The sequence below is a fragment of the Mesoplodon densirostris genome, chromosome 9 (assembly GCF_025265405.1).
Source record: "Mesoplodon densirostris isolate mMesDen1 chromosome 9, mMesDen1 primary haplotype, whole genome shotgun sequence".
Lineage (NCBI taxonomy): Eukaryota > Metazoa > Chordata > Mammalia > Artiodactyla > Ziphiidae > Mesoplodon > Mesoplodon densirostris.
In genome coordinates, this window is record NC_082669.1 from 81,598,942 (window position 1) to 81,874,851 (window position 275,910).

At 38.0% G+C, this 275,910-nt stretch overlaps 1 protein-coding gene across 1 annotated transcript; it reads left to right on the forward strand.

Annotated features, from left to right (window-relative positions):
* Window positions 1–16,964: 16,964 nt before the first annotated feature.
* Window positions 16,965–211,758, forward strand: CFTR (CF transmembrane conductance regulator). Its single transcript, XM_060107728.1, has 27 exons — window positions 16,965–17,071; window positions 44,995–45,165; window positions 49,169–49,277; window positions 59,178–59,393; window positions 62,772–62,861; window positions 63,713–63,876; window positions 64,696–64,821; window positions 74,697–74,943; window positions 76,887–76,979; window positions 83,146–83,328; window positions 89,614–89,805; window positions 123,523–123,617; window positions 126,348–126,434; window positions 127,939–128,665; window positions 130,418–130,546; window positions 138,968–139,005; window positions 139,463–139,713; window positions 143,435–143,514; window positions 155,617–155,767; window positions 156,849–157,076; window positions 159,807–159,907; window positions 172,656–172,907; window positions 187,018–187,173; window positions 197,435–197,524; window positions 209,310–209,482; window positions 210,127–210,232; window positions 211,558–211,758. Exons 1-27 carry the CDS (start codon window positions 16,965–16,967, stop codon window positions 211,756–211,758), a joined length of 4,563 nt encoding a protein of 1,520 aa, XP_059963711.1.
* Window positions 211,759–275,910: the final 64,152 nt, after the last annotated feature.

Consider the following 275,910-nt stretch of genomic DNA (forward strand, 5'->3'; position numbering starts at 1 on the left):
GTGGCACGTGGGATCCTCCCGGACCGGGGCATGAACCCGTGTCCCCTGCATCGGCAGGCGGACTCTCAACTGCTGCGCCACCAGGGAAGCCCCATTTGCATTTTTGAGCCCCTCAGTATATTAAAAATGCCAGGGTTACAAAATTGTGGTTTATGTTGATAAATGGATGCAATTAAAACATATGAATGCCCACAATAAGCCCCAAAGTAACTGTGATGTTCATGAGATAATCATAGGATTTTTAAAAGATTTAACTCATAGTACACTTCAGCTGATGTGGTCTAGTAACTGGACTCAAGTTTAACCTTGTATAGCAACTATCTTCTTTCAGTCTTGCCAGGGTATCCCTGGGACTGTGCATCATCTGAGGCCTGGGCTAAAGGACCCTCCGGCTTCCTGTGTGAGGGGCCCTGATAAATATTCACTGAAATGAGTTAAATTTAATTATATACCAAAAAGGTGCTGTATATAAATATACTGCATTAATTCCTATTTTTAATTTGATCAGAATATTATTCAGGAATAGAATTGAAAGTTAACATTAACTTCAAATTTAATGCCTGTAATTTAACTTTTACTTGTTTTACACTTGTCAGATCAAAGAACTAGACACTGGGAAGCTTAAAAATTACTCATTCTTACTGATTGACTAAGTGCATATTTCCCTGTACTATGAGGCACACAAAGAGAACTGTGTTCTCTGTGACTCTCCTGACTTAGTATCAAAAATGAACACCTGATGAGAATTAGCATAATTTATTTCTTGAAACTAGGCTAGGGATGAAAAATAATGAGAATCTCTGTGATTCTCCTTCTAATACAGTGCATAGAAGTCAGGCACAATTGGAAGCATGGACTCATTATTAGAATTACCATTGTTTATTTTTTGAAATGTATGCATTTAGGTGTTCTTTTCTGATATAATCTCTCTCTCTTAGACTAATTAGTAGAATGATGTGTTTTAAGCCCTACTTTGCTAAATTAATATGAACCCAACCTTTTCTAGAAAATTATTTTATAATGAAAAGGAAAAGAAGAAATGAAGAAGACCCATTTGCTTGTGATAATTCAGTAGTAAGAAAGAAAATTTGGTTATTTAAGCATTAGGTATAAACCTTTTATCCTACTCCTATATACCTGAGGGATTTGACATATGCCCATAAATATCAGGGGTTCAAGAAGTAGGAGTGGAGAAGGATTGGGAACCAAGGAGTGGTGAAGTTAGAATTAATTAAGTTTTATTAAATGCAAGTGATTCTGATATGTCCACCACAAGAATCATGCCTAAGAGATAGATAATTATATGAAAACTTGAAAGTTAAACTTATTTGTCAAGTTTATTGATAAATTTATTTTAAATACATTAACTTACACTTATTTAAACTTTATTATGCATTAAAAACATTTAAAAATCTATAAGAACACTAAAGGTTTTTTAATGACTCAAAGTAAATTGCAATATGAATAACCCATATCCATATATGTCTCATATTCTCATTTTTTACCTATAAATTTTTAAATTTACCAAAAGTTAAAAGCATTTTGCTAACCTACAATTTGTTTTTAAGTATAGCACATGAAGGCATTTAAGATAATTCCCAATATAACTTAAACTTAGGAAAACTATTAGTATGCAAATGCTATCAATGTAGAATTTTATGGAAAAAAGTGAAGATAGTTTTTTAACGACTAAGGACAAATATCAAGAGGACAGTTTGCACATACAAAAATGTATCTGAAGGATAGCTCTCATGATGACCTAATGACCAGCACTTTCCAGTTGAGTAAGCATATATATGGCCAACAGGTATCTGAAAATAAACATTTATTTGTGTGCAAAACTCTGTTAATTATGTAGTTGTGAAACACTCAGTGTAGTCCCAACCATTTCAAAGGTTCCAACAAGAATTTAAAATTTGTCTCATTTTAAAAAACTATAAGTTTAAATATTTCTGTGCAGTGTTACAAAACAAAACTCAGTATGTGTCTTTATTTACAGATAACCACATGGAATTCCATGTTCAAATGCAACAAAACTTATATTACTCTCCAAACACATAATTTAACCTTAACCCCTTCTGCCAACCATAGGCCCTGGACATTGGTTTGAGCTCTGGCTTGAACTGTTGAATGAGAGGTGTCCCATCAACTGACTTCTTCTGAGTGTGGGAAGGGTAAAAAGAGAGTATTGCTTTGTAATTCTCTCCTTCCTTGCCCTTTGCTCTGTAAAGTGGATCTCTTGAGACTCAGGGGAACAACCATAGTATCCCCTCTTCCAAATGCCAAAAATCTGTGTGATGTTAAGAAGCCAGACGAATTTTCCAGAACAAATTATTTTGCTGATATTACATGGTAAAAACTTAAATTTTTTTACTCGTGAAGATCTCTTGTTAAAAACATATTGGGCATTACTTCAACAATTTCCTATTCTCAATGATTTTAGCTCACTGAGTGACATTTTACCCCACAACAGTGTAGTCGGAGAGTGGTCTTTGGATATAATCCAGGACTACCCCCACTAGATAGAAGGCTCTAGATACGTATGGTAAGGATTCTTTTGAATTGTATTTTCCTTAAGAGTAAAACAGTATAATAGTAATCATCTCATAAGGATACTGAAAGAGTTAAATGGGGAGAAAACAAATGAAAGGCTTAGTACATTAGAAACTCAATACTAATTAATGTCCTGCATTTCATTTATCCTGGATACACAGTGGGTTTGATTCAGATTTGAAAATGAGACAGGATCAAGTGAGGAACAATGTCTTAAAACATTAGTTGCTCCCCAAAGAAAAATATTTTATTTTCAAAACATGTTTTACTACACATTTTCCAACAGAGATGTAAAAACTATGGCTGGACAACTTCAACTACTTCCAAAATACTTTTTCTTTTTTTGAGTGAAATGTGACAACTCTGTTAATTCATAGCAATCTCACATAAAATTTAAAACGGAAAGTCAGTAATGTTAACTACAGAAGAAAGAGAGAACATAGTGCGTGGACAGATGGAATCACACAGATAGAATATAATTATTTCCGTGAAGTATTTTCCTAGAGAAAATAAACAATAGCACCTTAAAGTTGAATCCAATATTCTTCTAGAATCCAAATGTTTTTTACATAATACAATGTGAGTAGAAATTTGTCACCACTCTGTGGCCAAACTCACCTTTATTTTTAAGTCATATGAACTTCATAGTGAGTAGTTAATATTACCTTAAAACTTTGGCATGAGAGATGACTTCCATTTTCTTAATAATTTCTTAACAGTAGCTACAGATTATGGAATAATTGCAGACCAATTTGATGGTCCCGAGTTGACATTAGAACATGAAGACTTTATTTTTCTTGTGAGTTTTTTGGAATCAATAAATTTATTAGTTTTTTTAAAATTAGTTTTTAAGAAATACTCATTGACTGTTGTTTTTTACATGATTTATTTCCCACTGGGAGTAGAAAGGTTTTTTTAAGGTCATTGAGTAACCCAATTTGAAGCCAATTTTCCAGACTTACGAGGTTCATGCTCTAAGTCCTAGATCCTATGTTCACCCTTGCAAGAGAAATAATTAATAAAAGTAAGTAAAAAGTATTAATTTTGAAAATGCTAAATATGAGATAAAAGGACCTGACTGGGCTTGAGATATTGTTATTAAATATCAAAGATTATTAAAAGTCTAAATTGTTAATAATTTGTGGTTGCATGGAAATGTGCCAAAAATCAATAAAATTTTTTCCTTATTTTCTAAATAAAAATTTTATTTTAAAATAGTTTTAGATTTACAGAAATATTGTGAACATACTACGGAGAGGTCCCATACATCCCACACTCAGTTTCCCCTATTGTTAACATCATACATTAGTAGGGTACATTTGTCACAATTAATGAACCAATACTGATACATTATTAACTGAAGTCCATACCTTAGTCAGAATTCCCCAGAATTCTTTTTCTGTTCTGAGATCTCATCCAGGTTAACACATTATATTTAATCCTCATGTTTTATTAGGCTCCTCTTGGCTGTGACAACGTCTCAGATTTTCCTTATTTTTGATGACCTTGACAGTTTGGGATTTGTCTGATGTTTTTTCATAGTAAGACTAGGGTTATGAGTTTTAGGGAGAAGGACCACAGAGGTAAAGTGCCATCTTCATCACGTAATATCAAGGGTACATACTGTCAACATGACTTGTCACTGTTGATGTTGACCTTGATCACCTGGCTGAAATAGTGTTTGTCAGGTTCCTTCTTTATAAAGTTACCCTTTTCTCCCCTTGATACTGTACTCTTTGGAAGGAAGTCATTATGCACAGCCCACACTGGAGTGTGTAGTTGAGCTCCACCTCCTTGAGAGTGAAGTATCTACATAATCTAAGTGAAATTCTTTTGTGCTGCAAATTTGTCTATTCTCTACCATTAATTTATTGAATCATTTATTTTTGCCACTATGGACTTGTAGACATTTATTTTAGAGTTGGGTTATAATTGAACTGGGTTATAAGTATTTTATGGCTCAAATTTTTCCAGCTTTGACCACTGGTGTGCTCTTTTCCCTTTAAAATACCCCAAATTTTATTTTTATTTTGTTTTAACACTTCTTTACTTTCTGGCACTGTAAGATTTTCTAGGCTCTTTTTGTATATTTTCTGCCCCAGTCCTAAAAGGAATCCTGGTTCTTTTTAATTGAGGAACAGTATTTAATACCAAGATCTGGGTGTTAGGGTGTATGGCTGCTATTGAGGTGTCATAGTCTCTAGGCTATCTCAGCTGACAGAGCAAGAAAATATATGTGTGTATGCTAACTAGTGTACACACACGTCTATAAATAATTCAAAATATAATCATCTATATCTTTATTAAACTAATAGTGAGTTACTACTGGTGTCTCTAATTCTAATCCATTACAGTATGGATCATTCTAATCTCTTCCTCTTCCTTATCTGTAGCTTGCCACTCTAATAGTGAGAAACCTGACTTCCACTATCCACTATCTATTTACTTACTTGTTCGTCTCCAGTATACATGTATAGTGGTTTCAGAATTGTTAACCTGTTCCCCTGTGGGATAAAACTTTATCAACTAGAGGAGTGCTTATGTAGACTCTTTTACCTTTAGTTTTACAGACTCCACTATTTCCAAGTTACTTAGACCAGAAGCTTCTCCCACAACACTTCTCCCCCAATTCCTTTCAGTGAGGTTGTTTCATACATTTGTAATACAGTTAGATTCTTTTGTCTTATTTGTGTTCCAACCTGGAGATCCCCCCATTCCTGATCACCTAAATGATTTTTTAAAAATTCACAGACATTAAGTTTCACCCTTTGTGCTGTAAAGTTCTATGGGTTTTGAGAAATGCATAGTATCATGTATCCACCATTGCAGTATTATAATGAATAGTTTCACTGCCCTAACAGTATTCCTTGTGCTCCATTAATGTAACCCTCTCCTTACCCCAAAGTCTTGGCAACCAGTGATCCATGTAACATCTCTGAATAGTTGTACCTTTTCCAGAATGCATATAATGGAAATCATACCATATGTAGACTTTCCACACTGGCTTCTTTCACTAACAATATGCAATTAAGATTCATCCACGTCTTTTCGTGGCTTGATAGTTCATTCCTTTTTATTACTGAGTAATATTCCACTGTTGAGATGGACCACAGTTTGTTTATACATTTGCCGACTGACATATATTTTGTTTACTTCAGGTTTTGGCAATTATGAATAAAACGACTATAAACATTGGCATGCAGATTTCTGTGTGAATGTAAGTTTTCAAATCAGTTGGATAAATGCCTAGAAGTGTGACTGCTAGATTGTCTAGTAAGACTATACTTAGCTTTGCAAGAAACTGCCAAACTGTATTCCAAAGTGGTTGTACTATTTTGCAATCCCACAATCAATCCTCATCAGGATATGGTATTGTCAGTTTTTTGGATTTTAGCCACTCTAAAGGGTGAGCAGTGGTGTCTCATTGTTGTTTTCATTTGCAATTCCCTAATGACAAATGATGATGAGCATCTTTTCATATGTTTATTTGCCATCTGTATATCTTTTTTGGTGCAGTGTCTGTTCAGATGTTTGACTTGTTTTTTAAATTGGATTGTTTTCTTATTGTTGAGTTTTATTTTCCCTTATTTTTGAAGGAAGTAAATGAACAAAAAGTAAAACTTGGTGAGAAGATGTGCATTAAAAGAACTATCCCATGCTCATTTCATTCTTTCGTGTAAAAAAAATGTGGAAGAACCACTTCAGCCTTCAGTGAATCACTAATGTAAGGATGTGAAGTTTGAAACACACTCATGCACACACACACACACACACAATTTATTGAGTGCTTATCCTATGTCAGATAATCTGTTACATTTTTCACTGATGTCAACTCATTTAATCCGCACAACAACCCCTATGTAATGAAAGCTCTTGTTTCGCCCGTTTTACAAATGAGGAAATCTCAGCTCCCAGTGAAGAAGCTCTGAACTTTAAAAGGAGATGATCTAAAGTTTACTTTATTACACAGCCAAATGAAAGTATATTTGAAATTTAATTATCAGTGAACATAGAAACAGATTCCAGAAAAAAGTCCATTTTTCTTGAATTATCCAGATTGTTACAAGCCTCAAATTTGTTTGGGTTGAGAACAAAAAGAATTCCTAAAGACAATTAGACTCTCGACCAAACTGGGCCTTGAAAAACATAGCAGTGCAGTCTCAGCTGGCGGCTGGCTCTGAGCTGGCCAGGAGCCCGCAGCGTGGGACTGGGTGTTCCACTCGGCCTGGCTCCCCTCCAGGGAGCTGTCAGTTGCTGGGTTCCCACAGTACCAAGCACTCGGCAGGTGCAGAAAGGTTCAAGGTTTCTGTTCCCCCTAGGGCCCTGAGGGGCATGGGGAGTGGAGCTTCTGCTCTGTCTCGGGGGAGAGCTTTGTGTTGACAGGGGTGTGAGAACTGCTGATCCTCCAGTGCCTTCCTTAGCCTGGCCTCTGAGAGGAGTGGCGACTTTGCAGGGTCCTCTGCAGAAACAGGACTGAGACACTTCTATTTTGGAGGCTTCTAGTGTTTTGTTTTGTTTTGTTTTAATTTTTATTTAATTTAATTAATTAATTTATTTATTTTTGGCTGTGTTGGGTCTTCGTTTCTGTGCGAGGGCTTTCTCTAGTTATGGCAAGCGGGGGCCACTCTTCATCGCAGTGCGTGGGACTCTCACTATCGCGGCCTCTCTTGTTGCAGAGCACAGGCTCCGGACGCGCAGGCTCAGTAGTTGTGGCTCGCAGGCCCAGCTGCTCCGCGGGCATGTGGGATCTTCCCGGACCAGGACTTGAACCTGTGTCCCCTGCATTGGTAGGCAGATTCTCAACCACTGCGCCACCAGGGAAGCCCCTCTAGTGTTTTTTTTTTTTGCGGTACACAGGCCTCTCACTGTTGTGGCCTCTCCCGTTGTGGAGCACAGGCTCCGGACGCGCAGGCTCAGCGGCCATGGCTCTCGGGCCTAGCCGCTCCGTGGCATGTGGGATCTTCCCGGACTGGGGCACGAACCCATGTCCCCTGCATTGGCAGATGGACTCTCAACCACTGCGCCACTAGGGAAGCCCTTTGTTTTTCTTTTTTTTTTTTAAGAAAAAATTTGCCAAACTAGAGTTCTAAAAATTGTGTCTTATCTGGCATTTCTACATTTAAAAAATTATTGCTCTTAACCTGCAGAAAATGAAATGCTGTATAACTGTGGCACTTACATAAGACACGTAACACTCATAGGATTTATTTAAGAATATGAACTTCTGATGAACTAGTAGAGGAAGCTGGTTATGGGTCATATGTTTAAAGTTACTTGATGGAAGCATTTTTCTGCTACTATTGACAGGGTATCTTTGTAACTGTATCCTAAAACCAGGAATGGGGAAACAGTGCAGCCCTGGGGTGGGGCAAAAGAAAGGTTGCTGAAGAAGATTTAGGGAGTTGCTGTAGATTTTGCAGAATCCAGAATGAATGAAAGAGACATGGACCCTGGTAATTTCCTTTGGGCTCAGGCAACTAATGCTTTGTTTTGTCAGTTTAAGTAACAGATTAGATCTGTGAAGCCCTTTGAAGGTTGTAGCAGAATTCCATCTTTTCCCCCTTCCTGGCATAGAGCTGCAGCGCTATAGGCTTTCCAAAAACATTTGTGGAATGGAATCAGAAAGTCACTTTACTTCACCGGATGCATTTCTTCCTCCATCCCCCAACTGTCTAGGAACCCCAGGGTTTTCATCATCCAAAGGGGTTATTTCTGTTTCCAAACACCAGAGAGATGGAGAATATGGAGAATCTGACCAGGCTGCTGTCACATGCCCCACCTCATTTTCTGCTGCAGGAGCCTCTGTCACCACAACATTGTGTTACTGGTGAAAAAAGGTCCTCCCACAGAGTCTGATGCACCCTGGCGCACTGCTACGATCATCACCCTGTTGGAACAGATCTCTGCACAGGTCATAGCAATTCCTAGAGGAAGATGAAGCTCACTCCCCCACCTTAGTCTCAGCCAGTAGTACATTATAATTGGACTTTTAACATTTCTCCAGTAGTTGGCAAGGCCCGCCCAGAATCCCATGATGGGTAGGAAAAGACCACCTTCCAGTTTCAGCTGCAAAGTGGCCCATCTCCCACCAAACTGAAGACATTAACATTAAACTTTTCCTCTCATGGTATGTCTGGTTCTCCATGGGGACCCTTGGTGTCCATATTTGAGCATTTCAGTTGGGGTCATCTCAATTCATCAAATAGATTCGATGTTGAACCTCAGAAGAAAAAGAAGGGCTTCCCTGGTGGCGCAGTGGTTAAGAATCCGCCTGCCAATGCAGGGGACATGGGTTTCAGCCCTGGCCTGGGAAGATCCCACATGCTGCAGAGCAACTAATAAGCCCGTGCACCACAACTACTGAGCCTGTGCTCTAGAGCCCGCAAGCCACAGCTACTGAGTCCATGTGCCACAACTACTGAAGCCCAAACACCTAGAGCCTGTGCTCCGCAACAAGAGAAGCCACCGCAATGAGAAGCCCATGCACTCCAACAAAGAGTAGCCCCTGCTCGACGCAACTAGAGAAAGCCTGTCTGCAGCAATGGAGAACTAATGCGGCCAAAAATAAATAAATACATTTATTTTAAAAAAAAAGAAAGAGAAAAAAGATTTTGTTTCCCCCTTTCTCCCCATGGATACCTACCTACTTTATAATCCTATAATGAAGAGACCACTCAATGGATTCTGAAGAAATGAAGAAAAAGAAGAAAGAAACATCTCCTTTGTAATAAGCCCCTGTTTTCACTTAAACAGAGAAGCAAGTGGATAAATTGTAAAAAGCAGCTCCTTTTAGTTAAACAAACAAAACCGTTCTATATGGTCCAGTTACACACAGGGCACCGTGATTAAATGCTCAGCTATAGAACCAAACCAATAGGTTTGTTCAAATTCTAGCTCTATTTCTTGAACTTGGACATGGTCTTTAACCTTCTGTACCTCAGTTTCTTCATTTGTAAAATGGAACAATGCTGAAAATAAAATATACCAACTTTATAGGGTTTTTCTGAGGTGTGTAATATTATTTATGCAGCAAATAAATATATACAACATATAATTTTATCCTTGAAAAACAGGATCATGCTAAACTTAATTTGTTATAAAAAATTTCAATTAGTTTTAGGTAAAACTTTATGACTGTCTAATTTGTTTAGATGAAAACTCTGATACATATTTGTCAGTTTGATTTTCTTTAGTTAGCAGGATACACTTTATTCTAGAAAGGATTTAGACGATTTTCATACATATTGCTAAACATAATTCTTGCTCAAGTAAGTAAGAATCCCAAAGTGTTTTGCCATCACTTCATCAGTGCTGCCTCTCAGCAGTCTTTGAAGTAAGGACGTTGTAGTCATACTGGGAGACACTGGGATGCAGGCTGCAGAGGTCAATGAGCCAGAGTCACTGAACCAGGAGTTGGTTGTCCTTTTGACCATACAGATTAATCACCATAGTTTCACCAATCACATTGAACTTGTAGATCAATAAGTAGCCAGCATAGTGTCTAAAACAACAAGATCTCATAGACTTTGTCTATATAGGGTAAGTTAAAGCAAAACAGAAAGGAAACTCTGAACCTGGGAATTCTTCTATTCTAGTTTCCCAGGCTTAATAGCCTTCCTTGAGTAACTGACTTCATGTTGTGTCCTTGGCTTTAATTATGAATTGGTATAAAAAATGACCATCAGATAGATGTTTCCGAAAAAATTATTGCTGAAAATAATGACCATGATGTCATTCAGTAATAATTCTATAAGTCTTTGAATGACAAACTCTTCGAAGATTGGGGTAGAGGGAGGATTTTTTTTTTCCCCAGGTGAACTTGCGTATCGACTTCTGTCAGGTATCAGATTATGAGAATAATACAACCTTTTGGACTTTGACAACCAAGATATTCAGAATTACTTTTAGTTCCCACATACAATAATGATTTCCCACCTAGTCTCTCTTATTTTTTATTTCAAACATTCTCCTGATTTATAGGTTTTTATTATAAATTATCTATTTGGGGGAAATAGTTGCAAATAAGTAAATAACCTACTATTCTACTTAACTGCGCTCTACTTTCTTTTTTTTTTTTTTTAAAGATTTATTTATTTAGGATGTTCTAGGTCTTAGTTGCAGCACGCAGGATCTTTGCTGTGGTATGTTGGATGTGGTACGTGGGATTTCTCAGTTTCCGCATGCATGCAGGATCTAGTTTCCCAAACCAGGGATCGAACCTAGGCCCCCTGCGTTGGGAGCATGGAGTCCTACCCACTGGGCCACCAGGGAAGTCTCTCTACTGTCTTTCTAAATGTAACTCTTCTATGAAGCACATAGATTAGTATAGAATTCACCTGAGGGTTTAAATATATTAAACGACAATTTTAATTCTATAGAGAACATCTGGCTTTCAAGACAACATCATCAATGAAAATTTAATCTGGTGTTATACATTCTCTTGTTTCTAAAAAAGCTTCAGTAGGAAAAATGGAAAAGCACCAATGTAAACAATGAAACATTTTATAAAAAGGAGTTTTAGAAAATCCCAGATTTATTAGCTTTTACATTCATGAAAAAGTTGTATTTTATTTTATTTACTTTTTATTTATTTTATTTTTGGCCGTGTTGGGTCTTCGTTGCTGCGCACGGGCTTTCTCTAGTTGTGGCGAGCAGGGGCTACTCTTCATTGTGGTGCATGGGCCCTTCATTGCGGTGGCTTCTCTTGTTGCGAGCACAGGCTCTAGGTGCACGGGCCTCAGTAGTTGTGGCATGTGGGCTCAGTAGTTTTGGCTCACGGACTTAGTTGCTCCACGGCATGCGGAATTTTCCTGGACCAGGGCTTGAACCCATGTCCCCTGAATTAGCAGGCAGATTCTTAACCACTGCACCACCAGGGAAGCCCCAAAGTTGTATTTTAAATATTGTTCACAATAGTTCCAGTTCATTAGTAGCATTAATAAGCTCCTGTTTTGTTCAGATTGAGTATCCTTAAGGCTTCCCTTACAAGGAAGTACTTTTAAGTTACAGAAGACTCTCAGGGTGCCAAATTCCATCTGGATACAGCTGTTAAGAATATACCACTGGTGGGGCTTCCCTGGTGGCGCAGTGGTTGAGAATCCGCCTGCCAATGCAGGGGACATGGGTTCGTGCCCCGGTCCGGGAAGATCCCACATGCCGTGGAGCGGCTGGGCCCGTGAGCCATGGCCGCTGAGCCTGTGCGTCCAGAGCCTGTGCTCTGCAGCAGGAGAGGCCACAACAGTGAGAGGCCCACGCACAGCAAAAAAAAAAAAAAAAAAAAAAAAAAAAAAAAAGAATATGCCACTGGTGATGAGCTTAAAATGAGAGGAATTGAAAAAATAGAGCTTTCAAATGTCATTTCAATGCAAAAGTAGTAAGAATGTTTCCACAGTATAAAAACATAGTTCTGCCTCTAAATCAAAATTAGCTTACAATTGGAAGGGTACCTGAATTTCTGCCTTTTATCTAATCTGAATACAAGCAAATACCTTCAGAGGGGATGAGAGCCCAGTATTCCTGAGAATTCTGATAGCTGTTAAGAAGTTCCGTTTTCTGTAGCCATCCATTTTGCAATGCTACACTGATTTCTGATTTATCACTAGTGATATGTAGCAATAAATTCTAAAGTTTGTGGAGTCCTTATTAGGTTCTAAGCCCTTTATGGCTGTTGTATGCATCACCTTTAAATAATTTCATCCAGTGATTCATAACGGGAGCAATTTTGCCACCCAGAGGGTATTTGGCAATGTCTGGGGACAGTTTTGGTTGTCACATCTGGGGGGAGGGGGTGGTTCTACTGGCATCCAAGGGGTAGAAGCTAGAGATGCTGCTAAACCTCCTACAATGCACAGGACAGTCCGCCCACATCAAAGAGTTATTCAGCCCCAAATGTCAACAGTGCTGAGGTAGAAAGACCATGACTGAATACATTCAACAACACTTGGAAGTGGGTATTGTTAACCTCATTTTCAGAAAAGGGAAATGAGACACAGAAAGGTTAAGTAACTTACCCAAGACCACACAGCTAAGTAAGTAGTGGTACCAAGATTGAAAAACCAGCTCTTTATTGCCTCAAAGCCCAAGCTCTTTCCACTATACTCTGCTACCCTCTTCAGGGAATTTTGATGACCATGGGTAGATTCTGAGTTTTGGAGGGTGGAGATCCTCTTTTATTCCGTACTCCCGCCTTAGCGCTGAGCTCTTGCTTGCTGAGAGATTAATGGCAACGATTCATCTCTTGAGCGTCTTCAGATTCCCCCTTTAGGATGACATTTCAACTATTAGGTCAGTAACCCCGAGAGAAAATTGTTTGATTGTACACAGTATTACTAAATAAGAGATGAGTTGAAAGGAAAACAGAAGACACAATTCTTGTCTCCAAGGAGGGTGTGGGGAAGAAAGGTTATGTATGTATATAAACAGAAGTATGTGTGCATGTGTGTTTATAAACAGAATTTTCAGACCAAACAGAATGTTGGAAGTGGTAAAAATAAATGATAATCTGGCTTAGTCATGTACCAGGACACCTCTCTCTGGGTCTGAAACATCTTTGTAAAACTATGATGTGTAGTTGCATCCTTGGCCAACACTGTGGCACACTGTGGGAAAGCCTCAGCTGCTCTTACTCTTCTGGCTTAGGTACATTTATATACAGAGTCAGCCTATGCACATGAAGCTGTCAAGAATTTGCCCTTCTCTTGTTTTGTGACTTTTTCCTTTTTCCTTCTACTTTTCCAGGTTTTAGTGCACTCATTGTCATGACCTGCTTATCACTATTAAGGCCTGTTCTCAGGAGAGAATCTGAGGAACACAATCATATTAAATTGAACATAATGGATAAGTATAGGCATTTGCACTCTGGTGATATCTAATGATGAAACTTCAGCCATCATCTCATGACAGAGTGAGCAATGTATGACAGGAACATATGAGAGGATGGTTATCTCAAGCTTTCATATATTGAGATCATTTGAGGAAGCACATGGCACATTGCTGAACACATAGTAGGTACTAAATAAATATTGACTTTCCTTCTCCTTCTTCTCTTTTTCTTGCTTCTTTTTAATATACCTTTTTTTTTTTTTTTTTTTTGCGGTATGCGGGCCTCTCACTGTTGTGGCCTCTCCCTTTGCGGAGCACAGGCTCCAGATGCGCAGGCTCAGCTGCCATGGCTCACGGGCCCAGCCGCTCCGCGGCATATGGGATCCTCCCGGACCGGGGCACGAACCTGTATCCCCTGCATCGGCAGGCGGACTCTCAACCACTGCGCCACCAGGGAGGCCCTAATATACCTTTAAAGTGATGCCACACCATTACACCCATGTTCACAGCAGCATTATTCACAATAGCTGAAACCCAAGTGCCCACCAAAAAATGAGTGGATAAGCCAAATGTGATATATACATACAATGCAATATTATTCAGCCTTAAAAAGGAAAGAAATCCTGCACTATGCTACAACATGGATAAACCTTGAGGACATTATGCTAAGTGAAATAAGCCAGTCACAAAAAGGCAAATACTGTGTGATTCCCTGTATGTGAGGTAGAGTCAAAATCATAAAAAACAAGAAAGAATTGATACAATGGTGGTTGCCAGGGGCTGGGGGGAAGGGAGAATGGGGAGTTATTGTGTAATGTGTATAGAGTTTCAGCTTTACAAGATAAAAGGGTTACTGTGATGGTGGTGATTGCACAACAATGTGAATGTGTTACTGGACTGTACACTCAAAAAAGGCGTAAGTTAGCAAATTTTATATGTATTCTACAATTTAAAAAGCCCATACAAATGGCCACCTAATCTTCTATATTGAAGGTCAGTTCTGCTTAAAATGTTAGGAAATTCTGTGGGGGAAGTATGAGTAGTGGTTAAATGCTTGTGCTCAGGCAATAGACTGTTTAGTTCAAATCTCAGTTTTCTCTGTTACTTTTTACTGTGAAACTTGCTTGAGAAAATTACTAAATTTTTATACCTCAGTTTCTTCACCTATAATATATAGACAATGAAGAAGGTAATATCTCATGAAGGTGTCATAAGGATTAAAAAAAGGCAAAGCATTCTGTGTATTTAGCATGGCACCTTACATACATGGTAAGTGCTTAATGTATATAAGCTATTATTATAAAATTTTGTGAGGTGATATTTGAGCAGCTTGGAGAGAAGAGTTTCATTGTTTCTTACTACCACCTTTCATTTTCATCCTGCCCCTTTAATCTCTTTCCTATTCCTGACATCTCAAAGACACATTTAGGATTTCAGTCATGACCTTCAGCCATACTTGAACATTTTCCTAGTGCATAAATCTACATTCCCACATTACGTTTGTACCTAGATGCAAGCCTTGAATGTCACGTCTCAATTAGTTCATTTGTTCATGTCAGCTAACCGTGTTAATGTTCTGAATAATGGTGAAGTCTTACTTATGCCAAGAACAAATTTGGGATGTAACCTTTCATGATAAAAATCTAGGATCTTCCTAGGTATATGTGTGTGTACACACACTTAAAATGGAATATTATAGTTAGATGTCATCTTTTAAAAGTGTGTACTCCAGTAGCTACTTGGTTTGCAGATTTCTGCTTTCTTGCCTCATTCTTTTTTTTTTTGCTTCATTCTTGAACAGGTCTAGCAGTTACGATTGTATGAAACTAATATGAGAAGAAAGACTGGTTATACCAGTGTAAGTGATAGTACATAAATGCATGAGGGATGATTTGATTAGAAGCAATATTACGCACTGATAGGAGTGATGGTTTGAAATCAGACATGAGTTTAAATGTTAGCTCTAGCATTACAGGCATTTACTTCTCTTTTCTGTTTCCTCTACTGAAAACTGGGGAGAATAACACCTATTTACATGGTTGTTGTTAGATTCCCATGAGATGATGCCTGGCAAATAGTAAGAAATCAAGAAATAGTCACTATTTTATCTATTCTTTCCAGAGGAAAGAGATTGATTGACAAATATTTGGGGTCTCTGAGGCATATCACTTGGTCAGCTTCTGTGATCTTTGGAACTCAATTCTTAATCTCTTTATTGTCACCTGCTCTTTGAGAACAAAGAGGAACTGATTACCGCTTCCTTTCAAAACGTGTGTATTACATTTGATGGGTTACATTAGCAGTTATAAAGCAAACAATAGAGTGGAGGGTGGGAAAGTGGATGAAGTGAGTTCAATCACATACCTGGGAAAAGTCAATAATGAAGGCAGAGCCTAGATTTGCCTGCCATACGGGAGAGACAAAAACAGGATTTGAAGCAAGAGATCATGAGTTAGAAATTAAGTTTTCTCCTGGTATCTAACTTTATGCAATTTGCCTATCTCTTTGGTGTTATTTTCTCTGCTGTTAAATTTAGGATAATAAAATTTAAATGTTTATAAAACCCACTTTAAGGTTTAAAAAAAAAGGTGACATGGAAATGCAAAGGGGAGCTATAAAGACCCGATTTGAACACATTTATTAATTTAAATACGTGTTCCTGTCTTTCTATTATTATGAAGTGCAGTTTCATTTGTACTTTATCTGGGTGACCACAAGTCAACAATAAGCAATTCACAAGTAAACGCCCTTGCTTTAGGTGTAGAGGCATTAATGTAATCAGACCAAACTTTTTACTTCCATTTGAATTTTTCAATTTAAACTCAATGTGCCCTTGCTTTTACACAACAGGATTCAGGAACGAAAGATTTGGCTCTTTAAAAACCATCAAACAGGCACACAATCCACGCAGCAAAAACTCGGGGAAGCTAGGGCGCCCACACGTGGGAAAGCTTAGATGCCCTTCAAGAATTGAAGATGGCGTTTCTCTGAGGCAGGTCAGCGTTAACATGCTACCTTCCCTTCAAAGATTGTTTGGATTCCTTTCAGTGTTATTGGTCAAGATGTGTTGCTGACCTAGACTAGGAACTATAGGATGGCGGGTGTGTCTACACACTGTCCGCTTGTCATCATCGTAGTCGCTAACACACACAAAAGCCTTCTTGAAAAATGCAAGCCGGACTGAAAAACTTAGGACAGACAATGAACAAATCCTGGGCGGGTAATGGACAAAGCGGCAATTATAGAGATTCCCTCCACCTGCAGTACTTCTCCTAAGGGGCCACACGTGCAGCTCACCTAAGCCTGAAACGAACAAGCTTGGTTTTTCCCTCTGACACTCAAGGGAAGCGCTAAGGCGAACACATCAGACGCTGCCGCGGAACTTTGCAGCTCTCCGAGGCTGCAGTTTGATACAGGAGAGACGTCTTTTCGTTCCCCTTTCAAAAGGCACCGTGCAAACGTAACACGAACCCGGCTAGGATGTCGGAAAAAGGGAGGAGGAAGAAGGCTCGGGGAAGTTGGCCGCGGCGTGCCCTGGGTCTCGCGGAGCCTGGCGCGCAGGAGGGTCCGGGAGGCTCCCGGCGGACTGAATGGCTCTGCTCCCGCTGGTGGCTCCTTCTGTCTTCGAGCGTCGGAGACCGGACCTGGAGAGCGGCCGCGACGGTCCCCCGCCTGCGGGCTTGGCTGGGGCCGGACGGTAGGTAGGGACGCGGACCTGGAAGGAGCGCGCGCGAGGGAGGGAAGGCTGGGAGTCAGAACCGGGAAAGGGTGGCACGGAGCAGCGAGGGAGGGAAGGAGGCGAGAACGAAGGAGCGGGCGCGGTGCGGGCGCTGGGCGCGGACGGGGTGGAGAAAGCCGCTAGAGCAAATTTGGGGCCGGACCAGGCAGCGTCCAGCTTTTAACCTGGGCAGTGGAGGCGGGGGAAGGAGCGAAAGAAGAGGGGAGGTGTGTGTGGTAGGGGTGGGTGGGGGGAGTTGGAAGCAAATGACATCACAGCAGGTCAGAGAAAAAGGGGCGAGCGGCAGTCTCCGAGAAGAGTAGGGCATTTGGCATTAGAAGCTCGTGCCCGGCCTGCCCCGGCAGGGACCCCAGTGCTCCCAGAGACCATGCAGAGGTCGCCTCTGGAAAAGGCCAGCGTCGTCTCCCAACTTTTTTTCAGGTGAGAGGGTGTCCAGCTGAGCTTTGGAAGCACACGTGCCCAGGAAAGAGGAGGACGCGTGTATGGGCTGGGTTTTGGGGAAAGTGGAGTAGTTTTTTAAAAAGATGCGCTGTCATTCATTGCTATGGAGGAGAACGAGGATTTTGTGGAATAAGATAGAAAACATTAGGAAGAGATAAAAGAATGAACTGAAGCCGATTGTGCGAATAAAGAGCCTTAGCTTAACCCTGAAGTTTTAACTACTTGCAGCTGAAAATCACTCTTAAGACCCAAATGTGCTACTGTGCAATTGTCTCCTTAGATTTTCCTAAGAAACTTGTGAATTATAAACTTGTTAATAACAAATACTTACGTTTGGCCCCTATTTTTCCCCCCTTCATGCCTTGGAAACTTAGAAGTCTTCTTGGCTAATGTACTACAAGTGCCATGCCTGCATGTAGTAGGTGCTCAGAAAAAACTTGTTGACTGAATTTTGAACGTTTATAGGGGAGAAATATAGAGTGGGTAATATGGGCTTAAAGTTTTTATTGTTATGATACTGAGTATATCTAACAAGTATTTGCCACAATTCCATTATTCTTTCTTTTAAGAATGAAAGCAAATCCTTCGAAATATCCGTTTTAAAAAAAGCCAATTCTACAAGCTATACATTTTAAAAGAGGGGTCAGAATTACCATGGAAATGTGAAACCATGGGAATAGATACTGAAGTTAAACCAACTGACATTTAATAAATTGTACTCTTATCCTACTTTACATGTGATGAGCCATAAAAGCTTGTGAACTTCATCTAATGAGATTTTAAAAAATAGAGTCTAAGTTCAGAGTCTTAGGCAAAGTGTAGTTAGATGTAGCATTTCATATTTGAAGTGTTCTTTGGATACTGTATCTACTTTATTTCTGTTATACTTGTATGAATGAATGAATAGGTTCAGCTCTCTCATGGGATATTACTTAATTCATAATTATCTAATGAATCAGCATACTTAGGTATCAGAAAAGCCAAATACATTATAAGTATGCTTATATGTGTATGGGAGGAAGGAGCTTGGCTTTCACATCTTTCTAATGTTTTATTCTCTGAATGTGCAGCAAACTGGAACTCAGGTGCTAAAGAGAGGGCATAGGCCATAGAAGGAGAGCTCCTCCCTGTGGATGGGAGAGAGGGACTTTACTGTTTGGAATTGCCTCTTGGGTGGGTGTTTTCAGCACCTTTTGTTACTCCATCTATACGAATGGGATTGTCTGTTGTTCTGTTTTCCTGCTATTTACAAAATCAGAATGCTAATTGGCATAAATTGTAGCCTTTCTACTAGAGCACTTGGAGGAACCTAAATGCTATTCTGTCTAAAAATGCAATTTTAAAAAAATGCAGTTTTCAGAAGAATACATATCCCATGGCTACGTCTAAGTATAATACTAAGGAACTTTAAATTAGCTCATTGTTGATTTAAATTATATCACTGTTGGTCTATCAAAGTATTTTTTTCTTTTCTTAAAACAGATCACCTTACACATTTTGGTATAGTTTTAAAAATGCTCTCAGGTGGATCTGTTAAAAAAGAAATATTATAATGGCTACTAAATTTGTGAAGAGCATACTCAGTCCTGCTCTTCAAACTACTTTATAATAAGTTGCTCTAAGAATAGGTATATTTTTAAAAGTTAAGTTCCTACTATTTATAGGACCTGACATTCACCTAAAGTACCAGTGATTATAAACTTCCTTCTGGGTTGTAATTCTGAAAGTAAGAAACGTATTTTCTGTCTTCGGATTAGACAGTAGTCCTGCTTAGTGGTCCAGAGTTTTAGGCTTTGGATTCAGATTGCTTTGATTCAGATCTTGGATCTGCTACTTAGTAGCTCTGTGACCTGAGGCAAGTCCCTTAACATCTCTGTTTGTGTGACTTGACCTTTAAAACTTGGACACTAGTAGGACCGATGTCTTAGGGGTTAATCTGTTGAGAAAATGCATGTAAAGTCGTTAGCCTAGTAAATGTTAGCTGCCACTGTTATTATTATTAATTACCATATTTTTACATTCTTTACAATACCACATACCTTGTTTATATAAAATATTCAATTCATCTTTGTTGAATATAATTTTATGACTGTCCATCTGTATGTGCAATGAATGGGCCTAGATGAAAATTTAATTTAAGAAAAATCTCGTCCAACATGGCATTACCAGATATACAGGAAAAAAGTCATATGCTTGTATCATATGTTGTTAAATGCCTTAGAATTTAACTTTCTGAGCATGATCCATTCAGTTTCACAGTCATAAGAGAGTAAAGCTGTTTGGTCTGGTTTATAGATTATATTAAATATCTCTTTTATTGTCTAGATATTGTTACTGGGAAAACTAATAATGTTTAGGAAAAATTTAAGTACTTTACTTTTTTTTTTTTTTTTTTTTTTTGACCGTACGCGGGCCTCTCACTGTTGTGGCCTCTCCTGTTGTGGAGCACAGGCTCCAGACGCGCAGGCTCAGTGGCCATGGCTCATGGGCCCAGCCGCTCCGCGGCATGTGGAATCTTCCCGGACCGGGGCACGAACCCGTGTCCCCTGCATTGGCAGGCAGACTCTCAACCACTGTGCCACCAGGGAAGCCCTAAGTACTTTCTTAATTTTGCATGAGTTTCACATCAAGTATGAAATTTGAAAGATATCTGAGATGTCATAATGCATAAAATAATAATAATGTCAATATTATAAACATAACCTAAAAGAGAATTTCACCACAAAAATTCAAACAGTGTGTATCATGGAGACCAAGTTACATTAACTTAAAGCTTTTATGAAATACAAAGATGTTTTTAAACTAGAGGTGATATATTTGCATAGAATTTATAATTTATATACCAGTGCAATTGATTTACAAATGTTTACCAAGAGAGATTATGTTTTTCATTTTTGAGCAATTTGTCAAGTTTACATTTTCTAACTTTTAAAGGTGGTTATTCAGTTTGTTCTCTGTCTTCTCTCATGCCCTGAATTTCCTATATTCTCTTTAGATGTTAGATTGTGTACCAAACCATGTGTCAGATGACACAGCTTGAATTTTGGTCATGGTTTTCATACCAGAAGTCTAGATCTATACTTGAGGAATTGTCAGAGCCCCACAGAATCCATGTGTACAATGCCACAGGTTTCTTACAAGACTGGATTTAGGGGCCCCCAATAAATTCCACAGGTAAGTCTCAAGTAAGACCAAAAAGTAAACAAGGTTAGGCTCTTCTTATATACTTATAACACATACCATACAGTGTAACTGTAATATTCCATCCCTTGCTAAAGAGGGAAGTGGAATCAGTTGTCTTAACTAGTTCATTAATATTTTATGTTTGATGTGACAGTCAAAATGTCCTCTAGAGCCAACTGATACACTAGGGAAATCATGGTTTTTCAGTTTTCCATTTATGTTTCATGGGAAGAAGTAGGAGTTAGTGTGATAATATTCAATGCATAAATGTTAAAACTTGTTTAAAAGGCCCTTAACTTGTCCCCAGTATAAAATGTATTATTATTGTCAGTGTCGCTTCACAGGAACGTATAATTTCAGTGACAGAGGTACAATATAAGTATAGGATTGCAAAACCATCAGGGAAGGGTGTTAACCGTTTAGCGTGCAAATGTTGTTTATGTTGTTTATCAAAACTTTAAAAACTCCTCTGACTCAGCAGCAATTTTGGCAATTTTGATTCCAGTGATTCCTGACGCATCTGTGTAGGGCTCTTCCCTGGAGCAAAATCCCTGTGATGCAATGATGTCAAGAGGAGAAAACAGATTATGATAGAGGTCTGGTTGTTTGGGAACCCTGACTGAAGGCTTACTTTATAAATATGTTAACATCACTATTTCAGGTGCTTCTCTTCAGCTCCTAAGATTTTACCTGTGGTTGTTTGAAAGTAAAATTAGCATTACAAAGTGGCTTTGCTATTGAACCTAAGAGTTTAGGCTCCTTTTTGCAAGAAACCTGTAAAAATTCAATTAGATTCCTTGATGTAGAGAATGAATATATTCTTACAGAGCTCTGAATGATCTGTTTTCACAGCTGTATCCAAGTTGCAAGACTTGTCAAGTTTGCTATTCTTTGTGCAGCTCTGTTAGCTTTTTACTATCTTTTGACATCAATGACTCTTTCAAATTGTAAAGCCCTGGATGTCAGGGCCTTCTATGACTTGTTTAGTATTCAGACCATTTCAAGACTTCTGCATGCAACAGATTACTAAATATTTCTTTGTGATGATGATAATTCCATGGTGATCCATGGAGATTTATGGATATTGTAGTTTGCTGACATTCAACAGTCCTGTAATACAGCATTATTCTGATAAAGAGAGGTCAAAGCGAGCAGGACCCTGGACAGATTTTCTAATACTTACAGTAATTATTCCATGAAATATTTCTTATCTTCCTTTATAGCCAGGCCTTTGCCTTGCGGGAAGGCCTGCTTACTAATTCCTTGCTCATGAGGTCAAGAAGTGATTTGAAGATTTCTGCTAAGTCCTTATGGTTAGGATTCTTAGCTCTGAAACTGGACAACTGGGCTTTACCCTGATATAATCAGAGAATTCTCCCATAGGTTGCTTCAGAGAACTGAGTCAGAGCAATACTGACTTTGTAGGTTATGATTCAGGGCAGCTTGGAGGATACCTTAATTCATTAATTCACCACCTTCTGTATTCTATGAGGGGCATTTTGAAGGGTGAGGTGGACAAGGAAGAAATTGGTGCTGCCTTCATGGAATGAGTTCTCTGAAACCCAGATTTTCAAGGGCTTAAAGTAACTCTCCCTGGGCATCTAATCCAGTCTTAGACTGGTTAAGGAAGGCTTGCTGCAGGAGTGGCTCTTGAGTTGGCACCTATCCAGACAAAAAGGGTAGGGCTGGGTTAGGAAAAATTTAAATACAGAAGTGGCAGCCTGTGTGTAGGACTGGCAGCAAAAGCGAGCATGGCACCTTCAAAAGAGTCAAAGAAGTTCCTGGTAACTGGAGCATAAGATGTGTGACAAAGATTTGTGGGAGCTGGGTCTGGAACTCTAGCGAGGACCAGATCATAAGGGGCTTGGTGAACTTTGTCTGGGCTTTATCATACTGAAAGTGAAAAGTCGTGGCTTTGTAGCAGGGGAGCAATGTGTCCAGTTCAAAGCTGTTGCAGTTTTGCGAAAAACTGATGGACTGAAAGAGTAGCAGTTGGGATAGAGAGAAAGATGGATTTGAAAGACATTAGGAGGTAAAATCAACAGGTGTGGTAATTGATTAGATGTGGAAAGTGAAGAAGAGAGAAGAATCAAGAATGCTGTCTAGATTTGCTGACATGGGTAGCAGTGGGTGATGGTGACACTTGCTGAGGGCAGAGGTTTCAGTTGGAGGAGGCATCTTGGGAGGGGAGGTGGAGGCTTATGAAGACTCTCAACTTCTTTTTGAGATGAAAAAGGAAATGATGCATACGGCTCAAGGCCAGGTAATATGATTATCTGAAAACACATTGAAGTGATTTAGAGCTTTAGGTGAGAGATATTTAGATGTCAGAGGTGACAGTCAGAATTGTAAATACATCCCTCACACTGTTCAGTAAAGTCCGGGTTGGTATCTAGGTAATAATTTAAAGTCCTGAGTTTTTGAGCTTTTTTGTGATATGGAGTCACCTGAGAGTGTGTCAGAAAAAAAGCAGCGGTATACTAGGGATAGCACTAGTTAAATTCTACCTAGAAATTCTACTTAGCACCCTCTCAATACCCTCCCCTGCAAACCCACCAACTGATATATGAAGGGTCCCCACCCCACCATAACTTCACACATTTAAACAGCAGTTTTTACGCAGCTGATTTCTATGATCATAGACCTTTAAGAAGGACATATGAAAATTCACTGGGGCTTCAAGTATTGTCTGCAGTGATTGAAGAAAAGATCTTCTGGAATACAATCTGAAAAAAATATAACTGAAAAAGGTAATGCATGGGCATTAGCAAAAAGGTATTTCAAAGTTACAGAAATATATAATGTAGAATGCGTAAGCCCATGGGTAACACTGTGGTTTCAATATATATTTTAAACTCTAAGTTAATACCTAATACCACTATTAAATTTTGTAAATCTGAAAAAAGAAGATTCTCATATTCTTGAAAAGATTACGTATCATTGTTTTATGTTAAAACTTTGAACCTGTTAAAGCACACAGAGCTTTCTTAGCATGGCCTACATAGGTGCAGCTACCTTCTACCCAACTTCACACCCACCCCCAACACCTAGTGAAATTCTTAACTGAAGTTCTTAACTTCAAAATGGGACCCAGGTGTTTCATCTGTTACCAGTCAGACCATTATGTGAAAATTAAGCTTAATAGGCAGAATCCTAGAGGTGCTGACAGCTGTGTTTCGAGGAGATTCCAGGCCAGACCTTGGAGCCCAGTATTGGCTATGGGAGCAACTAGAAAATGAAGCCACTGCTGGCCAGGATTAGCAATCCTCATAGAGGCAGCATACTGGAGAAACTTTATAGGAAGCTCTCTTTGCACATTTTAGTTATTTTAAATATCTCTACGAACTCTGGAAAATAGAACAACAACAACAAAGCTGTACTTTTTTCAGCCAAAATCCATTGCTATCCTTTAGATCAGGGGTCGGCAAACTTTTTCTGTAAAGGGCCAGGTAGTAAATATTTTCAGTGTTGCGGGCCACGTAGTCTCTGCCATTGTAGGGAAGCAGCCATAGACAGGATGCAAACAAATGGGCATGGCTGCGTTCCAATAAAACTTTATTTATGGGCACTGAAAATTGAATTTCATATCATATATTTTTTAAAAATTCTATTGCAATAAGCTTCAGAATTTGCAGCTTTAAAATTACTTAGTTTTAAATAAAGATCTAGAAAAAATTTCAGGGCTCATTTGTAATTAACAGTGTATTCAATAATTGAGTAATTTTAAAAGTAAGGGAAACACATGCAAAGTGGACTTTTCAGAAGAGGGAACAGTAGTTTAACATTAGATTAGATATTAACTTCTCAGAATAGTTTTGTCTTATAGGAACCTACTGACCATCTCTTCTTTACTTCTTTTTTGCATATACATTTTTTTTTGATGCGTCCTTTAAGGTATAGGCTCTATCTTACCCATCTTTTTGTTCCAGCACCTGTCTGACTCCCTGGTGAATAGTAGGCCTTTAAAATATACTTGTTGAATGAATAAAACTTGACTAATTCAGTTTATGTTTATGCTTCTAAAATTTAATTTTTGATGGAAATGTAAAAATTTACTTATAAATATGAAATTTAAAAAACTTTCCATTTGACTTTTCTGAAGATAAAATATCAATTTTGAATAAAAATATTAGTTGCTTTACCAAATCCATGAATTCTAAAGTATAACAAAATAGGAAAATTTGTTTCTTTTGTTTGCTTTCTTGTGTGGGTTATAGGACTTCCTAGGAAAATTCTAGGTTAAGTTAGTACACTATTATTTTCTTCAGAAGATCAATGCTTTGCTAAAGATGAGCTTTCCACCTGAAATATTTTTTCTCTTCAAATATCATGTGAGTATTCTGGGTGCCTGACAGTTTAATTTTAAAACAGATTATTTAAATGATTATTTCCAGAATTTCTTCCTAAATGTATATACCACAATCTAGTCTTAAAAAAAAAAAAGACCTTAAACTCATTTTAGTCTTGGACCTCTGAATACATTTTTCAAAATAATAAATAAGCTGATGAAATATTTATTACAAAAGAACTTCTCCCTTTCAATCAAAGATAGGGTTGGCTTCTGAAACACATTAGCCTCTTTTCCACCTCTTTTCATCTGAGATCTATTAGAGTTAATCTCTCCTATCCATAAAAGTGAATGTATATCTTGTATATATGGACTGTGAACAAAAGTGCACAAATAAATCCCCTATGGATTAATTTGATTATGGAGCAAACTTGGCTCAACATCATTCATGCAGTTAAACAATAGGTATTTTCATAAATCAGTTTCATAAATCAGAGCATAAAATATATAATGACACTGAGATCCAAAATTTTATTCACTGTATTAAGAGTTTATAAGACTGATGAAATTAAAACTCCAATTCAGCCATCCCAATAACATCAAAGCTAAGTTTTTATGCAATTTTATTAGCTAGAAAGACAACCACTGTAAAATGAACTCATTAATGTAAAAGTAATTTTTGAAATACTAATGTGATTTTTATTCATTCATTTATTCATGAATGCATGCCTTTATTCAGTATAAATGTTGAATCTCTGATATATTCCAGGATATAGCAGTTTGAAGGCTTAGGCCACATATCAAAATCTATTATACATTCTAATTATTCTTTTACTGGAATTTTCACATTGATATTTTTAATGAGACAATTTTATTTCTCTTTGGAGCAAAGGCCATTGTATATATCTATAGATTTTCCCTTACTCCATTTAACGAAGGGGGCCTAAATTTTTTATTGATTTACCAAATGACTGAATAAAGGTCATCTCACATAGTAAACTTTTCTAAAGTCAACAACAGTATAATTCCTTGACAGCAAATATTGTTTGATGTATTTAAAATTTTTTTAAATACTTCCTATGAAATGTAAAGATAAGAACATTATGTTTAGAAATGTATATTGGATTTAGTCCTTGAACATAGTCTTTGGATCCACTGAGGTGTTAACTTGTAACTTGGCAGCCTTTTTGAACTCTCATACAAGGTTTTGCTGGTTCAATTGTTTCTGTTTCTGCCAACACAACTCTTGTCTTTCCTGAGTCACGGTCTGTCACTCCAGCCACTATTACTGCAAAGTAGAGTCAGATTCTGGGGTTAGTAGACACGTATGTTATTATTAAAAAACAATGAGTTGCCAAATCTCCTATCAATGAAAATTTGATCAAAGTTTAGTTATTCTGTTGGAAAAGAAATCTAGCTAGAAACAGGATTAAAAAATTCTTTTTTTTTCTTTTGGCTGCATTGGGTCTTTGTTGCTGCGTGTGGGCTTTCTGTAGTTGCAGCAAGCGGTGGCTACTCTTCGTTGCGGTGTGCAGGCTTCTCACTGTGGTGGCATCTTTGCTGCGGAGCACAGGCGTGTAGACTTCAGTAGTTGTGGCGTACAGGCTCAGTAGTTGTGGCTCACGGGCTCTAGAGTGCAAGCTCCGTAGTTGTGGCGCACCGTCTTAGTTGCTCTGCGGCATGTGGGATCTTCCCAGACCAGGGCTCGAACCCGTGTCCCCTGCACTGGGAGGCGGATTCTTAACCACTGTGCCACCAGGGAAGTCCCAAGAAATTCTTTAGGTAAATACTTATGTGCTTAAAATTAGAAGCCCTTCATAAATATCGGTATTTTCTATAGCTTTAGATAAGTGCTTCTCAAGTTGCCAATCACCTGCTCAAAAAATATATTAAGATAGATCTATCTATAATATATCTTACATTAAATATGCAGATTCCTAGGTCCCACTCCATACCAACTAAATCCAGAATCTCTGGGAGAGGGCAACTATAATCTTGATTTTTTGTTTTCTGTTTGTTTGTTTATTTGTTACATTTCAGGTGATTCTTTTTGCATACTAAAGTCTAAGAGCCATTAAGTTAATCTTAAGAAAGTGGGTTTAAATGGCCCAACTAGTGCTTTTCAACCTTAATGAAAGATTGGAAAACTGCAGGTTTGAGGACAAAAACCAGGATTCTACCACATAATCATAAAATGTGGGATATGGAGGTGATTCCATCTTCTCCCAGCTCCACTAAACTTCTTTCCTAAAATTCTTCTTTTTAAAAAAATTTTTTTTATTGCAGTATAGTTGATTTACAGTGTTGTGCCAGTCTCTGCTGTACAGTAAAGTGACTCAGTTATACACATACATTCTTTTTTTATATTCTTTTCCATTGTGGCTTATCACAGGATATTGAATACAGTTCCCTGTGCTATACATTAGGACCTTGTTGTTTACCCATTCTAAATGTAATAGTTTGCATCTACTAACCCCAAACTCCCAGTGCATCCCTCTCCCTTGGCAACCACAAGTCTGTTATCTATGTCTATGAGTCTGTTTCTGTTTTGTAGATAGGTTCATTTGTGCCATATTTTAGATTCCACGTATAAGTGATATCATATGGTATTTGTCCTTCTCTTTCTGACTTACTTCACTTAGTATGATAATCTCTAGGTGCATCTTAACATTCTTCTTTTTTAATCTTAGGATCCAAGGAAGAGAATTTTGAAAGTTCACATTTTTTTAGCAAATTAACAATAGAAATATAGATATTGTTCAACTTGCCACAGAATTCAAAATTTCCCCTTAAATAGTTCTTGAAATCTGCAGTTTTGCCTCCAGCATCTCCTAACATTTACTAAGCACTTTCTATGTACCAGGGATTATACATATTATCTCAGTGAATTCTTCAAATAATTTTAGATAGAGTGTACATGTAAGAAATATGTAGTTTAGAAAGATTAAAGAGCTTATACAAGGCCACCCAGCTAATTACTGTGAAGTCAAGACATGAATTTACATTGATCTCTAGAACTCTTAACCAGTGTATCACACTCTCCAACAATCTAGAATGGAATTGGTAAATTATATAATTTCAGTTAATTTTGTATATAGGTTTTCTTAATTTTCTTGTCTCTGAAATTTATTTTTGATACACATATTATAAATAATATTATTTAAATTAGGCATTAGACTCTGTTCTTCTTGGAAGTGCCAGGAGCATGCCCTCTTACAGTGTTTTGCATGGATCCATATGACAAACTACTTGAGGTGGAGAGAGGTGAAGAGGGAAGGATGGGGAGGGGAAGGGAAGGGTCTTGTCTTAGATTACTGAGGTCTTTAACATTCTAAATGTCCAGTTGAAGAGTGAGAGATATGATCAGCCAAAAGCATGCCGTTAGCCAAGCATTGTTACATGGACACAGCTCAGTTTCACAAAACTTGACCCAGACTGCACTTCTTATCCTTATTTTTTCCATCCAGGTACTAATCATCTCCCTTCATCTTTTTCATTTTCTATATCTGGCTTCCTGCCTTCTTCCACTTTGTCAAACCTACTCAGCTAGGCTTTCTGTTGCGTTTTTGTATCCATTCTTCCTTCCTTACCAACTTAATCCCCTCCGCTGAGTTCCAGGTTCAGTCACTTCAGTGTTCCTCTCACCACCACCCACCCTCTTTGGTGTCCTGTTCTGATCACCAGTCCCTGGTTGTTCATCACTCATGTCATTTGTTTCTTTATGTTTACTCTTTCTGTATTTCTTGGGGCTGAAGGAAGAGGCAGAGTCACCTCACAGATGGTTCTTCAACTTGATGTTTGACTCTTCGTATGTTTAAATCTTGGATTTTCCTAGTGCAGTGGTTTTTTACAATTTTTTAAAAACAATATTTTTATCAGTAAATCCAGAATCCAAAGGAAATCTTCCATGGAACTGCAATATATGCAAATAAAAGTGACAATAAAAGACAGTAAGTCCTCCATAAAGACAAAGATATAGGTAACCTCCTGCCCCAAGGTAAGGGCTGAAATGACTATATAACATTTACGTGCTCTTTTCTTGGCCCTACCTGCTTACGTTTTTCACATTATGCTTCTGAAATTGAGATGACTCTTACAATTGATGTCAAAAGAAACCTGTCAGCCATCAGGCCCAGGAATAACTTGAAATACGGGAACTTAGCAGTTCATAGAAGGTATATCTTGCTGTAACTTCAGTTGAATTATTTGCATTGGTTGTACCCCACAAGGTTGACTTTTAACTTAAATTTAGTTTCTTGCTTGAAATTTCTTGAGAAAGATTATTCTGTGATCTAGTTTTGAAAGAACAGTAATTATTTAGTCTGAAGTTTGTCTGGCATACCAAGCACTGTAATTAAGGTAGACGTTGCCCAAGCTCAGCACTGTGCTTTACTTTGAAATTATACTGCCTGTCCTACAAGTGAAGGTGGTGTGAATGCAACTTGTCACTTGTAACCCTGTTCATAACTGTGAATACCAAGAATAATTCAAAAGTATATTTTTGACCTGAATGTGAAGAAGGCTTAGAAGAAAACTTTAATTATGACACTGAAGAAGGAAGTGGTGTGTAATTGTGTGAATAAGTATATAATACTGAAAAAAATTTTTTAAGTGTATATTTAATTTAGAGGGGTTTTTTTGGAAAGGCCTTTATTACACTGATGATGGGTCTTGTAATCAATGTCACCTTATTGTTGAGTAAGCATGGTAAAGTATTGTAAAACCAAGATAATATCATATACTTCTTGTTATCATTCCCTGGGGATTGCACAGCTCTCTGTAATGCTGGAATGAAACCTTGTATGAGCAGGTATGCCAGAGATATGATGGGCTGTTAATTGAGCTTGGTGCAAGTCTATATATGCATGTCTTGGTGCATGTTCACTATAGACCATGTTCACTTGGTTTATAGTGAACATGCTCACTTACGCAGTGTGGATATAACCAATGACAGATTGCAATATGTTTAAATAGGTTCAGAGAGATGTCAGGGGAAGCTTTCCTGCACAGTGGACACTAAATGAGTTAGCCTTGAAGTCCAGGATAATGTTTGGATAGATCCAGTGTGTTAAAATTTTCATATAACAGTTTTGGGAATGTGTGATGATTTTATTCTTATTTTTAGAATAGTAAAACATACTTTAAAATATTGACATTTCAAATCAAAAGTTGGTAAACTCCAGGAAGTATCTCAGGGGAACACTAGGTATTGGGGTCCATGGTTTGAAAACCACTGAACTAGTTTTTCCCCCATATTGGTTGGTCTTGACCTTCCCTTGAGTCCTCATTTCACCCATCCTATACTCTTAGATAATGGTTTCACATTTGACTTTGTCTCTATCCTTATTGTCAACTCTTAAGTAGCAATATATAGGGGAAGAAACATGTACTTTGGAATCAGGCAGACCTGGCTGGAATCCTTGCTCTGTGACTTAACAACAATATGATCTTGTGTAATTTACTTAACTTTGATGATGTTGTTATGCTCATCAGGACAATGAATTCTCCTCCTCTTAACACAGCTCAGCATTATTATGAGATCTAATATTCATTGAGTGTTTAATATGTGTATTAGTCAGCATTCTCCCGAGAAATGAAACCAATAGGAGATATATATATATATGTGTATATATATATATATATATATATATATATGTATATGTATATAAAATGATTTATTACAAGGAATTGGCTCACATGATTATGAAGGCTGGCAAGTCCAAAATCTGCAGCACAGGCTGGTAGGCTGGAGACCCAGGAGAGCTGATGTTTCAGTTTTATTCTGAAGGCAGTCTCCTGGAGAATTCTCTCTTGTTTGGTCAAGCCTGCATTTTTGCTCTACAGGCGTTCAATTGGTTGGATGAGGGCCACCCGTGTTATGGAGGGCAATCTGTTTTGTCCAACGTCCACCAACTTAAATGTAAGTCTCATCCAAAAACACCCTCTTACCATCATGCTCTTATAAGCCAGTGCATTAGTTTGCTAGGGCTGCTGTAACAAAGTACCAAAATCTGGGCGGCTTAGACAACAGAAATGTAATGTCTCACAGTTCTGAAGGCTAGATGTCTGAGACCAAGGTGTCAGCTGGTTTGGTTTCCTCTGAAGCTCTGAGAGAGAATCTGTTCCATGTTCTCCCCCAGCTTCTGGTGATTTGCTGGCACCCTTTGATTTATAGACACCTCACTTTTATCTCTGCCTTCATCTTCACATGGCATTTTCCCGGTATGCCTGTCTCTGTGTCCACATTTCCTTTTTTTTCTAAGGACACCAGTCATATAGGTGTAGGGCCCACTCTAATGAACTCATTTTAACTTGGTCACCTCTGTAAAGATCACATTCTGAGGTACTTGGTGTCAGAATTAAAATATCTTTTTTGAGAGGAGCACAATTGAACCGAAAATAGTAATAGTCTTCAGGAGTAGAATGAGCTATGGAAGCAATTTGAAGCTCTAAAGTATAATACATATAGAGGGTTACACTAATTTATGAAATTTTTCAAAAGCTGTGTGTACCTCATCTGTAATGGTACACAGGTAACATGGAGACAATGTCAAGTACGTCAGGTGACATGACATGGGAACGGTCAAGAAGGGTCAAAGTAAAAGGGTCCAGGGCTTCCCTGGTGGCACAGTGGTTGAGAGTCTGCCTGCCGATGCAGGGGACATGGGTTTGTGCCCCGGTCCAGGAATATCCCACATGCCGCGGAGCAGCTGGGCCCATGAGCCATGGCCGCTGAGCCTGCGCGTCCGGAGCCTGTGCTCCACAACGGGAGAGGCCACAACAGTGAGAGGCCTGCATACTGCAAAGAAAGAAAAAAAAAAAAAAGAAAAAGAAAAAAAAGAGTCCAGTTGTTCTTGAGTAGACTGAAGAACAACTTTCCATTTATGACATTTTGGTACATCTCCACTGAGAATAAATAGCTTGAAGGCCAGACATTAGAATGTTTGGGTAATGAAGAGTGTTAAAAGTGAAAACATTTTATTGAGGAGAATTAAATAATTTTGGCTGGAAGTTTTAGAATTATTGGCTTTAACTTATGACTCAGAAAAGGGGCATAACTGTTAATAAAGAGTGGTCCCTGGAAAAGTATAGGCACCCTCACATTTGCACTGCATTTACCATTGACTTGAAAAATATTTTCACTTTTTTTTTTTTTTTTTTTTTTGCACTGCCTCAGGCACTGGACCAGACAATGGAGATATAAAGATATATATTACAACTACATTGTCCTCAGGAAGTTAATCTTATGAGGGAAATAAACTAGCAAAGTATAATGTGGTAACAAGTTTAACAATTTAAAAAATAATTGAGTGACAGTTATGTGCTATGCTCTGTGGTAGGCAGGGAATACGCAGTAAAAAAAATCTCTAAGGTATTTGCCCTTGGGGAGTTTATAGTCTGGCGTGTTTGGAAACACGGGGGTTTGGCCGACAAGCAAATAGACAATTAGTAGTGACAGTTCAGGTGGAGGAAGTACAGGAGAGAATGGAACGCATGGGAGGAAAATTAAACCTAGATTGTAGAGAGACACACGTAATTCATATGAAACTATTTCAATGCATTTGAGATTTTTGGGAAATAGAGGTCAGGTTTTATTTTGAGGAAGTTATTAATTTTTCTTCAGTGTGACCTGGCATTTGGCTGGTGTTGGAACAAAACCAAAAAAATGCTGTATCAAATGATAGGAATAGGAGAATCCTTTAAAAAATTAAGAGCCATCTTATTATCAATGGTTTCATCCAGTGAGAGCTCCTGCAGAGTTTAAAAGGAAGAGAAGCTGGCTTGATGTTTCCTTTAAAGTTCTTTTTCCTAATGTGTATATGCAAGCAAGAGATTATGACATTTTGAAGTAAAAATGATTCTTAAATGCCTGTAAAAATGATTTGCACTAAAGTATCATCATTTGTGTTATGATTTCTATTTTTAAGGACCTGATTGCAAAGGTGACTGTTCTGAACTTTTAAATTGCTTGTTAGGATCTAATGATTCAGTCATCCATTATTGCGTGCTTTGCTATTGGGGGGAAAAGTAACAGGTTATTTTGTGGATCTTTATTTATTTATATGTTGCCTATATGAAAAAAAGATGTAGAGATTAAGTGAAGAGGATTTAAAGTAAGGCTTTTGCAGTAAAGTCTTATTTCCATGATAAACCTTGAACCTCCATTCTCTGCTTCTGTCAGGCTTCCTTTTTTTCCTGGGATTCACACTGGGAATGAGTGAGGGTTCAGCCACTACTGTTCTCCTCCCCTTACATCTCATAGGAGTTTTACTGTCAGTGTCCCTCTCAGTGATATCAAGGCTCCAAGAAAATGAAAAATAGCATTAGCATTGCTCCAGAACCTCAGGAACAGCATCTGAAACTTAAATCCTGAGTCATACAATGTGTCTACAAACACTTTCCACCTTGCCAAAGCAGGGAGAAATAAAGAAGATGCTAAATTTACCTTTTAATGCTATAATTTGTGATTTGTTTTCTAGAGGGTGAACTAATAACAATGAAAGATTAAAAAAAAGGGTTAAAATGCAACCAATGACCAAATTCCATATATAGCTTGAAGATGGGGAATTATCTGCAGCTGAGAAGTCTGAATACATTGCCATAAGGCTCTTTGAATCCTGAGAAATAATCATGAGTAACAGCAGGATAACAGTATAACAGAACATACAGCATACACAAGTTAGAGTAAAGAGAAAGTTAAGATAAATGAGAAAAATTCTAGAATTTGACTGATCGTTTATCTGGCTAGAGGATTCCAAGCAGAACCCTAGAGACCAGATTTATCATGCCTAACTTTAAAAAATCACCAGCTTTGTCTTCTTGATGCATCATGTTTGAATGTTACCCTTGGAAGATTCATTCTTAACCATCTTCATCTTAAAACATTTCTGAGGTTGTCTCCAACCTCCATTTTACCATTCCATCTATCAAGCAAAATAAACAAGTAAACAGCCTCAAATAAACTATGTTGGGTGGACTTAGACTGCTTTTTTTTCTTTTGTTTTAATTGTGGGAAAAGTTGCTTTGAGGCAGTAACTGGAAAGCAGGTGTCACGGAGGATTTAATAAGTAGTGATTTTTTTTGTACACATGGTGAGGGGTCATTAAGTCATCTGGAAGTTGAAGGTCATGAGAGTCTAGCATGTGATTTGCCTATTACAGCTCATACTAAACAGATCCCTGACTCCGCAGTCCAGAGCTTCTCAGAGGATTTCTGTCCCCAAGAGAGGAGAGTTATCTCCATATTGCGAGAAAGACTTTAGCAGAGAAATATCAAGTGGCCTTTACTCCAGATATTGAGTTAATTCTAGAATGGCAACCCTGACTCTGAAGGACATGGGGATTTCATTGCCGAAGGATGAAGAAGCCTGTTAGAGTGTGTTTACTTTGGGTCCTAGTGATGGTGTCTGAACAAACTAGGTGAACAAAGAGCTTCAATAAGGGATTCAGAGTTCTGTAAAAAAGTGAGGGAGGGGCTTCCCTGGTGGCGCAGTGGTTGAGTCCGCCTGCCGATGCAGGGGATACGGGTTCGTGCCCCAGTCTGGGAAGATCCCATTTTTATTTTTCGTTGCGTTGGGTCTTGCACGGGCTTCTGATTGTGGTGGCTTCTCTTGTTGCAGAGCACGGGCTCTAGGCATGCGGGCTTCAGTAGTTGTGGCACATGGGCTCGGTAGTTGCGACACACAAGCTCTAGAGCACAGGCTCAGTAGTTGTTGCACTCGGGCTCTGTAGTTGTGGCTCGCAGGTTCTAGAGCACAGGCTCCGTAGTTGTGGCGCACGGGCTTAGTTGCTCCACGGCATGTGGGATCTTCCCGGTCCAGGGCTCGAACCCTTGTCCCCTGCATTGGCAGGCAGATTCTTAACCACTGTGCCACCAGGGAAGCCCCCAGATATATTTCTTATTGCCAATGGAAATAAAAATCAGAAGTTAGAGAGCAATGTTTTCACTTGTCTTTCTAGGTTAGTAAAGAGCTCCTAAAAGTGAACTCATACAAGATGCCGCAATTTTATTGGGTAGTTAATCATCCTATCTTTCTAGCCAGTTGTTCCAGCTATAATCAGTTTTGTGTCTCTTATTTGTGGCTTCATGCCCTGATAGAATAAAAATCAAACTAAAACCATGAAACAATGCTCTGAGGCTCCTTTTCTAAAGTACACAGACTTGGGCTATTTTTTGTAGCACTGCTTATTGTCTCTTAATTGCTTGAGTCCCTGAAATCCTCCCTGAAATCCAATACATGTGAATGGATTAAGTATAGCTGTTAGAAGTGGTCTTTTTATGCCAATGCTACTCCCTCACCATTCTTATTTTTTATGTATTCATAGTAGTTCCAGCAATTAAATGCTTTGCTTGTGGGGGCCAGGAATAAACGATTTATATGACTCATGTTTCATGTCATCAATCCTTGGATCCTTTCGTGGGCTTTGCACAGTCTTAATCACTTGTAGCAGCTACCCAGGCACTGACATATATGAAAGGGTTTAGAGTGTCAAAGTCACCATAATAAAAATGTGCATTTCACCAACTCTAGGAGGGAAAATCAAACATTTGGGAAAAGTTTCTACAATCCATGCTGGCAATTGATTTCTTTATGCTGTTTGTCTTAATACCAGCTTTTTTGAGATATAATTCACATACCAAAAAATTTACCTACTTAAAGTATACAAGAGATGTGTAACTATCACTACAACCAATTTTAGAACACTTGCATCACCCCAAAAAGAAATTCCATATCCATAAGCAATTATTCCCCATTCCCTCCTTCATCCCCACCCTGGACAACTACTAATCCACTTTCTCCATAGGTGTGCCAGTTCTGGACATTTCATATAAATGAAACAATATGATCTTCTGTGACTAGCTTCTTTCACTTAGCACAGTGTTTTCAAGATTCATCCAAGTTGTAGCATGTGTCAGTATGTCATTCTTTTTATCACTAAGCAATATTCAAGTCGTAGGATTATACATTTATCCATTCAGCAGTTGGTAGATATTTGGATTGTTTCTACTTTTTTGCTTATTATAAAAAATGCTGTTATAAACACTTGTGTACAAGTTTTCATGTGGACACATATTTTCATTTCTCTTGGGCATACACCAAGGAATGGAATTGCTGGGTCATATGGTAACTTTCTGTTTAATATTTTGAGTACCTTTCAGATTGTTTTCCAAAGTGGCTGCATCATTTTACATCCCCACCAGCAGGGTATAAGGGCTCTAATATTATTTTCCACATCTATGTGAACACTTATTGTTACCTCTTTTTGATTATAGCCTTTCTAGTGGGTGTGTAGTAGAACCTCTCAAAGTTATACATGTTCATAGTTAAACATTAGTGAATATAGATAAGCAAAAAAGAAAATACCTTTCCTGAAGTTTTCTTAATATGCTTACATTCCAAATACATTTATTTTTGGGAGCATCTTTTAAAATGGGCAGTTCGATTTCCTATTTAATGTTTAGGTTCATTAAGCATGAAGTTAAAGTAATTTATGTTATGGTTTTAATTTCTGGGCCTCCGGAAGGATTTTCAGAATTGGTTTGTAGTGTTTTGTTGAGCAGCAAATAATTATCTTCGATTTGCATTTCTCTAATGGCTAATGAGGTTGAACATCTTTTCATATGTTTTGGGGTGTTTGTATATCTTCTTTGGAGAAATGTCTATTCAGATCCTTTGCCAATTTCTAAATTGGGTTGTCTTTTTATTACTGCATTGTAAGAGTCCCTTGTATGTTCCAGATACAGGTCTCTTATCAGATATATGATTTGCAAAAATTTTCTCCCGTTCTCTGGGTTATTTTTTCTACTTTATTGATGGTCTGCTTTTTTTTTTTTTTTTTTTTGCGGTACGGGCCTCTCTCTGTTGTGGCCTCTCCCATTGCGGAGCATAGGCTCCGGATGCGCAGGCTCAGCGGCCATGGCTCAGGGGCCCAGCTGCTCCGCGGAATGTGGAATCTTCCCAGACCGGGGCATGAACCCACGTCCCCTGCATCGGCAGGCAGACTCTCAACCACTGCGCCACCAGGGAAGCCCGATGGTCTGCTTTGAGGCATAAAAGTTTTATAATTTTTTTAAAATTATTTATTTATATTTATTTTTGGCCGTATTGGGTCTTTGTTTCTGTGTGAGGGCTTCCTCTAGTTGCAGCAAGTGGGGGCCACTCTTCATTGCGGTGCGCGGGCCTGTCACTATCGTGGCCTCTCTTGTTGCGGAGCACAGGCTCCAGACGTGCAGGCTCAGCAGTTGTGGCTCATGGGCCTAGTTGCTCCGCGGCATGTGGGATCTTCCCAGACCAGGGCTCGAACCCGTGTCCCCTGCATTAAAGGCAGATTCTCAACCACTGCACCACCAGGGAAGCCCAAGTTTTATAATTTGATGATGTCAAATTTATCTATTTTTTCTATTGTTGCTTATGCTTTTCATATTATACTTATCTGTGTGCTGTTTTTTTTTTCCTTCTAAAATTAGTCCTAATATGGCAAATTTGGTACAAGTGTAAGCTTTGGTATCACAGTCCTGTTTTGAAATTCTAACTCTGCCTTGGATGAACTATTTAAGCTCCCTCAGCCCCAGTTACTCATCTGTAAGATGGAGATAATATTAGGGCTTATCTCTTGAATTGTAGTGGGGATCAGATGAAATAACGTATGTGAAATACTTAGAATTTTAGAGAGTTATAGGAATAGTCTATTAAGGTTAGCTAGTACTTTTGTTATAATCCCAATAATAATAAACTCTAGTGCTCTGAAAATTAAACTAAAGCCAAGTAGTTTCCATGAAGAAGCAATGCAATAACATACAGCTGTAATATTTTATAGACAACATTGAATTTGGCCCCCATGAAAACCAGGGAGTCATAGTAATTATTTCCAGCAGGAGCTGCAGCTGAGAGAGCTTAAGAAAAGCTATTTCCAAGGTCACATGACTGGAAAATGACAGAGTTAAAACCTAGAGTTTTCTTAAAATCACTAATTCAGTTTTTTCAGTAACAGATTCGCCATAGAAGTTAGGTGACTGGAGTTTTGTAGTTTTCATGATAAAGTTTTACCTCAGACAATCATATCAGGAAAGAAAAGAAAGCAGTTTTATGGGAAATGAAAATTAATAATGAGCATTATATGAAAATCATGGAGTTAAAACATATTTGACTAGAAAGTTTATGTGCATAGCTAGCCATAGCAAGTACTAATTATAATATGTAACTTCTTCTTTAATTAAAAAGAACTTCCTCCTTATTTCCAAAGTTATACATGCTCATAGTTAAACATTAGTGAATATAGATAAGCAAAAAAGAAAATATCTTTCCTGAAGTTTTCTTAATATGCTTACATTCCAAATACATTTATATTTGGGAGCATCTTTTAAAATGGGCAGATCGATTTCCTATTTAATGTTTAGGTTCATTAAGCATGAAGTTAAAGTAATTTATGTTATGGTTTTAATTTCTGGGCCTCTGGAAGGTTTTTCAGAATTGGTTTGCAGTGTTTTGTTGAGCAGCAAATAATTATCTTTCCAAATCTTCTAAAATTCATTGACTACATTTACTGTTTACTCATCTACAGAAAGAAAAAGAACTTCTACAGTTCTCTTGGTAAACTAGGAGCCTCATGAGAAATTAACTCTCAAACACAAAAATAGCTCATCTTTAGCAAGCAAAAATGTGATTGAGCTGACTAAAGTGGTTATTTATTCTAAATTTAACATTTTATGGGTAAGCAGCAAACCCTGTTTAATTACCTTGTGGGATGAGAGAACAGAGACTCACCGACTTGACCCTCACCCCAATGCTGTGACTTTGGGGTGCATTCTTGAAGCCTACAAGTTTTATACAGGACTTTTGAGAGCTAGATGCCACTACTTTCTCAAGTTTTATTTTTACTAAAATTCATTGAGAAAAAAACATATCCAGCTATAAGATAACACCAGATCTAAGTTGATAAAATAACTGTGACATTTGAAGTGTTATTTATATGAATTAGAAAAGAAACATCCTTTTAGAGATGAAATGACTTCTGGTCTCAAATCAATTCTTCCCATGATAGCCATTTATCAAAAAACCTAAAGCAAACTGGCAGAATATGCTGCAGGAATTTGAGATTTGTTGTTACAGTCTGTTCAAATGATTCACCCTCTCTCCTCAGCCTGAACTTCAACATTTTCTTTAGTTAGGACTATCCAGCTTAGTTGGGCTATTTCAAACTCATGGTAATATATTGGATGATGAGAAAACCTCTAGCGTATTTAAATTTGTCCATACTAAGCAGTTTAGAGTAATTTCTACTTAGTTCCTCAAGTATTATTTCATGCAAAAAGGAAGAAGACTTAGTCATTTGAGTGTATCAATTTGTCAGTATTTAGGAGATGTGTCATGCTACCATGGGTTTGAATTTGCTATTTCATTTCATTTTATCTGGCTAGTTAAATCAAAAGTAATGTTAAATAATGTGGAGGCATGATTGTTTTATACAAACAAAATCATTTGAAACTGAAAAGATCTGATACCTGACCTTCATCTTAAATTCTAGCAGATGAAAATGTCAGATGCCTCTGTTGGATTAATAAAAGCCAAATGTCAAATGGAAAAATGGTTATAAGCTTTAATTATGTGGCTTTTACAGGGATAGGTTTCATGAAAATCAAGGCTTTAATAGTGTCTATAATTGGAAAATTATTTTCATGATAAGGAATTACAAGTCACTCTAAATTTATGTAGAAATCAGAAATTTTGTCCTAAGAAAAGAAACTAAATAGTTTCATTGTATGTGTGCGTATATATTAAAAAAAATCAAGTGATAGCATTTTTCCTTAATAAAACCTGAAGACTCTTATTGTTAAGCTCACAGTGTGTCTGGGTACTAGACTTTATTAAAGTTCTTTAGGATATATATATATTTTAAAAATAAATTTATTTATTTATTATTATTATTTTTTGCTGCGTTGGGTCTTCGTTGCTGCACACGGGCTTTCTCTAGTTGCTGTGAGCGGTGGCTTCTCTTGTTGCGGAGCATGAGCTCTGGGCTCGCGGGCTCAGTAGTTGTGGCACACGGGCTTAGTTGCTCCACGGCATGTGGGATCTTTGCGGACCAGGGCTCGAACCTGTGTCCCCTGCATTGGCGGGTGGATTCTTTTTTTTTTTTTTTTTTTTGCGGTACTCTGGCCTCTCACTGTTGTGGCCTCTCCCGTTGCAGAGCACAGGCTCCGGATGCGCAGGCTCAGCGGCCATGGCTCACGGGCCTAGCCGCTCCGCGGCATGTGGGATCTTCCCGGACCGGGGCACGAACCCGTGTCCCCTGCACTGGCAGGCGGACTCTCAACCACTGTGCCACCAGGGAACCCCCGGCGGGCGGATTCTTAACCACTGCGTTAACAGGGAAGTCGCAGAACTTTAGGTTATAAAGAACATATATCTTAAGGATCTCTGTCTGCTACCTTGTAATTAATGATTAGCTAGTTTCTGTTAGAAATAACAAGAACTTTGGAAACTGTCACAGTTTCTAAGTAGATCAATTTATAAGTCCATTTTCAATATACAGTGACAGGTTATGAATGAAGGAGAAGGGTAAGATCAGTTAGAGGTGAGAGGGAGGGTGGGTGGGAGCAAATGTGAGGATAAGGAGGAAGAATAGTGCTTATTGCTTTTGGTTATTCCAGGTGTACCTGCCTTGCTAATGAAACACCTGGGTACTCATTAATATTTAATGGAGGGCTTCCCTGGTGGCACAGTGGTTAAGAGTCCGCCTGCCGATGCAGGGGACATGGGTTCGTGCCCCGGTCCGGGAAGATCCCACATGCCGCGGAGCGGCTGGGCCCGTGAGCCATGGCCGCTGAGCCTGCGCATCGGGAGCCTGTGCTCCACAACGGGAGAGGCCACAACAGTGAGAGGCCCGCGCACCGCAAAAAAAAAAAAAAAAACCAAACAAAAAAAAAATATTTAATGGAAGAAATACTGAAGTAGAAATCCTGAGTTGGCATTTCTAAATTCTATCCAAGTATGTTTAACATACTCAAGCTCATTCAAAAAAAAGCAGTGGCTGGAGTTTTACAGTAACTAATATTTCAGTGAATGTCTAAGTGTAGATACCTGGAGAGTTTTTTGTTTTTTTTGTTTTTTTGTATTTCTGTGACTGGCTTGAGGTAGTCATGGAGACCTCCTTGATGGGGCAGAAATTTCATTCAATTTTCTTTTTGGTTTAATCTCACGAAATAAATTCTTTCAGATATCTCTGGTGATTGCCAGGCAGCCTAAGGTTAATTGATTTTAGTTCTCATAATTTACCTTAAGTTGTTTCTATTTCAGGTTACAAATATAGGTTTACTGTAGTGAATCTGTCAGAAACACTAAATTATATTAATAATTATAAATGGCTAACTTTTAATACTACTGAATATGTTTGATTTGATGACGCTGGGCTATGGAACTCTTGATAATCAAAACTAGATGTCTTCGTATAACATATATATTAAAATGGGCATAGATAATGCAGGAAGCTTTTAATAAATGTAGGTGTTATTTAAAGTATTTAAAAAATGAGCTAGAAACTCATTAATGGAAACGGTGATCAGGTCTTAGATGTGGACCAAAAGATGTATGTTTATTTAGCTTTTAAAAGAAAGAAAATATTTGTTTTTAAATTTCCTGCAAATGTCTTTTGTGCTGTAATATTTACAGATAGTGAACTTCTCTTTATTTGTAAATTTAGTTTCATATTTTAACAATTTCAAACATACTGAAAATGAAAGGTTTATTAATAGATGGAGTATATTTTTCTCTTCTAAATTTTCCATAGACCCCTTCCTTTCCATTCTCAATGCTGTTACCCTTGTTCTGAGTCTTTCAACCATCTCGCAGTCAGTGATCTATTTCTGTTGGCCCTTTCTGGCTGAGCTGATAGTTAAATTTTCAGGAACTTGTGAGCTGGTTGTTAAGTAAAACTAGTATTAAAAATTAATTGATTTACACTTACAATTAAATAAATTATATTAAAACAAAGGTAATAATTGAAAAGTTATCACTACATAATTATTATCTATGTATTGAGGTTATGTTGATTGTATCTGAATGGTAATCACACTATCTTATAATATGCAGCTGTGTATCTCTTCCCAACTCTGTGTTCAGTGACTTCACATTTGGTGACTTGAAACTGGTCATGGTGGGAGTATTTACACCACAGAAATTGGCAAATACCATAAGTCACTTTTTGTTTTTTGTTTTCCTGGAGAAGGCATGGTTAAAGATTTGTCAGTACATGACACCACACTACTGCCTGCAGTCTGCTAGCTTCAGGTCTCCCTGCTTCCAGACCCGCGTTCCAGAACTATGTCTAGAATAACCCACCAAGTTTAATTTTCCTAAACATAAGAGCTGAACATGGTAAAGGAAGAAATGACATCAGAAGAATGTGGTAAAAATCTAGTTTGTGGCATTTAGTAACAGACAAATTTAACATCTTTGAGCCTCCATTTCTTTATCCTTAAAGTAGGGCAATGATCTCTTCTTGTTCTACCTACCTATCAAGATTTTCAAATTAAAATCACAATATGCTAGTGTTTGTGAAAGTGCTATATACACATAATTTTTTTATTAGTCGTAAACACTTGCTTCACCTTTTCACTTCTTAAGTTTACAAAGGCTTATAACCAACAGAATGGAGTTTATATCCTAAATTGCTGTCCCAGATTTTTCACACCCTTACTGCCCCCTATATTGGCAAATGTGCTTCCAAAGTGCTTATGTTGGCTACTGGATTGTGAGTGCCAGGCGGGTGTGCCAGCACTCTCACAGATGATGCCCAATGCAGATGCTGCATGATCACAGCACTTTTTTTTTTTTGCGGTACACGGGCCTCTCACTGCTGCAGCCTCTCCCATTGCGGAGCACAGGCTCCGGACGCACAGGCTCAGTGGCCATGGCTCATGGGCCCAGCCGCTCCGTGGCATGTGGGATCCTCCCGGACCAGGGCACGAACCCGTATCCCCTGCATCGGCAGGCGGACTCTCAACCACTGTGCCACCAGGAAAGCCCCACAGCACTTCTTTAACTGCTGTGTTCAGACTGTCCTTAACTATTTTCATTCTTGTTCTTCAGGAGAAATTGCCAATGGATCACACTGGGCAATAAAGATAAAACAATTATCACCCTTTGCTGAAGTTTGAAGTCTCTTCTTAAGATGTAAATATTGCAAGTTAATGACAGAAACTGACATATTAAGCCATTGTCACTCGATATGTTGGTCAGAAATGGTTGGTGAAGCTACTGAGCCTTTGAGCAGGGTCTTTTTTAAAAAAAATATTTATTTATTTATTTGGCTGTGCCGGGTCTTAGTTGTGGCACGCTGGATCTTTAGTTGCAGCATGCGGGGTCTTTAGTTGTGGCATGTGGGGTCTAGTTCCCTGACCAGAGATCAAACCTGGGTCCCAAGCATTGGGAGGGTGGAGTCTTAACTGCTGGACCACCAGTGAAGTCCTTGAGCTAGGTCTTAATTCAGTTAAATTTTAAGGAAGGACAAGTTGTAGAGACATCAGGAACACAGGGCAGTGGCTGACTGAAGAAGGTGGAGACAAGGGAAGTGTAAACAAGAATCTGGACTCTTGGGGTGGGAGTGGGGAAGGTGAACATGAGAGCCTTCTGAAAGTTTTGCCCTGAAACAATGTCAAAATGTTTGCATTTGGCATAGCATTTCCTCTTTTTATTCTGAATGGCTTTGCTAGAATAATTTTCCTAGTATAAGTTTATTTTGCTTCTCAGATATTGCTAAAACACTCCCTATTGATTTTTGGTGGGTAACATGAATTTTGATGTATTACCAACGTCTCAATGACACCAAATTTTAGGACTCTCTGAAGAAAAGAAAGATGGTAAGGGTAAAAGCATATGTTGGGAATCACTGATTCCAAGTTCAATTCCTTTCTTTAATAAATATATGACACATAGCACAGGGAGATCAGCTCCGTGTTTTGTGACCACCTAGAGGGGTGGGGTAGGGAGGGTGGGAGGGAGACGCAAGAGGGAGGAGATGTGGGGATATATGTATATGTATAGCTGATTCACTTTGTTATAAAGCAGAAACTAACACACCATTGTAAAGCAATTATACTCCAATAAAGATGTTAAAAATTTTTTTAATATATGAAATTTCACGAGAAAGGTCTCATTTGCTCAAATTTCATTTAGAAGTTTCTCTTTGTACGTGATTTCTTTGTTTTACAATTCTCCTGCCCCTCCCTCCTTCCTCTTTGTTTTCCCTTGTCTTTGACTTCTTTTTAGATTTTCTTAGCTCTGTGAAGATTATTTTGCCTTATTCACAGTAGTTAGAAACAATGTATTTGAAAATAACTGGAGTATCCTGCATAAGTATTTACTATGCCAGCTTCCCTAGCTTCCATCATAAATTGTTATTTATTAGATGCGTAGCGGGCAGATGTGCGTAACTGCTATGGGGTGAGGAGACAAAACATAAGAAAATTATGATCCCCACCCTCATTCAGGGGTGATGATTAAGTCAACAAATTGATACTCCAGCTACAGTCAGTTCATTCAACAAATAGCTCATTGCTGAGTACTGTGAGCTATGGTTAACATTGTTGTTTGAGGGTCTGTCTTCTTATTCACAGATCATTTTGTATTTGAAGTGGTAGAGACTGGACTTCAGCAAACTATAAACTCCTAGTATCTGGTTATTTTGGGGAATTTTCTTCTTTTTTTTTTTCTTGAAGAATATTTTGAGTATAGAATGTTTAGCAGTTTGGTTTTTTCCTCTGGGAAAGATGATGATTCTACCGTCATCCCCCATACTTTTAGACAAAGCTATCGTCACATCAGTTCAGAGCTGATGATGTTTTATATAGTTGTGTTCTGTAAGATATGACTCCCTGGCATTTATATAAGTTGACTTATTTTATTCGCGTATTTATGCACTACCACCATTTTCCACATGCTAAAAAATTTGAAACTGTATCTGATTCCAAGTCTACATTGGAGATCAAATCAAGTTAACATTTATATCTGTCTCCTCTCTCTTTATTTTAGCTGGACCAGACCAATTTTGAGGAAAGGGTACAAACACCGCCTGGAATTGTCAGATATATACCATATCTCTTCTTCTGATTCTGCTGACAGTCTATCTGAAAAATTGGAAAGGTATGTTCATGCACGTTGTTTATTGAAGAGAGAAATTAATATTATTATTTAGAGACTAGAGAACTGACATTAGAGGGTTTAATTCTTAAAATGGCATATTTATAATAGGAACATCCTATATTCTTGATGAAGTCTTGATTAGTTAAGAATTAAACAATGAAAGGATGAAAGAAGAAAAACCATTTTCCTGAGATAGGACCTTTTTTTGAAAAACACATATTTGAATTCTGAGAAGCTACCTGTCTTTGAAGACTATTACATGGATTTTGTGAAGATTGGAATCACATCTTTATGAAGCAAGTTGTGTACATTTGCCTCCAAAACCTTAATGTGTGAATACAAATGTACATACTTGGAAATCTTAGGGTAAAGGCTGTTGGATGTCAAAGAAATGTAAAAATTTCATATTTTTGAGTATACGTTGAATGCCAGGTGTAGTATCTCCTCTCAGCATTCTGGAAGGAAAGCATCATTATCTCTGTCTTACAGAAGAGCAAACTGAGGCTCAGAGAGATGATGTAATTTTCCAGCTAATAATTGATTGAGCTGTGGTTCAAACCCAGGTCTATACTCCTGGCCTCCCCAGGAACAGTGTTTCCCGTTGTAAAGAAGTCTCCCATTCTAAGAGTATTGGTTATAATCCTTTTGGTTGCCAGTGAATTTATTTAAGAGGGAATTTATTGGTTCATGTAGTCTACCTGTGTGAAGGCCTAGGTAGAGAATTGGCCTTAGGGACTCAGTGGAACCAGGGACTGGTTTTATTCTCTCAGACCAGCTTCCTCCATGCAGTGGGTTCTCAGAACTCTTTGCTCATATTTTTATAGACCACAGAGGAAAGAGTCCTTTCTCTGTGGCCAAATGTGAAAAATCCCAGAAACTTTTGAGTCACAAGCTCACTCCTTGGACCAACAACAATCTATGAATGAGCTAGGCTGGGTCTTGTGCCAGCAGTACAGGGTCTGATACCAGATGAAGGGGAAAGGGAAGAGGGAGTTGACAGAAAAAAGAAAAAGAAAAAGAAGTAGCTACTTTTTACTGTACCAAAATAAAATAGTTGAGTAGATTTGCAATTTGTTTACCTTATTTTCATGAAATTCATTGAATTTATTTTGAAATTTCAAGGCAAATAAGATATTCAGCCTTACTTTTTCTTGATTTTATTCAAAGAATTAGGCTAGTGGAAGTAGCAGCTTCACATTTCCAAGTTCAAGGTCCAGCTCCTAATATTGAGTACTTAGTGTGTGTATGTGCCATGAGGGCAGGGATATATTTTTTTGTTTTGTTTTGTTTTTGTTTGATTTGTTCAGTTTATGATGTGCCTGGAATAGGGTCTAGAATAGGGTCTTGTATATACAGTTGTCCCTTGCTAGATTCCCCCTGGATATAAAAATCTATGGATGCTCAAGTCCCTTATACAAAATGCATATAACCTACACATATTCTCTTGTATATTTTAAATCATCTCTAGATTAATTATGACACCTAATACAATGTAAATGCTATGTAAATTGTTGCCAGCACATGACAAATCCAAGTTTTGCTGTTTGGAACTTTCTGGAATTTTTTTTGGTGAGTATTTTCCATCCCCAGTTGGTTGAATCTGAGGATGAGGAACCCGTAGACATGAAGGGCTGACTGTAGTAGGTGCTCAGTAAATATTTGTTGAATAAATGAATGATGATTGAATGTGAAATGGCTAGCATTATATATAAACCTCTAACACTTCTGCAGAGATAAAATATATAAGCATAGTATATTGTAGGTATATCAGCAAGTTCAAAATAATATAGTAGATAATGAATATCTAAGTTCTAAATGGATGCTGAGGGAAAGATTAATCAGAGTAGGACTAGGTTAATCAAAACCTGCATACTCCAGATTTATTTTTACTTATGGCCAAATTGAGGACATAACCTGAATTTGTAGGATTATCTGGCCTAACATTTTTTTCTCCTCAGTTTTCATTGTGTCTCCATATCAATTCAATGTTTAAAATGTACCTATTTTATTTCAATCCAACACTGTGCCGGCATAAGTCCATAAACTTTATCTTTATTATTTTTGTCTTTTTTGGGATATCTCTTCTTCACTCTGTTATTTCTTTTTTATAAAAATTGTTATTTAGAATTTACTGAAATATTTTGAAAGAGTGAAATACCACTTATAGTATTTTGTATCTCTGTGCATTTGGAAAGTGACCCTGGTCACAGATTTCAAAGATGATATGTGATGAAGGCCCTAGGTGGCTACCATGTGGTTGAGGTACCTTGGCCCATCTGGCTCAGTTTGTGGCCGTGGATTTGAACCCTGTGCATTACTCCTGTATGCAGACCGCATATCCATTCCATGATTGTAGCTAAGCTACAAACTTGATAAGTATAAAATTTCTTCCATTATGATTCAACTCTTGGTGTTTGGAATGCTTACTGGGTCTGTTGTGGTATTGCAGGAACTACCCCATCTACTCTCGCTGCTGATTCCTTCCCTCAGGGTACAGTAGTTCAAGTCCCATCCACTGAAAAATTCCCCAGCTTTGCCTTCCCCTCAGATTGCTACCTCATTCTTTTTTTTTTTCCCACAGCTAATATCTCTGTGCTCTCCTGCTCTCTCTACTTCTCCTTTCCTTTACATCTCCACTCCCTGAAATATGGTTTCTGTGTCTACCATATTCCTAAAATGACATTGACTAAGGTCACCAGAGGTCTCTTAATGTCAAATATAATGACATCTTCCTACCATGACTTCAGGGTTGACCACTTCTTCCCAACTTGAAACCATTTCTTTGGTTTATTTACCACCTCTCTTCCTGGCTTTCTCATCTGACTCATTCTTCCTTTGAAAGAGAGACAGAATCTGTCTCCATATTTAGCTCCTTACCCCGTTGTGAATCACCAAATGACATGGATAGGAGGCAAGTCTTGTGTGTGAGTGGAAGAGTGGGAAGAGTGTGAGCAGGTAGATGGATGGCATAGCATAATTAGGCATGATAGAGAGTAAGCTTCTCAGGGAAGCCAGTGTCCATGCACAATGCCCATGACTGCCAAACCTGCCCTCAAATCTCAGTTGTGTGGTCTTCCTTTGGAGTAACTTAGAACCACCTCTAATAATGGTAGATGGATAGTAATGAGAATAGCTGTTGATCAGATATAAAGTCTTTATATAGTTCTTTCCTGTGAAACTTTTCATCTCTGTACAGTTTAAAAATGAAGATGAGGTTAACATTTAGGGATATACTTTATCCACTTGGGAAGAGAAAGAGGGTTTTTATGAACAGAAAGTAGTGGCAAAAATGTAAATATAATCGGCTGATGAATGTATAGTATTTAAAAGAAAACAAAGACATTTATTTGACACCAACCATTTTTCAGACTTATTTAATTTCTATTCCTGCCATAAAATATAGAATTTGATTCTGTTCTAATTTTCCAAAGATGTTTATTGTAAAGAATGACTTTAGTATTTGAAAATCAAAGTTGATGATACTTGTTTCATACCCCTACATTTAAAAACAACAAGTTTTTCTAATGTTAAATCACAGAAAAATCCACCTGACTTTTAATCTTGTTTTTGGTTTGACAGTCATATTTTGTAAAATCCACTACAATTCTAAACAGGTAAAGATCAAGAGGTGAAGGGAAAAAATTAAATATTTATTTTTCACCTTGTTCTAAGCACAGCAATGTGTATTCATAAGAGTCATATTTTATTTGTCCACCTCTTGCATTCATTGCTTCTTAGAAGCCCAGAACCTTTCTTTAACACATATAGTGTGGCCTTTTCATGAAGTCAAGTCCTTGAAAATTGATATATGGTGGAGCATTGAATTCTGCCAAACATCTGCCTGAGCGTTGGTGTTGGAAGGTCCCCCCAAGGTTTTGTCTTTTTAGTCACTTGGGTTAATCTCATTGAATGTACTTGTGTGAATAAAACTATGTTAAGGGAAATAGAGAACTCAGATATTTGCACGTGCAACTTACTGTTCCCACTTTGTATTCTTTTGCAGAGAATGGGATAGAGAATTGGCTTCAAAGAAAAATCCCAAACTCATTAATGCCCTTCGGCGATGCTTTTTCTGGAGATTTATGTTCTATGGAATCATATTATATTTAGGGGTAAGGATCTCATTTGTAAGTTCATTATGGGTAAAATAATTATATTCATTTTTATTATTTATTTTTGGTTTTGTTGGGTCTTCATTGCTGCACGTGGGCTTTCTCTAGTTGCGGCGAGCAGGGTCCACTCCTTGTTGCAGTGCATAGGCTCTAGGTGCATAGGCTTCAGTAGCTGTGGCACACGGGCTCAGTAGTTGTGGCTCACGGGCTCTGGAGCGCAGGCTCAGTAGTTGTGGCACATGGGCTTAGTTGCTCTGTGGCATGTGAGATCTTCCTGGACCAGGGCTCGAACCCGTGTCCCCTGCCTTGGCAGGCAGATTCTTAACCACTGCGTCACCAGGGAAGTCCCTATATTCATTTTTATGATTATAGAAGGACTAGGGTAATCTGGTACCCAGGTAAAAGGCTAACTCTGAATACAAAGAAACCAGTAAAACTCTAGTGGAGACAAGTAAAAAATGCATTGGAACTAGGATGTCCTGGAACACAGGTGGCCATTTATAATTTCAAATGGGTTCAGTAAAATAAATTTCTTTTAAAAAGTTATTTTCTGTTATGATCCCAAATCACATTATATTACTGGTATATGAGATTGCTGATGATTTTATTTTCCTATATTCAACAGGAGAAAGTCAGGAGACAATGTCAGGAGGAGAATTAGGTAAAATTCAGCAATTACATATATGAGTGTTTGTAATATTTTGAAGTCATATCTGCATGCTGAATTGTTTCAAGAAAAAATAGCAAAAATTAAAAATATGGCAGTGAGGTACTCCTGCAGTATGTTTGCTCAGTCTCCTATGTCTTCCTCATTGTGAGGAGAGCTCAATGCGTGAAGATCCCAGGCTTTATGGTGTTTAAGTGCAGTCTGGGATGTTCCCCAGCTGTTGTCAAATATAACTCTGATCTATTATTTTTCACCTCACCAGAGCATCATTTGGAATCCTTGACTGTAATCTGTAAAACTGATGGCAAGTTGAAAACTTATTTAGTCTTCAAGTAAAGGCTGTGCACAGTATTTGCTTTGGGAGGTTAGGTACCAGTTGAATGGATTTGTGTTGTAATTATATTGGTCTTCATGCCTTTGGGAGTGAGGGTTGCCATAGTGTCTCCCGAAGAGATGCCATGCAAGTTGCATTGCTTTAAGAACTTGTACTTGATACACAGCAAATAAATACGTTTACACATTTATTTTGACAAAGATGACCACATTTAGGTCCCCAATGTTTTGTAATGCTATTGATTACCTCCTGGGAGAAATGCTCTGGCTTTTGAAATTATCTGTCTATTGATGTCTGTCTATCTATCTATCTATTTATCTCTCTCTCTCTCTCTCTCTCTCTCTCTCTTTCTCTTTCTCTCTCTCTGTAGAAACCTGCAGCCGTTTGGGGGTGAAAATATTTTATCTGTAAATATGAATAAGGTAGCTGAAGAATTAACTATCTTTTAAGATATCTTTGAGGTGATTTTTCTTAATGAGAGCACCCAGAGCTTTGGGAAACAATATTTTTAAATTTTATTTATTTATTTTTAAAATTTTATTTATTTTTTGGCTGTGTTGGATCTTTGTTGCTGTGAGCGGGCTTTCTCTAGCTGCGGTGAGCGGGGACTACTCTTCGTGGCAGTGCGCGGGCTTCTCGTTGCGGTGGCTTCTCTTGTTGCGGAGCACGGGCTCTAGGCGCGCGGGCTTCAGTAGTTGTGGCACATGTGCTTAGTTGCTCCGTGGCATGTGGGATCTTCCCAGACCAGGGATTGAACACGTGTCCCCTGCATTTGCAGGCGGATTCTTAACCACTGCGCCACCAGGGAAGTCCCAAGAATGCAACATTCTTAGTAAGTCATCCTTGGATTAAAGTGAATGATATTTCAATTAATTGTTATGCCATAACTAAGATTGTATAGAAACTCAAAATTTTCTCTTCATGTTCTCCACCACGTGCTGCTTCCATCGGTTAACATAAGCACAACTGAGTAGAAGCTGGGAGAGAGGCTGAATTATTAAGTCCCTTTTATGCTCTGCCTGACTTGTGAGATAATTTATTCCTCTAGATCCCACCAGCATAGAAGTTTCATGTGAACCAAAGCAGTCACCTAAACATGAAAATTTCGATGATACATGAACATATTTATAAAATTTATTTTTGGTCTGGTATACACAGATCAAAAAATAAACAAAATATAGTTTAATATTTATTGAGTACCTAATCTGTTCCAGGTTCAGCATTAAGCCCTTTATACAGATTATTTTTGGTCATTCTCCTAGCAACTCCATGGAGCAGACATTAGTATCTCAAATATATAGAAAAGGAAATTGAGATGCAGAAAATTAAGTAACTTTTCCAATGTTAGGTATGTGGTAAATTTGAGTGATAGCTAGGTCTCTTTGGTTCCAAAACCTATGACCCTTGTGTTAGATCAGATTATAATTGCTATGTAACTGTATTTGTAATGATTGTATGTAGGTACTCAATAGAATGGTGACTGTAGTAATCAGTCTTGGGTCTGCTGAGCTTCTTTGCATCTGCTCAGGAGATATAGGTTAAAAGCTTGAATGTTGAAGATTCTTCCAGGGTCACCTCAGCAGCCAGATATAACATTGCTTTTAACATTTAAGACTCCCAGCTTAAAGGAAAAACTGGCCGTTGAAGAATTGAGTGTGCAAGTCAGTTAAGGACAGTCAGAGGGAAGCCAAAGGAAGGGAGTCCTGTAGGCAGATTACTGAGAGAATATGGTTGTCACAATACCTTTATTATGATAAGAAATTTACAAACATTCACTCAAATATATTCTTGACTCCTAGGCAGCTCTGGGCATATTTCCATCATCAAATTGAGGTAAATGTCAGTGCAACTTGAGTCAAACTACTTTTAATATTTAAATTTGTTAAACTCCAAGAAATTTAAGGTCATAAAGAAGTCTTAGGACTCAGGCTGTTAGAGTTTTCAAGTCCCACAGTCTGTCTTGCAAAAGATCTTTGTCCCTTATGTTTTGACAGAGACATTGGGTAGGTGTTGAATTTAAGCATACTGCTAACTAAGAGAGTGTTTTGGGGAATTCTGCACACAGGTAGTCTCTGACTTAAGCACTTTGACTTACTTTTGTCCCTTTCACCTAAGGTCACCTACCTCCAGCAAATTTTCTAGATGCCTGTCATGGAGAACTCTTTTCTCAGCTTCCTCTCACATCCCCCCATATCTAGCTGCTTCTCTAACCCCAGCAGGGACTTGAATGCTACACTGCCTACACTCACCCTACATCCTGAATATTTCTACCCTCTACTAGAACCCCCATCCATAACACACATGCTGTACTTCCTGTGCTCCCCACAGTGTGCTATCCAGTTCCTATGTCAAGGTTTGGAAAATCATGGGGTTTAGATTTCTTTGAAACAGAGAATTTTTACTTTAGAGTAACCAGCAGCCCAACCCCAGATAATGTGACTTAATTGGTCTGGGATGAGCTCGGGGCTAAAGTTCCCCAGGTGATTCTGATTGAGGTAGAAAAGCAGGAACGTTATCACTGAATGCATCTGACTTTCGCTAGAATCTAAGGTGAGGGTATTGGGGGGTGGTACACATGGAATTTTTTAGTTTGATTTTTTTAAAAATGATAATATCAAAAACATTTTAGACAAAAAAAATAAATATTAAGTCCTTTAATGACAGAAGGACAGTGTTTCTCAAACTTTTATATGCATACCAACCACTGCCCCCTCCCATCTGGCTAAAATGCAGATTTGGGGTGGAACCTGAGATTCTGCATTTCTAAAAGCTCCCTGGTGAAGACCCTGTTTGCCCTAGCACCATGCTTTGAGTAGCAAGGATTTACAGGGTCATGAAAGAAGAGAAAGCCTAGTTAGAAGTTACAGTTATTGTGAAAAGAGAAGTAGGTGGACTAATCATGGCCAAAGAGCCCCTGAATAGAAGTGACAAGAATCCCACTGAGATTAAATGTGGCTGAGGGTTTACTGCAGTGTCCCGACGTTAACTGTTAATTTTCTGTATCTTCCTCCAGCACTCTCTCTCAAGACTCTGCTGGAGAGAAGTAAGATAGATGACTGTGTGCGTGGAGAGGGCAAAGGTTTAGCTAGGAGGGACTATGTTTCTCTTCCAAGACTGCATGAAGGAGATGATCCATCTCTTTCTGTAAAACATTGTTATGCAGGTTGGTTAGGCTTTTACAGTACTATTGAACACAGAGGTGCTCCAAGAGCATTTACCATTATATGTGCTTCTGAAGGCGAATCTAGGAATCCAACACCATGTCGGGTAGGATATTGTATCTAGGGCAAAATGCGTCTGTTCTCACGTGTGAAATTTTAGAACAAAATCGATTTGTAAGTTAGGAATTGTCTGTGATCTTGTACTTTCAACTTAAACTAGATATGAGGGGGCCCAGTTTCCTCATTCTTGGTGTGAACATGGTGCCTCTTTACTTGTAGTTAACCAGTATCCTGTGGTGACTAGTGAGTGTGACGTGGTGAAAGTGTACAGTTTCTATGATCCCTTCTACCTTTTAATTATGTGTCTATGATACGGGGCCTAGAGAAATGGCTTTATCTTAAGTTACACTGATATCAAGTTGTAACTTTATTTGGTAGGTTAATACTGAACTAGTCACAGTGCTTGAATTGATCAACTGCCAGGTCATATTATAACATTGTCTTTTCTATTTAAGGTTATGAATAAGATGGGGGGCTCTGGAGTCAAACTATCTGGTTCAAATCCTAGTTTTACCACTTGCTAGCTGTCTGATACTGGGAGAGTTATTTAAATTCTTTTTGTCTTAGTTTCTTTGATTGTAAGATGGAGACAATAATAGCACATATTTCATAGAATTATTGTGAGAATTAAACAAGTTAAGCATATAGAATAGATCCTGGTACATAGCAAGTGCTTTATAAATGTTACCTGTTACTGTATCATTAAATACAATCTCCACCTACCTTCACAAATACTCCTATTATTTGCATTTACTTTTCTCTCTGTATATGCTATAAGCAAGTCTTAAAGTACCAGTTTCATTTTTATAGGGCACAGGAAAATATTTTGCTAATGTTTAAAAATGATACCTAGATTCTAAGCATTACTTCAGAAATTAAAATTAATATTTTAACGTGTCTTCCATTATTGCATTTTCTGGATTAAACCTACTTTTGCTGCTATATCAGCAAGTCTAGGCTTTTTTTCTTACAAAACGTGAAGAACAGAGCTTAGATTTCTAGTGAAGACATTGCTGGTAATAGTTAATAAGTCAATGAACACTCAAAGGAAAATACCAAAAGCAAAACATTTTAAATTAGGCACTAAGTCTAAAAACATGATTCAGGGTAGACAAATACTATAACAATATTTTTGAGATTCTGTTCTTGGTATGGCAGCAGTCCCCAACCTTTTCGGGACCAGGGACCAGTTTTGTGGAAGACAATTTTTCCACGGACTGGGGGGAGGGGGGAAGGTTTCAGGATTATTCAAGCACATTACGTTTATTGTGCATTTTATTTCTATTATTATTACATTGTAATATATAATGAAATAATTATACAACTCACCATAATGCAGGATCAGTGGGAGCCCTGAGCTTGTTTTCCTACAACTAGATGGTCCCATCTGGGGGCGATGGGAGACAGTGACACCCGTGTGTTGCTTATGTCCAGTCTACTCCCTAAGATGCAGCTTAATTGTCACTTGCCACTCACTGATGGGGTTTTGATATGAGTCTGCAAGCAATTGATTTATTATGGTCTGTGTGCAGTCAAACCTCTCTGCTAATGATAACCTGTATTTGCAGCCGCTCCCCAGGACTAGCATCACCACATCAGCTCCACCTCAGATCATCAGGCATTAGATTCTCACAAGGAGCGTGCAACCTAGATACCTCACATGCACAGTTCACAGTAGGGTTCTTGCTCTGATGAGAATCTAGTGCTGCCAATGATCTGACAGGAGACGGAGCTCAAGAGGTAATGCGAGTGATGGGGAGCAGCTGTAAATACAGATGAAGCTTTGCTCACTCACCTGCCACTCACCTCTTGCTGTGTGGCCCAGTTCTGGGGGTTGGAGACCCCTGTGGTATGGTATACATACATTTTTGTAAAAACTACACACAGTTGGGGCATTGGATAGGTTTCATTTTCTGTGCTGAATATGGAAAATTTTTTCATTTAGCCAATTGTAAAGCCAAAAACTTCCATAAGACTCTAGTGTATCAAGATAAACAAAAACTTGACACTCTTGTTTACCCTGTCAAAGGCAGAATCTTAAGCCTTTGCTTTGGTATATAAGCCAGTAGTCTTTGTATTTTATGATAAATTCTGGGTGTATGCCTGCATGTGTGTTTACTCTGTTCTATTTTTTTGTATGCATGTTTTCTTTTTATCATTTATTTGTTGTCATAAGTTATATACAATTTTCTATCCAATATTTTATTATTTATTTTATCTTTTAAATATTCTTTTATGATTATGAAAATAATCAGATAATGATTGATAAATTTGATGTTTATATTTCCAATTTTTTCCCATGCGAATATATACTTAATGAAGGGAGGTGGATCATTACTTTACATATGTGTTATAAATCTACTTCTCCTCTTAATGTTTTGTGAATGCTTTTACATATCATTAGATATTTCTCTTCCTAATCATTTTAGTGTTTAATGACTCATGTGGCTGTACCATAGTTTATTAGTTCCTCATTGCTGAATATTTAGATAGCCTCCAATTTTTCACTGTCATAAATAATTCTTCAATGCACATCTCTTTAAAAGCTAAATTTTAGTAGATTTTCCAGTTGCCTTCCAGAAAAGATGTATTAATTTACTTTCCTGATACTAAAGTATGAAATTCAGCCCTCACTAATGATACTTATTGTCATTTAAAAAATGTTTCCAAATTGCTAAGTGAAAAACAGTATATTATCATTTGTATTTGCATTACTTTTGGTTCCTAGTGAGTTTAAACTGTTTTTATGTATTAACTATGCATATTTCTTGTGGGGTACAAATTGCCTTTTCATATTCTTTGTCTATTTTTATTTTGGTGTGTTTGTCTCTTTCTTATTGATCTATGAGAGACTATTTTCCTCAGCCTGTCATTTGTTTCTTTCTTTTTCAAATTAAAAAAAATTTTTTTAACATCTTTATTGGAGTATAATTGCTTTATAATGGTGTGTTAGTTTCTGCTGTATAACAAAGTGAATCAGCTATATGTATACATATATATCCCCATATCCCCTCCCTCTTGTGTCTCCCTCCCACCCTCCCTCTCCCACCCTCCCTCTCCCACCCCTCTAGGTGGTCACAAAACACTGAACTGATCTCCCTGTGCCATACAGCTACTTCCCACTAGCTATCTACTTTACATTTGGTAGTGTATATATGTCCCTGCCACTCTCTCACGTCGTCCCAGCTTACACTTCCCACTGCTGGTGTCCTCAAGTCCATTCTCTACATCTGCGTCTTTATTCCTGTCCTGCACCTAAGGTCATAAGAACCTTTTTTTTTTTAGACTCCATATATATGTGTTAGCATATGGTATTTGTTTTTCTCTTTCTAACTTACTTCACTCCGTATGACAGACTCTAGGTTTATCTACCTCACTACAAATAACTCAATTTCGTTTCTTTTTATGGCTGAGTAATATTCCATTGTAGATATGTGCCACATCTTCTTTATCCATTCATCTGTCAATGGATACTTAGGTTGCTTCACATGTCCTGGCTATTGTAAATAGTGCTGCAATGAACATTGTGGTACATGGCTCTTTTTTTTTTTTGTGGTACGCGGGGCTCTCACTGTTGTGGCCTCTCCCGTGGCAGAGCACAGGCTCCGGACGCGGAGGCTCAGCGGCCACGGCTCACGGGCCCAGCCTCTCCACAGCATGTAGGATCTTCCCGGACCGGGGCACAAACCTGTGTCCCCTGCATTGGCAGGCGGACTCTCAACCACTGTGCCACCAGGGAAGCCCCACTTATTTACTTTTTAAAAAACAAGTGCTGGCTAACACATATATATGGAATCTAAAAAAAAAAAAAAAACAGTTCTGACGAACCTAGGGACAGGACAGGAATAAAGACACAGACATAGAGAATGGACTTGAGAAAATGGAGCGGGGGAAGTGTAAGCTGGGAAGAAGTGAGAAAGTGACATGGATATATATACACTACCAAATGTAAAACAGATAGCTAGTGGAAAGCAGCCACATAGCACAGGGAGATCAGCTCGGTGCTTTGTGACCACCTAGAGGGGTGGGATGGGGAGGGTGGCAGGGAGACGCAAGAGGGAAGAGATATGGGAACATATGTATATGTATAGCTGATTCACTTTGTTAAAAAGGAGAAACTAACACACCGTTGTAAAGCAATTATACTCCAATAAAGATGTTAAAAAAATAAAATAAAGATATGAAGTTCAAAAAAAAAAGTGCTCTTCAGTTGATATTGGCCAACTATTAACATGGTATATCTGGGTAGGTAGTTAGGGATTTTCTTTTCAGCACCTGTCTATCTGTTTGCTGTAATTCAAACTTACATTAAGATATGGCTGTGTGAGATGAGAGAACTCTAATATTCCATGTTTGTGATTAGTTTGTAAACTTTTTTTTAAACGTTTGAATCTTTTCCTACATTCACATCCTTGGTCTACACAGTTAATTTGAAATGAGGTACTGAATACCAGGTATAGAATGAGCAGCTACCCAAAGCTAGTGGTCAGTCAATGATGGTGCTATAGCTTAGGATTCCTTGTGGGGGTGAAGTTGTTATAGGAAAGCATTTTCATTTATTGAGAATGAGAGGGCTGGTGGGATTGGGTACTGAGGTTTAGAAAAGACATAGTAGAAAATGGAAAAAAAAAAGCAAATTATGGGCTGCCAGAAAGTAATGCTGAGCAATACTGGGGGGAGGGGCAGTCTGGCTTGATAATATACATTTGAAATGGAATCAATTAGCATAATATTATTTCCCAGAAGGGTTTAGCCTCAGATCCCCATTTCACTAGGCCATCATAAAACAGAATTACAGGATTACATGTCTTTCTCTTTCAAAGGCAAATTAGCAAGATGGTTAAGACTTAGACCTTCTGGGTTCAAATCCATGTGTTCAGAGCTATTCTTATATATTCAGGCAAAATGGTAATGAATTTGATGAACAATTTGATTTAGTGATGAGTTGAAGGTCTGATGAGGAAGATTTGGAAAACACAACTTTGGTCTTCCCTTGTTAACTCATAGGCCTTTGAGGACTTGATGAATTGTTGGAAACTGGCCTGAGGCTGAAGTCTTCTGACACACTTTTTTCCTAAAGTCCCCACCTATCCCAGACTGGGAAGGGTGTGGCACTGGACTTTAAATACCACCAGTGCCTTTATGATCCTCCCTCCTGTTGCCAGTTCCCCTTTATGTGGTTGCCTCAAGAAACTGTTCATTCTGGTAATAATTCCATCACTCAAAGTGCTTTTGAAAGTTCTATTTTGAAATCACATCAAATCACTTGGGCTCTTTGGCCTCAGTTTCTTCATCTGCAATGTGAAAATACTAATGCTTCCTCTGACTCCTAAAGTTGCCATAAAAATCAAATGAAAAATATTATATGAATTGTTAAGTGCTATGTAGATGTTACCAATGAACACACTATTCCAGAAATTATACCTTTGCTTTATGGCCGCTCTTCACTTTTTAGTAAAAAATACCTCATACATAAACGTCTCCAAGTGACTTTTGCTATAACCAAAAATAAAATGTTATTTCAAAGTATAAAGATATCACAAAGGACATCAAGAGTTTCAGGTATGGCATGGCCCTCTTTCATCTTCTGTAAAGATGAAACTACTTGTGTTGAAATTATGAGGGCATTTTATGAAAGAAAAATAAAATTTCATTTCTCTGTTTTCCGTCTTCTGCAGGAAGTCACCAAAGCAGTACAGCCTCTCTTACTGGGAAGAATCATTGCTTCCTATGATCCAGATAACAAGGTAGAACGCTCCATTGCGATTTACCTAGGCATAGGCTTATGCCTTCTCTTTATCGTGAGGATGCTGCTCCTTCACCCAGCCATTTTTGGCCTCCATCGCATTGGAATGCAGATGAGAATAGCTATGTTTAGTTTGATTTATAAGAAGGTAATACTTCCTTGCACAGTCTCCATGCTACGTGTTAGTGGCATCATGTTTTAAATGCCATGCTGATACAAATAAGGGGTAAATGCTGAAATCAGTTTTGCATACCTGTGAAATACATGGCAGCAATAATGAATATTTCTAATTTTCATTGATAATTCACTTCACTTCAGCTAATAATTATTGAGTGCCTTCTATAAACTGCCTATATTTTAGATTTAATTTTTTTCACTAGTCATACACCAGTTTTTGGAATCCATGGCTCCTCATTGAAATGATTCTTACTATCTGCATTAAAGTCATTGACAAAATATCATCTTATGGTAAAATGCCATGTATTTTTATGTTCAATAACAAGAAATTGTTAACAATAACCCAAGCAATAGAAATTTCTACCTTAACTAGTTGTGACACAGTGGTGGTATCCACTGCCTTATTTTGAGTTAGATTTTTGTCATCCTAAGTTCTGCAAGTTAAAAATTTTTAGAATAGCACATGCATGGCAACCATAAGAAATGACATGTGCTTTCAGCAGCCTGATTCATGTGTGACCCTTTGATCTACCAAGTGATTATAGAAACATGTTTGGTTGAATCATTTGGATATTGCTTTACCCTTCTTCTCTTTTTTCTTACCCCAATGTAAAAACTATATACTTGGCTTATAAGGGACATGGACCTGAAATTCCCTCTAACAAATAACCCATAACACTTCCATAATATACATGCAAGTTCAGTGGTGTTGTAAAACCTTGATAGCCGTACTTTATTGTTCAAAAAAGCCTTTTGTGGAGGCACGAGGGAAAAACCGAGTCTGCAGTTTAATCAAATCACCTCAGCCACAGTCTCATCAGTTCACAAGTACCAGGAAAGCATGGGTGATAAATCAATAAAAATTTTATCTTGATCCAGAAATTATATGTAAGTGAAGAAATTATTAGGTATTATTTGGAGGGTAGAATTTACACAGAATGCATATCAAAGGAAGTTGAATCCAGTTTAAAAATATTTATAAAAGTGATTTTATCATAATGGTAACTAATAGCTAAGGATGTACATGACAAGCTTCTAAGTGATTTTTAGGTATATCTTTTCATTTGACCAAAACTCCATATGGTAGAAACTATTATCCCTATTTTATGGATAAAATATTTTGAGAAGCTAAGACCTAAAAGTTATAAAACATTGTGCAAGAACTGCTTCAAAATTTCTAAAATGGATAAGTCACAGTCCTTGAAGTGGAGGGTTTTCCAACTATTAGAGAACATAAAATAAGTACTGAAATAATATAACAAGTCAAATTGTGTTATATAGGCAGAGAGAAACATGAAGTGCTCTGGGCTAAGGGGAGGGGAGATCATAGAAGGAGCAGGTTAGTTTGTGAATAAGTTCATATATAATGTTTAGCACAAATACAGCGATATATGTGCTTTCAGACCCAGAATGCATTAATGAAAAGTTAGAAGTTGTGTCTGTCCTTTTTCAACATTGATTATCTGTGTTCTTACACATTTTCTTTACCCCTCTAGCCACACCTATTGACCTGCATTGACATCATCACCAAAGAATACAATTTCATCTCCATGTGGCTGTGGTTTGGTCCCTAAAATAAACTGGTACCATATCTGACCAGTTTCATCCATGTGGCAGGCAGCCACTAATTCTTCCCACATTGTTCCAGATTTTGTAATAGAGCATAGCTTTCTTTGTTCCAAAATCTGTAACCATGATACATTCTAATTATATTTTAAATAATGAATCTAAATACAAACTAGATTGAGCTTTGCCTGTGAATTTCAAGAAGATAAAGTTAACTAGAGTGAACAGATATTCAGTTTATTGTGCACATAAACTCCATGTTAAGCCATGTAGAACCCATGTTAAGCCCAGTCTCAAGTTACCTGAGACTGAGTATGTTACCAAGTCATGTGTCATCCAGCTTAATGGATTCCCCCCGCCCCTGCTCCGTATTGCTCTAATAGCATTTTGGAATTAACTGCTTTATTCCTTATTCATCTGTGCTTATCTAAATGCTATTTATTATTACACACCCATCTTAAAATTCAACCTCGATAAAATATGTGCAGATTTTTATAACCAGATATGGGAACTTTCTCTTAATCACCCTATTTTATTCTATCTGCTCCTTTTAACTAATTTATCATATTTAGTTATGTATGTACTAGGTTATCTTGAGGCAAGAATTATGTTTAAGAAATCTTAACAATAATCCCTGAAGCCTTGAATATAGTGATTTGTATCTACTAAGTGCTCAATACATATGTGAGGGATTCAGTTGAAGCAAATATTAGATAGGTACTCTTCAGTCAAAGCCATCTAATGGCAAATCAATTCTTATTAAATTTTATAGACAAAGTATGACTGTGATCTTTCATAATAATAATTTATCTACATAAAAATTCTATTTTGTATATATGGATATATTTTTCTTTGTGAAATTTAAGAATTTTTTATTAATGTAATCTTTCATAAAATTATTAATGATTAAATTATTTGTAATATAATTTTATTGACTTTAACAGTAATTTTATTCAACACAGTTACTATAAGATCACATGAAAAATTTAAGGCCAAGATTTTATTAAAACAATTTTTTTTTTTTTTTTTTTTTTTTTTGCGGTATGCGGGCCTCTCACTGTTGTGGCCTCTCCCGTTGCGGAGCACAGGCTCCGGACGCGCAGGCTCAGCGGCCATGGCTCACGGGCCCAGCCGCTCCGCGGCATATGGGATCCTCCCAGACCGGGGCACGAACCCGTATCCCCTGCATCGGCAGGCGGACTCTCAACCACTTGCGCCACCAGGGAGGCCCTAAAACAATTTTTTTTATTGATGTATAGTTGGCTTACAATATTGTGTTAGTTTCAAGTATACAGCAAAGTGATATAGATATATATATCTATCTATATTTTTTAAAAATTCTTTTCCATTGTAGGTTATTACAAGATACTGAATATAGTTCCCTGTAAAGCCAAGTTATTAATCTCAAATTTCACTGCCTTTGGTTCCATCTTTTATAAAAACAAACAAAAGCAAAAAAAAAAAAAACACAAACAATCTACAGTATATAAATGAATATTTAAGTACAATGTTGTTCCCATTTTGGATTAGAAAAAATAGTTACTACTCTCTAGATACTGTAAAATAAAATAAGCAGAGGCGTGCCAGTGTAATATTTGTTGTAAAGAGAAATATTTATAAATCTGAGAAGACACTGAGTTAGATGAACATAAAATAATTTTCATTACCTTAACTTAAAAATGCATGCATAGTTACCCAATTACTCAGCTGTATTGTAACATTACTTATAAATATATTTGTCTACTGTTCATTGACAACATCTAACTTCCCATTTTCCTTTTAGACTTTGAAGCTGTCAAGCCGTGTTCTAGATAAAATAAGTATTGGACAACTTGTTAGTCTCCTTTCCAACAACCTGAACAAATTTGATGAAGTATGTATCTACTGATTTAATCTTTTATGCATCTTTATTATAACTCATACAACCCCAAAGGTTTTCTGGGTCAGATAACAGTAATAAGTGGTTAAGTCATAAGCATCCCTACCTTCTCTATTTCCGAAAACTGAGAAGGCTAAGTTGTGTAGCAGAGTGCCATTTTGGGGTCTCACAGAACCACCCAACTCAAGGGCACCTCAGCTTGCTTTGTATTTATGAGGTTTTTTTAAAATTCAGTCCCTATCAGATCTTGTTTCCTTTCAATACTTTAAATCAGTTATTTACTTTGGCTGAGCATGATACTCTGAGCAATTCTTGTTCAGTGCTGTCTTCTGTCACAATAAAATTCAAGGTCCTTGAGGACAGATTGTTTTATTTACCTTTGCATTTCTAGTATTTTACATGGTATCAAACCCTTAGCAGGTGCTAAATAAATTACTGTTGAATTGAGCATGCATGTATTCTGAATATATTGTCAGGTGATAGGGTTGTACAGTTGTGTAGATTGAACTTCTGAAGAGTCTTTTGTTCTCTCATGTTCTGTGTCATGGCTCTTGCTTTATTCACACAGAAGTAAGTTATTTAAAATAAATTCTTCAATCACCATGCAATTCCACTGGAAAAAGATCACAGTGACTTTTGAAGTTTGTTTTGGGGGAAATCCTATGCATAGAATGCTGTGTGTTCCATGTAGTGAATACCTAGATTTTAGTGTGTTCAGAACCATGAAGTGTTTGATTATATGAGCTCACTGTGCTTGATTTCTTTCTTCTTTGCTTGTTTTTTTCCTTTATTTTGGGGGTGGAGGATAAAATGTCAGTGGTTTTCACTGTGATTTTATTTTTCAGGGACTTGCACTGGCACATTTCGTGTGGATTGCTCCTTTGCAAGTGACGTTGCTGATGGGGCTGCTCTGGGAGTTGTTAGAGGCCTGCGCCTTCTGTGGACTTGCTTTTCTCATAGTCCTTGCCCTTCTTCAAGCCGGATTCGGGAAAATGATGATGAAGTACAGGTAGCACTCTTATTTACATAGTTTGAAAGGGTTTTAAATTAGGTTTTCCAAAAGCCCACTCTAATAAAAGCAGAACTTCTCTGTGCACTGAACCGTGACCTCCTTGCTAGGTGTCACAAAAAAGGAATTATTTTCATGACATAAATAATACTTTCTATATCAAGGGGACATTTTTTTGCTTGTCAATCTATAGAATTTCTTTATAAATATGTTACCATCCAGTTCACTTTTTGCACATCAGAGATTTAGGTACAATGGATAAAACATTTATGTGAATGGGAGGGAATGCATATATTTTTGGGAGAGTTTATAGGCTTTTTCTACCCTGGTTCGTGAATCATCACACCAGCCTTAGTTGCTTTTTATTACAGAATGAATCGGTGACACCAGTCACTGCTTATGAAAGCGGACTTCTAGTTTGCCAGCTAGAGCATGATAGAAAGTGTACGCATTTTGGAGTCAAATAGCTCTTAGTTTGAATCCCAGATTGCATGCTTACTAGTTACATGACCTGTATCAAGCTGCTTCAGCCACTGTGTTTCTGGTTTTTTTCGTCTTTAAAATGGAGGTAATCACCTCTGTTAGGTTGTCAGAAGGATTAGGCATAATGTATGACATGCATCTAATACAGTGTCTGGCACATGGGAGGCATTTACTAAATGACAGTTACTATTTTTGTTACTATATATTTGATAATAAAATAAACATCCATCTATTTAATAAAAGAAATGTGGCTTTTCTTAAAAGCTTGGGCCGTTCTTAGTGGACATTTTGACTTGTTTTTACTAAGTATTTGATTGGTGGATGGATTATTTACAGAGATCAGAGAGCTGGAAAGATTAATGAAAGACTGGTGATCACGTCAGAAATGATTGAAAATATCCAGTCGGTTAAGGCATACTGCTGGGAAGAAGCAATGGAAAAAATAATTGAAAACCTAAGACAGTAAGTCATTCTGATAATTTCACTATCAATTGAATTAGCCAATTAAGGTTTAACATATTAAAAATGAGTATGGCAGAGTGGACTTCAGCTCATATTTGAAATTTCTGACAACCATACAGTTGTATTAAGTTATATCAGTGTTCATGTGTTAGTGGCTTAATGCCATTTTCATGGGGCTATCGTTTTACATAGGTGATTAAGTATGCTATTTTGCACTACAAGGATATGTATCCCTTATGAAAGAATTGCCTGTATGTGCTTATAGCTGCTTAATATACTTATTGACTAAAATAATGATCATGATTCTAGAGACTGATTGAAACCTTAAATGGAACTGCTAGGGTAATAAGGATATGATTCTGAACCAAATAAATGAATCTCTAGTATTATGGCTTCCTTAATTTATATGTTATGACGCATGAAAAACAAACAAAAAACAAACCCTTCTGTTTGTTTACAATACGTTTGTTTTTCCTTAACTTAAGAGTAATGCAGGGTAATATCTATACATTGTGTTTCTATATACCCTCCACTTGAGAAATCAGTTCAAGTAATGAAAGCCGCCACCTGAAGTAGAATCAGTACTTGGCAACCGTCTACATCTCTGTTCTTGTTTTACCTCAGATAACCTTTCTCTCACTGATTAGTAAAGATTATAGCCAGCAAAAAAGTACAGCACAGACTGAGAGATACTGTTACTGAGAAAATTTTGGACAAAATATAAACTAGGGCATATCTATAGCTGTGACGATTTTTCTTTAGTCAAGTTCCATGTTCTACAAATTGCAATCAAAAAAAAAAAAAGGCTCTCTGAGATTCAGTGGGCATAGATCTTCTGTTAAAGGGCAAATAATTTCAGGATGAATTAGCTCATGAGAGTTTCATGGAGAAAAAAGGTACTAAAGGGAAGAGTCCCATTTTGGATGCTGTGAATATGGGTTATCAGGGATTCAGGCTGCTGATTCCAGTAGACAGTTGTAACTGAGCTGCAGGTGTGTGATTGGAACAACAAAAGAAATGCTGAAATGTTAAGTCCTTTGCGGTGTAAATAGAAAGAGTAAAAGCATATTTATTGCCCAAACATAATTGGTCACCTGTTTTTATTATGCCTTTCAAGACAAATCCAGGAAAGAAATTATATTTTCTTTCCAGAAACATCCTTAAAGATCTTGTTTAGTTGGTTGAAGGTTTTTCTCATTAACAAGTGAGTTTTCCATCACCCTTGCCCCTGGGTCACTCTTAAATGCCTGTAGGCACAGGCATAACCAGAATGATGAGGAGATTATCAGAGAATTTGGTTTTCTCAAGCTTCAGGGTAAACTCCTGGTCAGATCCTTCTAGGTGCTGACTTTTCTTGACTTTGGGTTTTTTTCCCCTCTTCCTCAAAAGATGAAATCTGTCCTTCCTATTCTTTATTTCTGTTTAACCAATTCTAATAGCAAATGTTTGGTTTTAACTTGTATAATCCGGTTCCTTAATCTGGCATGAAATTGTAACCTGAAAAGGCTGCGAAGTGCTGACGTAAATATGGGAAAGCAAGAATTGCTTCTACTCAAAAGAGCAAATAGAATGTTCTGGAAGAGATTGGCAGGATGCGCTACAAAGGGATAACCTCAGCCTGGGCCACTGCTGCACTGGGCAAAAGGCTGTGTAACACTCCCTGAAAATCTACTTCTTTATTGCTCTCTGGTAATAAAGTCATTTTCAATTTTTTTTATAAGATAAAATATTTTTATGACTCATATAGTGTTAGTGATTTTATTATGGTGAGTACTGCTTTCTAGGTGATACTTATATATGTTCTTTTTTTTTTTTAAGAAACTGCAAGTCTTTTATTTCACTCAGGAGCAATTATTTATTTTTATTTGTAAATGTCCATATCAGGGTATACAATTAAGCATTCTAATGATGTATTCTAATTAGCAAGACTAAAGTCATAGGGAGATTGATTCAAGATGGCAGAGTAGAAGGACATGCTCTCACTCCCTCTTTTTCTTTTTTAATTTTTTTTTTTTTTTTTTCTGTACGCGGGCCTCTCACCATTGTGGCCTCTTCCGTTGCGGAGCACAGGCTCCGGACACGCAGGCTCAGCGGCCATGCCTCACGGGCCCAGCCGCTCCGCAGCATGTGGGATCCTCCCGGACCGGGGCACAAACCCGTGTCCCCTGCATCAGCAGGCGGACTCTCAACCACTGTGCCACTAGGGAAGCCCTCATTTTTAATTTTTAAATTTTATTTTATTTATTTTTTTATACAGCAGGTTCTTATTAGTCATCCATTTTATACACAACAGTCTATACATGTCAATCCCAATCTCCCAATTAATCACACCCCCACCGCCACCCCCCATGGCTTTCCTCCCTTGGTGTCCATACGTTTGTTCTCTACATCTGTGCCTCAACTTTTGCCCTGAAAACTGGTTCATCTGTACCATTTTTCTACATTCCACATATATGTGTTCATATACGATATTTGTTTTTCTCTTTCTGACTTACTTCACTCTGTATCACAGTCTCTAGATCCATCCACGTCTCAACAAATGATTCAATTTCGTTCCTTTTTATGGCTGAGTAATATTCCATTGTATATAGGTACCACTTCTTCTTTATCCATTTGTGTGTTGATGGGCATTTAGGTTGCTTCCATGACCATTTAGGTTGCTTCCATGACCTGGCTATTGTAAATAGTGCTGCAATGAACATTGGGGTGCATGTCTCTTTTTGAATAATGGTTTTCTCTGGGTTTATGCCCAGTAGTGGGATTGCTGGATCATATAGTAATTCTATTTTTAGTTTTTTAAGGAACCTCCATACTGTTCTCCATAGTGGCTGTATCAATTTACATTCCCACCAACAGTGCAAGAGAGTTCCCTTTTCTCCACACCCTCTCCAGCATTTGCTGTTTGTAGGTTTTCTGATGATGCCCATTCTTACTGGTGTGAGGTAATACCTCATTGTGGTTTTGATTTGCATTTCTGTAATAATTAGTGATGGTGAGCAGCTTTTCATGTGCTTCTTGGCCATTTGTATGTCTTCTTTGGAGAAATGTCTATCTAGGTCTTCTGCCCATTTTTGGATTGGGTTGTTTGTTTTTTTAATATTGAGCTGCATGAGCTGTTTATATATTTTGGAGATTAATCCTTTGTCTGTTGATTCATTTGCAAATATTTTCTCGCATTCTGAGGGTTGTCTTTTTGTCTTGTTTATGGTTTCCTTTGCTGTGCAAAAGCATTCAAGTTTCAATAGGTCCCATTTGTTTATTATTTTTTTTATTTTCATTATCCTAGGAGGTGGATCAAAAAAGATCTTGCTGTGATTTATGTCAAAGAGTGTACTTCCTATGTTTTCCTCTAAGAGTTTTATAGTGTCCGGTCTTACATTTAGGTCTCGATTCCATTTTGAGTTTATTTTTGTGTATGGTGTTAGGGTGTGTTCTAATTTCATTCCTTTACATGTAGCTGTCCAGTTTTCCCAGCACCACTTATTGAAGAGACTGTCTTTTCTCCATTATATATCCTTGCATCCTTTGCATTAGATTAGTTGACCATATGTGCGTGGGTTTTTCTATGGGCTTTCTATCCTGTTCCATTGATCTGTGTTTCGGTTTTTGTGCCAGTACCATGTTGTCTTGATTACTGTAGCTTTATAGTATAGTCTGAAGTCAGGGAGTCTCATTCCTCCAGCTCCGTTTTTTTCCCTCAAGACTGCTTTGGCTATTTGGGGTCATTTGTGTCTCCATAAAAATTTTAAGACTTTTTGTTCTAATTCCATAAAAAATGCCATTGGTAATTTGATAAGGATTGCATTGAATCTGTAGATTGCTTTGGATAGTATAGTCATTTTCACAATGTTGATTCTACCATTCCAAGAACATGGTATATCTCTCCATCTGTTTGTATCATCTTTAATTTCTTTCATCAGTGTCTTATAGTTTTCTGCATACAGGTCTTTTGTCTCCCTAGGTAGGTTTATTCCTAGGTATTTTATTCTTTTTGTTGCAATGGTAAATGGGAGTGTTTCCTTAATTTCTCTTTCAGGTTTTTCATCATTAATGTATAGGAATGCAAGTGATTTCTGTGCATTAATTTTGTATCCTGCATCTTTACCAAATTCACTGATTAGCTCTAGGAGTTTTCAGGTAGCATCTTTAGGATTCTCTATGTATAGTATCATGTCATCTGCAAAGAGTGGCAGTTTTACATCTTCTTTTCCAATTTGTATTCCTTTTATTTCTTTTTCTTCTCCAATTGCTGTGGCTAGGACTTCCAAAACTGTGTTGAATAAGAGTGGTGAGAGTGGGCAACCTTGTCTTCTTCCTGATCTTAGAGGAAATGCTTTCAGTTTTTCACCATTGAGAATGATGTTTGCTGTGGTTCTGTCATATATGGCCTTTATTATGTTGAGGTAGGTTCTGTCTATGCCCACTTCCTGGAGAATTTTTATCATAAATGGGTGTTGAATTTTGTCAAAAGCTTTTTCTGCATCTATTGAGATGATCATATGTTTTTTATTTTTCAATTTGTTAATACGGTGTACCACATTGATTGATTTGCGTATATTGAAGAATCCTTGCATCCCTGGGAAAAATCCCGCTTGATCATGGTATATGATCCTTTTAATGTGTTGTTGGATTCTGTTTGCTAGTACTTTGTTGAGGATTTTTGCATCTATATTCATCAGTGATATTGGTCTGTAATTTTCTTTTTTTGGAGTATCTTTGTCTGGTTTTGGTATCAGGGTGATGGTGGCCTCATAGAATGAGTTTGGGAGTGTTCCTTCCTCCGTAATTTTTTGGAAGGGTTTCAGAAGGATGGGTGTTAGCTCTTCTCTAAATGTTTGATAGAATTCACCTGTGAAGGCATCTGGTCCTGGACTTTTGTTTGTTGGAAGATTTTTAATCACAGTTTCAATTTCATTAGTTGTGATTGGCCTGTTCATATTTTCTATTTCTTCCTGGTTCAGTCTTGGAAGGTTATACCTTTCTAAGAATTTGTCCATTTCTTCCAGGTTGTCCATTTTATTGGCATAGAGTTGCTTGTAGTAGTCTCTTAGGATGCTTTGTATATCTGCAGTGTCTGTTGTAACTTCCCTTTTTCATTTCTAATTTTTTTTGATTTGAGTCCTCTCCCTCTTTTTCTTGATGAGTCTGGCTAATGGTTTATCAATTTTGTTTGTCTTCTCAAAGAACCAGCTTTTAGTTTTATTGATCTTTGCTATTATTTTCTTTGTTTCTATTTCATTTATTTCTGCTCTGATCTTTAGATTTCTTCCTTCTGCTAACTTTGGGTTTTGTTTGTTCTTCTTTCTCTAGTTCCTTTAGGTGTAAGGTTAGATTGTTTCTTTGAGATTTTTCTTGTTTCTTGAGGTAGGCTTGTATAGCTATAAACTTCCGTCTTAGAACTGCTTTTGCTGCATCCCATAGGTTTTGGATGGTTGTGTTTTCATTGTCATTTGTCTCTAGGTATTTTTTAATTTCCTCTTTGATTTCTTCAGTGATCTCTTGGTTATTTAGTAACATATTGTTTAGCCTGCATGTGTTTGTGGTTTTTACGTTTTTTTCCCTGTAATTGATTTCTAACCTCATAGTGTTATGGTCAGAAAAGATGCTTGATATGATTTCAATTTTCTTAAATTTACTGAGGCTTGATTTGTGACCCAGGATGTGATCTATCCTGGAGAATGTTCTGTGCGCACTTGAGAGTGTAATCTGCTGTTTTTGGGTGGAATATCCTATAAATATCAATTAAATCTGTCTGGTTTCTTGTGTCCTTTAAAGCTTCTGTTTCCTTATTTATTTTCATTTTGGATGATCTGTCCATTGGTGTAAGTGAGGTATTAAAGTCCCCCACTATTACTGTGTTACTGTCGACTTCCTCTTTCATAGCTGTTAGTAGTTTCCTTATGTATTGAGGTGCTCCTATGTTGGGTGCATGTATATTTATAATTGTTATATCTTCTTCTTGGATTGATCCCTTGATCATTATGTAGTGTCCTGTCTTGTCTCCTGTAACATTCTTTATTTTAAAGTCTATGCTATCTGATATGATGATTGCTACTGCAGCTTTCTTTTGATTTCCATTTGCGTGGTATATCTTTTTCCATCCTCTCACTTTCAGTCTGTATGTGTCCCTAGGTCTGAAGTGGGTCTCTTGTAGACAGCATATATATGGGTTTTGTTTTTGTATTCTGTCAGCGAGCCTGTGTCTTCTGGTTGGAACATTTAATCCATTCACATTTAAGGTAATTATTGATATGTATGTTCCTCTGACCATTTTCTTAATTGTTTTGAGGTTTTGTTTGTTTTTTTGGGGTAAGCGGGCCTCTCGCTGTTGTGGCCTCTCCCATTGCGGAGCACAGGCTCCAGACGTGCAGGCTCAGCGGCCATGGCTCACAGGCCCAGCCACTCCGCAGCATGTGGGATCTTCCTGGACCGGGGCACGAACCCACGTCCCCTGCATCGGCAGGCGGACTCTCAACCACTGTGCCACCAGGGAAGCCCTTGAGTTTGTTTTTGTAGGTCCTTTTCGTCTCTTGTGTTTCCCACTTAGAGAAGTTCCTTTAGCATTTGCTGTAGAGCTGGTTTGGTGGTGCTGAATTCTCTTAGCTTTTGCTTGTCTGTAAAGCTTTTGATTTCTCCATCGAATCTGAATGATATCCTTGCTGGGTAGAGTAATATTCGTTGTAGTTTCTTCCCTTTCATCACTTAAAGTATTTCATGCCAGTGCCTTCTGGCTTGTAGAGTTTCTGCTGAGAAATCAGCTGTTAACCTTATGGGAGTTCCCTTGTATGTTATTTGTCATTTTCCCCTTGCTGCTTTCAGTAATTTTTCTTTGTCTTTAATTCTTGCCAGTTTGATTACTGTGTTTCTCCTTGGGTTTAACCTGTATGGGACTGTCTGTGCTTTCTGGACTTGGGTGGCTATTTCCATTCCCATGTTAGGGAAGTTTTCGACTATAATCTCTTCTAATATTTTCTCTGGTCCTTTTTCTCTCTCTTCTCCTTCTGGGACCCTATAATGCGAATGTGTTGCATTTAATGTTTTCCCAGAGGTCTCTTAGGCTGTCTTCATTTCTTCTTTTTTTTTTTTTTTTTTTTTCTTTTTGCTGTATGCGGGCCTCTCACTGTTGTGGCCTCTCCCGTTGCGGAGCACAGGCTCCGGATGCGCAGGCCCAGCGGCCATGGCTCACGGGCCCAGCCGCTCCGCGGCACATGGGATCCTCCCAGACCGGGGCACGAACCCGTATCCCCTGCATCGGCAGGCGGACTCTTAACCACTGCGCCACCAGGGAGGCCCTGTCTTCATTTCTTTTCATTCTTTTTTCTTTATTCTGTTCCACAGCAGTGAATTCCACCATTCTGTCTTCCAGGTCACTTATCCGTTCTTCTGCCTCAGTTATTCTTCTATTGATTCCTTCTAGTGTAGTTTTCATTTCAGTTATTGTATTGTTCATCTCTGTTTGTTTGGTCTTTAGTTCTTCTAGGTGTTTTTTAAACATTTCTTGCATCTTCTCGAGCTTTGCCTCCATTCTTTTTCTGAGGTCCTGGATCATCTTCACTATCATTATTCTGAATTCTTTTTCTGGAAGGTTGCCTATCTCCACTTCATTTAGTTGTTTTTATGCGGTTTTATCTTGTTCCTTCATCTGGTATATAGCTCTCTGCCTTTTCATCTTTTGTATCTTTCTATGAATGTGGTTTTTGTTCCACAGACTGCAGGATTGTAGTTCTTCTTGCTTCTGTTGTCTGCCCTCTCAGTTAAAGTTTTAAATATCACAAAATTGATTAGATTGTTGGCAGCAGATTGCTTGCTGAGTTGCAGTTTCTGCTAGTGTTGTAGGGTCTCCTGCAGAGTTGGATGGCGGCTCTGTCTCACCGTGAGGACAAGGATACTGGCAGCAGAAGTTCTGGGAAGTACTCCTTCTCTTATAGATGTTTCTGAGTCCATTATTCTTATAGTACCACTTCTTTCATTTTCCTCAACTGTTTATAATACACAACAATTTTGACAAATTTATTAACATTTTTGTAAACAGTATTTTCTAGCATTAAAAACATATAAGCCTAGCCAATAGTATTCTTCTATCTGTTGAAGATTAGAGACACACATGTAGATTCTAAGTGCAAGGCCCTGTGCTGTGCTGTCATTTATCTTGACAGCAACTCCACAAGGGAAATATTATGTTTCTCTGCTGTAGATGTGGATTCTGTAGGATCAGAGGGAAGAGAAACTTCCTTAAGATGGCATAGCTATAACCAGGAGAGCTGAGAGTCACACCCAGTGAGATTCCCAAATCATAATCTGCCTTCAATACCAAATAATTAAAATAGGTAGGCTAGACCACATTAGACTGGGAGTCACAATGTATATTGGGAACATTGAACTTCGTTTTCTTCATCAGAGTGCTCAGGATTACATTTTTTTCAGACTTAAAAAAAAAGATTTCCTCTGAATTCTACAACTTGAGAATGAGAACTTTTCTAAGTTGTACGAGCATGTGGGACTAAATGCCGGGCACAGCTATTGCTCCTTCCCACCAGCACTCTACTTGTCTGTTTTACCTCTGCTCTTTCCCTTGCAAGAGCTGAATAGGAGGGTCATAGGTGACTCTAGTTTTGATGGTCCTGGAAGAGTAAGATGGAGGTTGAAGGCAGCATTGTCTTCTGTTCTCGCCAGCCTCTGCACTCCCTGTTTTCTGCTTATTGGTGCATTTAAACCTCTTTTGTGTGCGTTAAAAAAAATTGTTCACATTTGTAGTTCAGACTAAAGGATCAGAAGTATGATTGCAAATAATTATACTGAAAGGAGAGAGACAGGGAGGATGCAGCATCTACTCACTTATAATTTTTCAAGAATTACCTGTAACAGAATCACTTGTGTTCTTTTTTTAAAATTATTTATTTATTTTTGGCTGTGTTGGACCCTTGTTGCTGAGCGCGGGCTTTTCTCTGGTTGTGGCGAGCAGGGGCTACTACTCTCTTGCAGTGCACAGGCTTCTTTTGTTGAGTATGGGCTCTAGGCACATGGGCTTCAGTAGTTGTGGCACATGGGCTCAGTAGTTGTGGCTTGCAGGCTCTAGAGCACAGGCTCAGTAGTTGTGGTGCACAGGCTGAGTTGCTCCGCAACATGTGGGATCTTCCCAGACTAGGACTTGAACCTGTGTCCCCTGCATTGGCAGGCGGCTTCTTAACTACTGCGCCATCAGGGAAGCCCCATTTGGGTTCTTTTTTAAAATGCAGGTTCTGGAGGCCTACTGCAGACTCAGTCAGTATCTCTGAGTGGTGGGCCTGAAACTCTGCATTTTAACAGGTTTCTCAGGTGATTTTTACTCATGCTAAGGCTTGAGAACCATTCCTCTATGGCTTATGTGTTATTTTCAAGGTTCCCCAAAGCCAAGCTAGAACTTCTAAAATGTTAACAATCCATTAGGGAATCCCAGAATTGTCTTTTTCCTTTATAAGTCTTTCAACATTATTCTCATATCCACACTTAATTATTAAAACACCAACCAACCAACAAACAAAAAATTATCAGTGTCATTAATCTTAAAAATTAATAAAGAAGTGAATAAAGATATAAAAATAATATAATAATTATAGTAATAATTATTAAGATTATTGTAATTTAAAAATAAAATTTACAGGTATTATATGCAAGACACTGGTACATTCATTATGATCCATCTCCCTTTCAGGTAAGGTAACTGAGGCCCAGAGAGGTTAAATAACTTGCACAAGGTCACACAGCTCATGCAGGGTAGAACGAGGATCAGAACACAGAGAGAAAGATTTGAGAGTCTATGTTCAGATTTTTAATTCCAAGATGCCTGATATTTGAAAAGTAAATAAGCATCCCAAATCTTATTTATTTTTTTATAGAACAGAACTGAAACTGACCCGGAAGGCAGCCTATGTGAGATACCTCAATAGCTCAGCCTTCTTCTTCTCAGGGTTCTTTGTAGTGTTTTTATCTGTGCTTCCTTATGCACTGCTTAAAGGAATCGGCCTTCGAAAAATATTCACAACCATCTCATTCTGCATCGTTCTGCGCATGGCAGTCACTCGGCAATTCCCCTGGGCTGTACAAACTTGGTATGATTCTCTTGGAGCAATAAACAAAATACAGGTAATGTACCAAAATGGGGCATCATACACAATGAATTTAGAACAGTTTAGAACTTTTCTCATAAGCAAATTCTCTGGAGAGGTATTCTTGGCCTCGGGCCTGTTTGATGCACAGTATTTCCTCTCGATGTCTGTATGTGGTCTAATGAGCCCTTGTAATGAAAGCCTAGTGAAATAAAATGAAGGCCTGTGAAATTCTCTTAAGTCAGAGAAATTGAAGAAAATATTGTTTCTGTATTCTGGAGATTTTTATTCAAGTAATCAATCAGTAGAGAAGTTCTAATGAATTTGGCAAATGTGCAAAATGATGGTGGCAGATTCATCCGGAAGTTATAAGATTTTCCAGCTAACATTAGGAATGTTCACCTTAAACTTTTCCAAGTGTTTTTCTAGACTGTATGATGGATGACAGTGGCATTTTATGACACATTAATTACCTTAAAATCTCAGCAAGGTGATGTAGCTGGTAATTTTGAAGAGAGGTTCTAAAGTCCTCAGGTAATGAGACTCAATTAATGCAAAGCTAACAGAATCAGCACCATAACCTTGGGTGTGGTTTTAATTTTTATAATTAGTATACAGTTCAAAATGTTTTATTATACTTGTTTGATATCCATTTAAATAGTTAACCCAGAAAATAAATCATTGTGACATAAATTTTAAAAATGAGGGTGAAGGGTGAGTCACTTTTAGGTAGTTCTGCCATTATTTAGCCTAGGCCAGAGTTTGCAAATGGTGACCCATGGACTTAATTTTGGCCCTTGACCTGTTTTATTTGACCTTTACATTAAAAAACAAAACAAAACAAAAAAACCTAAAACAACGCATTTGAATTAGTTGGCAGCATTTAAAAATTGTGTGCTGTCACATATACAACAAATCGTGTCTTCAACCTCTTTTGAAAATTTGAAGTATACAGTAAACTGGGTCCTCTTCCCTCACAAGCTGTGGCAGCTCCCCCCTCAGAGAAGGTCTGCCCTCTCCAGTTCATCACAGTCTCTACTTAGCCACCTTCCTTAGTTTTATCATCTTGAAAATATGTGAGTTTGAGATCTGCAGTTTAGACAAATTGGTGAATGTAGCTCAGAACCATGGCAGCTCTTGGACTAGTCTTATTTCTTCTATTAGTCTATCACAGCCATGTGGGAGGTGGTGGGGAGACAGAGAAAAAGAGAGAGAGAGAGAAACAGACATAAAGACCCAAAGAGAATGCATCAGAGAAACAGATTCACTAAACAGGAATACAGACAGAGAAACAGATCTTAAAAACAAAACTGGGAGAAAAAGAGGGAAACCAAAATAGAGATAGTGAGTGAATTGAAGAGGCGAGAAGGGAAAAAGTGAGCAAGGACCAGACTGTTAAAACTACCTCCTATGAAGAAGACTTCAAGATGCACAAACCTAATTCTTCCTCATGCTCCCACCATCTCTAGGAGCACTGTGATTCTGAGTCACTAATAGAGCCCTTCTTTTAGAATCAAGGTTTGATGCCCTAAAATCAGTTATATCGGATCTTCACACCTTTACTTAACCCAGAGAAGTGATGCTAATGATGCCTCTAATAAGGAGGATGCTATAAAGATGAAGATAGTAGTTTTCTCTCTCTTAATGTTGAATTGAGGCAGTTGGTGGGTAATTCAGGTGTGCTTTATAAATTCATCACTAAGGTTAACATGTAATAGTACAAGGATGAATCAGTGGTATGTTAAAAATCTAATGTATAAAAACAGTTTTATAAAATATTACATTTCAAAATGATTAATTCTAGTACTTGGCAAATTAACTTTAGAACACTTATAAAATTATTTTATTAAGAAACAATTTCTAATATAATTCATAAAATCCAAGTACAGAATGCATCACTATTAGAGTGTAAAATAGATGTAATAATGTATTAATGGTATCTTGGTTCTGCAATATGTTTTTGCTCTCTTTTGCAAACAGGATTTCTTACAAAAGCAAGAATATAAGACACTGGAATATAACTTAACAACTACAGAAGTAATGATGGAGAATGTAACAGCCTTCTGGGAGGAGGTCAGATATTTTTTGTTTTTGTTTGTTCTAAACATTTAAGCTTTGCTTGTTTGTGGTTCTGGTTTTCATCTGAATGGGCAATAAAGTTAGCATGATGATAGAACTTATTTTGTAGATTAAGAGGTAGAGGCCCAGGAATATTAAATATGATAGACAAGACTCGTTATTTTTTTCTAAGTCATGTAATTTGTTTCACATAACAAATTAGGAAGTAATACAAAGCTCATAGGTTTTGGAGCCAGATAGAGCTGGGTTTGAATCCTGGTTCTGCCATTTACTCTCTGTGTAATCTAGACCAAGTTACTGAACTTTGTGGAGCCTCTTGTTCTTCATCTATAAAATGGAAATATTAATATATACCTTGCAAGTTTGTTGTGAGGATTGACTGAGATAACTTATGGAAAGTATTCAGCATAGTACCATGCACATAATAGTTCCTCACTAAATGCTACCCTCTCTGATCTCAAGTTCCAATCCAATGCAATTCACATGTAACACCGGTCACCATAAAGATGTATGAGAAATAGACCAATGTATTGTTTTCTACTATTTTTACTTATTTTAATTCACTACTAAAAATTCTCTCATATTTCTCATGGTCAGAAAAAATATTATCAATGATTTTTCAGCTTCTAAAGAAGTAATATTTGATTATTGAGAATACCTGTTGAGTTCCTCTTTCCTTACCACTTTTTTATGTTGAGTAAACATAGGAGTTATGAAACCAATGTCCCATTTCTACATATTTCACAATATCTTAAATTGGTTTTATTTACATAAGTAACTTGACCTCAGGGGCTTTACTATACTTCATTATTTTAGACATAGGTAAGAGAATAATTCTTTATCTGCCCAGAAAAATTGTGGAAAGGTGTGTGGATCAGATTGATTTTACTTCTTTGATTTTAGAAATTTCAAATGCCTTTCTAGGCATGAAGAAAAATAAGAAGTTTGACAGTACTTACAGACAATTGTTTTTCTAATCTCCATTTCACTCTGTTTTCATCTAATAAAATAGGTAACATGCTTGAGCCCTTACAATCTGCCAGGTACTAGATAAGCACTTTATATGTTTTGTCTTATTTCTCATAACATTCCTATGATGAAATCTTAATGTTTCCATTTTGCTGATAAGGGAATGGAAGCTTAGGAAGGTTACAGAACCTGGCTCAGCTCACAGAACAGGCAAGGGCTGAAGTCAGGTTTTGGACCCAAATGTCACAGTCTACAACTCTTTCAGTAAACCTTCCGTCTGGCTGTGTCCTCATCCTCCAGACTCTGTCAGCTATCAAATTCTGGACACTCCTTGATGATATTTACCCAGGATAGTGGTGCTTGTTAAATCTCTGCCATCATGTCTGAGACTTCAGCACCCACATGAGAAATCCTTCCAGTACTGTCCTCAGAACTTACATTTTACAATTAGTTCAGAAGCTTCCTTTCATGGTCACATGCTGAGCTTGGTGAGCACCTAGACTTACTCCACTTTGGAAATGTCGCACTCTGGAATCTCCTTAGTTCAGAATTTCCTAACCTTAGCTCTCTCAGTCTCTTCATCCCACCTTTACTGCCTTCCAATTTCATGAAGATTTCTAGGCTCCTTAGTTCTCCCTTTTGGACTATTCCTGGTTTAACCTCCACCAATGACAACACCAGTCACTTCAGTTCTTCTCCCAGCAGCACCCTCAATTCCCTTTTCCTTTCACTGAATCTTTTGCTACAAAACATTCACTTGATATCTTTGACGAAGGAGGTGCTATCTGGGAAAATCATATACTCTAGTCAGTTATAAGTTTTATACAGTTATTGTTTCAACTTCAAATGGGCCTATAAACTTTCTTGGGAAATATTTTCATTTGTATTTAGTTAATTTTCTTTACCATTTCTCTAAAAGCTTTTGCAGATTTTTACCGCTTTCTGGAAACTCCCAATCTCTCCCAGGTTCTGCTCACCCCCAGCAGATGGCCTTGACTTCTGTAAGATATAGAGAAAATATATAGATGCTATAAAATATGCAGCATCATGTATGAATACTTATAACTTCTTTCTTCACCCTTGGGATTATTTTTTTCTTCTCTTTCTTATCTAAGTGAAAGATGTATGCTTCCTCCTGCCTTTGGCTAAACTGTTATCATCTTGCTTCGTCTTCTCAGGACATGGGGCCAGCAATTAGTCTCTATCTACAAGTTTTAACATCTTTTTTTTCAACTGACTCCTTTTCACATTTAAATATTTTCAAGTTAAAAAAATTTCTTCTCTGACTTTTGCCCACCCAGCCTCATCCTCCAAGCTTTATCATTCTGCTTCCTTTTGCTATCAAAGCTGTTCTTACTTCGTCATCTTTTATGACTTTTCCTCGCTGCAATCTGGATTCTGCCCTTACCAATATATTAAAACTTTTCTTTTAAAAATACTTATTTAACTTAGCTTTAGTGAACCACTCTTTCCATGTCATCTTATATTCTGACCATGACTTCTAAGTCTTCCCTGCCTGCCTCTTCAATGGTGATGGGCCACTGCGTCTGCACCTAGGCTTCCTTCTCGCATTTCATGCTCTCTGGTGACTCAGGCTCAACTGACATCAATGTGCTGATGACTCTCAAAAGCAAATCTCTAGCCCCAGTTTCTTTCCTGAACTTCATATATTATTTCTAAATTCCCTGCAAGCTCCTCAAGCACCCACATTCATCACTCCTCAAGCTTCATAAACCTGCTCCTTCCAGTGTCTTCTCCACCCGTTTGATGATGTCACCGTTCACCCAGTTACTCAAGAGGCAAGTCCCTGATGAGTTATATATGACTCCTTCCTCACACCACACAAATTGAGTAGGTACAATTTCTATTTATGTGTTAGGAAGCTGAGCTTTAGGGAGTTTAAGTAACTAGAACAAGGTTATACAACTGGTTAGGAGAGAGCCAAAAGGTCAGCCTAGGTTTCTCTGCCTCTAATTTAAAAAAATGGACTAATGCTTTACTTGTATACAAAATACTTTCATATATATTACCTCATTTAAAACCCTCAACAACTCAGGAGACTGAAGTTCAGAATGTCATGATTTATTACCCAGCTAGTTGAGAAGATGAGACAGAGACTGAAGTAAAGACAAAGGATATCATAATCCTTCCTCTGACAACCACAGGGGACTTGTAAACATGGAACATGTTCAACTTTACTAGGGATCAAATAAAAATAAGATCAATAGTGAGATTCCATTTTTACCTATAAAACACAAAATACAGAACAAAACAAAACAAAATAAATCCCAAACCAGAAAGCAACAGTGTTGATAATGGTTCCTCAAATCTAGCACTCCCATACCTTAATGGAGGAAAATTTGGAACTACTTTTCAAAAGACTTATCTTTTTTGCTATATCTTTTGCCCTGGAAATCCCACGTGCGGGAATTTATACTTAAAAAAAAAAAAGAGATTTGCTCCAAGATTTATAGCCAAGTACATGCATCACAGAATTATTAAGTTAAAAAGAAAACCATATAATGTCAAAAAAAGAGAACTATTTATAGTTTATCCATACTCTTGTATACTATCCTGCAACTTAAAATTATATTTAAAAGAATGTTTAATGGTATGTGAAAATATTTATGATTTATTGTAAGTCAGAAAAAGCAGGTCACAAACCTTATGTATAATTTTTCCTTAATGTTGTAAAATATCATATATATGATTTTATATATATATGTGAAGGAGTGGAGGGGTATCATTAAAATGTTAAACATGGTTTCTTTTCAGTGGTAGGATTACAGGTGATTATTTTTTTCTTCTTGCTGCTTTCCTCTGTTTACCAAATTTCCTGAAATAAGTGTTTTATTTCTGTACTCAGAAATTAAAGTTATTAGTAAAAACAACCTTCCATTGGTCCAAGGGCTTACTGGATAAAAGTCCTATTTCTAAGCATGGCACATGAGCCCCTGAATAGCCTGCACTGCCCACCTTACCAAGGATACCCTTTGTCATCTTACCATATACATCTCACCTAGCCACTCACCATTCCTGAGATATATTTTGTTCTTTTAAGCCTAAAATGTTGTGCATGCAGATCCTTCTTCCTGGAACACCTGGACTGTTTCTTGCTCTTGTGAAATAACCACTTACATCTTTCATAGCCTAGTATTGTGTCATTTACTTGGTCAAATTCCAGACTGAGTCAGTTGCTTTCTCTAATGCGCTCCTATAGGACTTGGTGTGAATTTTCAGTTGTAGCACTAAACACATTGCAGTATTAATATCTATGCATATGTTATTCTCCTATGTGGGATTTTTAAAGTGGTCTTTTTAAAAAATATTTACTTGTTTATTTGGTTGTGCCGGGTCTTAGTTGCGACACGTGGGATCTTCGGGGATCTTTAGTTGCAGCATGTGGACTCTTAGTTGCAGCAAGTGGGATCTAATTCCCTGACCAGGGATTGAACCCAGGCCCCCTGCATTGGGAGCATGGAGTGTTAACCGCTGGACCACCAGGGAAGTCCCTGAAGTGGTCTTTAATACAGAGGTGATGCTCAAGAAATGTCTATTAGATAAATAAATGAATAAAGGAATAACAGATGCCTTTGTCTCATTTAAAGACTTTTCATTGCCTAAAAGCTTTGCTTTTAGTTATCTGTTAACTGAAAGGGATGTTAGCCATCCATATCATAAGAATTCAAGCAGTGATCTTCAAGCTTAATTGCTTATGTATGCCCTAAAATAGTTCTGAAAAACTATGTATATCTGATACATTTTAAGTTGACTTTTCAACTTAAAAACTAATTTTTCAACATAGGTTTAAGTGGTGGCAAAGAATGTAATTCTTGTCTATTGTATATTGTTTTCATATGTTAAATAATTGTTTTCAAAACTTAGGAGCTGCAGTTTCAGTGCAATTTCATGGGAAATAAATGAATTTATGAAGTCAGGTCTCATTGTCAAGCCAATCAGCTAAATGTGACTTGCTTTATGTCAGGAAAGTGTGACTTGACTTTAAAATGCAGATAATAATTTGTATTAATTTATTAACTCATTAAAATTAAATAATTAATTAATAAGTTAATTAAAATATCTTATTTCTCAATTCATTTCTGAAATCTGATTCTGAGATGATAAAACACATAGATCGCCATCAGTTTGAAACTTGGGTGAAATAAGATGTTACCTCCTTCAGTATTTCTGGCTTTGCTTATATGGGATCACTTTTCAGGAGAAAATCATTCTCTTACGGTTCCCTTGTTTGTATTATTGAGCTTTTTACACTCCAGAAAGTGCAATGTAACTAAACTTAGGGCTGGTGAGAAGGCTGCCTCTTCTGTGTTAAGTGAGGGAAGGACAATTGTGAGCAGGAAGTGGGAAAGAGAAATGACAAACAGCAGGCAAATTCTCAGGCAGATTAACTTTAGGAAGGAGTACTTTTGCATGTTGAGGATGTGGGAATACATTCCATTAAAACTGTGTGCACTACCTTCCTCCTGATAATCTGTAGTGCTGTTTACTTTGGTTTGAAGACCACTACCCTAAAGCCTCCCATGCGGCAGTATAGAAGCAGGGCACTTTCAAAAGAGAATTCCTTCTCCCAGCTACTCTTACAAAAATGGAATTCATTCAAATCATATGGCAGTATCATCACATTTATACTTAATAATAGCTAATTAAAGAATTGCTTTGAGCTTCTCAGAGGAAGGTACTACCAGCATGATAGAGCAGGTTTGGGTTATAATTCTACTCAGGCCTACTACTTACGTGACTTTAGTTGCTTAACTTCTTTGAGTCACAGTCTACAGCTTTGAAAGAGAAGGATTATAAAATCTACCTCATATATTGTTATTCTGCTGAAGATTAAATAATTATGTTTATGTACCCAGTCTATAGGAGAGGATGTATATTTATGTGTGTATATATTTACATACACACACATATATATACATGCACACATATATATAGATAGATACCTTTATATATGTAGATAGATATCTTTAAATTTGGTGGTGAGCAACAATCTGAGAAATTGAAATTATTATTATAATTTTCAGATGTTTGGATCATGTGCTCTAGAAATCATGTGCTAACAATTGTGTGCTATAAAGTATGGGTCATATACCATGTGCTTTTCAAACTAATCATACATAATGCAAATAGCTATTGAAAATATCTGAAAAACATGTTTTTTTTTTTACAGGGATTTGGGAAATTATTTGAGAAAGCAAAACAAAATAATAACAGTAGAAAAATTTCCAATGGTGATAACAGCCTCTTCTTCAGTAACTTCTCACTTCTCGGTGCTCCTGTCCTGAAAGATATCAGTTTCAGCATAGAAAGAGGACAGTTGTTGGCTGTCGCTGGATCTACTGGAGCAGGAAAGGTAGTCTCATTTATACCTCATTATGAAGATCTTAACTTGACATGATTTCCTCCTTTCTTTTTCTAGTTTGTCTGTAATGTAATAAGGTGTTTTGGAGAAATTCTTACATTGGTATTAGGAGAATACTTGGATATAGAGTTCCTTATAATATAAATTCCACTGATAGCATCCTCTAGCCTTTTATTTCTTCCTATTATTTTCAGTGACTTTTTCTTTTATATCTTTATATTTTGGACACTGCTCAGCACAGTGTCATGCACATACAGGATGAGCATTCAGTAACTTTATTGAACAAATGAAGCATCCATTTTTACCAGTCTGTGGCACAGACATTTTCTCAGAGCTGGTCCAGGAAAATCATGGCTTAGATTTTACTTCAGTAACTTCATGTAAAAGGTCCCCATTTTGTTGACATTAGAATTTTGGAGAATGGACTCAGACTTGTTTATGATTTATTATGAGGAAAAATTATTGAGTTGGGACAGTTTTTTGAAGGCAATACATAGGAATGTTAATTTATTCAGTGCTGGTCAGCCTCAACACCCGCCCCCACCCCAACTAATTATAAACCATGGATATTTGGAGATATATCTGACAAAATTTAATAATAAAGCTAAAGGGTCAAACTTTATTGTCAGAAGAAGACTTTATAGTGATCTTTAAAGACCTGAGTTATTGTTCAGATAATTATAAACACTTGTCTTTATCTAGGAAATAAATTTAAAGGGCATGAAGGAATAAAATCACGGGTAAGAAAGGGCCTCCTGGCTTTGGAATGGGCTACTAAGGATAATAGGTATTTGCTTTGAAAGTCTATTAAAAATAGGTTCTTCATCCCATTTGACTATAATTTTAGCTTTGATGAAAGAAAAGGAAGGAAGGAAGAAAGGGAGGGAGGGGAGAAGGGAGGGAGGAAGGGAGGGAGGAAGGAAGGAGCAATGCTGCTATAAGATAAAAATGTAAATAAAAATAGAAATACTCCTGAAAGACAGTTATTTATTAATGTCTAATATAGGAAGAACCATATTTTGAAGAATTTAGTCTGAGACGTGGGAAACAAAATGCCACAGAAAACTTCTAGTTATTGAATTTGGTGTTCATAGTGCTAGTGATATACAGTTTGCTTATTTCTCTCTACAGGTACATTTTCCCACATGAGAAACAGGCCTTTCAATAAAGTAGCTATAGTTGTGCATTTTCTTCTTAGAAAAATGTGTTTCTTCTTCAAGTGCTACTTTTTCCTTCTATTTCTTGTATAATATTACTAGCAATTATCACTATTAAAAGAAAATGATACCATAGGAGGAGTTGCTAATAAACAAGTCACAGATGATCTAAACAAGAATGATTGCTTGTGAGCAGACAGTAATAGTATTTCACAGACTTTTTAAAATTAATTTTGTTTAGGTGTTTAAAATTACTTCTTTAAAGGTGTAAACAAATAGCTCTGGGATTCCAGATTACAAGACTTAACCAGCAATTAAATTTCAGGCAACTCTATTAAGAACTGATGAGCAGATAATTGCTGGCTGGAGTTACAGTTGCATCTTCTGGGAAGTAGATATGAAGGAGTCAGATGGAGGCAGTGGCCCCTTAGGAATAATTAAACCCCTCTGAGAACAACTTGGCAACTCAGTCTAGGAGGATGTCCTTTCATAGTATAGGAATGGACCATTTTATAATCTTATTAGATAAAAGATCTAACTAAAATATAAGATAGAATAATTGAAAATATTCACATTTCAAGATAAATTCTGCACCACACAATTTGGTAATTTGTATATCCAAAGCCTTAAAAAGAATCAAATAACTTGTCGATTTGTATGACTTATCCTAGTATGTTTGCAGAGATTTTATATATTCATCACAACATTGTTTCAGTAGCCCAAAATTGGGGGAAGCCCTAAATATCTAACAATAGGGGGTTGATTAGATAAATTTTGGTGTAGTTATATAATGGCATGTTATTCAGTCAGGCTAAGGGATGTTAAAAAATGACTCTGAAGATACTCTTAAGTGAAGAAAGACAACAGTTTATAAAATAATATGTACATTATGATCTGCATTTTATGAAAGCATATATATGTGTATACTTGTGTCCAGAAGGACATTATGGATCAAGTAGCTATCTCTGAGATTTTGGTTGTATTTTATATCTCTGGAAATCCAGAGATATAAAATACAATAAGGTCAGGTATAAGGATTAGATAAGGAAATGTATAGAAAGCCCTTGATGCAGTACTTGGAAAAAGTACATGCTTAATAAATGGTAGTTGTTTATACTGTTGTTAAAACTTTGTAGAAAAGCAAGAAAATGCAGATAGAACAAAAAATATCAGGGAAAAAATGAACATTATTCCTAATTTCACCTCTTAGGGATAATCGGGTAAATATTCTGAAATATTTTTCTTCTAGACATTTTCCTACATATATGTGTTTATAAAAACCAAAATAGGATTATTCTCTAATACTGTATTACAACCAATTTCACTCAGATAGAAATCAAACACATCACAAAGATTTATCTGCAGAGCACAGTCTTTTGCAATGGCTGCATAGCATGACATGTTTTTGTTGAATATTCAGATTATTGCCAAGTTATTTTTGTATAAATGATGTTGTGATGGCATTCTCTATTATTTGTAAATTGATTGATCTGTATCTTTGTGCATTTCATAATTTTCTAATGATCAGTTTCTAAGACTAGGATTGCAGAGTCAAAGAATTTGCAGATTTTAAAACCTAATTTTTATTGGACTGTTTAATTTTTGAATAAAACACACGTCTTAGTCTCTTGAAAAAAAACAGTAAGGTCAGATTTAATTTTATCACTCTCCCTTGTTATTAATGTCTAGACTGTAGGGGAACCATGTCTTCTTTGTTTTTATATTCCAAGGACTATCATAGTACCTAGCATATAATAGGTGCTTGATATAAATTTATTTAATTAAATGTCTTTGGGAAAATGAATTTGGGGGGGTTCTAATCTACATTCAATGTCTTTCATTTATGAAACTTCCTTGAATTATTTTAATTAAGCAGTATTGGTGTAAGAGTCTACACTCCTGGGTATCCCCAGCTAAAGGTTGGCTTATGGCATCACCCCCAGGGTGTGGGGATTTTTAGTTCTTCTGTTGTCTACACAACTGAAGCAAGTCTGTGCCCTTGCTGACAACCCCTGACAGCACATAGTCTCTGTCTTCTGCCCTGGCTGGCCTTGCTCTGGAACTCTTAGCTTGCTCTGCTAATAACTGAGAATCAGATGTGTGGAATGGCTGTTGGCTTCTGTTTTTGCTTACTTTTTAAATAAAATACAAAGTCTGCCAAGTTTTATCAATATTTTGTATTTTATATATATATTATATTCAATGATGTTTACATTTAACTTCACATCTCTCAAAATACCAAAATATTGATAAATGTTTATATTGATAAATATTATATATTTATCTATATAAGTTTATATAGATAAATATTGTTAAATATATATTTAACCTTTGTATTTAATATATACAAACCTATATTTAACCTGTATATTGTGTGCATATATATGTATACATATATATGTATATATACACATATAATATTATATGCCTACACATATGTATATCTATATATTATATATATAGATATATAATCCATATATAATCAGATCCATTCCATTGTTGGGATTTATAAAGCTGTTCTATATGAAAATAACACTTCTAGTTTTAATTTTTATATAGAAGAATTTTATGTAAAAATAAGGAATTTCGGATATTTTTTCCTTATACAATAAGAATTTTAAAATTTACTGAACTAGATATCACAAAGATGTCTGTCTCTTGTCCCTCCTTTCTTCCTAATATATTTTAGGTGATATTATTGTTTATTAAAATTTAATTAAAAATTTAAAATTCTGGAAAATTAAAATGTATAAAAAGTTGAAAATTTTCCCTCTCACTTCTGTTTCTCCTCTGCTTATTTCCACTTTCCACCATTTCTCCCAACCCAGGCAGCTACTCTTGTTAATTTTTTGAATGTATATATATTATATATATCGCTGCATAGTATTTTATTGTTTGGATAGAGGTCTGTAATGTAATGAGTCACCTATCGATTGACATTTGGGTTATTTCCAGTGCTTAGGTAACACAAAAAATGATGCTATGACTAATCTTGCATATATGCCATTTAGCACATCTACAAGTATTTCTGCAAGGTAACTTCCTAGAAATGGTAAAGCATTTGTATATCTGTCAAACTTCCTGAAGGTTGCATCGATTTATTCACGTGCCATACAGTCCATATAAGATTGCAGATTTATTCCCCCACAGCATCCCCAGCAGACGGCATCTAATTTTTGAATTATTTCCAGGTCATTGGGTGAAGTCATATGTCAGTGTTTTTTTCAATTTGCACTTCTCTTATTATGAATAAAGTACAGTATCTTGTCATATGTTTAAAGGCCACTTCTAGTTTAATTTTTGGTAAAATATCTGTTTGTATACTTTGCACAATTTTCTAATGGGATGTTGGTATTTTTCCTTTTGATTTTAAGATCACTTAAGAGGGAAATTATTCCTTTGAGTGATATAACTTGCAAATATTTACTTCAGTTTGACATTTTTTCCTTTCGTTTTCTGTGCACAAGATTTTTTTTAACGTGATTTAATTTATCTTTTATGGCTTCTGGATTTTGAGTCATAGAAAGGCTTTCTTACTCCATTTTTCTTTCTTTCTTTCTTTCTTTTTTAATTTGGGCATCCTTCAATGTTTTCTTCCAGTATTTTATGGTCTTATTTTTATATTTATTCTTTGGCCTGTTTGGAGTTCATCATGCGTATGGTGTGATATATGGCTACAGTTTTTTTGTTTGACCTCCAGTTGGCTATTCAGTTGTTCAGCACCATATACTGAATAGTCTATTTTTCTCCACTGATTTTAGATGCTATCTTTATCAAACAATAGTTCTTTTATGCATTTGGATTTGTTTGTGTAGTTTTAATTCTCTTCCGTTGGTTTCTATATTTATGTACCAGTAATTCACTGTTTAAAGTCATTGAGCCCTTCTAATTTAATATAATGTATCATATCATTAAATTATTGAGTAAAATACAATATCATTTAGCAATTATATTGAGTAGCTACTTTGTGCCAGGTACCATTCTAGGCCCTGAGGATATAGTAGTGAACAAAACCCACAACATACCCTCTTCCTCAACCCAAGAGGCTCACATTCTAGTGGGAGATATACATATATATATATATATGTGTATGTGTGTGTGTGTGTGTGTGTGTGTGTGTGTGTGTGTGTGTGTCGTATGATAGTAAATGCTATGAAGATAAAACAGAAAGGAAGATTGGTGATAGGGGTGTGATTTTAAGCAGTGGAGATAGAGAAGGCCTCATTGAAGGTAACATTTGAGCAAAAACTTGAAGGAGGTGAGAGATTAGGTCATGTGGCTCTCTGGGGAAGTCTTCCAGGTAGGGGGTGGAGCAAACCTGTGAAATGGGACTGTGTCTGTCTAGTTCACACAACAGCAAGGAGGTCAGTGGGGTTGGCACAGTGAGCCATGGAGAGTAGAGCTGTCAGAGAAGTAATGGGAGCCACACCATTACTTGGGACCTTGTAAAAAGGCTCTGAGGGACTTACAAAGGGCCTTGTGAGGAGTTAGGCTTTTGTTCTGAAGACATTAGAAACCTTTGGAGGGTTTTCAGTAGAAAAGTAACATGATCAGACTTATATTTTGACAGGGCCACTTTGAGAATAGATTATAGGAAGACAAGGGCAGAGCAAGGAGATAAGTTAGAAGGCTATTGTATTTATTCTGGCAAGAGATGATATTAGCTTAATCCAGGTAGTAGTGGAAGAAGCCCGCAGATTCTGAACATGTTTCCAAGAAAGGTACAATGGCATTAGATAGATTGAACAAGGCATATGAGAAAATAAATGAGCCGTCAATAAATGTGAGCTGTTACTAATCTTTCCCTGACCTCTTCCAAACCCATCCCAACAATCTGAATTAGGTGCCCCATCTCTGTGAGCCTCTATTGTAGCACTTATCACACTCCGTTGTAATTGTCTCTTTTATTCCTCTTTGTTTTATTCCTCTTTGTATCTTTTGTGCATAGCAGTATACCTAGAACAGGAAGTGCTTAAATTTTTTTGAATTGAATAAATTAATATAGAATCTTTAAAAATTAGAATAGATACTTCTGCTTAGGATGACAGTTGGAGGCACGTGCATCCTGAGAGTGATTTGATCAAGTGATTTAACTTAATAACAATGGGTTTATTTCCAGACTTCACTTCTCATGATGATTATGGGAGAACTGGAGCCTTCAGAGGGTAAAATTAAGCACAGTGGAAGAATTTCATTCTGCTCTCAGTTTTCCTGGATCATGCCTGGCACCATTAAAGATAACATCATCTTTGGTGTTTCCTATGATGAGTATAGATATAGGAGTGTCATCAAAGCATGCCAACTAGAAGAGGTAAGTAATTATGTGAAAAATGTCTGATTATGCATATGAAACCTTCAAACTATATATTTAACTTTTTACTTAGTCAATCTGTATATATTAATCACATTTCCACAGTGGGTAAACTGTGAGTAAATTAATTAATAAAATATATGACCCCTGCTGTAAGAAGCTTGCAGAAACATAAAGAAGTTACAACTTATTTTTTAAATGGTGGTCTGGTTTGGTTACAATAAAAACTCTATGAATGGTAAGAATTTTGTACACTTATTAGTGAGACAGATGTCCTCCATGGACATTTATATAGCATATATTTTTTAAAAGGTACTTCAAAATTACATAAGAGGATTTTAATTATTTTAATAACACCATAGCCTAATGAAAAAAGCATTGACCTCCAGTAGGGAATCAGCGATTAAATTGTGATTATATCTCATCCTTTGGCCTTGAACATGTAACCATACAACCTTTAGTGACTAATTCTCTGAAACAGAGGCAAAATTACGATGAATCACTTCTTAACAATATCGAGGAATGAGCTAATCATCTGGAAATACAGAAAGCATTCCAAGTGAAGTCAGTACATGGATCTTGTACTATTCAATACATAAATTGCATGATAAAGGGTTCAATAATTATCGATGTTAATAGTGGGGAATATATCATTATGAGGTTTATCAGCAGGGAAAATATCACATTATGAGGTTTATCGGTAGTATTGCCTGAATGGTGATCTTGATTCAAAATCACTATCCTTGGTAAATGGTATTTGACATTAGTAGATTCCTTTAAATCAACTTTTATGAAAAAAATTGCAGTGGGATAAAATGAAGCTTAAAATGCAGTGCAAGAAAAATAGAAAAAAGGCTAATTATGGATTAGATAGAAACTGCAGTCCTTACAAAAGAGGGCTACATCCTTGAACAAATGGCTTTTTATGTATATACTGACTCATTCAACAGTAGTTTTTTTTTTTTTTTTTTTTTTGCTGTACGCGGGCCTCTCACTGCTGTGGCCTCTCCCGTTGCGGAGCACAGGCTCCGGACACACAGGCTCCGCGGCCATGGCTCACGGGCCCAGCCGCTCCGCGGCATGTGGGATCCTCCGGGACCGGGGCACGAACCCGTGTCCCCCGCACCGGCAGGCGGACTCCCAACCACTGCGCCACCAGGGAAGCCCCCAACAGTAGTTTTTAAAAGCTCCATTCTCTTATTTTTCATACACTCTGAAAGCATAATAAAAATGAAAACTATCCTGAAAAATACTGGATTTACCTTGAAGAAAATATTCTTCATTCCTCAAAAGCTCTTCTTCCAGGGATAGTATTTCACAACCTAGAGGTTGGAACACTCATTAAATTTGTTATAAAGAATCTGTGTGTTTCTAGAGAATACAGATATTTGTCTAGGAGGGGGCTAGGATGTAGGACCGATAGTGAGTGCCCTGCAAGATAAATCATGGACTCTATTTCTTTATTAGTGGCAAGGTGTTGGCAGGTTTCTGGTAGGTTTTATTTTTTGCTTTGAATATATCTTTTCCCATAGAAATGGTTTTATAAATAGTGTCTTGATTCCTCCAAGTAAACCTATGAAAGTATATTTAACCCAAATATGGCATAGCTATATTAGTACTAGTAAATTCAGAGGTATAGGTACCTAATTCATGGGATGAGCATTTACTATCTTCTGAATACTGTGCTAGGTCCTGAGAATGCCAAGTTGAATAAGATGTGGTCTATTTTCTAAAGAGTGCATAGTAAAGTGACCTGTATTTTAATGAATGGTTGTATGGTATGTGAATTATATCTTGATAAAACTATTAAAATAATGAAGGAAAGAGGATAAGAATAAAAACATATTATTCCTTTTTTTTCTGATTCCATGGCCAGCCTTAAAATTATTTTTAAAGTGTAAAATACATTTTTTTAGTATATTCTCAAGGTTGTACAACCATCACCTCATTTTCAACTCCTCTAAAAGAAATCCTGGTTAGCAATCAATTTACATTCTCTCATACCTAACTTGTCCACCCAGCCCTAAGCAAACCTTTGTCTTTAAAATATTCCTATTCTAGATATTTCACATAATTAGAATCATACAATATATGGTTTTCTGTGCCTAAATGAACTTCTAAACTATAAGAAAATAGGGAGTCTTAATTTTGAAAACATTTATTGAGACTTGCTATATTTTATGAAAATATGAGTAGAGCAAGATCTATATACTGCAGGAGTTCATGGGCCAGTAGGGGGAAAAATCAATAAAGAATGTAATGGCTGCTCTAATAGGAAGAAAAGAGACATTTCTATAGGAGTAAAAGGATGAAGCTGAGTCTGTTAATATAAGGAATAATCTCCAGAGGAGGCACAAGGCTGATGTCCTCTGATGGAATGATTCCCTGTGGAATTCTAATAGTGACAAGAGTGAAACTTATGGCATTGGAGGAATTTTTTTGATTAAGAACATTAGAGCTGCCAATAAAGTAGAGAAGATTAGGTTGATATGAAGAAGTGAAGATTGATGAGTGATGTTCCCTGGATTGTTGAGAAAATTAAATGAGATAAATAGAAGGTGCCTAACACAACATCTGGTACAAATTAGCCATTCAGTAAACAGTAGCTCATTTCTATTTCCTTTGGAGGTGGAGAATACTGCTAGAGAGCATGACGTAAGATAAATGTGTCTGAGAGCCTGTTCTTGTTAGTGAGTACTGTGGAAACAAGGTGGAGTTTGGTGTAATTGAAGAGAACCATGAAAAATCATCAATATCAATTTTGATGCTGACAAAAGCAGTTATAAGAGAAAATTATAAAAGTGGTCATCTATAGCTGGTCTACATGACCCAATCAACAAAAGTTGGAGTGTTCTGTGGAAGAAAACAGTTGGCATATGATCCTGAAGGTCTGGCGTGTAGGCATATTGGTTCCATGCTCCAGAAATGGCCACAGGGTTGGGAGGTGGTTCTAGTTTCTCTGTCCCTTTCAGACCCCACAACATGACTTCTGTGATTACCAGACACTGTTCACTGTGGTGGAGGCAGAGTGGGTACAAAATGAAAACTTTATTATTCCTTTACTCAAAGAAAACATATGCAAAGAGACCATTTCAATATAATATAACAAGCGTTGGGCTAGAAGTACTCTCAGGCACTACAGAAGCCCAGTTGAGGGAGCTTCTCAGGGAGGCTTTCTCTAAAAACAGACACCTTGAAGGATAAGTAAAAATGGAAAATATATTCTGGACAGAGGAAACTGCATGAGCAGAAAAACCAGACATGAAACCACTTGGTTTGTGCAGGGAACCACAAGCATCTTGATAGAATGAGAGTATTATTGGGGGACAGTGAGTGGGGAGGAATGAAGCCAGAGAGCCATGTCTTGGGAGCCTTGAAAACCAGTCTCAGGAATTTGGTCTTGGAGAGCTTTAATCAGGGAAGTGATGTAATCAGCTTTGCAATTTAAATATATCTCTTTGGCTGTGATATGAGAAGCAGAATTAAGGTGGATGTGATTTGAACCTTTATGGACTAACAGAAAGAACAGAGATTTTGAAACCTAATAGAGCTGGGCTACTGAAGAAAGTTATTTAACCTTGCTGTATACTGAGTTTTATCCTCTGCAATATAAGGATAATATTACCTATTTTATAGGGTTTTGTGGATTCTTCTGGCACATAGAAAGTACTTAATAAATAAAACAGTGATTATTATTATTAGTAGTAGTAGTAGTACTATTTGCTATTCTGATTAGAAGGAGGAAGACTAATAGGAAGCTATTTCAGTAATCCAGATAATGTCAATGATGGACAAGAAGAGACAAAAGTATCAGAGTAATTATGAGAAGATAAGGAATCCCTTATTTGTGTACTATTCAATATTTGCATCCTTAGGAAAGGGCATCAGGAAAAATGAGCCTTTGGGAAAAAGTGAATGTTTTTTTCTTAAGAAATTAGAAGAGAAGAGAAATTGGTTTAGGATTAAGGATTCCTTACATAACAGGGACTGGAAAGAGGTACAGGTAGAGATTCTATGGGTTTAGAAAAGAAGGATGTGGAGGTCAGTTAAGATGTCTGATTTTTTTTTTTAAAGAAGATGTTGGGGGTAGGAGTTTATTAATTAATTAATTTATTTCTGCTGTGTTGGGTCTTCATTTCTGTGCGAGGGCTATCTCTAGTTGTGGCAAGCGGGGGCCACTCTTCATCGCGGTGCGCAGGCCTCTCACTATCGTGGCCTCTCTTGTTACGGAGCACAGGCTCCAGATGCGCAGGCTCAGTAGTTGTGGCTCATGGGCCTAGTTGCTCCACGGCATGTGGGATCCTCCTAGACCAGGGCTTGAACCCGTGTCCCCTGCATTAGCAGGCAGATTCTCAACCACTGCGCCACCAGGGAAGCCCAAGTTGTCTGACCTTAAGATGACTAAGAAGTCTGATCAAGCAGAGGGATCACAGGTATTGCTAACAAAGTACCAGTGGAGGACACCGCTAGATGGGTTTTAATAATGATGATGTTTTTTGTTTTTTTATTGTACAATTCACTCTTCATCCTCTTTGCCTTAAAATAGCAAATAAAACACTTAGTTTTTTATTTTTAATAGTCCCTGAGTCCCTGCTCCCTTCTGTCCTGCTGACTTTTGCAACTGACTTAGGTCTTCCTAGTCATCTTATGGTAGGCAAAAACATCCAGCATCTCCTAAATTCCTGTACTTTAAACTGGCAAATGTAGTAAGTACAATGAGCACATTAGTATATGATTTTCTCTTCTCTTTACTGAATGTTTCCTGTATGCTGTTATCTATCCAACTACATGGTAGATTCCTTGAGATTAGTGATTCTAAAAATTTTATTGTGGTATACTCCACCAAACACATTGATAGGGAGAAGGATAAATTCTTGTTGGATGACTGTTTCCAAAATATTTTGAAGTAGGCATGTCAGTTGCAAGAATTTTGCTCAAAAAATGTTCTTTTCTGAGCCTCACAGTCTCACAGTTCGAGGAGACAATTATACAACAGCAAGTTTTTGCTGGGAGTGACAAATAAAAATAATTAAAAGTGCTAGACTATCCTGACAGTCAAAATCAAGTTTCCCCTATTTTCAGTGACTTTAGAGTTTCCGATTTTTGTTGTTGTTAAACAACTGTTCCCGCCTTTGAAAGAGACCAGTGAGAACCTTCCAAAATGAATGTTTTATTTTTTTAAGCATTTGGTGGAGGAGTTTTGAGCACAGAAACACAAAATACCTACAGAATTCTTGAGGGTTAACAGCTGGTGTCAGCCCAACACTCCCTCAGCGTGTTCTCTCTTTGGCCCCTATCACCAAATACAAACATTCATGATTCAATAGGTTTTCATTTTGACTGCCAAAGCTGATCTGTTTCTTAATGTACTACATCTAGACTTGGAACTGTAGATGAGGCGGAGTATTTTCTTCCTCATTTTTGTGTTTTTATTCAACTTTGATATCTACAAAGCACTTGAGTGTGTAATGATGCCTGGTGTCATAGGAGTAGGCAGGTAGGTGCAGATTTGCTTCCATAGGAAAAAGCATGCACAACATAATTCACATAGTTTTCTGATTTCAGTCTGTGGTTGAAAACCTTTCAGCCAGTGGGATTGAGTGAAGACTTTATCACAGGGAAGAGCATGGAGACAGTGCTACGCTGATAGAATAAATTGTAACAAGCAGACACGAGTAAGCAAGTCCTGTTCAGACTCTTCACCTTTAGGTCTCCTCTTTCAGGAACTTCTCCATGTCTTGGTTATATGTCCTACTTTGGATCTAGATTATAGTAGAATGGATTCCTAGACAAATTAATAGTTAATTCTTAAAAATATCATTTTGTATCCTTGTGCCCATTAACTTATTCTCAATTTTTTCTTTCCACGTTCCCAAACTACCCTTAGAATCCTCCTAAATATTTGTGACTTTTGTAACCAGCACTGAAGATTTTACTAGCTCAAAAAGAGGAATTAATATAATTGGGCCCCCGTTAATTTACTTATCCCATAAGGAGATTATAATCATATTTTGTCATTGAAAGAGTGACAGGTTTCACTGTCCTCTTGCCTTTTAAAACTTTCCAGAATACTGCTTCTTTGCCATTCTCCAGTATCTTATCCTATGACACTGTCTCACAACTGACAGCAACAGATCCCAGGCAGGCTAATGTTTGGGTACCAAGTAATTGGACTGTCTTTCTTCAGTGACTCACTCTCTTGTAAAAAGACCTGGCTTGGAGCTATAATTGGCTTTTGTAACAGCGCATGGTGGAAGGTGGGGTGGGGGATGTGAGAAGAGGTCCGAGGCTTAGGATATGTAATTGGTTTCCACAAAGCTGTTGCAGTCCTTCTGTAACCACAAAATGGTCGTCATTAGGTAAATATTTGTCATGGCCATTCATTACATATACATTGTAATAAAAATATTTACTGTGTAAGTTGAAGAAGTAAAATCTGTCTGTGTTTTCTATTCCACTAGACAGTTTTCATATTTAGTCACTAGAAGAAAAAAAATTGGGAGGGAACTTGGCAAGAAATTACTAAGAGAAAGAAATCTTGGGAGGGAAACTGGCAAGAAATATGAAAAACTTGGGAGGGAAGTAAGCGAAGAAATGAGTTAACAACTGTTCTGGAAAATAAATTCCATCATGCAGATACCACAAGACTAATTAAATTTGAATTTGACCCCTGGATCTTCAGATGTGGCCAAAACTAACCTGCATTGAACAGATTTAACCTTTGGGTGGTCAATCACCATTGTAGGAGAATTCAGGAATGTTCAGTTGGGAGATCTGTAAATAAAAAGGTGCCACACAAATTAACATTTGCATTCAATAGTAGCCAAGATATAATAGACATCCAAAACAGATATTCAAAACACACTGAACTATGTCCCCTAAACCAGAATAAACCACACTAAGTGACTGTACCTTGAACCACCTGTCATTTTCTACTGATAGGTAATTAAGTTTGAAAACACTCCCATTTATTTATTGTAATATGAAGCAAGTACATTTATTTAATAAAACTGTGGAACCAAACAGGAACACCATAGCGTTTCCTGAACTAGATTACTGTTTCACTTCATTTGAACCCTGGAACTTAAAAATAAATACTAGCTAACATCCATTGGGAGGGCATAAGTCAACATTGCTCTGCTAAGCATTTTTGCACACATTGGTCCATTGAATTCTAACTTTCTAGTTATCTAGTGACCACTTGCCCTAGAGTTTGCAATCAAAATGAAAATGTGCTGAATTCTAAAAGTGTGAACTAGGGTTTAGCAATTAAGATTACAATTCTGGAACTAATTATTAGCTTAAACAAATGGGAGTTCTTACATCTCTAAAACCTGAATAACCCTAAGACTGCCCCTCTTCCTAAGATGTGGGCAGATCAACAGAACAGTAGTATAAAAGTTGAATTATAACTGTCTGGGACCAAGCTATCTCATGAATAGATAATGAAATTAAGATATTTAAGCCAGGCCTTCATATTAAAAAACAAAAAATTATTAAGTTTTCCAAAGGTCAAAGCCATGCTGTATCATTATATATAGGCCTGATGTTTCATCCCTTTTGAAGAACTGGGATACTGGACCCCACACTCTTGGAATTTTCCATTTTGTAGTGATGGCTAATTCAACAAGATCAAGAGAAGATTTTACACTTATATTTTAATAGAACTTTAGACTTTAATAGAACCTTAGAACTTGGTAATGTTCATAAATTCCTTTCCAGGAAGGGAAACTTGGGTTTTCTAAAAATTTAGTATAAGTATTCTGTAGACAAAAATGGCCCTTGAAATGGCAATTATATTACCATGAATATGTTTCAGAACCAAGTCTGTAATACCTAATTTTTATTTAGAAGGTTTAATTACCCTTGATTCAAATTTCATAAATTAAAAAATTGATTTCAATAAGCATTTGTTGAGTTTCTGCTGTGGACACAGTATATGTTAGGTACTCTGAATGCTGCCTGCAAGTATAACAAGGGTCCTGTCTGTAATGAGTTTTTGACTTACAGATTTTTTTGGGGGGTGGAATATATATATATATATATATATATATATATATACACACACACATATATGAATATATATATTCACTCATGTAGTAAATATTTGTGAGTGCAAACATTAAGCTAGGGACTGCGTCAAACTCTGGGAATTACTGGTAAAAAAGGCACAATCCCTGTCCCCAAAGGTCTTTCACTCTGGTGGAGATGAACAAGTAAAACCAGTGCAGTTTGTTAAGTTCTACGATATTGGTTAATACCAGGTACTTATATGGTATAGAGGAGCAGCACTTAATCTGGTCTTAGAAGGTCAGGTGAGGTTTCCCTGGAGGAAGTGACGTCTAAGGCGAGAGATGATGGATGAGTAGGAATCATTGAATGAAAAACAGGGAGAACATTCCAGAAAGAGAACACAATGTACAAAGCCAGGAGCCAACAGAGTGTGGCTGGGGTGTAGGATGAAATGGGCTGGAGTCAAGTGAGAGCACTGCACTTTCAGGGGAGCTCTAGGTAGCACAGCAAAGCTGGGACCTGAAAAGGAAGGCGTATATGATGAGAGCTGAACTGGGAAAGAACAATCAGATAGTGATTTCTGTCTCCCCACTTGCCAGCAATTAAACCAAATAGCCAAAAGAGGCAGAAAGGGAGAGTCATCCACACTTCACTTTCATGTTTCATATACCTGGGGAAATCCAGTTCTCATGCAGCGGTTTAGCTGCAAGAGGAGTTGGCAAAACGTGGTGCTTAGTGGGAGCACAGGCCCCTTGGGAGGGGAGCAGGTGGGTCCTCCATGGTTACTTTTCTTCACTGGAGGGAGTGCCATAATAAAAACAATATTTTAGGGAGATTTATCCAGTGTAACATGCAAACTGGAGGGGGATGATGGAGATATGGATAGACATTTATGAAATATTGTTATGCACATTTTAAAGTGTAAGAAATGAAAGTTTGAGAGACTTGTTGAAGATCACGTCTCATAACTGATGGGACCAGCAAGAGAATCCAAATCTTCTGACTTCTTCTCTTTTTTGCTATACTCGAGTAGGGTTGTTGCCTATTAGAAACTCCTACGACTTATGCATTGAACATTGCAGACTTTGAGTTAGGACTTCAGGCTGGTTAATGTCACTATGATTGTAACAGTATTATTAAACCATTGGGATTATAAGTCTGCCATTTGTGAAAGAGAAGGTTATGATGACAAAGACTTGTGAACTAACTGAAAATTTCATGACATAGTTTTGAAAAGTCTTTGCAGGATATTTATTTTCATATAATTGACATATCAAGCTACCATACTCCTAAATTCCATACTCCTGGATCTTGGGAAGACCACCTATACTAACACACTTGAAATTTAAATGTCAGGACATTTCTTCCCATATCTTCTCCCAAATTATCTTCTTTTCTTCTCACCTCGGGGCAGAATCTCCTCCTGATGCCTCATGACCTCAAACTTAAAATATGGAAGTCCAAGTAGGTGGGCAGTCAGCTCAGGGAAGGAAGCCTTCTCAGGGCAAGTTGAGCAGCTGGTTTTCTAAAATGAGCTCTTGAGAGAATAAGGATCTTGGTAGGATTACTTCAGAGGTGATGGGTGAGGACATATTGAAGCCCATCTCCTGAAGAGCCCTGATTACTAGGGACCTGGGAGACTTGCGAGGAACTCCAGAGCAGGATCAAGTGTGAGATAATATAGTAATGTGCCAATGAAGCTCTGAGAAAGGAGTACTTTCTAGATGCTGGATTTGTTGCAGCATCTTGGGTGGGTAGACCTAGAAAAGATAGTTAAGGAATGAGTAGGTTCTTAACTGCCAATTCTAAGACCAACTGAATTAAAATCATCTAGAGAGCTTTTAGAAAATAGATTGTTAAGAATCATTTCAGAGAATCTGAAATCTGGCGTCCAGAAATCTGTCGTTAAATGAGTCTAATGTAGAGCTAGAACACAGTAAATAAGATTCTTTGTCTCCAGTATCTTTTTTAGCTTCCTTATCTCAAGATACATTAAAGCACTGCATTTTACAGCTCTTCGAGCTATGAATAGAATTACATATATACTCACAAGTTCATACATAAAACCATGTATGTATATATATATGAATATTAAACAATAGTTTAATATTGACGACAAAAGACCGTAATATCTATTATAATAGTGCTTTTTGTGCTTTTGTTGGGTCCAATAATGAATATATTGGAATTCAAGTTTTCTGCTGTGAATTGGTCAGTACCAAAGCCCAGTGAAAGAAGAGTTTTTATTTTTCAAGTTGATAGAACATTCTCACTTAAGCTTTCTAGCAAGGATTAATCTTTAGCCAATAATTGTAGGTACAGCTATTTATAATCAAGTTTGACTTAGGCCAACAGACTGTCTTCCCTAATGAACAGAACTCCAATTTTTAATTTATAGAATTCATTCATGTATATTCCCTGCTTTAGAAGTTAACCTCCCTCTTGGATACATATCATACAGAGCTACATCCACAGTTACAACAGCTGTGTGCAAAAATGGTTAATTCATTTTTTCTCTCTATACAGTACTCTCTTGGCTTTCTCACATTCTCTTCTTCCTCTCTTCTCCCTTCCCCTTCCCTCTGTTCCCCCAACACTTCTTTTCTCCTTCCTCCTTCTTGCCTAGTTTCCTTGTGCATAAAGCATAATACAAGTGCTTAGTAATTATTAAACATTACTAACAGTGGCATTAACTGTCTAATGATTCACTGTTAAAGACATGCCTTATTGAATGGCATTACTTCGGAAGTTCACGTTCCCTCAACCCAAGCTTCTCACCATCCTCCCTTACCACAAGCAGCTGTATTGTCAAGGTTGTTCTGAAGAGTGATAAGACAGCCATAAAGCAAGGTTTATGGTATTTTCCTATCTACAGAGTCACAGCAAGCTCAAATGTACTCAGCAAATATTGCATAATTACATAGGACCATTAAATGTAACACTCCACCCTTTCTTTAAAGTTCTCTCTCTCTCAATATAGTAATACCCTATACCATTTCTCTATGTTCAAGTCAGAGTTGATGACCTTTGTATTAGAAGTTCCTCTTTAACAGCTTCTGGTTTGTCTGGCTCAGTTGAATAATATCAGGGTGATGAAATTTAGGTGCATTTTAAAAAAGTAAAGTGGTACACATTTGTGTAAAAAATGTGTTCATAACATTGGGTATATTATATACTTTTTAATAATAAAATAAGTTAATCTTTATTGAACATTTATTATAGTATTACTTTTACCCTCTCTGGTACTCTTTACCTAAGTATTTTCAAGTGCTTTACAATCTCAAACAGACTTAATGTATTTTGTGCACAGAATCCTTTGAAGTTGACATTTGCCTTTCTGACCAGCATGTTGTAAAGGAAGTTAGCCAAAAGAACAGGTACCTATTCAAACAGGCATAAAAATCACAGGTTAAAATGCAGATTCCTGCACTCTGCCCTAATTCTTCTGAGTAAGAATAGGTGCAGCATTTTTAAACAAGCTCCCCAGGTGATTCTGAAATAATTGGTCCAGGGATCACACTTTGAAAACGAATGATCCAAATATTTGATTTTATCTGTAAATAAACTGTGATGAGAAAATTATTAAAAACTGAAATGGCAGTGTAGGGTGGTTACAAAGAAAGATTTTTCAGGGTCTCCTTCAATAGGAAAATTAACTGATCACAGTTTTTAAAAGTTTATATTTGATTTATTTTAAGATTTAGGTTTAGAAAAATCTCAGTAGTTAATTTTTATATTAGAAATCAAATCATGCCCAGTATCTTAATTCCAATAAATGATTTCCTCCAATAATTTTTTTTTTTTTTTTTTTTTTTTTTTTTTTTTGCGGTACACGGGCCTCTCACTGTTGTGGCCTCTCCCTTTGCGGAGCACAGGCTCCGGACGTGCAGGCTCAGCGGCCATGGCTCACGGGCGGGATCTTCCCGGACCGGAGCACGAACCCGTGTCCCTTGCATCGGCAGGCAGACTCTCAACCACTGCGCCACCAGGGAAGCCCTCCTCCAATAATTTTTATGGGTAACTCCAAGAGAACTCAAGAGAAGTTGCAGTGCAAGTAAAGAGAAATCGAATTTGTCTCTGGTTGCAAAGCTTCTCTGTGCAGCACATGCTCTTATGCTGCTTTTTAAACTCATGATAGCACCAAGGCTGAAAACCAACACTCTTAAGATAAATATAGCACCAGATTGGAGTACCCTTAGTAATCAGCAAAGATAAATGTTTAACAGTGTATACAAAACAAAGTGTTTTATGTTAAATCAAATAGAAGCTAAATACTAATAAAGAAATCTCCAAATGAACAATAAAGTAATCAGAACAAGTACTCACATTAGCAGCAGGATATTGGTGTTATTAATGCATTTGATCTTAAAATAATAGGCTTATTCACAATTCTCTTCAGTCTACCCCTACTATTTTGTTTCACTTCAATCTCGGCAGCTTTCTAGTAATTATGATCTTTGAGATACTTGTTAAGTTATCCATATTGACACATTTCTCTTCATAAATGGTTTCAGTCCAGAAAAGGAGGCCAAGTGCATTGGCTCAGAACATCAAATCTTTTTCAGCTGCAGGAATCTCTTATTTTCGTGCTTTTTCAAGGTAATCTGCATCACTAGCATCTATTCCAGATAGGAAACATTCATACGACAACATCCCTGTTTTCTTAACTATATTGTTAGAGCCCTAGACGAATTGTAAGAACATTTCACCAAATCCTCAAGACCATTCTCTAGTAGATCTGCATCTTTATTCCCATCCTGCCCGGGGAGGGGGAAGGGTAAGCTGGGACAAGGTGAGAGAGTGTCATGGACATATATACACTACCAAATGTAAAACCAGTAGCTAGTGGGAAGCAGCCGCATAGCACAGGGAGGTCAGCTCTGTGCTTTGTGACCACCTAGAGGGGTGGGATAGGGAGGGTGGGAGGGAGGGAGACGCAAGAGGGAGGAGATATGGGATATATGTATATGTATAACTGATTCATTTTGTTATAAAGCAGAAACTAACACACCATTGTAAAGCAATTATACTCCAATAAAGATGTTAAAAACAAACAAAAAGAACATTTCACCAAATCCTTCTCACTATGATTCTTCCATAAACCCCAAGCTTCAGGCAATCACTGTTATGAATATGATATGTACTTTTCAATCCATTTAAATGAATTTATACCATATTTATCTATAAACAATACTTAATAGTTTTGTGTGGCTTTAAAATTTACATAAATGGTATAATTTGTACACGTAATTCTTCAACTTGCTTTCTTTGCTCCAATTACCTTTTTGAGGTCTAGCTATGCTACTTAGATGTAGAAATTTATTTAATTCTATTAAACTGATGGATGGTGCTTATGTGTAACATTTTATTTACTCTGCTATTGATGAATATTTAGATTGTTCTAAGATTTTACTTAGGACTGCAATGACAATCTTTGAATATTTCTCTTTGCACATGTGTAAGAGCTTCTCCGGTGTAAATAGATGAATTGTGGTGTCCTAGGATATGTATGTACATTTCCAGTATCACTAGATGCTGCCAAATTGTATTTTAAAGTAGCTGTACCAATTTACACTACCACCAGTCTTTTATGAGCGTTCCCATTTCCTCAGTCTTTGAAAACTCTTGTTATTGACAGAGAGTTTAATTTTTGCCATTCTAAGTTGTAAGAAGTCCTATCTCTTTACTGTTCTAATTTGCAGTTCCCTGATTGCTTGTGAGATGATACTTGTTAGCCATTTGACTACACATCCTTTGCCAATTTTTGGGGTAGGATTGTGGTAGCTGTGAGATGTGCCTTATACACCTCTGTCGTAGGGAATGTAATTGAATGAGGGCCCACTGCTATGAGTTAAAATCCTTCACTTTCAGAGTTTGTCTTGAGACTACACCTTCCCACAAATGATTGAGTGTGGCAGGGATACTGAAGCAGATTTGTGTCTGAAAGACATGGGACTTATTTATTAATGGATTTTGGCTCAGAGACTCTCAGATGGCTCTGTCAGACCTTGCTTAGATTGCAAAGTGTTCTAATGTCTTTCCATCTAACCTTCTGGCCCTCTCTCCTTCACTCAGGGGTTGGAACTGCATTGAGGTCTGACAGCTCTCCCAGCCTTCCTTTCCTCCTTTCCTGTTTTCTTTTATGCAAGTATTTCCCATAATAAGATAATTTCAAGTTCAATACTTTCTTGGTACCTGCAGCTTGGAGGGACTGTACTAAAACAGTTATATACATTGCATTACTGTCCTTTAGGGATGGGAGGTAATGCAATGTATGTTTTGTTCTGGAATCTTTTGTTATAGAGAGTTTCTTGATTTTCATGTAATGAATTATATCTATATTGTCTTTTATTTGTTCTTTATCTTTAAGACAATCCTTTCTAATACAAATCATAAAAATATATTCTTGTGTATTCTCAATATTCTTAAAGTTTCATTTTTTGCATTCAGGACTACAAATCATTGGAATTAATTTTTGTATTTGGTATGAGCTAGGGGTCTAATTTTATCTTCCAAATGGGGATCCATATGTCACGAGATAATTTTTTGAGCAGTTTCTCCTTTCCCTATAAACTGTCATTCTAACACTTTTATGCTAGGTTCTGGTCTGTGTGTGGGTTTGTATGTTTGTTTGTGGAATATTCTGTTCTGTTCATCTGTCTGTTTATTCTCCATCAGAATCTACTTTTCAAATGACAGTAGGCTTACCATTTAACTTTATTTATTATTTAGGGTTAACGAGTGTGCTCTGGTGACATATCCCAGTATCTCAAGCTGGCCAGAGAGATAAGTTGGGGGAGACTTGGTTAGGTTCGATGAGGTTAGGTTCGAACCTTTGTGAGGAAGTCACAAAGGTTCTTCCAGGCATGAAGCCACATCTCAGCTCAAAATCTAGCTCTTTCATTAAGTTGTCCTTGATAGATTATAGATTGTAAGCTCCCGAATGCAGGGGATTACTCTTAACCATCTCTAAATTGCCTAAAATACTTGCTCACTGTTTGGAACATATGCCTATAATAATTTAAACCTGTCCTGGTTCCCAAAGCATAGAGCAAATTATAACCCTTGCCCTTGAGAAGCTCACAGTCTTTGAGGGTAAACAGACAATTAATAAGAAAAGAGGTAAAAGCTCTTATAACACATAGGAACAGAAGAGTCATGACTAGTTGTCAAAGAAGTCATGGAAGACTTTATGGAGGATATTAATTTTTTATTGATTTCAAAGGAATTTACCAGATAAAGAAGTCGAGGAAAGCCATTCTAGATAGAGGGACCGGCAGGTGCACATAGTGAAAGATATGGTAAATTTGGAGAACAGTAAAACTTTCGTGTGGCTAAGGGTCAAGACGTATTTGGAAGAGTGCTGGGAGGTAAGTCTGAAGAAGGGAGCTGGGAAAAGTTTTGTATGCCATCTTTCTACTTTTATTTTTTTAATTAATTAATTTATTTTTTGGCTGCGTGGGGTCTTCATTGCTGCGCACGGGCTTTCCCTCTAGTTGCGGCGAGCGGGGGCTACTCCTCGTTGTGGTGCGTGGTCTTATTGCAGTGGCTTCTGCTGCAGAGCACGGGCTCTAGGCATGCGGGCCTCAGCAGTTGTGTCTCATGGGCTCCAGAGCACAGGCTCAGCAGTTCTGGCATAGGGGCCTAGTTGCTCCGTGGCATGTAGGATCTTCCTGGACCAGGGCTCAAACCCGTGTCTCCTGCATTGGCAGGCAGATTCTTAACCACTGCGGCACCAAGGAAGTCCCTGTGTGCCATCTTTTAAAGTTTGGATTTTATTCCAGAGTTCACAAGGATCCAATATATTTTTGGTTGTTTGTTTTATGATGTTTTGTTTTAAGCAGGGATATGACATGATCAGTTCAATTGAATGAATTTGAATTGTTTAAAGGAATGTTGATCATACGTTCATTGGCCAAGCTATCTGCTACCAGCTGAGAAAAAATATGACTTCTCCTGTATTTTAGGGTCATGGGATATGATAAGCATTCTCCATGAATCAGCTCTCATTATGTTATGTTAACAGGATTGAAGAGGATAAACCTTTGGAAAGTGAGACAACTTGATACTTAAGAACTCCATATCTTCCACATATGTTTTATATTTTTTTGATAAGAGAACTAGTGACCTAGTTCATAAGGAAAATATCAATAAACATCCCCTTTTACTTATGCAGAATTCACTTGCTTAGCACCATAATAGTGGATGATAGAGATCAAGCTGAATAAACACATGCATATATGTATGTATACCATACATATATGTGTAAATAATATATATATACACACATCTATGTACATATATAAAGATGTATGAAAATGCAATCTATATGTGTATATATATGTATGTATATTCAAATGTATGTGTGTCTATACCCCAGTCACTATAATGAGTATTTTGGATAGCAGTTTTGATAACCTCTGGTTAGATATACTATAGTTACCAAAGAAAGTATTTTATACACCATTAAAATATTATTGACGAAAGTATTGCTAGCGGATAAAGTCTTTTTTTAATTTTTATGATTTATTTATTTTTAAAAAACATTTTTATTGGAGTATAATTGCTTTACAATAGTTAGTTTCTCCTTTATAACAAAGTGAATCAACTAACTACAAATACATATACATATATCCCCATATCTACTCCCTCTTGCCTCTCCCTCCCTCCCACCCTCCCTATCCAACCGTTCCAGCTGGTCACGAAGCACCGAGCTGATCTCCCTGTGCTATGTGACTGCTTCCCACTAGCTATCTATTTTACATTTGGTAGTGTATACATGTCCATACATATACTAACACACTCTCACTTTGTCCCAGCTTACGCATCCCCCTCCCCGTGTTCTCAAGTCCATCCTCTAGTAGGTCTGAGTCTTTATTCCCGTCTTGCCCCTAGGTTCTTCATGACCTTTTTTTTTTCCTTTTTTAGATTCCATATATATGTGTTAGCATACGGTATTTGTTTTTCCCTTTCTGACTTACTTCACTCTGTATGACAGACTCTAGGTTCATCCACCTCACTACAAATAACTCAATTTCATTTCTTTTTATGGCTGAGTAATATTCCATTGTATATATGTGCCACATCTTCTTTATCCATTCACCTGTTGATGGACACTTAGGTTGCTTCCATGTCCTGGCTATTGTAAACAGAGCTACAATGAACATTGTGGTACATGTTTCTTTTTGAATTATGGTTTTCTCAGGGTATATGCCCAGTAGTGGGATTGCTGGGTCGTATGGTAGTTCTATTTTTAGTTTTCTAAGGAACTTCCATACTGTTCTCCATAGTGGCTGTATCAATTTACATTCCCACCAACAGTGCAAGAGTGTTCCCTTTTCTCCACACCCTCTCCAGCATTTATTGTTTCTAGATTTTTTGAAGATGGCCATTCTGACTGGTGTGAGATGATGTGGCATTGTAGTTTCGATTTGCATTCCTCTAATGATTAATGATGTTGAGCATTCTTTCCTGTGTTTGTTGGCAATTGGTATATCTTCTTTGGAGAAATGTTGATTTAGGTCTTCTGCCCATTTTTGGATTGGGTTTTTTTTTTTTTTTGATATTGAGCTGCATGAGCTGCTTGTAAATTTTGGAGATTAATCCTTTGTCAGTTGCTTCCTTTGCAAAAAGTTTCTCCCATTCTGAGGGTTGTCTTTTTGTCTTGTTTATGGTTTCCTTTGCTGTGCAAAAGCTTTTAAGTTTCATTAGGTCCCATTTGTTTATTTTTGTTTTTATTTCCATTTCTCTAGGAAGTGGGTCCCAAAGGATCTTGCTGTGATTTATGTCATAGAGTGTTCTGCCTGTGTTTTCCTCTAAGAGTTTGATAGTGTCTGGCCTTCCATTTAGGTCTTTAATCCATTTTGAGTTTACTTTTGTGTATGGTGTTAGGGAGTGTTCTAATTTCATTCTTTTACATGTAGCTGTCCAGTTTTCCCAGCACCACTTATTGAAGAGGTTGTCTCTTCTCCATTGTGTATTCTTGCCTCCTTTATGAAAGATAAGGAGACCATATGTGCGTCGGTTTATCTCTGGGCTTTCTATCCTATTCCATTGATCTATATTTCTGTTTCTGTGCCAGTACCATACTGTCTTGATTACTGTAGCTTTGTAGTATAGTCTGAAGTCAGGGTGCCTGATTCCTTCAGCTCCATTTTTCTTTCTCAAGATTTCTTTGGCTATTCGAGGTCTTTTATGTTTCCATACAAATTATGAATTTTTTGTTCTAGTTCTGTGAAAAATGCCATTGGTAGTTTGATAGGGATTGCATTGAAATTGTAGATTGCTTTGGGTAGTATAGTCATTTTCACAATGTTGTTTCTTCCAATCCAAGAACATGGTATATCTCTCCATCTATTTGTGTCATCTTTAATTTCTTTCATCAGTGTCTTATAATTTTCTGCATACAGGTCTTTTGTATCCTTAGGTAGGTTTATTCCTAGGTATTTTATTCTTTTTGTTGCAGTGGTAAATGGGGGTGTCTCCTTAATTTCTCTTTCAGATTTTTCATCATTAGTGTATAGGAATGCAAGAGATTTCTGTGCATTAATTTTGTATCCTGCTACTTTACCAAATTCATTGACTAGCTCTAGTAGTTTTCTGGTAGCATCTCTAGGATTCTCTATGTATAGTATCATGTCATCTGCAAACAGTGACAGCTTTACTTCTTTTCTGATTTAGATTCCTTTTATTTCTTTTTCTTCTCTGATTGCTGTGGCTAAAACTTCTGAAACAATGTTGAATAATAGTGGTGAGAGTGGGCAACCTTGTCTTGTTCCTGATCTTAGTGGAAATGGTTTCAGTTTTTCACCATCGAGGATTATGTTTGCTGTGGGTTTGTCATATATGGCCTTTATTATGTTGAGGTAAATTCCCTCTACGCCTACTTTCTGGAGGGTTTTTGTCATAAATTAGTGTTGAATTTTGTCGAAAGCTTTCTCTGCATCTATTGAGATGATCATATGGTTTTTCTCCCTCAGTTTGTTAATATGGAGTATCACATTGATTGATTTGCATATATTTAAGAATCCTCGCATTCCTGGGATAAACCCCCCTAAATCATGGTGTATGATCCTTTTAATGTGCTGTTGGATTCTGTTTGCTAGTACTTTGTTGAGGATTTTTGCATCTATGTTCATCAGTGATATTGGTCTGTAGTTTCCTCTTTTTGTGACATGTTTGTCTGGTTTTGTTATCAGGGTGATGGTAGCCTCATAGATTGAGTTTGGGAGTGTTCCTCCCTCTGCTGTATTTTGGAAGAGTTTGAGAAGGGTAGGTGTTAGCTCTTCTCTAAGTGTTTGATACAATTCGCCTCTGAAGCCATCTGGTCATGGATTTTTGTTTGTTGGAAGATCTTTAATCACAGTTTCAATTTCGGTGCTTGTGATTGGTCTGTTCATGTTTTCTCTTTCTTCCTGGTTCAGTCTCCAAAGGTTGTGCTTTTCTAAGAATTTGTCCATTTCCTCCAGGTTGTCCATTTTATTGGCATAGAGTCGCTTGTAGTAATCTCTCATGATCCTTTGTATTTCTGCAGTGTCAGTTGTTACTTCTTTTTCATTTCTAATTATATTGATTTGAGTCTTCTCCCTTTTTTTTTTTTTGATGAGTCTGGCTATTGATTTATCAGTTTTGTTTATCTTATCAAAGAACCAGCTTTTAGTTTTGTTGATCTTTGCTACTGTTTTCTTCATTTCTTTTTCATTTATTTCTGATCTGATCTTTATGAGTGGTTTCCTTCTGCTAACCTTCGGGGTTTTTTGTTCTTCTTTCTCTAATTGCTTTAGGTGTAAGGTTCAGTTGTTTATTTGAGATATTTCTCATTTCTTAAGGTAGGATTGTATCACTATAAACTTCCCTCTTAGAACTGCTTTTGCCGCATCCTGTAGGTTTTGGGTTGTTGTGTTTTCAGTGTCATTTTTTTCTAGGTATTTTTTGGTTTCCTCTTTGATTTCTTCAGTGATATCTTGGTTATTAACTAGTGTATTGTTTAGCTTTCATGTGTTTGTATTTTTTTTACAGATATTTTTTCCTGTAATTGATATCTAGTCTCATAGCGTTGTGGTCGGAAAAGATACTTGATACAATTTCAATTTTCTTAAATTTACCAAGGCTTGATTTGTGACCCAAGATATGATCTATCCTGGAGAATGTTCCATAAGTACTTGAGAAGAAAGTGTATTCTGCTGTTTTTGGATGGAATGTCCTATCATTATCCGTTAAGTCCATCTTGTTTAATGTATCACTTAAAGCTTGTGTTTCTTTATTTATTTTCATTTTGGATGATCTGTCCAATGGTGAAAGTGGGGTGTTTAAGCCCCCTACTATGATTGTGTTACTGTCGATTTCCCCTTTTATGGCTGTTAGTATTTACCTTATTTATCGAGGTGCTTCTTTGTTGGGTGCATAAATATTTAAAATTTTTATATCTTCTTCTTGGATTGATCCCTTGATCATTATGTAGTGTCCTTCTTTGTCTCTTGTATTAGTCTTTGTTTTAAAGTCTGTTTTGCCTGATATGAGAATTGCTACTCCAGCTTTCTTTTGATTTCCATTTGTATGGAATATCTTTTTCCATCCCCTCACTTTCAGTCTGTATGTGTCCCTAGGTCTGAAATGGGTCTCTTGTAGACAGCATATTTACGGGTCTTGTTTTTGTATCCATTAAGCTAGTCTATGTCTTTTGGGTGGAGCATTTAATCCACTTACATTTAAGGTAATTATTGAAATGTATGATCCTATTACCCTTTTCTTAATTGTTTTGGGTTTGTTATTGTAGGTCTTAATATGTGTCTTGGCATGTTTCTCCTTGGATTTATCTGTATGGGACTCTCTGTGCTTCCTGGACTTGATTAACAATTTCCTTTCCCATATTAGGGAAGTTTTCAACTATAATCTCTTCAAATATTTTCTCAGTCCCTTTCTTTTTCTCTTCTTCTTCTTTGGGGACCCCTATAATTTGAGTGTTGGTGTGTTTAATATTGTCCCAGAGGTCTCTGAGACTGTCCTCAATTCTTTTCTTTTTTTTTTTCTTTATTTGCTCTGAAGTACTTACTTTCACTATTTTATCTTCCAGGTCACTTATCCGTTTTTCTGCCTCAGTTATTCTGCTATTGATCCCTTCTAGAGAATTTTTAATTTCATTTATTGTGTTGTTCATGATTGTTTGTTTGCTCTTTAGTTCTTCTAGGTCCTTGTTAAACGTTTCTTGTATTTTCACCATTCTCCTCTTCATTTGGTAGGTCTGGTGGGGTTTTACCTTGCTCCTTCAACTACTATGTTTTCTCATTTTGCTTAACTTACTGTGTATGGGGTCTCCTTTATGCAGGCTGCAGGTTCGTAGTTCCTGTTGTTTTTGGTGTGTGCCCCCAGTGGCTAAGGTTGGTTCAGTGGGCTGTGTAGGCTTCCTGGTGGAGGGGACTAGTGCCTGTCTTCTGGTGGATGAGGCTAGATCTTGTCTTTGTGGTGGGCAGGACCATGTCCGGTGGTGTGTTTTGGGGTGTCTCTGACCTTATTATGATTTTAGGCAGCCTCTCTGTTAATGGGTGGTGTTGCATTCCTGTCTTGCTAGTTTGGAATAGGGTGTCCAGCACTGTAGCTTGCTGGTCATTGAGTGGAGCTGGGTCTTGGCGTTGAGATGGTGATCTGTGGGAGATTTTCGCTGTTTGATATTACGTGGAGCTGGGAGGTCTCTTGTGGACCAGTGTCTTGAACTTGGCTATCCCACGTCAGAGGCACAGTCCTGACACCTGGCTGGAGAACAAAGAGCCTGTCATCCACACGGCTCAGAATAAAAGGGAGAAAAAAAGAAAGAAAGATAAAGATAAAATAAATTAAAATAAAATTTAAAAGTTATTAAAATAAAAACCAAAAAATAGTTATTAAAACTTTTTTTTTTTCTTTTTGCGGTATGCAGGCCTCTCACTGTTGTGGCCTCTCCCGCTGCGGAGCACAGGCTCCGTACGCGCAGGCCCAGCGGCCATGGCTCACGGGCCCAGCTGCTCCGTGGCATGTGGGATCCTCCCAGACCGGGGCACGAACCCGTATCCCCTGCATCGGCAGGCGGACTCTTAACCACTGCGCCACCAGGGAGGCCCTAAAACTTTTTTAAAGTAATTTAAAAGAAAGAAAGAACAACCAAACCAAAAAACACATCCACCAATGATAACAAGCACTGAAAACTATACTAGAAAAAAAAAAAAAAAAAAAAGAAATGGATAGACACAACCCTAGGGCAAATGGTAAAAGCATAGCTATACAGACAGAATCACACACAGAAGCATACACATACACACTCACAAAAAGAGAAAAAGGGGGGAAAAATATATATATATATATAGCGTTGCTCCCAAAGCCACCTCCTCAATTTGGGATGATTCATTGTCTATTCAGGCATTCCACAGATGCAGGGTACATCGAGTTGATTGTGGAGATTTGATCCACTGCTCCTGAGGCTGCTGGGAGAGATTTCCCTTTCTCTTCTTTGTTCGCACAGCTCCCGGGGTTCAGCTTTGGATTTGGACCCGCCTCTGCATGTAGGTCGCCTGAGGGCGTCTGTTCTTCGCTCAGACAGGATGGGGTTAAAGGAGCCGCTGATTCGGGGGCTGTGGCTCACTCAGGCGTGGGGGAGGGAGGAGTGCAGATGCGGGGCGAGCCTGCGGAGGCAGAGGCCAGCGTGAAGTTGCACTAGCCTGAGGCGCGCCGTTCGTTCTCCCGAGGAAGTTGTCCCTGGATCGCAGGACCCTGGCAGTGGCGGGCTGCACAGGCTCCCAGGAGGGGAGGTGTGGATAGTGACCTGTGCTTGCACACAGGCTCTTGGTAGCATCTCATGCCCGCTTCTGGGGTCCACGCTTTTAGCCGCGGCTCGCGCCCGTCTCTGGAGCTCCTTTAAGTGGCGCCCTTAATCCCCTCTCCTCGCGCACCAGGAAACAGAGAGGCAAGAAGAAGTCTCTTGTCTCTTTGGCAGCTCCAGACTTTTCCCGGGCTCCCTCCTGGCAAGTCGTGGCGCACTAGCCCCCTTCAGGCTGTGTTCATGCAGCCAATCCCAGTCCTCTCCCTGGGATCCGACCTCCGAAGCTGGAGCCTCAGCTCCCAGACCCGCCCGCCCCAGCGGGTGAGCAGACAAGCCTCTCGGGCTGGTGAGTGCTGGTCGGCACCGATCATCCTCTGTGCGGGAATCTCTCCGCTTTACCCTCCACACCCCTGTGGCTGTGCTCCTCCGTGGCTCTGAAGCTTTCCCCCTCTGCCACCCGCAATGTCCGCCTGTGAAGGGGTTTCCTAGTATGTGGAAACCTTTCCTCCTTCACAGCTCCCTCCCACTGGTGCAGGTCCCGTCCCTATTCTTTTGTCTCTGTTTATTCTTTTTTCTTTTGCCCTACCCAGGTACGTGGGGGAGTTTCTTGCCTTTTGGGAGGTCTGAGGTCTTCTGCCAGCGTTCAGTAGGTGTTCTGTAGGAGTTGTGCCACATGTGGATGTATTTCTGATGTATTTGTGTGGAGGAAGGTGATCTCCATGTCTTACTCCTCCGCCATCTTGAATCTCCTCTGCTAGTGGATAAGGTCTTATCTAACACTTAAAACATCTTCAATTCCCTAAAAAAGAAACAAATGAACAAAACCCTTAAATTTCATACCAGTTTAGATCTTTTCCAAGTAATTTTGAAGATCTCTTCTCTTAAGCTAAATTTAGCCCAAACCCTAATTTTTTTAAGTTTGGCTAATGAATGTCTGTAAAAATCCATTAAAATTTTAGGAAATACGTGTAAGCCCTTCTAATAACACTCTTCTTCCACTCAAACTTTTTCCTTTTCTTTCTTTCTTTTCTTTTCTTTTTTAAAACATAGTTTCTTAGCTTCTTCTTAAGTCATAGTTTGGAGTTTCTAATGAGAATGTCTGACTAAACATGTTACCTATGCTTGGTAAAAGATAACATTTGTTTAGATATGATTAAACTAGTTAAGTTGAAAAACACATACTTTGAGAGGTAAAATCTCCTGACTGAGTATAAATTGTTTAAAATCTAGAATACACTGAAAGAGTGAACACTTCATATAAAAATCTACAGAACATGGCTGTACTCAGAGGGAAATTTATAGCTTTAAATGTCTTTATTGTTAAGAAGCAAGCCTAAAAATATACAAAATTTGTACTTTTCTTGAGAATTTTAAAAAAGCAACTAAATAATAAGTTAAAACAGGGAGTAAGTAAGGATAGAAATTTAATGAAGCAGGAAACAAACAGATAAATGAAAGATATAATAATTCCTCAAAGCCAGTTCTTTGAAAAGACCAGTAAACTAGTTAAATCTATCCTTATCTTTAGTAAGGAAGACTTAAAATATTAGGAATGATGAAGAAGCTTAAGCAAAAATATGGACAAGATTAAAATTATTATTAAAAATTAATGCAGGGCTTCCCTGGTGGCACAGTGGTTGAGAGTCCGCCTGCCGATGCAGGGTACACGAGTTTGTGTCCCGGTCTGGGAAGATCCCACATGCCGCAGAGTGGCTGGGCCCTTGAGCCATGGTCGCTGAGCCTGTGCATCCGGAGCCTGTGCTCCACAATGGGAGAGGCCACAACAGTGAGAGGCCCGCGTAATGCAAAAAAAAAAAAAAAAAAAAATTAATGCAAATCTGTTGAAAAAGTTAAAAACCTAGAGGAACTGGATGACTTACTAGCAAAATACAAATGATCAAAATTGAAGAAAGAAGCATAAAAAAACTTGAATAGACAGATTATGATTGTAAAGATGGTTCGGTGTCGATTAATAAAAATTAAAAGGCACTATCACTAGATAATTTCATAGCTGGATTCTATTTTACCTTTAATAACATAACTTCCAATGTTATTTAAACTATACCAAATCATAGAAAAAAATGAAAAACTCTTCATTTTCTAAAGCCAGAATAGTCTTTGTATCAAAATATGAAAAATTATATAAAAAAGAAACTGTAATAAATCATACTTATGAATATAGATATTTAAATAAAATGCTATCAAATAAAATACTACTAAATAGAATTCAGTATGGTATAAAAACTAAAATATCAGGCAAGATTCATGAATAAGAATACAAGGGTGCTTCAATATAAACAATCTATAAATACAATATAATTTGTTACATTGAAGGAAGAAAACCATAAAATAGGGTCAGTAGATGCTTAAAAGGGTCTTACATAAAATTCAGCAGTTATTTCTAATAAAACTTCAAAGTAAGAATAGTAGAAGAAAACTTCATTAAATAGCTTCGTACCTTTTTTAACCAAATAATCCAAAGTAAGAATTATTTTATTTTTATTTATTTAAAAATTATTTATTTATTTATTTTTGGCTGCGTTGGATCTTCGTTGCTGCATGTGGGCTTTCTCTAGCTGCGGTGAGCGGGGGCTACTCTTCGTTGTGGTGTACGGGCTTCTCATTGCGGTGGCTTCTCTTGCTGTGGAGCACGGGCTCTAGGCACATGGGCTTCAGTAGTTGTGGCTCGCAGGCTCTAGAGCACAGGCTCAGTAGTTGTGGCGCATGGGCTTAGTTGCTCTGTGCCATGTGGGTTCTTCCCGACCAGGGCTCGAACCCGTGTCCCCTGCATTGGCAGGTGGATTCTTAACCACTGCGTCTCCAGGGAAGCCCTAGCATTATTTTAAATGGTGAAAGGTTAATGCCATTTGTCTTAAAATAAGAATAATATTACATGTTCATGAAAAAATTGTTCGCCTGAAAAAACCCAAGTGATTCTAGCAAAAGCAAACGGAGAGCAAAACCCTGCCAGAATTAATAAGGGACTATGATAAGATGGCTGAATAGTAGATGAGCATACAAAAATAATCAGCTTTTCTTTACACTGGCAACAACAATCTAGAAGTGGAAATAAAAAGCTATTCAGGGGCTTCCCTGGTGGCGCAGTGGTTGAGAGTCTGCCTGCCGATTCAGGGGACACGGGTTCGTGCCCCGGTCCCGGAAGATCCCACATGCCACGGAGCGGCTAGGTCCGTGAGCCATGGCTGCTGAGCCTGCGCGTCCGGAGCCTGTGCTCCGCAACGGGAGAGGCCACAACAGTGAGAGGCCCCCATACTGCCAAAAAAAAAAAAGCTATTCAATTCACAATAGTAGAAAACCATAAAATACTTAAGGATAAATCTAACAGGAAATTTACAGGACATATATGAAGAAGATTGCAGTCTTATCGAAAGATCTAAAACAACTGAATTAATGGAAAGATGTGATTTAGCATCCTAAGATGCGAATCACATCCAAACTTATGTATACATTTAATAAAATCACAATACTTCTGAATGAGATGGTTTTTGGAATTTTATTAAACTGAACTTAAATTTCATGTGGGAGGAAATATAAAAAGTAATTAAGAGTACACACTTTGTGGACAAACTGCCTTGGTTTTAATTCTGGCTCTATTGTTTATTGGCTGTGTTATCTTTGGAATGATACTAAACTTTTCTAACTTTCAATTTTCTCATATTTATAATGGGGAAAGTGTTGTGATGAGTATTAAAGAAGTTAATAGTTGTAAAATGCTTAAAATAGTACCTGGTGCATAGTAAGCACTCAATATCCATTAGCTATTATTTGTATTATTATTTATATTATTGTTGTTAATATTGTTATTATATAGAAGACTAAGTGAGCAAAAAGTGACAAAAATTTATGAAGAAGAATTGTGCTTTGTCAGATATTAAGTCATACTTAAAGCCATTAAAAAACCTAAACACGGGCCTCCCTGGTGGCGCAAGTGGTTGAGAGTCCGCCTGCCGATGCAGGGGATACGGGTTCGTGCCCCGGTCTGGGAGGATCCCATATGCCGCGGAGCGGCTGGGCCCGTGAGCCATGGCCGCTGAGCCTGCACGTCCGGAGCCTGTGCGTCCGGAGCCTGTGCTCCGCAACGGGGGAGGCCACAACAGTGAGAGGCCCGCATACTGCAAAAAAAAAAAAAAAAACTAAACACCAAAAACTCAGCAGAATATTAGTGTAGGAATAGAGAATGGATCAGAGGACCCAAACAGAGAGCCCAGAAATAGATCTTTGGAAATATGAGACTCTGATAGATGATATATAAATTGAGTGGAAACATCATTTAATAAATTATATCTACTATCCAACTAAAAGAAAATAAGACTACATTCTTATCTCACACCATGTGTAAACATAAATCATACCTTGAATAAATTCTTTAATTTAAAAAGAGTAATAAACATTTCACAAGAAAATTTAGGATACTATCTGTATAACCTGAAAGTACAGTAGTATTTTTTAACCAATATACTAATTGCAGGTAGCTGTATTGACTTCATGAAAAATTTAAATTTTGCATATGACAGATGGTACATACATAGTGAAAATAGAAACAGGGAAAATGTTTTAAAAATATTAAAGAAAAAGTTGTTAATATCTATACCTTATAATGAAAAATGAATTGATAAGAAAAGGACAAAAATCTGGTAAAAACAGGCATTTCGCAGAAGACAAAACCCACGTTACCAATAAATATTTAAAATTTCACCATTATTAAGGAAAATGCAAATTAAAATGACAAGTTAGCAAAAATTAAAATGTGATGGTACCTATTGTTGGTGATGATGTGAAGAAAAGTAACAGTTCCATCAAATCTTGCTGGTGGAACTGTTACTTTTTTTTTTTTTTTTTTGCCGTACACGGGCCTCTCACTGCTGTGGCCTCTCCCGTTGTGGAGCACAGGCTCCGGACGCACAGGCTCAGCGGCCATGGCCCACGGGCCCAGTCGTTCCGCGGCATGTGGGATCTTCCCGAACCGGGGCATGAACCCGTGTCCCCTGCATCAGCAGGCGGACTCTCAACCACTGTGCTACCAGGGAAGCCCCCCACTTAAAAAACATAATAAATTTATTTATTTATTTTTGGCTGCGTTGGGTTTTCGTTGCTGCGCGTGGGCTTTCTCCAGTTGCGGTGAGCGGAGGCTACTCTTTGTTGCGGTGCGCGGGCTTCTCACTGCTGTGACTTCTCGTTGCGGAGCACGAGCTCTAGGTTCGTGGGCTTTAATAGTTGTGGCTCGCGGTCTATAGAGCGCAGGCTCAGTAGTTGTGGCGGACAGGCTTAGTTGCTCCGTGGCATGTGGGATTTTCCTGGACCAGTGCCTGAACCTGTGTCCCCTGCATTGGCAGATGGATTCTCAACCACTGTGCCATCAGAGAAGCCCTGGAACGGTTACTTTTAAAAGTTGTTTTGTAAAGGATTCTGGCAGCAGTAACTTTTAAAAAGAAAGAAGACACATACCTGTGACCATGCTGTCTCATTTATGAGAATGTATCTTATAGAAATAAAATCACAAAAGCTCAATGATTTATGTACAATGGTGTTATCAGTAGACTGTTTTTTTTTGGGGGGGGTAGCAAATGCCAGGGAAGATCACAGAGCATCTGACAGAGGTATGTTTTGCGTTTTTTTTTAATTTATTTATTTTCTATTTTTGGCTGCACTGGGTCTCTGTTGCTGCACCCGAGCTTTTCTCTAGTTGAGGCGAGCGGGGGCTACTCTTTGCTGCAGTGCACTGGCTTCTCATTGCGGTGGCCTCCCTTGTTGCCACCAGTTCAGTAGCTGCGCCAGTTTCAGTAGTTGTGGCACACGGACTTAGTTGTTCCATGGCATGTGCGATCTTCCCGGACAAGGGCTCGAACCCGTGTCCCCTGCATTGGCAGGCAGATTCTTAACCACTGCACCCTCAGGGAAGCCCGGAGCTATGTATTTTGAAATACAAAATCTTACACTTCCAGTCCAGTCTAGTCCAGACTGCAAATAAATGTGGACTAGTGAATTCAAGCACAGAGCTTCCTGAAAGGAGCTTGCATCAAGCTGCTTTCTTATTATAGAATTCTGATGTTGACTCATCAAGAAGGTTACTGTGGTGTTGATTGCTGAAATATTTATTTGTCTAACTAGGTGTTCTTCATGCAGTAGTACCTCAGTCAATTAGCAGAAAGTGTGGGGATTTAAAAATAGTCTTCTTATTTGTTTGTACTGCTGAAACATATTCTAGTGGAAATTTCAAATCAAATACTACAGAATCATCCCCAAAACATGAAAGTTTCTCAGAAAAAAGAAGGAGGGTGTTCCCTACCCTCCTTGATTCTTTTATAATGAGAAGATAATAAGATGAATAAAAATATCATAGCACAATTTACCATGGCTAAAATGTTAAATAAAATTAACTAACCATCTCTAGAGAGGTAGCATTTGGAAGCTATCTAGATCTTGTCTGGGAATATGGTGTCACCCTTAAGAACCTTGACTTTTAGTTTCAAAACATGCGACTACATACATAGCAACTTCAACAAAAGTACATCTGGTAAAGGCACGCAAACTTGGGACTTGAATGCACGGCTTCCAATTCTAAGTCTGATTCTTTTCCGATACATTATCCCTTGTACGTTTCTTACAGTCATATGCTAATAAAGGCTATATTTTCAGGCCTGAATAAGAATCTGCTTTTCCTTTAATAGGAGAATGGGGCAGAGTATTACATCAGGTAAGCATTCTACTCAAGGCCAAATGGAGATGAATGATGTACACAGATTTTTGGTAAATATATCATTCTAAAATTGCAAATCACCAAAGTTTGAGTGTGCATTATGGACCAAGCTCTTTATATGAAGTTACTTCAAATTTTTGCAACTGTTAAAGGAAGGTACTATTACCCCCATTTACAGAGGGAGAACTGAAGGCCAGAATAGACTTGGCCAAAGCTACTTATCCAGCTATTAGCGGAAACAGAGCTAGAAAATAAGTCATTGTGCTCTCTGGTCAATGTTGATATTCATGTTCTCTATTTTGTTTTAAACTTTATCTTAGAATTAAAAATATTCCACTTGGATTGACACATTTCATTTCATTGATTTATATTTATTGAATTGCTTTGTATATGACATATTCTTAATTCTTATAGTGAGCACCCTTTATAAAAGACGGACTATAATTGCACCTAACTTATGGTTAGAATTAAGTTACAAAGCTGTTAAGTAACTGAGATTTCACAATAAGCCTGCAGAGCAGGGTTCAAATCCTGGGCCCCATGCCATGCAGTTCAGTATTCCAGCTTTGTTACTTATTGAACCATCACCATTAACATAGTTTACATGACATCTCAACAGCTCTCTAAATGGGCACCACAAACATAATTCAGATTTCAGCTCACCAGTGACTTGGGAGCAGAGACGCTTAGATTCAGTTCGTCATGGTATTTTCCCAGGGTGCACCCAACCTGGAAATTCTCCCAAGTATGAGGGGAAATTTCACACTGAGAAATCCCATTCCATCTAAGGCAGGCCAAAGAAGGTGACCAGTCACTTACCAGGCATCATGCCAGGCAGGCCTGGGGCACCCCAGGGATGCAGGCGTGGCTTACTGACTGAATGTGCTGAACAGACCAGGCACGGGGCAGAGTACATTATCATAGGAGCTCAAGATTTATAGCGTTCTGAAAATAAAAATGAAACAGAGTAGCTTGTGGTTATAATTGAAATAGATTAACTTGGTACCAAGAAACCATCTAAGCAATTCCTTCCTTGAATCCCTCATTTCCTTAATGTATTTTCTCCTTTCCCCGGACCAGTTCCAGGTCAGGATTTGAGGAGTGATACTCAAAGGAATGGCTATTTCTGGTCTTTTTTGGAGGAAATTGATGGTTTTCCATTCAATCTGGACATGTAAAGCCTAAGCTCACTTGAGGATCTTCCAATTTCTTTCTCTAATATTACACTTCAGCCTACTCATATGGGAAAGAAGGAAGAGAATTTTTTTTTCCTTCTCCCTCCTATTTCCTTGGCTCGTTTAAAGGATGAATATTACAGGCTCCTGTGAGAGAAATTTGGCTAAAACAGCCTCTTATTTATTCTGTCGTAAGAAAAGAAAATTATTGAAATAAATTGCATTTGTATTCTTTGGACATTTACATTTACTAGGGATATTTGCTAAAGTGTCAATTATAGTTCCTTGTCTTCTATCATTTCCTATCTTTCCCTTCACTTTTCTTGTCTCTTTATGCTGCCAGTATCTTCCTGCTTTTTCCTACAGATGTCTACTTCTTCTGACAATTATTCCTTTTCCCATTTTCTTTCTTTTTCTATGCTGTACACCTTTCTTATTTTCTTATATGCACCTGTTTCTTTGTCACTTAATGTTTGTTTACCTTTCCCTCATCCATTCTCTCCTTCTTTCTTCCTTCATTCCACAAATCTTTGTTAAACTCTTGCACTGGGCTAGGATTCTACACCCTCCAAATCTATAATCCCCTAAATGTAACAGTGTTATAAGCGTACCATCAAAATAACTACTGATATTTCTAAATTTAAAGAAAATAGAAATTTAAACTGATTTAACTGATACTGTATTGAATTCAAATTTGAAAAAAAAACTCCAATAATTCCAGCAACCTCTGGTTTTTTAAGGTTGTGCCAGAGGGCTTCCCTGGTGGCACAGTGGTTGAGAATCCACCTGCCAGTGCTGGGGACACGGGTTCAAGCCCTGGTCCGGGAAGATCCCACATACCGAGGAGCAATTAAGCCTGTGTACCACAACTACTGAGCCTGTGCTCTAGATCCCGTGAGCCACTACTACTGAGCCCATGAGCCACAACTACTGAAGCCCGCACACCTAGAGCCCATGCTCCACAACAAGAGAAGCCACCGCAATGAGAAGCCCGTGCACCCCAACAAGCAGTATCCCCTGCTCGCTGCAACTAGAGAGAGCCCGCACACAGCAATGAAGACCAAACGTAGCCAAAAAAAAAAAAAAAAGATTGTGTTAGAAAATGTGCCCCCTTTACAAAAACCTGCACTCAATCTATTCATATAAGATAAATTATTCTTTCTTTTCCTCTAAAAGATTTAATTTTTTTAAAAGGGAATGGGATATGAGGAAGGAAAGTATGGTGCAGCAGAGAAGAAATACACATGTGAGCCATTTTACTAATGGCTCTAAATTGAGTACAGAGGTTGTGCTGCATAGAACTGCTCACTAAAGGCTTAAAGGCTGAGGTGCTCCTGGACATGCTCCCTTAGTGAGACTGAGATTTAAGACCTCGGGTGTGGAATTTATCTGTAGTCCTTGTTATTTGGATGGAATCCTGGTTATGTGACCTGGTCCATGAGTTGAACAAAAAAATTCAGTCCAGTGGAAAGAAATGAAGCACTTCGTTTCACACGTCTCATAACTACAGAAGGTCCTCCTCATCACAGTGCTATATGGGTCTCAATGACCTCTCTGTGTTGTATTTCGCCAGTGCCTGAGTAGCTAGCTCCACTGAGTCCTGCTGTATCTCCTCCAACATGTCAGCATTTTTTGAGTCACATTTTTGATCCTTTTTGGTCCCCTTAGCTCAGGAGTATTGACAGCAACCATTCCTTGGGGGCAGTGGCTGGCATGGTTCTAAGCCTACAGGAGCTGCCAACTAGCTCTTAATACGAATGATCATGTACTAATTTACCAGCTTTGTGAGTTTACAGTTTTGTGTATGAAGTTCTATTTGACTTTCATATGGTGGGTAACAGAAACAAGTGGACAATATAAGTAACCATTTTGACAGTTTAAATACAGGTAATGTTCATGTCAGTTCAAGGAGAGCAGATGTACTGCTTCTAGATTGTGAAAGAAAAAGGAGGAATAGAGTGGAAGAGTATTTTTAATAGAGGGAGAGAGAAGAAGGTGGTAACAAAAGAAAAGAGAAGATGTATGGGGATGAGAAAAGAAAAGGCAAAGAACTTGTTTTGAATTAAAGAGAGAATCCTATCCATCTAACTCGTCACATTCTCAAGTCTCAGGGCAAACCTCACCTACTCCAGAAAGCCTTATAGCATTTTCTATCTACTTTACAATACTTCTATATTCTGAACAATTAATTTGCCAATTAATTGCATATTGTTTTATTATCTTAAAATGGTTAATTGATTCTTGGGATGTTTTTTAGCTTTCTCCAGGATTATGGCTTATTTTCCAAGTTAGACTTACAATGACTGCAATTTGAGGACTATTTCTTATAAATTCTAATCTTTCACAATGTCTAGCATGGTTGTTGCCACAGAGTTCATTAACTGGAGAAGGGATGACAGGACACATGTGGCAGGGAGATGACAGGGGAGACAGAGCGGATGGGGAGAGGACATAAGAATGAGGTGGGAGGATGGATGAGGGAGAAGGCTGTGTTGTTTGGGTGGGTAGGTGAGAGAAGTGTGGAAAAGAGATGCCTTGTACCCCTGGTCACTGAATATGCTTAGATACTGCAGGGAGCTGTAAATGGTATTCTTTTAGTTTCTCTTATTAGGAGGTTTATTCATCTTTTGGGATTTCCTTTTAAAGGAGTGAATTTAAATTGAAAGGAAGTGCACTTTAGCACATTAATAGCACTTGGGTTTGTAAAATGGTCAATGGATGATATACACACATCTTTACATATCATAACTATGCATATGCATTTGCTTTACTTTCTGATATTTTCCAATTCTTATTTAATTATCATAAATAACATTTGAAAAATTAAGGAAAGTTTTCTTTATAAAATTTCAACAACGTTTTGAGCAATTGAAATGCATTTAAAGTAACTGAGATGTGGTGTTCACAATTTCTGCTGTGGTTAAAGCAGAAGTCTGATATACGATTGCATTTGAAGGAAAATGTACCTTTCAAATTCAGATCCAACATACTGACAATTCCTCTCTGTCTATTTTTGATAATAGGACATCTCCAAATTTGCAGAGAAAGACAACATAGTTCTTGGAGATGGTGGAATCACATTGAGTGGAGGTCAGCAAGCAAGAATTTCTTTAGCAAGGTGAATATCTGATTATTGGTCCAGTGAGCATTTGTTGTAAATATCATGCATGTAAAAAATTATAGATGATTCTCTATTTCTTTATATTCTGTTTCTGTAATTGAAAAATGCCCAGGATCTTATAGGTAGCAGGTTAAGAATAGCCTTTAAGAACAATAGTTAATGATATAGTATTCATGTCTGATAAAGCTGATGGCTTTTTAAAAATGCATACCCTTATGTTGGTGTGTGTGTTTGTTTGCCTCATGATATGATTTACTACAAATGGAAAACCCTGACACTCTGCCTAGCACAGGAAAGAGAAGATGTAAATTTTTATTTAGTCCTTCATACAGTTCCTTGCTCGCCCCATCCCAAAATGTGCACACCTGCTCTAGGCTTCTGTTTATGCTTCTTGGTTTAGATAAACATAAATTTTCAAAATTTTCAAAATTTTCAACATAACTAATTAATCTCATGACAGAAATAGGGCAAAAGATGTCACTTAGCTTAAAGTCTGTAATCTTTAAAGAAAAATACATAGGACAAGCACATCTAACATAGTGGGGGCTATGGTGGTCTCTTGGTGGAGACATTCTTGGCCTAAGCATTTTGAAGTGTCAAAGGGAAGTGTATGTATATGTATAGTTAACTTGTGTCAAGAAGAAACCTTTGAGGTTAAATTGTAACTGTCAGTTTAAAAAATTATTGGTGATATGGTATGGCAAATGTTACTCCAGTTTTATTTGAACAAAATTCTTCTTACTGTGTTGCTGAAGTTGTTAGCAAGAAATCACCTTGACTTATTATTAATTTTGGCTTCTTTCCCTTACTTTCTTGTGCTTTCAAAAGCTGGGACAGGAAACTAACTCACTGAGCACCTACAATTGCCTAGTACTATTCTGGGTTGGGTGTGCATGAGTACATGTGTAATTTTACTTAATCCCCATATCACTCTGCCAAAAAAGGATTGTTCTCCCCAACTTATAGAAGAGATAATGAGATAAATGAGGAGATTAGATCTTAACTTGCCAAAATCCACACTGGGAAATTCTAGGGTTACAATTTTAACCAGGTCGTCTTGACTCTACATTAAACCACACCTTGATCTTGGGATTACAATGTCAAGTAATAAATCAATAGTTATGGATAATTCACAGACAAAATAATAGTTTCTAAATAACTGAAAGTTGATTAATCTGTGAGCCAAAGTAAGACTTGTCTTAAACATTTCATTTCAAATTTAGGTAGGATACGCTCTATGGCTTCAGGCATTCAGTATAGAATTGAGTTTGTATTTACCAGTTGAAGATTCAGTTTTATTATAAAATGCACACAGTTTGAGGCATTAAAGAAAATAATTGTTTATTGCTATTCTGATCTGAATGTGTCATGTGTTGTCCATTTGAGGATGATAAATATGTTATTTCTGATCTCTTGAGAAACTGTGGTCATAGATGTGTAGGAGAGAGAGAGGAGCTGAGTAAGGGAAGAAAGCCCTCGAGGGTACATTTAGATGGGGGACTTTTATCTAGTTCTTACGTGTTATCTTCAAAAATAATTTACACTGCAAAGGTTCTTCTAGATTTTACTTTGACTTTTTGTCATTTCTGTTTTTTTTTTTTTTTTTTTCTTTTGCTGTACGCGGGCCTCTCACTGCTGTGGCCTCTCCCGTTGCGGAGCACAGGCTCCGGACACACAGGCTCCGCGGCCATGGCTCGCGGGCCCAGCCGCTCCGCGGCATGTGGGATCTTCCGGGATCGGGGCACGAACCCGTGTCCCCTGCATCGGCAGGCGGACTCTCAACCACTGCGCCACCAGGGAAGCCCGTCATTTCTGTTTTTTAATTATTATTATTATTATTACTTCTCTTAGTTACCTGCTGACTAAACACAGTTTCCTTTTTTACAGAATTATACATAAACACTGAATGCTATGTGACTGGCACAGGTATAGGGTACTAACAACCACAGCTGAAAAGATTTAAATGTTATGAAGAAATTGCCTCACTTCCATTCATATGGGACCATATCTTCATCTTATTACTGTCCTAAGATCAACTTAATGAAGATTTTACTTGCTCATAAAATTTTATTTTTTAACTTGGAAAATAGTAAAATTTTCTAAAATTTTATAATATAAAATAATATGGGTATACATTTTCATTGCAAATTTTTCATCCTTCACTTGTGTGGCATTTTTATGAGTATGGTCCAGAAACTAAGACTATAAGGAGCAAAGAGCAATGTCAATCATACAGCCGTAACAACACTGCTATCAACTTGTTGGTAACAGTCAACACTGAAAAAATATTAAAAAATAATTTCACATAAGTGCTGCAATTTAGTTGCTGTCTCTGACATTTTACAGGTTTGAAACAGTCTATTCTTCTTTGTTTCCCACCAAAATGCAAGACCTTTGAGGGCAGAGCTTGTGTAATTTTTACCATTGTATTCCCAGCGTGTGGCGTAGTGCTTGGCTGTAAATAGATACTACTGTTAAAGGGTTTTCTTTTTCTTTTTTAAGGTAATATTTAAAATTGTATGTATGGTGTGATTCAGTTTGTAACTTTTGTAACTTCAAGTGTATGTCACTTATATTTAGCAAAACCACTTCAGCAGTTTTTGGAGTATTGTGAAAAGCCATAAAAATCACAGATGACTTATCTTTTTGTTCTTCACTTAAAATAATCTATACCAAAAGACATGGAAATATTGAAGGAATCTAATTTCATTTCCATTTTCTTTTTAGAGCAGTATACAGAGATGCTGATTTGTACCTATTAGACTCTCCTTTTGGGTACCTAGATGTGTTAACAGAGAAAGAAATATTTGAAAGGTATGTTCTTTGAATAACTTATTCATGCTAAAAGACAAGAAGGAACAACTATACCACCATAGGCTGCATATTACTCCTTGAGAAATACGTCTACCATTGTGACTCAGAATGGCAGAATGTAATGTAGCCACTTATTCAAATCTGATCTTCCCTCTACGGTCAAGGTTAAAGATCACATCCACTTTTCTGTGCACCTTATGCTGAACCAATTTTTTCCATTATTACTTTAACAATCACTATTTATGTAGGTTTTTATAGTACTATTGTCTTGTGACATAGCTTATATTATTTTAATTGATTATTATACTTAAACTTTTTATTCACTTTTTTCGTGTTAGTATTTTATTTTATCTCCTCCTTAGGTAGTAAACTTCTTAAGGAACCAAAGAAACTGAATGTTTTAATGCTTTAATATAGGTGAATGCTCAGACTATTCATCTACCTCAATACTCCCTTCAGAACCTTCTCCTCGGTCACACAAAGCTCAGGGTATACATTTCACTGGAGCTCCCATTGGGGCTCAACGTATGTGAAGTTCCTAACAGGAACAGTTAGTTATATAACTTGATTTTAAGGTTTCAAAATGATTTCATAGACTATAAAGTAGTTTATTAAGAGAATTATCATGATTCATTTTAATCAATAAGGATGTAGATTGTGTGTGTATAAAATGGCCGTATTTTTCCTAGAAGCACCTTTCCTAGAATTTAGCAAAATTTAATACCTATGATACTATTTTTATAATCCTGTAACTATAAGTACCTTCTTACCAATATAAACTTTGCTAGTTATGTTAGTATGTTAGAGTATAGACTAGAATGATGCCTCTTTCTATCAATATATAATATAAAATTGTTTAATGCCAAAAAGAAATTGGTCTCCCTTAGATGGTTCTAGTCAGGATTTACTTCTAGACTTAGAGGGAAGTTTTGTTGGAGGAGGATCAAATTTATCATCCAGTTCTCAGGTTTGTTATTGTTGTTGTGTTTTAAACAAATAAAATTAGTCTTAATATAAGCTCTTAAGTACAAAATTGGTGGTCAACTTAAAATATAAAAGGAAATGAGTAGAAAATTTAAAGAACAAGAAAGCTCTGACATTTTAGAAGACACATAGAAATATAAACCCTAAGGAATCTTAAAGGTCATCTAACGATTCCCTCATTTTCTTGATGAATCAGCCCTGACACAGAGGGTAACCAGTTCATTCAAAGTCAAATGTTTATTTAATATCAGATATTTAATTTCATTCTAGGTCTGTTAACACTCAACTTTGTACTGTAGCATACTATAATAATTCAGTAATACAATATTTCATGACATAATAATTCAAGAAGGGCAAATTAGTTACTATTGAATATTTACTTATTTTAAGTATAATAATAACATTGTATGGTAGAGGTTTTATACAAGAATAGGTTAATAAAATGTTAAAATGCAATATATATACTATTGTAATAAATTGTTTATAAAATTAATATTTATATATTTTTATATTCTTAAAGCTGTGTCTGTAAATTGATGGCTAACAAAACTAGGATTTTGGTCACTTCTAAAATGGAACATTTAAAGAAAGCTGACAAAATATTAATTTTACATGAAGGTAGCAGCTATTTTTATGGGACATTTTCTGAATTACAAAATCAACGGCCCGACTTCAGCTCAAAGCTCATGGGATGTGACACTTTTGACCAGTTTACTGCAGAACGAAGAAATTCAATCATAACTGAGACTTTACGGCGTTTCTCACTAGAAGGAGATACTTCTGTGTCCTGGAATGAAGCGAAAAAGCAATCTTTTAAACAGACTGGAGAGTTTGGTGAAAAAAGGAAGAACTCCATTCTCAATTCAATCAGCTCTGTGAGGAAATTTTCAATTGTACAGAAGACTCCATTACAAATGAATGGCATCGAAGAAGATTCTGTTGAGCCTTTAGAGAGAAGACTATCCTTAGTTTCCGGTTCTGAACTGGGAGAGGCGCTCCTGCATCGGAGCAACATGATCAGTGCTAGTCCCACATTTCAGGGACGAAGGAGGCAGTCAGTCCTGAACCTTATGACCTGCTCCTCAGTGAACCAAGGTCAAAGCATTCACCGAAAGACAGCGACATCCACACGAAAAATGTCACTGGCCCCTCAGGCGAGCTTAACTGAAATAGATATATATTCCAGACGGTTATCTCAAGATACTGGCTTGGAAATAAGTGAAGAAATTAATGAAGAAGATTTAAGGGTGCGTATAAGTAATCAGTGTGGTGTTTCCATTTTTTCCTTTCTTTTTTTTCTTTTGGCCACAAAGAGTGGGATGTAATACATACTATGTAGCAAAACTTACTCAAATTTGAGTTTAGGATGAGGTTTATTTTTAAGATTCCCAAAGTCCAAAGTATGTAAATTATGTAAGCAACTTCGAAATGTGAAAGAATCAACTATTTCCTTTTGTGATGTCTCTTACTGTAAGATGTATTGTTAAGTCAAAGCAAGGACTAATATTGAGTCCTTTACTAAGCAGTGATAATCATTAATGAGAAAAATTATGAATTATTATAAATCTGTTTCATTACCCTCCTAAAACCTCTGTGGGAAGAGGTGGAGTGAAAACAAATATATAAACAAATAATAGCTTCAGTTATTGAGAGACAAAGAAATGTTTCTGTATGTAGGTAGCCTCTATAAGGTATATAAACATCTAGTCCCTCAACAGGACTAACAGTCTGGCTTATACATCAGTCTTGCCTGAATTTAGTTAATGTGAGCTTTTTTATCGTTTAAATTTGCATTATACATAGGATTTCTGGGCAGCTTTCTTTTAAAGAAGGTATGTGAAATTCAACATATACTAGTGCCAACGTTCAGGTAGAAAGTCTTTTGTATTAAGTTCTAAAGAATAAAATGCTTTTATTCTTAAAATAGGAGGCAGTAGAAAAGAGGAGGGTTTTTTTTTTTAAACTAGAAAAATTCCTTAAGTGCCTTGGATGAAACAGTGTTGTAATAAATTGATATGTTTAATAGCATAGATCAATTAAGAGTAGTGTGACCTTTGGCAAGTCACATGTCATTTAATGTCTCTGGGCCAAAGTTTCTTTCTTTGTAAAATGAGGGAACAGAATAGATGATCTCTAAAGTACATACTTTCAGTGTTTCTATAATCTTAAAAAAGGTTTCCTAAAAGATAATTTATCTGTATGGTTTTAATACCAATCTGAATGAAATTCTCAAACGTGATTCTATAAGTTTAATCGTAAAGAATGATCACTTCGACTGATAATAGTATTTATTGATTGCTTCTAGTGCCATGAGCATATTCTTAGAAGGTACTTCTCATTATCCTCATTTATAGATAAGGAAACTAAATTTTAGAGAAGTTCAGCTGCCTGAATTCAAGCAGCTCCTAGGAAGTCAATGATAGAGTCCAGATTCAAATACAGGTTTACTTGACTTCAAAAATTTTTACATCTAACCAGTGTGTCATATTCCAATTTCCTAGGACCCTTTCTTTGATGTTCTAGTGCTTCTTCTGTGAATTTTGTTGACTTTGTAAGAAACAAAACTATCCTTTCCCTTTGAAATATCTGGATTTTCTCTCTTTCAAATTATTGAACTATAGCTCTCAAAGTTAAGTCAAGGATGGTTCTGGGAAGCTTCAGTTTGCTGGTACCATTTATTTGATAAAATGTGTGACACTGTTAAGCATTAAAATGGTAAAATTGTTCAAAAACAATACAGTTGTTTTATCAGCAATATTACATTCAGAGTTTGAAGAATCGCAGTGTTTCTCATTTTTCAAAAAGCTATGTTGCTCCAGTGGACATTATATTGGCTGTGGAGTGACATCACATGTGTCATTCATAATGGTTTATATTTGTTGAAATTCACTTCGTTTCAAATAGTAATATTCCTTTATTTCCACACATTCAAAATAAAACCACAGTGCTGGTGTGAACCTGTATTGTCTCATTGTAATAACCATGATTCTTTTCTTCAGGAGTGCTTTTTTGATGATGTGGAGAACATACCAGCAGTGACTACATGGAACACATACCTTCGATATATTACTGTCCACAAGAGCTTAATTTTTGTGCTAATTTGGTGCTTAGTCATTTTTCTGGCTGAGGTAAGAATTTTCTGTTATTAAATATTAATGTGATTTAAAGTTAAATTAGGAATAGTTTAGAAGGATATATGTATATATATATACACATATAAATGTATATATATACATAAATATAAGTGTATATGTATATATGAAATTTTATATCAATGATATGTATAGTTCTTCTATTGATATTTTATTACTTCATACATAGCATATAAAATATACTTAAGCACATATCTTCTACATGAAGAGTTTTTAATTGAGACATTCAAAACCTCAAAGTAGAAAGTCTTTATATGCATTGAATTTAAACAATGAAAATTATTCTGTACTAAATATTAAATTTGTTTGACTCTAGATATGGCATTATTAAATATACCAGAGATGAATCACCACCTTTAAAAGACTATTTCCTCACAAAATAAAATAAATATATATTAGTGGCTTAGAAATCATTTTAAACAAGCCTTTCAGAGATTCAAATCACCCATTTGCTTACAGAATTCTTTTGTCTTCAGTGCCACCATCATGGTCTCTTTACCATGCTGCTGCTGGCCTTCACATCCCCAGGTTAAAATAAAAGGGGGGCGGTAGGTCACAGGTTCAGTTCTGCATTAAGGTAAGAGGTTTCTGAAGCTGGTTGGTGAATGAGGTTTTCCTCTAGATCAGGAGCAGCCACTTAAATGTGAAAAGAGGCTTGGCAGAGGATGTCTAGGGGTGACGTGGCTTTGAGGCTGGATGGAGAATATTTGCCCTCCAATTGTCAAATGGGGGCAGTCGTAACTCAACACCAGCCAAGGACTTCCCATGAGGGGTTTGGGAATCAGTTTCGCTAAGCCTTCTTATTTTTCAACATAAGATGAAAATACAGATTTTTTCTATAAAAATTTCCCATTTTTAAGTGTGGGTAGTTGGTTAAAGTAAAACAAACAAATGAACACTACGTGGGTACACACAAAAAACTCATCTGTGGATTGGATTCAGCCTGTGAATGACTACTCTAGATATTTATCTCGGAGGATACTGCTGGATGTGTCCTAATATACAGCCTGAATCCAACATAAAGGCCCAGGCTGCCTTCAGGGGAGAAATGACTCAGGTGAAGTACTGCCTCTCCTGAGGGTGTACAATTATATACATACCTGAAACCCAAACTTAAAATTACATCATTGTCTTATTAGGCTGCTTCTAACCTCAGTTAAGAAGTCTACATAAAATATTATCACTCCTCCTTGACCAAGTAAAGTAGTGTAAAATATTAAAGGTATGTACCAAAAGTTGTACATACCACTTCACCTATAAAGTGTTGGTTTCCATTTGATCTTTGAGTTTTGATGATATCTCTTCTTTTGCTCTACTACTATTTTAAATTAATAAAACAAATGGAGGCTGACTGTGAGATGCAGTATTGCATAGTGCCACCTCTGGACTGAGACTGATCTGGCTGTGAATTCTAATTATGTGTTATTAACACTATGACACTGAACAAGTTAGTTAACCTCTCTGAGCCTCAGTTTCCTCATCTATAAAATGGAGGTTGTAATAGTACCAATTTCAAAGGTCATTTTTGTGGCTTAAAATATATCATGATTACAAAGCACTTACTGTAGGGCTTGGCATATAATGAGCAATGCTAATTGCTATTCTTACTACTATCCTTAATGTCTATCATCATTATAAAGCTCAAGCTAGTTTGAGGTGAACAAGTCCATGACAGAGATATAGTGAAAATTTCAATAATTCCTTTTACAACTTAACAAAACCATGGGGTTGAGTAACTTGAGACTCTCATGTGAGGTAATGAAAATTGCGTTGAAATGTATTTTTAATTTACCTCATTAACCTCTGCCAATCATGCCAAATGACCAACATTAATGGAATGAAACTCAGTCTTGTGCCACAGTTAATCTCAAACCAACCCTTTGTCATTGTTAATGATTTGAACCTCTTCATTGAAAGATCAACATTACTTGACTGTCTTCAGTTTAGCTTTATGAGAAAAAATGGTCCTATCTGAATGTGGTGGTGATTTATGTTCAGTTACAGGACCCTTGTCCCATGTAGAGCTGTAGAGCTGAACTTACGTGCCTTTCAACACAGTATAGTTAATTAATTAGAGACTGAGCATCAAGCCACTAAACGTGTACAATATTATTAGCTCACTTACTCAAGAAGATAGTGGTCCTTTGTCTTTAGGCTAGAAACCAAACTACAACAGAGGATGTAAATGTTGTATAACTTCCCATTATTAGTTGAGCTCTCACAATTATTGCAAAAACTTTTCTTTTTAATGGACAAAAAAAACAGTAATGTCATTTTCTAGGCAAGAAATTATATAAAAAATTATGAGCGTTTTTTGGCCCAATATCCTGAAGGTATTGCCAATTGACTAGTTCTCAAACTTTTGAATAACAAAAACTTGGTGATAGTAGAAAAACAGTAATTGTTTTCATCATGTGCACAGCTATACAGCTAAACAAATCATTCAGATGTTCACAATTCTGTCACATCTTTGAATCAAAATTCACATAATTTTACTTTTAGACTAAGCTCCTTTCTTAATACCAATGTGCCTCTTCTCATTACCATTGAAATATCTCATATGTGCTTTGCATCATGGTACAAGTGCTAATCCAGGAAGATAGTTTAGGTCTTTTAAACTTTATTTAGAGCCTCATACTCAACATGATCAGAGAACCTAAAGAAAAGTTAAGACACATTTCTTCCTTTGTGGAAGTGATGTACCCATTTTTAGTTTTCATACTAAAATTTCAATCTAGATTTTATAATTTTATAGAGTAGTTTCAATAAACTTCCCTTTTAGAGGATGAAAGTAATAATTTTTTTATTTCTTCAAAGTGCTAAACTGAAAAAATTAGTTTGGTCTGCTCTGTTACCAATTATCATTAGAGTGTCATTTTGATAAAGGAGTCAGTCTACCTTATATTTTTGTACTGTTTTCTTTACCATAGAACAATATCTTCTGTTAAGTTCTTAGATACTAGCACCAGGGATATAGGCTTTTAAATTTCTATTATGTTGGTCTCTCTAGTGCTCTAACTTGGCAGTACAGCATTGACTAGATAGAGAAGAAATGCAAATTATACAGTAGGAGGCAGTTTCTTCCTTCCTTTTACAACAACCAGAGGGTATTATTGTTGCCTGGAGTATCTGAAGATCCAGTTTAGTCCTTTTATTCCTGAGAGTTTTAAGAAAAGTGTCAGAGAACTGCTATATACTATTCCCTTATGATTTCCCTTCTGTTTGCTAATGAGGAATCACTAGGTGGCTTTACATTATTAGTATATACAATATATGCTCCCATAATACCTTAATGATAGTTATACCTTTATTGATAATACTTTTTTTTTTTTTTTTTTTTTTTTTTTTTTTTTGCGGTATGCGGGCCTCTCACTGTTGTGGCCTCCCCCGTTGCGGAGCACAGGCTCCGGACGCGCAGGCTCCGGACGCACAGGCTCAGCGGCCATGGCTCACGGGCCCAGCCGCTCCGCGGCATGTGGGATCCTCCCAGACCGGGGCACGAACCCGTGTCCCCTGCATCGGCAGGCGGACTCTCAACCACTTGCGCCACCAGGGAGGCCCTGATAATACTTTTAAGTATTATCTTAAAAGTAATACTTAAAAGTATTATCTTAGGGCTTCCCTGGTGGCGCAGCGGTTGAGAGTCCGCCTGCCGATGCAGGGGACGCGGGTTCGTGCCCCGGTCTGGGAGGATCCCACATGCCGCGGAGCGGCTGGGCCCGTGAGCCATGGCCGTTGAGCCTGCGCGTCCGGAGCCTGTGCTCCGCAACGGGAGAGGCCACGGCGGTGAGAGGCCCGCGTAACGCAAAAAAAAAAAAAAAAAAAAAAAAAAAAGTATTATCTTAAAAGTAATACTTAAAAGTAATACTTAAAAGTAAATACTTAAAAGTAATACTTTTAAGGCAGCATTACTTAGCAAGTGTCTATGTTTTAGGGCGTGATTTAACCTGCAAAGCATTGAAATCTGCGATTAAGTCATAACAAGGTGTCACTTTACTATTACTGCCTGTCATTCATTCAGCCACTTACTAATTCAACACATATTTTTTTAGTTCTTTCAGTACGTCAGGCATAATTCTATATGCTGTGTATACCATGAAGTACAAAACAGAGTGTACAGATAGAATACACTACTGTACTTATGTTAGCAGAACATTCATAATGCTGTGCTCCTTTGGTGAAAACTCAAAATGCCAGTACTATTTTAATGGTAGTCATTTACACACAGATCTCCTTGTGTGACTTGAGAAGAGCTCTGAATTCTACATTTGTACAGAACTTATAGAATGAATTGGTTCCGGTTCTTTATCTTTATCCTACATAACATATAATGATATGTTATGCTTTTTTAAATGTTTTCTATGTGATTAGTATATAATTTCTCTCTGTTGACATGGGTATTTTGTATTTTTAAAAAATATTTATTTATTATTTATTTGGTTGCGCTGGGTCTTAGTTGTGGCAGGCGAACTCTTAGATGTGGCATGCATGTGGGATCTAGCTCCCTGACCAGGGATTGAACCCAGGCCCCCCGCATTGGGAGTGCAGAGTCCCAACCATCATGCCACCAGGGAAGTCCCTGTATTTTTTATTTAAGTATACTCTTATTTATCCCTTCCTTTATTTATTAAGTACAGATTTACCGAATGCCTACCGTTTATCGGGCATTGTTTTAGACACTAAGGCTACAGTAGGAAAGAGGACAGAGGATAAATACATTTTGATGGAAATAATCACAGAGTGTAATAAGTGCCAGAAGGAAATAAACAGTGGGCTAATATAAAGCTGGGCAAAGGAGGGTAGACAGGGAAGCCTTCCTGACGAAATGACATTTCATTGACACCGGAAAGATAAGAAGGACTCAGACATGCAGAAACTGGGGCAAATGCAAAGGTCTTGGAAAAGTTTGGTAAATTATGGAAACTGAGAGGAGGCCAGCACAATTGGAACAGTGGGAGAGAGAAGTGAGTGTCATGTCATGTGGTGACATTGGAAAAGTAGGCCAGAAACAGGTTTGCAGAACCATTGGCTGAAGTAAAGAATTTGGGTTTTATTTTAAATGCAAGAGGAAGCCTTTGAAAGGCTTCATTCAGGGTATGATATGACTTTTTTATGCTTTAAAAAAGATCACTCTGTCTACTATATGGAAAATGGATTGGATGGGGACACGAAGGGAGGCCGAAATATCTGTTATGACAGGAAAGGATTGCTGTTATTAACTAGGCTCAGCATCCAGACTGTTTAGAACCTTTAAGTCATATTTAAAGGCCTCTGAAGATATTCCACAGTGAAGTATTTAGGAGTGTCTTTTTTGTAGTTCATTAAAGTTCTTCATGATAGAATATTGGACCATTATACCTCATTTGGTTGTATTCACGTTTTTGAACCTTTTCTATACCTGGCCTTGGCAGTTTTCTTCTCTTTTCACGCCTATTTTCTTTCATTGTGAGTATCAAACTTGTACCTAGCCAGGTTATGTCATGGTAGGGTTCCTCCTAAGTCTTGAATATATTCTTGCTCTAGTTCTCCATCACATCTTATTTTTGAAATCATACTGTTGGTGTTTTACTATATAGATGATCAACCTTCATCTGTCACATCTCTGAAGATGTTTACTAGTTCATTTAGCAAATAAGTCTTTCAGAAAGAGGCACTTAATTTCCCTTTCCATATGTATATGCTGTATATTCTATCCCCGACATGCCATTATTTTTTATTTTTTTATTTTATTTTTATTTTTATTTTTTTTTTTGCGGTACGCGGGCCTCTCACTGTTGTGGCCTCTCCCATTGCGAAGCACAGGCTCCGAACGTGCAGGCTCATCGGCCATTGCTCATGGGCCCAGCCGCTCCGCGACATGTGGGATCTTCCCGGACCGGGGCACGAACCCGTGTCCCCTGCTTTGGCAGTCAGACTCTCAACCACTGTGCCACCAAGGAAGCCCCGCCATTATTTTTTAAATCATAGAGACAAATTATCTATATAATTTAAATTGTGACCTAGCTTCTAAATACTGGCTACTTCTTTTTCATTTGCGGTCATTTGCAAAGTTCGTGCATCATCATGTTGACTGTTCATGGATCTATCCTTAGAGAACACCATCATCAGACTCCTGATACCTAGCATGGGTATATAATAAATACTCTGGCTACACCTCTATCTCACTAACAGTTTTAGTCTGTTCATGCACTGTCCAGTACAGTAGCCACCCACCAGCCATGTATGACCACGTAAATTAAATGAAATTATTTAAAATGAAACACAATGTAAAATTCAGTGTCTCAGTCACCCACACTGGCCACATTTCAAGTGATCAAGTGCCATGTGTATTAAGTGGCAATGATACTGAACAGTGCAGATATTGAATATTTCTATTTTTGTAGAAATTTCTCTTGGACAGTGCTGATCTAGACAGGACCATTTTCTATGTGATATGGAATGATGTCTAAAACCCTGAAAGAGCTGAAAATAATGACCTTTTTGCTTTTCCTCTAATCTTTCAGGACTGTCACTCTATCACAAACTGTATGAACTTTATAACCTCAAACATTTTGGAAATTAGATGTTAGAACTTGCTTGCTTAATTGTTTCTATATGCCCCAGACATTTTCATTAAAGTCATTATGTCAAGTCCTTGGAAATGTTTTTGTTCCAGTCAATAAAAGTAGTTTGGGTTGGTGGTTCCACACGTGGTCTCTTCTGCAAGTGGTCTCTATTCACAAGAGCCAAGAAATAACTTTATATTACACTGATTAGACCAGTGTCTTTGAACAACTGCTTTGGTTATTGTAAATATTATAAAATATTTATTTCTGGGATTTACTCACATTCAGAGAAGGTTGGAATGCCAACAATATTGACAGTTCTTTCACTGGAACAAAGAGGGACTATAATAACCAAAGAGTCACTCAGAAATATACCCTTATCTAGGTTCTTGAGTAATTTGATTAGTCTTAGGAAATCGGAAAACATTTGTACTGGAACAAAGACTTTTGAAATAGCTAGATTATTGCTGTGTTTCTTGTCATTTTGAATTCACTTGAATTTCAAGGAAACAAAGGTGGTTTTTCTTTTTATTAATATGGTTCATGGAGGCTATGTGTATAATGAAAAAAAGTAGGAAAGTGAGAATGATACTATTAGATTTTTCATTATTATACTCCTATCTGCTATGCAAATTTACCTAAAATTGTATACTATTTAAAGTATAGAACTTCATAATGTAATTTCTTAATGCTAATTATTCTCCATAATTTTTATATGGTACTGTTACTTAAGATAAACTGATTATGAAATAAGAGATAGATTTCTTATACCAAATGTATTTGTTTCTCCCCTATTTATTTTTACTCTGTGTTCATTTTCAAATTATTTTACTTACAATTTCTCCTTTTTTTCTGTTTGATTCTTTGTTAAAGTTATTATCGGGCTAATTGTATAATTTCAGTCTTATAATTATGTAAATATTTCTGGTGTTATAATTGTGTTGGTATCATCACAAGATTGTTTTCCCACAGCATTTAGGAGACTGCAATGCCAAATTGAAATGGAACCGAGTACAGATCATTTAAATAACACAGAAACTAAAAAAAAAAAATCATGGTTGTTAAACTTTTCTTTTTGGTTTATTTATGGGATAGAACATTTGTTCTTCAACCAAAAGTTTCCACCTTGAGAAAGCCCAAATAGTGCCAGTAGTGTGTGTTTTAACCTGAATGCACCTTATCTTTATTCAAAAACCATGAATTTATTTATTTATTTATTCATTTAGAATTTTATTTTTTTATTTTGTATACAGCAGGTTCTTATTAGTTATCTGTTTTATACATATTAGTGTATATCTGTTAATCCCAATCTCCCAATTCATCCCACCACCACCACCACCCACCCAAAAACCATGAATTTTTACACTTTTGAGATTTTAACTGGTTTTCATAAATATATATCTCATCTTTTCCAGTAATTAATTGGTCTTATAGTTATGTCCCTCATAATCATTGTATGACAAATGAAATTATTTATAGCCACCAACCAGATAAATTATCTGCCAGCAGGCTGAGAGTAATCTCTTCATAAGAAACAAACTTTATTATTTAAAATGTTTAACTGCAATACTAGCTCTCCTGTGAGGTTCAATGAACAGTTCCTGTTGAATGAAGGAGAGAAATGGAAAAGTATTTTATTCAGTGAAATTTGAATTCCATTAACTTAACATGTTCTCACTTCAAATAGTGGTTCTTAGAACAATTATTGCAGCTGCTGGACCCAGGAAAGTAAAGCAAAGGAAAATGAAATTGTATATATTTCAATGTTAGTCATGGTGGAATTAGAAGTGGGTGTGGGAAAAATAAGAGAAGATGCTGGAAAAAAAATCAAGTGTTTATTGTTCCATTCCAGGTGGCTATTTCTTTGGTTGTGTTGTGGCTGCTTCCAAAGTGAGTATTCCATGTCCTATTGTGGATTGTATTTTGTTTCTGTTGATTATTTGGGTCTTATTAATTATTGTAATATCCACTCTGCTTCATTTCCCCACAGTACTGTAGTGGAAAATTGAGTTCTTTTGTTTAAAATTGTGAGCATGTGCAGTTCCTGCAGCTCTTTACCAATTTTTAAAGGATTTAGTTGTGCTTAGTTTCCATAAAATGCAATAACAATATTTAAAACAACCTTGCACACTTAGTATTTTCTCTGAGTATTTGAAATTTTATCTATTTCAATGGTTAAAAACTTAATCTACTTTCTTGCAATAGTAAGTCCTTCAGGTTAAAGGCATAAGCTCTGCTAATGAAATATGTTGTGTTTCTTTAGACTCAAATTCAGCATCATTTACATGTACTGGAAATTCAGTGGGAAAGTTTGGTTGCCTGATAACAATTTCCTTTTGCTTTACAGAACACCTCCTCAAGACAAAGGGAATAGTACTAAGAGTGCAAATAACAGTTATGCAGTGGTCATCACCAACACCAGCTCGTATTATTTTTTTTACATTTATGTGGGAGTAGCTGACACTTTGCTTGCTCTGGGACTCTTCAGAGGTTTACCACTGGTGCATACTCTAATCACAGTCTCAAAAATACTACACCACAAAATGTTGCAGTCTGTTCTTCAAGCTCCTATGTCAACACTCAACACGTTGAAAGCAGGTACTTGACTAGGTGTACAAAATGAAGCTGCTGCTCCTCCACAAACAGGGCCTATGAGTTGGTTGGTTTTCTAGTAGTAGTACTGGCTTTTGCATGCAGGCATCTACCCTTTGTTGAGCTTCCTTATGACTGGCATGTACCTGTCTCAGGTTTTATAGGTTCTCAGATACCGTCACTCCTCATATTTCTGTGTCAGTTAATTAGAGTAGCTCAGTTTGTTAGGACATGATGCTGATGGGGCTGTAGCAACAGAAGCAGGCCCTTCTGAGTCAGCTGTCCTTCTCTATTCAGATATTTGATATAGCTCCCTTCTAAGCATCTTGTTGTCAATGTATAGTGTTGTTTAAAAGAGGAGAAGATTTGAAGTGATCAAAAAAATTCTAAGATTCTTTTACTGATAAAGTGTTTTGATGAAGTAGAGTAATCTTGTTTCATGTAACTGTTCAAAGATGATCCCACAAATTCATTCAGGGTTGTTTTAAATGGGTTGGGTGGATCCCAAATGTATTTTTTAAAGTATTTTTGACACTATCATAGAGGTTAGTAAAAGAGTACAAGCTGTCAGTTATAAAATGAGTAAGGTCTGAAGATCTAATGTATAATGTGGTGACTATAATTGATAACACTGTCCTGTATAATTGAAATTTGCTAAGAGAATAAAACTTAAATGTTCTCTCACACACACACAAAGGTAACTATGAAAGGGTATGAATGTGTTAATGAACTCAGTGAGAGGAATCCTTTCACAATGTATACATATATTAAATCATCACGTTGTATACTTTAAATATCTTTAATTTTTTTGTCAATTATACCGCAACAAAAATAATTAATGCCACAGAAAGTAAGAGCAGTGAAATAAAGGGACCAAAGATTGTAAAAACTAAGGACAATAAGGTACTTTGAAAGTAATCAATTTTATTGATTCCCCTTTAGACAAATTCACATTTAAAGAATCTGAGGTTAATAAGGAATCTCCCAAGTTTTATTCTTACAGAAATCTGTTGAACACTTACTTTCTATGGCACTAAGCCAGGAACTGGTATGAAAAGATGAATAAGGTACAGTTCTTGCCCTGGAAGAATCCAGACAAGGAAGAGGAGGTAGACACAGGAACATTTGATTATAAAGGAAAGAATAAATTCCAAGACCGAGATTTTTAGAGTGATATGTATCTAAAAATCTCAAGATAAGAATTATCCATCAATGGGAGCCTCCCTGGTGGCGCAGTGGTTGAGAGTCCGCCTGCCGATGCAGGGGATACGGGTTCGTGCCCCGGTCTGGGAGGATCCCATATGCTGCGGAGCGGCTGGGCCCGTGAGCCATGGCCGCTGGGCCTGCGCATCCGGAGCCTGTGCTCCGCAACGGGAGAGGCCACAACAGTGAGAGGCCCGCATACCGCAAAAAGAAAAAAAAAAAAAAAAAAAGAATTATCCATCATTTTTTTCTGGATAAAACATTTCAGTGTTAGTATTCAAGAAGATCTTCCTTATATTTATTCTTTTAAGCCCTTGTGTATCACTAAAGCCTTGCCTCATTTGGATATACTCATCACCACGCTTCTGTTTTAGAGCTAAGAAATTTTAGACCTAAAAGAGAATGCCCAATTACCTTGATCCAATGATTTCATTTTTTTAAGTGAGAAAACTGAGATCCTGAGAAGGTAGGGGATTTGCCCAGGATTCTAGCAGTGAGAAATGGGCAACGAGATATAATGAAAGAAGCATGGGAATTGTTTGAGGTCTGGCTTGTCCTCATAAGAGTGATGATCATGGACAAGTTACTCTTCTGAGACTTTGCATCCGCATCTGTAAAATGGGGAAAGGAATAATTATCTCAGAGGATCATTGTGAGAATGAAAAAAAGACATCATCTACTAGCCTGTTACATAGCCAACAGGAAATAAATCCAGTTCCCCATTGTTATTCCCTTTCTATTGTTTCCCATTTGAAATATACTAAGCACTAGAATGATGTATGTATATATATATATTTTTTTACCAAAGCAACTTTCATTTTCTACACAGAATAAATACCATACGCTACTTTTTTTCAATTTTTGATTCATTTATGAAAAGATATACAAATATGTTTAATTAAATATGCTAAATAAAATATCATTGGTAAGGGCAAGGAGATAGTGACAAATAAAAAAATAATTTAATTCTTCCTACATAAGGCTTTTTGCTGAGGGCTCAGAGTGATACAAAATAAATGTGACATGCTCCAATGACCTCTAGAAATTTACAATCTAGAAAAAAGAGATAAGACATGTATACAAGCAGCTGTACAACATGGATATAATTATTACAACACAGAAGTGCTGTAAAGATGTATTAAAGGTATTAAGTGTGTCCAGAGGAAGAAGGGATTAATTTGAGCTGGTGCAAAAATTGATGCTTCCTTGCAGGAGAGGCATTTGAGTTGGGCTAGGAAGGAGACAGATTTTAACATGTAGACATGAGAGGAAAGGGTTTTCAGGCAGAGGAGCTACATGGAAAAGGCAAGGAGGTAGGAGAGTATAAAGTGTATTTAAACAATAAGCCAGTTTGAAACAATGTTTGAGAAGAGGAAGCTTGTACCTAGGGTAGTTTAAGGCCAAATCATGGAAGGTATTAAATATTAAACTAAGAATTTTAGACTTTATCCTGCAGTAAATGGGGGGGGGGGTAAATGATAAGATTCAATATCACTTTGTACAGTATTATGTTATATTTTATCTAATTATAGGTTTAACTCACCCCTAGACAATGTATTCCTCAAGGGCAAGGAGCAAGGCTTATTCACCTCTGTTATCTCAGTGCCTAGCATTTTGCCTGGCACCTAGCACTCCATGTGTAACTTTCTTCATTGAAGGAAAAAATGATCAGACTTACAAATGTGAGTCTGTTAATTTAGAAGACAGACTGAAGCTTAGATTGCCAGTGAAGAGGGTAGAAAAGGAGGACATGGCAAAGGAGGTCCACATGGTGGGCAGGAAGGGGTTGAGAGCAGCCACGGGTTCTGCTGAGGTATGTTTTAGAAAGGTGTGGAAGTTGAAGGATAGGGAGGCTCTATATTACAAAATACAGATATAAGGGAATGATGAGAGCATATCCAGAAAATTATTACTAAACTCAGGCTTGTAAATGGGAGACTGTTCTAGTAGGATTGTGCCTATTCCTGACATAATTTGTGATAGGGCTCTATTAAAGACCTTGGTTTTTGCCTGAATCTTATAGCAATCTGTATTTTATAAAAGTAGGAGACATGGGCTTCCCTGGTGGCGCAGTGGTTGAGAGTCCGCCTGCCGATGCAGGGGACATGGGTTCGTGCCCCGGTCCGGGAAGATCCCACATGCCGTGGAGCGGCTGGGCCCATGAGCCATGGCCACTGAGCCTGCGCGTCCGGAGCCTGTGCTCCACAACGGGAGAGGCCACAACAGTGAGAGGCCCACATACCGCAAAAAAAATAAATAAATAAATTTTAAAAAATAAAAATAAAAGTAGGAGACAATAACTTGAACACAGAGTTATTTAGAATCTTTGTACAACTTAGAATCCTTGTACTAAAATTGTCTACGTCATTATATATATATATATGTATATATATATATGATTATGTACTCATTTATATTTGAGTTTTGAATGCTTCTCCTGTGATCCAGATGTATCAAATTCATCAAATATTGATATGTATTTTTAAGATTACTAGTTTTTGAAGAATTTTTCTTCACATTATAGGTGGGATTCTTAATAGATTCTCCAAAGATATAGCAGTTTTGGATGATCTTCTGCCTCTTACCATATTTGACTTCATTCAGGTTTGTTAAAATAAGTACTATTAAGTGACTTTGCTTTGTTGCACTTTTTAAAACTAATTAGAAAATGTAGTAAATTAGTTCTTGCTTACTTTTCATTGGATTAAGAGTTGAAGCCTGTATATTTTATAAATCTTTTCAATATTAAAAAAAATCTTCAAAATAGTCATACATTTAGTAAATTCAGTAGTAAGTCAGAACTGTTTACCTGACCAAAACCTAAGGCAATTCCTCATTTAGATACAATAGCTGTCTACTTGGGAGTTATTTAAGATGTATAGCAGACTGCTTTCCCCCAAATCACTGTCCATGAAGTGTGACATTTTTGACATTGGCATCACTATTTGGGAGAAGTCACCTACCTCCAGAGGGCCCGTGTTAAAATGAAGATCCGTCAGTTTCCTGGTGGACTACAGTTTCAACCAGTCTCATCCATGAACACTTTGGCAAAGATTAGCTAGTTAGCAATCTCACAGTAAGGACCATAATGCAGAGACAGAAGTACAGGTAAGTTTTCAAGCAGGTGAGAGAGGAAGGAAAAATTCAGGACTAGTCAGGACTATCCCTGGGTGACAGATCTGAAGACACCTGCAGGGCAGCCTGACTCTGAGCATGTGTCCTTGGGGTGGGGTGATTGATGGTGAAAGTGGAGAAGGGAAGAAGGGGTTGGAGATGAAGGTGACCTGGGGGATACCGCATTAAGACTTCATAAGTGAGAGAACTTGAGTGTTGTGAGTTAATAACCTTGGCTGTTGAACGAGGTTTGAAAACAGCTTACTGTCTGGCTTAGGTTGAGCCTCAGAGAGTAAATAATGCAGTCGCCATGACCTCCTTGGAGAGACACTTGGAACAGGATGCTGCCCATCTTAGGATGAGTTGTTTGCCACCCCCGCCACTGAGAACCTATGAAATAAAATAAAATAAGGGCTATCACATTTGTGTGTATACACAACTGACATTGGCAGGTGCACAAAAACCAGATTGCCAGTTTGCCTCATCTGGAATAATTGGCACAAACACATTAACTGTTCCAGGTGAACTTTAGTATTTTGAGTTTCCTTCAGTTACTCTGTTTAGGGATATAACAGCAACCGCTGCTGGAATTCTTTAACCGATGCTTTGAGTTTATGCATGTGAAAGAATGTTTCCCATGTCTTTCTTAAATTTCTGGACATTTCTTCCTTGTTCTAGGATTGTAAATGACTGGTCTCAACTGTAATATTATTAACTCAGGTACAAACTGGAACATGGACATCTTGACATGATTGCAAAAGAATTCGCAAAAGTTAGCCCTTGATAATTAAAAAAAAAAAAACTTTTGTAGTCTGCTGAGTATTTTCTGAATCAGTGTAAGGCTCACTTCAGAAATCCTTTGGGAGAGTGCAGTTTTGAACATTTATTTTATGAATTAACATGTCTTGACACACGTGATGGTTCTCATCCTTTCTCTTACGGCAATTTCAGTAGTTTCTGCTCAACTTCTAATGTTGTTGCAGCTCACTAGTTGTTTCATAAGTGATTGGGCAGGGCTTTTTTATTTTGATTTCCCTATTTTATTTACAAGGAGGTCTCACATTAAGGAAGCATTGATACATGACAATCAAATACAGTACAAATCTGATTAATTTTGATTTATTAAAAATGCATCAGAGGGGTACCCCTTTGGTTATACTTGTGCTCAGATTAGTTAAATTTCTTTTTAGTCACATTTCAGAAACAGATTTTTTCACAGAATGAGGCACACCTGTAAATTTCCTTTTTTAAAAAAAGTGTTATTTCTATTAACACTAGTTCTTAACATTTGATAATATTCTGGGCAATTTACTTTCTGGATTGGAACATTGTATAGTGAAAATGAAAGATCCAGATTCTATTCTGCAGATACCACTATTTATTTTACCTTGAGCAAGATACTTAATCTCTAAGAGTCTCAGGTTTCTCAAATGAGGAAGATAAGTCTGATGATGGTCACTTTCAATATTAAAGTCATATGCTTCAGATTGGCATACTGGAAGTGGGCCATACATGACAAATTTGAACTTGAAGCCACACAGAAAAAAAACTATCCTGGCGTCCTACTTATCTCTATGCTTCAGTGACTGATTTTTTTCATGAAACAGAAGCCTCCATGTTTTTTTTTTAATTTTTTGCTTTATAACATATTTAATCAGTTATACATATACATATGTTTCCATATCCCCTCCCTTTTGCGTCTCCCTCCCACCCTCCCTATCCCACCCCTCCAGGCGGTCACAAAGCACCGACCTGATCTCCCTGTGCTATGCGGCTACTTCCCACTAGCTATCTACCTTACGTTTGGTAGTGTATATGTGTCCATGCCGCTCTTTCACTTTGTCACAGCTTACCCTTCCCCCTCCCCATATCCTCAAGTCCATTCTCTAGTAGGTCTGTGTCTTTATTCCTGTCTTACCCCTATGTTCTTCATGACATTTTTTTTTCTTAATTTTTTCTTAAATTCCATATATGTTAGCATACAGTATTTGTCTTTCTCTTTCTGACTTACTTCACTCTGTATGACAGACTCTAGGTCTATCCACCTCATTACAAATAGCTCAATTTCATTTCTTTTTATGGCTGAGTAATATTCCATTGTATACATGTGCCACATCTTCTTTATCCATTCATCCGATGATGGACACTTAGGTTGTTTCCATCTCTGGGCTATTGTAAATAGGGCTGCTATGAACATTTTGGTACATGTCTCTTTTTGAATTATGGTTTTCTCAGGGTATATGCCCAGTAGTGGGATTGCTGGGTCATATGGTAGTTCTATTTGTAGTTTTTTAAGGAACCTCCATACCGTTCTCCATAGCGGCTATACCAATTCACATTCCCACCAGCAGTGCAAGAGTGTTCCCTTTTTTCCACACCCTCTCCAGCATTTATTGTTTCTAGATTTTTTGATGATGGCCATTCTGACTGGTGTGAGATGATATCTCATTGTAGTTTTGATTTGCATTTCTCTAATGAGTAAAGATGTTGAGCATCCTTTCATGTGTTTGTTGGCAGTCTGTATATCTTCTGTGGAGAAATGTCTATTTAGGTCTTCTGCCCATTTTTGGATTGGGTTGTTTGTTTTTTTGTTATTGAGCTGCATGAGCTGCTTATAAATTTTGGAGATTAATCCTTTGTCAGTTGCTTCATTTGCAAATATTTTCTCCCATTCTGAGGGTTGTCTTTTGGTCTTGTTTATGGTTTCCTTTGCTGTGCAAAAGCTTTTAAGTTTCATTAGGTCCCATGGGTTTATTTTTGTCTTTATTTCCATTTCTCTAGGAGGTGGGTCAAAAAGGATCTTGCTGTGATTTATGTCATAGAGTGTTCTGCCTATGTTTTCCTCTAAGAGTTTGATAGTGTCTGGCCTTACATTTAGGTCTTTAATCCATTTTGAGCTTATTTTTGTGTATGGTGTTAGGGAGTGATCTAATCTCATACTTTTACATGTCCCTATACAGTTTTCCCAGCACCACTTATTGAAGAGACTGTCCTTTCTCCACTGTACATTCCTGCCTCCTTTATCAAAGATAAGGTGACCATATGTCCGTGGGTTTAACTCTGGGCTTTCTATCCTGTTCCATTGATCTATCTTTCTGTTTTTGTGCCAGTACCATACTGTCTTGATTACTGTAGCTTTGTAGTATAGTCTGAAGTCAGGGAGCCTGATTCCTCCAGCTCCATTTTTCGTTCTCAAGATTGCTTTGGCTATTCGGGGTCTTTTGTGTTTCCATACAAATTGTGAAATTTTTTGTTCTAGTTCTGTGAAAAATGCCAGTGGTAGTTTGATAGGGATTGCATTGAATCTGTAGATTGCTTTGGGGAGTAGAGTCATTTTCACAATGTTGATTCTTCCAATCCAAGAACATGGTACATCTCTCCATCTATTTGGATCATCTTTAATTTCTTTCATCAGTGTCTTATAATTTTCTGCATACAGGTCTTTTGTCTCCTTAGGTAGGTTTATTCCTAGATATTTTATTCTTTTTGTTGCAATGGTAAATGGGAGTTTTTCCTTGATTTCACTTTCAGATTTTTCATCATTAGTATATAGGAATGCTAGAGATTTCTGTGCATTAAATTTGTATCTTGCAACTTTGCCAAATTCATTGATTAACTCTAGTAGTTTTCTCGTAGCATCTTTAGGATTCTCTATGTATAGTATCATGTCATCTGCAAACAGTGACAGCTTTACTTCCTCTTTTCCAATTTGGATTCCTTTTATTTCCTTTTCTTCTCTGATTGCTGTGGCTAAAACTTCCAAAACTAGGTTGAATAAGAGTGGTGAGAGTGGACAACCTTGTCTTGTTCCTGATCTTAGTGGAAATGGTTTCAGTTATTCACCATTGAGGACGATGCTGGCTGTGGGTTTGTCATATATGGCCTTTATTATGTTGAGGAAAGTTCCCTCTATGCCTACTTTCTGCAGGGTTTTTATCATAAATGGGTGTTGAATTTTGTCGAAAGCTTTCTCTGCATCTATTGAGATGATCATATGGTTTTTCTCCTTCAATTTGTTAATATGGTGTATCACATTGATGGATTTGCGTATATTGAAGAATCCTTGCATTCCTGGAATAAACCCCACTTGATCATGGTGTATGATCCTTTTAATGTGCTGTTGGATTCTGCTTGCTAGTATTTTGTTGCGGATTTTTGCATCTATGTTCATCAGTGATATTGGCCTGTAGTTTTCTTTCTTTGTGACATCCTTGTCTGGTTTTGGTATCAAGGTGATGGTGGCCTCGTAGAATGAGTTTGGGAGTGTTCCTCCCTCTGCTGTATTTTGGAAGAGTTTCAGAAGGATAGGTGTTAGCTCTTCTCTAAATGCTTGATAGAATTCGCCTGTGAAGCCATCTGGTCCTGGGCTTGTTTGTTGGAAGATTTTTTATCACAGTTTCAATTTCAGTGCTTGTGATTGGTCTGTTCATATTTTCTATTTCTTCCTGATTCAGTCTTGGCAGGTTGTGCATTTCTAAGAATTTGTCCATTTCTTCCAGGTTGTCCATTTTATTGGCATAGAGTTGCTTATAGTAATCTCTCATGATCTTTTGTATTTCTGCAGTGTCAGTTGTTACTTCTCCTTTTTCATTTCTAATTCTATTGATTTGAGTCTTCTCCCTTTTTTTCTTGATGAGTCTGGCTAATGGTTTATCAATTTTGTTTATCTTCTCAAAGAACCAGCTTTTAGTTTTATTGATCTTTGCTATTGTTTCCTTCATTTCTTTTTCATTTATTTCTGATCTGATTTTTATGATTTCTTTCCTTCTGCTAACTTTGGGATGTTTTTGTTCTTCTTTCTTTAATTGCTTTAGGTGCAAGGTTAGGTTGTTTATTCGAGATGTTTCCTGTTTCTTAAGGTGGGATTGTATTGCTATAAACTTCCTTCTTAGAACTGCTTTTGCTACATCCCATAGGTTTTGGGTCGTCGTGTCTCCATTGTCATTTGTTTCTAGGTATTTTTTAATTTCCTCTTTGATTTCTTCAGTGATCACTTCATTATTAAGTAGTGTATTGTTTAGCCTCCATGTGTTTGTATTTTTTACAGCTCTTTTCCTGTAATTGATATCTAGTCTCATAGCATTGTGGTCGGAAAAGATACTTGATACAATTTCAATTTTCTTAAATTTACCAAGGCTTGATTTGTGACCCAAGATATGATCTATCCTGGAGAATGTTCCATGAGCACTTGAGAAAAATGTGTATTCTGTTGTTTTTGGATGGAATGTCCTATAAATATCAATTAAGTCCATCTTGTTTAATGTATCATTTAAAGCTTGTGTTTCCTTATTTATTTTCATTTTGGATGATCTGTCCATTGGTGAAAGTGGGCTGTTAAAGTCCCCTACTATGATTGTGTTACTGTCGATTTCTCCTTTTATGGCTGTTAGTATTTGCCTTATGTATTGAGGTGCTCCTATGTTTGGTGCATAAATATTTACAATTGTTATATCTTCTTCTTGGATCGATCCCTTGATCATTATGTAGTGTCCTTCTTTGTCTCTTCTAGTAGTCTTTATTTTAAAGTCTATTTTGTCTGATATGAGAATTGCTACTCCAGCTTTCTTTTGGTTTCCATTTGCATGGAATATCCTTTTCCATCCCCTTACTTTCAGTCTGTATGTGTCTCTAGGTCTGAAGTGGGTCTCTTGTAGACAGCATATATATGGGTCTTGTTTTTGTATCCATTCAACCAATCTGTGTCTTTTGGTGGGAGCATTTAGTCCATTTACATTTAAGGTAATTATCGATATGTATGTTCCTGTTCCCATTTTCTTAATTGTTTTGGGTTCGTTATTGTAGGTCTTTTACTTCTGTTGTGTTTCTTGCCTAGAGAAGTTCCTTTAGCATTTGTGGTAAAGCTGGTTTGGTGGTGCTGAACTCTCTCAGCTTTTGCTTGTCTGTAAACGTTTTAATTTCTCCATCAAATCTGAATGAGATGCTGGGTAGAGTAATCTTGGTTGCAGGTTTTTCTCCTTCATCACTTTTTTTTTTTTTTTTCTTTTTGCGGTATGTGGGCCTCTCACTGTTGTGGCCTCTCCCGTTGCGGAGCACAGGCTCCGGATGCGCAGGCCCAGCGGCCATGGCTCACGGGCCCAGCCGCTCCGCGGCATATGGGATCCTCCCAGACCGGGGCACGAACCCGTATCCCCTGCATCGGCAGGCGGACTCTCAACCACTGCGCCACCAGGGAGGCCCTCTCCTTCATCACTTTAATTATGTCCTGCCACTCCCTTCTTCCTTGTAGAGTTTCTGCTGAGAGATCAGCTGTTATCCTGATGGGGATTCCCTTGTGTGTTATTTGTTGTTTTTGCCTTGCTGCTTTTAATATGATTTCTTTGTGTTTAATTTTTGACAGTTTGATTAATGTGTGTCTTGGCGTATTTCTCCTTGGATTTATTCTGTATGGTACTCTCTGTGCCTCCTGGACTTGATTAACTATTTCCTTTCCCATATTAGGGAAGTTTTCAACTATAATCTCTTCAAATATTTTCTCAGTCCCTTTCTTTTTCTCTTCTTCTTCTGGAACCCCTATAATTCGAATGTTGGTGCGTTTAATGTTGTCCCAGAGGTCTCTGAGACTGTCCTCTGTTCTTTTCATTCTTTTTTCTTTATTTTGCTCTGCAGCAGTTATTTCCACTATTTTATCTTCCACCTCACTTATCCGTTCTTCTGCCTCTGTTATTCTGCTATTGATCCCATCTAGAGTATTTTTTATTTCATGTATTGTGTTTTTAATCGATGCTTGATTCATCTTTAGTTCTTCTAGGTCCTTGTTAACTGTTTCTTGCATTTTGTCTATTCTATTTCCAAGATTTTGGATCTGGGAAATAGAATCTTGGATCATCTTTACCATCATTATTCTGAATTCTTTTTCAGGTAGACTGCCTATTACCTCTTCATTTGTTACATCTGGTGGGTTTTTATCTTGCTCCTTCTCCTGCTGTGTGTTTTTCTGTCTTCTCATTTTGCTTATGTTACTGTGTTTGGGGTCTCCTTTTTGCAGGCTGCAGGTTCGTAGTTCCCGTTGTTTTTGGTGTCTGTCCCCAGTGGCTAAGGTTGGTTTAGTGGGTTGTGTAGGCTTCCTGGTGGAGGGGACTAGTGCCTGTGTTCTGGTGGATGAGGCTGGATCTTGTCTTTCTGGTGGGCAGGTCCACGTCTGGTGGTGTGTTTTGGGGTGTCTGCGGACTTTTTATGATTTTAGGCCACCTCTCTGCTAATGGGTGGCGTTGTGTTCCTGTCTTGCTAGTTGTTTGGCATAGGGTGTCCAGCACTGTAGCTTGCTGGTCGTTGAGTGAAGCTGGGTGCTGGTGTTGAGATGGAGATCTCTGGAAGATTTTTGCCGTTTGATATTATGTGGAGCTGGGAGGTCTCTTGTGGACCAGTGTCCTGAAGTTGGCTCTCCCACCTCAGAGGCACAGCACTGACTCCTGGCTCCTCAATTTGGGATGATGTGTTGTCTATTCATGTATTCCACAGATGCAAGGTACATCAAGTTGATTGTGGAGCTTTAATCCGCTGCTTCTGAGGCTGCTGGGAGAGGTTTCCCTTTCTCTTCTTTGTTCTCACAGCTCCTGGGTCTCAGCTTTGGATTTGGCCCTGCCTCTGCATGTAGGTCGCCGGAGGGCGTCTGTTCTTCGCTCAGACAGGACAGGGTTAAAGGAGCAGCCTCTTCGGGGACTCTGGCTCACTCAAGCCGGGCGGGAGGGAGGGGCACGGAGTGCGGGGCGAGCCTGCAGCGGCAGAGGTCGGCGTGACGTTGCACCAGCCCGAGGCGCGCCGTGCGTTCTCCCAGGGAAGCCGCCCCTGGATCCCGGGACCCCGGCAGTGGCGGGCTGCACAGGCTCCCGGAAGGGCGGTGTGGGCAGTGACCTGCGCTCGCACACAGGCTTCTCGGCGGCGGCAGCAGCAGCCCCAGCGTCCCACGCCCGTCAATGGGCTCCGCGCTTTCAGTCGCGACTCGCGCCCGTCTGTGGAGCCCCTTTAAGCAGCGCTCTTAATCCCCTCTCCTCGCGCACCAGGAAACCAAGAGGGAAGAAAAAGTCTTTTGCCTCTTCGGCAGCTCCAGAGTTTTCCCGGACTCCCTCCCGGCTAGCTGTGGCACATTAGCCCCCTTCAGGCTGAGTTCTCGCCGCCAGCCCCAGTCCTCTCCCTGCACTCTGACCGAAGCCCGAGCCTCAGCTTCCAGCGCTGCGCGCCCCGGCGGGTGAGCAGACAAGCCTCTCAGGCTGGTGAGTGCCGCTCGGCACCGATCCTCTGTGTGGGGATCTCTCCGCTTTGCCCTACCCAGGGGGGGTTTCTTGCCTTTTGGGAGGTCTGGGGTCTTCTGCCAGCGTTCAGTAGGTGTTCTGTAGGAGTTGTTCCACGTGTAGCTGTATTTCTGGTGTATCCATGGGGAGGAAGGTGATCTCCGCGTCTTACTCTTCCGCCATCTTACCCGGAAGTCCAAGCCTCCATGTTTTAAAATATGCATATCTTCTCTTGTCAGCCTCAAAACCTTTAGGTTTTTTTTATTCTTTCTGTCTTATTCTAATATATGAATACACAGTGAGTCCTGCCATTTTGATCTCTACTGTGTCTTTTACATCTTTTTTCCTCCCTTATTCATTCTATTAATCCCATTAATCCCTGGCTTAAAAATTCTCAAGGACTATCTATCAATTATGAATTAAATTCCAGATCTGGTGTTTATTGCCTGGTTTTAAATAGGTATTTATTATCTATTTATTGAACAATCAATTAATTAATTAACCTTCTAAATGATTTCAAAGTGATCCTTCATTCTTATCATCTGTTGCCCTGCAGGTTTTATAGTCTGTTGATTTTTTTCCCCCTAGAATTTTAGGATTTGGGTAAGGATGAACGGGAATTAGAATCTGTACTCACATTTCCATCTTGTATTGAAGTCCCTCTATTTATTTATTTTGTTGTCCTCTCACTAATATACCTGGTCTGAAATGACTTGTTTCTTCTTCACTGTGAATTAAAAACTAGGACAGAATTTAAAGTTTCTTTGTATAATTAGAATATCAAACATATTAAACCAGTGCCTTTAGTTTTGCACAAGTGCTAAATTATTAGCTTCTGACCTCAATGCCTAAGGATGGTTCCTTATAAAGCAAATAGAGTTATTTTCCTCAAAGCTTAGATTTACTGTTCACTTCTCAGTTTGGGCTTTATTCTGGATCATTTTAATCGCTGGAAATCTACCTTGTGAATATTTCACCATTTCCAGTTTTACCCACCTTCTCCATTCTTCTCAAACCCTATGTGATATCTTGGTTAGGTTGGCTGCACAATTCTTCCTGTTCTATTGTAACATAGTTACATTGTCATTCCTAAGAATCTCCACCATATCAGCAATAATTAAGTCAGAAAGAGAAAAACAAATACCGTATGCTAACACATATATATGGAATCTAAAAAAAAAGGTCATGAAGAACCTAGGGGCAAGACGGGAATAAAGACACAGACCTACTCGAGAATGGACTTGAGGATATGGGGTGGGGGAAGGGTAAGCTGTGACAAAGTGAGAGAGTGGCATGGACATATATACACTACCAAACGTAAAATAGATAGCTAATGGGAAGCAGCCACATAGCACAGGGAGATCAGCTCGGTGCTTTGTGACCACCTAGAGGGGTGGGATAGGGAGGGTGGGAGGGAGGGAGACGCAAGAGGGAAGAGATATGGGAACATATGTATATGTATAACTGACTCACTTTGTTATAAAGCAGAAACTAACACACCATTGTAAAGCAATTATACTCCAATAAAGATGTTAAAAAAAAAACAAAGAAAAAATGATCACTTTCCCCACCCATTGTTATAATCCAACAGCTCCAGGTTGGAATTACATGGTAAAAATAGCACAAGACAAATGAACACAGTGCCATTTACAACTGTCAACAGCAAACAAAAACAACCCCTGATTCTAATGGAGTAGCTGAACGTTTCCATGTTGCCAATGCAATAGCATTTGTCTTTCAGACATACTGGTACTTAATATGGTGGCCCATTTAAATTAAATTGTATTTCCTAGTAAACAATGCTTGGAAGTTAAGTTTTCTCTTTTTTTCAAAAAATCCTATTTCTGAGAAATAAATACTCTCAGTTAAAAAACTGAGTCCTTCGCCATTGATGAAGTCTTGTCATGTAGTAACTAAGGCGTTTGAGGCTTTCTTATTGTACTGGTGGAACTTTAGGGCAAGAACAGAATAGAGAAGACTTTCTTTAGATTACTGAGTCATCATATGTACTTAGTCCAGTGTTTGGCACTGTATTTATCTGAGTATTTGTTGAACAAGAATGAGCGAAGGGCTTATTGTAGAATTTGATAATGGACACCTTCGAGGCATTTTCCCTAGAAAAGTATCATTGAGATATGATCATCCGAAGCTTTAGATGAACATAACAACCCATTCAAAGAAGATTTATGCAGATCTTAGTTACACACTTATTCATGTTTTCATCTACCAAAATGTTCTGTATTTCTGTATCCGTTGGAAAATACATGGGTCACCTATGGCATTTGGTAGACAACTGGCTCAGTGATTATCAGATAGATGTTATGATAGGTTTATTTTTCAACCCTTGTTGTGACAGTTACTTTATTTATTCTTTATTCACATGGGATATTGTGGAACAAATGTTAGCAGATTTTTTTTAATATGTATGGATTTAGTGTCCTTTGGAAATATAGAATTTAAGCCTTGAACTTGATCTGAAGAACACCAATATGGATAACTTGTTTCTGAGACTGCCCACAAGGATCCAGTTTTGGGGGTGGATAATGTGAAGATATGTCTCTAATGAATGGGCTTGACTGAAACACAAAATTCATTTAACAATATATGAGAGAAAAGTGGTCTAATTTCAAATTAAATCAGCCATACCCCCAAAATCTTCTTTTTTCTTTTCTTTTTTTTTTTTTTTTTTGAGCCTCTGGGTCATCTTCAGTTGTTTTAAGGAACAGGAACAAAAACAGGAAGGGGAGTGAAATTTATTAAGTATATATTTTTTTCAATCTTAAATGTTAATCAACCAGGTTTGGAGAAATTAAGTAGCTTGCCTAGATGACCAAAGCCTGCCAGATTTTTCTGACTCAAAAGGCTCCAAGATGAATGCCCAATTTTCAGAAATTGTCTGAACAAAATAAATCCTAAAATTTCACATTCATACTAAAATTATTTTAAAATATGAAGTTTATTTTATTTTATTTTTTATTTTATTTTTTTAAGTTTATTTTAAAAGAAGCCCAGGCTAGAAAAAAATTATGTTCATTTAAAATTTATTTATCATACAGCACTTTAAAGTGTATAGGAAGTGAATATATACTAAGATGCAAAAATACCGTGTTTTCTAAACTTCAGAATATTATAAGCAACCTAAACAATTTTTGGAATTTTGATAGAACTTATGAAAAATGTACTTTGAGGTGGCTGGCTGCCTTCCCAGTAGGAAGATACCTGCCCCGTATTAAGAATGGAACAGAATGTGAAGACCCTATTTAGAAAGATGTTGCTAACATACCTTGTCTGCTTTGCAACATGGAACTATTTACTTACCAGTGTATTTTCTTTGATCCCACAGTTGTTATTAATTGTGATTGGGGCTGTGGTGGTAGTCTCAGTTTTACAACCCTACATCTTCCTAGCTACAGTGCCAGTGATAGCGGCTTTTATTCTATTGAGAGCCTACTTCCTCTGCACCTCACAGCAACTCAAACAGCTGGAATCTGAAGGTATGATGCAGCCTGTGTAATGCTCACCTGGGAAAATATCACAAGAGCTATTCGTGGATATTTATCTGTGATTTATGTACCTTTCCAAAATTTTTTTCCTATTTTTAAACTCTTGCATTATATGACAATGACTTTTAAAAACATCTGTTTCAACTGTGATCCAGGCCATCTCTGTACATTCTCATCATATATAACTCTCTTGGGTCTCATACTTTTGTTATTCATTAGATCTTAAGTATTATTATTGAGAATTTGACCTTTGTTTTCTTTCAGATTTAAAATATAATGTTAAACCACAAACTATCCCCCCCCAAAAAAGTATAAGTAGAAAAAGGAAACAGTAAATTATAAAGCACACATGGATTGTTTTTATTAATTAATGACCATGTGACTTCATTTTGATTTTAAAACAAGTATATAGAGTCTTAGGAGGCTTGATGTATGTGATATCCATTCATAATCATATAAACTAAAATTTGAAAAGATCGTGCTACTATTACTAAATGTTAGTCTGTGTTCCCAAATGATACTGGACAAAATTCTTCCCTCTGGCTTGTTTTCAGACACCTTTCCTTTCTCTCCTGGGGGTCTGCCTTTTTGTGTGCCCCCAAACACTGCTTGAGCTCTTTGGGAAGCACATTGTTCAGTAATGGCCCTTGTTTGGGTGTATTTTCAGGGGATATATTTCCAGTGTGTTTCTGCATTGAAGGTTATTTGCTAAATTAAGTCACATAAACTTTCTTAATTGAGGCCTTGAATAAATTGTCTCAAAAGAAAAACATTTTCTCTGATTAATTTAGGATTAGTCAGGTAAACAATGCCCAGTGGTAGCCAAGGAATATGAATAAATAACGGCAGTGATTTTATAATAAGTTCCCATTCATGGTAACCAAGTAAAAAAGTGGGTAACATTAAAAAAAGTAACAGATTGCATCTATTCAAAGTACAACACCAGAATGAAAAGCCTTTTTAACCAATGACATTTGTTGTTTGGTTATTCTTTAAGCTACTCTTTTTAAAGTAAGAATTTGCATTATGTGTTTACATGACTTGCATTATTTTCTATGGGAATATTTCACAGGCAGAAGTCCAATTTTCACTCATCTTGTTACGAGCTTAAAAGGACTATGGACACTTCGTGCCTTTGGACGGCAGCCTTACTTTGAAACTTTGTTCCACAAAGCTCTGAATTTACATACTGCCAACTGGTTCTTGTATCTGTCAACACTGCGCTGGTTCCAAATGAGAATAGAAATGATTTTTGTCCTCTTCTTCATTGCTGTTACCTTCATTTCCATTTTAACAACAGGTACTATGAGCTCCTTAACTATTTAGCTAAGCATTTAATTTAAAGCTTTGCCAACCAATAAAATGCTACATTCTTATAGGTTAAAAATTTTAGATATCTTTAAATCAATTCTTTGAGAGTTTATTGATCAAAAAATTTGTTTATTGAATGAATGATTTCTTTGAATTAGAGATGTATACAGCTGAAAAACTGAGATACAAGGAGTGTCAGATAACAAATCTGTGATTCAAAGAAAAAAAAACCATCTCATGACTCTCATTTTGATAAAGGATCTTGGCTTCAAAAGTAATAGATCTCTTTATTAAAGAACTCTCTGAATAGGGGAAAAGACACAACCAAATTTATTTACAGATACACACAAAATCCCCATCCCTGGTAAGTTTTGTTCTTTTAACCACCCGTTGGTGCAATTTGTCATCCTAATGTGAACTTTGCATGGTGAAAAACTGCCATAGAAGTGAAATAACTTAGGTGAAAGTGCCATATTTTTCAAATACAAATGTTCTGAGTTTTAGGATCTTTAGGTGAAAAACGTAAAATATTTCATTGTAAGTAAAATGAAAACCTATATAGACAAGTGAGCTCTTCTCATTAAAAAAGGTGAATTACTGAGCTATAAGAAAGGTTGAAATATCTTATATATGTGACTGTGGACAGAGATTCAGAGTGACTGCCAAATCCGAGGGGTCGTTTGGTTCTAAGAATAGAATCTGGATCAAACAAAATGAAGCACATGTTGGAGAATTATAGGAGGACCTCGTGGAGCACAGGGCGGGAGGCACACGGAGCCTCCAGGGAAAATGGGACAGGCGTGGAGAGTCAGACTCAGAGCTTCCCGTCTCTGGAGACTGGATGCTGGCCGTGCCCATTCCTTCCTCTGGCTAATTCATTCATTTCTTTCTCTGAACTCTGGTTTCCCTGATGTCCCAAAGCTGTGCTACAGTGACCTTATATGGCCTCTCCATTCAGGCCCTTTGAATGAACAGCTGACTTCCTCTGTCCAGTTACCAAGTATGGGCAAGAACAGAAAACAGGCTCATTTTGGCTGAAGGGTCCACCTGCCATCCACACAGGTGTCGCGAGAGTAGTGGATTTCCTGCCTTCACTGTTCTCTCAGCCTAGGGCAATGGGAAATTACTCTATGAAAGGAATATAAGGGGCAGGCAAATGAACTAAATCCTTAGCAGTACAGTAATTTGGGGCAACTTTAAAACAAAATAAAATTTCTTTTGCGGTTCAGAATTTTAAAAATATTTTGCCTTTAATTAAGTTATTTGAAATGGGATCCAAGAGGGCTGAGTGAACAAGGATTTGTTAACAGTGAATTCAAACCAATATATCATGTGCTATAACATAATGGTTAAGGATCTGACTGAGTCCCGATTTACCAGGCATGATAGTCAAAGCATTTAGCAATCAGTATAGTTCAGGACCTATCCATTAAATCAGATGCCCAGCCAGAGTGAATGTTAGCCACACAGCTAATAACAGCCCTGCCTCTGCTGGTCTTCAGCTGTGGTAACTTGTACACTTTAATTAACTTCTCTAAAGCCCTCATTTTCCTCATGTGTAAATAAACATAATAATAGTATCTATCCCATAAGTTTGTGGTGAGTATTAAATTTGATAATTTGTATAAAACACTTAGTGTAGTGCCTGGTCCATGGTAAGCACCTGAAAATCTTATATTACTTATTATTGTTATTATTTTTAAAATTTTATCTTACTCTCATCTTAATATTCAGAATGAGTAATATATTGGGGCCCTGAATAAATCTTACCTATTTAGAATAAATGATTTAGTATTAAAAGCACATACCTGCTATCTATGGTTTGTCTTCTGTTAGAGGAATTATAGAAACAAAATTTTCAATTCATAATAATGGGATGAATTATTTCTCCCAATTTTAGAACCCTATGACAGTTTTATCATGCATTACAGATGCAGGGACTGACTCTCAATTGAGACTTGATAACCTAAATTTATAATAATTTAAGAACATTCCTATTAGAAAAATTTTAAGGCCATGAATAGAGAGTATTTATGAATTTTAATTAGTGGTCCCCTCTAGCCCTTAAAAACTATTTACTCTAATTAGACATTTAAGTATTGTTCTTCCTGGGTGAACGAGTCAATTTTTTTTTTTAACATAAAGAGCAGTCTTCTCTTTTTCCAAATGACAGACCCATGAGTTCTGACTTCCCCGTGAAACTTGAAGTTCTTTCTTGCCAACAGCATCTGATTGGCAGAGAAAGTCCTCCTCACAAAGGCATGAAGCACATCTAAACATCTTCTGGATGCTGCTCACACATATATCTCTCCTACTTTTGACTTCTTTGTAGAGGAGCTTATTCAGACACAGTACTTTTTTTCCATTATCCATTGTAGTCTTTGAAGGTATTATTATTTACAGAGTAATAGTAGAAGGGATAAAAGTGATATTTACCCAACACCAACATCCCCTTCAATATCTGAAGCATTTAAAAAAGGACAACTCTTTGCTAATAGTCAGTCACTCTTTGATTTAAAATGTTGGTTGAATACTTATTACATACAGGGCATATTATTACTTGGGATACATGCTGTGGGGATCTGAGATGAAAAATGGTTAAAACTGGCACAGAATCAAAATGTAACTTTAATATGTGCCCTCTTCTAGGAATACATAAAGTGGTTCACAGGAGAGAGAAATAGCATAAAGTTTGTTTATATCTTTTTTCCACCTATAGGTGACGGAGAAGGAAGAGCTGGGATTATTCTAACTTTAGCCATGAATATCATGGGTACACTACAGTGGGCTGTAAACTCTAGCATAGATGTGGATAGCTTGGTAAGTATTATTCTTTTTATCTTTTATGAAAAAAAATTCAGATGAACCAAAAAGTATAGGTAATAACATAAGGGATGACTATATACCCCAGACCCAGCTTAAGATATAAAACACTACGGATAAATTGAAGGTCACAGGCTTCCCTGGTGGCGCAGTGGTTGAGAGTCCGCCTGCCGATGCAGGGGACGCGGGTTCGTGCCCCGGTGTGGGAAGGTCCCACATGCAGCGGAGCGGCTGGGCCCGTGAGCCATGGCTGCTGAGCCTGCGCGTCTGGAGCCTGTGCTCCACAACGGGAGAGGCCACAACAGTGAGAGGTCCGCATACCACAAAAAAAAAAAAAAATTGAAGGTCACTATCTATCTCTCATTAAACCCATAACTCTTCTTTCTTCCACATAAATAGCCACAATCAAGATCTGGTGCTACAGTGAACATTCTTGCAGTCTCCTTGCCCGGGATTTTTCTAGGATAGCCATCCAGGAGTGGTATTGCTAGGCCATAGAATTCACCCAAGTTCAACTTTACTAGATGGTGCCAAATTGTTCTAAGATCTGTTGTACCAGTTTAACCTCCCATCAAGAGAGTATAAGAATTCTCAGAGGTCCATAGCTATGACATGCAACACTTGATATTGTCGGACTTTGGTTTAATTGAAGTATAGTTGATTTATAATATTGTGTTAGTTTCAGGTGTACAGCGAAGTGATTCAGTTATATATTTTTCAGATTATTTTCTATTATAGGTTATTACAAGATATTGAATATAGTTCCCTGTAGATACAGTAAATCCTTGTTGCTTATCTATTTTATATATAGTAGTTTGTATCTGCTAATCCTATACTCCTAAGTTATCCCTCCACCCCTCCCTTTCCCCTTTGGTAACCATAAGTTTGTTTTCTATGTCTGTGAGTCTGTTTCTGCTTTGTATATAGATTCATTTGTATTACTTTTTAGATTCCACATATAAGTGATAATATATAGCATCTGTATTTCTCTTTCTGACTTACTCACTTAGTATGATATTCTCTAGGTCCATCCATGTTGCTGCAAATGGCATAATTTCATTCTTTTTTATGGCTGAGTAGTATTCCATTGTATATATGTACCACATCTTCTTTATCCATTCATCTGTTGATGTAACTTAGGTTACTTCCATGTCTTGGCTATTGTAAACAGTGCTGCTGTGAACATTGGGGTACATGTATCTTTTCGAATTAGTTTTTAACTTTTCCAGACATATGCCCAGGAATGGGATTGCTGGATCAAATGGTATCTCTGTTTTTAATTTTTTAAAGGAACCTCCTCATACTGTTTTCCATAGTGGCTGCACAAATTTACATTCCCACCAGTAGTGTAAGAGGGTTCTCTTTTCTCCACAACCTCTCCAGCATTTATTATTTGTAGACTTTCTGATGATAGCCATTCTTGTCAGACTTTTTAATTTTGGAAATCTGATGGGTGTGAAGTGAATGCTAAGGAGATAGGGCAGCTTAATACATACTTATTGGCCATTTGAGATTCCTTGTCTGTTAATTGCTTGTGCATTTCGATTGCTCATTTTTCAAGTAGATTGGTTTTTTCTTAGTTCATTTGTTGGAGTTTATAATTCTGAATCAGTTGTCACTTCTTTACATTTCAAACATGGTCCTTCAGTCAGTGGCTTGGCTTATAGTATCTATTGATAAAAAGAAACTTTTAAGTTTAATGAAGTTAAATTTTTCAATATTTTCCTTTATGTTTTGTGCTTTTGGTATCTTTTTAAGAAATCCTCCCCTATCTTGCGTTTTCAAATTTATCAGCATTACATTTTTCATAATATTTTTTCATATTTTTAAAAATTCCACAGTCTTTTTTTTTTTTTTTTGGTGGTAGCTCCTTTCTCATTCTTAAGTGTTTATCACTGCCTTCTCTTTTTGCTTGGTCAATATTGCCACATATTTATGTAATTTATTAGTGTGTACAAAGACCATATTTTGGTTTTGTGATTTCTCTTGTTTTGGTTCCTTGGAGTGCAGAGTCTGCAGTAATGTATGTGAGGTAACACTGTGTCCAGCGCACAAATCCCATGTCAGCAAGAGTGAGAGATAAATGGAATCAAGGCATATTTCCCCTTTTTATTTAAAAAACAAATGCATATGGGGCTTCCCTGGTGGCGCAGTGGTTGGGAGTCTGCCTGCTGATGCAGGGGACGCGAGTTCGTGCCCCGGTCTGGGAAGATCCCACATGCCGCGGAGCGGCTGGGCCTGTGAGCCATGGCCGCTGAGCCTGCGCGTCCGGAGCCTGTGCTCCGCAACGGGAGAGGCCACAACAGTGAGAGGCCTGCATACTGCAGAAAAAAAAAAATGCATAATTTTCATCAGATGGTATAGTTGGTCTGGATAGCTTCATCATCAACTTCTATTAGTCTAGCTGGAGTACTATATTCAAAATCAGACATCCAATACTTTATTTGTGGATGGTCTAGAAACCCATGTTGGGAATGACTGTATAACACTTGTTATTACCCTTTTGGCTTAGGTTCTTTTTATTATTCTCTGAGAGTTGACATGTTCTCAAAATGCACACATTGGTTCAGCTGTGAAATTTGTATAATCAGTTCCTGTCAGAACAAGTATCATTATAAAAAATACTTCTATAGGGAAAATCCAAACCTTTTCATGCCCTCTTCTTGTCTATGTGACTTAATATTTTATTTAACCAAAGCATTGTAGTAATTCATTGAAACATAATTTAACCTTAACCTGATTTATAGCAGGGTTTTTTCTTTTCCTTTAACATCACATTTTTTTTTTTTTTGAGTTCGACCAGCTCTTTTTAGTGATGCCATTCATCTCCTCACTTAGCTCTTATGCTTTTGGGGTTGAGTCTTGCAAATGTACTTTAAAATGTTTCTGTTGGAAAATAGCAGGAAGATAGTAAGTAAATATTGTGCTAGCATCTATTTAATTCTTTGTTCAAACTTTCTACAACTTTGACTTTATGATTAAAATCCTCATGCACTTCACTTCATTTTCTTTATCTGAAAGCATCTCTTTACCTCGTATATGTACAGTTCCTTTCTGTTTGTCACATTAATTTGCTTGGTTTATGTAACAGCCTCTACAGCCTCTGTTTGGTGTCTGTCTGTTTTGCATGTCTAATCTCCATTAAAATTTCTTTCAGGCATTTTTATTTCTCTAGTTTTTCACATGGTCATCCTGTGACCATGTGCTTTGACATTGTGACATTTGTGACCTGTGCTTTGACATTGTTTCACCTCGGACATTGTTTCACCTCTTGGCATAAAAGGATCTTTGCAAAAAACTATTATGTTCTAATACAATCTATGAAAAGTATCAATATTTGCATTTCATCATATTTTTTAAAGTCGTTTTCTTTTCTTTGAATATCAAAGTGATCATGTTAGTTTTCATTTCCCTGCCAAACAGCACAACTGGTCTTTCCTGGGCCTTTATCTAGTTATTAATTCCCATCTTGCTGCTTCCACCCCTGCAACTGATAAAATTGCCCAGTAATCTGTTGGTTTTCACCTAGCCTATGTTGAAAGTAGAAGGAGAGAGAGGTCTACCCTCAAATTTCATGTTTACATATATGTTAACACTAAAGGTTCTTGTGACCTCTGAAGTAAAAACTCACTTTACTTTATTGAGTTCTGAAATGGATTTAGACCTGAGTTTAAAATGCAGTAAACAGGGTGTTTTGTTTGACACACACTTTTAGTTTTTCAGTACAAAGGTACTCAGAAAAAAATGTCTTTAGACCTGGAAAGAATATTTCATTTATGCATCTGGCTGGGTTTAGGCATGAACAAAGAGTCAACCATCGACAGAAATACGAAGTTATAAAAATGGCAATATGACTTTTCTTCTGCTCATCCATTGCTTAACCCAGGTGCCTAGCTTTCATTCGCTTTCAAACAGTAGAGGTAATATTTGGAGGATAACACTTCCTCATCACAACCTCAGGTATCTTTGCATTTATGACTGATTGCACATCTCAGATGTTGGCACTCAGAACTGGTCAACAACCCTTTTATTACATTTTCCTAATAAATTCTCTATTTTATTCCCTAAGATGGTTCTTTCCCACCTTCTTGTCTCTTCTCAGATGCTCCAATAATTCCACCCCCTGCATTCTCAGCCAATGACCTTGCTACATACTATATAGAAAAAAACATGCAACCAGAAAGAATTCCCTCCTTTCTCTCCACCACCCTTCTGCACCACTACTCATATGCTCCAGTGCCCTCTGTGTCTTCGCTCCTGTATAAAGGCCAGTGATATGCGATCAACCCCTCTTTGTGGGACCTTTCTCCCTAGCATAAAACTACCATCCTGGGAAGCTGCTGCATAGCACAGGGAGATCAGCTTGATGCTTTGTGATGATCTAGAGGGGTGGGATAAGGAGGGTGGGAGGGAGGCTCAAGAGGGAGGGGATATGGGGATATAGGTGTACATATAGCTGATTCAGTTTGTTGTACAGCAGAAACTAACACAACACTGTAAAGCAATTATACTCCAATAAAGATATATATATATATATTTTTTATTAGTTTCTGCTTTATAACAAAGTGAATCAGTCATACATATACATTTGTTCCCATATCCCTTCCCTCTTGCATCTCCCTCCCTCCCACCTTCCCTATCCCACCCCTCCAGGCGGTCACAAAGCACCGAAAAAAAAACAAACTGCCATCCCTTGATCTCCAGCTAGCACTCCATTTCTTTGACAAATTTTAAGCAAAAATTCTTAAAAGAGTGCCTGACTCCATTTCCTACCCCCCCCCATTCTTTACATAACCTGCTTCATTTCATTTCCATCATCCCCAGCACTCATGACCAACATCTTTCCAGAGCCAGCATCTTTGTTTCTCTCAACCTCTCAGCAGTTACTTATGCCATGGACACATCCTTCTTGTGATCCTTTCTTCTCTCGATAGGGTAATGCTACTCCCACCTCGTTTTCCTGCTACCTGTCTGGTTCCTCTATAGTTCTCTGTGCTGGCCTCTCATCTTCTTGCAGAGCTCTAAACATCAGCTGTATTCCAGCCCTCCTCTATCTACACTTTCTCTAGCTGTTATCTAACTCCATGCTTCAGAAATCATCTCTCAATGCATTGCACATTCATATCTCTAATTTAGACCACTCCCCTGTCCTCTAAATATATATCCAACTACTAACTTGACACCTCCCGGTGTTTATAAAACACAGTGATAGAATGTCTTCCAGTAGACTTGACATTTTAGGGCATAAGCTCTTGTTTGGAATCTCCTCAAAATATGCTTGCAGTATCAAGAGACCATTAAAAGTGAACGAAACTTCTACCTACTTGTTTGCCTAGTTTTATATAGCAGTTTGGAAAAAAAGTCATGTGAACATTGTCACCTTATGAACAGCATAGTGTAATAGGTTGTGAATAACCCCAGAAAATTTTAAAATAGTAAAATTATCAGAGTCCAACTTAATAATTCCCACTAGAAACCCCCATGTTAGGGGATTTCCAATTATTTCAACTGCTATCACAGTGTTTTAAAAACTATTATTTCTAATTCACTCTTCATTTTAACATGAATACCACGTATGTCTCTCTATTCATTTCAATTGTGTATCTCACACTATTCTGTAGATAGGATGAAAAGAGAAGTGTTAATTATTTTTAGCTTCATTCCTCACATACTATATTTAAGCTATTATCTTAAAATTTTTGTGTTCTTAATTAACAAAGCTGTGTACTTATTTATTTTATTTGGATTCACAAGATGCCTGCCATTTTTAGTACCATAAAGCTTCTCTGTCTCCTATTGTTAGCTACTTAAACATTATATATCTTAAATAGGCTGTGCATACCTAGATTTTTGCCTCTGTGAATGAGTGAAAATTAAATAAATAAGAGGTAGAAAGGATGAAAGGTGATGAGGTGATGTTCCAGGCTTAGTGGTTATCAAGCCGTCTGGTGACTACTGAATTGTCCACACTCATAGTCTCAATGTTTGAATGAGGCAGTTGACAATTCATCTGTTTTCAGGACTGTCTACATCCTAGTGAGCACAGCTAAAAGATCTGAGCATATGAATAGTATCCACTGCCTTAATTCAACAGTTGCACCAGCAGATAAGCCATCCCTGTTATAGAGTGTATTCCTAATAACACAGGAGTGTGGAAGCCGCCGGGATGAGCAGGGAAGACTGTGCCTCTGTACGGTTCACAGTTAGATTCCAGTTAATGAGTTTCCAGAAAGTTCTTGCAAGATTGATGTAATCTGAGAAGAGTTTTCTGTCAATAGAAACTCCCTCTGTTTCTCCTTTGTCCTTTTATTGACTGTGTTTATTTTGGGTTCCAGTAAAGATCAAGTGACTGATTGTACAATGACCAACAAGAAACCTGATGGGAGGAGAAGTGGGGAGCCTGCCTTTTCTTCAATGCTCCTGATACCTAATTCTATTGCATTGACAGTAGTTTCTGCCATGAGAATCTGAGGGGAGGATTCACTCCTCCTATTTTTTTTTAACCTCCTTTTAATGTCCTCTTGATAACACCTTTCTTTGTTTTTCTGTTCTCATGAGTCTTTGTGGTGTAGTTTCCACTTATGACCTCTGTCCCAAGACTTCTTTCCACCCAGCCTTTCTATTTCTATCCTGCAAAGTGACTTTCTATTCTGTGTTCCACTCTGGCCTTACGACCAAGAAGTTGTGTGGCCTTAGGCAAGTCATAACCCACTTGAGGGCTTCACTTTTCTCTTTTGTAAATGAAACAGTTTGGTTAGAAAAATTTTAAGCTTCTGTTAGCTCTGACATTCTCTTCTGAACCTATGAAAGATTTCAAGTCTTGATTGGCATGTATGCAGGCACTATTCCAGGTGCTCTCAGGAATCACACGTATCTACCACTGTCCCTGAATGCTCATGTCCAATGATTAGGTCATTCACCACTGCAGTTGTCAGAGCTGATAAAGAACTCTGAACCAGTGTGTTACCAGAACCAACAAAGACAAAGAAAGCACCATTAAGATGTTCTTGGGTCTTGAATTAGTAGGAGAGGCTTATGAGAACCTGAAGGGATTGCGAGAGAGTGGAAAAGTTTGGAAAATTTGTTGAGCTTTGTGCCTGTCACTTTAACTTCCTGGGTTTAGAATTTTTCATTTGTACCAAGAAGGAATGGATTAGAACAGAGGTTCTCAACCTGACAGCACATGTGGAAACTTTATAAAGATAGAGATTACTTAGGATCCTCTTAGATTAGTTAGAGCAGTTCTCTTCATTGGGGGCAAGGTGACCAGGCATGATGTCTATCTTTTAAAAAGTGTTCCAGGTGATTCTTGTATATCTAGACTTGTGAATCACTGGATTAGATGGTCTCTAAGATTCATTTTCACTCCAGTTTTCTGTGAGTCATGGCACGGAGTCAGCAAACTTTGTCTATAAAGGGTTAGATAGTACTTTTTTCAGCCTTGTGAGCTATGTGGTCTCTACAGCAATTATTCAACTCAGCCTTTGTAGGGCAAAGCTAATGTAAACAAATGGATGTGGCTGGATCTGGCCATTGGGCCATAGTTTTGCTGACCTCTGGTCTATGGGATAGAATTTACTTTGGAACTGACAGACCATCAGCAAATTATTTTTGCCCTGTATATTAACCAATGACACATATAAATCTGTAAAAGACATATAAAGGATGGTGCTTAATGATAGAGAACTTGGGGAAGTTGCACTATCTCAAAATTAAGATGCTTAGAGAAAATCAAAACCTTGGGAAAATATTTTGATTTGTTCTTCTGGATTTTGTTTTTTAGTAAATCTTCTCTTCTTGAGATTTCCTTTGAAATATGTTTAATGGATACCACATAGACCCAATTGCATTCACCAAGCACTTGCTGATGGCCTATCATGTGCTTTTAAAAAACAGTAACACCAGAAAGAGTTCAAGTTTGAGTAGTAGATTCAATAAGTGATATCAGACCTTATCAGATAGGTAAATTTGAGAGTCTTCCTTTGCCTATTGGCACTTAGTACCTTGATTATTGAAGCTCTTAATTATTGAAATAGGCACAACATATTTGATACCTCTACGGTTATTTAGGATATGTCTTTTGTCATTAGTTGTAATGTGTTTTCTTTTTCACTTCTTGCAGTCAGAAAAAGTGACATTGACTTGCCATGTGATTTGCCACAAGTTAAATAGCAAGCTATAATAACTTCCAAAGGGTTAGAATTTATAGTATACTATAAGTAACTCACTTATGCTGTTAATAATTTATAACAATACAGTTTTGATTGACTTTTTAAGTGCTCTAGGAGCATAAGTAATAGGCGCATAAAGATAGACAAGAATTTCAAGAATATGTTTTGGGCAGAGTCTGTTTCCATGATAACCATTATCCCTTAAGTCTATATGCATGGCTTAAAGATTATGCCAATGACTCTAACGTGGTGTTGGGTCTCAGGTCTCTAGTTAGTTGATTCTGAAAAGCATTTAGTTTGGGCCTACCAGGAAGAATCTATGATTTAAAACACTTTAATCCTCCCTTTCATGTACTTCACATTTTGAAAATTTCTCTTGCAAAATGTGTGGTTTTTCACATGTCACTCTTCTAGATGATTCTCTTCACATTTATTTCTTATAATCTTCCTATAACAACCAGTTATGAAAACTCTTTACAGTGTTGTCAGCCAGATCTCAGGCTTATGAAACATATTTTCTATCATCATGGCTTTTGGGGTATTACAGCACGTAGTTTAGGTGTTCATGCACAATTTTGATGTACTGGTTTCCAAATAACCAAAAGGATGAAAGGAAAATGAGCAATATTTTGTGAGGGAGAGGAGTCTGGCTTCCTGACTTGCCCTAGAATAGATCTTTAAGCCTTTTCTTCCCTCTTTGTTAACAAAAGGTGGAAAGGAAAATCAGGAATCATTTTCTTTTTCACTAAATATATCTGTTATAAAGTTGAGATGAGGCTGTGGAGCTGTCTTTTCCCAAAAGACTCTGTTCTCCTGATGCTTAGATTAGTAATTTAGACCAGTGGTCCCCAAGCTCTTTGGCACCAGGGACCGGTTTCATGGAAGACAATTTTTCCATGGACGAGGGGTTGGGGGGTTGGTTCAGGAGGTAACGCGAGCGATGGGGAGTGGCAGATGGAGCTTTGCTCGCTGGCCCACCACTCACCTGCCGTTGTGCGGCCCTGTTCCTAACGGGCCGCGGACCTGTAGAGGTCCGCAGACTGGAGGTTGGGGACCCCTGATACAGATGCTATCATAAAGATAATGAGATTCAGTTTTAAAGATTGACTCAGGAGAATTTTTTGAGCACAAAAAATTTAAATAATCAAGCCAAAAATTTAAAGCAGATGCTACTCAAGCAAACATCCCACTTCATTTTAGTTAAACTCCAAATTTATAGAAGTCTGTGCAAATTATATCAAGTTTTCCCCTTCATGTGAGGAAAGGTTTGATGTTTCAGTGCCTGAGTCTCATTTTGGCTTCATCATTTACTTCTTAAAATCTAAGACACATTCTCCCACCTAAGCTGGTAACGGCTACGTTGAGACTTTGCTGTCAGTGGGCTAGACAGAGCCTCCCCCTCATTCCTCTTCGGGAAACGCTTTTCTATGCACAGAAGCAGCAGCTTAAGGTTAAGGAGTTTGCCCGACTCCGTCTACAGAACTCTGAAAATTGCCAAATCTGAATTTCCATCCAGCTCCATCTACATAGCTGGACAATGGCATAGCAGTTTTTACCTATCACCTGAAAATGTTTAGACATTCCAAATTAGAGACAGGAATAAGTTAGTTCAAAAAGCTCAATGAAGACAAATATATGAGACTAAAAATAGTTTGGTATGTTACAACTTCCTTCTAATCCAAATAGCAATGTATATTTTCAGGCTGAGAGGCCGAGGCTACAACTGCAGCCTGGATTTCCTGCTAAGGTCCTCACAGCACTGTCATTCTCCCTGCTCAGAAACTGCTTTCTGCATATGAGGTAGAACAATGCATTAATTCATTATGAACAAAGATTTATTAAGGGACTGCATGATAGTAAACACTAGATGGGGAAGATACAACAAACAATGCTTGAATAAGTTTACTGTAATAGCCACAGTGGATTTAACTGAAGCCCATGAGATGTAAGCTTCACGTTCTCTCACTTGCATGGAACCCTTTGAAGACCCTATACTTAATTTTCTATGCAGAATTTTAATTATTTTTCTTTCTTCTCTCTTTTTGAATATTGTTCCCTGTAAATCCTTGTTGCTTATCTATTTTATTTATAGTAGTGTGCATCTGTTAATCCCATACTACTAATTTATTCCCCCTTAGTAACCATAAGTTTGTTTTCTGTATCTGTGAGTCTGCTTCTGTTTTGTAGATATTCATTAGTATTATTTTTTAGATTTCACATATAAGTGATATCATATAATATTTATCTTTCTCTGTCTGACTTGCTTCACTAGTATGATATTCTCTAGATCCATCAATGTTGCTGCAAATGGCAGTATTTCATCCTTTTTATGGCTAAGATTTCATTGTATATATATTCTTTTTCTTAAGAAGAGTCCCCTAAATTACTTAAGTTTCAGGTTCCACCAAACCTGGATCCATCCCTGATTGCAGGTATGAATCTTTGGCTGTGAAATCACATGTACGAGAAATATGACTACTTGTGCTATAGTCAAATTTATTTTCTATTTGAACATTCCTTCTGCCGAGTGGAAGAAACAACCTCAGCAAATACAGAGATCTTCCTAGAAGTGAATCTATAATAAATTGTGAGTGGAGTTTACAGGATACCAAGACACTGAAGGAGGGGACGTCTGGCCCTAGGTTGTCCCTTGTTGTGCTTACTGTCTCCGAGACTATCTCTGACCTAGAGGTGTACAGTCCAGGTATATTGGGTCTTTGTCCTTCTGGTCCTGATTATGAGCTCTCCCTAGGTGAGCTCTCTCTCTCTCAGCTGCTTCCATGTCTCTGAGGAATGGAAGACCCTAAGGGATCAAAGCATTGGGATTCTTTGGCTTCCCTTCAGCACCATTCTGGAAATACAAGAAAATCTGAAGCTATGTCAAGTTACCTATGTCTAGACATGCCAAGCCTCTGTGTCCACTCTGTTGCTCCTGTGCCATGCTGGGTACTGGAAGCTTCTCTAAGGCCCTCCTCATTCCTGGCTCCACCTTAGAAATGAGGCATAGGCTTCCTATGTTCTAAAATCCCTCAAATCTACTTGAGGAGAGAACCAGAGTTCAGTTGCAAGGCAGTGCTTCTTTTAAGAGGAACTGGTATCTCAGCCCCCCAAAAAATTTTTTTTCAAATATTTATTGGATGCTTATTATATGCCAGGCTATTTTAAAAATCACATTCCAAATTCCAATAAATTATAATTGTTCAGAGAAATATGTTCTTGTTAAAGAATTTAAGCACCTTTGAAAAATAGTTGAATTTCATAATGCCATTTGCAGCAACATGGATGCAACTAGAGATTATCATACTAAGTGAAGTAAGTCAGAAGGAGAAAGACAAATACTATATGATATCACTTATATGTAGAATCTAAAATATGACACAAATGAACTTATTTACAAAACAGAAACAGACTCACAGATATAGAGAATGGACTTGTGGTTGCCAAGGCAGTTGGGGGGAGTGGGATGGATTGGGAGTTTGAGGTTAGCAGATACAAACCATTATATATAGGATGGATAAACAACAAGGTCCTACTTTTGCAAGGGAACTATATTCAATATCCTGTGATAAGCCATAAGGGAAAAGAACATGAAAAAGAATTTATATACATATGCATAACTGAATCACTTTGCTGTACACCAGAAAGTAACACATTGTAAATCAACTATACTTCACTAAAACAAATTTTAAAATATAAATTAATTTTAAAAATAGTTGAATTTTAAATACAGCCCTTATACACAGTCACATTTTGCTCAGCAATGGAAATTGATCTTTAAGTAATTCAGATTAAAAATGTAATATTTAACTACAGATATATGCCAGTGACTTAAGTTTGAAGATTATTGTGAAGTTTTTCAAAATTTACTAAGCCTTGGGGCTTCCCTGGTGGTGCAGTGGTTGGGAGTCCGCCTGCCGATGCAGGGGACACGGGTTCGTGCCCCGGTCCGGGAGGATCCCACATGCCACGGAGCGGCTGGGCCCGTGAGCCATGGCCGCTGAGCCTGTGCGTCCGGAGCCTGTGCTCCGCAACGGGAGAGGCCACACAGTGAGAGGCCCGTGTACTGCAAAAAAAAAAAAAAAAAAAAAATTAGCCTCAAGAGTCCACTTACCACCCAGCTGACATAGAATTGTTGATAGTTATTAACGTACTGTGAGAGTAAGGCAAGACTCTTATGTAGTGGTTTAGAGGTGTAAAACATTTTATTATAATATAACAGTTGTAAAACATTGTGTAGTACTACTCATGGTAGAAAAAAGTTTTCCCCTTGACATCATCTATTCCCTTGAGTAGAGTTTGGCTATTTATGTGTGGCTTGCATAACTGAGAATTAACTGATCACAAAAATAAGCAGTTTTATACAGAGCGCATTTATAGAAATCCTAGTTAATTCTCTTGGTTAAGCTTTTAATTACATCCAATTATTTCCTGTTACTTCATTGAAAAACCTAACAAATAACCAAGTGACGACTAGCTAGCATCACATCTTCCAAGTTATTTTTTAGGAAACACCAAACTAATTATGACATTGTCTGCAGCTCTTAAACAAAAATTAAAAATTATTTTTATTTCAGATGCGATCTGTCAGCCGAGTCTTTAAGTTTATTGATATGCCAGCAGAAGACGGTAAACCTAACAAGTCATTGAAACCATCCAAGTATGGCCAGCTCTCGAAAGTTATGATTATCGAGAATCAACATGTGAAGAAAGATGACATCTGGCCCTCAGGGGGCCGAATGACTGTGAAAGACCTCACAGCGAAGTATACAGATGGTGGGAATGCCATATTAGAGAACATTTCCTTCTCAATAAGTCCTGGCCAGAGGGTGAGATTTAAACATTGCTTGCTTTGTTAAACCTGTGTTCAGTAAGTGAATCTCAGTAGCCTAAAGCAATGTGTTAGTAGAATCCATTTGTAACACTGTTATTGTAGACTAGGACCAATACTGAACACAAATATTTTCAAGTTATTATATGAAGTCATTGTTTCATGTGAAATATACTTTGCAAAGTCCTGAATCTATATAATGGAACCATTTTATTCCATTTTATTTTATTTTTGTATTAATTTTTATTGGAGTATAGTTACTTTACAATGTTATGTTAGTTTCTGCTGTACATCAAAGTGAATCAGTTATATATATACATATATGCACTCTTTTTTAGATTCCATTCCTATTTAGGTCACCACAGAGCACTGAGTAGCGCTCCCTGTGCTATACAGTAGGTGCTCATTAGTTATCTGTTTTATACGTAGTAGTGTATATATGTCAGTCCTAATCCCCCAATTCATCCCACCCACCTCTTTCCCCCTTGGTAAACATGAGTTTGTTTTCTACATCTGTGATTCTATTTCTGCTTTGCAAGTAAGTTCATCTGTAACATTTTTCTAGGTTCCACATATAAGCAATATTATATGATATTTGTCTTTCTCTTTCTGACTTACTTCACTCTGTATGACAATCTCTGGGTCCATCCATGTTGCTGGAAATGACATTATTTCGTTCCTTTTTATGGCTGAGTAATATTCCATTTTATTTATATATATATATATATATATATATATATATATATATATATATATGCATGCCACATCTTCTTTATCCATTCCTCTGTTGATGGACATTTAGGTTGCTTATACAAACAGCTCATGCAGCTCAATATTGAAAAACAAACAACCCAATCAAAAAATGGGTAGAAGATCTAAATAGACACTTCTCCAAAGAAGACATACACATGGCCAAAAAACACATGAAAAGATGATCAACATCACTAATTATCAGAGAAATGCAAATCAGAACTACAGTGAGATATCACCTCACACTGGTCAGAATGACCATCATCAAAAAGTCTACAAATAATAAATGCTGGAGAGGGTGTGGAGGAAAAGAAACCCTCCTACACTGTTGGTGGGAATGTATATTGGTGCAGCCACTATAGAGAACAGTATGGAGGTCCCTTAAAAAACTAAAAATAGAGCTACCATATGATCCAGCAATCCCACTCCTGGGCATATAATGGGATCTTTTTTTTTAAATTAATTTATTTTATTTATTTATTTTTGGCTGAGTTGGGTCTTTGTTGCTGTGCACATGCTTTCTCTAGTTGCGGTGAGCAGGGGCTACTCTTCGTTGCAGTGCGCAGTCTTCTCATTGCGGTGGCTTCTCATTGTGGAGCATGGGCTCTAGGTGCGTGGGCTTCAGTGGTTGCGGCATGCAGGCTCAATAGTTGTGGCTCACGGGCTCTAGAGCACAGGTTCTGTAGTTGTGGTGCACAGGCTTAGTTGCTCTGTGGCATGTGGGATCTTCCTGGACCAGGCATCAAACTGCATTGGCAGGCAGATTCTCAACCACTGTGCCACCAGGGAAACCCTGGGACCATTTTAAATGTGATTCTACTTGCAGAATATCTAATTGATTGCTACCTTACCAACTAAAGAAGCCGTTAAATAAACCAAAATTATAACATGTTTTAGATTTTGCAACTTGAAACTATCTTCCATTTCAGGTGAGGGAAATATTTTGTTGCTGACTCCATCTAAAGTTTTCTTAAATTTTACGTAATTGACACTCTTCCAAACAAGTGGTGCTTTTTTTCTTAGCTTTATTCAATTTTCTTGTTTAGTTGGAGTTTTCATCAAGGTATGGATTGTTAAATTTTTTCCCAATAATGTACTAAATTATAATTATTTATGAAGCAATAATTTTTTATTATTTAATAAACAAAAATAACCTTGTACTATTTTGAAGTGTTTTTTATGGATCCCAGCGCTGGGCGGAATTCACAGAAGTTACTCAAATATACGGATTCTGGAGTTGATTCTTAGAGAAGGGTATGATCATTCTCCCTACATTTTATGCTCTGTAAATGTGATTTTATATTCTCTCCAGATTCCTTATTCTGGGCCACTCTATAAATCTAGCAGGAGTATTATATTGTTTTGATTGCTTTCTTTTCCATTTAAATTGAGATAGAATACAATAGGGCCACTTCTTATGAAAACTGAATTTTATTTTATTTTATTTATTTTTTAAAATATTTATTGGGTTGCACCAGTCTTAGTTGCAGCTCACCAGCTCCTTAGTTGTGGCATGCATTTGGGATCTAGTTCCCTGACCAGGGATCGAACCCCGGGCCCTCTGCATTGGGAGCGCAAAGTCTTAACCACTGCGCCACCAACGAATTCCCTGAAAACTGAATTGTAAAACTTCATCTCTCTGTGGTTTAATTTCAAACAGAGATTTTTTTTTTTAACTAGGGAGATAATGGTCAGTAAGGTTTGTTAGGCCACCATCACTGTCATCAACACAGAAACAGACTGTTTTCACTTGCTTTTGCCATGGGTTTAGGAATGTTTGATAATTGGATGTATTAGGCAAAGTTCTGATAAGAAAAATGTATAGAGTGAGCAAAAATTTTCTACATCTTATGCTAAGTGGCTTGAAATTGCACACTGGAAATTTTGACTTACCTTTTAGTCTAGTTAGGAAAAATATATTCACATACTACTAAAATTAGCTCTCTATTATATTTATGCTCATCAAGAATGAGATTTTTTTTTCTGAGAGTAAAGTATAAATGGGCATAAATGGAAAGACTAGGTTTTAGACTGAATTTTCCCCTAATATTAGAATGAGTTTGTCTAAAGTTATGCTTTGAAACTAAGTAAAATTAATGGTTTGCCTTCATTCTTCCCTTCCATTGAGAAAAGCATAATTAATCACTCTTTTTTGCTTTATACATCAATGAATGCCATAGGCAGCTAAGGGTCACCAGGATGGATGCCAAAAGTGCTGTGAAGTTATAACAACAGCAACAGATAGGTTGATCCACAGGAGGAATAGATTTGGCAAATTATTTGCTTTCCCTCCTCCTGACATTCTCCCATCCATTTGCTTTTCCAATGCTCACTTGCCCACTAAATTAAATACAAACAAGTCCTAGTAGAGTGACAGAGTTTCAGAGTCCTCGTTTTTGTAGGTAGTTTCCTTGATGCGAGAGTAGTAATCAGATGCTGTAAAATGAGGAAAAAGCAATATGCTCAGGCATTGCATCTTCTCTGAACCTTTATACAGGAAGCAGGCGATGTGTCTTTGCAAGACACTCCCTAGGTGCTTTGGGGGAATTGAAAATCACTCAAATAAGGCTATAGATGTTTATAGAGTGCTCATCATGTCCTAAGCACTGTTTAAAGACCTTTATTTGCTATCACATTTGATCTTATTTTAACTCTAAAGGTAGATGTTATTACCCTTTTTGCGCATAGTGGAAGAAAATAACAATCAGTTAAGTGAGTGAAGTAGCAGGGATCTCAAACTCAGATCTGTCTGACCTCAAAGTCCTATTTTACCTGCTTCTCTTAAAAGAAGAAAAAGAAGGAGCAGAAGAAAGAAGACAGAAAGAGAGAGAGATCTGTCACAGAAGATGTCAATCTAAAAGGGGAAATGTGAAATCCAGTAACAGCTAAAGCAGAATCACTCTGAAGCTAACAAGGCTGAGGTTGCAAAGAACTTCACTTGCCTGAGCCCCTTTCAAGGCCCTGTACATAATTTTGTGTTTATAATTTTGAAATCTTTATTCTTGAAAAGAGCTCCTCTCCCTCCCCCCAAAAATTATACCCTTGAATAAGAGATATATAGATAAAATGCTAAGGTAATTCAGAAGAGGAAGCAGTTATTAGCATTTGGCTGGGAGTTGGGCTATTCAGGGAAGGTTTTCCACAGGAAGTGGCATTTAGAATGAGGATTCAAGACTTAAACTGTGATTTGAATAATTAAGGTGGGTGAAGAAGGGTGCTGTAGGCAGAGGGAAAAACATGAGGCATGGAGCATATGTGGAAAACAATGACTGGTTCAGTCATTCGATGACTGGATGATGCATAAAGGATGTAATTGGATCCAAGATTGGTGCAAGTTGCTGCAGATTATGGATCTTGAGAGCCAAAGCAATAAAGGGAGGTGATAACTCAGAAAATCCTAATTGATTTTGCTACCACATGGTCTTTGAGAGCAGTGGTTCTCAAAGTGTGGTTCCTGCACCAGCATCATCTGCGTCACTTGAAAATTTGCAAGAAATGCATATTTTTGAGCCTCACTGAGCCCTACTGCCCAAGGGGTGGGGACAGTGGTCTGTGTTTTATCACACCTTCCATGTGGTGCTGATACATGCCCATCTACTTGTGAGAACCCATATTTAAGAGAGTCGTTAGGTGTAGAGTGATGTAGAAGAGCAAGGGTAGAATTCCAACTGTAAAGGCTTAGGGAATGGGTGATTCCTAAATTGAGGGGTTATATAGAACACCAATGTTGGTGGTGGGAGAGAGAAAGCAAGAACATCTGTCTAGGAGGATGGGTATATAGAGGGATTTGCCTTTGTTCTGTAGGAGTAGTTGGGGGTTTTTTTGTTTGTTTTGTTTTGTTTCTTGACACAGGAGGAAAGGAGATAAGTGGAGTTAAAGAGAAGTGGAGTTAAAGAGAATCATTGAGCAAAAAGCTGGAAAACTGAAGGTGTTCTTATTAGGCTGCCTTAATATTTTAAGTCAACTTCCAAAATCATTGAAGTTGAGTAGTGTCAGTCCTCTGATTTTGTTCTTCTCCTTCAGTAATGTGCTGACTGTTCTTTTGCATCTCCATGTAAACTTTAGAATCAGTTTGCCATATACACAAAATAACTTGCTGGCATTTTGACTGGGATTGCACTGAATCTATAGATCAAGTTGAGAAGAACCAACATCTTGACAATATTGAGTCTTCCTATCCATGAACATGGAATATCTCTCCACTTGTTTAATTTTTCTTTGATTTAATTCATCACTTTTGTAGTTTTTCTCATCCTGATCTTGTGTATATTTTCTTAGATTTATACCTAAGTATTTCATTTTGGGGAGTGCTAATGTAAATTGTATTTTGTTTTTAATTTAAAATTCCACTTGTTCATTGCTGGTATGTAGGAAAGCAGTTGACTTCTGTATATTAACCTTGTATCCTGCAATCTTCCTATAGTCACTTATTAGTTCCAGGAGTTTTAGTATTAATTCTTTTGTACTCTCTACATAGATGATAACATCATCTGTGAACAAAAACAGTTTTATTTTGTTCTTCTCAATCTGTATGCCTTTTATTTCCTTTTCTTGTCTTGTTGCATTAGCTAAGATTAGGATGCTGAAAGCAGTTGTAAGAGGGGGCATTCTTGCCTTGATGTTGATCTTAGTGGGAAAGCTTCATGTTTTTCATCATTCAGTAATAATAGCTGTAGGGTTTTTGCAGAGGTTCTTTATCAATTTGATGACCTTCCCCTCTATTCCTACTTTGCTAAGAGTTTTTATCAGGCATTGGTGGTGGATTTTGTCAAAGGCTTTTTCTGCATCTGTTGATATGGCCGTATTATTTTTCTTGCCCATTGATATGATGGATTGTATTAATTGATTTTCAAATGTTGAACCAACCCTGCATATCTGGGATATATCCCACTTGATCATGGTGTATAATTCTCTTTATACATTGTTGGATTTCATTTGTTAATTTTTTAAAGCATTTTGCATCTATCTTCATGAGAAATGTTGATCTGTAATGTCTTTAGTTTTGGTATTATGGCAATGCTGGTCTCATAGAATGATTTAGGATGTATCCCTTTTGCTTCTATCTTCTGAATGAGATTGTAGAAAATTGGTAGAATTTCTACTTTAGGTGATTTGTAGAATTCACCAGTGAATCTATCTGGGATTGGTGCTTTCTGATTTAGAAGGTTATTAATTATCAATTCAATTTCTTTAAAAAGTATATGCCTATTCAGATTGTCTATTTCTTCTTATGAGTTTGGCAGATTGTATCTTTTAAGGAATTTGTTCATTTCATCTAAGTTATCAAACTAGTGGGCATAGAGTTGTTCATAGTATTTCTTTACTATTAATAATATGTATTAAGAGATGTAGTGACTTTCCCTCTTTCATTTCTTTAAAAAAAAATTTTAATTGAAATATAGTTGATATACAATATTATGTAAGGTTCAGGTGTACTACGTAGTGATTTGACATCTGCATACATTATGAAATGGTCACCACAATAAGTCTAGTAACCATTCATCCCCATACAAAGTTATTACAACATTAACCACATTCCTTATGCTAAATAAGGTAAATATTCTTTCATTTTTGATGTTAGTAATTTGCGTCATCGCTCTTATTTTCTTAGTTAGCCTGGCTAGAAACTTATAAAATTTAATGATCTTTTCAGAGAACCAGTTTTTAGTTTCATTGATTTTCCCTACCAATTTCCTGTTTTCAATTGGTTGATTCTACTGTAATTGTTATTTATTTATTTTTCTTCTGCCTAATTTGGATTTAATTTACTCTTCTTTTTCTGGTTTCCTAAGATGGAAGCTTAGATTATTGATTTTAGATATTTCTTCTTTTTTGTATTACATATTCTTTTCTATACAAGATATTTATATTATACTACAAATATATATTTATTTTGTATGAGATATGTTAGATATTTCTATATTAGATATTTCTTCTTTTCTATAGCATTTAATATTATAAATTTCCCTCTGTACTGCTTTTGCTGCATACCACAAAATCTTATAAATTTCTTTTTTATTTTCATTTATTCAAAATCTTTTTTTCCCTTGAGATTTCTTTTTTAACCTATGTGTTGTTTAATGTCCAAGTATTTGGGGATTTTCCAGCTGTCTTTCTGTTATTGATTTCTGGTTTAATTCCATCATGGTCTGAGAGCATACATTGTATGAGTTGCATTCTCTTGAATTCGTTAAATTGTGTTTTATGACCCATAATGTGATTTATCTTGGTGAATGTTCCCTGTGAGCTTGAGAAGAATGTTATTTTGCTGTTGTTGGATGAAGTAGTCTATAGGTGTTAATTATAGCCAATTGACTGATGATTGTGTAGAGTTCAACTATATCCTTACTGATTTTCTAACTTCTGTGTCTGTCCATTTTTGATAGAGGAATATTGAAGTCTCAAACTTAATAGTGGATTCATCTATTTCTCTTTGCAATTCTGTCAGTTTTTGCCTCATGTTATTTTGACACACTGTTGTTAGTCATATACACGTTAAAAATTATTATGTCTTCCTGGAGTATTGGCCCCTTTATCATTATATGGTACCCCTTATCTCATAATTTCTCTTGCTCTGATATCTACTCTGTGTAAAATTAGTTACTACAACTTTCTTTAATTAGTATTAACATGGTATATCTTTTTCTGTACTTTTAATCTATTTATATATGCCTTTACATTTAAAGTGGGTTTATTTCTTTAAAGTGAAATTAGGGAAAGACAAATTCCATCAGGCTTCACTTATACATGAACTCTAAAAACAAAAAAAATGAACAAATATAACAAAACAGAGAGTCATAGATACAGAGAACAAGTGGTTGCCAGAGGGGTGGGCACTGGGAGGATGAGAGAAATAGGTGAGAGAGATTAAAATTTTTTGTAGTTGCCCTAAAATTTGCAATATATGTTTTCAACTAATCCAGGTCACCTTTAAAAAACACTATAGTGCCTCACAGGTCATGGAAGTATGTTATTATAACAAAATACAGTTGACCCCTGAACAGGGTAGAGGTAGGGGGTGCCCACCCTCTGCACAGTTGAAAATATCTTCTCTGTTTGTCCGAGGTTGCTCTGTACACATGGTCCCTCTTTATCCGCAGTTCTGCATCATCTAATTCAACCAACTCTGGATATTGTAGCACTGTAGTGTTTACTATTGAAAATAATCTGCGTGTAAGTGGACTTGCACAGTTCAAACCTGTGTTGTTCAAGGGTCAACTGTATTCCCACTTCCTCCCTCTTTGTCCCTTGTATTGTTGCTGCCATTCATTTCACTTATACAGAGGCATATATATAAACATACATAATTGAATACATTGTTGCTATTATTATTTTGAACACACTACTACCTGTCAGATCAACTAAGAATAAGAAAAATAAAATAAAAAATTTTACCTTCACTTATTCATTCTCTGATGCTCTTCCTTTCTTTATGTAGATCAGAATTTCTGACTTAAATAATTTTCCTGAGGAACTTTTTAAAACATTTATTGCAAAGCTGATCTACTGGCATCAAATTCCCTTAATTTTTGTTTGAGAAAGTCTTTATTTCTCCCTTATCTTTTGAAGGATAATTTCACAAGGTACAGAATTCTTGCTTGGTGGTTCTTTTCTCTCAACACTTTAAATATTTCACTCCATTCTTTTTTTGCTTGAATGTTTTCTGAAGAATAGTTGAATTTAGTTCTTTTCTTTGTTCCTCTATAAGTAAGGTGGTTTTTTTCCCTCTGGCTTCTTTCAAGATTTTTTCTTTATCTCTGATTTTCTGTAGTTTGAATATGATATGCCTATGTGTAGTTTTTTGGCATTTATCCTGCTTGGTGTTCTATGAACTTCCTGGACCTGTGGTTTAGTTTTTGACATTAATTTGGGGAAGTTCTGAGTCATTATTTTTTCAAATATTTTTGTTCCTTTCTCTATTTCTTTTCCTTCTGGTATTTCCATTAGTGGTATATTGTACCTTTTGTAATTGTCCCACAGTTCTTGGATATTCTGGGTTTTTTTTTTTTTTTTTTTTTTAGTCTTCTTCTCTTTGCTTTTTGGTTTGGAGGTTTCTGTTGTCACAGCCTCAAGCTTACAGGTTTTTTTTCCTTAGCCATGTTCAGTCTGCTGTGCCCATCATAGCCATTCTTCATTTCTGTTAAAGTGTTGTTGTCTTTTATCTCTTGCATTTCTTTTTTAATTTTATTAAAATTTCATTCTCTCTGCTTACACTATCTGTTCTTGCATGTTTTCTACTTTTTCCATTAGAGCTCTTAGCATATTATTCATAGTTGTTTTAAATTCCTAGACTGATAATCCCAACATTTCTGGCATATCTGACTCTGGTTCTGAAGCTTGCTCAATCTCTTCATACTGTGTTTTTTGCCTTTTAGTGTACCTTGTAATTTTTTTTTAAAGATTTTTTTTTTGATGTGGACCATTTTTAAAGTCTTTATTGAATTTGTTACAATATTGCTTCTGTTTTACGTTTTCGTTTTTTGGCCACGAGGCGTATGGGCTCTTAGCTCCCTCACCAGGGATCGAACCTGTACCCTCTGCATTGGAAGGTGAAGTCTTAACCACTGGACTGCCAGGGAATTCCCTACCTTGTGATTTTTTTGTTGAAAGGTGGGCATGACATACTGGATAAAAGAAACTGATAATTAGGCCTTTAGTGGTGTAACGTCTGGGGGAAAGGGAAGTGTTCTATTGTTCTGTAATTAAGTCTCAGTCTTTTATTGAGACTGTGCCCTTGAGCAGTGAACTTCACAAGTGGTCAGATTTTTCTCCCCCTTAGGTGCAACAGTACACTTGTGTGGGCTGGAGTTGAGTATTCTCCTTTCTTCGATCAGTTAGATTCTAATAAAAAACCCAGTAGGTTAGGTTCTGGTAAAATAGTTTCTCTTGAAGGAGGCCTTGTTAAGAAAAACAGAATGTTCTGTAATATTATGAAATTGTGGTTTACCACATCTTCCTGCTGGATGCACCAGAGGGTATTTCTGTGTACTTCACCGTAAGATGAACTGTGATTGAGCTCCTGGAGGTAATACTTATAAAAGTGTGGGGACCTCTCTATGAATGACTTCCCTGGGAGGTTTTTACTCTCAGAATTGACCACACTGAGCCTCCAGCAATTTGTTGGTTACAGTTTAGATTTCCCTACCCTCGCTCAAGTTGCTATGGAGGTTTCTGATCATGGGTTTCTGCTCCAGTAAGTTGTGATTCTGTCTGTCTCTCCACTTGTGGTGGCAGTGATTTGCCCTGTGACTTCATTTTCTGAAGGATCTGAAGAGTTTTGATTATCAGTTTGCTCAGCTTTTCACTTGTTGTTAAGATAGAGTCATGACACCCAAATTCCTTATATGCTGGACCAGAAACTAGAAGTCTTGTTTTTCAGTTTTTTTTGTCCCTTTGCCTGGCACATTGCCTAGCTTACTATATGTTAAATGCATGAATGAATGAATGGATTATACCTACTTCTAGGTCGTATGATTGATTACAGTAGGAAGTGATTCTTAAAATGTTATTCTGAGCAACTCTCTTAAGAATGTAATTTCTACTGCTTTGCCCTTAGAACCTTTAACAACATCTTGCAAACTGTAACAAGATGCCCCCCAAAAAACTTCTTGCATGGTGATTAAGAAGTAGGCTCACGTTTAGTATGGATCTTCCTTGACTTATGATGGGGTTGTGTCCTGTTAAACCCATCAGCATGGTGAAAAGATGAAAAATTCAATATTTTGTGCAGAAAAGTGATCCAATCTTCATATTAAAACACTTTGTTCCTAGAAATTACTTTAGTGAAGAGATGTCCTATTACTTTCTTGGCTCTTAATTTAGGCCTTTACTTCACAGAACCTGTGCTTTAAATTTTATTTTCAATGCATGAGAAATGTAGAAAGTATTTCATAACTTTAACTTAAAAACAGTAACAAAAAAATGTATTTTTCTTTTCAGTCTCAAATAATTTTTTCTTAAAAGCTCTTGATTTTTGCCTACATTTTTAACATCACCTTCCCCTAACTAGAATATCTCTTTCTTTTTTTCCTTTTCTCTTTCCTCTCAAAATACAGGCTGTGATTTTAATTTGGAGCTAGGTCTTTCGTGATAAACCTAGATTTAACAAAATGCCTCAGATGATATATTGTATATATTACAGTACTGGACAGTCCTCTGATTAAATAGATATTGAATCAGACTTCAAGGTCTGTTCTTTTGGGTGAGCTTATCTGCTTTCTCCATTTGTAGTCTCTTTAAAATACTAAGATGCCACAAACAATTCAAACAATATCAAGGGCTCAGATCATAGCAGCATGAGTGCATAGTATCTAATTGGTTTGTTAAACACATATGGAATTCTGTCTTATACTGGTTTTATAAGGAGCATAGTCTCAAGAACTTATTATGTTAGGAATTATGTTTTATTAATAATCAACATATAAAAGTTACAATTATTATAACTCTGGGGATCCAAATTTCATTTGATTTGGCATCTTGATTTCTGGAGACTAAAGGAGATGAAAAATAATTACAACAAGTTTCAATCTGTTGCAGTATTAAAATGGTGAATAAGACACTCTGAAAAGAATGTACTGAGACTGTTCTAGTCATGGTACAATGCAATTACAGCTAGCACCAAACTCAACACTGTTTAACTTTCCACATAACATTTTGATTTATCTTGATCCAAAGTTCTCAAAGAGGAGGTACACTGAAGTTACTAGAAAACATTGACTTGGAATTAAGATCTATCTTAAAAGCTTATTTGCGGGAAGTACTCTGGCCTTATTCAACAGATCACTGAGAAGCCTGGAAAAACAAATCCTGGAAAAGAATTATTATGTGCCAATTATATAAACAACAGAAGACTTTGTTATGTATGAACCAATTAGATTCCGCGCTGTTGAAAACCGTGTGTGACATAATGCAATGCCAGCAGTTCAACAATATAAGGAAACCAGAGCAATAGCTAAAAACTTTAAAGCTAAAGATTTACAAATTGCCTCTTAATCCAGTTTTATCCCAACATAAAACCTGTGTTCTCTAAACATTCAATATTTGCTTCTTAAGGAAAAGGAATGTAGTCATTTATCCTAATCATTAAAATCCTGGCTAATAATTTAAGAGTCTGAAACTCAAGGAACTTTTCATCAAAAGTGCTTGATATGACTTTAGAGCAGATCACTTCCTGCTCTTAAACTTGCCTTTGCTTCTCTTTCCTCATGCCTCATCTACACAGGGCATACTCAGATTGCTTATACAAAGCCTTACTGTTGTGTTTGGAAAATCATGATGTATGGTGAATGTGTTTGTACAACATGAACTGATTCAGAAATAGAAGTGTGCATATGAAATTCCACAAGATTTTTAAATTAAGAGTTCATCTGGTAATTGACCAAAATTGACTATATCCATTTATTTATTAGATCTACTAAATAAGTTTATTCATTCATCTGCCCTCCCTCCCTTCCTCCCCTCCTTCCTTCCTTCCTTCCATCTATCTATGCACCTGCCCACCCACCTGTCTGTCTGTCCATCCACCCATTCATCCTTCCATCTGACTGTCTCTCAGTCAGTCCAAATAAGTTTTTATTGAGTATTTATGTGAGCCAACCACTATGCCAGGTACTGAGAATTCAGTGGAAAACAAGATAGATTACCCTGCCCTTTTTGAACTTATATTCTTTGGGTGAATACAAACAATAATCAAGGAAAGAATAAATAAAATAACTACCAATTGTGATTAGTAGTATGAAGAACCTCAACAGGGTGTTATGTATAACATGTTGTTTATCTGATTTTCTCAGTTGTCTCAGAAAACAAACGTGTGAAAGTCCCATTATAGGGCTCTTATGATAGACAGAAAGACCATTGTGTCACTTTTGTTTATCAGCTTACCTAAAGGCCTAGTTTACTACCAGGTTCCTAATCAGTATTCAATAAGTTATTATTGTGGGTTTCTGTACTCTCTCAAGCATTTATTGTGGTCTGTAACTAGTTCTGGTTAAGAAACTGTTACTAGTCTGTAATAAGTATAGAAATTGAGAGTAAGCATTTAGAAATTCATTTTTTATTTTCTACTTTTTAAAGTACTGATGGTGGATTGGAAACTAAAACACAAAGCAAAACTGTCCTTTACCACAAATAGTGTAAAAAGCACGATTTACAAGACCATTTGTTCAGCTCTCTTGTAAAAAGGACAAATGATACAAAAGAAATAGCAATAATGTAAAGGGAAAGAAAGAAACATTCAGTGCCACTAAATGTCGAGCACTTTATTCAGGGTTTAGTTAATGACTGCAGAAATGTTCTGTCCCACTCACAGCATCTTCCTCTAAGAGCTGGGTCTGGGCTGGCATCAGAACACAGAGTCAGCTCCCTGTGGGGCACACGAGGCACCTCTTCTCTCCTTGCAGTGCACAGCCTTCTCACTTCCATGCTGTGTTCTTACAGTCTTTAAGGAACAAGACTAGTTTTTTCTTTTCCTTAATATCCCTTTTGCTCCCTCAAATTCTCTTCTTGCCAATCAGAATGGATATAAAAAGTTGATTTGACAACTGTCCATGTGCTTATCCACTGAGGAGTGGTAAGGCCCAACCTGCCTTCTGTGAGAATGTGACTTATTCTTTATTTTAGGCCTAAACTTGATGCTCGCTTATTTTATTATGGCAGTATCTAAATATTAGAACTGTTTCAGATTTATTAATTTTCAAACACATATTCATGTTTGGAACTAGATCAAGCTATAGGTCTCTGCTTCTGGCTTGAGCCCATTCTCAAACATTATGTGCATTAAGACACTCTATCTTTGTTTTCTTCAATGCAAAATGGGCATTTTCAACCTTTTTGCAGTTAGTAAAGGTCAGTGATAAATGAACCCAGCATCAGGGGTCCAATCTGTTATGGCCAGTTGCTATATTGTCTTCCAGGGTTGCTCTGTTCCAGATCAATTTTGGTCAGAATTTGAAGTGGGGGGTCTTCCTCAGTGGCACAGTGGTTGAGAGTCCGCCTGCCGATGCAGGGGACACGGGTTCGTGCCCTGGTCCGGGAAGATCCCACATGCCATGGAGCAGCTAGGCCCGTGAGCCATGACTGCTGAGCCTGCGCGTCCGGAGCCTGTGCTCTGCAATGGGAGAGGCCACAACAGTGAGAGGCCTGCATACCGCAAAAAAATAAAAAAGAATTTGAAGTGTGCAAAAAGGTTTGAATGAATAAGTGAAACTTCCCCTGGTGATGATTTAAAAAACAAACAAAACAACAACAGCAACAAGAAAACGGTTCCAGTGGGGTTTTTTATTAACGTATAATACCAGATTACATTTATGGTATTGTAATATCTATCTGTCACAGGAGTAATTCCATCATTGATATTCTAGGTGGGCCTCTTGGGAAGAACTGGATCAGGGAAGAGCACTTTGTTACTGGCTTTTTTGAGACTGCTGAACACCAAAGGAGAAATCCAAATAGATGGTGTGTCTTGGGATTCAGTAACTTTGCAACAGTGGAGGAAAGCCTTTGGAGTCCTACCACAGGTAAGCCAGAAGGACTTAGCTAGTAAAAAAAAAAAAAATGACTAAGTACATTTTTCCCTTTATTTGACACTTGCACTCAAGAAATTCACATTTCCCTGCAAAATATATTCCCTATGTATTGCTGTCTCTTTTTTTCTGCAATGCAGCCTTTTCATAGGGAGATAAACTACTTCTAGAAGCTTGGAATTCTCTGACATACAGTTATTGAACTATTAATAGTTTTGATAGCTTTTTCCAGAAGACATAAACCACAGCAGGAACATGGGGCTTTTGTTTTTATCAACTTTTTTTTTCTGCTTCAGTGGTCTGAGCTCCAAGTTAGCAATCACAGCAGGTTGAGAAATGCTTTGCAAGATATAAAAGATGCTGCTGAAATAGCAAACACTTGGAAGCATGAAGTAGTGGAATTGAAAATAAAAAGTGTAATGATTTTTTTTTGTTCTTTGAATAGAATGAACCGTGTCAGAGTAATCTGTAGCTTTTTTTTTTTTTTAATGTCACTCTTTGATTTGGGTCACAAAGGATCTTCGGCCTCACTGGCTTAGTATCATTCTATCTGTGTTATTGTGCAAGAGGACTTTTTAATTATGAGAGAAATAGCAACAGTTCCATTTTTAAGTGATCTTAATGGAAACCAAGGAATGTCTTTACTGGGAGCAAATCTGAAAGGCATGGGCTGTATATCTACTGGTGTTTGTTCTCATCTCTGTGGATATAGTTGCTGTTTTAATATCTTTGTTCCCTTTGTACTAATGGGCACTGAATCCTTTCTACTATCATGGTCCTAACAATTCTCTACTTTTAACACAAAATTAAAATGCCAGGAGCATCTCCAGGTAGATGTTACAGGCTACAAATCTAGCCTGAGAAAACAGCTTGTATTTCTTGATAGATTACCTCTGTGGAACATTTGCTCCTTTCATCTAATGAGGCACTAAATATTGTAACTGCTAGACTGATGCTTTTAATTCATTTGTCTAAACTTTGTCATGTTGCCAGAAGCTTCATCAAAAGCTTTTTCAAAAGTTCAGCTTTGGTTGAACTTTTGAAAAACAATATTGTTTCTTCAGAAAGAAAAAAGGGATTGTCAGAGGGTCTGAAGTAAAGAAACACTGGGAATACAAGTATCCCAAGGTGACAGCGTTAGGCAAGATAACAATGTTGAAGAGCATGGGATAGAATTTGGGTTTCCGAGAGGCACTGCCATTCAGTTGACTCTGTTTTCTGATCCCATTTTAAACTACAGTAGTGAAACTTTTGTTCTTTTTGTTGTTCTTGTTTATACAAATCCACCCATTAGAATAAGCAAAGCTCTAAGAAATAATTTCAGTTTCATTGAGAATCCTTTAGTTTATCTGCCATGTGATGAAAAGATTTTTGTTTTATTATATGTTCTGTTTAGGAACCCAAATATGCAAAACGTAGAGGAAAACCAAGTGGGCTAGAATTATGAAAATTCTTTTTCTTGCCTCTCTGCCAACATGAATCTTCCAAACTTGCCTTTTCCCTCTTCTATGGCATCAAGTTTTTTATAAACTAAACAAGAAATACTTTGAGCTATGCCTTTAAAACTGTGTAATCGTGCTAATAAAAATGCTTCTCATTGTACATGTTTATGACCCGGTTTCTGGGACTGTCTTCCATTATCACAAGGATGTCTGTAGACAGAAGGTAATATTTCTTGTACAGTGACATCTTGAGAATGTTAAGTGAATGCCCAAGAAAGAGAGAAAGAGGATAAACTCAAACATCCAAACCAAGAGTTGCTTTTATTTTCCCAACTTTCCTTTGAAAGTTCAAATTAAGTATTTTTTTTCCTTTTCTGGAGTTTGATCTTTAAAAAGCAGAAAGAAGAAATTAAAAATCCAGGAACTATTTTTGTTTGCTTTTCCATCTTTTTTTTTTCCTTTCCATCTTTCTGACCTTGCAAGAGGTTCCCCAAGACCTCTGACATTGAGATAGCAGAGATCTCTAGGTCAATTAATCACTTGTTTTCAGACACATGAAACAGGAACTTTGAACAAGAAACTTCCCTCTCCCTCATAGTGATCCTGAGATGTCAGTTGTGGAATCACAAGATGTCATTAGTTTCGGCAGATTCTTGCAGTTTGTGTGTGTGTGTGCTTCCCTCCTGCAGGTAGAAAGCAATCTTAGAGAAGGTACCAGCGTGGAAAACAGGACATTGTGTACATTTCAAAGTGGAGCCTTCTTTAACTTGTTCTACTTTACCTCTCAGCTCTGAGAGCGTGGAGAAGACAGTGAGGCCTATCGTCAGAGTCCCGTTGGCTTAGGCAATTGAACACCAAGTCTTAAAATTGTTCATTCGCCTTGAATCTTGTTAATCACTTAATTCATGAAAAACAGAAAAATAAGTTTAAATTTAGTTTAAAGCCTCAGTTACAAATTTGAAAGGCTGCAAACTATAATTGGGGAATGACTAGGCTTATTCCTGCAATAAGACTTTATGATCTGAAAATAATCCATACCTGCATACGACTTCCCCCAGAGCTGGAGCATCTTTTGCTATCAGGGATATCAGATAGGGCCAAATCACGTATCTGTAGAGCTGAACAATGAAAGTGTGAGTGCAGCAGTTCACATTCAATTTCACAATAATTAACAATTTAATAATTAGTTATTAAACTACTTCCATATGCTTTAAATGATAATAAGTACCATAGGTTCCATACTTATGTAAAAGATACTGAGGTCCCAATCCCACCCATGAGCTTTCAGTGGGAACTCATTGCCCTAAGTCAGAGATCAGAGGAAGAAGCCAAAATGATAAATGAAGCATAGGTAATTAAGTATAGTGATGGAGGGCCGTGGGTAATGATGAGCAAGAATCCAGCTCCAAGCTCTGTCATTGCTACCTCCACCACAGAACTGTAGCCTTCCTTCTTTTACTCCCACTGCTGTGCTTTTCTCACCTTATTCTTTGGAATTCTCTATTACATGTTGCACACAGATTAAACTTTTTTTTTTTTTTTTTGCTGTACGCGGGCCTCTCACCGCTGTGGCCTCTCCCGCTGCGGAGCACAGGCTCCGGACACACAGGCTCCGCGGCCATGGCTCGCGGGCCCAGCCGCTCCGCGGCATGTGGGATCCTCCGGGATCGGGGCACGAACCCGCGTCCCCTGCATCGGCAGGCGGACTCTCAACCACTGCGCCACCAGGGAGGCCCCAGATTAAACTTTTTACAGTAGCATTCCAACTCTGTGATTTGCCAAGTCAAAAACCTTCTAGGACACCCCTTTCTTCACTGAATAACATCCAGATTCTTCCATTTGTGGTTTAGGTCCCTGATAATCTGGTCCCAACCCAACCTGTCCAGTCAGATCCACCACTCCTCATACCTGGGCACCTTTAAGTTTCAGTCAAGCTGGACTTACTGTGCCGTGAGATATACCTCACTTCTTGCTCATTTCCTCTGTCCGCGCACTTCCTCTGTCTGAGCTGATCTTCCTTCACTGGAGTCACTTTGGCATCTCAGACGTTAAACCCTGCCAGATGGTCTTTTCTGACTCCATCCCTTTCCCTGTTAACCCTGACTCTAACCCCAGCTCTCCACTCCCACATCCCAATCCCAGATGGGATCTAGAACTTTGTTTACAAATCTCTCCTGGTACTTCTCTATGTCTTATATTGGAATTATCTGTGTATTTGTTTAGTTTCCACTCAGTATTATAAACACTTTGTAGACATACTAGTTAAGGAAGCAAGATGTAAAGACAAAACCATCAACAATCAAAGAAATCTAGCAAGAAGAATAGAGTAGCAATGCTAAATTTAACATAGATTTTTTTTTCCCTTACTGATTTTTCTACCTCTTACATAGCACATACAGTAGGTTACATGGTAGGAATTCAAGACGTCTATTTTTCTGCTGAGTCACTAAATGCTTGCTCTCTTTTACAAGAGGCTGTGGTTCCACCAGTGTCTGGGTTTTCTTGCCGTACAACCTTATGCAATTTATTTAATTTCTCTGAGCCTCAATTTCCTTGTCTGTAAAATGTGTATAATGGTAGTAACTACTTCATTGGGGTTTTATGAGGATTAAATGAGTAAAGGAATAAATAACTCGAAGTACTTAAACTACTCCCTGGCATGTAGCAATTACAACACACTGTGTTATGCTGGTTGTTACTATTTTTTAGAGTGCTTTAAGGGTAGAGGAGCATGTCTCTTTCATCTTTGTATTGGATTGGAAATGAACAAATGAGTATTGACAGTTTCACAAAGAAGATGATGATGAAGGTGGGCCTTAAAGGGTCATAAAATGTGTAGGTTTTAGAAGGGTTGAGGGCAGGGGGCTGTGGAGAGGATATTCTAGGATCCTAGACATGGATATTGTAAACAGCTACAAAGGTGGAACTAGAAAGAGCTGTGGGGGCAAAATGGGCAGAGGAGGCCGCCTGTTAGGGAGCTTTAGGAGAAAGAGGGAAAGACTTCAGTAGTACTAAAGTGGTCAAGGAGTAGGTTGAGTCTTCTTGAGCTGGGAGGAGGGTAGTAAAAGAGCAGCCAAAGGGTATGCTGTGGCTGGCTGTGTGTGGACAGTGGACTTCAGCAGGCAGGATGGGAAGCAGGGAGATGGGCTCAGAAACTCTCTAGCTGTGATGTGGTAAGAACCTGGACTAAAGTGGAGAGGACAGTGGGCATTGGGCGTGGAGTGCCGAATTCAAGGGAGAAAAGAAAAATAACTAGTATGGACATTAGTGCAACACAGCTGTACTATTTCTGAGCCTAACCATTTGAAATTTGTGATCATTTGGCCAGATCTGAAAATCATTTTTTAATGCTATTTCTGAAAAAGTGTGTATTAAAACGTAGTGTAAAAGGTTGTGAAGCATTAAATGACTTTACAGAAATAATAATCTGAACACGTTACAAGCAGTCATTTACATACAAATAAATGATACATACAGCAAAATTTTAAAGTTATTCTCAAGTTGTTATCAACCTTAAACATTTTTGACTATTAAAATTCACCTTGCTTTTCTTCCTAGATGTTCCTAAAAGCAAAGCAGCATTTATTTTTAGACATTCTGTAATCCAACCTTAGGATCTCAATTTGTTCATATTGGATGAATTTTTATTGTACAAATTCAATGTAAAATAAAGTTTTGCAAACATTGCCAAAAGGCAAGATCACAGACACTTTGATGCTTGTAAACATTTGGGCCACATTTTAATAAAACTATACATTGTATGTGTATATATATACATATTGTGTATATATGTGTGTGTGTGTATATGTATATATATATATATATATATATATATATATATATTTCCCCCCCCCCTTCTGAGCCAAAACAAAACAACACTATATACTTAAGGATAAGGAGTCATTCCTCCCACTTGTTTAATTTATACTACACTCAATAACTCCAGAAGACAAATGCTTTTTTGTTTTTCATCTGACCTCCAAGGCTAAAGCATAATGCCTGTTGCTGTGATGCGTGGCCAGCCCTGACCGCCCCACACAGGCTCAGCCATCGCCCCTGAGCTGAGCGGTTGAGGAGTCAGCTTCAGGGAAGTGATGAGTCAGGTGGCGAACAATGGTGCTTTCTTTGTTCCTCCTTGAGCCCCAAGAATTGTTCTTTGTAGCGTACATACATGATGACATTACATAAGTATCAAATATTTGCACATCCTAATTTTCCTACCAGTGAACAGTTTCTTGAAAGAGAGGTAGAAGATCATTGTGATATATAATTTCCAGCATATTTTTTGCTGCACAATCAGACTGGGCCTCCTTGGCCAAACCATGTAACTTCTTAGGACCCTGGCTGTTTCATCTGTACACCAGGAAAAGGACATAGGTGACCTCCAAGGACCTCTCAGCTTTAGAGATGAGTTTGTAGAAACACTGTTTCCAATAGTATAGAAAACAATGGGACACCCACTGGCACCCCTCAAAGCAAATGAGTGCCAGATACTATTTGTGAGACAAGAATGGAATGTTTGATTAATTGTATGAAACTGAATTTTAACTGAACCAGTTCATTCACTTAATTTTTTCTTTAAAGTTAAAATTAAAGTATTATTTTAATGCTAGACAATAAACTGTAAACAAAAGACCTATAGAATTTCTAAATGGTATCAAATCCACTGCATCTAAAACTTTTGGGTGTCTAGTTTCTTCCAGTGTAATTTTGAATATGTATCTATTTTAAATAAAATTAATATATAGTATATTGCCATACATTTATTACGTATAAATTATCAGGCTACTGTGAAAAAAGTTAGACATACCATTTCTCAAGCAATTACAAACATCAAAGTTTTAATGGGCTGTTAGTACTATTCATTTAAACACTCGGGGTTGTGGTAGCTATTCTTTCAAAAGGAAGAAAAATAGTATGTGCTGAACTGTGACTATGATGTTTCATAGTTTTACTTCTTATGTTCAGATCAGCCCACTTATTTATTCAGACAGTGTTTACTGAGCATATACTATGTAAAGCCTGTGTGCTAATGACAGGGTACACAGCAAAGTTATGGTCTAGGAGAGGAGATAGACATTAAAAACAAAATGCTCATAAATGCATATGTAATTTTAATATTCACTATAAGCCATATCCTACTGGACGACCTTATTCGGTGTTAAGAATCAAGAGAGATTCTCTGAGGAAGTGACATTGAACTTGAGACCTGAAGGATGTAGTTGGCCATAGGAAGAAGGTAGGGGATGAGATTCCCAGGCAGGGAGGATAGAATGTGTGAAGTGAACTGAGGAAGTAAAAGAAACCCAGGTGGCTGGAGGCTGGAGTGAAAAAGGGAGTGGAGTAGCCAAGGGCACTAAATGAGACAGACGAAGTGGAAGAGACTGCATCATGCAGGGTCTGTAGGCCATCTTAAGGGTTTTACATTCTGCTCTGAATGTAATGGAAGACCACTGACAGTTTTTTGAAAGGTGAATGACATGATGCAACTTACACTTGTGGCGATTACTTTGGTTGCTAAATGAGAGTGGACTGGGAGGGAGGCAAGGGTGAAAGGAAGGAAACCAATTAGGAGGTTCTTACAGTGTTCAGAGAAAGGTACTGGTGGCTTGAACTATGTGGTGGCCATAGAGATAGAGAAACAAATGGATTTGAGATATATTGGGGAAAACAATCCACAGGACTGATGATTGGTTCCTTTTGGGAGGATCAGGAAGAAAGATAAGTCATGGATGACTCCAGAGTTTGTGGATTGATAAAACGAAGGTGCCATCTATCAAAACGGGAAAGCTCAAAGTTAGAGTAGATTTGAGAAGAAAGGTAGCGTCTCCCCATTTTACAATAACACTAAGGTTCAAAGAGATTGGGTTCCTGTTCATAGGTATACCTACCAGGCCAGAGCTGCATTGTCACAGCATCTTAGCAAGGCACCTTGCCTTGATAACTTCTGTTTCTGCTTTGATGTTTTGACACCCTTGGCCTCTACACAGTCCTCCAGAATACTGGCCTTTTCCATTTGGCCAAAGTAAAATTTCCTATTGTGCTCTTCCGTCTGATGTGTTAAGTCTCTTTGAAAGTTACAAGAACACTGTAACCCATATAAAAGCCTTCAAGTCAGGTCCTGAATAGGAACAGGAAGCTAAAATCTCCACTCCCAGTGCAGGAACTGAGCCTGTGACCAGAGGGATGGATAGCAGTGCTTGGATTATGACTATGCTGCTGAGCACTGATGGGCTCTTTATGGACCCAATGGGCTGCACCTGCTCAACCTTTTATCTTTCTTGAGCTCCAGATAGGAATAAAAACTGGTCTGCCCAGGACTTGAGGCATTTTGCTATGGTTATGAGGAGCACAGGATTGGAGACAAACACTATTAGGTTTGAATTCCAACTCTATAACTACTAGCTAAGTAACCCTGGGCAAGTCACTTAACTTCTCCCAGCTGTGATTTCTTCATGTACAATAAGATCTATTTCATTAGGTTGATATGAAGATAAAAAGAGATAACACATGTAAAGAGCCTTACCTGGCACATGGTAAGCCTGCCATAGACCAGAGCTCTGTGTTCTGGCCTCTGAGTTCCCAGTGGAGATAACTTTAGTGAAGTAATACATTGGCTTATACTTGGTAAACCCTCACAGTTGTTAATTCCTATGTTTCTCAATAATGCTAGAAGCTTTTATATAAAGAAACATAATATTAAAAGAAAGCATGTGAAAAACAGTAAATGGCAAAATTCCCTTGGCAAGCCTTTGAACTTTAGATACCAAATAAACCTAATTACTTCAATAATACATTGATTGGCATTCTCAGAGCCACTTCTTATTTAATTCTCTTTAGTTTATCAGAATCTCCTGATAGCACACTTTGTCTGCTCTCTTTAGCTTATTTGGACATTACTTTCATTTACTTGGAAGCTTGGAGGAGGATGTACAAATATATCCATCATCTCTTATGAGTCATATATTTGTCTCTTATATTCACTTCTGTAAAGCAATGGAAGCATCCCTTAGGAACGTGATTTGATGCAGATTAAGAAATACCAGCATAAGTCTTGTTGCCTTCTCCAGAGGGTTCCTGTGATATTTGGCCACAACTTTGTTCTTTAAGCCATAAATTATGCCCCGGGGAATGAGGTTTCTAACGTGACTCTACTTGAACTTGGCTGCCATGGTGAGGATACTCTCCTTCTGCCTGAGAGGCACAGACATCATTCATCTGGGGCTGACTTACCTTGTGCAGTTCCTCACAGACCAGTTGGGCACTGAGCATTCTCTCTTAGCCTAAGGCAATTAGTGAAAGCTAAAGCTTCAAAGAATTTAGTTCTCAATTCTCCTGACTGGATGTTATTAACCAAAGGCAAAAGAAAAATGGTAAAGAAAAAAATGTTCTGAATGTTACATCAAAAGTATTTTTCGGGCCTCCCTGGTGGCGCAAGTGGTTGAGAGTCCGCCTGCCGATGCAGGGGATACGGGTTCGTGCCCCGGTCTGGGAGGATCCCATATGCCGCGGAGCGGCTGGGCCCGTGAGCCATGGCCGCTGAGCCTGCGCGTCCGGAGCCTGCGCGTCCGGAGCCTGTGCTCCGCAACGGGGGAGGCCACAACAGTGAGAGGCCCGCATACCGCAAAAAAAAAAAAAAAAAAAAAGTATTTTTCAGTTCACCCATGTGTACGGAGAGAGAGAGACCTAAATGTTATTTTTATTGTTGCATCAGCATTTCCCAGTGAGACAGTGATTTTCTTTAAAAAAATTTTTTTATTCATATAGGCAGACCTAAGTAGACAGTGATGTAGCAAGTAGGGGTGATAGTTGTGCAATGCTCCTTACAGGAAATTTTTTTTTAAATATTTATTTATTTATTTATGGCTGTGTTGGGTCTTTATTTCTGTGCGAGGGCTTTCTCTGGTTGCGGCAAGTGGGGGCCACTCCTCATCGCGGTGTGCGGGCCTCTCACTATCGAGTCCTCTCTTGTGGCGGAGCACAGGCTCCAGACGCGCAGGCTCAGTAATTGTGGCTCACGGGGCCAGCTGCTCCACGGCATGTGGGATCTTCCCAGACCAGGGCTCGAACCGGTGTCCCCTGAATTGGCAGGCAGATTCTCAACCACTGCGCCACCAGGGAAGCCCTCCTTACAGGAAATTTGATTGTCATTTTGCTACCTCAGCAGGATCCAGCTCATCTGCCTCCCTTCCCTTCTGTGTCATACATTCAGTTAAACAAATATTTGATTCTCATTCTTTCACTTATTTCTAAGTCGTGACACTCTCCTGTGTCTGTCTGGTTGTATAAGTAGAAATGTGCCTTGGTTTATAGACCATATGAACATATGTGTTTGAGTGTCTGTAAATTCATAGAGTTTCAGAATCCCTGAGGAAGCTAGGATCATAAAAGAAATCCAAGGAAAATACATGAACAAAATAGGAATTTCTTCTAACAAGTTAATTATAACTCATGAACTTATAATTTTTAACTTTAATTTTATATTATATCTGTTCATAGTAAGGAATATTACTAGAAATAAACAAAATAATTTCCCACAACTTATAGTGATCTCAATTTCTTTATTCTAAGGACATTGTGATTAGATATGTGTTAACAAGGGGCTTCAAACGTAGCTGTAATATTTTATTTCTTAAAAAAGATACAAAACAAATATGATAAAAATTTAAGAAAACTGGATGGTAAGTACATGGATGTTTGTTGTGCTATTTTTTTAAATATTTTTTTCTGTTTGGAATATTTCACAATAAAATGAGGGAAATATACAAAGTTGTTTAGGTTATTCATGCTTTCCTCTTTTTTTATTGATATAGAAAGTATTCATCTTCAATGGAACATTTAGAAAAAACTTGGATCCTTATGGGCAGTGGAGTGATCAAGAAATATGGAAAGTTGCTGATGAGGTAAGGATACGCACTGAAGTCATTTTGAAAAAGGTTGCTCATACACACAAGAGTGGTTATCACAGCTGAGATAATTTTATACACTTTTGTGCATGTATGTGCATGTGTGTGTGGATAACTTTAAAATGGAGAACTCTAATATACCTCGAGCACCAAGTTTTTTGGATTAGACCTAGCCCTTTCCTCAGTAGTAAGTCTCCAACTATCAGGCCCCAGAGATAGTATACTTTGGCCTTCTTCCCAAATGCGCATCACTGAGACATGAACTAGGAGAGACCCAGACACCTACAGCACACCAGGATTATTCCCGATACAGAGGAGCATCTGTCCACAGCATCTTATCTGCTCCCTGTCTGGGTTCTGAAACTTTCCCAGCATAAGAAGGAGGCTTTGGTTTGACATGATATACTTCTCTGGGAAGCATAGGTTTATCACAAAAGGTTAATGATCATCCTAGAACACCTGAAGATGGCTACAATCTTCTCTGGAAGTCACCAGAAATCAACTGCCTTCAAAGGCTTTGGCTAAGAGCACCTCCAGCCAAAATACCACAGGACCTAGATGTGGCAGACTCTATTCCTTGAGGTCATTAGGACGCCATAGGAAATACATGGATTAAAATGGAATCTAAATTGCTAAATAATACCCTGTATTTACCCACCAGGTGGTTAAGGAATTTAGGGCTGGGGGAGAGCTAGAGTGGGATTCTTGGTTCCCTTAACAGACACCCTAGCTGTTAACTGGTAATTCTTGAAATACAGGCGTTATATTTAAGAAAAGGAGAACATAAATTGTTCCAGTTTACTAAACTTGAGGTTTATGTCCAAAGCTCTGGATGGTGGCAGACTACAATTATGGGACCTAAGAACATTGAGGTGCGAAGGTCTTCTCAGAGAACAGCTTTATTCCACTATCTCTGACATATTTGGTCCTTGTTGCAAAGCCCAATTCTGTTTATCCCAAATGTTCTTTCCTTTTCTTCCTCCCTTCAGTGGATCTTGACAGAAGCTTTGAAATGCCTGTGAGTGTTAAACACTTACCCATTGAGTGTCTAACCTTAACATGCCCCTAATAAAATGCACTTAGATTAACCGTCTTCATTATCAAAGTTTCCTTATTACCGAACAAACAGGGGTTTTAAAGAAAACATTAACTAAATTGCAAGTGACACATTTTAAGGTCTTTGATGTGACTTCAGAGAATGAACTATAGGAACACAATGTAGTGGGAGAGAAACTTTGAAAGGAAGACATTAGACTTTATAAAATCTGCAAGTATTGCCAAGTCACAATAAAGTTTACAGGAAATCAGGATCATAAAAATAATCTAAAATTTTAGAAGACATGCTTAAGATTTTAAATGCCAATATGTGCAGAAATTTTACCTGCTTAGATTTTTATTTGATCAACTCATACTTAGGTATATCTTTTTTTAAAATTAATTATTTATTTATTTTTGGCTGTGTTGGGTCTTCGTTTCTGTGCGAGGGCTTTCTCTAGTTGCGGCAAGCGGAGGCCACTCTTTATCATGGTATGCAGGCCTCTCACTATCGCGGCCTCTCTTGTTGTGGAGCATAGGCTCCAGATGCGCAGGCTCAGTAGTTGTGGCTCATGGGCCTGGTTGCTCCGCGGCATGTGGGATCTTCCCAGACCAGGGCTCGAACCTGTATCCCCTGCATTGGCAGGCAGATTCTCAACCACTGCGCCACCAGGGAAGCCCCCTAGGTATATCTTTTTACTGATCCTTTTAAAAATAATTTGCTGTTCAAAAACAGAGATGGGCTGCTGTCCTTACAGTAATGTCATGTGTTTGAGTAGTAGTGATAAATTTTTGTTGAGGAGGCCTGAGAATGGAGCACAGACAAAAAAGCAACATCCCAGAGAAGCAGAAAAGGCATTGGTTTACAGGTTGTGGGGTCTGGACTTTAGTCCTATATGGTTGATCATACACCTTGCCCAAACAGGACCATTTGGGGAGGGGTCAATTACTCACCTGGACAGGATAATGGGACAAAAGGTGTAAACCAGGATTGGCCAGGGCAAACTGGGATTGAATTTCATTTCATCTAGTCCTCTCTGTGACCTTGGTATGACTTGTTTCTCTAGAGGGAAATGAATTGAGTAACAGCAGAGAGCCAAACACTTGAGTCTTATCCCAATTCTTTGTAATTCCCCTTTCCCTGAAACAGAAATCAAAAGTGTGCACGATGACAATGTCAGGCCAAGAAACACTCTGTTCCTACCTTGGATTGGGCCCCGCACTCCAGTGTGAAACCTTATCTTTGCAGATCTGGACTGAATTGTGTGAAGCCATGAGGAACATGCTTAGTTACAAGCTCTAAGACTTGGAAGCGAAACTGGCCAAAGCAGCTTCCTTACCCTTTGTGCCCTAGGCGCATACCTTCCTCTTGGCACTGTATGCCTTATAATTATAATTCTATGGATGAATTGGATGCCTTATGGATGCCTTATAATTCTATGGATGAATTTAAAGCAAGTCCAAGGGAGGGAAAGAGTTGCTAAGACCCAGAACTACAGAGATCTAATTTTCCCCTTCACAAACAACTCAGGACCAGATAGCTTCTCCACAGGAGCACTGACTTTACCAGCTGTGTAGACCAAAGAGAATTTCAAAAGTGGCTGAATCTTGAGGAAACAAAAAGTTGACCCTAACATTGTGGTCTAATAAATTGGTAGCATTGCTGTACATTTTCAGGCTAATATGTATAATGGGCCCAGCCTAAGGCCTGGCACATAATAGGTAGTAAGTAAATGTTAGCTATTGTAATCATGTTTTCATGAGGTCTTTACCTGGCCATCTCTTAAATGTTGTTGCTTGCCAGAATCCTGATTGTTGTCTTACTTTACTTACTCTTCCTGGGAAATATCATGCATCCTCTTAGCTCTAACTAATACTTCTGTGCTGATGACTCCCAAATCCACCTGTCCCCAGAGCTCCCTAACTGACATCTCAGCATGGACAGGCATCTTATGTCCATAAATGAGTCTCTTAGCTGCCCCACCCACGCAAGTGTCCTGCGTTTCCAATTCCAGTGGATGGCATCACCAGCTTCTCGTTGCCCAAAGCCAAGACCTGGGTCTCATCCTTGACTCCCAATTTCTCCACCTGTCTTCACATATCAAACCCTGTCAAGACTGTCTCCTGCAAAAATCTAGGATATACTCACTTTTCTCCATCCCCATCTCACACCACTACTAATTTTCATGTGGATTTTAGAAACAGGCTCCTGTCCGGTGTCTCTCTTACTGGCTCCCTACAGTTCATTCTGTTCTTTGCAGCCTTGCATCTGAGCACTTGTTTCTCCCCTTCTTAAGGCTCCTTATTGCCCGTTGGACAAAGTCCACACTGCTCAAGGTGGCTTGTAACGTCCTTCATGATTTCATCTTTGCCTGCCTCTCTAAACTCCCTCCCCAACTGCCTCTGCTTACCAGGATCCAGCTACACTGAATTCCTTTGGTTCCTCTAAGGCACCACGTGCTCTCTGTTCTCCAGAGGTTTTTTCACACGCTCTGTGCCTGGGAGACCCCCCGGTCCTTCACTGCCTGATCCTCCTCACCATTCAGGCCTCTCCTTACACATCACTTCTTCCCAGAAACCTGCCCTGATGCTCCAGGTGTGAGGGAGGAGCCCCTCCTACGTGTATCCTATACCTCCACCCCTTTCACAGCTTTCTTCGCATGGGAGAGAGATTTACCTCTTAACTTGTCCATGTCCGCCACCGGCTTGTAAGTTCCTTGAGGGCAGAGATATTCACTGTGGTATTTCCTTGCTTAGAGTAGTGTTGGGCATGTGGATGGTGTTCAATAAACATTGATTGGATGAATGAATGAATGAATGATCTGATTCATTTATTTAAATGAATAAATAAATGGTTCATGTGTAATATATCATGCAGGTAGCCTTGTGATTGACACACAACGGGTATCACCATTAGCAATGAGGACACTGAGCCCTGAGACATCGGAGGGACTTAGCTGAGATGGGTGGTGGGTGCAGAAACAGCTGTCTCCCTTGATTTCTGGTTCACAGGCTCTTTTGCCACAGTGAGATTTCCCAGTGGTGTCCATAATCTCAGGCTCCTTCACCACAGTCTGTGTTATCCAGTGTCATCCAAGCAGCACATCTGTTGGTTCTAGAATGGTTTAGAATGCTTTTAGAAGGAAGACTTTTTGGTAATTGTTTGCTTTTTAGATTACTTAGAAAATAGTTTCCTTCCTTACACATCGATAGTCAGGTAAGCTATTCTAGAGGGCAAACAAAATAACAGAAATAGTGGCCTTTTAAGGTGAAAATTTGCCCTGGAAAACCTGCAGAATAGAAAAAGGAGTGTCTAAAGGAGTTGACAGAGTCTATTTTTATAACTGCCCAGTCCAACCACGGTTCACTTTTCTGATTTTTTTTCATGTTTCCTTATCACAAGAGCAAACTCTTGCTCTATAATAACATTCCAGAGTGCAGAAATAGCAAAAGTCAACACTTTGAAGAAAATGCCTGGTCCTTTACAGACTGTAATACATTTTTTTAGTTTGATATGTCACAAAATAAAATTTCTTCTTTGTAAATAGTAGTTTGGAAATACATATGATTTATTAGCTCAACTGCATAAAGCTGGCAAATTCTTTCTTCCCAAAATTCTTTATATCCACAAACTTTTGATGCTTTGATTTATTTGTAATGCTAAGTTGGAACGAAAATACTTAGAAATGTTTACATTCCAGTAATTAAAATTCACCTTAGTTTGGACAGAGCTAATCTGAAGTTTGTATTTTTTTAATCTGTTGAAAAGTGGTTTGTGACAATAGTGTAAATAACATTATACTAGGAATATATATGTATATGTGTGTATATACATGTACATATTTATTTTTAAAGAATTCTGCTGTTAAAGATCACTAAATTAGATGATTTCTGTAGCAAGTTCCCTTTAAGTCTTTTCCCCCCATAGCTCTTTTCTCTTTTAACAGTAATTTCCCACTTATTATTTTTCTCCCTGTCTGAGCCATGAGTTCCTTCAAGGCAGAGCCTTGTGTTATTCATCTTTGAATTCCCAGGTCTGCCATAGTGCCTAGAATTTAATAAACTCTCATTAAGAGTCTATTAAGGAATACATGACTAAGCACCCAAACAATCACGAGGTTAATTTAAGCTATTCTTATCAGCGCATGGAGTTGGTAACAAGAACTTTATATCTTTTAAAAACCAATTACTAGTCTATCTTGCTTCCCATTTTCTCTCCAAAGCCTATCACAATATCTGGCAGAAAATAGGTAATTAATACATTTGTTAAATATTCACTGACTTCAAATTTAAAGTTTTACTAACTTATATTGACCTTTCTCTAGTGAATATGATTTTAAAAGATTTTTACTATACTTGATAGTGAGTAAAACAGTTGAGATAGGAATGTGGCAAAATGCATACTAGATTGGTCTATGTCTCTGTCACTCATTTTATACAGTTTTCTTCTCTAAATGTCGACAGTGCTACATATTTAGGTACTTATTTACTTGTGTTAAGAAATAGTTTCATTTGGGTAAGAACCACACACTTTGCTCAGCTCTCTATCACAAGAAAGTACAAAGTATAACACACTAAAGTAGCTTTCCCCCTATGGCCTTAGGAAACTAGAGTATGATTGGTGTGAATCTAAAGGGAGACTACATGCTGCAACGTTCTTACCAAAGTCTCAACCTTGTTACTAAGCATGATGTAAATTACTAGTATTGTGACACTTTCTGCTAACTTGCTTTCCAAGGTAACTTGTTAAGGGAAAATCTTACAAATCATACTGTCATACCAGGGAAACATTTCAGTGGCCAGACCCATGTCTTGGGATTTCCCAGGATTTCTAACAATACTAATAGTTAGGGTTGATTAGGTGCTTACCACAAGCTACACTCTGTGGCAAGGTCTTTCCACAAATTATCCCATTTAATCCCCATTACAAGCCTTTGAAGTCTATCCTAGTATTTTCTCCATTTTTTTTCAGTGAGCTAAGTGAGACTTCCAGTAACACATCTGACAGCATCAGCCATCGAGTGGTGGAGTGCAGACTTAAAACCACTTCCGTGTGACTTCATAGCTCCAGTCTTTCATCAGGACTTTTCTTGATGCTTAATTTGACTTAAGAAAAATTCTCAAGTATTTCTGATTGATCTGAAAGGAAATACTGACCTATCAGTGTTAAAGAACTTCTTATTTTATAATTTGTTTTTAAGGAGTTTTATAGAGTCTTAAAGATGAGAAAAATGAAAGCACACCGACAGGTGAAGTGACTGGTTTTAGATCACACTCCATATTGGGGGAGCTAAAACCAACACTCATTCATTCACCATTTGTCATTCTTCCTTAAATTGGATTTATATGTCATTCATCAAAACTGTGTTTGTTTTGTTTGGCCAGCATTCCAGGGGCTCAGTACCTATTTGTTGAACAAATGAATGGATGTGTTGAGGCTGACAATGTGTCCGGCATTGGTACTGACCTAAAGAGCACATGTCTTTACCCTCAGGAAGCCAACAGTCTAAGAGGGGAACTTGCACCCATACTTCTGTGACAATGTGCCTGACTGCCCTAGAGGATGATCAGGAGTATTTGGAATGGTGCTCCCGGCTAAGCAATGGCACAAACCTGAGAAGGTCAAGGTGTATAGGGAACTACAAGCTGAGTGTTTAGTGCTGCTGGAAGTAAAAGTGGAGGGGGCTCGATTCTGGATGCCTTATCTGCCATGTGAGAGAGTTCATTTATTCTGTCAGCAGGAGAGCCACCATAGGATTTAAAACAGAGAAATGATGGGGTCAAACCTATATTTTAGAGGGATCCCTGTGAGGTTGTCGGGTGACAAATCAACTTGAGATTACAGTATGAAGCTTAAGAGACAATAATGGCCTGGCCTAGCGTTGTGGTAATAGGGCTGGCATGGAGATGGAAGATTAAGAAGTATTTGGAAGAGGTCCAGGGCTGGAGATAAAGATGAAAAATCATTCGCTTATCGGTGGTAGTCGATACTCTGAGCATGAATGAGATCTCAGAAGGAGCATTTGGAGAGTTGGCAATGAGGAAAACTAATATTCAAGGGACAGGAAGAGGGAGAATTACCTACATGTGATAATAAGAAGAAATGTCCATAGAGGGTGCGGTTTCTCATAAGGCAAGGAATAGATGTTTGAAGAAGGGGAAAAATGTTCTATGGTCTCAGACAGTAGAGACAACAGATACACACTCATTATTTAAGATTTCTAGATGAGAAAAGGGGGAGACATTAAATAATAGCTAGGGCTTCCCTGGTGGCAGAGTGGTTAAGAATCTGTGTGCCAATGCAGGGGACATGGGTTTGAGCCCTGGTCTGGGAAGATCCCACACACCTCAGAGCAGCTAAGCCCATGAGCCACAAGTATGGAGCCTGCACGCCACAACTACTGAAGCCAGCACACCTAGAGCCCATGCTCCGCAACAAGAGAAGCCACCACAATGAGAAGACCATGCAGTGAAATAAAGAGCAGCCCCCTCTGGCTGCGACTAGAAAAAGCCTAAGTGCAGAAGTAATGAAATTGAAACTGTAATTTAAAATCTTCCAACAAACAAAAGTCCAGGACCAGATGGCTTCACAGGTGAACTTTACCAAACATTTAGAGAAGAGCTAACACCGATCCTTCTCAAACTCTTCCAAAAAATTGCAGAGGGAGGAACACTCCCAAATTCATTCTATGAAGCCACCATCACCCTGACCAAAACCAGAAAAAGATGTCACAAAAAAAGAAAATTATAGACCAGTATCACTGATGAACATAGATGCAAAAATCCTGAACAAAATACTAGCAAACAGAATCCAATAACATATTAAAAGGATCATACACCATGACCAAGTGGGATTTATCCCAGGGATGCAAGAATTCTTCCATATACGCATATCAATCAATGTGATACACCGTATTAATGAATTAAGGAATAAAAACCATATGATCATCTCAATAGATGCAGAAAAAGCTTTTGACAAAATTCGACACCCATTTACAATAAAAACTCTCCAGAAAATGGGCATAGAGGGAACCTACCTCAACAAAATAAAGGCCATATATGACAAACCCACAACAAACATACTCAATGGTGAAAAACTGAAAGCATTTCCACTAAGATCAGGAACAAGACAAGGATGTCCACTCTCACCACTCTTATGCAACATAGTTTTGGAAGTCCAGGCCATGGCAATCAGAGAAGAAAATGAAATAAAAGGAATACAAATTGGGAAAGAAGAAATAAAACTGTCACTGTTTGCAGATGACATGATACTATACATAGAAAATCCTAAAGATGCCACCAGAAAACTACTAGAACTAATCAATTAATTTGGTAAGGTGGCAGGATACAAAATTAATGCACAGAAATCTCTGGCATTCCTATACACTAACAACGAAAAATCAAAAAGAAAAATTAAGGAAACAATCCCATTTACCATCACAGCAAAAAGAATAAAATACCCAGGAATAAACCTGCCTAAGGAGGCGAAAGACTTGTACTCAGAAAACTATAAAACACTGATGAAAGAAATCAAAGATGACATAAACAGATGGAGAAATACACCATGTTCTTGGATTGGAAGAATCAATATTGTGAAAATGACTATACTACCCAAAGCAATCTACAGGTTCAGTGCAATCCCTATCAAACTACCAATGTCATTCCTCACAGAGTTAGAACAAAAGATTTTACAGTTCGTATGGAAATACAGAAGACCCCGAAGAGCCAAAGCAATCTTGAGAAAGAAAAACGGAGCTAGAGGAATCAGGCTCCCTGGTGTCAAACTATACTACAAAGCTACAGTAATCAAGACAGTATGGCACTGGCACAAAAACAGAAATATAGATCAATGGTATAGGATAGAAAACCCAGAGATAAACCCATGCACATATGGTCACCTAATTTATGACAAAGAAGGCAAGAACATAAAATGGAGAAAAGGCAGCCTCTTCAATAAGTGGTGCTGCAAAAACTGGGCAGCTACATGTAAAAGAATGAAATTAGAACACTCCCTAACACCATACACAAACATAAACTCCAAATGGATTAAAGACCTAAATGTAAGACCAGACACTATAAAACTCTTAGAGGAAAACATAGGAAAAACACTCTTTGATGTAAACCACAGCAAGATCTTTTTTGACCCACCTCCTAGAGTAATGAAAATAAAAACAAAAATAAGCCAGTGGGACCTAATTAAACTTAAAAGCTTTTGCACAGCAAAGGAAACCATAAACAAGACAAAAAGACAACCCTCAGAATGGGAGAATATATTTGCAAATGAAGCAACGGACAAAGGATTAATCTCCAAAATATACAAACGGCTCATGGAGCTCAATATCAAAAAGACAAACAATCCAATTAAAAAATGGGCAGAAGACCTACATAGACATTTCACCAAAGAAGACATACAGATGGCCAAGAGGCACATGAAAGGATGCTCAACATCACTAATTATTAGAGAAATGCAAATTAAAACTACAATGAGGTATCACCTCACACCAGTCAGAATGGCCGTCATCAAAAAATCTGCAAACAATAAATGCTGGAGAGGGTGTGGAGAAGAGGGAACCCTCTTACACTGTTGGTGGGAATGTAACTTGATACAGCCACTATGGAGAACAGTATAGAGGTTCCTTAAAAAAACTAAAAATAGAACTACCATATAACCCAGCAATCCCACCACTGGGCATATACCCTGAGAAAACCATAATTCAAAAAGCGACATATACCACAGTGTTCATTGCAGCAATTTACAATAGCCAGGACATGGAAGCAACCTAAGTGTCCATCGACAGATGAATGGATAAAGACGTGGCACATATATACAATGGAATATTACTCAGCCATAAAAGGAAACGAAATTGAGTTATTTTTAGTGAGGTGGATGAGTCTGAACCTAGAGTCTGTCATACAGAGTGAAATAAGTCAGAAAGAGAAAATACTGTATGCTAAAGCATATATATGGACTCTAAAAAAAAATGGTACTGACGAACCTAGTGGCAGGGCAGGAATAAAGACATAGACATAGAGAATGGACTTGAGGACACGGGAGGGGAGGGGGAAGCTGGGGCGAAGTGAGAGTAGCATCGACATATATACACTACTGAATATAAAATGGTTAGCTAGTGGGAAGCAGCAGCATAGCACAGGGTGATCAGCTCAGTGCTTTACAATGACCTAGAGGGGTGGGGTAGGGAGGGTGGGAGGGAGGGAGGCTCAAGAGGGAGGGGATATGGGGACATATATATGCATGTGGCTGATTCAGTTTGTTGTACAACAGAAACTAACACAGTATTGTGAAGCAATTATACTCCAATAAAGATCTGTTAAATAAATAAATAATAGCTAAAGGAGAATCTGGAGGCAAGTGAGGGGTTTTTGTTTTAAGAGGGGAGAGATGTAGCAGGTTCACAGGGTAAAGCCAATAAAAAGCGAAAGTTGAAGAGAGAAAGAACACAAGTCCTCCAGTTCCTCACCCAAGAGCCCTTATTCACATTCTCAGCTGGTTAGATCCAAAATTAGTTTTATGTTTGAGTCTTCCAGCATACATGAGAATAGTCCCCCTTGTCTAATTAATATGTTTACTTTCCCTACCATCTCAGAAACTCTTTTCAAACATTAATGAATTCCTACAAAGTGAGGTTGCTTTAATGAGAAATCCACTCAAGGAAAGGAGTATTGGCTGCAATACATATCCTGGGCACAGTTAGTATTTATTGAACAAACACAGTGATGTGGGCCATCTCCAGATTCATCACTGAACTCATGAGTCTGTCTTAAGGCCATTATCTCATTCTGCCTGTATAGGTAGGTGGGAACACATCTTACCTCCCAATACTAAATCCCAGACTTCCCAAGGGCAGGATATAATCATATGTGTATCTCTTTAGGTCTCAAACCCTCAGCAGCACTTGGCAAAGATATATATGTCAATGCATATTTATTTGAATAAGTGATATGAGGCAAGGTTTCATTTTTTATCTTATTTCGAAAGAATGGGTTTCTCTATCTCATTTGCTTTTTCAACCTATTTATTTTTCCTATCTAGCTTAAAAAAATAAGCCATTGACCCTAACACAACTCTCATATTCAACCCCAATATTTAAGCACCTTTAAATCTCCAGTAATACACCACTATTTTAACTCCAGTTATTTTTACTTCATAGTTTCATGACTTTCTTAAAGTCCGTTTTTATGAATTAAAGAGATGAGGAGTGCATTGCCATATGTGGTTTTAAATGGCTCCTCAGTTGATTTTTATTGCTGCCTTTCATGCTCTGTTATTACAGAGTAGAGAATGGAAGGTAGCATAAAAGAATCTGTCATAATAAAGTAAGTAACTGCATTCTACACATATTATCTTTTCTAGCATGTATTCAATTGTGTTATAATTATCTGTGTATGTCTTTATAAACCCTGAGCTTTGCAGAGCCCATGGACCATTTATCATCTCTTTAATCCCTATTGGAGGACCTGGCATAGAATAGGCACTCACTGAAAACCTCATGAAAGGAAAAGTACAGAGCTGAAACAGTCTGTAGACTGATGCTTTAGAGCTGCCAAGATTATACATAGTCTTTTGTTCAGTTAAAGCCAAATAGCAGGAATGATGGGGGGTTGTTATGAAATTTAAACTTTTAGAACTCCTGTCTTTTCAGATTATCAGCCTCTTAAGTGTTTTTAACCCTGTAGTATGTGAACTACCCCTCCTAAGCCCAGTGTTTTTCCTCTTTCTTTTCTGCAGGTTGGACTCCGATCTGTGATAGAGCAGTTTCCTGGGAAGCTTGATTTTGTCCTTGTGGATGGGGGTTGTGTCCTAAGCCACGGCCACAAGCAGCTGATGTGCTTGGCCAGATCCGTTCTCAGTAAAGCAAAGATCTTGCTGCTTGATGAACCCAGTGCTCATTTGGATCCATTGTGAGTTTCAGAATTCCTGCTATTTAATAACACAGGGGGAAAAGAATCATTGAGACATACTTCATATTGACACAAATTTCTATCAGGCTGTCATGTCTGCAAGCAGAAGACTACCTTCTAGATATGAAATAACTGCCCAGTGGAAGAGTTACTATTTGACATGCGCACAAGTGCTTATTTCCTAGTATAAGAGCTATGTGTTCTCTTCTAAGTGTCATTTTGCAATTTCATACAAACTCTTCCCCCTTATCGACGTGTGATAAAATATTTAGTTACATAGGCATACTTGGGTCCTTATGGTTTTCCTTACTATCCCAGTTATAACATAGGAAATATTTATAGCACAAAATAAAGAACTACTATTGATGCTACATACTGAAAAATATACTTATTTGGGAAACTTTTTTCAAACTGTGAAATTTTTTCCCAAATATTTGTCCTATTTATTTATGAAAACTTAGAATCTGCCCTGTGGTTGGAAAGCTGATTGTGGCTGACTCTATTGCAACATTCTGTTAAAAGGATTCAAGGAAAGAGAGTTAATTTAAGGAATTAAATTGACAGAAGAATAGGTATGTTATCAAGGACAGAGACAGATTATTAATGTTCTGTGATGTTATATGTGGTATTTTTTTCTTTGCTAGAACATACCAAATCATTCGAAGAACCCTAAAACAAGCATTTGCTGATTGCACAGTAATTCTCTCTGAACACAGGATAGAGGCAATGTTGGAATGTCAACGATTTTTGGTGAGTGTTTCTAATTTACCTAAGATCTCATCTCTCCTTTGATTCTTGATAACAATCTGATATGTGCTGGTTCCTGCAAGTCACAGCAATGTACAAGCTCACAGCTATCCAGCTTTACTCAAAATACCTGCCCAAGTTTCTCACTTTGTGCAACGAGTTGAGGTCGGAATTCAGCAAATCTAAAATAGCAGCTTATTACTAAATTACATTAATAAATTGGAACATCTATACTTTTTGCTTCTTTTATCTGAGGATCAAGTCATGAAAAAGACTAGGTCCTGATGCTTTCAGTAACGAAATCTCCCATGGATGGGGTCCAGGACAGGCCTGGATTGTCTTGCAACCTGATGTATGGTTTTAATGCAGTAGTTGAAAGGTTTATTTCATTTTTCTAGCCATTATTTGGAACTCAGCTTAGTGCGTCTCCCAACCACCTTCTCATTGTGGTTTCAAAACTGTCACAGATTCTTTCAAGTGATGTTTACAAATTCCTTTGGGTTTAGCCACAAGGAAATCCTGAGGGTGATGTATCACATCATTTCTGTTAAGGCTTTTCAGGCTCCTGGAGGTAAATGCTTTTCTTACTGAAGGATTGTTATTACCATTATTATTACTAAGCTTCGAGTGACAAGTTAGGGACCGACTCACAGCCTCTTGCCCAGCTACGGTCAGGTTCAGCTTGAACGTGTGAAGGAGGCACAGTAACTCAGGCACATCCTGACCAATTTGAAATTGTTAAGCTTCAAATCCACTGTTGACGTGGTTCAACTCTTTATGGTGCTGTGGACTCAGCACTCATTTGTAAGGTTAATACATAAGGGATCTAACATGAATAGTTCTTGTTTTCAAAGCCCCCTTAGGGCTTCCCTGGTGGCGCAGTGGTTGAGAGCCCGCCTGCCAATGCAGGGGACACGGGTTCGTGCCCCGGTCCGGGAAGATCCCACATGCCGTGGAGCGGCTGGGCCCGTGAGCCATGGCCCACTGAGAGGCCCAAGTACCGCAAAAAACAAACCAAAAAAAGCCCCCTTTAGTTCCTCTAAAGTTCTCTGAAGAAGCACATTGTTCAGTACGATACCAATTAAAAAAAAAAGAAAACGATCTCCCAGCTTCTAAGTAAAAACTAATTTCACAAATGGTAGAAGCTCCATAAGGCACGAGGACTCAACAGTGAAACGAGCTCTCCCTGACTGTTCAGACTGCAAGCCTCTGGACACTCGCTGTGTGTTCTTTCTGGCTTTCCTCATCCTCTGAGCTTGTGCCCTCTTGCCTCGCTTGGGTCCGCCCTGCCTCCCTGTCCAAGATCTCACTAACGGCCACTTCCCTAGGTCATAGAGGAGAATAGAGTGCGGCAGTACGACTCCATCCAGAGGCTGCTGAGCGAGAAGAGCCTCTTCCGGCAGGCGATCAGCCCCACAGTCCGCCTGAAGCTCTTCCCCCACCGGAACTCGAGCAAGCAGAGGTCTCGGTCCAAAATCGCTGCCCTGAAGGAGGAGACGGAAGAAGAGGTACAAGAAACAAGGCTTTAGAGAGCAGAACAAAGGTTTGCCTGGCGTGGAGTTGAAGAAAAAAAAAAAAAAAAGAGTTTCTGCCTCAGAAAACAGGGATGAATGATGCTTTTTTAAAAAAGGAAAACTTCGGGTAAGAGGAAGTAAGGATGTTCCCGTGGATGAATGGCTTCCTGGCAGTGGTCAAACAGTGTGACAGGTCCTTCAAATCCTTGAAGGTTTACCAGTTGGAATCGCAAGCCAGCTTCTCCTGAAAACTTTTCCCTTTGGTCGTCACTGGAAAGGTGGCTGTAAACGTCAGCCAGCTTAATTCTTCAACTTACTGTTTAGTGAAACCTACTCATTTGTATTATTGAAGAAGAACTGTAATCATACTACTTAGAGATACAATTAAATAATGATAACTGGAAACGTTAGTGGCTTATATATGTTTATATACCTTTTTCTCCACTTTCTCCACGATATTTAAAAACACAGCTATATTGTCTGTTGAGGATTCAGACTGCCCCATTTCCAAGCAAGTAATGGAATGCTGTGAGAGTCACAAGACAGCCCATCAAAATATGCACCACACAACACCTAAGTATCAGTCAGGAGACAGAACTTCCCGATCTTGGAAATCAGGGTTAGTACCATTCAGCAATACCCAAATGCAAATAAATCAGAAAACATCCCTTATCTGGGAAACGGGCTGTTACAGTCCCATGTAGGGAACCAGGATGTAGCTCCCTTGATTTGGGAGTGAAGATGTCTGCTTCCAGAAAGTAACAAGCTCATACGACTTCTGAACTGAAGGATGGCTGGAAAAACGCTTTAATGCAAATTGGTGCAGGAGAACCCTTCATCACACAGAAGCTCCAGGTAGAGAGTGTGTAGGCAGATAGGCTGTGGGCGCTACAGGTAGATGTACGTGAAATTCAAAGATCTAGGTATAGAGAGGGTGATGTGGTGTGTTTCCAGGCTACCTATGTGCACTTCATACTGTATATACTGAGCAGGAGAGATAATGGACACACTGAGTAGAGTCAATCATGAATTAGTTTTATATGCTTCTGTTTTATAATTTTGTGATGCAAATGAAATTTTCTCTAGGAAATATTTATTTTAATAATGTTTCAAACTCATATAAATGGCTGTATTTTAAGAATGATTATATTATGAATTATATTTGTATAAAAGATTTTTATATTTGAAATGTTGACTTTTTATGGCACTAGCTATTTTTATGATATGTTAAAACTGGGAGGGGGAAACCTTGGGAGTATATTAGCCAGGATGAATTATGAATTATGAATAATGTTAGTGTGGAGAGAAACAGTAGGGCCCACACAGATGTTGCATATACCTGTGTGATTCCCGGCCAGTACACTGGTTCCCTCTTAGATGCACTTCTAAAGAAAATGGTACCACAAAATCTGACCACCTCTATCAAGGATACACTGCCTTCTCAACTCCAAGCTAACCCTTAAGATTGCATTCTATTTATTACTGTAGGAAAATATCGTGTGTCAATAAAATCCATATATTTGTGTGAAACTTAGCTGTTTTCAGATGTGTTCATTAATCGTGTCTCATTGATCTCTTACTTCAGTCTCTAAGGATCATGGTACACAAAACATGAATCTTTCCTTTAGATATAGCTTCTTGAGAATCCCATGTGAATTAAGACACTCTCAAAATTATTTCTTTTTTTAAATTGTGGTAAAATATACATAACCTAAAATTTACTGTTTCAACCATTTCAAATGTACAGTTCAGTGGCTTTAAGTACATTCACATTGTTGTACAATCATCATCACAATCCATCCACAGAAATTTTTCATCTTGCAAAACTGAAACTCTGAAACCATTAAATAAAACTCCCTATTTATCCTTTCCCCCAGCTCCTGGCCACTACCATTCTATCTTCAGTTTCTATGAATTTAACTACTCTGCGTACCTCATATGAGTGGAATCATATAGTATTTGTCCTTTTGTGACTGGCTTATTTCACTTAATAATGTCTTCAGGGTTCATCATATTGTAGCATATGTCAGAATTTTCTTTTTAAGGCTGAATGATATTCCATTGCAGGTACATATATATGACATTTTGATTCTCCATTCATTTGTCAATGGACAACTTAGGTTGCTTCCACCTTTTGACTATGTTGGATGATGCTTTTATGAACATGGTTGTACAAATAACTATTTGTGTCCCCACTTTCACTAATGAGGACACTTTTGAGCTTATTTCTGTTTTAAAATGGAGACTTATAGAATAAAAAAGATATATATTCCACAAGGGCTCATTTATTTATTTGAAAGCTTATTCAAAGAGCAGTAGCTATTTTTATCACTATCTTGACAAGTGAGCAAATCTCATCAAGGGAAATAGTATTTCTACACTAGAACCTGGGTGGATTTCTTTGTCCAAATCCCTGTTTTTAATTGATGAGGCTTCTTGGGACCCCTTTTCTTCCTTGCAGAGTTTCTTCATGAAAGATGCAGGTGCCATTGTGTGGTAGATGGACAGTAGATCCCAACTGAGTGCCAAGGCCTCCCACTCCCTTTTCTTATTGGGAGAAAAATTTTTTTATTTTCATATGTGACCCCGAGAGGGCAGTCTCAGAGCATGCTCTATTCTAGTTATCCCAGTTCAAGTTTTTAAATTAATAAACTTTATTTTTTAGGGCAGTTTTAAGTTCACAGCAAAACTGAGCAGAAAGTAAGAGAGTTCCTGTAACACCCCCCTCATCCCAGCCCTCCCTAACCTCCCCCACTCTCAACATCCCACACCAGAATGGTACATTTGTTACGATCAACACATCATTATCGCCCAAAATCCAATGTTTACCTTAGGTTTCATTCTTGGTGAACCCTTATTCATACCTTCCTCCTTCCTAAGCCCCGGTAACCACAGATCTTTTTACTGTTTCCATAGTTTTGCCTTTTCTGGAATGTCATGTAGTTGGAATCATACAGTATGTAGTAGCCTTTTCAGATTGACTTCTCTTACTTAGCGTTGATAATTTGCATTTGTTTCCTCCTTCAGATAGGAAAGCCCTGTCTTCTCATGGCTTGCTATCTCATTTCATTTTGGTATAGAATAATATTCCATTGTCTGGATGCACCACTGTTTATTTATCCGTTCACCTACTGAAGGACATTTTGGTTGTGTCCAACTTCTGACAATTATGAGTAAACATTCCTGTGCAGCTTTTTGTGTGGACATAAGTTTTCAAATCCTTTGGGTAAATACCAAGGATCTTGTGGTAAGAATATATTTAATTTTGTAAGAAACCTTCAAACTGTTTTCCAAAGTGACTGTACCATTTTGCATTTCCGCCAGCAATGAATGAGAATTCCTGTTTGAATCCTCACCAGCATTTGGTGGTGTCAGTGTCTGGGAATTTGGCCATTCTAATAGGTGTATACTGTTATCTCATTGTTGTTTTAATTTGCATTTCCCTGATGACGTGATGTTGAACACTTTTCATATGCTTGTTTGCCATCTGTATATCTTCTTTGATGGGATGTCTGTTCAGGTCTTTTGCACAGTTTTTAGTTGGGTCGTTCGTTCTCTTATTGGTGAGTTTTAAGAGTTCTTTGTATACTGTGGGTAACAGTCCTTTATCAAAAGTGTCTTTTGCAAGTGTGGCTTGTCTTATGCTCCTGACAATGCCTTAGGCAGAGCAGAGGTTTTTAATTTTAATGAAGTCCAACTTATCAATTTTTCTTTCATTAATCATGCCTTTGTGTTGTACATAAAAAGTCATCGCCATACCCAAGGTCATGTAAGTTATCTATGTTATCTTCTATAAGTTTTATAGTTCTGTATTTTATATTTATGTCTGTGATCCATTTTGAGTTAGGTTTTGTGAAAATTGTACGGTCTGTGTGTAGAGTCATTTCTGGTGTGAGGATGTCCAGATGTTCTAGCACCATTTGTTGAAAGGACTGTCTTTTCTCCATTGTATTGCCTTTCCTCATTGTCACAGTTAAGTTGACTATATTTTTGTGGGTCTGTTTCTGGGCTCTCTACTCTGCTTCACTGAACTATTTGTGTATTCTTTTGCCAATACTATAGTCTCTTGAAGCTTTGTAGAAAAACTTGAAGTTGGGTAGTGTCAGTTCTTGGACTTTGTTCTTCTCTTTCATTATTGAGTTGGATATTCTGGGTCTTTATTCTCTCCATATAAACTTTAGAATCAGTTTGTTGATATCTATAAAATAACTTGTTGGGATTCTGACAGGGATTGTGTTGAATCTGTAGATAAGTTGGGAAGAACCAATATCTTGACAATATTGAGTCTTCCTACCCATGAATATGGAATATCTATTTAGTTCCTTTTTAATTTCATTCATCAGAGTTTTATAGTTTTCCTCACATAGTGGAAATACTTTGTTAGATTTATACCTAAGTATTTCATTTTGGGGAGGATGCTAATGTAAATGATAATGTGTTTTTAATTTCAAATTTTACTTGTTCATTACTAGAAATAGGAAAGTAATTGTATTTTGTATATTTACCTTGTATCCTTGCAATAATCACTTATGAGCTTCAAGTAGATTTTTTTTCTTTGTCAATTCTTTTGGATTTTCTACATATGTGATTATGAGCAAAGACAGTTTTATTTTTTCCTTCACAATTTGTATGATTTTATTTTCTCTTCTTTTTGAATTAGCTAGAACTTCCGGTAAGATGCTGAAAGCAGTGGTGAGAGGGTACATCCTTGCCGGGTTCTTGATCTTAGTGGGAAAGCTTCAAATTTCTCACCATTAAGTAGGTTAGCTGGAGGGTTTCTGTAGATGTTCTTTATCAAGTTGAGAATGTTCCCCTCTATTCCTACTTTGCTGAGAGTTTTTATCAGGAATTGGTGTTGGATTTTGTCAAATGCTTTTCCTGCATATATTGTTATGATCATGTGATTTTTCTTATTTATCCTGTCATTGTGATGAATTACGTGAACTGATTTCAAAGCTGAACCAGCCTGGTGTATCAAGGAATAATCTCACTTGGTCATGGTGTATAATTCGTTTTACACATTGTTGAATTTGACTTGCTAATATGTTATTCAGCATTTTGCATCTATGTTCATGAGAGATATTGGTCTTTTGTTTTCTTGTAAAGTCTTTGTCAGATTTATTATTAGGGTAATGCTGGCTTCAAAGAATGAGTTAGAAAGTAACTCTTCTGTGTCTATCTTCTGAAAGAGAATGCAGAGAATTGGTAGAATTTCTTCCTTAAATGTTTGATAGAATTCACCAGTGAACCCATCTGGGCCTGGTTCTTTGTTTCAGAAAGTTATTAATTATTGTTTCAATTTCTTTAAAAGGTCTATTCAAATTGCCTATTTCTTCTTGTCTGAGGTTTAGCAGATTGTGTCTTTCGGGAATGGGTCCATCTCCTCTAGGTTATCAAATTTATGGGCATAGAGTTTTACATATTATTCTTTTATTGTCTTTTTAATGCCCATAGGATCAGTAGTGATTTTCCCTCTTTCATTTCTGATATTAGTAATTTATGTCCTCTCTTTCATTTTCTTAGCTAGGCTGGCTAGAGATTTGTCTATTTTGTTGATCTTTTCAAAGAACCAAGTTTTTGTTTTGTTTATTTTCTCGAATGACCTCCTGTTTTAAATTCCATTGATTACTGCTTTAATTTTTTATTATTTCTTTTCTTTTGCCTAATTTGGATTTAATATGCTTTTCTTTATTGGTTTCTAAGGTGGAAGCTTAGATGATTGAATTTAGGTCTTTCTTCTTTTCTAATATATGCATTCAATGCTATAAATTTTTGTCTAAGCACGATTTTTGCTGCATGCCACAAATTTTGATAAGTTGCTTTTTTATGTTCATTTAGTTCAAAATATTTTTATCTATGTTGAGATTGCTCTTTGACTTGTGTTCTTTAGAAATGTAATGTTTAATCTCCAAGTATTCTGGGATTTTCCAGCTATCCTTCTGTTATTGATTTCTAGTTTAATTCCACTGTGGTCTGAGAGCAGACATCATGCGATTTCTATTCTTTTAAACTTGTTAAGGGTTTTTTATGGCCCACAGTGTGATTTTCCATGCAAGGTTGGTGAATGTTCCATGCAAGGTTGAAAAAAGTGGGTATTTTTCTGTTGTTGGATGAAGTCTGTAGAAGTCAGTTATATCCAGTTGATTAATGGTGTTGTTGAGTTCGACTATGTCCACACTGATTTTCTGCCTGCTGAATCTGTCATTCATAGAGTCTCTCAACCGTAATAGTGGATTCATCTATTGCAATTTCTCCTTGCAGTTCTGTCAGGTTTTGCTTCATGTATTTTGTGTGTACACACACCTCAGTTGTTAGGCAAATACACATTAAGGATTGTTAAGGCTTCTTGTAGTACTGACCTCTTTATAATTATGTAATGCCCCTCTCTATCCCTAATAACTTTCTTTGCTGTGAAGTCAGCTCTGTCTGAAATTAATATAGGTACTCCCACTTTCTTTTGATTAATGTTAGCATGGTATAACTTTTTCCATACTTTTCATTTTTAAAGTTGGGTCTAATTTTTTTGATTCACTCTGACAGTCTCTCTCTTTTAAGTAGTGTTTAGACCATTAAAATTTAAAGTGATTATTGATATAGTTCAATTAATGTCTATCATACTTGTTACTATTTTCTATTTATTGCCCTTGTTCTTTGTTCCTATTTTTGTCCTCGTCACTTTTTCTCCCTTTTATGACTTTAATTGAGCATTTTATGATGCAATTTTTTCTCCTTTCTTAGCACATCAATTAAACTTTTTTTCAAACTTTTTTAGTAGTTGCCATAGAGTTGGCAATATATATTTACAGCTAATCTAAGTAACCTTTAAATAACACCATGGCACTGCAGGAGTAGTACAGGTACCTCATAATAACAAAATATTCCTAATACCTCTCTCCTGTTTCTTATATCATTGCTGGCATTCATTTTATTTATTATGTAAGCATATTTATATGCATGCTATATGTAACCAAATATGTTTCTATTATTTATTGAACAAGCTATAATATTTTAGATCATTTAAGAATATAAAAATAAAAGGTTTTATTTTACCTTTACTTATTTATTCTTTGATGCTCTTCCTTTTTTCATGGAAAGCTGAGTTTCTGACCTATATAATTTTCCTTCTCTCTGAAGAACTTCTTTTAATGTTTCTTTCAAAGTAGGTCTACTGACAACAAATTCCCTCAATTTTTGTTTGTTTCACACTGTATTTCTCCTTTACTTTTGTATGATAATTTTACAGGGTACTGAATTCTAGGTTTTGGGTTTTTTCTGTCAACACATTAAATATTTCACCCCACTCTTCTTGCCTGCATGGTTTTTGAGCAGTAGTCAGATGTAATTCTTGTCTTTTCTCCTCATAGGTATAGTGTATTTTTTCTTCTTCTTTCAAGATTTTTTCTCTATGTTTGATTTTCTGCAGTTTGAATATAATGCCTAGGTGTGGGGCTTTGGGGGGCCATTAATCTTGCTTGGTGTTCACTGAGCTTCCTGGATCTGCAGTTTGGTGTCTGACATTACTTTGGGGGAAGTTCTCAGTCATATTGCTTCAAATATTTCTTTCATTTCTTTCTTTCTTTTTCTTCTGGTATTCCTATTACAGATATATTACACCTTATGTAGTTGTCCCATAGTTCTTGAATATTCAGGTTTTTTTCTGTATGTTTTTCAGTCTGGGAGGTTTCTATTATCATATTGTCAAGCTCAGAGATTCTTTCCTCAGCCATGTTCAGTCTACTAATGAGCCCATCAAAGGCATTCTTCATTTCTATTACAGTGTTTTTGATCTCTACATTTCTTTTTGAATCTTTCTTAGAATTTCTATCTCTTTGCTTACATTATCTATCTGTTCTTGTATCTTGTCTATTTTTTCTTTTAGATCCCTTAGGATATTAATAGTTTTTATGCATTCCTGGTCTGATAATTCCTGGCATATCTGACTCTAGTTCTGATACTTGTTCAATCTCTTTAAACTGGGTTTTTTACCTTTTTGTATGCCCCTTGTAAAATTTTTTTGATGTACTGGGGAAAAGGAGCTGTGGTAAATAGGCTGTTAGTTATGTAGTAGTAGTATGTAGGGGGAAACAAGAGTTCTGTACTCCTATGACTAGGTCTCAGTCTTCTGGTGATCCTGTGCCCCTGGACTGTGAACTTCACCAATGCTTCTCAGCTTTTTTTGCCCCTCTTAAGTGGAGCCGGATTTCTAGAGTGGGTTGGAATTGGGTACTTCCCTTCCCCAGATAGGTTAGGCTCTGGTAAAATAGTTTTTTCTGAGGTCAGGCCTTCTCTGGTATTCTTCAAAATGATTACCTTTCTGCTCCCCATGCTGGAAGCAAAAGGGAATTTTCATCCATCTTTTTTGAGACCCTGTTAGAGCTTTGGGAGGTAAAACTCATGAAGGTGTGGGTCCCTCTCCCCTGATGACTGCATCCCCTCAGAGTTTTCATCTCTCAGGCTTGCCTACACTGAGCCTCTAGAAACTTATCAGTTACAGTTCAGGTTGTCCTATCCCAGCATTGGTTCCTACGGAGATTTCTCCTTGGTAGTTTCTACTGAGGTAAGTTGTGATTCTCTGTATACACCTGTCTGTCTCCAGTTTTTTAAAGCTGTTTATACAGGTTTAATCTATGTCAAATGTAGTTACAAAGGTAAAGGACAAGTACCTTTGTATAGAATACACAGACACAGCATCACACCATGGGGCCCATTAGAGGGGCAAGGGAGACAACACTTTTCCCTGACAACAGCCGCTCTAATCCCAGGAAAGGTTCTCGACAGAAGGCTGGGCAGCCAGGAGCACCCTCATCTAGCCCCAGTCTCGGCCCCTGCTTCAGCAGCAGTTTGTCCTGTGACTTTACTTCTCTGACAGATCTAAGAAGCATTGCTGATCTTTCAGTTTGTTCAGCCTTTTATTTATTGTTAGGTTGGAGTGGCAACTTCCAAGTTCCTTACATTCCAGATCTGAAACCAGAAGCCTTTCTAGTTCTTTTTGAGTAAAAAACAAACAAACAAAACTTTGCAAAGAAGGAGTCAAATGCAAACTAAATGTGACAAAAGAAGCCCTAATTCTAAAAGCTCACTTTAAGAAGGAGAACACTGAAACAAGAAGGGAAAGTCAACGTTGTTCACCCAAGCTCCACTGCTCATCATACCACTTGGCTTTTCCTCACATCAGATTTTCTTCACTCTTTTTTTTCATTTTCAAAATACATTATTCTGGCCACAGGCCTTCTACTTTTATCTATTTATTTTCTACATGTAAGTCTGGAGTTTTGGGTTCTACTTGTCTCAGTCTACACCCACTCTCATCTGACTCATACTTTTTTCATTTATTTCTCAGACCTTTCACTTTATTCTTCCTCATTACGAGAAAAAAGCTAAGGCTTGAAACAAGTACATTTCCTTCCAGTAACTGAGAACCTTCCAGGGTTGGGAAATTGCAGTGTATCAGAGTGAAAGGTTAATAAAACCCCCAATGTAAATATTTTAGTAGTTTGCTAAAGAAAGAACCCTCAAATATTATGTGGAAGACAATTTAGAATGAAGTTTAAAAAGCTCAATATAAAAACCTGTTTGACCTGTTAAAACAGGTGCAGACAATCACAATTCCCTATTAAAAGATACAATGAGAAAAACCCATAAATTCAAGACAAATGCCTTGGGCATGAGAACTCCAAATCAATAGATGGTGAATTATTAGCTGCTCCCAGCGTGTAGAGCCAAACAGACCCCAGTCACTTTCTGTTGACAGGAAACTGGGGAATCAGTATCTATGTACCTTCTCAGAGAAGGGAGACTTCTTGGCAGAAGTTTAGGCTTTATCCTTAATTCATTATAGTGGGACCACTCAGTTGCTTTTTTAATAACTCAGTTTCTCTAACTGTAAAATGATATGGCGCATTGGGAAATGTGGTCAAAATTTTTGTTTAAGCAAATATGCTAATGCTGGCCTTTAATTTCATGTAGCAAAATGAACTAATGCAGCAGTAATGATAAATAGTTACTTGGATCAAAAGTTGACACTATTTACATCTTTCATTCATCAAAGTACAAAATTGGTACAGAAAGTACAGATTGACCTTCAAATAGTGCTCCCTTGTAGAGATTTGGTTCCATTGTTAGGCTAAATGCTTTCCCCCCAAAAAACGCATATGCCAATTACTGAAATGAACTCAGCCTTACATGCTAATTTAAATGAATCTCTAATACATTTTCTCCTGAAGCCATTGTAAATATTGGAATTTAAGCCTAAATAATTTTCGTGTATAAACAACTCTTTAACTATGTTCTTCCCCATTCACCTTTGACACTGATGGAATAATAGAAGGAATGATCTTCAACAGCAATGACAGACGTGCTGATAAATGGAACTAAAGCTGAATTGTATTTTGATTGACAAGTATTGACACAAATGCTAAAAAAATACAGAAATCCATCTTGCAATTAACTCCTAAGAAATTAAAGTTGTAATTTACCTAAAATTATAATGTAAAGAATAGGCTTTCTCTGTTTTATTTTTTTTTTAAATACAGAGTAGAATGGTGGTTGCCAGGGGCCAAGGGAAATAGGGAGATATCAAAGGATACAAACTTTAGTCAAAGGATACAAACTTCCAGTCATCAAGATGAATAAGTCTGGGGATGTAACGTGCGGCATGTTGATTATAGTTAACAATCTGTGTTATATACTTGAAAGTTGCCACGAGAGTACATCTTATATATTCTCACCACAGAAAAGAAGTGGTGATTATGTGATGTGATGGAGGTATTAGCTAACACTATGGTGGTCATCATTTTGTAATACATAATTATATCAAATCAACACATTAAATTTACACAGTGCTATATGTAAATTATATCTCAATAAAGCTGGAAATTAAATTCAGTGGTAAAAAAAAATAGTTGGCCACAGTTGATTGCCTGACCATCATTTTTGTCCAAGTTCTATAAGCCAACAAAAACAAGGCAAGTTTCTAAACAACCATCTCTCTTCCCCTCTGCCTCTTCACTGGCAACAGGTACCAGGGGTTTACTAATATTCTACGGAAACGTATAAACAAACTTATGAACATAGGCAATCCTCTTGTGAGGAAGAAATCTTTATTTTTATTTCCTCTTGTCACCCATTTAGGTTGGATGCTCCAGTGCCCTTGAGGAGGCAAAGCAGGCACTAGAGTGTCTTGCACAGACTAAGCTTCCTTCCTACTTGGGAACCCACACCAGGCTTTGCACTTGAACTTTGCAATGTTGCCTGGCTATTCTGTGGCCAGGGATCCACAAAGTAAAATTAAACATTGGATGATGATCTTTTTACATTATCTGGTCAATTAGCATATTTAGAAAATTTTGGAAATTTCAAATATATATAAAAGTAGGCATATAATATAATAAACTTCACATCCCTGTTGCTGAGCTTCAATAGGTATCAACACATAGCCAATCTTATTTCATCTGTTCTCCCTTGAATTCCCCTCCTACATAATTTTCAGCAAATCCCAGACATCATACAACTTTAGCTGTGTGTATCTAAAAGGCAAGGACTTCCTCTCTATCCTTTTGTTTCTTTTTTTAAAAAAAAGAAAAACCATACCCACAATGCCACTGCAACAACTAAAAAGAAAAAAGTCCTTAATATCCTCAAATATCCACTCAATGTACAAGTGCCATTGTCTCATTTTTTCCCAAACATAGGTAGTCCTCCCTTTACACAATAGTGTGGGAATGTTAAAGTACCATACAAAAATAATTTAAATAATGAATGGGAAAAATATTTAAAGGTTCCATGACCTTTAAAAATATTAAACAATTGGACATTAAAACCTCTCAAACTGCTGGTTATAAATAAGGAAATGAACTATCTGGTAAAACTAATATTTAGTACACTCTAAAACATTTAGAATTAAAGTGTTTTATTTCTTTGTAAACACTCATCAAGAATAGTTTGAGCAATGCTTTTCTTCTGGGCATGTAACTCGCGATGTGAAGAGAGCATGTCTTGGCAAGTTGTCGTACTTCTTTCTGTTTGGATCGGCTTCCAACATTTTATCCTTAGTGGCTCCAATGTTGTGAAATATCTCCAAGAGTCTGTTTAATGTAAAGACTTTGGCTGATGTCACTTCCTCTGGGACATCTTTGTCTTTTTGTCACAACCGCTTTCCTCCTTTATATCACTAAGTTTGCCTTCATCAGGTCCCTCTGGCTGCATATCTAGAATCTCTTAAGTAGCTGCTCAACATTCCCATGGTCAGCTGTTTCTTCCATAACTCCATTTATGTACTATTTGAATTTCACTTCCAGCATTATCACTTTTTGTCGCTGCTGCATTTTCATCTTTGTTGGCCAATTCCCTCTTGATTTTCCATTTTTGTAAACTAGTATGTGGGTTTATCACGGTGAGACCAGGAGGCACACCACCACACACTCCACACACCGTACTGTTTTGTTGTTTTTTTTAACATCTTTATTGGAGTATAATTGCTTTACAATGGTGTGTTCATTTCTGCTTTATAACAAAGTGCATCAGCTATACATATACATATATCCCCATATCTCCTCCCTCTTGCGTCTCCCTCCCACCCCACCTTACTGTTTTTGAGTGTACTGAGTAACGGTTGCACAGAGACCACTCACCAACAGACTTTGAAAGAAGTGACATGATTGGTCACTGAGCCTGGGGCAAAACCTGCAGACATGGAGGGTCGACTGTATTCATTGTACTATGCCATTTTATATAAGGGACTTGAGCATCCACGGATTTTGGTATCCACGGGGGCTCCTGGAACCAGTCCCTGTGGATACTGAGTGATGACTCAGAGTTGCGGACATAAGGGCTGGTAGTGAGGTTTGTATTTTATGCAATTATTCACAATCAGTGTACTTTGTCAACTGAAATTTGAACCATGTTGCTGAGGGACTGGTATCATTTAACTAAACTGTTGTAACAGATATTTATTCATATCTGAATGGTATAAAACAGGGCTGCCTAGTTTGTTTGAATCAAGATCCTATTAAGGTTTACATATTGTAATTGGTTTATATATCTCTTAAGTTCCTTTGTAGATTCTCCCTCCATTTTCTTTTCTTTTTTTTCATGCAATTTACTGGTTGGAGAAACTGGGTTTTTTAATCCTTTGCAGTTTTCCACAGTCTGGATTTTGCTATTTTCTTCTCCCTAGAGTTGTTTAACAAGTTTCTGTACTCCCTATTTCCTATTAATTAGTGGTTAGATCCAAAGGTTTCTAGTTGAGCCCTTTTGAAACATCCTAGTAGGTTTTGATAGTTTCTTTGCATCTTGGTGTCTCAGCTTACTTGTACATATTCTAAGCTTACTTGCAGACATGGAACTCACCACTTCTCCAAGGAGCCCAGGTTCCTATCAGTGGGAAATGGTATTTGAAGACGAATATTTGGTCACTAGAGTTGCTCCTTGCTATTGAATTGGTCATTGCATTGGTCTTTTCAGTGGATTGAGCTAAGAAATAGATATAGATAAAATATATAATGGAATTGAACTGAGCAAAGAAGTACATCTCTCTATATGTCTATTTCTATGTCTATGTCTATATCTCTACCTATTTCTATACTATAGTGAAAATGTCATAAGGTCATACCATCACTTTCAATCCAAATTCAGGACTATAGGGTTTTTACTTACCTTTCTTCTATCTTCTATCTGCATTTTCTTTCTCCCAAGCCAAGAATTCCAGTCCTCAAAACACTAACAATGATACAAATTAGGGTATTATGTAATTACTCTCTGGCTCACAGTTTCAAAATAATAGTACAACACTATACCAACACTACAATTACTGAAAAATGTTTAATTTCCTTTTCCTCTGTTTCCCTTGCATTTTTTTTTCCATCTTTAGGGTATATTCCACCAGAGATGCAGGCAAATTTCTGTGCTTTAAAGTCATTTGGAATAATTTCTTTCTGTGTGATTAAGCTGCCTGCTTGAGACACATTTAGGTTCCTTTGTTTTATTTTATTTTTTCTTAGCTGTCTTTTTTCCTGGTTCTCTCTGGTAAACTAGCTGGCCTACTGGTTTAGCTCATTGTTCTTTTTTTTTTTTTTTAACATCTTTATTGGAGTATAATTGCTTTACAATGGTGTGTTAGTTTCTGCTTTACAACAAGGTGAATCAGCTATACATATATACATATCCCCACATCTGCTCCCTCTTGCAGTGTCCCTCCCACCCTCCCTCTCCCACCCTCCCTCTCCCACCCCTCTACGTGGTCACAAAGCACTGTAGCTACCTTGTTCTTCTGGAGCTACCAGCCTGCTCTCAATTGCTTCCCACCTAAATCTCCATTGTTTCCGAAAGTGCCTTCAGGCTTGAGCTTCCCCCACACTCTGTTCCCAATAAAGTCCTTTCCTTTGGGGAGAGTTCTCTGTCCTGATGATGTGCCTGTCCACCTGGGCAAAATCTCTGAGCCACTGTTCCAGAACTGGGGGCAAGCAGTTTCCCACTGCCCTTGGAGGACACCCCAGCTTTATAGCAAGGTATTGAGTTGGGGTGGTAGAGTCTGGTCTTCTAAGCTTGCATCTCCTGACATAAAACTTCTGCCCTTTGAATGAGCTAGTGTGTGAGCAATCAGGGCCCAAGGGTTCTCAGCTGCCACACCTGGGATGAGCCTCCGCCCTACAGTGGGGACTGGGGGGAGGCAGGGGGCCCCTGACCTCTCCATTGCACTCGTCTGGAATTTAGCCTCTGTGACACAGAGCTGCAGGCTGGGGGAATGCGAAATGCTGCTGGCCTGCACACCTAGGGAGATCCTGTAGTCCCAGACTGTGAATGGGGGGAAAAGGAACCCCATCTTCTTGGCCACAACATCCCAGAGTAGAGCTTCTTTCATACCAAGCTAGGGAAGGGATATGGGAGCAAGTTATGGCTGAATTGCTATGGACTTTTGCTGTTCTTAATAGATTTACTATATTTTCTTGAATAAATGTTTCTTCATTTACTGTATGCCTTTAGTCCAGAGACTTTAAATGGTTGTTTGATAATTTTTACCAGTAACCATTGTTTCAATGGGGAGCAGGTCCACAAGTTCCTCACCTGCTGGTTCTGGAAGGTGTCTTCCAGCTTAATACTAATTCCTGTGGTTTTCAGTTTTGCTGATCTTTCACCCCCTGGTTAACTCTTTTTTTTTTTTTTTTTTTTTTTTTTACTGAGTTTGTGTCAGGTGTTTTCTCTATATAGTTCTCATTTTGTTCCTCATGCAATCCCTGTTGAAGGATGTTCAGAGAGCTGTGAGACTCAGAGGTCACAGGTCTTTCCAAAAATCACAACTGACTCCTGGATTTTGAGCCACTGGAAGTTTAGACTCATTTCTAATCAGAGGCAAGTCACCTGACTGTTTACCACACAAAGAGAACCACTTTCTAGTTATGCTTTCCTCTGTAGAGAGCCCACCAGCCCTGCTCTACCCTCCCACTGGGTCTCAAACTGCAGAAAATCTCTTCAGAAAAACAGAATGCTCACAGCAGGAGAAAGCTCATGTTTTCCAGCACTGCTGAGATTCAGATTTGTGGCTTTGTCGTTGATTTGTAACAGTCTTTACTAATGCTGAAGTGATTCTATCTAATGTAACCCAAAGTCTGTAAAGGTATACTAACAAGGGGCTTGGATGGACCTGTATCAATAGTTTCTCAGTCTGTTTAGGGGAATGTTGTACGTTACTGAAGGACTTTTCAGAGCCTTTAACTTGCAAAGGTGCATTTTCAGCTCTCTAAGAGTGGAATATCATGTGCAATGTTTCCCATCTTATTTGGCTGTGCAACTCTATTTCCTTGTGCTACTTACACTCTATGTGGGGGATGGTTGGCCTACTCAGCAAGGAAAGGGCATGGGAAATCCTTACCAATGGCTGGAAAATATTTGCATATTAACAGTGTTTCCATCAGCCATCCTTTAGGGTTAGTTTTTGGATGAGAGTACCTACTTTATGTCTCTTAAAGGGAGAGCACAAGGGCAAACTGTTCAGCTGCTGCAAGGGTCCTTGAGGGCACATCCAGCTCCCTATTGAAGCCTAATCTGCATTTCTGTCTAGAGAACTGTGGAATAACCTCCCAGGCTACCTGTTGATCCTTGGAAGAAATGCAGAAAAACACTTTGGGGCCAGTGGTTAACTTTGCTATGGCGAGAACACCCTGCTGTATCCTCCACTGCCAAGCAGGGTGTATTGTGCATAATAGGAGTTTAATAAATTATTTTCTTTTTAATTTTATTTGTTTTCTTTATTTTTTGGCTGCGTCCGGTCTTAGTTGCAGCACACGGGATCTTTGTCGAGGCATGTGGGATCTTCCATTGCGGCACGTGGGCTCTTCCTTATGGCATGCGGGTTTTGCTCTCTAGTGTGGCATGTGGGCTCCAGGGCGTGTGGGCTCTCTCATTGAGGCACGCGAGCTCAGTAGTTGTGGCGTACAGGCTTAGTTGCCCCACGGCATGTGGGATCTCAGTTCCCCGACCAGGGATTGAACCCGTGTCCCCTGCATTGGAAGGCAGATTTTTTTTTTTTTTTTTTACCACTGGACCACCAGGGAAGTCCCAATAAATACTTTAAATAAATACCAAGTCAATGCACAATTCAAAGTCAAGCTTCCCCCCAAAAAGGAAAATTAGTTCTGCCCTCATTGTTGGGGAGGTAACTCACTCTGAGGAGAGAGAATGAAAGAGCCTTTGCTGCTGGCACCCACGTGTGGGTGCCTAGAGGGTATGACCAGGATTGCAGAAAATGCTATCCTGCTGAGAGCTCCTAAACCCAGTCCCTGCAAGGCTCCTGGAACTTTCTCCACAGAGATAGTAATCTGAAAGAACTAGACCAGTGGTTCTCAGAGTGTGGTCCTGAGGCCTGTAGCATCATCCATTACCTATAAGCTTATTAGATATAGAAACTCATGTACCCCTCCCTGAACCTACTGAATGAGAATCACTGGCGGTTTGCCTAGGAAGCTGTTTTAACAAACACTCCAGGTGACTCTTATTCACATTAAAGTTTAAAAAACACACTATTCTTTCAAGGTCAAAATGATTGCTATGGTCTGAATGTTTGTATCCCCCCAAAATTCATATGTTGAAACCCTAATCTCAGTGTGATGGTATTAGGAGGTGGAGCCTTTGGGAGGTGATGAGGTCATGAGGGTGGAGCCTTCATGAAGAGAATTAGTACCCTTATAAAAGGGATCCCAGAATGCTCTCTGGTCCTTTTCCGGTGAGGACGCAGTGAGAAGATGGCTGCATATGAACGAGGAGCTCGCTCTCACCAGACCCCAGATCTGCCGGCACCTTGATCTTAGACTTCCCAGCCTCCAGAAATGTAAGAAGTAAATTGCTGTTGTGGTGGTATTTTTTTGTAGAGCCTGAACTAAGAGTGATAATTATCAGAGCAGTGGTTGTGAAACCTGGATGAACATTAGGAAAATCTGGAGAACTTGAGGAAACATGGAGACAAAGCCCCATTGCAAACCAATTAAAGAAGAATCTTGGGAGAATGGAGTTAGGTTATTGATAGCTCAAAGGCTCCACAAGTGATTCTAATGTGCAGCCAGCTGAGAACCATTGACCTTGTAGCTTGGGCAATCAAGCAGGCTGAAAGAGCTGGGATGCTTAGGAGACCAGTGAAACACAACAGCAGTGACTGGGGAAACTGAAACTTGTCAACTGAGTACAAGAACAGTAACGTGATGCCTGGCACCTGGGGGTACTACAGAAGCATTTATGAAAAAGTGACATCAAATGAGAATTCTTAACCAGATGTTCAACAAATTATCAAGTGTCAGCTCTGTGTTCTAGGTGATAGTGGTATAGCAGCAACAAAAAAGGCAAAGTCTTCAGTCTCATGCAGCTTACATTCTATTGGGTGGGGACAGAAACAACTGGTTAAACTATGTAATATAGTAGATTAAGGAGAAAAACTAACTAGAGATTTAAAGGGAAGTAAGCCATGTGGGTGTCTTGAAGAAGAGTCATTGAGGCAAATGGAAGAGCAAAAGCAAAGGCAGAATGATCCTCATTAAGTTGGAGGAACAACAATGAGGTGTTTTATTAAGAGTAGAGAGAGAAATAGAATCAGGGATAAGGGTGGTAGGAGAGGAGATGATATGGTCTTCTGTAAGAACACTGGCTTTTACCCCAAGTGATAAGGGAAACCATTGGAGTGAGAAGTGAAGTGATTGGACTTATATTCTAGCAGCATCACTCTGCTGCTGTGTTGAGACTAGACTGAAAGAGGTAAGAACATAAAGGGAGAGAGACCAGTTAGGAGTCTGTTGACATGGTCCCAGTGAAAGACCACAACAGCTTGGACCGAGGTGGCAACAGTAGTGTAGCTGAGAGGTGGTTGGACTCTGCATGTATCTTGAAGAAAGAAGCAACAGAATTTGATGATAAATTGGATATAGGTGGGAAAGAAGGATAGTACTCAAGGATGATGCTAAAGTTTTTGGTCTGAGAAGTTTTAAGGATGAAATTGTCTGTTACTGAGATTGAGAAGACTGAAGAAGAAGCTGGGTGAGGGACAGCAGGATTCAGGACTTGTTTTAGATATATTAAGTTTGAGACATCCACGTGGAATGGCAAGTGAGCAGTTGAATATGAGTCTGAAGTTCAGGAGAGAGGTCCAGAGTAGAGACAGAAATATGAAAGTCATCAAAATGTAGATTGTCTTTCATGCCATGAGAGCGAACTAGATCGTTGCTCCTTGCACCATTAACATTACCTAGGAGCTTGTTAGGAATGCAGAGTCTCAGACCCTACCCCAGAACTACTGAAAGGATATTGGCATTTTACCATGATCCCCAGGTGATTTTAAGGCACTTTAAAGTTTGAGGATGCTTTAGGATTAGATGACCTGGGGTCTGAATCAATATAGAAACGAAGGGCTGAGGGTTCAAGAGACTGGGGAGAGAGCAATTAGAGACAGTAAGTATAGACTTTGAGTTTTGCTTAAAACGAAAGGAGAGAGATGGGTTGTAAGTGGATGGGAAAGTGAGGTCAAGTTTTTTGTTTGTTTTTAAGATAAGAGAAATAACATCCTATCGGTATATTGGATGTGGGAATAAGCAGCTAAGGGGAGGGGGGAGTTGTCCCAGATACCTTGAGTAGGAGAGACTGAAGGGACCTAGGGCACAAGAGGAGGGATCACCTTTAGTGAAGAGGATGGACGTTATTTACAGGAACAGAGAAAAAGCAGGTTGATAAATGTGGGGTGGAAATTATGGAAGTTTTCTCTTGATTGACTCAATTTTGTCAATTAAATAGGGAGAAAGCTGTAAGTTGAGCATGAGAATTGGGAAGGAAATATTGGGGATTCAAGGAGAAGGAAGTATGAACTATTATCTAAAATATTTTCCCTAATCTTTTAAAGTCATGGCACACATAAAACCATGAGAATATTTGGGTGGCACACTTGGGTATTTATGAGGGCATTTGGAGCTCTGGACAAGTTTATTGGGGTAGGAGGCAACTGGCTCAGGTCTTCTGCTTACCATAGGTCCTGCCTAGATGTTCACATGGGTAACAAAAGTAACATCTCCTGGCATCCTGATTCTGTTTGCCATTTGGCTTTGAAGTAAGATATGGGAATGAATGGACCAGAGTAAAGAGATAGCAAGGCATTGTGAAAGGATCCATGTGCAGTAGAGTTCATGAATTTGAAGAGAGACTGGTCAGGATGTTTGTATGTTTTTTAACCATCTTCAGCTACACAGGTATAGTCATACAGCAGGTGGAGAACTGGATTTAAGTAGGTTTGGAGCTATGCCAAGCAAATACAACAGGAAGAGAGAGGGGATGAGGGAGTTGAGGAGAATGCAAAGGAATGACTTAAGTTTGGAGCAGGTAATATAACTAGGTGAGGAGGGAGACCAGGACACTGAATGGGTGTGGAATATTGAAAGGTGAATGGTTGACTGGACTGTGAATTATGTGGGGTCTCAAGGTTTTTGGAATTGGGATAGCAAAAGGAAGGAGATGATCAAAGAATGGAATGCTTGATCATGGATGGGATGTAGATATTGGTGATGACAAAGCCAAGGTGCTGCGTGAGAGTGGTAGCTGAAGAAAGGTGGAGAAGAGGTTGATGAGCTGAGAGGTCACGGTATCAGAGGAATAATTTACATTGATATTAAAATCACCAAAAGTGATACCAGCTGATGGTAACAGAGCACCTGGAGATAAAATCTTCAACAGTGAGGGAGAGTAACTCTAAAGAAAGATATGTGACCATAAAAAAGAGCCGCTATTGTCTGCTGATAGAGTCTGATGTCAGAACTTCAAAGAAGGGCATTTGTGGAGGAGGGAGGTACAATGTGTTGGTGGGATAAGGAGGTCGGGGAGGCCATGATCTTCCACCTCTGGGTCTGGTGGTACAAGATGTGTGGAAAGGAGAACAATCCACTTGAGGGCACCAGGAAAAGCGGTGTGCTCAGAGAGAGCCAGATTTTCATTAAAACCATTTGGAAAAAGAAACAATTGGCCATGTTTGAAGATGCAGGAGATTTTGCTAAGAGGGCTGTGATTCCAGAGAGTACAATGGGAGGCTATGAGGAGTTGGGAGTTTGGGAAATCTGAGAGATGAGATCAAATTGGGGGTATGTAGAGTGATGGGGATGAGAGTTCAGGTGATGAAGTGATGGGTATTGCTATTACTGCTGCTGTTATGATTACTGGTGAGCAACAACATTTCTGAAAATTCATTCAGAATTTTCTACCTAAGCAGCTACAGGTTATCTAATGTCACTTTTCAGATCATGTATTTTTTTCCTAAGACAAAATATTTTCTCATAATCTAGCTGAGAAAGCTGCTTGGCCTTCCCTTAACCCTTTCTTGAAAATTTCCTCAATTATCAATTCCAGAAATGAGAAAGGAATCTCATCTAATTCCCTGCCTTAAGATAATTCATTCTAGAAAAGTGATGATCCATTTTCTTCAAGACTCTTTTTAAAGCCTCTTTATTGAGTCTCCCTTCTGATTTGAACATTGATCCAAATCTTTAGCAGCCCTCATTCCATCTTAGTGTTCCGTATGAAGACATGAGCCTTTGCTCTGGAGGTGAGGGCGGGTGTATACCAGTGTATGTGAATGTGTGTGTGTGTGTGGGGGGGTGTGTGGGGGGGTGTGTGGCCAGGATGGGAGTGGTGGTGTCCTGAATGCTCTTTAGGCCTGATCTCTGTGGACTTCCATGGTATTTCCAATTCCTGTGACCTGGTGACTTTGGGTGTGACTCACCTTGACTAATGTTCTTTTCAAAAACACTGTGCACTGAAGGACAGCTAGGAAATTCTAGGAGTCTGTCCAAATTCTAATGAGGAGCAATTCCCCTCCCTCACATCATTTTATTGGGCAACTTTTGTTAGCACTTGTTTTCCAAGTTACCAGATTACTCATTTCAGTGTTCAACTACCCAGAAACTTTCTTCTAAGCCCACAATAAGAGGCAAACAATAAAGACAATCAGTATGTAGGATAAGGGCTGGCATGTGGGTGGTCCCATCTTGTCTGTGATGCCACAGGGAAGCAGTGGGGAAAAGAGAAGCCAGCCTTCCTGCAGGCAACTGAGTAATCCTACTGTAACATCCCACCTCACGTCTTGGTAGGTATATTAGTTGGGCTTTTCAAGGTCACAAGAAGGAATCTTATACATAACATATCACCTTCTTTGAAGGGATTTTATTGTCAGAATATGTGAGAACTTAGGGTAGGATGGGAAATTTCCTCATCGGCTACACAATTCCTCCTGGTCCAAGAGCCTCAGAGCTGGGATGAGGAAGCACAACAGATTTCTCACCTGTAATCAAAGGGAACAGAGGTACTGTCTTCTCTTTGTTCCCCTCCCACCACAGGGTCTGAGTCAGCTTTCAGCTTTTCACTGTGAGGCCCCCCAACTAGAAATCATTCCCCAAAGTTCACCTCTTTGATGGTCAGCTTCTCTAGCATCGGGGAGTTTTGACCTGAGGCTTTGGGGATCCACAAACCCCCCTGGAATTATATGCCCAAATGAGAGTCTGTTCCTATGTGCATTTTCTTGGGAGTTGATCACCTATTGCCAAAGGGGCCTTAATTCTTGCTTCAGTTAACCATGGCTCAGGTAACAGATTTGGGCTTTACTCATGGCCCATGACAACGCAGGTGGGCATGAGTTCATTTGAGTCATCACCCTCAATAGGGGTCCATGACCTGGCAGCAGCTGGAGGCTTCAGAGCCTCCTCCTGCAGCTGGTCACAGAACAAAATGTGCAAGGTAATTCTCTCACCTCCCCAGATTGGATTCTGATATCTCCTGGTCTTTCCATTAATCACAGAAATTCCCCCATCTGTCTCCATGTGCTCATACCCAGCCCCTGACTCAGTGACAGATGTAGAATGGTTTTCTTGTGTGGTTCTATGGCCAAATAAGTTTCTTTTATGCTGTTCAAATAGACTCCATATAATGACCTTAACAATGGTTGCCATAGTTGCTGCACTCAGGTCTCATTTCCTCCTGAGTGATCAAGGTTGAATAAGTGAAAGCCATTCCAGGATTTTCACTTTTTAGAAAGCAGACAGTTTAGATACCAATCTCCCACACTTTAGTGGTAAAGATTCTCCGACTGTATATACGGGAATTCCAGGCAATCCTAAAGGTTTCTGTGGCCCATGCCTCTGTGCAGAGGTAAATTTTTAACTACGTGCAGCAGGGTTTTCAGTATATCCGGCATTGACTCAGACCCAATCAACAGCATCATCAAAATAAATGGATAGCAAGTCTAAGAAGAAAGTCCAAATGCTGTTCTTCAACCCCAAAGATGACATGGATGACGTGAACTCATGTTGCTTGTGTAGTCAGCTATTCCAAGTTGAATGCACTTATCTCTTGGTGTAAACAATTACTTGCATAGCCAGGGCTCTGCCTGGGCGTCAGGGTCCTGAGTTAGAGAAGATAGAAGGAAGGTTTGGGTGTTGTTTGTCTTCGGAGTGAAGCAACACGTGGTTCAAGTTCAACCTGATGTCATTAACTCTGTAAGTGAATTAACCAGCAGCACCTACCAAAGCTAACTAAAGCCAGGAAACAAAATTTATTTTGCCAAAGTTTTCAGTTCGCTGACATTGAAAGGGTTTAGGACTTGATAATGTGAATATACTGTAAGGGTCTTTACAAATTTTTAAGACAAATCTGTTGAGAATAGGGATGATCACTACTCAGTTCCCTGGGCATCAAGGATCATTGTTAATTTTTGCAGAAAGTTTCTCATGCAAAGACCAATGTAACTGTAAGAAATACTCTTATTTTTCTTCCTTTGAGAAATCTGAACTCTTTTTAAAAAGTGAATGAAAAATCATTTCAGTTGAAAAGGCATTTAGGGCTTTCATTTGTATTTTCTGCATTTGTTTGGGAGGATTTTTTTTAATGTTTATCAATACCAGGTCTTTTATTATAATAGTCTATTCTATTACGGTAAAGAAAAAAGCCAATATTTCAATAACATGCTCTACACAAATCTTGAATACAGCTCCAGGAAAGACACATAAAACATGATGATTACATTTTACTTTTTTCTCTTTGGATTTGGAAAGGGTTAGAACAATGCTTATATTGAATCAAGAAGAGAGAAAACCCTTATGAAGGAAGACAGATCAACACAACCAGCTGGCATTATGTTTATCTTCTCAGCATTTTTTAAAAACTTATTTTTGGCTCTACTTCTTTGACTTTACCTTTTATATTGTTGTTCATGTAGTTTTCAGAGAGCTTGGTTCTTTTCCTTTTATGTGAACACACATCTTATTTGTTGGAAAAACTTCCATTAAATTATCTTGTCAGCTCCCACCACACTTTCTTTTCATGTCTTTTGCTGTCTAGGTTATAAGAACCCATGGCAAACACGAGAGGCCCTGAAGGAATGTGTGATGGATCTTCCTGAAACATTATTGCCTGGATCAAGTGAGATCTTTGCCTCTGGGAAGCAGCAGGGAAAAGGTAGGTTGGCCTGTGCACGGTCTCTCATAGTGGATGGGTTTTTCTTTAGAGAAACCATGTCAAGTAGTACCTCAGGGACTAACTGATACCAAGCTGAGGGGTTGGCAGAATGTTCTCAATAAATGTGAAATAAGCAACTCTCCTGCAGGTACTTCTTGGTTGGTATTTACCTTATGATTTCCACCTGGTGCTGTTCAGTGTATCCTCTCAGAGCCTAGGAGGTTGTCTTCTATCTCTCCCTCAGGACAAATGGGTTATTGTTTTCAAGCTTTTTTGCTATGAAGACAAAAATAATAAAAAACAGCCTTATTTCAGTGACCAGTTTTATTACCTCTAATGAACAGTGATGGCCAGTGTGACTGTGCATCACTGCATTAGGTTAGCATGGCCAACAGCACATATGAGACCATCAGCTGTCCCTAGGCAGGCTGCCTCTCTTTGGAGTGCAGCCCCAGGTGGACTGTGACACCTCTTCAGACTTGGCTTTAGTTGGAGAAGAGCTCAGAGAGAATAAAGAGTCTATTTTCATGTACTTTTAAAACACAAACAGTTGTTTTAATTAAAACACTACTATGCACTGGCAATTTACGTTAAAAAATGATACACAAGTTAGAGGAAAAAAATATAAAGAAATGCCATCTTCTAGGTTTGACTTAAGCATCCTTTTTCCTGAAATTAAGGATTATTGAGCTTTGCTAATGTGGCATAGAAAGGTGAAAGAGTTAAATGCTCAGGCTCTGCATCAGGGGACTTTTTTAATAGTGTGATACACCCTGGGAAAATCCTCACTTTTCAGTGTGGAAGCTAATCCTCCCACCCAAAGGATCAGAGAAGAAAGGCACCTCCCCCCCAAATCCAGGTGGGATGCATTAAGTTGAACCATATGATATTGCTGATATTGACCATTTTTGCCCGACAAAAAGAACAATTTCGTATTATTTAACACAAGAGAATCAGAAACTTCTGTAAGAGGGACTGTGACCATTTCCACTTTTTCCTTTCTCATATGCTTGAGCAGAAATTCCCAGTAAGGAGTAAAACTTGCTTTGTTCCCAGGAGAGACAAGGAATTGTTTTTTCCTTCCTCATTCTCTGCAGTGTCACAAAATATCGTGAAGTATCCCATGAGACCTCAATATTATGCCTGCTCTCTCCTGGGATCCAGACTTCTCCATCCAGATTGGCCTTAACTTTCTCTCCTAATTAAGCCTCATATGTTTTCTGGGGCAGAGGGAGTGTGGGGACAGACATGGGGGTGTTTTTCTCTACATATATAAAGTTACTTTTCCATAGGATAGGCTTAATTTCCTCAATGTTTTTTAATGTCTTGGGTGAAGGAACTCTTTCAGGTATTGTTAGTGATATATATCTATAACCTCAACTGATGATTTCAGTTAAGATTGTTTTACCCAATGAGTGTAGGCCAAGTAAGCATCATTCCTTACATACTGCTGCTGTTTAATGAGTGTGTAGCTGTCTAGGTGTGTTACATGTTACATAAATCTTGGCTTTCCTAGAGGCTGCCTCAGGATATATTCATATGACTCAACTACTTCTGTGTTCTTGACTTTCTGTCAGTAAAGCTAATAGCAATGTGTATTTGCTCACCTCACCAGCTGTTACACTGAGCACTGATTTCCCTGGAAATAGCTTCTCATTTCTTCAGGCAAATGTTTAACAGGCCAAGCCAGTTTGTCATTAGTTTCTCACCTTGAACAATCTTGTCTTTTATAGAATCTCCAACATTCAAAATGGAGGAGCTTCTAAACCACTCTCAAACTCTTAACTGTTTTTTGATATTGACACCATTATATCTTTTGATTAATAACATTTTTTTTAAAAAAGAGAGACAGTGTATTATAAGTTTCCTAGGGATGCTAAAACAAAGTAACACAAACTGGGTGGATTAAAACAAAAACTTACTCTCACAGTTCTAGAAGTTCTAGAAGTCCAAGATCAAGGTGTTGGCAGGGCCATGTTCTCTGAAGGCTCTAGGGGAGGAGACTTCCTTGCTTCTTCCTAGCTTCTGGTAGGTGCCAGCAATCCTTGGTGTTCTCGGCTTGTAAATACATCACTGTAGTCTCTGTCTCCTTTATCACATGCCGTTCTCCCTCTGTATCTTTGTATATCGGCATTTCCCTCTTATAAGGGCACCAGGCACTGGATTAAGTGCCACCACCTTCGTCCTCAATGTGATCACTTCTGCCAAGACCCTATTTCCAAATAAGGTCACACTCGTAAGTTCAAGTGAATTTTTGGCAGACACTATTCAATTCAGTACAAGTAGTCTTGAAGATATTCTTCTAAATATGCTAAATCCTTTTAAACGAAATATGGTTCAAACAAATACCTAGACAGAAATAATCACCATCACATTCCCAAGTGCCACAATTCCATTCATTTAACAAATACTTATTGAGAGTCTGTCAGATGCCATGGACAGTGGTGGGCACTAGGAAGACCGTGAAGAACCAGAGACACGAGGTCCTTGTTTTCAAGGAGCTTACATTCTAGTTGGGGGAGAGATATACAAGTACAATTTCACTGGGCTCACAGGCAATATATTTTGAGAACTGACTACGTGCTGGTCACTGAGGATGAAGAAGGGGAAGAAAGCAAAAGCCCGTGTCCTCGTAGAACTTACTTTCCATTGGTAGAAAAACAATTCATGAATTAAGGAAGCAAAATAATTTTAGCTAGTGATAAATGCCATGAAGAAATAAAAGGCAGGGCAAAGTGGTGCAAGGCGTTCTTTTGTTCTGAGCCTGAAGGAAGCCAGGATATGAGTCTCCTGAATGTCTAAGTTCAGTGTTCTAGTGGGAGGGACTGGAGGTAAAGGAAGTTCCTGGTACATTTAGAAACAGCAGGAGGCCACTGTGGAGTCAACCAGGAAAGAATGGAAAGAAAGGGATTGAGCAGTAGTAGCCTGGGGCTCAGATAGAGCCTAGTAAACCACCAAAAGATACTATGGCTCTAAGCCTCTGGAAAGCAGTCTGAGGGTTTTGAGCAGGAGAGTAATTTGAATTTACTTGGATTTGATAGGGAACCCCCTTGGCTTTTATTTTTAATTATTTGTTTTTATTTTTGGCTGTGTTGGGTCTTCGTTGCTGTGCACGGGCTTTCTCTAGTTGGGGCGAGCGGGGGCTACTCTTCATAGCGGTGTGTGGACTTCTTATTGTCGTGGCTTCTCTTGTTGCGGAGATGGGGCTCTAGGTGCATGGGCTTCAGTAGTTGTGGCACATGGGCTCAGTAGTTGTGGCTCGCGGGCTCTAGAGCGCAGGCTCAGTAGTTGTGGCTCACGGGCTTAGTTGCTCTGCGGCATGTGGGATTTTCCCGGGCCAGGGATTGAACCCATGTCCCCTGCATTAGCAGGCGGATTCTTTACCACTGTGCCACCAGGGAAGTCCCCCCTCCCTTAGCTATTGTGTGAGTAATGGGTGGAAAGGGGCTCAGGTTTGGGAGGGATTTTGACTATAGAGCCAATGGGATTCAGGTAGTGAAAAGTGCTGTGAGGTAAACTTGGCATGAAGGAGAGGAGGGGTGTGCAGGAAAGTAATTCTGTTAGGCTGCTAGTAACCAGGCAAGGTCTCCCTGAGGAGGTGACATCTTAGCTTATACATGAATGACCAGAAGTAGCCGGCCTTCTAAAAACCTTGAGGGAACAGAAATTGGAAAGCCTTAAGCCCAGTGTGTTGAAGGAAAGAAAGAACAGCTAGAACCTTGATGATTCCAGCCTGGGAAGCGATCAGATGCACCGTAGCAATCAAAGGGAAAGAGGCAGGGCGGCGTCAGGTGGGCCCCTGTGGGTCCTGTCTTCATTTCCTGAGCTTCTTCAGAGTACCAGCGGGGACACGAGGCTCTGTGGCTGCCTTCCAGGAAAAGGATACTGTCCCTGGCCCCTGAAGTCGCTGTTTGTGGAACGTGGGCTCCCACTGCCATTGTGAGGCACAGCATTCCTCAATGTAAGACGAAGGAGTGACCACTTTGTGAGATATGATCATTTAGAGGACGTCCCTCTGCAAAGCATTACAACTAACTCTAAAACATCTATGCCTTTCACACAGCAAGACCATTTCCAGGAATCTGCCCTATAGAAACAAAATTATTAATACTTAAATACAGAGTATAAAGATTTTACTGTGCTGTTGATTATAATAGTAGAAACAACATTCAAAAAACTGAAACAATCTCCTTCACTGTTTTCTCAATTATTGATTTTTTAATTAAAAAAAAGTTGGGGCTGACTGTGCATTCTAACTTCATTCTTCTAATTCTCCTGATTAATATTTTCATATACTTAGTTTTGTCAAAAGCAAATTGAAATATAGCAAAATTTGGATGAAACTTACACCTGATACAAAAAAGCTTTATTAAAAGCACAAATGGGGCTTCCCTGGTGGCGCAGTGGTTGAGAGTCCACCTGCCGATGCAGGGGACACGGGTTCGTGCCCCGGTCCGGGAAGATCCCACATGTCGCGGAGCGGCTGCGCCCGTGAGCCATGGCCGCTGAGCCTGTGCGTCCGGAGCCTGTGCTCCGCAGCGGGAGAGGCCACAACAGTGAGAGGCCCGCGTACAGCAAAAAAAAAAAAAAAAAAAAAAAAAAAAAAAGCACAAATGAAAAGAATTGAAGCTGCATAGTGGCTTCTCACTGTGGTTCAATGTATAATGACCCACTTTGACAGATAAATGGCTAATGTTTCACAAAATTGTCTGTTTTCTCAGTGAAGCGAGATCTCTCTTCTTTGCTCATGAATTACAAATCTGTTCTGATTGCTGGTAATATTGTGGATTAGATGATTAAACGAACAATTGAATGATAATGCTTTCCTTGTATGCAACCTAAGAAAGTAAGTGGAGGGGAAATACACCCTTGACTCAAACCCCAAGTTTCTTTTTTTTTTTTTTTTTTTTTGCGGTACGCAGGCCTCTCACTGTTGTGGCCTCTCCTGTTGCGGAGCACAGGCTCCGGACGTGCAGGCTCAGCGGCCATGGCCCACGGGCCCAGCCTCTCTGCGGCATGTGGGATCCTCCCGGACCGGGACACGAACCCGTGTCCCCTGCATCGGCAGGCGGACTCCCAACCACTGCGCCACCAGGGAAGCCCCCAAGTTTCTTTTAAGGAAAAAGAAGTCACATCTTGGACTTCCCTGGTGGCGCAGTGGTTAAGAATCTGCCTGCCAATGCAGGAGACACGGATTTGATCCCTGGTCCGGGAAGATCCCACATGCTGCAGAGCAACTAAGCCCATGTGCCACAACTACTGAGCCTGCACTCTAGAGCCCGCGAGCCGCAACTACTGAAGCCCGCATGCCTAGAGCCCGTGCTCCACAACAAGAGAAACCACCGCAATGAGAAGCCCGTGCACCGCAATGACGAGTAGTCCCCACTTGCCACAACTAGAGAAAGCCCGTGCACAGCAATGAAGACCCAATGCAGCCAAAAAAAAAAAAGTCACATCTTACCAATGATTTTAGTACAAAAAGCAGGAAATAAAATACAAGATTTAATATGACGGGGGAAAAGAAACCCTGAAACAATCTGAATAAAGCCCATCAACAGGGAAATGGATGAATAAATTATGGTACATATATAAGATGGACTTCTATGCAGCTGTTAAAAAGAATGTGTTGGATCTGTATTTGACTTAGAAAAATGTCCACAATACATTATTTTGAGTGGTAGACTGGCCTACAGAAATAATATGTAAGTAGAAAGTGTAATACTATATAACAATCTAAAATGATTTTAAAAAACCCATTGTGTGGTGATGGAAATGTTTTGTATCTTAATTGTAGTGATGGTTTCATGGGTATACACAACCGTTAAAACTCATGGAATTGTACTTTGAATGTAGTTCATTTTACAAAAGTCCTTTCTCAATAAAATTGAAAAATTACACCCCTAAAAAACCTGTCTACATTTGAGTAGGTTTGTGTAAGCAAATGAAGAAAATAAAGATACAGTGTTCACATAGGGATGAATTTGGAGAGGATTGTACCTAATCTAGAATCCTATAGTAGCCTTAGCCTCAAGCTGCTATCCAGCCAAAATGTCTTAATGTGACAATACAAATTTGTCAACAGAGCTGAGCTAGGTAAATATTTGGGCTGGCTAAGTGAGGAAAGTAGCTCCCATGTCACTTCTGCACTTTGTGTGCGTGTGTAAGGAGGTGAGAGATGAAGAGGATATGGTTGTGGTCAGCTATAATTAAACGTAAGCCTCGGATTCGATCATTGACCAAAGGATCATTCTTTTATAGCTAGTCTTGGAACACAGTGGAAGAGCAAGATGTTTGAGGTTAGAAATGCCCGAATTATAATTCCAACCTTTCTTTCCTTCAAATGCAAAAAAGTAATAACCCTCATAAGATTGTAGAAGATTAATTCAGGTGAAATGTTCATAGGGCCTCCTGTGTTGAATGTCAGTACACAATATTATTACCCATGTGTAAAAGTTCTTTTTCTAAGGATTGGTGAATTTAGTGTGCTTATTTGCATGGCTGGGCAAAATGTTCATTAAAAAGTCCTAATTCTAGACTCTGCTGTGAGCCCACTCTACAATATTGTGATTTGGTACCCTTTTAAATATTGAATTTGTAATAACTTCAGCACGTTCTCCAACATCTCAATGAAATCAATGATCGTGTTTGGTCGGATAGTGTGTAATTCTCTGAAATTTGTTTAATTCAGGTTTAGGGCAGCCAGAACTCCCTCCACCATGATTTTCTTGTAGCCAGTGAAATTGCTCTGATGAAATGATGTTCCCAGATGTCCATGGATTTTAGGAGACTGACTTGCCCAAGTGGCTTCTCAAACTTGATGGTAGTGGGGTGGGTTATCATCAGGAGACAACACTGATTTTTTTTTCAGGTAACAAGCAGAGGAGATGAAGTTGCCTTTTGATCTGTTTCTACAGATGCTATATTGTCTGCCAGAAAGTGTTTGAGATTAAGCTCTATGTTCAGAGATACATGGAGTGAGGAGAGCAAGCTTTCTCTGAAAGATGTCTGTGTCCCATTGTTGTAGGGCAGCCTCTGCTGAAAGACCTGGTCTCCAGTACATTTTTTCCCTGTCACCCTTCAGCCACCATCTTGTAGCATGAGGTGCACTGCACTAATACACCAGAATCCTAGGTTTTAGTTTCCCTTTTAAAACAGACTTGCTGGGTGACCTTGGGTGAATCACTCGGGGTCTAAGCTATTCATCGGTAAATTGGGGATAAGACTATTTCCCTATTTGTCTAAAGGCAGAGAAGTGAACAGGTAGCCCTTCCAATTTAAATTTTTCTTGTGTTCAACTTTATTTTTCTGCTTTTCTCTTGTCATCTTCTTTCTGGGTTTCCTATCTTTTATATATAGGACACTCTAGCTATCCCGCTCAGCATTTTATGCTAGAAACTATCATCCATGCTGTTTCTAACTGGAGGGAAAAAGGAAGGGTGACTTGCAGGTTTGTGTCTTTATGCTCCTGACACCTGAGATAAGGATCAAGAATAAAAGCATGTGAAGGTAAAGAAGGAGTAGGTTCAGATGTGGCCATGTCAACTTCAAGGCAGTTGTCTGTCATCATTTCACAAATAGATCTAAGTATTTACAACCCACAGTACAGATATGAATTTTTGGTAATCATTAACATATAGGTTGTTAACACCATGGGAGTGGATAAGATTCTTCAGGAAAAGTTTAGTGAGCAGAAAAACAAGTACAAAGGGAGGTTGTGCTTGAACTTTTGAGTTGAACAGATAGAGGTTCCAGTGAGGGAAGCTGAGAAGCAGCCACTGGAGTAGAAAGAAGACTGAAAGAGCTTGGTGTTCTGGGGGGACCATGGAAGGAGAAAGCCTTTGTCGTGGTGGTGGAGGCAGGAGGGGAAGGAGAAGCATGATCAATAGTGCCAAATACAGCATGGAAATGTAGTAACTCAAGGCTTAAAAACTGCCCATTGGTTCTGGAAGTTAGAAGGTCATGGGTAATTTTAAGGATAGCAGTTCCACTAATAGAATGAGCACAGAGCCCATTTTAGTCGATTAAAGAATAAAGGAGGGGAGGAAAAGGCTGGATGAGAAGACAAGGGAAGAGATGTCAGTTGCTAGAGGTGGTCCTTTTCATTTTTTAATGAGGGCTTTTTGAGCTTACATGTGGGCTTAAGGGAAAGAACTACAATGAGGGAAGATAAAGAAGGAGCTAGGTCCTGGGCAGTTGTGCAGGTGAAAGGGAAAACCTCATTTTGTGATAAGAAGTATGTTAGTTTGGGTTCTCCAAGAAGCAGACACCGAGATGTGATTGGACGTGTAAGAGTCACTGGGGAAAACACTTGTGAAGGATAAGGAGCAAGTGAAAGTAGGGAGAGCTTTCAGACTTCGGTGGAGATCTGACACCTGTGAAAGAAAGGGGAAGAAAGGAGGATTAGGCAGGAAGTATGTCATCTCTAACACAGTTCCAAGGAAGTTTTGGCCAGGCCTGTGGAGTGCCTATGGTGTGTCAAAGTCTCTAGTTAAAGAAGTTCTATGTCTTATAGGAATGGGCCAGTCAGTATCCCTTCCGTGCTTACTCCCTGGCTGAGGGACAGCATGTGGGCAGTGTGGCCTCAAACCAGTGAAGGGGTGGACCCCTCGGGGCAGCAGCTGGAGTCCTCAGGGATTCTGCTTGCTGCAGCAGGAAATCTGGGCAGTGTGTTTTCATGGTAAAATGTTGATACAAATGTGGCTGTATTTGGATGTCAAGAAATGAGAACAGGAAGATAAGGGAAGCCTCAGATGGCAGCCTCATTTTTCTTTGAAGTATGGAGCTTTACGTTTTAATCTGGCTAACATGAAAAAAGAGGAGAGAATAGAATTGGGGAAGGGACTTGTGTGATGAAGGTTTGGAACAGCAGAAACTGAGAAGATAAATGATTTTGTGCCACACAAGGTATCACTGAGAATGGAAACTTAATGGACTGTGATGTGTAGTGGAACTAACAAGGCACAAATGTGCTCTCCTCCGGAGGGGTGTAGTAAGAATAGAGAAAGATGATCTTGTGACTGATCCCTTTACTGTTAATGTCATCCCTGGTTCCAAGGCAGAGTCACATTGAGACTTTTTAAGTTATTAGTAAGTTATCCCTCATTTAATTAAATGCAAATATATACATATATATACAGATATATGTATATATATGTATATATATACATATATATGTGTGTGTGTGTATATATATATATATATATATATATATATATATATATATATATCACTTGCTATGTATACAGCACAGAGGAAGATATAAACATGGTTTTCTGCCCTCAAGGAATGTGTAACTTTGAACAAGGGAGGCTATGATAGGTGGCATAAGAGAGGTACAAATAAAATCTACGGGATTTCAGAAGAGGTATAGAGCCACCCGCACAGGAGATAGTAGGGAGGGTAGGTAGGTCAAGAAAGCCTTTGTGGAGGTGGCTTTGGATTGGGACTCATAGAGTGGATAGAGTTGTGGCTGGGTTATTATCTTCAATGTCTAAAATAGCACCAGGTGCCGACCCTTCTCCCCATTTGTCATCTTCTAATTCAGGACCTTGATCCGGGCCAAATGGTGACCACCTCATGTCTAGATTGCTAATCAGCTGCTCAGTCATTCTTTAAATCTAGTGTCTCATAGGCCCAGTTTCAAACACAGTTGGGTAAATCTGTTGTTCATATACTCCTCAAGCTTTGGGGGAATCTCTCCCCTATTTCCCAAGCTTAACAGATGCTGCTGCATTTTGTACTTCCTGCACATTTTCAAATTTTGCACATTTGCACAATGCCATATTGCACCAAGGTATTTCCCTCCACTAGGCAGTGATAACTTTGTGGGCAGGAAACTACATTTACTTGGTACATAGTAGTCTTGGTGCAGCGTCTTAGTTATTCACTTAGTTATCTTACCTGCCAGTGAGTCTGTAAATCAGTCAAGGTCTGGGTTTGGAGAGGAAAGGAGGGAGGTAGCCCTGCTATATTATCTAATTCACCTTAACCAGTAAACAAGCTAATCCTGAATGTTGATTATTAGTCTGTTTGGGCTGCTAAAACAAAAATACCATAGAGTGGGTGGTTTATAAACAACAGAAATTTATTCCTCACAGTTCTGAAGCCTGCTGAGTCCAAGATCAAGTCACTGGCAGAATCATGTCTGGTGAGGGCCTGGTTCATAGCTGTTTTTTCCCGTGTCCTCATGGCAGAAGGGGCAAAGGAGGACTCTGTGGTCTCTTTTATATGGGCACTAATCCCATTCAGGAGAAACCTACCTTCATGACCTAATCACCTCCTTAAATCCCTATCTCCTAAAACCATCACATTGGGGATTAAGTTTCAACATAAGAATTTGAGGAGACACAAATGAAGTCTATAGCATTTCTTCACTTGGGCCCTTTTGTTCATTTCCAAACGTTTGAGACTCCAGCTAGTCATAATATGTGGAACCATTTAAAAAATTTCCCCCTCATTAATAAGCCTCTTCTGTCTTCTCAGTAACTTGGGATAAAAACTACTGGAGGATACAACTATAATATTGTATAGTCAGGGCCTCTACCTTATAAGGTAAAAATGAATTGCTGTACAGAATGTACTTTACAGAATGGAGGGAAATGTACTTACTGTACAGAATGGAGGTTATTCAGTGCTATTGCTAAGTTCTTCTGACGAAGCTTAATACAGTCCATCAAGATATGCCCAGCCGCATTATCTTCACTGTTAATGCTACACAGTAGACTCCAGTCAAGAAAACATGTTTAAGACTCTTCACACTTGATTAATTCACTCCAGGCTTCACAATGTCATACAAAAATATCAGTAAACAGTTGTGAACGAAATTAAAGTCATAGAGCCCTTGCCAATGTGATAAGCCCCTCCAAGAGACTTTTCTGGTGGTTTACTCAGATAACCAGTACTTAGATGTTTCATAATTAGTGATTTTTTCATCTTTTCTGAAGGTTAATATTTTGTTCTCTATTTAGAGGTAAACTCTGAGGACCTAGATTTCAGCTCCAATTTCTGCTTGTTATGTAGCTACCATTGGTCTCTCAGGGTTCCGTTCCTTCAGAGGAAAAGATATCTTCTTTGAGGAAACTTTGACAAGGTCAACAGAACAGAGTGGATTTATTTGAATAATCCTTTTATATTAACAGTATCTACTTTAAAGTTTATTAAGATCTATTTTCCTCCCACGTAGCAAGCTGGGCTGTTACCACTTCAGAAAAAAGTGGAGTTTGTTAGTGTTGGCAAAAAGGCTGGAAACTTAATGTCATAGAGGAAAGGAAGATGCAGATGGATAGGACCTTAGAGTAGCTGAGAAAAGGACTCTGAGGGAGGCTTACTCTTCTATCTTAGATGTGGTAGAAGCTTCCATGCGAGAGTCTTCTCCAACACATATGAAAACTCTTTTTAATTCTCCATAGGTCTAACTCTAAGTGTCTTCTTTGCACTTTATTTTATTCTTTGAGGGTTGGGGAGGTGAGCTGCCCCTCCTTGGATTTAAGGTTCTCACTTTTTTAGCTTTCAATCTGCAGAGTCTCTGACTATCTGGGTCTGCACACAAAGGCCATTTAGAGCTCCATTTCAACAAGTGATTGCATCTTTGATCCAATAATCCTCTAGAAGCAGAATTTGACAATCCTTCTCAAAATATTTTCCAAACAGCTTACAACCATCCTTTTCATTGTGTTAAGTGCCAGGTAGATAAGCATGGAAAGGCCAAACACTTTCCATGCTGCCTTGCCAAACATCTAAGACATGGATAATTGACCCATGGTTGTAGGAAGTTCACATAATATTCAACCACCTCTCAAGTTTGCTTGTGACTGCTCAGTTACTTGTGACATTGGGCTGACATCCTACCTTTAGACAACCTTATTCTCACCTATAATGTGTGATAAAAGGATTACTTGATCAATGCCTCAAAATGACCAATTTATAGACTGAAGCCCATTGGTGGATTATGTCCAAGTTGGTCCCTGAACTTCATCATAACATAAACCTTGGTAGCTGTGTCCTCTTCCTTTCCCTTTCCTCTGACTCACTCTTAGAGACTTTTATAATTTAGGTAAATGGCTAGTTCCAGGCTTAGGGTTAGAAATATGCCAAAGGAATTTACCATGAAGCTTAAGTTCATGGATGTTCTCTTATACTGATCCATTCCAAACCTCCAAATAGTCTCCTCAGTGGTTTCAGGATAACACAATAGCCACAGCATGTGATAAGAGATACAGTGTTGTTATCCAGAAGCTTTGATGACCCCAGACCAGTAGACCTCATCCAGTATCAAATCTTGTTTTTGCCCCAAGGAGGAGAATCTGAATGAGTCACTGCTTTGCTCTCTGAGCAAGACCACCATGACTTAGCCTATATGACCATCTGGCCCATCCTGCCCACAGCCATAAGCACCAATAATTAAAATAAAGTTTGAAAAACTCTGCTAGAGTCAAGACTGAATTATCTTTCTATTTTTTTCTATAGAAAATTTTACAATATCATTGCCACATTAAAAGGAAAACAATTCCGTGTGGTCCCTGAAAGAGTACAATCCTTAGACTGCAACTTTTATTTTATTTTATTTTGGTAACAACTTTACTGAGATATAATTCATATATAGGTAGAATGTCATACAATTCTTCCATTTGAAACCACTACAATTCAATGGTTTTTAGTGTATTCAGAATTATGAAACCATAACAAAAATCAATTTGAGATAATCTTATCACCTCAAAAAGAAACCCTATACCTTTACCTATCACCTCCCTCAACCCCTCTATCTCCCCTAGGCCTAAGCAACTGCTAATCTACTCTCTGTCTCTTCACAGTTATTGGTTTTTTTGGTTTTTTTAAATACATAGCATTCTGTAAGAAGATTTTTAAAATGTTTTTTTAATATATTCTCTGGCTTGGATTTCCCTGTTTCAGTCCCTTGGTGTGGAGAAACAGACACTGGGTTCTGTTCTCTGCACTCCAGTTGGGTTAGCACCTATGACTAAACATACCATTTACTTCAAAATTAAGGCAGAACAAAATATATTTTTTAGCACTCTATATAATATCAAAGCATAACATTGAGAAGGAAAAGAGATCTGTGCTATGATTAGAGAATGTCTGATTAGTTTTAGATAGGCTTTCTTTCCTTTTTTTTTTTTTTTTTTTTTTTTTACAAAACGTGATCATGTATGGCATGGTATAGTTGGAAGTTGTATTACTTAGAATTTCCAATCACAAGAAACAGAAGTCTGACTCACACTGGCTTAAGCAAAATGGGATTTTATTGGCTCATGTGAACCCAGGGTTCTTAGGCACTGCCAGATTAGATGCTCAAACACTATCACCAAGGTTCAGTCTTGTGCCCTCTGCCTTTCTTGGTTGACTCCATTCTAAGGCAGGCTTGCTCCTTAAGGTGGCAAGGTGGCTGCCAGCAGCTCTAGACGTACAATCTATCCTCTCAACAACCTTAGTGGTGGGGAGAATACCTCTATGTGAACCAGAAACATAGTCCTAGAATTGAGTGTCTTTGGCTCTGATTGGTCTGAACTGGGTCACATGCCAACTCTTGGCACTGGAGAGGGAGTCAGCTCTGTCTGGTCCACTTGACAGAAAAGGGGAGGAATTGTTTCCCAAGGTAAATTGGGTGCATTACCAGACGAAGTGGTCAAAGGGATGGCTTTGGGGCCAGTAAAAAGAAAGGATCATGATTAAAGACTGCTGCAGTATGAGTCATAAAATCTGGGTTTTAGTCTTATTTGCCACTAAGTAGTTTTATTACCTGAAACAGATCACTTACTCGGTAGACATTGGTTCCAAATTTTGTAAAATTACAGACTTGCATAAGTAGTCCTTAAAGGTCTCTGTTTAAAATTCTATTTCAGTGATGAATTGGCTAGATATTTTGGTATTAAATAGGCATGACTAGCCCCAAGTTTCTTTGATAAAAATCAGTACAATGATTTTCATGGAATATATCCTATAGCAAGCATGGTTCTGCCTGGAGTCATGAGGTTGTGTGCTGTCTTTAATAATGAATATTAACTAGAAGAGTGCAAGGTTTCTAACTCATTGTTGAACTCTCCAGTCTGTTTAAAGAAGTTTAATCCCTTATGATTTAGAAGAAGTCATACTGGATATCGAGTTGCTTCCAGTACTTTCTGTATGTTTACATCAAGCCTTGTGGTGTTGCTTAGAGAATGAATGAATTCTTGGAAGTAGCAGGGATCAGTTAGAAAAAACGAGATAGAGTCAGGTTGCTAGCATAAATGAACCTTCTGATATGCTTTTTGTAAAAAATGGAGCTATCATCACAAGTTAAGAACTACAGAATTGAGCTGGAGAAAAGAGTAAGCCCGAAAGAAAGGTCTTAAGACATTTCTCCAAAGAAGATATACAGATTGCCAACAAACACATGAAAGAATGCTCAACATCATTAATCATTAGAGAAATGCAAATCAAAACTACAATGAGATGTCATCTCACACCGGTCAGAATGGCCATCATCAAAAAATCTAGAGACAATAAATGCTGGAGAGGGTGTGGAGAAAAGGGAACCCTCTTACACTGTTGGTGGGAATGTAAATTGATACAGCCACTATAGAGAACAGTATGGAGGTTCCTTAAAAAACTAAAAATAGAACTACCATACGACCCAGCAATCCCACTACTAGGCATATACCCTGAGAAAACCATAATTCAAAAAGAGTCATGTACCAAAATGTTCATTGCAGCTCTATTTACAATAGCCAGGACATGGAAGCAACCTAAGTGTCCATCAACAGATGAATGGATAAAGAAGATGTGGCACATATATACAATGGAGTATTACTCAGCCATAAAAAGAAACAAAATTGAGTTATTTGTAGTGGGATGAATGGACCTAGAGTCTGTCATACAGAGTGAAGTAAGTCAGAAAGAGAAAAACAAATACCGTATGCTAACACATATATATGGAATCTAAGGGGTAAAAAGTCATGAAGAACCTATGGGCAAGACAGGAATAAAGACACAGACCTACTAGAGAATGGACTTGAGGATATGGGGAGGGGGAAGGGTAAGCTGTGACAAAGTGAGAGAGTGACATGGACATATATACACTACAAAATGTAAAATAGATAGCTAGTGGGAAGCAGCCACATAGCACAGGGAGATCAGCTCAGTGCTTTGTGACCACCTAGAGGGGTGGGATAGGGAGGGTGGGAGGGAGGGAGATGCAAGAGGGAAGAGATATGGGAACATATGTATATGTATAACTGATTCACTTTGTTATAAAGCAGAAACTAACACACCATTGTAAAGCAATTATACTCCAATAAAGATGTTAAAAAAATATATTTGATGAGAGCCAAGACCAATAGTCAACTTGACAGCTAGGCTAGCTCAGGGTGTGGTTGAGCACAGATGGGAAAGACCTTGGTGTGGAGGAGACCAATTCTTCATGCTTGGGTGTAGCACACGAATTAATTTTCTCAACTAGAGGTTCTAGCTTTGGGTGATAAAGGACTTTTTAAAATAAGTTTTCAGTAAAAATGCAAATACTTGAGTGCCCCACAGATGATTGAGACTCAGATATCAAAAGTCAGGAATTATGACTTTTAGAAATTCCAACAAAACTCATACGTTTCATCTGTTATATTGGCAACATACATCTTGGCTTTTGCTTTGGTATAAATGAGTCACTCATGTGGGGCTTCAAAGCAACACATCTTTAATTTAGGATAGGATTTTTCTCAGCTTGGACATGAATGGCAGGTACTCTGGGCAGGTGGACATTTTTCACAATCCAAAGGAGGCACCGTTTGCATGGAATTCAATGTAAATTGTGTCCCCTGAAGCATAAGTCTGTTGATGTCTCTTTAAAGACACTATACTAGTCAGATTCTGCAATTTACAGGTGACTATTCCCAAGGGGAAATGTAGCTCGATTTGAAATTAAAAAGCAGGCATTCAATCTCAGGTCTACCCCAAAGTATATGCTTCCATGAATCTGGGCCACGTTTTTGAAAAGTCTAAAGTGGTTATGAAGTACATCTGTCAAGGAAGGTGTTAGAAGGAGCAAAATAATGATGCATCTTGGCAATGCAAATGCTCCAGTGAATGGGGAAGTTGGTAGATGTGAGCTTAACAGGATGTTAGGCTTATACTGAAATACGTACATACATATGTACCACAGGATTTCCGTGACTGGCATGAGTGCCCAGTCATGAACCTTGTATGAAGGATTAGTTGGTACAGTAATGCTCTCCAAGTACTTTGGGTAGGTATTAGGTTTAAAGGTGAAGTTCTTTATAAGTATTTACAGGATTAAATGAGGTACAAATTAATATTAGCACCTCAAAGGGAGGGAAAGAAGATGATGTTGTGGTCACCCCACAGAGGGAGTAGGAACCCTCCACCCAATATTTGGTTCAGATATCAAAACTGATGAACACACACACCCCACCAAGAAGGTATGAAAGGTTTATTACTTATATAATGAGGTCTTCTAGACAAAGCAGGGTGGGCTCCCACGCAAGTCCAAAAGTGGACTTCAATCAGGAAGGACTTGGGATTATATGGTGGTTAGGTGGTAGGGCTGGGGTAATGATTCCTTTGTATGGGTGAGGCTTATATGATTTGAACTTCTCACCAGTGCTAAAGGAAGGAGAATCCAAGTTTCTTATCTGCTTGCCCAGATGTGGGTAAGGGGAAAGGGGAGTGGTGGAGCTTGAAAGTAGCCAACAGTCAAATTCAATGGTTAGTGCTTTTTACATCCTGAGAAATCTGTGCCTAATCTGAAGTTAAGGGTTTTTGCGTATGGTTTCTTTCAGAAGTTGCATACTTTTAGCTCTTATATTTAGGTCTATACCTCATTTGAGTTGATTTTTATGTATGATGTAAAGTAAGGATTGAGGGGGTGTTTTTTTCTTTTTGTTTTTTTACATATTGATATAAAATTGTGCCAGTACCATTTATTATAAAGATTGTCCTTTCCCCATTGAATTTCTTTTCAAAATTGGTTTGGCTATTTTTTGTCCTTTCTATTTCCATATAAATTTTAGATTCAGCTTTAAATTTCTAAAAAAAGTACAGGGAGTTTAATGGAGATTGCTTTGAATCTATGGGTCATTTGGGGAAGAATGGATATCTAAAAAATACTAGCTCTCTTCATCCACTGGCACAGTATATCTCTCCATTTTTCTGAGTCTTTTTTTTCCCACATTGTTTTACAGTTTTCAGTGTACATGTCTTAAATACTTATTTTACTGAAGGTATTTTTAACTTTTTCTTAATTTTGCTGATATTATACATAAGGTATCTTTTAAAATTTCCCTTTGCTACTGTATGAAATTCCTAGTGATTTTTTCTCTTTTCTTTTTTTCAAAATTGAAATATAATTGACATATTGTGTTAGTTTTTAGGTGTACAACATAATGATTTGATACATGTATATGTATATTGTGAAATGATCACCACAAATTTAGGTAACACCCATCACCACATGTAATTACCTTTTTTCTTTTGATGAGAACTTTTAAGAACTATTGTATTAGTAACTTATAAATATATAATAGAGTATTATTAATTATAGTCAACATGCTCTACATTACATTCCCTGGGCTTGCTTAATTTATAACTGGAATTTTCCACCTTTTGACCACCTTCACCCATTTTACTCCCCTACCCTCCTTCTGACAACTACCAATCTGTTTGCTGTATTGATGGGAGGTTTTTTTTACGATCCCACACATACATGAGATCATACGGTATTTATCTTTCTTTATTTGACTTATTTGATTTAGCATAATCCCCTCAAGGTCCATCCATGTTGTCACAAATGGCAGATTTCCTTCCTTTTTATGGCTGAATAATACGCCATTGTGTATCTGTGCCACATTTTCTTTATCCATTTATTCACTGATGGTCACTTAGGTTGTTTCCCTATCTTGGCTATTGTAAATAATAATTCAATGAACATGGGGGTGCAGATAACTCTTTGAGATGGTGATTTCTTTTCCTTCTATGAGAACTTTTAAGAACTATTCTATTAGTAAATTTCAGACATATAGTAAAGTATTATTAATTATAGTAACTGTGCTGTAGATTACATCCCCAGGACTGACTTATTTTGTAACTGGAAATCTGTACCTCTTGACCACCTTCACCCATTTCACCCACCCATGCCCTACCCCGTACCTCTGGCAACCACCAATCTGTTTGCTGTATCCATGAATTTTATTTGTTTTTTTAAGATTCCCAAAGTGGAATTGCTGGATCATATGATAATTCTATTTTTAATTTTTTGAGGAAACTTCATACTGTTTTCCATAGTGGCTGAACCAATTTACATTCCCACCAGCAGTGCACAAGTGTTCCCTTTTCTCTACACCCTCTCCAACATTTGTTTTTACTTGACTTTTTGATAATATAGCCATTCTAACAGATGTGAGGTGATATCTCATTGTGGTTTTTATTTTCTTCCTCTGTGCTGGGGTCAGGGTGTATAGGTGGGGTAAGGTGAACCAGTAAAAACTTAAGTTTTTGTTTCCTACAGTCCTGTGGGACTCCTGAATGGAAACCCCATTGGTGATCAGAGCTAAGGTCATCTGGGCACCCACCTCTTAGGTGGCAGCTGCAAAAGTGGGGTATAGATGTGTGTACCAGCTCCCTCCAGGGAAATACTGGCTACTTGGGGCATGCAGGGAGGAGACGGTGGGTGAGGCGTCTGTGGGCTTCTCTCATCTCTGGGAAGGATTGCAGTCAGCCCCTAGGTGTATGCTAAATTACAATTTGACCCTGAGGCAGTAGCTTTTAAAGGATGCAAATAGATTTTCTTCAGGGGAAGACTGGAAAATGGGCATTTTTTGTCTGCTCTCTCTGAGTCGAACCCTGGTGATGGCTTCAGTGAATGTTTGTGCCATTAGAGTCTTGTGGGTCTTGTGGACCCAAGCTTTGTTAGGTTTCAGAGGTAGGTGAGGCCCATCCCTCATGTGGGATTCTTAAAAGTTGGAGTGCTAGACTGGGGTCCAAACCCTTTGCTCCTCACAGAGAAGCTGGGAGTTGAGGGTTCCCTCCCAACTGTATGGCACTGTGCTGAGGTGGAGTTAATGGCAGGAGTGTGACTCCTCCTTCTCTACCCACTTCCATGTGGGTTTTCTTCTTGTTTGCCCTATGTATAGGAATCGCTCAGCTAATTTCTGGATTTCTTTCAGAGGAAATTGTTCCATGTGTAGTTGTTGATTCAGTGCATCCATGAGAAGAGAGGGGAGTTCAGGAGCCTCCTGTGTCACCATTTTAAAAGGCTTCCATGTTGTTTTGTGGTTTTTTTTGTAGATGCCCTTTTTCAGGTTAAGTCTTTTCCTGCTCAGCTGAGAGTTCTTATCATGAATGGGTGTTGAATTGTCTAACGTGTTTTTCTGCCTGTATTGAAATGGTTTTATATCAATATTTTTTCTCCTGTATTTTAACCTTCAAAAGATATTTTTCACTGGATATTGAAACCATAGGTTGATAGTGTTACTTTTTTTTAGCACTTTAGAAATATCATTTGATTTTCTTCTGGCTTTTATAGTTTCTGATAAGTCTGTGGAAGTTCTTATCTTTGTAATAAGTCTGTCTTTCTCTGACTGTTTTTAAGATTTTCTCTTTATCACTTTAGTTCAGGCTGTTTTCCTAACCAGAAATCCATACCCCAGGGGTGGTCGGCCAGCATTCTAAAGAGGAAGCTCAGGCAACAGAAGCAGATACTACAAGCACTTTTCTAACGTCACAATTGATCAACATTAGATCCTTGGCTAGTTAGTGTAATACATGTCTGAAATAAGTTTTCATTGATGAAATTAGTGACTTGTCAATTAGCTAAATGAATGTTAGAAATATCTTGTTGGTTAAATGAGTATTCAAGTTTTATGACCTGGCGAGAATATTTTGGAGACATTCTTTACAGAGAATAAATTATAGGCATCTTGGAAATTCTAGCATCTTGAAGACGGTGCTTGATCTCTTAAGTGTTCCCAGATCCAGTCATTAGTTAAGGGTTTTTCTGGTTGACCAGTTCTGACTATGACATAAATCAATCTGCTTTAAGAATATGTCTGCCTCCAGCAAACATTTTTTTTAATTGAAGTATAGTTGATTTACAATGTTGTCTTAATTTCTCCTGTGCAGCCAAATGACTCAGTTATACATATATATTGATGTGTTCTTTTTCATATTTTTTCCATTATGGTTTGTCACAGAATATTGAATATAGTTCCCTGTGCTATATAGTAGAACCTTGTGTTTACTCATCCTATATATACTAGTTTCCATATGCTAATCCAAAACTCCCAATCCTTCCCTCCCCTACCTCCACTCCTGCTTGGCAGGCCAACAGGTCTGTTCTCTATGTCTGTGAGTCTGTTTCTGTTTCATAACTATGTTCATTTGTGTCATATTTTAGATTCCACATATAAGTGATATCATATTGGTATTTGTCTTTCTCTTTCTGACTTACTTCGCTTAGTATGATAATCTCTAGGTCCATCCATGTTGCTGCAAATGGCATTATTTCTGGCTTTTTTATGGCTGAGTAATATTCCATTGTATGTATGTACCACATCTTCTTTATCCATTCATCTGTTGATGGACACTTAGGTTGTTTCCATGTCTTGGCTATTGTGAATAGTGCTGCTATGAACATGGGGGTGCATGTATCTTTTTGAATTAGAGTTTTGTCTTGATATATGCCCAGGAGTGGGATCACGGGATCATATGGTAATTCTAGTTTTAGTTTTTTGAGGAACCTCCATACTGTTTTCCATAATGGCTACACCAAATTACATTCCTACCAACAGTGTAAGAGGGTTCCCTTTTCTCCACACCCTCTCCAGCATTTGATAGTTGTAGACTTTTTAATGGTGGCCATTCTAACCAGTGTGTGGTGGTACCTCATTGTAGTTTTGATTTACATTTCTCTGATAATTAGTGAGGATGAGCATCTTTTCATGTGCCTGTTGGCCATCTGTATGTTAAAAAAATTTTATAACAGGCCCCAAATTAGTTAATGGTCCTTATAAAAATGATTATTAAAATGTACTGGATATATAAATAGAAAATAAGACTTAAAAACATGAAATCACCCAAATAGCTTTTTTCTGTCCACAATATCCATCTTCAAAAACATCCGAAAACTTAAATCACAGCCTTGAGTCACAGAGTTAGGTAGGTCAGGGTTGAAAGAAACTTTCAATGTTATCTATATAGTCCTTTAATTTTTTACTGTCCTTCCCTAGACACTTGACTTAATTGTTCCAAGGATTAATCAAGGTCCTCTATGAAATCTCTCTAAAGTTCTGATGAATCCCCTGTTCTCTCCATTCACTCTTAAGGTTTAATAATTAAAAATTTTATCTGTGCAAATAAAATTTTATCTGTTTAACCACAGACCTTTGTTTGCTCATCTGCATTTGTCTAGGTTTTAGAGATCACACTTTCTAATGTGTTGACCATATATATAATAGGTTCTCAGTGGTACTTACTTTTCATCAATTCATCTTTATAAAAACCCTATGAAGGGGCTTCCCTGGTGGCGCAGTGGTTGAGAGTCCGCCTGCCGATGCAGGGGACACAGGTTCGTGCCCTGGTCCGGGAAGATCCCACATGCTGTGGAGCGGCTGGGCCCGTGAGCCATGGCTGCTGAGCCTGTGCGTCCGGAGCCTGTGCTCCGCAATGGGAGAGGCCACAACAGTGAGACGCCCGCGTATCGAAAAAAAAAAAAACACCTATGAAGTAGTACGAATATTATCTCCATTATTCAGATAAGGAACTTGGAGTCAGAAATGTATGTAATTTCCCTAAGGTCATTCTCAGCTAGTAAATGGAGCTGTTGCTCAAACTCAAGTCTGTCTACAGAGCCAAAACTCATCTGATAAACTATATGATACAAAACAATATGATACTATTTCTCAATATATTAGGTGGGATGATGCATGAGATAACACAGTAGCTGGCGTAAATATATTTAGATCAATAAACATTATCTAATTTAGTAGATAAATAATCTTTTCATTTTTTCTTTGCTATTTTAGATGGATACTTTTTAGCTTTTGAGTTTAAACTAATTGGCCATGAAAATTCTGTGAAGTAAACTAAGGACTTCTCTTCTGCAAGGGAAAAGAACTTGGGTGGACAGGAAATGATGGAAGTAGGGAAGAAAGCAAAGAAGGGGTCGGGGAACCCAGGGTCTAAAAACCTGGGCATTCATTAGGAAGCATGGTTGGAAAGAGAAGCCAGTGGCTAGAGGGAAGAGCCACTGCAAGAGGTCCCATTTGGATGCTCAGGAACCTGGATGGATGGGGTGTTTACAAGCTGATGGTTCACATTTTCCACCTGCCAGTTCTTATTCTGTGGTTTTTGCCCTGCTGTTATCAACCTAATGCATACAATCACAGGAGCTCCAATACCCTAAATGAAAGACATATAGTTATCTACTGTGGTGGAGGAGGTGAGGGTGAAGGCGAGAAGCCCTTAGAACTTTTCTTAAGAGGAACTTGAACTGAACTTGGGTTCCTGGTTAGTCTAGGACACTACTATCATATCACCATCATATTTTTATCAGTTCTTGTCAAATATTTATATATCTATTATTGTTCTACTGTAGGGTAGTACTAGGTATTAGAGGTAAAAAGAAGTGAGGAAGGCATGAATGACCTTTGCCTCCAAGTAGCTGATAGAGAACCTTGTGTTTGGTTGGTGTTAATATTTGGCACAATATTTTATTTTCGTTCAGGTTTCCTGGACTCAGCTAGGACTAGCTGGATGAAATATCTCTCCACCAAAACACCCATCTTCCGCCTGTGTTTCTTTTTCATTACCTACTTTTCTAGCTTCTGTGTATTTTCCTCTTGGATTTTCTGCTCCTCACTCCCTTCCTGTACCAGCACGGTGTCTTTCACTGTTTCCCTTCTAACACCACGCACCTGGGGCATCACTTGATGTTGAGGGACCCATGTCCTTTATCCTATCTGGTGGCTTCCTTCTAACTAAATGCAGGGCTTCTGGTGCCATCCTTCAGTGTTCAGCTGAGAGAAATTAAAGAAAAAAAGCTAACCTGAGGTTACTTGAGGTACTTGATAAATTATAGAAGCAAAGATTTCTGGAGTTAGAAGGTACTTTCTTTCCAAATCAAAAACCTAGGCCCGGGAAAGTTAAGTGTCACAAGGTCGATGACACAGATCACTCGAGGGTAGAACAGGAAATTTTATTACTTCAGTTCCTGTGCTCTCTTGACCAAAGCACAAAATGCCACAATATATATCACATCTTAAGACAGTTTAGAAATGAGAAAGAGAAAGAGTGGGGCAGGCAAAGCTTGCCTCACCTCTCAAATTATACCACACAAATGCTACATATTATACTAGTTTCTATTTCTTTACATGGCCAGTCTTGAAAGTTCCAGGCTAAAGTGAATGAGTTGTCAGAAATATCTGAACAACAAACTGGTTTGACAAGACCAACTCATGCTGCTTTTGCTTTTTAAAAATATTTTAGCTAAAATATTATATATTTTGACTTGAACACTCCTTGAAGGATTTGTCAGGAATAAAATAGAACATTGATTGTTTAGGCCCCTTGGCACAGAGACCCAGAAGCCAGATGAATTCAATCAGCCTGTTTTTCCTTCCTAAAGAGGAGAAAATGCCCCAAATCAGTGGCAGTTATTGTAGAAGGAATTCAGCTCTAAGCCAGAGTGACTTGAATATCTGTGTGCTGTTTCTAGGTCAGAGGACCAAGCAGATACGCCAGAACTTTCCAGATTAAAGGGAAGATATGCTGTTTCAAAGAACTTGTCAACTTATTAAATTTTTTTTTTTTTTTTTGGCTAGGATTTTTGTTACAATTGCACTAAATCTATAGATTTGGGACAAATTGACTCAACTTTAGGTGCTCCTAGCCACTAACACTCTGTGTCTGTACATTTATTTAGCAATATTTTGTATTATTCAGCATAGGATATATACTTATTTTGTTACATTTATTCCTATATTTCATATATTTGATGCTACGGCAAATGACATTGTTTTCCAACTCTTTATTGGTAGAATATAAAAATACAATTGATTTTTGTATACCGATCTTATATCTTGGACCTTACTAAATTCACTTATTAGTTCTAGAAGCTTTTTTGTAGATTCCTTCGGATTTTCTACCTATATAATCATGTCATCTGCAAATAATGATAGTTTAAATTCTTCCATCCCAATATGTAGACCTTTGTTTTGTGTGTGCCTATTTTCAGTAAAAGTGGTAAGAGTATCCTTGCCTTCTCTTGATTTTCGGGGAATACATGAAATCTTTCACCATTGAATATGATATTGTCTGTAGGTTTTTCCTAGATGTCCTTTAACAGGTTGAGGTAATTCCCTCTATTCCTTGTCTCCTGGGAGTTTCTGTCATGAGTGGGTGTTAAATTTTTTCAGATGCTTTTCTAAATCTATTAAGATCCTATGATTTTTCTTCTATATTAAAAAAATGTTGAGTTGATTTTTTTCCAGCTTTCTTGAGATATAATTGAAAAACAATATTATATAAGTTTATTGTCAACACAATGATTTGATATATGTATGTATTGTGAAACAGTTACCACAATAAGTTTAGTTAACGTATTCATCACCTCACATAGTTACATTGTGTGTAAGAACTTTTAAGTTGCTATTCTCTTAGTGACTTTTTTTTTTTTTTTTTTTTTTGCGGTACATGGGCCTCTCACTATTGTGGCCTCTCCCGTTGCGGAGCACAGGCTCCGCACGCACAGGCTCAGCAGCCATGGCTCACGGGCCCAGCCGCTCCGCGGCATGTGGGATCTTCCCGGACTGGTGCATGAACCCGTGTCCCCTGCATCGGCAGGCGGACTCTCAACCACTGCACCACCAGGGAAGTCCCCTTAACAGTATTGTTAACTATAGTACCATGCTGTATATTGTTGGGTTGGCTACAAAGTTTGTTCAATTTTAAGTAAAAATAAAAGACACATTTTTCATTTTCACCAAGAACTTAACATATTCATTCACTGAACGAACTTTTTGGCCAACCCAATACATGCCCAGGGCCTATTTATATTATAACTGGAAGTTTGTACCTTTTTACCCCCTTCACTCATTTCCCCAAGCCCCCATCCCTTGTATCTGGCAACCACCAATCTTTTGTCTTTCTGTGAGCTTGATATTTTAGATTCCACATATATATGTGACAGTGTACAATATTTGTCTTCTCTGACTTATTTCATCTAGCATAATGCCCTCAAGGTTCATCTATGTTGTCACAAATGGCAAGATTTCTTTCTCTTTTATGGCTGAATGATATTCTATTGTTTATATATACCACATTTTCGTGATCCATTCACCCACTGATGGACACTTAGGTTACTTCCAGCTATTGTAAATAATGCTGCAATAAACATGGAGGTGCAGATATCTTTTTGAGTTAGTGTTTTCATTTCCTTCAGATAAATACCCAGAAGTGGAATTGCTGGATCACACAGTTCTATTTTTAATTAATTAATTAATTTTTATTGAAGTATAGTTGACTTACAATGTTGTGTTAATTTCTGCTGTACAGCAAAGCAGTTCAGTTACACATATATATACACACACATATATATACATTCTTTTTTTTGTTTTGTTTTTTGTTTGTTTTGTTTTGTCTTTTTCAACTTTATTTTCACATACAATAAAATGCACCCATTTTAAGTATACAGTGCTGTGAGTTTAGAATTGAATCACTACCATAACAAAGATATAAAACATTTCTATTGCACCCCAAATTCCCATCTTTCCCACTTAATCTTCCATTCTTACACCTGGGTCCAGGCAACCACTGATCTGCTTCCTGTCATCATAGATGAAGGTTCTCTTTAGGTTTTATATCAATGGAATTATATTTTTTGTATTCTTATATCTGGCTTCTTTCACTCATGGTAATTATTTTTGAGGTTGATCCACGTTGTTGGTGTGGTCTAGTCCTTTGTATTGTTATGTGGTATCCCATTGTGTGGATGTACTGTAACGTTCTTAGCCATTCTCCTGTTGATGGACTTTTGGGTTGTTTCCATTTTGAGGCTATTAGGAATAAAGCTACTGTGAACATTTATGTAAAGTTCTTTGTGTAGATACGTTTTCATCTCTCTGGAGTAAATATTTAGGAGTAGCATTTACTGATATGAAGGGCTTAGAGATCACACAACCAGAAAGACACCATGCCTGGATTAGCATTTAATTATTCATCTACTGACTTCTCTTCAGGATCCATTCCATTGGACCAGTGATTTTCACACTTGTAGAGCACCAGGACTCTTTCACATGAAATACTGCTCAAAATACCCATTAAAAAACCAGAATAAAGTGATGTAGACAGGCTCCTCGGAAAGTTCAAATAGTCCTTTTTTGGCTGTTAACCTGCTAAGCACCCATGCTCTTCTCATGGAACCCCTTTGCAAAGTACTGCACCACTTTGGCTACTTCTTGAGAGCAGAGTCTGGGCCTCTTGAGGTCTAGTCCGTAAACATCTCTTCTTCTAATTTTGTTTGAAGTTTATGATTAAATGTCCTTTTTTTTAACACCTTTATCGGACTATAATTGCTTTACAATGGTGTGTTCGTTTCTGCTTTATAAAAAAGTGAATCAGTCATACATATACATATGTCCCCGTATCTCTTTCCTCTTACGTCTCTCTCCCTCCTACCCTCCCTATCCCACCCCTCTAGGTGGTCACAAAGCACTGAGCTGATCTCCCTGTGCTATGTGGCTGCTTCCCACTAGCTATCTATTTTACGTTTGGTAGTGTATATATGTCCATGCCACTCTCTCAATTTGTCACAGCTTACCCTTCCCCCTCCCCATATCCTCAAGTCCATTCTCTAGTAGTTCTGTGTCTTTATTCCCGTCTTGCCCCTAGATTCTTCATGACCTTTTTTTTTTTTAGATTCCATATATATGTGTTAGCATATGCTATTTGTTTTTCTCTTTCTGACTTACTTCACTCTGTATGAAAGATGCTAGATCCATACACCTCACTACAAATAACTCAGTTTCATTTCTTTTTATGGCTGAGTAATATTCCATTGTATATATGTGCCACATCTTCTTTATCCATTCATTTGTTGATGGACACTTAGGTTGCTTCCATGTTATGGCTATTGTAAATAGAGCTGCAATGAACATTTTGTACATGACTTTTTTTTTTTTTTTTTGCGGTACGCGGGCCTCTCACTAAGGTGGCCTCTCCCATTGCGGAGCACAGGCTCCGTGGCCATTGCTCACGGGCCTAGCTGCTCCACAGCATGTGGGATCTTCCTGGATCGGGGCACGAACCCGTGTCCCCTGCATCGGCAGGTGGACTCTCAACCACTGTGCCACCAGGGAAGCCCCATGACTCTTTTTGAATGAGGGTTTTCTCAGGGTATATGCCCAGTAGGGGGAGTGCTGGGTCATATGGTAATTCTATTTTTAGTTTTTTAAGGAACCTCCATACTGTTCTCCATAGTGGCTGTGTCAATTTACATTCCCACCAACAGTGCAAGAGGGTCCTTTTTTCTCCACACCCTCTCCAGCATTTATTGTTTCTAGATTTTTTGATGATGGCCATTCTGACTGGTGTGAGATGATATCTCATTGTAGTTTTGATTTGCATTTCTCTAATGATTAATGATGTTGAGCATCCTTTCAAGTGTTTGTTAGCAATCTGTATATCTTCTTCAGAGAAATGTCTATTTAGGTCTTCTGTCCATTTTTGGATTGGGTTGTTTGTTGTTTTGATATCGAGCTGCGTGAGCTGCTTGTAAATTTTGGAGATTAATCCATTGTCAGTTGCTTTGCAAATATTTTCTCCCATTCTGAGGGTTATCCTTTGGTCTTGTTTATGGTTTCCTTTGCTGTGCAAAAGCTTTTAAGTTTCATTAGGTCCCATTTGTGTTTTTTTTGGTTTTATTTCCATTACTCTAGGAGGTGGATCAAAAAGATCTTGCTGTGATTTATGTCATAGAGTGTCTGCCTATGTTTTCCTCTAAGAGTTTGATAGTGTCTGGCCTTACATTTAGGTCTTTAATCCATTTTGAGTTTATTTTTGTGTATGGTGTTAGGGAGTGTTCTAATTTCTTTCTTTTACATGTAGCTGTCTGATTTTCCCAGCACCACTTATTGAAGAGGCTATCTTTTCACCATTGTATATTCTTGCCTCCTTTATCAAAGATAAGGTGACCATATGTGCATGGGTTTACCTCTGGGCTTTCTATCCTATTCCATTGATCTATATTTCTGTTTTTGTGCCAGTACCATACTGTCTTGATTACTGTAGGTTTGTAGTATACTCTGAAATCTGGGAGCCTGATTCCTCCAGCTCTGTTTTTCTTTCTCAAGATTGCTTTGGCTATTCGGGGTCTTTTGTGTTTCCATTCAAATTGTGAATTTTTTTGTTCTAGTTCTGTGAAAAATGCCATTGGTAGTTTGATAGGCATTGCATTGACTCTGTCAATTGCTTTGGGTAGTATAGTCATTTTCACATTGTTGATTCTTCCAATCCAAGAACATGGTATATCTCTCCATCTATTTGTATCATCTTTAATTTCTTTCATCAGTGTCTTATAATTTTCTGCATACAGGTCTTTTGCCTGCTTAGGTAGGTTTATTCCTAGATATTTTATTCTTTTTGTTGCAATGGTAAATGGGAGCATTTTCTTAATTTCACCTTCAGATTTTATATCATTAGTCTATAGGAATGCCAGAGATTTCTGTGCATTAATTTTGTATCCTGCTACTTTACCAAATTCATTGATTAGCTCTAGTAGTTTCCTGGTAGCATCTTTAGGATTCTCTATGTATAGTATCATGTCATTTGCAAACAGTGACAGCTTTACTTCTTCTTTTCCGATTTGAATTCCTTTTATTTCTTTTTCCTCTCTGATTGCTTTGGCTAAAACATCCAAACTGTGGTGAATAATAGTGGTGAGAGTGGGCAACCTTGTCTCTTTCCTGATCTTACTGGAAATGTTTTCAGTTTTTCACTGTTGAGGACGATGTGGCTTGCGTTTCTCATATATGGCCTTTATTATGTTGAGGCAAGTTCCCTCTATGCCTACTTTCTGGAGGGTTTTTTTTTTTTAATCATAAATGGGTGTTGAATTTGTTGAAAGCTTTCTCTGCATCTATTGAGGTGATCATATGGTTTTTCTCCTTCAATTTGTTAGTATGGTTTATCGTATTGATTGATTTGCATATATTGAAGAATCCTTGCATTCCTGGGATAAACCTCACTTGATCATGGTGTATGATCCTTTTAATGTGCTGTTGGATTCTGTTTGCTAGTGTCTGGTTGAGGATTTTTTTTTTTTTAAATGTGAGAGTGAGGGTCACTCCACATCCGTATAACACTTTTATTACCTGTCGTTTTATTATAGCCACCCTAGTGGTTGTGACACGGTCTCTCATTTTGGGTTTTTTTGTTTGTTTGTTTATTTATTTATTTATTTTTGCTGTGTTGGGTCTTCATTTCTGTTTGCAAAGGCTTTCTCTACTTGCGGCGAGCCGGGGCCACTCTTCATCGCGGTGCGCAGGCCTCTCACTGTCACGGCCTCTCTTGTTGCGGAGCACAGGCTCCAGACGCGCAGGCTCAGCAGTTGTGGCTCACGGGCCTAGTTGCTCCGCGGCATGTGGGATCCTCCCAGACCGGGGCTCGAACCCATGTCCCCTGCATTGGCAGGCAGATTCTCAACCACTGTGCCACCAGGGAAGCCCCTGGTTGAGGATTTTTGCATCTATGTTCATCCGTGATATTGGCCTGTAGTTTTCTTTCTTTGTGACATCTTTGGCTGGTTTTGGTATCAGGGTGATGGTGGCCTTGCAGAATGAGTTTGGGAGTGTTTCTCCTGCTGCTATATTTTGGAAGAGTTTGAGAAAGATAGGTGTTAGCTCTTCTCTAAATGTTTGATAGAATTCGCCTGTGAAGGCATCTGGTCCTGGGCTTTTGTTTGCTGGAAGATTTTATGTCACAGTTTTAATTTCAGTGCTTGTGATTGGTCTGTTCATGTTTTCTGTTTCTTCCTGGTTCAGTCTCAGAAGGTTGTGCTTTTCTAAGAATTTGTCAATTTCTTCCAGGCTGTCCATTTTATTGGCATATAGTTGCTTGTAGTAATCTCTCATGATCCTTTGTATTTCTTCAGTGTCAGTTGTTACTTCTCCTTTTTCATTTCTAATTCTATTGATTTGAGTCTTCTCCCTTTTTTTCTTGATAAGTCTGGCTAATGGTTTATCAATTCTGTTTATCTTCTCAAAGAACCAGCTTTTAGTTTTATTGATCTTTGCTCTTGTTTCTTTCATTTCTTTTTCATTTATTTCTGGTCTGATCTTTATGATTTCTTTCCTTCTGCTAACTTTGGGGTTTTTTTTTTGTTCTTCTTTCTCTAATTGCTTTAGGTGTAAGTTTAGGTTGTTCATTTGAGATGTTTCTTGTTTCTTAAGGTAGGATAGTATTGCTCTAAACTTCCCTCTTAGAATTGCTTTTGTTGCATCCCATAGGTTTTGGGTCGTCATGTATTCATTGTCATTTGTTTCTAGGTATTTTTTGATTTCCTCTTTGATTTCTTCAGTGATATCTTGGTTATTAAGTACTGTATTGTTTAGCCTCCAAGTGTTTGTATTTCTTACAGATTTTTTCCTGTAATTGATATCTAGTCTTATAGCGTTGTGGTCGGAAAAGATACTTGATACGATTTCAATTATCTTAAGTTTACCAAGGCTTGATTTGTGACCCAAGATATGATCTATCCTGGAGAATGTTCCATGAGCACTTGACAAGAAAGTGTATTCTGTTGTTTTTGGATGGAATGTCCTATATATATTAATTAAGTCCATCTTGTTTAATGTATCATTTAAAAGCTTGTGTTTCCTTATTTATTTTCATTTTGGCTGATCTGTCCATTGGTGAAAGTGGGGTGTTAAAGTCCCCTACTATGCTTGTGTTGCTGTTGATTTCCCCTTTTATGGCTGTTAGTATTTGCCTTATGTATTGAGTTGCTCCTATGTTGGATGCATAAATATTTACAATTGTTATATCTTCTTCTTGGATTGATCCCTTGATCATTATGTAGTGTCCTTCTTTGTCTCTTGTAATAGTCTTTGTTTTAAAGTCTATTTTGTCTGATAGGAGAATTGCTACTCCAGGCTTCTTTTGATTTCCATTTGCATGGAATATCTTTTTCCATCCCCTCACTTTCAGTCTGTATGTGTCCCTAGATCTGAAGTGGGTCTCTTGTAGACAGCATATATACGGGTCTTCTTTCTGTATTCCTTCAACCACTCTATGTCTCTTGGTTGGAGCATTTAATCCACTTACATTTAAGGTAATTATCAAAATGTATGTCCCTATTACCATTTTCTTAATTGTTTTTGTTTGTTATTGTAGGTCTTTTCCCTCTCTTGTGTCTCCTGCTTAGAGAAGTGCCTTTAGCATTTGTGTTAAAGCTGGTTTGGTGGTGCTGAATTCTCTTAGCTTTTGCTTGTCTGTAAAGGTTTTAATTTCTCCATCCAATCTGCATGAGATCCTTGCTGGGTAGAGTAATCTTGGTTGTAGGTTTTTCTACTTCATCACTTTAAATATGTCCTGCCCCTTCCTTCTGGCTTGCAGAGTTTCTGTTGAAAGATCAGCTCTTAACCTTATGGGGATTCCCTTGTGTGTTATTTGTTGTTTTTCCCTTGCTGCTTTTAATATTTTTTCTTTGTATTTAATTTTTGGTAGTTTGATTAATATGTGTCTTGGAGTGTTTCTCCTAGGATATATCCTGTATGGGACACTCTGTGCTTCCTCACTTGATTAACTATTTCCTTTCCCATATTAGGGAAGTTTTCAACTATAATCTCTTCAAATATTTTCTCAGTCCCTTTCTTTTTCTCTTCTTCTTCTGGAACCCCTATAATTTGAATGTTGGTGAGTTTAATATTATCCCAGAGGTCTCTGAGACTGTCCTCAATTCTTTTCATTCATTTTTCTTTATTCTGCTCTGCAATAGTTATTTCCACTATTTTATCTTCCAGGTCACTTATCCGTTCTTCTGCCTCAGTTATTCTGCTATTTATCTCTTCTAGAGAATTTTTAATTTCATTTATTGTGTGGATCATCACTGTTTTTTTGCTCTTTTGTTCTTCTATATCCTTGTTAAACGTTTCTTGTATTTTCTCCATTCTATTTCCAAGATTTTGGATCATCTTTACTATCATTATTCTGAATTCTTTTTCAGGTAGACTGACTATTTTCTCTTCGTTTGTTTGGTATGGTGGGTTTTTACCTTGCTTTTTCATCCGCTGTGTGTTTCTCTGTCTTCTCATTTTGCTTAACTTACTGTGTATGGGGTCTCCTTTATGCAGGCTGCAGGTTCGTAGTTCCCATTGTTTTTGGTGTGTGCCCCCAGTGGCTAAGTTTGGTTCAGTGGGTTGTGTAGGCTTCCTGGTGGAGGGGACTGGTGCCTGTGTTCTGGTGGATGAGGCTGGATCTTGTTTTTCTGGTGGGCAGGTCCACGTCTGGTGGTGTGTTTGGGGGTGTCTCTGTTCTTATTATGATTTTTGGCAGCCTCTCTGCTAATGGATGGATTATGTTCCTGTCTTGCTAGGTGTTTGGCATAGGCTGTCCAGCACTGTAGCTTGCTAGTCATTGAGTGGAGCTGGGTTGTAGCATTGAGAGCGAGGTCTCTGGGAGATTTTCGCCATTTGATATTACGTGCAGCTGGGAGGTCTCTGGTGGACCAGTGTCCTGAACTTTGATCTGCCCTGACGCCTGGCTGGAGCACCAAGAGCCTGTCATCCATATGGCTCAGAATAAAAGGGAGAAAAAAAAGCAAGCAAGAAAGAAAGGAGAAGATAAAATAAATAAAATGAAGTAAAATAAAAAATAATTATTAAAAAATTTTTTTAAATCATAAAAAAAGGAAGAAGAGAACAACCAAACCAAAAAAAAAAAAAATCAACCAATGATAACAAGTGCTGAAAACTATACTAGAAACAAAAAAAAACCAGACAGACTGAACCCCAGGACAAATGGTAAAACCAAAGCTATACAGACAAAACCACATACAGAAGCATACACATACACACTCATAAAAAGAGAAAAAGGGGGAAATATATATATGTATATCATTGCTCCCAAAGTCCACCTCCTCAATTTGGGATGATTCGTTGTCTATTCAGGTATTCCACAGATGCAGGGTACATCAAGTTGATTGTGGAGATTTAATCCGCTGCTCCTGAGGCTGCTGGGAGAGATTTCCCTTTCTCTTCTTTTTTCGCACAGCTCCCGGGGTTCAGCTTTGGATTTGGACCCACCTCTGTGTGTAGGTCGCCTGAGGGCATTTGTTCTTCGCTCAGACGGGATGGGGTTAAAGGAGCAGCTCATTAGGGGTCTCTGGCTTACTCAGGTCGGGGAGAGGGAGGGGTACGGATGCGGGGCGGCAGAGGCCGGCGTGACGTTGCACCAGCCTGAGGCACGCCTTGTGTTCTCCCGGGGGAGTTGTCCCTGAATCACTGGACCCTCGCAGTGGCGGGCTGCACAGGCTGCCGGGAGGGGAGGTGTGGATAGTGACCTGTTCTTGCACACAGGCTTCTTGGTGGCGGCAGCAGCAGCCTTAGTGTCTCATGCCCGTCTCTGTGGTCCGTGCTGATCACCGCGGCTCACGCCCATCTCTGGAGCTCCTTTAAGTGGTGCTCTTAATCCCCTCTCCTCGCGCACCAGGAAACACAGAGGCAAGAAAGTCTCTTGTCTCTTTGGAGCTCCAGGCTTTTTCCCGGACTCCCTCCCAGCTAGCTGTGGCGCACTAACCCCCTTCAGGCTGTGTTCACGCAGCCAACCCCAGTCCTCTCCCTGGGATCTGACCTCCGAAGCCCGAGCCTCACCTCCCAGCCCCGCCCACACCGATGGGTGAGCAGACAAGCCTCTCGGGCTGGTGAGTGCTGGTCGGCACCGATTCTCTGTGCGGGAATCTCTCCGTTTTGCCCTCCACACCCCTGTGGCTGCGCTCTCCTCTGCAGCTCCAAAGCTCCCCCGCTGCGCCACCCGCAGTCTCCGCCCACAAAGGGGCTTCCTAGTGTGTGGAAACCTTTCCTCCTTAACAGCTCCCTCCCACTGATTCAGGTCCCATCTCTGTTCTTTTGTCTCTTTTTCCTTTTGTCTTACCCAGGTACGTGGGAAGTTTCTTGCCTTTTTTTTTTTTTTTTTTTTGCGGTACACGGGCCTCTCACCGCTGCAGCCTCTCGCACTGCAGAGCACAGGCTCTGGACGCACAGACTCAGTGGCCACGGCCCACGGGCCCAGCTACTCCGCGGCATGTGGGATCCTCCCGGACCGAGGCATGAACCCACGTCCCCTGCATCGGCAGGCGGACTCCCAACCACTGCGCCACCAGGGAAGCCCAGTTTCTTGGCTTTGAGAGGTCTGAGATCTTCTCCCATCGTTCAGTAGGTGTTCTGTAGGAGTTGTTCCACATGTAGTTGTATTTTTGATGTATTTGTGGGGAGGAAGGTGATCGCCACGTCTTACTCTTCTGGCATTTTGAAGCCCCTCTACATTCTTTTTTAATATTCTTTCCCATTATGGTTTATCATAGGATATTGAATATAGTTCTCTGCACTATACAGTAGGACCTTGTGGTTTATCATTCTATATATAATAGCTTCCATCTGCTAACCCCGACCTCCCACTCCATCCCTCCCCCGACCTCCTCCCTCTTGGCAACCACAAGTCTGTTCTCTCTGTCTGTGAGTCTGTTTCTGTTTCGTAGATAGGTTAATTTGTGTGATATTTTAGATTCCACATATAAATGATATCGTATGGTGTTTGTCTTTCTGTTTCTGACTTACTTCACTTAGTATGATAATCTCTAGGTCCATCCATGTTGCTGCAAATGGCATTATTTCATTCTTTTTTATGGCTGAGTAATATTCCATATATGTACCACATTTTCTTTATCCATTCATCTGTTGATGGACACTTAGGTTGTTTCCATGTCTTGGCTATTGTGAATAGTGCTGCTATGAACATGGTGGTGCATGTATCTTTTTGAATTAGAGTTTTGTTTGGATATATGCCCAGGAGTGGGATTGCTGGATCATATGGTAATTGTATTTTTAGTTTTCTGAGGGACTCCCATACTGTTTTCCATAGTGGCTGTACCAACTTAAATTCCCACCAACAGTGTAGGAGGGTTCCCTTTTCTCCACACCCTTTCCAGCATTTGTTATTTGAAGAGTTTTTAATGATGGCCATTCTAACCAGTGTAAGGTGGTACCTCATTGTAGTTTTGATCTGCATTTCTCTAATAACTAGCAATTTTGAGCATCTTTTCATGGGCTGATTGGCCCTTTGTGTGTCTTCTTTGGAGAAATGTCTATTTAGGTCTTCTGCCCATTTTTCGATTGGGTTCTTTGTTTCTTTGTTTTTGTTGTATGAGCTGTTTGTATATTTTGGAAATTAATCCCTTGTCGGTCACATCATTTGCAAATATTTTCTCCCATTCTGTAGGTTGTCTTTTCATTTTGTTTATGGGTTTCCTTTACTGTGCAAAAGCTTGTAAGTTTTGATTAGGTCTCATTTGTTTATTTTTGCTTTTATTTCTATCGTCTTAGGAGACTGGCCTAAGAAAACACTGGTGTGATTTACATCAGAGAATGCTTTGCCTATGCTCTCTTCTAAGAGTTTTATGGCATCATGTCTTATGTTTAAGTCTTTAAGCCATTTTGAATTTATTTTTATGTATGGTGTAGGGTGTGTTCTAACATCATTTATTTATATGTGGCTGTCCAACTTTCCCAACACCACTTGTTGAAGAGACTTTCTTTTTCTCATTGTATATTCTTGCCCCCATTTTTGAAGATTAATTTTCCGTAGGTGTGTGGGTTTATTTCTGGGCTTTCTATTCTGTTCTATTGGTCCATATGTCTGTTTTTGTGCCAATACCATGCTGTTTTGATTACTGTAGCTTTGTGGTATTGTCTGAAGTCTAAGAGGGTTATGCCTCCTGCTTTGTTCTTTTTCTTCAGGATTGCTTTGGCAATTCTGAGTCTTTTATGGTTCCATATAAATTTTAGGATTATTTGTTCTATTTCATTGAAAAATGTCATGGGTAATTTGACAGGGATCACATTAAGTCTGTAGATTGCTTTGGGTAGTATGGCTATTTCAACAATATTAATTCTTCCAATCCAAGAGCATGGGATAGCTTTCCATTTCTTTGAATCATCTTCAGTTTCCTTTATTAATGTTTTATAGTTCTTAGTGTTTAAGTCTTTCACCTCCTTGGTCAGGTTTATTCCTAAGTATTTCATTTTGGGGGGGTGCAATTTTAAAAGTTATTATCCTTTTACATTCCCTTTCTGATATTTCACTGTTAGTGTAAAGAAATGCTTTTGTATGTTAATCTTGTATCCTGCTACCTTGCTGAATTCATTGATCCATTCTAGTAGTTTTTTTGTGGAGTCTTTAGGGTTTTCTATATATAGTATCATATCATCTGCATATAATGACAATTTTACTTCTTCCCTTCTGACTTGGATACCTTTTCTTTCTTTTTCTTGTCTGATTGTTGTGGCTAGGACTTCCAGTGCTATGTTGAATAGAAGAGGTGAGAGGGGGCATCCTTGTCTTGTTCCAGATTTTAGCAGGAAGGCTTTCAGCTTTTCACCTGGAGTATTATTGGCTGTGGGTTTGTCACTGATAGCTTTTATTATGTTGAGATATGTTCCCTCTATACCCATTTTGATAAGAGTTTTTTTATGATGAATGGATGTTGAATTTTGTCAAATGCATTTTCTGTATCTGTTGAGTTGATCATGTGTTTTGTTGTTGTTGTTGTGCTGGGCCTTAGTTGTGGCACGTGGGTTCCTTAGTTGCAGCTAGCTGGCTTCTTAGTTGTGGCATGTGAACTCTTAGTTGTGGCATGTGAACTCTTAGTTGTGGCATGCATGTGGGATCTAGTTCCCTGACCAGGGATCAAACCCAGGCCCCCTGGGTTTGATTGGGAGCACAGAGTCTTAACCACTGTGCCACTTGGGAAGTCAAGATCATGTGGTTTTTGTCTTTTCTTTTGTTGATATGGTGTATCGCATTGATTGATTTGTGTATGTATTACCATCCTTGTGAACTTGGGATGAATCCCACTTGGTCGTGGTGTATGATCTTTTTTATGTGTTGTTGGATTCAGTTTGCTAATATTTTGTTGAGAATTTTTGCATCTATATTCATCAGAGATATTGGCCTGTGATTTTCCTTTTTAGTAGTGTCGTTGTCTAGTTTTGGTATCAGGGTGATGGTGGCTTCAAAGAATGTCTTTGGGAGTGTTCCTTCCTCTTCAATCTCTCGGAAGAGTTTGAGAAGGATTGGTATAAGTTCTTCTTTGAATGTTTGGTAGAATTTGCCTGTGAAGCCATCTGCTCTTGGACTTTTGTTTGTAGGGAGTTTTTTGATTACATAATCTATTTCACTTCTAGTGATTGGTCTATTCAAGTTGATAGGGGGTACGCAGGTGCAGAGGCTGGTGCTGGGTTCTGGGGTTCTCGGTAGTGGTGTTGGCTCATGCACACCCCTGGAGCATGCAGTGGGAACAGAGGTGGCTTGTGACCTCTCCTGGAGTCTGCGAGAGTATTTTTAATTTTTGAGGAACCTCCATACTGTTTTCCATAGTGGCTGCACCAACTTACATTCCTACCAACAGTGCCTAAGGGTTCTCTTTTCTCCATATCCTTGCCAACACTTATCTCGTCTTTTTGATGATAGGTATTCTAACAGGCATAAGGTGATATCTCACTGTGGTTTTGATTTGCATTTTCCTTATGATTCGTGATGTTGAGCACCTTCTCATGGACCTGTTGGCCCATCTGTATGTCTTCTTTGGAAAAATGTCTATTTAGATCCTCTGCCTGTTTTTAATTGGATTGTTTGGTTTTTTGCTGTTAAGTTGTATGAGTTTTTAAAAATATGTTTTGGGTATTATTCCCTTATCATATATATATGATTTGAAAATATTTTTCTTCTATTTTATAGGTTAGGTTTTCCTTGTGTTGGTTTCCTTTCCAGTGCAGAAGCTTTTTGGTTTTTATGTTGTCCCCCTTGTTGATTTTTGCTTTTCTTACCTTTACTTTTGGTGTCAGATCAAGAAAATCATCACCAAGGCCAATGTCAAGGAGCCTACCCCCCTATGTTTTCTTCTAGGAGTTTTATGTTTGCAGGTCTTACATTCACGTCTTTAATCCATTTTGAGTTAATTTTTGTGTATGGTGTAAGACAGTGGGTTTAGTTTGGTTCTTTTGCATGTAGCTGTCCAGTTTTCCCAACAGCATTTATTAAAGAGACTGTCCTTTCCTTATTGTATATTCTTGGCATCTTTATCAGAAATTGTCCACATATGCATGGGTTTATTTCTGGGTGCTCTATTCTATTCCATCGATTTGTATCTGTTTCTATGCCAGCACTATACTATTTTGATTTGTTATAGCTAATATAGTTTGAAATCAGGAAGCATGACACTTCCAGCCCTGTTCTTTCTCAAGACTGCTTTGTCTATTTGGGGTCTTTTGTCGTGTCATACAAATTTTAGGATTGTGTGTTCTATTTCTGTGAAAAAAGTAATTGGAATTTTGATAGGGATTTCACTGAATCTGTAGGTTGCTTTGGGTACTAGGGACATTTTAACAGTATTAATTTTTCTAATTTGTAAGCACAGAATCTCTCTCCATTTATTTGTGCCTTCTTTAATTTCTCTCATCAATGCCTTTTCAGTGTACAGGTCTTTTACCTCCTTGGTTAAATTTATTCCTAGGTATTTTCTTCTTTTCAGTGAAATTGTAAATAGGATTGATTTCTTAATTTCTCTGACATATTCTTGATTTCCTCAAAATATAATCCAAGTAACTTTTTTTTTGATATGTTTAGCTGATGTCCTCCCTTATTAAGGTATCAGAATGTGTAGGAACAACTATCAGGATTTCTGATTTTCCTATTGTACTTTTCTTTCTGGGAACAAGAAAAATCCTCTATTTTTTCTTCCAATGAAGACATTGACACCCAGAGATATTACCTGTTGTCTTAGCCTTGTGGCCAGAAACTGCAGCTCATGACTCTTGATAGTCAAGTGTTATCTTCACTATTAAAGACAGAATAGATATGGTGTGTAACTCATATCCTCTCTTCATATATTTCCATAGTCCTCTCTTTCAAATCAACAATGGCATCTTGCTCTACAACACAAATATTTATTCACAGTAAAAACCAACCAGGATTATCTATTCACTAACTTACTCCTTTGACATCTCAGGGATGTTCTCTGAGAAAAATGTTACAAAAGGGGTCAGATAGAATTCAGAAAGTATCACATAACTTCATAGAGTAAGTTTTGTGGAATGGCTCATAGTTGTTAAGAACAGGTGCCTAAATCAGGTGTTGGCTAGGTCAACTGAACTTAATTTGCATTAAGTATTTATTGCACAGAAAAAAATATTATGGAAATTCAGCCTTGTCTATCAAAATTGGCTTTTTTCATTATCAGATTGACACATCTACTAGCTTTTCTTTTACATAAGCAACTGCAAAATGTGTTACCTTGATGATGAGGTTCTCCTAAATAGACTTAACATAAAAGGAAAATAAAATTTGCTAATGTTTTATATTAATTTCCAATTAGCTATTTCTATCTGTTAGGTGTTTCATACAACTGTAGTAAAATCTGATGCTCATAATACAGCTGTTAGTAGTTGCTTGTGAATTGATTACAACTTGAAAAGATGTTGGATTGCCAGAGTTCTGGGATATAATTTATTTTTATGTATGAGGGAGGTAACTAGGAACACTATTACCTCATTTTAATGCTCGTGGATAACTTGTAGGGTTGTCATGTCCTATTTAACTATTGTGAAACCTGGGTCAAAGAGATCAGGTAACTTGTCTTAGGTCACACAGCTAGTAAATGTTAGTGCTTAATTCAGTCCCAAGGCTGTTTATCATCAAAGAACTTCTTACCCCCAAAGCACCCTGACCCTCACCACTAGGTTCCATTATACAGTAGTGACTTTCAAAGACTTTTGGACATGACCCACAGAAAGAGTTATGCTTTACATCACAATCCAGGGCCTACATCCGTGTACCTACATAATAGAAACAAAATCTTCTCAAATAGTTCATTTATTGACTGTGATACCATGATGTACTCTGACACTTTCTATTCTATCCTATTTTCAAAAAAATGGTAGT

Excerpts from the sequence above, each read along its gene's own strand:
- CFTR (XM_060107728.1), top strand. The coding sequence starts at position 16,965 with ATGGCTCTGCTCCCGCTGGTGGCTCCTTCTGTCTTCGAGCGTCGGAGA. Across the intron at positions 49,278-59,177 it reads GAATCATATTATATTTAGGG|GAAGTCACCAAAGCAGTACA; the intron begins GTAAGGATCTCA and ends CGTCTTCTGCAG. Across the intron at positions 126,435-127,938 it reads GAGAAAGAAATATTTGAAAG|CTGTGTCTGTAAATTGATGG; the intron begins GTATGTTCTTTG and ends ATATTCTTAAAG.